This window comes from Paroedura picta, chromosome 3 (assembly GCF_049243985.1).
Source record: "Paroedura picta isolate Pp20150507F chromosome 3, Ppicta_v3.0, whole genome shotgun sequence".
Taxonomy (NCBI): domain Eukaryota; kingdom Metazoa; phylum Chordata; class Lepidosauria; order Squamata; family Gekkonidae; genus Paroedura; species Paroedura picta.
In genome coordinates this window covers 163,738,578-164,026,935 of record NC_135371.1, presented here as the reverse complement: position 1 = coordinate 164,026,935, position 288,358 = coordinate 163,738,578, and the positions used below count along the sequence as shown (strand labels likewise).

The 288,358-nt window shown below is 48.8% G+C and overlaps 2 protein-coding genes and 1 non-coding gene across 14 annotated transcripts; all 3 read right to left on the bottom strand.

Moving 5' to 3' along the window:
- Positions 1 to 74,113: 74,113 nt before the first annotated feature.
- Positions 74,114 to 104,438, bottom strand: STAC3 (SH3 and cysteine rich domain 3). Of its 2 annotated transcripts, none has more exons than XM_077329211.1 (12): positions 104,175 to 104,438; positions 96,260 to 96,320; positions 93,848 to 94,103; positions 89,542 to 89,639; positions 88,546 to 88,600; positions 87,950 to 88,041; positions 85,729 to 85,795; positions 81,864 to 81,913; positions 80,194 to 80,285; positions 78,384 to 78,435; positions 76,424 to 76,561; positions 74,114 to 75,297 (listed from the first exon to the last, which is right to left on the bottom strand). In XM_077329211.1, exons 2-12 carry the CDS (start codon positions 96,317 to 96,319, stop codon positions 75,199 to 75,201), a joined length of 1,059 nt encoding a protein of 352 aa, XP_077185326.1. In that variant the 5' UTR covers position 96,320; positions 104,175 to 104,438; the 3' UTR covers positions 74,114 to 75,198. The 2 variants fall into 2 exon arrangements, with proteins under 2 accessions (XP_077185326.1, XP_077185327.1); XM_077329212.1 differs by having other exon boundaries at positions 93,848 to 94,070; positions 104,175 to 104,437.
- A 3,353-nt stretch (positions 104,439 to 107,791) lies between these two features.
- Positions 107,792 to 288,151, bottom strand: R3HDM2 (R3H domain containing 2). 11 transcript variants are annotated; one of them, XM_077329199.1, is made up of 25 exons: positions 287,410 to 288,145; positions 181,467 to 181,663; positions 179,342 to 179,383; positions 176,424 to 176,510; positions 173,955 to 174,081; positions 170,789 to 170,867; positions 167,404 to 167,463; positions 164,882 to 165,022; positions 163,056 to 163,164; positions 159,115 to 159,210; positions 155,994 to 156,025; positions 155,808 to 155,861; positions 150,817 to 151,052; positions 146,441 to 146,610; positions 140,111 to 140,212; positions 130,336 to 130,578; positions 128,076 to 128,202; positions 127,041 to 127,279; positions 125,763 to 125,917; positions 124,184 to 124,284; positions 117,889 to 118,058; positions 117,647 to 117,794; positions 116,385 to 116,485; positions 113,090 to 113,174; positions 107,792 to 108,713 (listed from the first exon to the last, which is right to left on the bottom strand). In XM_077329199.1, the coding sequence occupies exons 2-25, from the start codon at positions 181,629 to 181,631 to the stop codon at positions 108,361 to 108,363; spliced, it is 3,222 nt and encodes a 1,073-aa protein (XP_077185314.1). In that variant the 5' UTR covers positions 181,632 to 181,663; positions 287,410 to 288,145; the 3' UTR covers positions 107,792 to 108,360. The 11 variants fall into 11 exon arrangements, with proteins under 11 accessions (XP_077185314.1, XP_077185317.1, XP_077185315.1 ...); XM_077329202.1 differs by having other exon boundaries at positions 127,041 to 127,276; positions 287,410 to 288,143; XM_077329200.1 differs by lacking the exon at positions 287,410 to 288,145 and adding an exon at positions 213,286 to 213,553.
- LOC143834605 (U6 spliceosomal RNA) lies at positions 273,105 to 273,207 on the bottom strand. Its single transcript, XR_013229853.1, has one exon. It is a non-coding gene; the product is annotated as a U6 spliceosomal RNA (small nuclear RNA).
- Positions 288,152 to 288,358: the final 207 nt, after the last annotated feature.

The window sequence follows — 288,358 nt, the reverse complement described above, 5'->3', positions numbered from 1 at the left end:
CAAACTGCGGCCCTCCAGATGTCCATGGACTACAATTCCCAGGAGCCCCTGCCAGCGAACGCTGGCAGGGGCTCCTGGGAATTGTAGTCCATGGACATCTGGAGGGCCGCAGTTTGACTACCCCTGCCTTACACATTGCAGAGTTCCGGTACTGCTAATTTGCGGACTTGCCCTAAGGGCATATGACTTTAGATCAAGGGTCTCCCGCATGATGCCCATCTCCCGCATGATAGCCTCCATCAAGTCCTTTTAAAAAGTGGGCAGGGCAGGGTGAGGCTTTTGCTCAGCAAGGCTTGTGATTGGCTGTGCAGATTAAATGGCATCTTGTTGAAGTTTCTGCCTTAGAGTTACAACTAACCATTCCCCTTAACATCTTGTCATTGCCCCCACCTCTTTTGGCAGCCATGTTGCACAGCAGGGCTTGTGATTGGCTGTGCAGATGAAAAGGCATCCTGTTAAAAGTTTCTGCCTTGCAGTTATAAATAGCCTCTCTCCCTGACATTTTGTCATTGACTCCGCCTCCTTTGGCAGCCATTTTGTCATTGGCTTCACCTCCCAAGGCAGCCATTTTGCGCTTGTGTCCACTGCCCAGTCTCAGAATTCCAAAAGTTCAAAAAGGATGGTGACCCCTGCTTTAGATACAAGATATTTTCATTGCTGTTCACATTACCACCATTCACATTATAGCCATTCTTCTGCATAATCTTATCTACGGTCCCAGCAATAGTTACATCTGGAACAGCAGAATGTTCCCCTTTTTATGCTCAAAAATGACCATACAGCTGAGGCCTCCGCTCTGATTCGCTGGCCTGTCCAGAAGCTTTTCGGCTTCCCGGCCCCAGCTGTGTCAATGGGAAAGCCCAGATGGCCGGCCCTAATTAAACCGGAGTTTTGTTTTTAATCTGCTACATCAAGGCGCCAATCAGCTAATCACACCAATTAATCAATTAATCCTCCCTGGAACTAATATTCTGCGAATATGAATTCAAGCATTTGTCAAAGGGAAGGGGCGGGGGAGAATAACCTACATTTCATGGGCGAATCTGAAATGCCCCATTAGTTTTAGCTCTTTAGCCTGACATGTATAATTTGCATAAGAGAAATATACATATATATTGCATTGGGTGATTTCTCATCCCCTCCTTCCCACCCGCCCCCCACCCCACAACCCCCTTTCCAAAGTGCAGATGCTAATTGCGCCTCTTAATGATGTATAGATCGGCCTCCACCGCAGTATTTTCAATTACCTGCGATGTCTCCTGACCTTTTGCAGAGATGTCAAGAGAAACAGGGGTGATTAATCAAGTGGGTTCAAGTCGGGAGATAGGTAAAGAGGGACACCGTAAGCCTAACGCACCCCCCCCTCCCCTTTAAAAAACAAGGCGCTGGGGGGTGGGAGCGGAAATGACACACCGCTTGGAGCGTTTTCACATGCCATGAAATCAGACCAGCCGGAATGGAAACGCCTGCAGCTCTTTTTGCCACCTGTAAAGAGTCTACAGTGACCGTTTGGGAGGAGTGAGATGCCCAGAGGGGAATAAGCACAGGCAACTTTGTCGATTGAAAAATTAAGGTGGCCCCATTCCACTTGGGGAGGGCGGGATCTTGGCAGGGCACAATGCTATGGGGACCATCCCCCAAAACATCCATTCTCCTCAGGGGAACTGATCACTGAAGTCTGGAGGTGAGGAAGAAGAAGAAGAAGAAGAAGAAGAAGAAGAAGAAGAAGAAGAAGAAGAAGAAGAAGAAGAGTTTTTATATGCCACTTCTCTCTACCTAAGATTTTTATACCCTACTTTTCACTACCTGAAGAATTCTCAAAGCAGCTTACAATTGCTTTTCCTTCCCCTTCCAGAACAGGCACCCTGTCAGGTAGGTGGGGCTGAGAGGGCTCTGATAGGGCTGCCCTGCTATCAGGGCTGTGATGAGCCCAAGGTCACCCAGCTGGCTGCATGTGGAGGAGCAAGGAATCAAACCTGGCTCACCAGATTAGAAGCCACCACTCTTGGCTCTGGTGGATTCTGGGGGTTCCTCAGGTCCCACCTGAAGTCTGGCATCCTTATTAAAAATCAACGTTGATTTTACAGGAGATACTTCGGAACAAGGGCTGCGTTACTTTGTTCTTTGCTCTGTCCTGGAAAATCCACCGAAATCTCCATCTCTTCTGTAACATTTTTAGTGCATTACGCAAATTCTCCTCCCTCCACCCCTTTGCAACTTTCTGGGCTTTCCAGCAATGTACTCTGTAGCAGGATTCTAGCAGCACAGTGAGTCAGCAGATACACACCGCTTTCAGAAAGACCTGCCTTCATCTAAAAGATGTAGGAGGAGGCCGAAAGGATAAGCAAAAATAAGGTGGTTGATTTCGCCCGGGCTTTTCCAGGTAGTTTGGTCTATATATTTGCTTATGCCCCCCCGCAGGGCTCTTCCTCTGCAGGTATGGATTTACTGGTGGTCCCGGGGGGCCAGGACACACACCTGGCCTCGACCAGGGCTTTTTCAGCCCTGGTCCCGACCTCGTGGAAGGAGCACCCGGAATTGCTACGGGCCCTGAAGGATTTGTCAGCTTTCCGCAGGGCCTGCAAGACGGAGGTCTTCCACCAAGCATATGGTTGAGGCCTGGGTGACTCCCGGTGCTCTCAGCTGTAGTTTGGTGTAGTGGTTAGGAGTGCGGACTTCTAATCTGGCATGCCAGGTTCGATTCTGTGCTCCCCCACATGCAACCAGCTGGGTGACCTTGGGCTCCCCATGGTGCTGATAAAACTGTTCTGACCGAGCGCTAATATCAGGGCTCTCTCAGCCTCACCCACCCCACAGGGTGTCTGTTGTGGGGAGAGGAATGGGAAGGCGCTTTGAGCCTCCTTCGGGTAGGGAAAAGCGGCATATAAGAAGCAATTCTTCTTCTAGATCTCTAGATGAAACCAACTCCCTCGCTCCCAGATCGAGAGTAATAGACCTTTGCTGGATGGGGGGAGGGGGGTGGGTTATATATTTATTATCCGCCACCATGATACTGTGTTTTAATTACATTTTAATGGGATTTTATGGGATTTTATTGTTTTATGAATTCTGTAAAGGTAAAGGTAAAGGTATCCCCTCTGTGCAAGCACCAGGTCATGTCTGACCCTAGGGGTGACGCCCTCCAGCGTTTTCATGGCAGACTCAATACGGGGTGGTTTGCCACTGCCTTCCCCAGTCATTTACCCCCCCCCCCAGCAAGCTGGGTACTCATTTTACCCACCTCGGAAGGATGGAAGGCTGAGTCAACCTTGACTAAACCTCCCCAATTCCTGGTGCCCTCAAACTCCACCCCCCAAAAGTCTCCAGGTATTTCCATAACCAGAACCGGCAACCCTGCGGAGAGATCTCCAGGCTCCACCTTGAAGGTGGCAACTCTATGCGTGTGTCACAGCCAAAAAAACCTAAGCATTATTGCTGATGAATATCCAGATGCCCTTAAAACTGCAGGAGCGAGGGCCAAGTGAGAGGAGGGGGGGACCACCTATTGTGGCGGGGCGAGATACGCCCAGCCCTCAGGCTTGTCTCCCTGAGTCTCCCCTGATAACCACCTCCCCAACAGGGCAAGCCGGGAGCTTTAGCGCTTAATTTCCTATTAACTGCTGATAAATCCAATTAGCCCCTGCCTATAATTAGGGACATCTGCTCTCTTCCTTCCCCGGGAAAGGCAAACAGCCTGCAAACTGCGAAGAGGGAAGCAAGCCGCCTCGGTAGGCCCCAGCAGCTCGCTGATTCTCCCCAGCCCGGCCCGGGCCTCGCTGTTCGCCTCCCTCGGAAGCAGCCCGACGCGGCTGTTGTTTTCCAGATGACTCTAATTAAGTTGTTCTTTTCAGTTTGTTCAATTAAAGAGGGGGCCCTGCCGGTTTCTTACCCCCCCCCTCCCTCCCTCCCTCCCCATCCACGCACATCCCATTCCAGCTGCGGCAAATTGGCTGCCGAGATCGTCCTCCCCCCTCCCCAGCCCCGATCCGGAGCGGCCCGAGTAAATAAATAGACGGGGCTGGTAAAAATTAACTGTAGAAGGGATGGGAAATGAGGTGGAAAATTGTAACGGTTTGCCGTTTAAAAGCTGCCTGGCGTAGCTCAACGAGAGAGCGCGAGGAGTGATCGTCGCCCGTAGGTAAAGGAACAATCCATCCGGAATTTACCGAGGGCAACGAATGCATAATTGAGTCATTTGGGCCCAAATGTTGTAGGATATGCCGATGAGGGGGAGGGGAGAGCTGCCCCCCATGCCCAGATGTTTTACAAGAGCAAACAGCAAAGTCACCCCATCTCTCTCTCTCTCTCTCGCTCTCTGCCGACCCGTCACCGTTGAGTTGCAGCGACCCCTGGTGGGGTGTTCAGGGCCAGAGGTGTTCAGGGATTCCTTGCCGTTGCCGGCCTCTGCAGCACAACCCTACTTTGCCCCGGTGGTCTCCCATCCAAATACTAGCCAAAGATCGGATGGAAATGGGCAAGACAGGGTTATCCGGGTCAGCCTCCCCCCCCTCTGAAGAAGAAGAAGAAGAAGAAGAAGAGGAGGAGGAGGAGGAGTTGGTTCTTATATGCCGCTTTTCCCTACCCGAAGGAGTCTCAAAGCGTCTTACAGTCGCCTTCCCTTTCCTCTCCCCACAACAGACACCCTGTGAGGGAGGGGAGGCTGAAAGAGCGCTGAGATTACTGAAGAAGAAGAGTTGGTTCTTATATGCCGCTTTTCTCTACCCAAAGAAATCTCAAAGCGGCTTACATTTGCCTTCCCTTCCTCTCCCCCACAACAAACACCCTGTGAGGTGGGTGAGGCTGAGAGAGCCCTGAGATTACTGAAGAAGAAGAAGAGTTGGTTCTTATATGCCGCTTTTCTCTATCCGAAGGAGTCTCAAAGCACCTTGCAGTCGCCTCCCCGTTCCTCTCCCCACAACAGAAACCCTGTGAGGGAGGGGAGGCTGAGAGAGCTCTGAGATTACTGAAGAAGAAGAAGAGTTGGTTCTTATATGCCGCTTTTCTCTACCCGAAGGAGTTTCAAACCGGCTTACATTTCCCTTCCTTTCCTCTTTCTGTGAGGGAGGTGAGGCTGAGAGAGCCCTGATATCACCCAGCTGGCTGCATGTGGGGGAGGAGCGGGGCATCAAACTCAGCTCGCCAGATTAGAAGTCCACACTCCTAACCACTACACCAAGGCATGTATCTTTCCCATTTTGCACCTGGGGCCAGCAGGTGGGCAGGGTTTGGTGACAAGGGGGCTGGGGCTGGGGCTGGGGCCTCTGCGGTAAAACACCCGGCATGAACCGGGCCCCCTCCCTGGCGACCAGCGTCCCCCCGCCCCCACCAAGGAATAAATTGTGTCAATCATTGAAGAGTCACTAGAGGCTCCGGTTTTATCTTGTCACACACAAAAAGAGAATTGCAAAAGTAAGTACTTCTGCCCTGCACAGAAAGACAGTATTTAGGGAATTCATTCCACTCACACTGGAGCCTTCTTTTCTTGGTCAGTCGCAGGAGACCTGGGGGAAACCTGCCCCTCGGCATCTCTCTGGCACAAGCGTCACTGCGGGTCACAAATCCTTCCGAGCCAGCTTGGAGGAGTGGTTAAAAGCAGCGGCTTCTAATCTGGTGAGCCAGGTTTGATTCCCCGCTCCTCCACATGCAGCCAGCTGAGCGACGTTGGGCTCGTCACAGCCCTGATCGTTCTGTTCTCACAGGGCAGTCCTGCCAGAGATCGCTTAGCCCCACCTCCCTCGCAGGGTGTCCGTTGTGGGGAGGGGAAGGGAAGGCGATTGTAAGCTGCTTGGGGAATCCTTTGGGCGGTGAAAAGCGTGATATAAAAAACAATTCTTCTTGTCCCCACTATCAGGAAGATGGACTGGGAGACTGGCAGTCTTCAGGGAGCCCACAGTGACACCCATGCCCCGAGGGAAGGCCATGGGGGCTCCTGCTGGCTGGCTGTCAGACATCGATCCGTCCAATGTCAGCAGCTACTCACTGTGCCCAGCTTCCTTGGGGCACTAGGCTGCCTGCAGTCGGCACATGTGTCAGCGAGCTGTCCTCCGCTTTCTGGGGCGGATTTCATTGGGCACAAGCTGGTTGGTGTTGAGCCAAACAACACATAGGAGGAAACGAACTGAAAAAATATCAGGTAGTTCGTAATCTAGTTATGCTAAATGCACATCTCCTCTAATGCCCCCTGCAGGACACTCTTCACATTGTGTTCAGTCATGCACACTGCCTCCCAAAGCCCCTGCAAACCTGGACCAGGCCATGCAACGGGGCTAATTCTTAACATCCCTTTCCCAAAGAGAGTGGAGGAGCTTTTGCTGAACCGCGTGGAGGTAAGAAGGACCAGGGCAGGAAATTGCAACAAATAGGAGGGATCAACTGGAATAACAGCGCAAAGACCTTCCAATCCGCAGAGACTGTGCTTCTATTCCTCGGCAATAAAAATCATAAAAAAAAGGCGACAAGGCAGCTCCTGGAAAAACCGGGAGCGTCACAAGGAATGAACTATAGCAGGGGTAGTCAAACTGCGGCCCTCCAGATGTCCATGGACTACAATTCCCAGGAGCCCCCTGCCAGCGAATGCTGGCAGTGGGCTCCTGGGAATTGTAGTCCATGGACATCTGGAGGGCCACAGTTTGACTACCCCTGAACTAGAGATTGTTACAGCAACGCCTGGGCCACTGTCATAGCTACAGAGATATATAAGCGCAAAACTAGACATTGCTCTTTTTTACGAATTCGCCGGGGGGACTGTCGCTGCACTGCAGCTGTAAGTCCCTGTGGCGACTCAAGTGTAAAAAGCACAGATGGGCAGGATTCTGATCAGGACAGCTGTGTGTGGGAGGGAGGGGCTCCTCCCCCTACCCCGGTGGCATTTTTGGCAATCAAAATGACCTGGGGGCTATGTACCTCTCCACAGGGAGAAACCCCCACCCATGAAGCTCCAGGTTGCTTTGGCTGCCAAAAACAAGAGGAAGGGCGGTAGGAGCCTTCTCCCCCGTCCACAGCTGTCCGAATAAGAATTCTGTTTTCGCCTCCATAATTTGTAAAAAAAAGAAGAAGAGTTGGGTTTTATACCCTGCTTTTGCCTACCTGAAGAAGTCTCAAAGCAGCTTACAATCACCTTCCCTTCCTCTCTCCACAACAGACACCGTGTGAGAATGGTGGGGCTGAGACAGCCCTGATGTTACTGCTCTGTGAGAGCAGCACCATCCGGACTGTGACTAGCCCAACGTCACCCAGCTGGCTACATGTGAAGGAGCGGGGAATCAAACCCGGCTCACCAGATTAGAAACCACTGCTCTTAACTAGTACACCGTGCTAGAAGCTCTGACTCGGATATCCCAGCCTAGCCCAATTGGGTCAGATCTTGGAAGCTAAGCAGGGTCTGCCCTGGGATGAAAGACCTCCACGTAAGCCCAATAATAGTATTATGAATATTTTTATATCCCGCTCTGAGCGGGTAACATCAGGATAAAACAATATAGGGAACTCACCAGGAGGGGCAGGGGAACTCACCGGCAAGGACAGCTCTTATGCAGCAGCGATCTGTAGCCGCTGAGCCTCGGAGGAAAGTGGAAGGAGGAGGGGGTGGTCATGGGTGAGAAACAGAAGGCGATTGGCTGGCTGCTGGACAGACGGGCAAGTCAATTGGAGGAGGGACAGCTGCCTTGTTAAGCACTGAGTGGCACTTAAGCCATGAGACTAGCTCCTCCTCCAAGGCTTTATCAGAAATATATTATGTAGGACAGAAAGCGTTTAAGATGTTTGATTTTAAGTGTTTTTATTGCTGGACATTTGCATACAACCCTGATTTGCTGGATTATGGTTTTGTAAACAGCGTGAGTTTTGTAGCTGGCTGGGAGCTGCATCTGAATAAATCAATTACCTCTTCAGGTGAGGAGGGAGAACTTGAAAAATCTAAAGGGGCTGGCCTTGAGCATTCAGATTTAATTGCCCAAAGGAGCGTGTTTTCATGAGCACCACATGCGATGTGTTTTAGATGTGTCACAACCACCTCAGCGATGTCATCCACATAGGGGTTGGGTTTTGTTTTTTTCTCCCCGCTCAGCAAAGAAATTTGTGGGTTTTGCTGAGACGCTCAGTGCACACAGGGCCATTCAACGGCTTTACAAATAGACTTTTTGAAAGCTCATTCCAGGCATCGAAGCCTCAATAGATAGGATCAGAAACAAGAAAAGGCTTAGATCCTTCCCTTGTCTTCCTTCCTCCTTGCACTCCTCCTGCCTTTTCCCTTCAGCATCTTCGGAAGTTTAGCCTAACTGCCTAATCGGGCACCCTTCCACTTTTCAAACTCTCCGCATTTCCATTTGCATTTTGCTTCCCGTGGGCGTGAGCCGAAGCCGTGCGGTTCTGATTACACGCGGGTTGCTCTTTCCTTGCACCAAAGCTGTCCTGGTAGCCTTAAACAGGGCTTTGAACGTTATTCTTGGCATGGACTGGACATGAAGGGTGTCCAAACACAGTCAGAGTAGTTCAGCAGTGGAATAGGCTGCCTAAGGAGGTGGTGAGCTCCCCCTCACTGGCAGTCTTCAAGCAAAGGTTGGATGCACACTTTTCTTGGATGCTTTAGGATGCTTAGGGCTGATCCTGCGTTGAGCAGGGGGTTGGACTAGATGGCCTGCATGGCCCCTTCCAACTCTATGATTCTGTGATTCTGTGAAACAGCATTAAAGGTAAAGGTAAAGGTATCCCCTGAGCAAGCACCGAGTCATGTCTGACCCTTGGGGTGACGCCCTCTAGCATTTTCATGGCAGACTCAATACGGGGTGGTTTGCCAGTGCCTTCCCCAGTCATTACCGTTTACCCCCCACCAAGCTGGGTACTCATTTTACCGACCGCGGAAGGATGGAAGGCTGAGTCAACCTTGAGCCGGCTGCTGGGATCGAACTCCCAGCCTCATGGGCAGAGCTTTCAGACGGCTGCCTTACCACTCTGCGCCACAAGAGGCTCATTCCAAGTGGCATTAGCATCACGTTAAAACAGCATAAAGAAATCAAGGAAGCCAGCACCAAGAACGGGTTGAGCAAAAAACAAACCAAGCTAAAGTACTCAAAAAGGGAGAAACTTCTAGACCAGGCTTTCTTAACCAGGGCTTCATGACACCTTGATGAACCTGGAAGGGACCCCTCAATGGGTAGGTGTCCATTAATTATTTAATTGTTAAACATTTGTCGGGTGATATGACCCTATATCCTGGTCAGCTGGGGGAGCTCTCAGCTTTCCCCAGGGCCTGCAAAACAGAGCTCTTCCGCCAGGTCTATGGCTGAGAGATCAGATAGGGATCCCTTCAGGAAGATGTGTGTTTGTTTATTTTTATACTGCCGCTTTCAGAAAGCCTTGCAGCGGTCTACAAGTATAAAACAATAGATTCCATTTAAAAAAAAACCATAAAAGCATCCCTTATCAGAAACCAAACAGACGGCAATCACTACCCTAAAAGATTTTAAACGCCTCACCCCCATCCCCCTCTCTCAGGTTCTCTTCCAATGGGAGCGGGGAACCAGATCTAACCTATATGGGGGATCCTCTGATGGCATCACCGAGACTCCGCGCTGGCTTTAACCATATGCCTGGCGGAAGAGCTCCGTCTTGCAGGCCCTGCGGAAAGCTGATAACTCCGGCAGGACGCTCAGCTTTTCCGGGAGCTCATTCCACCAGGTAGGGGCTGGTCCATCTATTGGTGTGGCTGGTTGTCACCCCCTCTCCCTGAGTCGCCCGGCTGTTAGTGGGGGTTCCCAAGATGGATTGTTATTGTTTCCGCCATACAGTTTTGTATTTTTGTAATTGTATGGGGTTTTAACAGGAGGTTTAATTGGGGATTATATTATTGTATTGAATTTTGTACATAACCCACCATGAGCCAGTGTGTCCAAGAGTGGCGGGTAATACATTGAACAACAACAGCAACAACACTAATATGGTCACGTTGACGTCCTCTCCCTCTGAAAATGGCCAATGATGGGCCTGGAGGGGGTGGGGAGGGGAGGGGTCCCAGGTGGCCATGTACAGAGCTCTGCTTCCCAACTATATTGTGCATGGTGACACTACCTCTGGGGCTTCTCAAAACTTGAAGATTGTTTCAGGGGTTTCTCCATGGTAAAAAAAAGTTGAGACGTGACGTTCTAGACACGGACAAGGGAATAAAGGGCAGCTGTTAGAATGCTGAGACAGTCCCATCCCAAAAAAGCTGGCCATAAATTACTATTGGGCGGGGGGCTAGGATAAAAATATGGTTCAGCCATTGCAGACCGAGCTGGTTCAAGATTTTGTGAGTCCCTGGGCAGAATGTTCTCAGGGGGTCCTGCCCACCCTCACCCCCACCCCCACCCCTCTCTCTCTCTCTCTTTCACTCACTCACCCATCCACCCACCCATGTATTTCTTTCCTTGCCTTGCTTCAGAGACAGCATGGTGTTGTGATTGAGAGCGACAGCCTCAGATCTGGAGAACTGGGTTGGATTCCACATGCAGCCCTCTGGGTGACTTCAGGCTAGTCACAATCCTGTTAGATCTGTTCTCTCAGAGCAGTTCTCTTAGAATCCTCTCGGGCCCACATACCTCACAGGGCATCTGCTGTGGTGGGAGACAGGAAAAGGCATTTGTAAACTGCTTTGGGACTCCTTCAGATCATAAAAAGTGAAGTACTAAATAACAGCTCTTCTCCTTCTTCCCTTCCACTACCAGTTTTCAGACTAAGCCCACCAGCTGTGGGTTGAAAAATACCTGGAGGTTTTGGGGGTAGAGACAGGGCAGGATTTGAGGTAGGGAGGGCCTCCGCAGGGTGCAATACCGCAGACTCCACCCTCCGAAGCAGCCAAGATGGAATCAGATCTTGGTCAGCTGGAGATCAATTGTAAAAGCGGGAGACCTCCACAGCGCCCCCTTGGGGTGCTGACAACCCTATCGCAGAGCTGTCTGCACTGCCTCCGGCCCTTCTCTGTCGGCACCGGGTGGTGTATAGAATCGGCCGTATGGGCTGCAGAGCACTCAGAAGTGAACGAGCAAGCAGGCAGGGAATGGACCGGCAGGAGAGGGTCCAGCCAGGAGCCCTGGGCCTTGGTAGCTGCCCAGCCTGAAGGCATGCTGACTCCGGTTAGTTATTGAAATAAAATATGCCATCCTAGGCCACCTGAAACAGCACGGGGGAAGAGAGGCATAAAGGAGACGTCAATCTCCGGTTCAGCTTCTTCTTCCAGAAAAATGGGTTGAAAGACGCAGCATCCATTCCAGGGGCCCCTAGAAGCTTACACCGCAATAAATTTAAGGTTTCGCAGTGCCGCCGCTTGGTTTTGCTATAACAGACAGACGTGGCAACGCCTCTTTAATTTACGGTTATTACGGAGGACAGAGGGGGAAAGGAAATAAATGGTTCTCACTGGGCCGGATTGGGGAGGGGGAGGGGGACAGGGAGAGATGTCAAGTAGCGTTAGGAATGTACTATTTTAAGTTGAGTTAAATATAAGCTTTTGTTAAGGGCGCGCATCTGTTGGCCACAGTGAAAATCTCTAGGAAAGGATGGTTATAGAAATACAGGGGCCTGTGTGCCATTGCCACCTAAATAACTGGAGATGAGAAACAGGATAGACTATACATTATACAGCCAGGTAGTTGATCCTGTTTCTTGTCTTCAACTTCGTTGGCTAGGCCAGTTTTTCCTCTTTGGATTCGTCTCCATTTCACCCAAATAACTGGGCCTAGCCGCTTGCCCCATGCTGTAGAATTGAGAAAGCAGTGTCTCTTCCTATTCCGCCCTTAAGTTTTACAATGAAATTTGCACCCTGGGCTCAGAAAATGGGATTTTTTTTTGCATACTCCTGTTATAAATAAATAATTACACTTAAAAAAAAAATTCTGGATCATAAAAATTCTGGATCACTGAAATCATCAATCTGTGACCCAACATTTCACGTGCATGAAATGACAGAGAGGCACGCAGAGAGCCAGCTTGGTGTAGTGATTAAGAGCGGCAGCTTCTAATCTGGCGAGCCGGGTTTGATTCCCCGCTCCAACACATGCAGCCAGCTGGGCGACCTTGAGCTCATCACAGCCCTGATAGTGCTGTTCTCACAGAGCAGTCCTGCCAGAGCTCTCTCAGCCCCACCTACCTCACTAGGTGTCTCTTGTGGGGAGACGAGGAGAGCAATTGTAAGCCACTTTGAGACTCCTCCTGGTAGAGAAAAGCGGCATATAAGAACCAACTCTTCTTCTTCATTTGTGCTTCGTATCAGAATTCCTGCAAGAAACAATCTACTCAAAAAGCATCGGGAGATGCCGCTGAAATTGGTGGATCAAGAAGCACAAATCTTTCAAGACTTACCAGCAGATATATTATGGAAAAGAGCACAATTCCATTTCTTGCGACCACCTGAAGAATATGATGAACAGTGGAGCAATTACCTGGACATTTTAAAGAAAGACAGCAGTAACTTCTAGGTTAGGGCTAATATGCGATGGCTAAATATTTCTTAAGATAATAATAGACTATACTCTCATATGTATCAATAATTACTTTGCTAGCTGGTCTTTCCCCCCCCCCCCCATCTTTCTGTAAACGCTTTATATATAGTAAAAATAATAATTAAAGGGGAAAAAAAAGAATTCCTCTGCCATGTCTTCGTAGAACCGTCAGTTTCTGCAGCCTGGGCTTAGTTGTCTGCCTGCACTCGCACAACTGCCATGGTCACAGGAGGCTCTTCTGAAGGCCAGCATAGGTGACACTAATTGGATCCTGATCAACGGCCCTCAAGATCTGCCAGGCTCCTGGTCGTGCCCTTTGCTGCCCTTGAGTAGCCACTTGATTAATACCGGCTGCCCAGGAGCTGTCAAAACCTGCAGAACTGGCAGAGAACCAACAAATATACATCCCAAAGGAATACCTGCTCACACTTGGTCTGATGTACCTTTGCTCGACACTGGAATGATGGGGATACAGACTGAGTGACCCCCAAATTTTCTATGGTTTGTAGGTGGCATGTCCGTGAGGACTGGCCCCTGCTTTGTTTTCCAGATATTTTCGTGCAAGGGGTACTTGCAGATGGAGAGTTTTGCTGGAGCCATGCAAATGATCCACAGAGTAGCCTTGAGCAGTGGTCCGCAACCTTTCTACGGCTGCGGACCGGTGGGGAGCGGGAAGGCGATCCAGCAGCCGTGCATGACGCACATGCACAGCAGGTCCGTGCATGCGCGTTTGTGCCACGAGCAGCTGCAAACATGCATGTGCGGCAATTTCACTCACGTACGCAGGCATGGCAGGTCCACGCATGCACGTTTGCACCATGCGTGGCCGCAAATGTGCATGCGCAGACCTGCCGTGCATGCGCATTTGCTCCAGCGGCCCTGCTTCCCTCCCCCCCTTCCCACAAAAAGAAGCTTGCCAGGCCGCAAGCTAATCGGCCTCTTTGGCGGCCGCATTGCTTGTGGCTTGGGAAGTTTCTTACTGCAAGGGGAGGGGCGGGGAGAGGGAGCCGCGGCCCGGTGGTTGGGGACAACTGGCCTCGAGAGCTGGTAATGCTGCCATACCCTCCTGCAGAAAACTTTGTATGGATTCAAGTGGGTAGTTTTTTGCCATTGAGAAACCTCAGAAACAGTCTTCAGGCTCCGAGAAACCCCAGAAGTGGCCCGATCGTGCTGAATAGGGTTGGGAAGCAGAGCTGTGGACACGCCCACCTGGGGCCCCTCCCCTCCCCACCCCCTCCAGGCCCATCATTGGCCATTTGGGGAGGGGAGGCAGGTCAACAGGACCATATATGGTCCTTTCACTCAATAAATGTTTAACGGATTTGAAAAATATATGAAAAATTAATTAACTAACACCCATTATGGAAACTCTTCCGGGGCCATCAAGAAACTCTTCCAGGGCCATCAAGAAACCACGAAACTCTGGTTGAGGAAGCCTGGCTTATACCTAGAATAAAACGTTTGGGGTCTTTTTAATATTTCTAAAATAACTTCTATTCAAGATTTTAAAACACTGAAAGGCCTCCGATTTTATCTGCAAGGGGAATATATATCAAATTACTTATCAGTTGCACCAGGGTTATATAAGAGAAATGAAGTCCCTCTTTTGTCTGTCAGCCCATCTTCGAAACCATATATCATCCGAGCATTTCCCACCCACCCCTTTCATGCAAAAATTAGCAACATCTACGGATGGTCTCTTTTCTCTAACCAAGGCACTGAGTTTGGCCACCTTTGCCAACTCTATCGTTTTTAGTAACAATTCTTCTACGGTGGGCAATGCCAGACGGTTCCATTTTTGAGCATATGCCAGTCTCGCTGCCATTGACATATCTAAAAGCCATGTTCCATGACTTTTTTTCAAATCCCTTATCCATTAATCCCAAAAGAAAAATCTCTTTTAAAGTCTAAACTCATTTGGTCTTGAAGGTCCCAATGGACTCAAACTTTGTTCTGCACTGGTAGGTTTGCGCAGTTATCATCTCCTACTATCCTATGCTCATGCTGCTGTACAAACATGCTGGAGAAGCAGAAGTAGTAGTAGTAGTAGTAGTAGTAGTAGTAGTAGTAGTAGTAGTAGTAGAAGAAGAAGAAGAAGAAGAAGAAGAAGAAGAAGAAGAAGAAGAAGAAGAAGAAGAAGAAGCAGAAGCAGAAGCAGAAGGAGAGGAGGAGGAGGAGGAGGAGGAGGAGAAGAAGAAGAAGAGGAGGAGGAGGAGGAGGAGGAGGAGAAGGAGAAGGAGAAGGAGAAGGAGAAGGAGAAGGAGAAGGAGAAGGAGGAGGAGGAGGAGGAGGAGGAGGAGAAGAAGATGATGATAATTTGGTTTTTATACCCTGCTTTTCACTGCCCAAAGGAATCATAGAATCATAGATTTGGAAAGGTTCTCCAGGGTAATCTAGTCCAACCCCCTGCAGAAATTCACACCTAAGGAGTCTCAAAGCGATTTACAATCATTTTCCCTTCCCCTCCCCACAACAGACACCCTGTGAGGGAGGTGAGGCTGAAGGAGTCCTGTGAGAACAGCTCTGACAGGACCATGACTGGTCCAAGGTCACCCAGCTGGCTGCATGTGGAGGAGTGGGGAATCAAACCCGGCTTTCCAGATTAGAAGCCACCACTCTTAGCCACTACCCCATCACCATGCTGGCTCTTTTACATGCCTCTTTATCCTCATACCTGCACATGAAACACTGGGTCACAGATTTATGATTTCAGTGTTGTCTTTTCAGTTTCAGGTTTGGCTGATACAAACAACAGGACTGAAGAAGACATGGAAGCAGCCAGCAGACCATCAATTCATTTGTCATCAGGACCTTCAGAAATTGTTCTACTTTATTCATCCAGTGGTGTTCTGCTAAGGCTCCACGAATCCTTAAACGGGTTCTGGTGCTATGGGCCCAACAAATCCTTAAACCAGGCCTCTGCATGACAACGAAAGCTTATACCCAGAATGAAACTTTGTTGGTCTTAAAAGTAGCACAGGATTCAAACTTTGTTCGGTTGCTTCAGACCAACATGGCTACCCACCTGATTCTGTCTTCTGCTGTCCAGGCAGAGACAGATTTCTCTTTTCAGCTGTTAAATCTGTTCCACATAGTATATTTCTGATAAAGCCTTGGAGGAGGAGCATGTCTCATGGCTTAAGTGCCACTCAGCGCTTAATACCCACTCAGGGTGGCTATCCCGCCCCTGAGTGCCTCCTCCTCCAACCAGCTTGCCTGTCTGCCCAGCAGTCAGCCAATAGCCTTCTGTCCCTCACCCCTGACCACCCCTCCTCCTTCCACTTCCCTCCGAGGCTCGGAGGCTGCAGATCGCTGCTGCGCGAGAGCTGCCCCTGCCAGTGAGTTCCCTTTCTGGGGGCCTCCAGCCTGCAGCCTTTCCAGGTCCTAGAGAGGCCATCCACAGAGTTCATCCACCCCACCCCCAATCTAGCGCCTGTTGGATTCCTGAATGCAGCGGGCTTGGCCCCTAATCCATAAACACTCACCAAAGGACACTGCCATTCTAAATATCTAAATGGAGTTAACCTGCCCTTTGAATTCCTCACAATGGATACCGTATCTTCTAGCTTGTGCTCTGTTCTTCTGTCATGGGATGGGTTTTGATCATGTTTTATGGGGGGGGGTTATATTGTACTTCACCAAGAGTCCCCAGAGAGTGGCGACTAAAAATCTATGAAATAAATAAATAAAAATGAAGGAAACGGGGGTGGGGGGGTGGGGGAGTCCTGCATCTTATGGTTAACGTGATTTCAGAAAACAGCTAATGATGTTTCAAGAGACAGGAAGTGTGTTATTTGATGTTCTTCTTCTGTTGTGGGGAGGGGGAGAGGCTTTGAGACTCCTTCGGGTAGAGAAAAGCGGCCTATGAGAACCAACTCTTCTTCTTCAGTAATCTCAGGGCTCTCTCAGCCTCACCTCCCTCACAGGGTGCCAGTTATGGGGAGAGGAAAGGGAAGGCGACTGTAAGCCACTTTGAGACTCCTATGGGTAGAGAAAAGCGACATATAAGAACCAACTCTTCTTCTTCTTCTTCTTCTTCTTCCTCCTTTCCACCGATTCAACACATGACTTCCCACAGTGAATTTTCTGGCAGAGACAAGACATGCTTGCAGTAGCCCCGAGCAGGATGGAGATTGGCACATCTGGCTTGCTGGCGCCTGGCGTGCCAAGACTCCAGCAACCAGCAAAAACAGATAGCTGGAGGCAGTCCACCTCTGGAAGCAACCCAACCTGGGCAGGTAACAGAGTGTCAGGTGGCAGTGGTGGTTTTCCCATTTTGCTTGTGCAAAAAACTCTTTAAAATACTGAAAAGTGTGGGTTTTTTATTATTATGTGTCGAGAGTGGTGGTATATAAATATAAACATAGATAAATGTTATGATTTCCAAGTCCATTTTGAAGCTCTGGTTTCCAGGGCTCCTTAATGGTTAAGATCAGCTACCAGGCTCAGCAAGAGTTCACGTTTGTATTGTCTGTAACCCAGCTGTATGTGTTATTCGTTTTACTTTTTAAATTTTTATTTCTTAGATTTTTATACCACCCTCCCATATGGCTCAGGGTGGTTTACATGGAACATCTTGGGGATATTACATTGTTGTTGTTAGGTGAGAAGTCATGTCCGACCCATCGCTACCCCATGGACAATGATCCTCCAGGCCTTCCTGTCCTCTACCATTCCCCAGAGTCCATTTAAGTTCGCTCCGACTGCTTCAGGGACTCCATCCAGCCACCTCATTCTCTGTCATCCCCTTCTTCTTTTGCCCTCAATCGCTCCCAGCATTAGGCTCTTCTCCAGGGAGTCCTTCCTTCTCATGAGGTGGCCAAAGTATTTGAGTTTCATCTTCAGGATCTGGCCTTCTAAGGAGCAGTCAGGGCTGATCTCCTCTAGGACTGACTGGTCTCTTCGCCTTGCAGTCCAAGGGACTCGCAAGAGTCTTCTCCAGCACCAGAGTTCAAAAGCCTCAATTCTTTGACGCTCGGCCTTCCTTATGGTCCAACTTTCACAGCCATACATTGCAACTGGGAAGACCATAGCCTTGACTAGATGCACTTTCGTTGGCAGGGTGATGTTTCTGCTTTTTAGGATGCTGTCTAGATTTGCCATAGCTCTCCTCCCCAGGAGCAAGTGTCTTGTAATTTCTTTGCTGCATTACATAAAGGTAAAAGGTAAAGGTATCCACTGTGCAAGCACCGAGTCATGTCTGACCCTTGGGGTGACGCCCTCCAGAGTTTTCATGGCAGACTGAATACGGGGTGGTTTGCCAGTGCCTTCCCCAGTCATTACCGTTTACCCCCCAGCAAGCTGGGTACTCATTTTACCGACCTCGGAAGGATGGAAGGCTGAGTCAACCTTGAGCCGGCTGCTGAGATCGAACTCGCAGCCTCATGGGCAAAGCTTTCAGATGGCTGCCTTACCACAAGAGGCTCTACTACATTACATAGAACATCATAAATATTAGAACAGTAATAACATATTGGCAACAATTTCAACAGTGGTTATAACATTAACATAGAATTCCAACTGGTTCAATTAAACACAATTTTTTATAGCAACAACAACTTTAACAGAACCCCAAGGGAGGTCAGATTCATTCAGGTCATGGGGAGGGTGTCTGGACGGGGGGACCCAAGGATGTTGTTGGGTTGGATTAGCCTCAATCAAGTGCCTGGTGGAGGAGCTCCCTTTTGCCGGCCCCATTGAGTCGATTATTAATAAAATTCCTTTCCTTTGGGAAGGGCCTTATTTCTTTATGTAGGAAAATGATATGCTACTTCTCCAGAGTCCTGCACAAGGGGGTTTACAAGTAAAAACAGTAGCATAAAAACATGTCACATGATCAATATAAAAAATCCAGCCATTTGAACAAGCAATTAAAAATAACCGTTAGACTACAGCACTAACTCTTCTGTATTTTCATTTCCCTCCCTTGTGTTTTCTGGTTGTTTTGGAGCTTTTTCTGTTCTTCAAGCTTTTTGCTCCCTCTGGTGGTCAATTTGATATTACATCATTGTATGTTCAGAATATCTCTCTGCAGATTTAAACTGCTGGTTTTTGCTGGACACACACCAATGTAATATCGAACTGACCACTAGAGGCAGGAAAACACATGTGGAACAGACACCACTATCTCCAACAACAGGAACACCCACGCAAGCCCCTGATCTTGCATACCAAGAAGAAGAAAGAAGATCCTGCAGGACAGGGGTAGTCAACCTGTGGTCCTCTAGATGTTCATGGACTAAAATTCTTATGAGCCCCTGCCAGCAAATTGAACATCTGGAGGCCAACAGGTTGACTACCCCTGCTGCAGGGGACAGCAATTTCTAACTAGACAAGACTGCAAAGGGAGTACCTTCTTTCTAAAATAGGCTTTTTCTTGTCTGTCTGCAGAATACCGTTCTTTGGCTTTCCTTCTAGAACATTCTCTCAGCAAGCAAGGCAGCAGGGTTTATCGATTCCCTTGCTCGATCCAGTTTGTTAGTTTCATAAATACAGCTTTCATTTTCTTTAATCGGTTTGTAGTCCCGACTGCTCCATGGGCCCTCTGCCAGAAAGAATAGCCAGTGAACTCCCTAAAAACGTTCATAAAACAAACCTTAAAACAAAGACAAAACTCCTTAGTACAAAGCCTAGGCAAAATAAGAAATGCAGTGAAGGACCATTCTGTCCACATCATACAAGCATTGGCATCGGCATCACTCCAAATTGGGAAATCCATGGAGATTTGGGAGTGGTGCCAGGGGAGGGGGCCACAGTGGGGTATAACGCCATAGCGTCCACTCTCCAATGCATCCATTATCTCCAGGGGGACTGATCTTGGTAGTTTGGAGCTCGGTTGCAACTCCAGTCCCCGACTTGGAGGCTGGCAACCCAACTTCCTTCATCACCAAGCTAGGGCTTCCTGGCAACTGGACCCGTCCCTGAGTCTGATGGTGCGCATGGCAGAGGGTGGGCGGGTGGGCCATGCATCACTGTCAGCTTGTTTTATTAGAGGGCCAAGCAGGGGTACGGTGCGATGCTGTGATAGCGGCGCCGTGTTCCTAGGCGGAGAGCAAGTTGTTTAATAACCCTTTGACCGTTTCATTACAGAAATCAAGAAGAATCAGTAGAGGTGGCAGGATGACTTAGGAGCCCAGGCCTGGCTCATTAACTCTGAACCGAAGCAGATAGCTGCTGGACAGATCGCAATTGCTTTTCCCGGAGATGGCGGGGCGTGCGCTGGCGGGGCCACTTTATTAGTGGCATGTTCATGAAGTCAGGATTGCGGTGCTCCCAACGCTCACTCACGCTGACACCCAGCCATGGGTCTTGGAGGAAACGGAGCACAGTGAGGAGGACTCGAGAGTCGGAGAATCCCTGCTGGTTTCCCCCAGGAGAACCAGACATGACTCTTCAGTGATTGGTTCTGAAGCCAATGGGAAGATGATATGGGGCGCTTTGCCTTCTACACTCAATACCAGGGGTAGTCAAACTGCGGCCCTCCAGATGTCCATGGACTACAATTCCCAGGAGCCCCCTGCCAGCGAATGCTGGCAGGGGGCTCCTGGGAATTGTAGTCCATGGACATCTGGAGGGCCGCAGTTTGACTACCCCTGTTCAATACACATGCAATCCATGTTCCATGCACTTGAGAGTGGAGTGGATAAAGAGCAGCAGGTGCTGATTTAGGGAACTGGGTTTGAATCCCCACTCCTCCTCCACATGCAGCCAGCTGGCTGACTTTGGGCTAGTCATGGCTGTTCTTACAGAGCAGTTCTTGCAGGTTTCTCTCAGACCCCCCCCCCTATCTCACTGGGTGTCTTCACGGGGAAAGGAAGGGAAAGGGGTCCGTACGCTGTGGAAAGCGGGGTGTAAAAAAACCCAGCTCTTCTTCTTCACTTTGCAACCAACTGTGTGAAATGGCAACATCCACTTGCAAATGGTCGCTGAAGTGGATTGAAACGGCATTATTTAGCACAGTGCCCATAGATTCGGGGAGCCACACCCAGGGGAAAGATACTGAGAAGCACTTAGGGATCTCTGTCCTGATCAAAAGGGACATTCCGGTTGGAACACCAGAGAATGAGCCTGACATCTAGTGCATGGTGTCCCTGCTTTAAACCAAGACCTTCCTTGTGCTTTCCAAGGAGGGAGGGGATGGGAGCCCGGTGTGCAAGCTGCTAAGGGTTGCCATCATGCAGGTGAGGTCTGGGACTGTACTGGGAGTACAGTTCCTCTCCAAACTATAATGTTCAGTTCCCCTGGAGAAAATGGCCCCTTCAGAGGCTGGATTCTATGACATTCTATCCCTGCTGAGCTCCCTCTCTTCCTCCACAGTCCACCATCTCCAAGCTCCACTTCCTGATCTCCAAGAATTTCCCAAGCTAAGTTGAGAACCCGATAATCTTCAGACTACAGTGATCAGGGCCCATCGACGAAATGGCAAACTTAGAGGGGGGGGGGAACCTTGAGGCACCACTGAGTCCCCTCCCTAATCTTGGTCCTCCTCCCCAAGCACCACTCCTAAATCTTGAAGAATTTCTTCCCTTACAACTGGCAATTCTAATTAGCGGCATCAACCAAGAATCAGGGGATGATGGTGGACAGAATTAGGACTGCTGGGGGGAGGGGGATATTAGGAAGGGAGTAGAAAACAAATCAGTCCCTGAATAGATAACGTCCCTGAATAGATCTATGATGCAGCCTCATTTGGAATCCTGGAATTCTGGTCACTGTACCTCGAAAAAGAAATTACAGTGTTGGTGAAAGTGCAGAAAAGGGCAACTAAAATGATTAAGGGGATGGAACACTTTCTCTATGAAGAAAGGCTAAAGAGGTTAGGGCTCTTTAGCCTGGTGAAATAATGACTGAAGTGTGACATAATAGGGAAGTGTTTTCCAACTAGGGGGACGCATAACCCCAGGGTTACTCTACAGCCCTGGAGGAGTTACACTGGTTGTGGAGGAGATTTAATTTTTCTGAAATACATAGAAAATCATAGAATCATAGAATCATAGAGTTGGAAGGGACCTCCTGGGTCATCTAGTCCAACCCCCTGCACTATGCAGGACACTCACACCCCAATCGCTCATCTACTGTAACCTGCCACCCCCTTAAGCCTTTAAAGACCTAGAGTAGTTTGCACCTTATTTGAGCAGGCTGATCCATCTCCCCCCTGCCCTCACAAAATGACCAATGATGACTTTGGAGGAGTTACGCTGGTAGAGGGAGGGTTAATTTTTTGAAATACATATTTTAAATATTTTCACCGTATTTGGGCAGGTCGATCCATTCCCCCCCCTCTCAAAATTACCAATGATGCTTTGGAGGAGGTCGGAAGGGGAGGGGGCTCAGCGATACAAACCTATGCCAGCCAAGGTACCTCTATTATGGCCAACCTGTTGGTGGCAGCTGGAATCCAACATAGTGGGCCCTCTTCGGATTGGTAGGGGAATTTTTTTTGTTGTTTATTTTGGTGGTGGGTTGGGGGCAGACGAAGGGGCCTTCCACAGCCTCAGTCTTGGCAGAGCAGGCCAGTGGGTTGCTTTGAGACTTGGGGGTGGGTGGGGACTGGGATATAGCTCCCTTCTGCTGCTGTAGCCTGGTACTTTTGTCCCAGCTGCGGGCACAGCAGGACGCCCCTCTCCAACCAGGTAGGGCCTCTTGGGGCTGGGGGGGGGCTTGTTTTGTTTCATGTTACATCTGGGGGGGGTACAGCAGGCAGTGGTTGTCAGCAGACATCAATTCATGGTTATCTCAACGCCTGCAATTTTTTTGAGGAGTTACTCCACAGTCAAAAGGTTTAAAAAGGCTGCGTTAGAGCTTTACAACAGTATGCAAGTAACCAAGAAGGAAGAGAATGAAGCACTTTTTCGCTCGTTCTCACAATACAAGAACTCGTGGGCACTCGATGACATTCATGAGCCCTAGGCTTAGAACAGAGAAAAGGAAGTACTTCTTCACCTAAAGAGTAATTAACACGTGGGATTCACTGCCAGTAGAGGTGGTGGCAGCTACAAGCATAGACAGATCCAAGAACTCTTCCTCATTGGGGGAACATACCTTGTTTGAGCCTTACTTTGGATTTCCTCTGGATGGTCTGAGTCGATTCTAGCCTTTTTGCATTTGGGCTTTGCTCCTCACATCTCCCAGGTTGAAATTCACAATATGCTTTCTGCAGAGAGTCTGACGGAGGCAGCCTAACATCATGTTTTACCCCTTCCCCTTCCCCCCCCCCATTTTCTTTTTGCAAAATGGTGCCCGCCCGCACCTTTCATTGCCCCCCTTTATCCCATCCTTGATTTCCTCCCCCCTTTCCTCCCCAAAGGCTCTGAATGTACTTATTGTAAAAACCCTGGGTTATAATGTTATAACGCTATTGTACAAGACTTTAAAAAAACCAGGATTGTAGTGCTGTCACCGCCTTTCTGCTTTAAAAAGGCAGATTTTTCAGAACAGAGAGAGGACAGCAACAAGGAAAGGGGCCCAAATAACTCAAAATGGTGGACACAGTAAAAAACCCAAATGCACTGAAAAGCCCTGAATTAGACCTTGTTAGACCCCTCTTGAAAAGATGAAATTGGGTTTTCCGGGGATTCCTTTGCTGCAGGGCAAGTGAGGGGGCAATTCAGGTCTGTGCCTGAAGAGGCGGATCTCTGTGCAGAAACGGATGAAAAAGTCGACCCTTTAAAAAATGCAAATTTGAATGATATCGTGAGTGCAGGAACAGTCCTTAAGAGATAGATATATGGAACAGAGGCCCATTAGGTGCGAAGTCGTGTCCGACCCATCGCAACCCCATGGACAATGATCCTCCAGGCCTTCCTGTCCTCTACCATTCCCCAGAGTCCATTTAAGCTCGCACCAACTGCTTCAGTGACTCCATCCAGCCACCTCATTCTCTGTTGTCCCCTTCTTCTTTTGCCCTCAATCGCTCCCATAATTGGCTATTAGCCACTATGTCTATGAGGAACACTATGTCCCTCTTCCTATCACCCTCTATATAACCCCCTCTTCCCACCACCCTTTATGAGATTTGTATTTGGGGGAATGGATAGTGTTTCTGAATTGTTTTTCTGCCATATCTCTCTTTTTCTGCCATATCTCTCTTTTTATCCAGACAGTTGTAACCTGCCACAAGCCATTTGGGAGTGGCAGGTAATAAATTGAAATATAATAATAATATAATAATTATATATATGTCTAGGGCAGTGATGCTCGGTATCCTTGGTGCTTGGGGGGCCATGTTTGAGAGGGCTCCTGGAGTTTCGGCCCCACTGCTACACTTCCTGATGGCCTCTGGTTTTTGGACACTGTGTGATGTAGAGTGTTGGACTGGATGGGCCATTGGCCTGATGCAATAGAGCTTCTCATGTTCTGGAAGGGGAAAGGAAAGAGAGGAGAATTGTAATGCATTTTATACCAAGAAGCTAAAGTCAGACTTGCACACAACAAACTCCACATAAAAAAGTCAGCTAAGGCTGTTAAGTAAAAAGATGAGCCCAGGGTCACTGAATACAAACCACCTTGAAAGAGCCGGGCTCCAATCTGTCAAATCTCCGGCATCTTTAAGAGCTATAGACCTGGCAGAAGCGCAGCAGGTGAGGCTGCAATCAAGATTCTGCTGAATGTTTGCCTGTCCCACAGCCGTGAACGACACAACTACCCTGGCCAGAAAAAGAAAGAGACCTAGCTCCCACATCAGCTCAAAATCCTACAAGTTTGGTGTAGTGGTTATGAGCGGCAGCCTCTCTTCTGGAGAACCGGGTTTGATTCCCCGCTCCTCCCCCATGCAGCCAGCTGGGTAACATTGGGCCAGTCACAGTTCTCTCAGTGCTCTCTCAGCCCCACCCACCTCACAGGGTGTCCGTTATGGGGAGAGGAAGGGAAAGGTGTTTGCAAGCCACTTTGAGACTCCTTCAGGTACTGAAAAGCAGGGTACAAAAAAACCAGCCCTTCTCTTCTAAGATCCTCCCTTTTGGCACTCGTCTACAAAGTCACGGGGTGATGCTCACGACTGCCGACTAGTTTAAATACCCTAAATGTCTCTGCACATGCACAGTTTTGTGAAAACCTGAAGCAGAGCTGCTCATCGGGTGTTCGTGGTGCTCCACATCAACCAAACCAGTTGGGGGATTGAGTCCCATCGGACAGACCCCTTCAAACCCGGTAAGGTCATCTGTCAAACATGTTCATGGCGAAATTCATGGCATCCATAATCAACATAACTGGCCAACACTTTGTCCCACGGCCGTGAATTCGACAAATTGATGCCTAGATTTTAAAACTCCATGGAGGGAATGAAGGACAAGAAGGGTTAAGAGCAGGGGTAGTCGAACTGCGGCCCTCCAGATGTCCATGGACTACAATTCCCATGAGCCCCTGCCAGCGTTCGCTGGCAGGGGCTCATGGGAAATGTAGTCCATGGACATCTGGAAGGCTGCAGTTAGACTACCCCTGGTTAAGAGGATAATAAGGGATGAGTCTGAGAAATAATGACCCATCTGTCCAGTATATATATATATTTTTATCCTATCCTTTCTCCAAGGAGGTCAGTCCCTCCTCTCAGATTAAGCTGAGAGAAGGTGATTGGCTGAAAGTTACTCTGTGATCTTCCTGACAGAGTCAGGATTTGAACCCGGCTTCCCGGATCCAACATTCAATCCCTCACACCCCACCAAGTTGCCAAGGGATGGCATCCACCTCACAGGTGTCCCAGGAAGGCTCTGCTTGCCCTCCGCAGCAAAGAGAACGCTGGACCAGACAGATGTTGGTACCCTCCAGCTGGGCTCTTTTGTCCTGCTGCTGTCAGTCTAGGATGATTCGGGGACGACCTCACCGGGGCAGGAAGGCCTGGCCGCCAGCCGTGTCGGAGAGCGCACGAGGTGCGTGACAGGTCTTGGTGTGTGCTGCATGTAAAGAGCGGGGCGGGGATGGCGGTTCATCCGGGACAGTCTGCCTCAGCTGGCCCTGCTTAAGATGCAGCCAGCGCTGCCCGTGTGCCTGTCCTTGTCACACCCAATTAGGATCAGGGCAGGCAGAGCCACAAGGGCCCGGACAGCGTCAGAACTGGTGTCCCTGCCCTATGAATATTAAACACCCTAAGCTGGGCCCAACAGAGGAGCGGAAGGGGAGGGGGAGGAATTCCAGGAGCCCCACGCAAGAGGGCGAGAGCTGGGTCCGTAGAATTAGATCCTCGTCTAACTTCTTTTAATCCCCTTCCCTCTTCATTTGGGCATCCGGTTCTAGCCTCCCTGCATACTTGTTTATCCAGTACGTCCCCTCCCCACAAAGTTGAGAACCACTGCTTTAAAGAGCCAGTTTGGTGTAGTGGTTAGGAGTGCGGACTTCTAATCTGGCAAGCCGGGTTTGATTCCCCACTCCCCCACATGCAGCCAGCTGGGTGACCTTGGGCTCGCCACGGCACTGATAAAACGGTTCTGACCGGGCAGTGATATCAGGGCTCTCTCAGCCTCACCTCCCTCACAGAGGGTGTCTGTTGTGGGGAGAGGAATGGGAAGGCGACTGTAAGCCGCTTTAAGCCTCCTTCGGGTAGGGGAAAGCGGCATATAAGAACCAACTCTTCTTCTTCAGTGATATCAGGGCTCTCTTAGCCTCACCTCCCTCACAGGATGTCTGTTGTGGGGAGAGGAAAGGGAAGGTGACTGTAAGCCGCTTTGAGCCTCCTTCGGGTAGGGAAAAGCGGCATATAAGAACCAACTCTTCTTCTTCTTCTATCAGGGCTCTCTCAGCCTCACCCACCCCACAGGGTGTCTGTTGTGGGGAGAGGAATGGGAAGGCGACTGTAAGCCGCTTTGAGCCTCCTTCAGGTAGGGAAAAGCGGCATATAAGAACCAACTCTTCTTCTTCTTCTTCTAAACATTCCTACCCAGTCTGTGGGGCTTTCATCACCCACCTGACAGGGCCCCAGGCAGCTCATATAACTGGCCACAGCTCCAGATCTGTCAGCAGAAAAGGACTCCAGTTTTGTGCATGAATCAGAGGTTTTCTGTACCCCCGGGTAGGGTTGCCTACCTCCCAGCGGATGGCTGGAGATCTCCAGGGATTAGAACTGATCTCCAGACGACCAAAATCAGTCCCCCTGGAGAAAACGGCCACTGCGGAAGATGAATGCCACAACATTATACCCCACTGAAATGCCTCCCATCCCCAAAGCCCTCCCTCCGCAAATCTCCAGGCATGGCCTAACCTAGAATTGGCATCCCTACTAGAGATTGCTAGCCCGAACCGCGACGGAAACTGTAGCTATACCAATCAAGAGATTTGCTCACCGGACTCCAGTCCCCACGAGGCACTGACCTGAAAGCTCCCATCCCCACCAGTGCACTGAGTACTAAACAAGCTTCCTAGCCTTCCCCTTCACAGGGCAGATGGGAGCAGGTCCCTGCAGATCTTAAGCGGTTTGCTCTTCTGCCTCTCAGAAAGGGGCACAAACACAGACATGGGAGCCTGCAAGAAACAGCAAGGCTGGGAAAGCTGACAAGTGCAGTACAGCCAGTCAGCCTGTATGAAGCAATACTGAGCAGCATCCATTGACTTGTAGCAGGGTAGGGCCGGGTCACAGATGGGACACGACCGGTGTAGCGTACCAATCAGAGCAGCCTTTTCCAACATTTGGGCTGCGGAAGAGCCCCCCAAAAGTTTTTTCAGGCTTCGAGGAGCCCCGGAATCAGGCCGGAAGTGACATCAGCTGGCCACGCCTCCCTGCCACGCCTGAGGAGGAAATAGGGGGGAGAGAAAGGAGGCGGTTTAAAGCAGGAGTCGGCTTCCAGGCTCCGCCCCTTTTCCCAGGATGGGTAACCATGTGAGAATGCCACCCTCAGGTCAATGGAAAGGACCTGTTTCCTGCTCTCACAGGGATGCAGGAATAGCTCATGGCCGTTAAGGCCGGATATAGGGGGAAGACCGGGGGAGCCCCTGGGGAGCCCTCATGGAAACCCATGGCTCCAGGGAGCCCTGATTGGGAATCCCTTGATTACAATGTCAGACCATTTATTAATTTATCATATGGCATGTGTAGTGTAGTATGTAGTGTGTAGTGTAGTTAGGAGATCCTAGGATTGTCAGAGGTGGTTTGCCATTGCTTGTCCCTCCCTCATGACCCCAATGTTCCTCGAAGGTCTCCCATCCAAATATCAGCCAGGATCGACTCTGTTTAGCTTCCGAGATCTGACAAGATTGGGCTCGCCTGGGCCAATCAGGTCAGACTAAGATCTGGGAGACGCAGGTTCAGATCCGCGCTCTGCCGCGGAAGCTTGCTGGGTGACCCTAGGCCCATCATACCCTCTCAGCCAAGCCCACCTTGCAGGGACGCTGTGTGGACCCAAATGAGGACGGATGAAGCCTCTTCTGACGCCCTGAGCTTTTGAGGAAAGCTGGTAGAAAAATGCACAAGATTGATAGGTTCCCCCGCCCAGTTCAAGTCGAGACGTTGACCTTCTCTCCTCCCTGTCAAACCCCCTGGTCGGAGACAGGGCTATTATCACCGATCGCCGTGGCCACCGCCCACCTGCTTGTCCTGTTTTTATATCAAACCCCTGCCGTTCGCACCTGCCCCTTCCTCGCAGCTTGTCCTTGCGGGCCGAGCAGCGATTCCTGAAGGGCGTTTGGGGAGCAGCAGGAAGACTGGCAGGCATCAGCACCACTTAGCTATTGTGCCACTCAATGCCAACGAGGCTCCTCCTGGCTGGAGCCGAGAGTGAAAGACCCCGCAGACTTCCTGTCCACCAGTCCATCAGGACGGTAGGGCTGACTGATACCCTGGGAGAACTGTCACGGGGAAGCTTCCCGGCTTGAAGTCCAAGTAGGGGAGAGAAAAAACTGGCATGCTCTCTAAATGTTCCAGAGAGGGAGGGAGGGAGGGGGAACGCAGGCAGGAATTGCACACTGGGATCCATGCGCAGGAGTTCCCATCATTCTTTTCAAGTTCCTGCATTCCAAGGGGCATCTCTGGGGAGAAGCAGTGTTGATCCGTAGCAGTGTGCCCCTGAGACTGGGATCCCTGAGTAGCTGGGATCTCCCAGGGGCCTATTCTTTCCCCATGCCTCTTTCACGTCTTTCCAGCTGTCAAAAATCTTTGCCAGAGCTTGTGGCTCTCAACATTCCTTTCAATAGCCATGTGTTTAATTTGGGGATTTTATAGTTTTGGGTGTGTTAAGTGCCGTCCGATCGCTTCAAGTTCACAGCGGCCACCAAAATATCTTTAGTCCTCCTCCACTCCGAAGGAAAATATACACTCCTAAGGAAATGCACTCGAAAGCTCACGCCCTGAATGAATCTTGGTTGGTCTTAAAGGGGCCACTGGACTCTGATTTTATTGTGCTGCTTCAGACCAACACGGCTACCCATTTGAATCGAGCGCCAGGAATGTAAATTATAAAGGCAGGATTTTATCATTGTACTAATTTATATAATTTTAATAATTGCAGCCTGCTGTTTTTAGGGTTGTGACTAGGTTTTCTTATTGTATATGTTGTAAACTGCCCTGAGTCCATAGCAGGAGGGTAGCATGGAAATTTAATTAATTCATTAATGACATCGTTATCGTTATCAGCCTTGCTCAGGTCTTGCAGACTGAGGGCCATGGGCTTCCTTGATGGAGCCAATTCACCAGCCAGCGTGGTGTAGTGATTAAGAGCAGTGGCCTCTAATCTGGCAAGCAGGATTTGATTCCCCAGTCCTCTGCATGTAGCCAGCTGGGTGACCTTGGGCTTGTCACAGCCCTAATAATACTGTTCTGACGGAGCAGTTTCTCTCTGAGTCTCAGCCCCACCTCCCTCACAGGGCGTCTGTTGTAGGGAGAGGAAGGGAAGGTGATTGTAAGCCGCTTTGAGACTCCTTCAAGCAGTAAAAAGTGGGGTATAAAAACCAACTGTTCTTTTTTCTTGCCACTTTCAACTTTTCCTGGCATTATTTTCTTTTCCAGGGACTCTTCGCTTCTCGTACTGTGACCAAAGTAGGATAACCTCAGGGGCTTTCCGCACCGGGATCCTTGTAGCAAATTGTTTGCTGAACGAAAAATCGCCATTTAAAATAGTGGAATTCGTCATTATGCATACCTGACTTTGTAGTGGAATCCAGTTGCGTTTCCAGCGTTTCCCACAAGCTTCCGGTCTCAGCAAAAATCGCTAGAAAGGAAGCGCTATTGCCGAGCTCGTCCCGCCCCTGGCCGTCAAGCAGCCAATGGGCAGCCGTTAGCATGCTCCCAAACAGCCCCTTTCCCTTTAAGAAAGGTTTTCTTAAAAAAAAAACACACACACCCATTGCAACGAATATGTGTTGATTCGTTGCTACAGAGAGACCCATCCAGCTGGCAGGTGTGTTTGAGCTGTCGTTTCATCGTTGCCACGCTCCCCCCGAGTGAAAAAAAAAAATCCCCCCCCTCACGGGCCCGATTTTCGGCCGAAAACATTGTAAAAAATAAAGGGAAAATACATCAGCAAACAGGCTTCTCTGTTGTTTGTGCTTAGTGACTAAACAGCTCTGGGGAGGGACTGAAGCCGGGGAAGCCTCTAAACAGAGGCTCGCTGGTGGGTTGAACTCCGCTCGCTCGGAGAAAAAAAAATGGCGATCGCTTCGCCGGAAGATCAGAGGAGAGAGCCAGGGGGAGGGACTTTGTAGAAACCACAACAATGGTAACGCACAGAACTTTCCCGCTAGTGTTGCAGATTGGTTGCAGGAGTGTAGCACTTTCCGGAGGGTGAATCCACTTTTGGGGATTTCCCTGAAAGCGCTACAAGGAAGCGCTTTTTGCGGATCGGTTTCAGGTGTGTGGCAGATTGTCAACGACGTTGTGCATAATGGCAAATCAGTAGCGTTTTCAATTGGCAACCATTGTGCGATTTTGAAGGCGTGCGAAAAGCCCCTCAGTCATTTTGCCTTCTAGAGGGAGTTCAGGCTAGATCTTGAAAATTTACAATTCTTCTCGCATATATATGCCCACCAATATAGGATACATTTTTACATCCGAAGAAGGAGGCTGCATTTCATGAAAACAGAATGTTACAAAAAATCTTTAGTGAGTATACCAGCAAGAATCTCTTCAGTTTGCCCTTGTACCTTTACCGAGATCGGCAAGACCCAAATGGGTTATGTAATGGTGCTAGATGCAAAATATTTTACTCTCTGAAGATGGTTTGTCTGACAGAAGAAGAAGAAGAAGAAGAAGAAGAAGAAGAAGAAGAAGAAGAAGAAGAAGAAGAAGAGCTGTTTCTTAATTCCCTGATGGAGGTGAGGCTGAGAGAGCCCTGATATTACTGAAGAAGAAGCAGAGTTGGTTCTTATATGGCACTTCTCTCTTCCCGAAGGAGTCTCAAAGTGGTTTACAATTGCCTTCCCTTCCTCTCCCCACAACAGACACCCTGTGAGGTGGATGAGGCTGAGAGAGCCCAGGTATTACTGAAGGAGAAGAAGAGTTGGTTCTTATATGCCACTTCTCTCTACACGAAGGAGTCTCAAAGTGGCTTACAATTGCCTTTGCTTTCCTGTCCCCACAACAGATGGGATGTGGGGCTGAGAGAGCCCTGATATTCCTGCTTGGTCAGAACAGCTTTATCAGTGCCGTGGCGAGCCCAAGGTCACCCAGCTGGCTGCATGTGGAGAGGCAGGGAATCAAACCCTGCTCGCCAGATGAGAAGTCCACACTCTTAGCCACTACACCAAACTGGCTCTCTTGCTGTTCAGTGTTGCCCCCATCTAGTGGCACCAAGAACACCTGCCATGCCTGCCATAGATAGGACACTGTTATTCCCCACAATCTGTTATTTCCCTCCCACTGTCCTTCCGCTCCTCTCCAAAGTTCTGCCTGCTCATCCAGCTCAAGCAAAGATGTGTTAGTGTGTTACAGCAAAATAACGCTCTCCTGCCAAGACTGTGATAACAAGCCATATAGATATGCCCTTTTCATTTTTAATCACAATATATCCTACTGGCTGATTAAATATATATTTTTACACATTGTCTTTGCTTCTTTTTTTTTTAAAGCCAACCTAGAGACCAACTGCTGCAGAGCTGAGGAAGAAGGCAAGCAGATGAACAAATATGAGTTAGCAGAAAAAGCCCCTTCCTGGGGTAGCTTAAAATGTGAACAAAAGGGGGAGTAGCAAAGATTGGGATAGGAGGGGGTCAGATAAGAACCCTGATATGCGTAGGACGAGGAACAAACATTGTTTTGTTGGAGACGTAAACCTGGATTTTCAAGACCCTCCATTTGCATCGGAAATAGACAAGAGAAACAGACAAAGTTTCACATTCAATCCAGATAAATAGATGGGTGATAGAAGAGGAAGAAGAAGAAGGCACCATGTGAGGGCTGAAAGAGCTCTGAGAGAGCTGTGACTGGTCCAAGATCACGCAGCTGGCTGCCCATGGAGGAGGAGTGAGGAATCAAACCCCGGTCTCCAGATTAGAGGCTGCCACTCTTAACCACTACACCACGCTGCCTTTCAAAGCTTATTAGGGGGAGATTAGGGTATGTTTTCTCAGTTCCATAGAGCGTGCAAGACGGGGCTCTTCCGCCAGGTCTTCGCGCAAGGCCAGAGTAATTAGACCTAGCCCTCTGGCAGATGCCGGGAGAGGTGGGATGTGAATATATATATATAAATGTTACAATAAAGATAAAGATATAATAATAATATGGAAAAGAGCTGTTGTGAGCCTCTCTTTAGGGCACCAAAAAACAGAATTGCCCACAGATAATGTCAGGGGTTCTGCTCGCTGGGGCAACTCCTCAAGCATGCAGAAAAATGCTGCTAGGCAAATTTCAAAAACAGAGACTCCACCCCATATAGCCTGATGAGTTTATCAAAGGCACATCCCTGACCTGGATAGTCCAGGCCAGCCAAATCAGATCTCAGAAGCTAAGTAGGGTCAACCCTGGCCAGCCGATGGCAACCATCTCTGAGCATCCCTTGCCTTGAAAACCCCATGAGGAGTCACCAAAATCTGGCTGTGATTTCCTAGAACTTTACACAGAATACAGAGAACTGAGCAAGCCATGGAAGATACAGAATACAAGAAAGGGAGAATTCAAGGGGACAAGGAAATGGACTTGCCCACCTCCTAAGAAATTACAACCCAATGGAATTCTCCTATCCCCGGTCCATGATGCATAACTGCTCCACTTAGCAGGCGGCTGTTTAAATAGTCAATTAAATCAGTCAAAAACCACATAAATGAGTCATAAATAAATACTGCGTTTAAATAAAATCATACCCTTTAATGTTTAAGTAGTCCCTAGTGGCTGCTGGTCTGTTTGAATAGGTAGCACAGGAACAATTTGCCAACTACACAATGCAAATCTGTGAGGAAGTTAGAGTCACTCTGAACTGGGGAAATGCCTGGAGATTTGAAGGGTGCAGCCAGGAGAAGGTGGGATTGGGAAAGGGGAGGGGCATCTGCAAAATATGTCATAGGGTCCACCCTCCAAAGCAGCCATTTTCTCCAAGGAGTCTGGTCTCTGTAGTCTAGGAGATCTTGAGGCCCCACCTGGAGATTGCCAACCCAGAGTTGGCATGAGCCCAACAGAATGGGTGATTGGCCCTAGGGTGGCCAGCTAGGACCGTTGACCAGCTGGTGGGGATGGGGGAGGGACTTACCAGGGGTGGGGAGGAAAGAAGGGGGAAGTAAACACAACATAGCTTCAATACCCAGAAGTGACGAAGACATATTGGTGAAGTTGGAGGTGACACTCTGGTGTGTGGGCACATGCTCTATGGTAGAATTAGCTTCTTACCATAGAGTTTTGATCAAAACCAGGATGTCACACTTTGACCTCACAGACATGCCTATGTCACTTCCAGTTGATGCAGCAATGTCACGTTTATTTCCTGCTTCTTCCCTTCCTGTTCCCAGTAAGTTCCACTGGTTCTTGAGAACCCTGAAATGGGGGGAGGGGGAGAGCCATCGTGTAACAGTATAAAATAACGCTCCTCCAGCTGTTCCTCACCTCCTGGCTCTCTTACTTTCCTCTGCCGCTTTCTCACGCTTCCTGTCACTCTGCACGCCTGCTTGAAATGGCAGGAGAGAGCAACGCACTTTACCCGTGACTCTCCTCTGCCTGTCAATGAAGCCAGGCCGCCAATCACCTTTCTCTGTGTTTTAAAGGGCCCTTAAAGCCAGCTAATTTTTTTAAAGTAAAACTTCTCCACTGAAACGCCTATGCATCTAATCATAGATGCCTAGTGCTTTTTTAATGCCATCCTTTTGCAATCATGAGTCTTGAAGCTTTTAAAAATTAATCTGGAGCCTGATTTTTTTTTGGGGGGGGGGGGGCTTTGTGTGTTAACAGGTGGGGGATTTTTTTTTTATTTTTGCTTTGCCTGGACGATTTAACACCTGTTCATTGCTCCAGGCAGTTTGCTTAAAAAAAATTTTTAAACCCTGTCCCAGAAGAAGGGAGAGGGAAGCGGGTGCAAAGGCAGGCACTGGAGGCAGAGATAGCGCTACTTCAGTTTCACACTTCAGTTTCACACGTTTCCTTGGCGTGTGGCTTGCTGGTTGCTCTCCTCTGCTTGCGCTATATATTTCGGGGAATCCACTTTCTGCAATTCTCCAACTAGTGCTTTAAAATGGAGGATGTAGCTATCAATTTGCTGCTGTGATGCTGGATGTTGACGACATCGTGAGAAATCCCAAAAATATGTTGTCTGCAAAAGCTAATCCTTTTTTGTTTGCGGAATGGCCCCAGATATTTCCCAGCCTAAAGCTAGCAACCCTAAAGAGATTGGTGTTACAAACATGTGTCTGTTTTCATGAGACACTGGTTGGCATGACACTGTGGAGACACAGGCCTGTCCTCTTTTCCCTTTCCAATAAGGGTCCCCTCTCTGATCATGGAAAGAAGAATGCCCACAGCCTTAAGGGGACTGGGTTTACACCAACACCACTGCCCCAATAACTTCCTCTCACCGCTGCAGTGCCGGAGAAGAAATTTGGTCTAACCAAGGCCGACGTTTGTATACATAATTCATAGCGGTGGGGAGTCCTTTAAAGTGCCAGTCACCTCTAATTAGCTGGGCCACGAGGATTCAAAGGCGGCTGGAAATCAAAGCACAGAAGGAAAGCTTTATCCAGTTCTGGAAATAAGAGTCCTCCCAAAAATATCCCAGAAGGGCTGCCGCGACCCTACAAAGAGGAAGAAGCTTCATTTTCAGAAAAACCACTTCAAATCCCCTTCCCAAGTAGGACTGCTGCCTTCCAACGCTGACTCCACAAAACAAAAAACTGGCTTACTTCTACCAAATCAAGAAGGCAAAGCAAGCAGGGCTCCTCCCTTCTGTTCCCTGGACAGCCTCATTTGACTGAGTCTCTCCTTTATCTGCCGTGGCTTGGATAGACCAGGGTGTAGTCTGCACGGGGCTTTATATCTACTCCTGGGTCGAATAAATCTCTCCCGTCTACATTGAATTCGATTTCCATTTTGATTTTGGGTGCTTTAAATTTTCCCTCTGCAACATGCATGATTGATCCTCAGTGACCCTACGTTTTCCCCGCAATATCCAGGGATAGATATAAGCTTCGATATTTGAAAAACTGTCATCAGTAAGTGTGCAGGTTTCTCCTTTTTGCGAATTAACTTCCTGCTCCAAAGCAGTCTTCCCTGATTGGTCCCTTGGTGTGTTTAACGGTCCTATAACATGAGCCCAGGACCCTTTGCGGTCTCGCAAGCTTTGCTGGGACCGTAGGTTGGTCAGAGTAAAATTTATGAAGATTTATACCACACCAGACCCATCCAGTTGTGTTGTGGAATGCCGAGACCATAAAGAACATCTGGTCTTAGCTTCCCCCCCCCCGAATCCCAGCTTTCAAGTCTAGCGAGTGCATCAGGTTTGACAATCGAAAGAATCCCTCTGTCGGCGAGAAATCATTCATGTGGGATTACTTTGGAGTAAGACGTCTGAGAATTGCCATCTTCATTGTCCCCCGCCGTTTTCTTTAAACAGAATGAATTATACAGAGCTCTGCTGCTGCGGATGGTGAGGGGGGGGGGACAATCAGACTCAGCTAATCCATTTCTGTAGATGTGGCATGTAATTATGCAAAGGCAGTGCCAAAGTAGACATTCAGGCCTTTACGCCACGCAAAGAACAATTTGCATTGACTGCGCATAGCCGACATGCTTTGTAATTCATTTATTTGAATGTAATCCATCCCAAAAGTCATTAGAACCTTCCTTTTCCCCGGCGCAGATAAATTTTTTGCGTTTTCCAGAGAATCCACTCAGGCAATCAAAGCTCCCACGATCAGGAAGGCGTTGCGGCATAGATCACATCCGAGTCATTTGCCGTTTTCCATAGCGATGCGTTACGCACACGGCGCCACCTTAGCATGAAATCCATTCAAGTCAATGGAAGGTTTTGCGCCGGGAAGTCGTGACGAACCGAGAATCGGTGGCAGAGGGGTTGCCAAGTCAAACAAACAATGAGACATCCCTGGCGCGACAATTTTGCAGGCTGCAAACTAGCAACATGATTGAATCTGAAACGGAAGGTCTCGTCCCTCTCACCCACCCCATGCCCAGTTCATAGGGATCTTGTTCTTCATCTGCCATCTCACAATCTGGCCATTATCCACCTAAATCTCCATCAGAGATAAGGCAGCCAGGATGCTTCTCCCTTTTTCTTCCCTGATCCTGCCGTCCACCTGCCGTCCACCTGTATTCCTTACAGGTATCAGCTTCCAGGTGGGACCGGAAAATCTCCCAGAATCACTGTTCTCCTGAAAAGGGAGATTTCTTGACCTGGAGAACATGGCTATTTTAGGGGTGGTCTGTAGGGCATTATATGCCTCAGAGGTTCCTCCCCCTCACCCAATCCTGACATCCGTAGGCTTCACTCCCAAAAATCTCCAGGTATTTCCCAACCAGGAGAGGGCAACCATAGACTCCTGTTCCCTTCATGAGGGGGTGGCTGGCATCGCCAAGGAAGCAAAGGCAGGGAGGTCACATAACTACCTTTGCTGCTGCTCATCAGGGAGTAAGTAGCTCCGGTTTGGTCACATTTTTATCCTGGCTGTCTTTCAAGGAGCTTAGGACATCCTATAGAGTCCTCCGTGCCTCAGTTTTGTTCACATGACAACCCTATGGAGATACATCAGGCTGAGAAAATCAGTAATTGATCTTTGGTCATCTAGAGTAGCGATCCCCAACCTGTGGGCGACGGACCACATGTGGTCCGTAGACTAATTGGAGGTGGGCCACGAAGGACGCCTTTCCCCCCCCCCTCCCGGCCCTTTACTTCATCCCCCCTGGCCCTTTACAACACACTTCGGGTGTCATTGTCTCCCATCACTCCCAGATGGGACTATCTCGTTGCAGAGAAACAAGCTCAGGGTTCCCATTGATTTGTCATTGTCATGAGTTAAAATTTCCATGAAAATAAAATGTTCCTTATGTTCATTGTTGTGGCGTGTCTGTATCTTATTTTGAAGGGATGTTTAGAAGAAGAAGAAGAAGAGTTGGTTCTTATATGCCGCTTTTCCCTACCCGAAGGAGGCTCAAAGCGGCTTACAGTCGCCTTCACATTCCTCTCCCCACAACAGACACCCTGTGGGGTGGGTGAGGCTGAGAGAGCCCTGATATCACTGCTCGGTCAGAACAATTTTATCAGTGCCGTGGCGAGCCCAAGGTCACCCAGCTGGATGCATGTGGGGGAGCGCAGAATCGAACCCGGCTCACCAGATTAGAAGTCCGCACTCCTAACCACTACACCAAACTGGCTCTCACATTTAAACATTACCATAGCGATCAGAGAGCGTTAGGGCAGTCGTTGAGAGCAGAGGAGTAAACTACCCCCCCCCCCCGGGCCTCAGTAAAAGGCGTTGAGTGGTCCCCGGTGATAAAAAGGTTGGAGACCACTAACCTAGAGTGCTTCAGGGCCTAGCAGGGTCTTGAACTGTGTTCTCCTTAGTCCCTGGAAAGCAGCCAGCTCACTATCTAGCCACTCTCCAAATACCCTTAACTCTCTACAGGAGACAAGGAAGGACCAGTCCTCAGATTGGAAAGGGAGGGAGGGAGGGACAGGGGGAGGAAAGGAAGGGAGGGAGGGAGGGAGGAAGGAAGGAAGGAAGGAAGGAAGGAAGGAAGGAAGGAAGGAGGGAAGGAGGGAAGGAGGGAAGGAGGGAAGGAGGGACGGGAGAAAGGTGGAAGAAAGGAAGGAGGGAGGAATGTATGGAGGGGGAGCAAGGTAGGAGGAAGGGAAGGAAGTAGGGATGGAGGAGGGAGGCAAGGAAAGCAGGGAGGGAGGGAGGGAGGGAAAGAAGGAAGGAAGGAGAGAGGGAAGGAGGGAAAGAAAGAGGGAGGGAGAGTGGGAGGGAGTTCTGGAAAGCCACAGCTTGGCCACCCCTGCACCAGTCCAACACTCTTAACCACCACCAAGCCCCACAGGCTCTCAGCCCTTGCAAGGCTGAAGTACGTCCCCCATAATTTAACACCTGGACTGTGCCTTTCCCCGCACTGCCACCCTCCTGTATGCTCCCTCCTGTATGCTCCCTCAGTAAAGAGGCAGGTTCACCCATTGGCCCTGCACTGCACACAAAATGCCAAAGAGTGTTTGCGTTGGCCTGCAAGAGACAATATTTATCCCAGATTATTTCCTCTCAAATAAACGGGTGCAATCGTGTTCACCATCCACGCACTGGGAGAATTATTGGGCACAAACATTCATGCACACACACTGGTGCCAATCAAAAAACAAATCCGCCCCCCCACACACACACACACACAGACACCCCAAACCCCAGGAAGTGAACGGATTCAGAGCCTTAATCTAGGGAGCTGTCACAGCAAGTCCCCCCGGAGCCCACAAGCTGGGTAGGTTAATGAGAACTGCACGAGCGAAGAGCCGGCCTTGAGTCAGCTACCAAATTGCCTCAGAGACCCAGGGAAGCAGTACATTTTCCATTACGGCTATGCTCACACACACACACATACACACACACACCCGTCACCTCCAGCAGGACACGGGCTTGTGCCTTGACAAGGGGATAAGCCTGCAGGACTCCAGAGATTGCTTTGGCCCTGTCTGTCCGCACCGTGGCTGAGGAAGTTTCAGAGGGTAGCCATTTTGGACTGCAGGACAGAAGTCAGATTTGGCGTCTAGGAGCAATTCAGAGGCCAACGAGATTTCCAGGGTATTCACTTTCGAGAGTCAAAGCTTCCTTTGTCCAATCTGACCGAGGAAATTTTGGCTCTTGAAAGCTTCTACCCCAAAATTCTCATCGGTCTCTAAGCTGGTCTCGAATCTTGTTTAGATTCTGAGGCGTCTGAGGTGGCCGAGCTAACCCTGGACTGTATTGACCTTTTAGCTGTAGGTAAGAAGAAGAAGAAGAAGAAGAAGAAGAAGAAGAAGAAGAAGAAGAAGAAGAAGAAGAAGAAGAAGAAGAAGAAGAAGAAGAAGAAGAGTTGGTTTATGTACCCTGTTTTTCACTAACCCTCAGGAGTCTCAAAGTGGGATGCGATCGCCGTCCCTTCCTCTCCCCACAACAGACACCCTGTGAGGGGGGGGGGGCTGAGAGAGCTCTGAGAGAAACTATTCTGTGAGAGCAGCTCTAACAGGACTGTGTCAGACTCAACTGGCTGCATGTGGCGGCGTGGGGAACCAAACCCTCTCCTCCAGATTAGAGGCTACCATTCTTAACCACTACACCACACTACACCACCAGTGGTGGAGGTCACAGATTTGAACTGAGCCCATGTACTCCCCCCAAGACCATTAGAAACATGGCAACAGGTCAGGAAAAAAGCTCTTTCCAGTCACTTGAAAGCTCCTTTCCGGATGTATCTGAGATGAAACGACCATCCCTACATTTTAAACCAGCCAAATCAGGGGTATCCGAATTGGGATTGTTTCCTATGGAAGGGGAAAGGACCAGGTGGGGCAAAACACCGTTATCTGTTCCACATTTCTGGTAAGGCCTTGGAGGAGGAGTATGTCTTATGACTTAAGTGCCACTCAGTGCTTAATACCTACTGGCTGTCCTGCCCCTGAGTGCCTCCTCCTCCAACCGGCTTGCCTGTCTGTCCAGCGGCCAGCCAATCGCCTTCCATCCCCCATCCCTGACCACCCCCTCCTCCTTCCACTTCCCTCCGAGGCTTGGAGGCTGCAGATCTCTGCTGCATGAGAGCTGCCCCTGCTGGCGAGTTCCATAACAGCTCCCTGCAGCCTTTCCAGGTCCTGGGTGGAGGGGGGGGGCATCTGCAGAGTTCTTCCACTCCAATAATTAGGGCATCCCAGGCAGTAATAACAGGAGGTCACCGTGAAGGCTGTCTCCAGCTGTCTTCATACAAACACCATAACACAAGCTTAAGATCTTAAAGGTATAGAGTAGGGCTTCCCAACCAGGGCTTCCTAGAGTCCCAGCGCTCCATGAGAGCTCCACAGATGCTCCCCGGCCTTTCCTCTATATTCTCCCTTAATGCTGGGGTAGTCAACCTGTGGTCCTCCAGATGTTCATGGACTACAATTCCCATGAGCCCCTGCCAGCTGGCAGGGGCTCATGGGAATTGTAGTCCATGAACATCTGGAGGACCACAGGTTGACTACCCCTGCCTTAATGGACTCAGCCACAAGCTATTCCCAGCATTGTCGTGAAAGCAGGGAACCAGCCCCTTCTGTTGACCTGGGGGTGGCGTTCTCATGTGGCTACCGTGCCTGAGAAAGAAGGCGGAGCCTGGATGCCTTTCTCTTCCCGCCCCTTCAGTCCTCCTTGGGTGTGGCAGGGAGGCGTGGCCAGCAGACATCACTTCCGTCCCAGCTCCGAGGATCCTCAGAGCCTGAAAATTATTCCAGGAGCTCCTCCACAGTCCAAAGGTGGAACGAGGCTGCTATAGAGAGACAGAACTGATTGCTATAATTCCAGGGCAAGTCTCGTGTCCCGAGGCAGGAGATTCCATATCCCAAACCCCTGTAGTCCCTTGTCCAAACCTTGCCTTTCCCATCCCTCCAGGAATGCGCATCTTATCTACTGTTGTGTCTCTAAGAGAGCGGAGGGCGAGGAGAAGGAAGAGCCCGAAGATCTAGTAGGTTCTGAAACTCAACGGGCAGGGGAAACTTTGTGGGAGAAGCAGCATAGCGTGTAAAACCCAATTAACGCGGGCCCGGTTTGATGAAATGACAGGCCAGAGGTAGCGCATCACGCTCTCCTCCGTACCGGACTCGGATGCGAGGGAGCCCCCCGCTTCTGCCGCTCAGCCGTTCCCTGGCACAGCTCCTCCAGCCTTCCTGTGATGAATTATTGAAGCCGCACAGAACAGGCGGTGACAGGGCAGCGCTAAGCACGGGCTCACGTGTCAACCTTTGATCAAGCCGAAGAGTGTACAGATCAATTCCTCGAGATGCGGCGCAGTTAAAAGGGAAGCAAGGCCTTGCCGAAAATAATGCAGCAGCGGGAGAGAGATGCTTTCGATAATGCTTAGCAGAGTGAAGGGCAAAGGTGTGTGTGTGTGTGTTTGTGGAGGGGAGGGGGATCAGGGCAGGCTTTTATAGGCATCTGGGGACTGTTTATGATTCGCGGCCTTTCCTAGCCCTGGGAGGCTAGGATAGTTTCCGGGGACCACTGAAATTATTCGCAAAAAAAACCCCACTCTCGGGCTTTTTGCAACCCTAACTCTCCTATTGCTGCTTCAGCCTCATGGTGTCTCCTCTGCTAGGGTTGACATGTCTGGGTGGGGGAATACCTGGAGACTTTGGGGGTGGAGCCTGGAGTGGGTGGGATTTGGGACAGGGAGAGACCTTAGTGGAGTCTAAAGCTATGGAGTCCTCCCTCCCAAGCAGCCCTTTTCTCCAGGGGAATTGATCTCTGTAGTCTAGATCAGTCGTCCCCAACCACCGGGCCGTGGCCCGCTGCCGGGCTGCGAAGACCTTAGCACCGGACCGCGGCTCCCTCTCCCTGCCCCCCCCTGCAGCAAGAAGCTCACCACGCCACGAGCAAATCGGCCGCTGAAGTGGCCGATTAGCTTGCGGCCCGGCCAGCTTCTTTCTGCAGGAGTGGGGGGGGGGAGTGCGGCCGCCAGCATGGAAGGCAGATGAAGAAAATCCAGAGGGAGGAGCTAAAACTAGAGGATCAGGAGGTTAGTAAGGCAGCGTTCATAGTTTGACGTTTAGTTTGGTTGACATGCATTAGGTCTGCTCTTGGGCTTGCAGGGTCTTAGTAACATTTCGTAGTCTGGGTTTTCCACTGACACCTGCGTACCCACCGGGGTGAGACTCCGAAGATTAACAGAAGCTTCTTGCTTAGTAAAGGTAAAGGTATCCCCTGTGCAAGCACCGAGTCATGTCTGACCCTTGGGGTGACGCCCTCCAGCGTTTTCATGGCAGACTCAATACGGGGTGGTTTGCCAGTGCCTTCCCCGGTCATTACCGTTTACCCCCCAGCAAGCTGGGTACTCATTTTACCCACCTCGGAAGGATGGAAGGCTGAGTCAACCTGAGTCAACCTTGAGCCGGCTGCTGGGATTGAACTCCCAACCTCATGGGCAAAGCTTTCAGGCGGCTGCCTTACCACTCTGCGCCACAAGAGGCTCTTGCTTCTTGCTTAAAGGGACCAAATTAACGCTATGCTTCCCAAGTGGGCCATGTGAGCGATCCTAGCCAATCAGGAAGGTGAAAGCCAATTCAGCCTGTGCAGAGCAAGGCTACCTGAACAAGTGAATATTTTCATTCCCCTTCAGGGACTACCAAAAACAGGTATCCCTCGCAATGCAGACAGAAGTTGGCAAAAATTGCTTCTGCTGGTCTAGAACTCCTTTAAGCCCACTGGATATTTTCACATGAGATCAGTGGTTTCAGTGATGCATTTTCTTCCATACCCGGCGATTTAATTACATTTTCTTTGGTGCTTTCTCTCATATATAATGGGGGAAAGTTCAGGGTATTTCTAGAGTGGGGGACCTTTGGAAGAGAGCTTGTGGCATGTTGGTTGATTAAAATTACGCAGGCTGGGCAGGCACTTAGTACAGAAACAGGAACACAGGCAGTGCATGTGCCCCAATATTGTCAGCAAAGCAAAAACAACCACCACCAAGTGCCTTTCCAAGCTTAAACTGACATATTGGCATCCCCCCAAAAACTGTGACAATCTTTTTGCTGTGTAAACTCACAGGGTGTTGCTCCTACATCCAAATAGCTTCCAAGAGCTAACAAGAATGGGCTATCCGGGGTGGGGTGAGGACTGTGTATCTTCAGATGTCCATCGACTACAGTTACCATGAGCCCCTGCTAGCATGGATAATTTGCAGGAGCTCATGGTAGTTGTCATCCATGGACATCTGGAGAAGAGGAGGAGGAAGAGGAGGAGGAGAGTTGGTACTTATATGCCATTTTTTTTCTACACGAAGGAGTCTCAAATTGGCTTACATTTGCCTTCCCTTTCCTCTCCCCCCAACAGACACCCTGTGAGGGAGGTGAGGCTGAGAGAGCCCTGAGATTACTGAAGAAGAAGAAGAGTTGGTTCTTATATGCCGCTTTTCTCTACCCGAAGGAGTCTCAAAGTGGCTTATAATCGCCTTCCCTTTCCTCTCCCCCCAACAGACACCCTGTGAGGGAAGTGAGGCTGAGAGAGCTCTGAAGAAACTGTGACTGCCCAAGGCCACCCAGCTGGCTGCATGTGGAGGGGGAGCAGGGAATCAAACCCAGCTCACCAGACTAGAAATCCGCACTCCCAACCACCACACCAATCTGGAGCGTCGCCTGATGAGAGACACAGTTTGGCCACCTCAGGGCGATACCATGCCATTTTCCCTCCCGCTGGGAATTTTAAGTATTGAAAAAAACTGTACTTCCTCTACTTTTCCCCAGGAGGATTGTGGGTACTTTCAGCCCTTTTGCATATTAACCAGGAGCAAAACAGGTTGTAGTGTAAACAAGATATGGCAGAGGTTTCGGAACATTTTAATTCTGTAAAGAATACTTTTAAACACATCCTAGTCTTGGATTTCTGATTGGTTACGAAAGACATAGAGATCAAATTTTGAATTGGGCACACAAGGAACCCATCCAGGGCATGAGGACCAGCAGTCAAGAAAGAACACTACCCAGGGCATGCCTCGATACCAGGCTTATCATTTGCCCACTTGGGGAGGCAACCTCCTGGCAAACAGGCCCTCCCACCTGCCCTTTGTTTTGATCTCGGTGGAAAAGGAGGAGGAGGATGGACACTCTATGGTTTTACTCTATGTTTTACCATAGAGTTGGAGGGGAAATCTAGAGTGTCGCCTAATGAGATGACGTCGCACCTGGATTTTTACCTAGACGTGATATCACTGCACTTTGCAATGTCATTTCAGCTCTTGGGAGTGCCACAGAGTGGCCCGGTAACCCTATTAAGCGCTACAAACAGACCAAGCAGCCTCAAGGGGAATAAGACCATTAATCTCCATGTCCCAGGCCTGTCTGTACTCTCCTAAGTCTCAGATAAAGGTCTTGCCTTTCCCAGCCTTGCTACCTGTGACCTTTTAAAGCAGAGATGCCAGAATTTAATCTAGGCCTCTCTGCATGCAGCTCCTGCACTCCTGTGGCCTATGTGCCCTCCACCCCAATCACCGACTGACCCCTTGCATTTCCACTCCAGCCTGTTTGCATAGCTGCTTCCATCTGAGCACGCAAAAGGAAGGAGGGTTCAGACATGAGTTCTACACAATTGTTGGCCTTACAGATACAATTGCCCCTCCCCCACACCTTTCTTTATTTTCCGTTTATTTATTTTGGACTTATATCCCACCACTCTCAAGAGACTCGTGGTGGCTTGCAGTGTTAAAAACAAATCCCACAAAACCTGAGTACAATTCTGATAAAACCCCGACAGAAAACCCACAAAATCGGCAGCCGAATCCCATTTCTTGCTGTCTCTTCTCACTGAAAAAGCAGCATAGCAGGGGGAAGGGTGCCGAGCACAGCTGTGCACCTCTGGCTGTGCAGCTATATACACGCATTTCAATTTTGCAGCCAGGTAACCAAAAATGGCCCTTTGAAAGGTTACCTGCATATATTAAGATTAATGCACACATTTGCTTTTTTCCTGGCCATAATATATCTAGTTTCGACTTGTTGCTGGAAGGGGAAAGGTATCTACAGAACAGTTAGATGCCTTTACTGCTTACTGAGAAATTTGCTCACTTTGCCCTGGACTCTGGAAGGACTCTGGAAGTAAAGGTAAAGGTATCCCCAGTGCAAGCACCGGGTCATGTCTGACCCTTGGGGTGATGCCCTCTAGCATTTTCATGGCAAACTCAGTATGGGGTGGTTTGCCAGTGACTTCCCCAGTCATTACTGGGTACTCATTTTACCCACCTCGGAAGGATGGAAGGCTGAGTCAACCTTGAGCCGTCTGCTGGGATTGAACTCCCAACCTCATGGGCAGAGCTTTCAGACAGCATGTCTGCTGCCTTACCCCTCTGCGCCACAAGAGGCTCCTGGAAGGACATACCTACATGTTAATCCCAAGTATGCCCATGATTTGGGTCATAGATGTATTCCTGTAGCACTGCCAGTTCCCGGGTGTGGGGAGCCCTATTTTTATTCCAAGAAAGAGCTTTAGACCTTTTCCACTGCACCATTTCCCGGAGGAGTTGCTATTTGTCCCATTGGACAAATGAACATATAGCTGCAACAGTAGCCATGCAGCCCCCAAAAGGTGAAGGCATTTTATGGCAAGGAAATGGGACTCAAGTGGAAGGAGGTCTAAGTCCCTTCTTGGGTACCACAATTCTGATGTGAAACAGGCCACCTGCACACCTGAGAAGCACAGAGCTCCCAGAATATGACTATGACCCAACATAGCAAAATAGGGAAAACATAACCAGTCCTGAGATTACAGCCACCATTGCTCACATACTTTTAAGCTAGGCTTTCTCAACCAGAAGAAGAGATGGTTTTTATATGCCACTTTTCTCTACCAGAAGGAGTCTCAAAGCGGTTTACAGTCGCCTTCCCTTTCCTCTCCCCACAACAGATACCCTGTGAGGGAGGGGAGGCTGAGAGAGCCCTGATATTACTGAAGAAGAATAAGAATTGGTTCTTATATGCCGCTTTTCTCTACCTGAAGGAGTCTCAAAGCGGCTTCCAATCGCCTTCCCTTTCCTCTCCCCACAACAGACACCCTGTGAGGGAGGGGAGGCTGAGAGAGCCCTGATATTACTGAAGAAGAATAAGAATTGGTTCTTCTATGCTGCTTTTCTCTACCCGAAGGAGGCTCAAAGTGGCTTACAGTCGCCTTCCCTTTCCTCTCCCCACAACAGACACCCTGTGAGGGAGGGGAGGCTGAGAGAGCCCTGATATTACTGAAGAAGAATAAGAATTGGTTCTTCTATGCTGCATTTCTCTACCCGAAGGAGGCTCAAAGTGGCTTACATTCGCCTTCCCTTTCCTCTCCCCACAACAGACACCCTGGGAGGGAGGTGAGGCTGAGAGAGCCCTGATACCCAGTTAGAACAGCTTTATCAGTGCTGTGATGAGCCCAAGGTCACCCAGCTGGCTGCATGTGGGGGAGCACGGAATCAAACCCGGCTTGCCAGATTAGAAGCCATTGCTCTTAACCAATACTCCAATTTGGCTCTCCAGGATTTCATGGAACCCTTGGGTTTCTTGATGGCCCTGGAAAGGTTTCCAAAATGGGTGGAAGTTTATATTTTATATTTATATTTACTTCCACCCAGTAAATATAAATATAAAATGTGTTAAACATTTATCAGATGATATGACCGTATATGACCATGTCGATCCACCCACCACTCCAAAAATGGCCAATGATGGGCCTGGATGTGGTGGGTAGAGGAGGGACCCTGGGTGGGCATTTACACACCTATGCTTCCCAACCATATTCTGCACAATTGCACCACTACTGGCGTTTCTCAAAGCCTGAAGAATTTTTCAGGAGTTTCTCAATAGTAATCAAGTTGAGAAAGGCCATGAGGACTAGTAACTTTCTTGCTTTCTTTAAAAAGAGTAATATGAGATCATGAACATATTGTAGACAGAAGAACAACATTGCACAGCGAAAAGGATACCACATTGGACAAAAGCAGTTGAAAGGATAGGGCAACATTACAAGTTTAAAGACCTGGTGAATTCACAGCATCACAAGCCTGTCAACCCAAAATGAATAGCTGAGTTTTTCCACATATTTCCCTCACTCATTTGTGGTGTGGGGTCCTCCACCCTGTTCTGCACGTGTTTTGTTCCTTCTAGTAGCCAATTCAATATTACACTGCTTCATGTCCAGCAAACCTCCCTGCATATTTAAACGGCAGATTTTTACCCTGGACATAATGCAATATTGAATTGACCACTAGGGGGAGCAAAATATGTGCAGAACAGGGGAAAAAAACCCCAAAGGAACAGGAACACACAAATGAAGAAAATCATAATGACCTGGTCTCTCTTGAGTGCATCGTGCCAGAGGTGCCCATCAAACAAGGAGAGGAGGCTCAAGCAAGCACATTTTCCAATACATTACCCTGGGTGGGTGAGAAGTCCTATAGAGATACACTCATTAGCTTCTCCGCTGCAGAAATTGCAGTTTACAAGCCCTCCAGGCACAGAGGCATCTACCTTTTGTACAACGCCAAGCATGGAATTAAAGACTGGTTAATCTGTAGTCAAAAGAGATGCTAAACATGGAAGCGAGAGGAAATTCTCTTTGCCATTTCACACAATCAAGTACCCTCGCTGCGGTATGCCGTCTCCAGTTGTGGCTGCTTCTGACATTTTTAAAGGAGGGAGGGAAAATCCTAGGAGGGACATACATCTTGATCTCCAGCTGGCCTCTGCCAAGGCACCAGATTAAAAGTCTTCCGACTAAACCCTCGTAAATTCAGCCAGATCACTTTTAAATCAAATGAGGTTCTGCACTCCTACAACTCCTCTTGGGAGCAAATCTGCCCTCAGACATTCAAATGCATGCCAGCCTCTGCTGTATTATCCAGTCCTTGGCTGGCTGGCCAGCCACATGCTTTGTTCAACCAAAATACCTCTCTCTCTCTCTCTCTCTCTCTCTCTCTCTCTCTCTCTCTCTCTCTCTCTGTCTCTCTTTGTGTCTCTCTGTCTGTCTCCCTGACTCTGTCTCTGTCTGTCTGTCTGTCTCTTTCTCTCTGTGTCTCTTTCTGTCTGTCTCCCTGTCTCTCTGTGTCTCTCCTCTCTCTGTTTCTCTCTGTGTCTCTCTGTCTGTCTCCCTGTCTCTTTCTCTCTGTGTCTCTGTCTCTTTCTCTCTGTCTTTCTGTCTCTGTCTCTGTCTCTCTCTGTCTGTCTCTCTGTGTGTGTCTCTCTCTGCCTCTGTCTGTCTCTCTCTCTCTGTATCCCTGTCTCTCTGTGTGTGTGTCTCTCTGCCTCTGTCTGTCTCTCTCTCTGTGTATCCCTGTCTCTCTCAGTCTCTTCTCTCTGTCTCTCTCTCTCTCTCTCTGTCTCTCTCCCTGTCTCTCTCTGTCTCCCTGTCTCTGTCTCCCTGTGTCTTTGTCTGTCTGTCTGTCTCTCTCTCGGACAACAGTGATGGGGGGGAGATGGGGACAGACAGCTCATAAGACAATGTGTAAAGCCCTACCAGCTTCAGCCAACAGGGGATGAAGTCAATATACTTACTGGAAACTGAGCGATCTAGCCTTTATTCAGTTCAAATAGCAAAAGCTGGATTTAGGCAGATCAACATGAATTCTCCAGAATGTGTTGGTTTTCCTCCTTATGCAAATAACCTCATCTGCCGTCTAAACCCAGCTCACCTCTATGCCCGTTCACCACAGATCAGTCCAGAACTTTGTGAAGCCATCGCCCTGGATGCAATTTTTAAAAGAAAAAAAGCACCGATCCTCATGATTTTTATACGCAGGCTACAAAAGTCTGCCCTGTCGCCCCAGTTTATTTATTTGTTGTGGGATTTGGATTCCACTCTTTCTTCGGAAGCTTACACCCACAGCTCCTACTTACATACTGCAAAATTTCTGCATGTCAGTATAACAGGGCAGGCTAAACAGAACAATAGGGAAACCACAGGGAAAGCCAAAAATGGTACAAAGAGCCTGCTGTTTAAAGGGCAGCATTCTAAATCAGCCTTTCTTTTAAAAACATAATATATCCCTCAAAAATTCTTCAGGCGTTGAGAAACCCCAGAAGTGGCACAATCAGAATATGGCTGGGAAGCAGAGCTGTGGACACGCCCAGCCTGGGCCCCTCCCCTTCCCATCCCCTCCAGGCCCATCATTGGCCATGGGGGGGGGGGTCAACATGACTATATATGGTTATATCACCCAACAAATGGTTAACAAAAAATATTTTAAAAATAATTAACTCAACCCTGGTTGAGAGTCTGTTCTGAATAATGAAACTTACACCCTTCTTTTTCTGTAAATATCATCATTACTGTGTTCTTTGGTTTTCAGCCATGAAGCTGTTGAGTATTCTTGGGCCAGTCTTCCAACTGAGTTATGGTGAAAATAAGGTGGAAAAACTCTAAACAGGTTTAATCTCTTTGCAGAAAAGATGGATTTCAAGTGCAATGTGCCTTCTTTGGTTTTCTAAAAACGATCTCTTTATTATGTCTCAACTTGTAAACGTACCTTCATTATATAATGCTTGCAACTTATCCCTTTGCAGTAAGGAGTGAAAACTTCACTTTTCCTGTCTGTAAAAAGCTGAACTCTCATGAGACCTTTGGACGATCAACTGAAATGGCATTCTGCTTTGTATTATTTTAATAAGAATGTAAATATATGTAAGTTCTGTAAGAAATGTAATTTTCATTAAAAAATATATAATGTAGAACCATCTCCGCTCTTACCAAGTTCTTCCCTTGAGAAAGCTGAAAGCGAAACTTTGGGAAGAATATTGCTTGCTGAGAAAGTTCTGGGTGCAGATATCTACGGAAGAATAAAAATATGTTTTTAGACTACATAAACGTTAGATACAGCATCACTCGTTTTGGGGGGGTTTGTGATAAAACTCTGATAAATTGGAGAGGAAGTCTTTCAGTTCCGTTATCTAGAATATTGCCCTTTCAATGTGTTGAGATCTCCATCTGAGACCAACGGAGATCCCCTTTCTTGACCTACCTGCTGAACGGAGGGGGAAGGTTGATGTTTTATGGTTTGCCATCCTGTTTTCGTGTTGATATTATATTGCTATACTTTGAGGGAATTGTTGGGCATTTTATTGTGTTTTATTGACTTCTGTAAAGACATTCATAAGCGGCAGTATCCTTATCCATTGTTCCTCTTAATATTTGTGAAACAGCCTGGGGGGTGGAACGTGCCAAGGGTGTCCAAGTTGGAATAGGGCCAATCAGGGTGCAGCCAGCAAAGCAAAGCTGGCTGCACCCTAATTGGCCCTGCCCCTAAAGTTCCCGCCCTCCTTCCCTGATTGCTGGCCACTTCACTCTCAGATGTCTGAGGAAGAGACACAGAGACACAGAGAGCCCTGCCAAACCACACACCAGTCCTGATCACCTGCTATGGCTCCTGCTAAACGAGAGAGAGAGAGAGAGAGAGAGAGAGAGAGATCTGCACCTGCCGGTGTCCCCTGGGTCCTAGCACCCATTGCATTCCTGGTTGCAATGGGCTTTCTTGCTAGTATAAATATAATTATAAATAAATAAATATAAATAAATAAATGGGAGGCCCATTGTTTGTACCAAAGCAGGTCCAACATTTATAACATTGCTATGTGTTGTGGGTAAAGTGTCCTCAAATCGTAGCCATTGGGTATTCAGGGCAAGAATTCCACAGGGTGGTTTTCCACTGCCTTCCTCTGCACAGTGATGCTGGTATTCCTTGGTGGTCTCCCATCCAAATACTAACCAGGGCCAACCCTGCTTAACTTTGAGATCTCACTAGCCTGGACCATCTAGCTCGGAGATGTTATATATCTGCATATAATCTCCCTGTCATCCAGGTAGTTTCCAGGGGCACTTAAGGGGACAGTGGTCCACCCTTTACTGGAAAAACCATTGCTAGATCCACATTAGCCCAATCTCGCATCTTAAGTTTTTGGGCAAGGTGGTTGAAAGGACCACCATAGACCAGCTCCTGGCATTCTGATGGATAAATTGAAGGACTGCGATCTGGATTTTCAGATAGTTAGGTAGATAGGGAATTGGTTAGAGAACCACACTCAAAGAGTTGTTGTCAATGGTGTTTCATCAGAATGGAGAGAGGTGAGTAGCAGGGTATCTGAGGGCTCGGTGCTCGGCCCGGTATTTTTAAACATATTTATTGATGAGGGGGTGGAGGGACTACTCATCAAGTTTGCAGATGACACCAAATTGGGAGGACTGGCAAATACTCCAGAAGATAGAGACAGAGTTCAACGAGATCTGAACACAATAGAAAAATGGGCAAATGAGAACAAGATGCAATTTAATGAAGATAAGTGTAAAGTTCTGCATCTGGGTCAGAAAAATGAAAAGCATGCCTACTGGATGGGGGATACGCTTCTACGTAACACTGTGTGTGAACGAGACCTTGGGGTACTTGTGGATTGTAAACTAAACATGATCAGGCGAATGCCATTTTGGGCTGTATCAACAGGGGCATCACATCAAAATCACAAGATATCATAGTCCCATTGTATATGGCGCTGGTCAGACCACACCTGGAGTACTGTGTGCAGTTCTGGAGGCCTCACTTCAAGAAGGACATCGATAAAATTGAAAGGGTACAGAGGAGAGCGACGAAGATGATCTGGGGCCAAGGGACTAAGCCCTATGAAGATAGGTTGAGGGACTTGGGAATGTTCAGCCTGGAGAAAAGGAGGTTGAGAGGGGACATGATAGCCCTCTTTAAGTATTTGAAAGGTTGTCACTTGGAGGAGGGCAGGATGCTGTTTCCATTGGCTGCAGAGGAGAGGACATGCAGTAATGGTTTAAACTACAACGATATAGGCTAGATATCAGGCAAAAAATTTTCACCATCAGAGTAGTTCAGCAGTGGAACAGGCTGCCTAAGGAGGTGGTGAGCTCCCCCTCACTGGCGGTCTTCAAGCAAAGGTTGGATACACACTTTTCTTGGATGCTTTAGGATGCTTAGGGCTGATCCTGCATTGAGCAGGGGGTTGGACTAGATGGCCTGTATGGCCCCTTCCAACTTTATGATTCTATTATTGAGGAAGCTTCGGCCCTCGATTCATACCAGACGGAATTCCGTCCTGGCCACAGGTTAGAGACAGTGTTGGTTGCTCTGAAAGATGATTTGTGGCACCATTAGGATAGATATCCTCACGATCTGTCGGCCACATCTGATGTTGTTGACCATGAGTTGTTAGCCTGCCACTTTGCCAGGGCTGGATATGTGGGACAGCCCTTCAGTGGCTGATTTCCTTTCTCCAGAACCGGATACAGAGGGACGCAGTGGGGGAAGAGTTGTCATGCCCCTCTCAATACCCTTATGGTATTGAGCGATCCTCTCCCCCATGTTGTTTAATATCTTTATGCACCCTCTGGTTCAGTGAGTCTGCGGTTTTGGGCTGGGCTGTCACCAATATGTGGATGACACCCAGCTCTACTTCCTGATGGATGGCCACCCAGACTCCCCCTGGATACATTTGCCAGATGTTTAGAAGCCATAGCTGCAAGGTTAGAGCAGAGTTGCTTGAAACTCAACCCCTCCAAGACAGAGGTCCTGTGAGGTAGGTGGGGCTGAGAGAGCCATGCATGCGTATGGATTGAGAATTTTATGGCACTCCCTTGGTGCAAAATATTAGCATCTGAAGCACAGATCCTCTTGCAAACTCATAATTTTTACAGATGCCCTAAAGCCACAGCCCAGTCAGTGCTCTCTTCTGTGCTCCAGGCTGTGCTGTGCATCTCGAATTGCTGAGGTTTTAAAATGGGAGATTCAAGGCAGGGACTGTCACATAGTTTCATGTTTTTGGTATATGCAAACTTTTCCCAAACCCTCCCTCTTATTACACCTTAGAGCAGGGATTCCCAACCAGGGGTCGTGGATCCCCAGGGATCTGCGAGATCTCCAGAGGGGGTCTGTGGCATTTTTCCCCCTGTCTTAATGGACTCGGCCACAAGCCGGGGAACTGGCTGCTTTGCTCCCCCCTTCCCTCCCCTGAGTGTGCGTGAGTTCTATCTTCTATGCTGGGGAGGTGCCGGAACCTGCACACCTACTCCTGCCTTAAACTGCATCCTCTCTCTCCGCCTTTCAGTCCTCAAGACTGCCTGTTAAGGCAGGTGATGAGGTCAATTCAGGTTTCATGCAACTTATAGGGGTTGTGCAGGGAGGCGGGGCCAGCTGACATAGCTTCCGGGCATCCTTGAAGCTTGAAATTTTTTTCCAGGGGCTCATCCATGGCCCAAAGACTGAAAAAGGCTGCTTTAGAGAAATACAGACCTGGGCTGAAACTCCTGAGCCAGCCATTCCTATGTTTTTTTTGTTTTGTCTTGGCTGACCAGTCCTTGACCTGAAGCAAGTCGTTCCAAGGCTGCTTGTTTTGCTTGGATAGTGGTGATTTGTTTGGCTCACTGAATCGCTTACAGGATGCTGGTCAGGCCCGCAAAGCACACGAGGGTGGTTGTCTGTTATAATCAAAATCTGGTTAAAGTTGGAGAGGCGCTTGGTTGGAAGAGATTCTATGAATACCATTGTCCTGGTGGCAATTCTGTGCGTTGAGGAAAGGAAGCATTTCCCGGAGAATCATTGGACTTAGAAGATGCAACTAATGGGTTTAAATGAGGGTGGTTAGGGGAGGCAGCTCCTCTCCCTGCAGGAAGAGCGCTTCCATTTCAAGATCTGGCAAATAAGGCGTGCCTTTCTTGCTCATGAACATGCTAATCCTGGTTCTCAGAACTGATTGTTTTCAACAGGTTTACGGGGTTGATTATCACATCCCACAATCTGACTTTTAAAAGGTAAAGTAAAAGGTAAAGGTATCCCCCTGTGCAAGCACTGAGTCATGTCTGACCCTTGGGGTGACGCCCTCTAGCGTTTTCATGGCAGACTCAATACAGGGTGGTTTGCCAGTGCCTTCCCCAGTCATTACCGTTTACCCCCCAGCAAGCTGGGTACTCATTTTACCGACCTCGGGAGGATGGAAGGCTGAGTCAACCTTGAGCCGGCTGCTGAGATTGAACTGCCAGCCTCATGGGCAGAGCTTTCAGACTACATGTCTGCTGCCTTACCACTCTGCGCCACAAGAGGCTCTTATCTGACTTTTAGGGGATTTTAATCACATTGTTCATGGGATGGAAGGCTATAACTATATCCAACTGGGGACGGACAGCTCTACCCCACAAGCTTGGCCAGAAAAGGCAAGCTCATGGGAATTGTAGCCGATGGACATCTGGAGAGCCAGAGTTTGGCTACCCCTGCTCTGTGGCCTTGTACCCCCCTTGGAGGTCCTTATCCTCTCCATGCTCCACCCCAAATCTCCAGTAGTTGCCCAGCCTCGATCTGGCAACCCTCCCCCCTCCCATATGGGGAACCTGGGAACCCTAACAGTTTGATCTTGACTCTTTTGCTCCCAAATGCTATCCTAGCTGCCTTGTAACTTTTTAAAAAGAAGAGTCACCCGTCTTATGAGACGTAAAGATGAACAATCCCATTAGGTTGAATGTCAATGCAGGTGGCTAAAAAAAACCCACCATTGCTAGATATGCATCCTTGGAGATCTACTCAGAGGTCAGCCCCACTTTATTCAATGGGGTTTACTCCCAGGAAAGAGTTCTTGGATTGCAGCGTCTGCCCGGGCCAAAGAAGAAGAAGAAGAAGAAGAGTTTTTATATGCCACTTCTCTCTATCTGAAGGAGTCTCAAAGCGGTTTACAATCACCTTCCCTTTCCTCTCTCCACAACAGATGCCCTGTGAGGGAGGTGGGGCTGAGAGAGCCCTGATATTACTGAAGAAGAAGAGTTGGTTCTTATATGCCGCTTTTCTCTACCTGAAGGAGTCTCAAAGGCGGCTTACAGTCACCTTCCCTTTCCTCTCCCCACAACAGACACCCTGTGAGGGAGGGGAGGCCGAGAGAGCCCTGATATTCATGCTCAGAACAGCTCTATCAGTGTTGTGGCGAGCCCAAGGTCACCCAGCTGGCTGCATGTGGGGCAGCAGGGAATCAAACCCGGCTTCTCCGTCCGCACGCCAGCATACTAGCTCCCCCTTGAATTTGCTATGCGAGGGACTGCTTCCCTGTAGCCAGTGGGAATTTAGAGTGCTTCTGGTTTGCCTTGATCATGCCTGAGTTGACCAGCTGGCCAGGAAAAAGAAGGAAGTCCTGTTCAGCTAATGGCAAGGGACAGTGGAAGCTTTTCATGGTATTAAGTTAGATAACATCACCTGCTCTCGGGCTGATATTACAGTGACAGCTAGCGGGGCAATTTAAAAGTTTGTAACGCTAATTACGTCCACGTTTAGGATTGAGTTGGAAATATGCTAGTAGCCATTAAAATCACGGGCATCTAACACAAAATGTGCTTGGATTTCTGTATGCTTGTAATGAATACGGGGGATTAATTCGTACAGAACAGAAACGGCAGTTCTGAAAACTTCCCCTGCTGGAGGGCCAGTGTTTTGTTTCCCATTTAAGGCCTTCGAGTTCCACAGAAGGAATTCGTCAGGCTAAGTATCTGCATGCTGTTCTCCAGAGTTGACCTCGTTTCCCAGTTATCCTAGAAGGATTATTTTATTTATTTATTTAATAATATTTATATACCGCCCTCCCTTGCAGCTCAGGGCAGCTTACACTGGAGCTATCATGAAAACAGGCATCTTCTTTTAAATAGGCAGCACTCTTAACAATAGGAGCAGTGGCTTCTAATCTGGCGAGCCGGGGTTGATTCCCCACTTCTCCACATGTAGCCAGCTGGGTGACCTTGGGCTAGTCACAGTCTGGATGGTGCTGCTTTCACAGAGCAATAACATCAGGGCTCTCTCAGCCTCACCCACCTCACAGGGTGCCTGTTGTGTGCGGAGGAAAGGGAAGGCGACTGTAAGCTGCTTTGAGACTCCTTCGGTAGAGAAAACTGGCAACTCTTCTTCTTCTTCTTCTTCTTCTTCTTCTTCTTCTTCTTCTTCTTCTTCTTCTTCTTCTTCTTCTTCTTCTTCTTCTTTCCCCTTTTCTTCTCCTTCTCCTCCTCCTCCTCCTCCTTCTTCTTCTTCAGAAGGGGGGGTGCTCATTGGCGCTCAGCTCAATTTCCTTTCCTGCTGGAAGGAAGCACCGTGGATTCTTCTTGGACTTTTCCCGAAGCATGGGGGAGGGGGCTTTAGACAGCCCCACCCACAGTCAAGGTTCCCCCAGTCAATTTTGTTCTATAGAGGAAGGGGGTGTTACAAAATTATCTGGTCCAGGTATCAAATCCAGTAGATATGCCACTGTTCCCATCACACCAAAACACTGTGGCCCAGCACTGGTTGAGTCCCTAAAGGTGGGTTTGTGGGTCACCATACTGAAAAGGTCAGGAACTGCTGTTTTGTAGCACAGGCCCCTGAAAGGGTGGGGTCTACGCTCAAAAATTCAAGGCAGATGGGATGCACCAGGCTTCCTTAACCAGGGTTTCGTGAAACCCTGGGGTCCCGATGGCCCTGGAAGGGTTTCCCGAATGGGGTGGAGTTAATTAATTTTAATATACATTTTAAACCGTGTTAAACATTTTTCAAGCAATATGACCCCTCCCCAAATGGCCAATGATGGGCCTGGAGGGGGTGGGAAAGGGAAGGGCTTTGCCCCACAATCACATTCTGCACCATCATGCCACTTTTGGCATTTCCCAAAGCCCGAAGAATGCTTCAAGGTTTCACAATGGTAAAAAAAAAAAACCGAGAAAGGCTGCAATACACTGATCCATCCCATTTTGTCGCAGTGCTCCAAAGCTCCGGCCCGAGGGTCTGGACGGCGCCGATCCGCAGGCCTAGATGTGAACCGCTTGGAGGACAGATTCGTAACACCTGCCTGTAAAAGTCCCAAGCATCCAGACCTCGACTTGTTAATATGTTATGCACCATGATTCTCCCTGCTGCAGTCTGTGGGGCACAGATGTGTGCGGTAATTTCACGGGAGATTTACGCTCACCCCGTGTAACTATCACGAGGTTTATGATAATGGGGAGAAACCAGACCCGCTTTCCCGCCCGGCAATTTGCTCCTTCCACCAAGGGGGGTGTCCAGTTGTCCACCAATTAAACTGACACCCTGAGACCAGATTCCTTTCACCACGGCCGTGTCTCTAGGAGGACGCAGAGATACGTGGCACAGAGAGAAAAAGCCAACAATAAAAATCAGAGTCCAGTAGCACCTTTAAGACCAACCGAGATTTATTCGAGGCGTGAGCTTTCGAGTGCAAGCACTCGAAAGCTCACGCCTTGAATAAATCTTGGTTGGTCTTAAAGGTGCTACTGGACTCTGATTTTTATTGTGCTGCTTCAGACCACCAACGTGGCTACTCATTTGAATGAAATCAACAAAACACACACAGCCTCAGCGTTCCAGCAATAGCAGAAGAGATCTATTGCTGCTGATCTCCAGGTGGTTAAGATCAGTCCCCCCCCTGGAGAAAATTGCTGCTTTGGAGGCAGGACTCTATGGCATGATGCCCCACAGATGCCTCTCCTCTCTCCAAATCCCATTCTCCCCAGGCTCCACCTCCAACCCCCCCCCCAGGTGTTTTCTACCCCAGAGGTCACATCCCTAGCAATGGGGAGATCCAAGAAGGGGCACGGCTGTAGATCAAAAGCATTCCTGTGTGCAGGTACTTCAAAAGCACCCCTGCGTAGGGTTCCTCCATTCCAAGCCCCACCGAAGTCAAACAAGGACACCGAATAAACGAGGAAGCAGGTAAACAAGCCAGTAATGGGAGCAGGGGGTGAAATGAATAAACAAGCGCGAGAAATAAACATGTCTGGCTCCCCTGCCTTTGGTTTGCGCATCCTGCCGCGATTAAAGCCCGTTTCCGTGCATTTTTGCTTGCTTGTCGGCCCATCCTGCGGATCTAAAGGCAATTTTTTCCCCCTGGTATGTCTCAGGCCATGCTGTTCACACGCTTTGTACTCCTTGGGTTGCGAGTTCAAATCCTGCAGTCTCCTGCTTGAAGGGAAGCAGGTGCCTGTACCTTAAAACAACAACAAGATCGCCTTGTGACAAACCCCGATGCCGTCGCCCCCTTCCCCTCCTCGCCAGAAAATACGTGACACAGGTTTTTTGCAAAAGGCACATTGCGTTTGTGTTTTTCCCCGACGTGCCAAGCTGGGCAGAAGAAACACCCTGAGGATCGTTGGAAGCGACACCCAGTGGTTTACGCCCTGCGGATTTCCATCCTTGCAGCAGATGTATAAATAAAGTACAGCTACCTCATAAGTATATGGAAAGCTCGATGGGCACTGACAAGGAAAGAGTTTAATGACGCACTGGTTCGCCACCGTAGCTTTTCCTCCACGGGTGAAAAAGCTGCAGAGAGGCTGTTTTCAGCAGAGAAACATGAGCAGGCAAGCTCTGCCCCTTCCCATATCAAATTTGCAGCCCCCTTCCCCAAAGCACATGTGGATGTAGGCCCATCACCCCAATTGCATTCCCTCTGAGAGCTGTGGGAGTCATGGATGAGATTTCTAGTAGCCACTGGCTTATTCCCCGGTTTGGAACTTGTGAACATCTTTCCAAGAAAAGAGCTGATCTCCTTGCTGCCGAAGCCCGTTAAGGAAACTAGAATTCTAGCTATTAATTATCAGTTCCTTGAGGAGTAGGAGAAGACGATGCAGAGCGGTCTGTGAAGAAATAGATTTCTTTAAAAGATCAGATCTCAAAATCTGAATTGATTTTTCAAACTAAGTTTGAGTCCAGCGGCACCAGCAAAGGGTTTTTTTCCCCCAAGGTCTACGCTTTCCGACAAAGTGTACCTGCACACAAAAATGTATACCTTGAATAAAACTTGGCCTATAAGAACCAACTTATCTTCTCCAACTCTTCTTCAAGGTGCCACCGGACTCCGACTTTGTTCTGCTGCTTCGGAACCACATAGCGGCCCACCTGAATAGGTTTTTCTTCGAAGGTTCAGATCTAGTGCGTCATCAAAGAATAGTAAAGGTAAAGGTAAAGGTATCCCCTGTGCAAGCACCACGTCATGTCTGACCCTTGGGGTGATGCCCTCCAGCGTTTTCATGGCAGACTCAATACAGGGTGGTTTGCCAGTGCCTTCCCCAGTCATTACCGTTTACCCCCCAGCGAGCTGGGTACTCATTTTACCGACCTCGGAAGGATGGAAGGCTGAGTCAACCTTGAGCCGGCTGCTGGGATCGAACTCCCAGCCTCATGGGCAGAGCTTTCAGACGGCTGCCTTACCTCTCTGCGCCACAAGAGGCTCTTCATCAAAGAATAAGCTAGTGTCAAATCTCACTTTAATAGTGACCAGCATATTCAGGGTATACTACCACTTTTCAAAACATAGCCTATGAGTATCACTTGCTTGGCCTATAAGAAGGGGGGGGGGATCTGAATTTTGAGATCAAATATAAGAGAGGGACCTGACGGGGAGAGGAAATCAAATTTCTGCAACTACTTTACTTGTGCCCATTCCCATGCCCATTCCCATGGTTGCAGTTTCTCTCTGGCTCTTGCTTGAGTCTCTTGATTCTACTTCCTTCCCTCCCTTCTACCACCTTTTTCTAGTGGGGGGTCTTTGATGCAACATCAGGCACCCTTGAATCCTTGGTTGCTTCTGGGACTCCAGGGCAGAGTCTGCACTTACTTAGTTTAATCCATTGTCAATCCTGTTGAATTCAGATTGATTTGAACTCGGGTCTTCCTCTTCCCCCCCCCAATTGAAACAGGAAAGTGTTCTGCACATGGTTAGGGTAGTTCAGAAGGGGGGGAGCCAAGCCTGTTTCTTTCTTTTCTTGAAGGGGGGGGAGAGGAGCCAAGCAGGGAGCTTCTTTCTTTTCTTGGAGGGGGGGAGAGGATCAAAGAAGTTTAAAGAAATTAGGGGCTTCTCCTTTAAGGCAAGCTTGTCACATGGCCACCTTTGGTCAATCAGGGTGTCTCTACCACGGAAGTTCAACACAGCCTGCTTTCTCTAATCCAAATTTTGAAATATTGAGCATTAAATGCACTCTAAGATATTGCACAATAAAGGTAGGGTCAGTACAGATCAATCCTTCTTGCCGCAGAAGGAAAATTTAAATTGCCCAAAATCAAAAATGAAATCGCAGTCTGTGTAGACGGCAGGGACTGAATCGACCTGGGATTGGAATAAAAGCTCCGTGCAGTTTACACCCTGGTTCTTCACTTCAATCGCATTGGGGAGTCGGCTATAACAGTGGTCCCCAACCTGCGGGCCGCGGCCCGGTGCCGGGCCGCAAAGGCCATGGCACCGGGCCGCGGCTCCCTCTCCCCGCCCCGCCCCCGCAGTAAAAAACTTCCCGGGCGCGGCTCGGGTGCGGCCCGATCCGCGGGCGCGGCGTGGGCGCAGCCCGCGGGCGCGGGCTGATCCGCGGGCGTGACCCGCGCGGGCGCGGCCCGATGCCCTGCCGGTCCCCAGCCTCGGAAAGGTTGGGGACCACTGGGCTATAAGACTTAGCACCCTTTCCCTTAGCAGAAACCAGAAACGATGATCGGTGATGCGTGATGGCCATTGGCCAGCATGCAAGATCCAGCCTGCTATTGGTTGTTGTCATTATCCAGTCAGGGGGCTCTGTTTAGGGCCAATCACAGGCTTTGACAGGAACCTCTGCACTGAATGTAGGTTTGGGTGGTGCGCTGTTGAGTTCAGTTGTGTGCAATCAATTGAGAGCTGATGTTTTGGCATCCAAGTGACTCTGTACTTTATTGAGCCCACTATTCAATAGTGTGGGTCCCCTCCAGGCTCATGTGGTGGTGGTGGTGGTGGTGGTGGAAAGTGCCATCAAGTAACAGCAAGCCTATGGCAATCCTGTACGCTTTCCCATGGAATTAGATTCCCATTTTGACTTGGGGCGCTTTAAATTTCTGAGCTGTTCTGCCAGGCCTGTGCTTGAGCCCAGACAATAACATCATGGAAGGCTGCCCCCTCCCCAATGGAAACACAAACTGAAAACACCTCTTCAAACCATCCCTAGGGAGACAAATTAATCCCCACTAGGGACAAATAACAGGAGGTGGTTATGAAATTGATAGCCATTTTACCGTTACATGGTTTTTTATTATTTATATTGTTTTTTAAATGTTGTTAACCACCCCAAGACAACAGGGATGGGGCAGCATGCAAATAAAATATATATTGTTATCCTTCAGGAAAGATACCTGCAAAGGATACCTAGAGCTGCAAAACATAGTCTCCATTAAGCAGGTCAGTGTCCAGAATAAGAATCCCAAACTAGCTGTTTCTTGTTCCGTATTCAGCACCTCAAGTCATTGGGGGAGATACTCCGAGGTCCCCGGAAATTACTGAGCACGTCATGTTTTTTTTTTAATCTACAGGTATGTTGCTTAGGCCTAAAAGATTTCTAGATTGTCTTGTTGTTATTCAACCTATACTCATATCACTGTACCTGCTCTAATTGTAAAATCTTCTGTCGGTGAAGGTTTCTTGCTATAAGCTTCATTGTTACCTAGAAACATAGAAACATAGAGTTGGAAGGCGCCACACAAGCCATCTAGTCCAACCCCCTGCTCAACGCAGGATCAGCCCAAAGCATCCTAAAGCATCCAAGAAAAGTGTGTGTCCAACCTTTGCTTGAAGACTGCCAGTGAGGGGGAGCTCACCACCTCCTTAGGCAGCCTATTCCACTGATGAACTACTCTGACTCTGAAAAACTTTTTCCTGATATCTAGCCTATATCGTTTTACTTGTAGTTTAAACCCATTACTGCGCGTTTAAACCCCATTACTGCGCGTCGGTTTTAACGCCATTAAAGCTTTGTACATATGTGTGTGTGAGGTCATGGAATGTCCCAATTTACTCTGCAGGGAAACTGTGGAAACTGGATTGTTGGCAAAAACTGCACTTCCTGTGAGAAAAGTGAAAGGTTGGATAGGTTGGGCTTGATACAGCTCTGGGTATCTTGGATAGGACGGTGGGCTGTGCCCTTTGAGAGAGGCATTGCTGGTGTACATATTTGGCAGGTGAATGTCATTTTCAGCAGCTGCTGTCAGATGCTTTCTGCAGTATGGTATTATTTTCTTCTCTTTTTTTGTTGTGTTGGTTTCCAGTGGAAAACTGCAATTTCACGCAGGTCGTTCTGCAGTAGGGCTACGTTTCCCCCTCTACGGTCTGCGTAACTTCTCCAAAGGATACAGCCTCCCATGATGCATCACTCACTGTTTCACTTTTTTTTTTGTCTTTTGTGCATGTGTATTAATGCAGCAATATCATTTTAGGCACCCTTAATATTCAGCTACAATACAGCATTGTAACGTGAATGAATTTTTAAAAACACTGGCAAGCACACTGGGGAACAGAGCCCAGTGGAGACGGAAAGAGGTCGGCGTGCACATACAACAATGACAACCCAAAATGGCAGCACTGCCTGGGGGGGGGCACACCCACATTTCTGCACTTGAAAATGGCAAGCTGAGACCTAGAGTAAAATTAAAGTTGCCATAAACCAGCATTCAGAAAATGCAGGGAAGGAGGGTCTTCAGGTCTACACCTGGAAAGGCTGGCTTTGGTGAGGAAATGATGTGATGTTTCACCTTTATGAGCGCCAAAGATGAAGTTTGCTCTAGTGCGGAAATGGTCAAACTCAGGAATCGTGCCTCAACTGATCTTGCCTTGCCATCATGACTTGAGTAGCTGACAAACAGCTGCCCGGCTGCACAGTAGCAGGAAGTTCCATGTCCTTCTACAGTGAGTGAAGCGGATTCTCCCCCAGTGTCATGGATGGTTGGGTCGGGTAATTAAACCATGTAGGCTGAGGCGGGAGGGGGACGACTACAAATCCCAGAAGGCTGAGGGCAAATGCAGATGTGCAAAATAACCTCAACACTGACATGTGCTTGAATGGAAACCAAAAGGTAAGTATTTAAATTTAAAGAATCGCGTTTATATTCAAGGGCTGACAGATTAATTTATTTACTGCTTGCTTATTATAAGAAGCAGGGAGAGGCCTGTTGGTGGGGATGCCAACCTCCAGGTGGTTGCAGCAATGGAAAAACCATTTGAGGTAAAAATAATAAACCAATTTAAAAACAAAAAGGGGGGGAGCCAATTCTCTATAAAAACAGCAATGCAAGCAGATACGTTTGTATGCTATGTATGTCCTGTATCATATAGAAGTTAACGCAGAAATGCTTATTTGTAAATCTTACTTTTTTGTAATAGAGAAGTCCTGAAGAAGGCTTTGTAAAGGTCACAATCAGCCTTACCCAAAGGCATCAGACTTTTCCCCCCTGTCTTCGTAACATTTAAAATTACTAACTGAAACTGGCAACTTGTTGAAAAAAAATTCCAGCTTGGAAGGGAAAATATTCCCATTTTGAAAGACTCGTTTAAAAGACCTTCCGATATATCTTTTGGGTTTATCTTTGGCCCTTTTTTCCTTGTAGCAGCTGGAGACCTCCTGAGATCACAACTCCAAGCAAGAGAGATCAGTTCACCTGGAGAAAATGGCCACTGTGGAAGGCAGAGTTTGTAGAATTATGTCCCCGTTGAAGCCCCTCCCCTCTTCAAACCCTGCCCTCCTCAGGCTCCACCCCCAAAATCTCCAGGCATTTCCCAGGCATTTCCCGACCCAGTTCCTGCCAGGCTGTGTAAGAACATCCACAAGCAAGCACTGAGACACAACCCGAGAAGTGACCTGCTAACAAATAATTGGACCGCTTGATGAAAAATAGGCTCTCCGGTCACCACCGGTGAGCAGAAGGCCAGAAGAACCAGGGGCGGGGGAGTTCGAGTGTCCCTAATTGAAAGCAGTCTCCTCTCCTTGGCTATTTCAATCATTAATTTCAAAATTAGCCTCGATCCCAACTGGAAAAGGCAGCTAGTCACCTGTAATGCTCTCACAGAACAAGTTCTGTCCACTTGGCCATCTTACCTGTGGCCCAGGTGCATCGGCGCGGCTGAGTCTCCGGTAATTTATCACGCGGGGAACTAATCGTTACTAACACACACAGCCTTTGGCTCACTTTCATTTATATACATATATAAAGGCAAGTTCCACCCTCCCTCCTCCATCGGCCCTGTCTTCCTTTCTTCATACCGGGTGCTATGAAACAGTCATAATTACTTGAACTTCGAGACGGTTTTATCAGCACTTCAGGATTTCTTAGCGTCCGCGGCCTTTTTCTTTTCATTAAAGGACGTCAATGGTGGAAAAGGAAGAGGGAGAGGACACCGGGAAAGGAAGGGGGGAGCGCCGTAGTTCAAAAGCACCCAGCGCTAACGAGCACCAAGGAAGCCGGGCCCTTAACGGGCTTGGAAACCAGGCACAGAAGGAGAGCCAGAGCCGGAGTTTGAAAGGGACGCTTTGTTAAGGGACAATGGGACTCTGGGGGAGGTTTGTGTGGGTGAAAGAAGGACCTAGGCCTCAAAAGACCAGGGTCCTTCCATGCCGCCTTCTGCAGGCCAAAAGCTCGTTTAATTCCCGCTGCTGCTTTGAGAAATAAAACATCTCCTTCGGAGCCGTTCTTCCATGCTCGCAATCTTGCAAGGTTACCGACGCTGTCCAGCACAACTTTCATGAGTGTTTGGCTCACGGTCGCACTCCATCATGGGCTTTGTAGTCTTAGAGACACAGAGGGCCTTCTACACATGGTTGCTGAGCTCCCGCTGTTCCCCAAGATCTGCTCTTCCGGAGCTCTGCCTCCTGAGCGCCCAGGAAGGTCCTACGGCGGAGTCTGCCGCCCAGGAAAGAAGCTGTGTTTCAGCCATGTTGGCTGCCTTCCAAGAGGGCTTTGCAACCAAAATTTCCAGTTCTTCTCCAATAGCTGTGAGAGCAGCTATTGTGCCTAACTACGACAAACACGTTTATGAAGACTCAAGACTACAAACCCCACAATGCAATGTAACCGCATGACGCACGTGAGCACTAAATCATCTGGGCTCAGAGTAACAAAGACCAGGACACCGCAAAGGGACAGGGCGGTGCAGTGGCTCAGAGCCAAGGGCTCTACATTGGAGCACGGGTGTGATTTCCCAGGCCCCGACACGAAAACTGCCCCTGCGCATCCTTGTTTATAACAGACACGTACTGTTGCAAACTTCCAGTGTGCTGCAAGGTTCAGAGAGACAAGCTCTAATCTGGAGAGCTGGGTGGGAAAATATCAGGCCATTTGGGGGTGGAGCCAAGGGGGCGGGTCTAATAATGGGAGGGATCTCAGCAGGCCACGTCGTTGTCATAGAGACCACCCTCCCAAGCAACCCTTCTGTCCAGGGGAGCTGATCTCTGTAGTCTTGAGATCCATTCTTATGGCGGGAGATCTCAGATAGGGATGCCAACCTCCAGGTGGAGCCTGGGGATTCCCTGGAATGACAGCTCATTTGCAGACTACAGAGATCAGTTCCCCTGAATAAAATGGCTGCTTTGGGGGGGGGGGGTGGACTCTGTGGTCTTGTACCCCTCTCCTCCCCAGGTCCCACCCCCAAATCTCCAGTTTTCCAACCTGGATCTGGCAACCCAACCTGGCCTGCAATCCCCCATCCCCTGCTGGTAGCCAGGGGGGACCTGGAAGCCCTGTCTCCAGATGCAGCGGGAGTTTGGCTCCCCTACTCTCACCAGTTAGACATGGAAGAAGAAGAGCTGGCTTTTTGTACCCTGCTTTTTACTACCCAATAGACTCAAGAGCAGCTTACAATCGCCTACCCTTCCTCTCCCCAAAACAGACGCCCTGTGAGGTAGGCCACTGAGATAACTATTCTGTGAGAACAGCTCTGTGTGAGCTGTGACTGGCCCAAGGTCACCCAGCACGCCTCATATGTCTCAAAGCAGCTTATACATGCCGTCCCTTCCTCTCTTCTCAGCAGACACCCCATGAGGTGGGTGAGGCTGAGAGAGCTCTGAGAGAACTGTGACAAGCCCAATGTCACCCAGCAGGCTTCATGTGTCTCAAAGCAGCTTACAATCACCTTCCTTTCCTTTCTCCACAGCAACAGAATCTGAATCCAGTGGCACCTTTATGATCAACAAAGAATTATTCAAGGCAGGAGCTTAAAGATGCCATTGGACTCAAATTTCGTTGTACTGCTTCAGACCAACACAGCTATCCACTTGAGTCTTTCCCCACAGCAGACTCCCTATGAGGCAGGTGAGGATGAGAGAGCCCTGTTAGAACTGTGACAGGCCCAAAGTCACTTAGCGGGCCTCATGTGTCTCAAAGTGTCTTACACTCACCTTTCTTTCCTCTCTGCACAGGAGATGCCCTTTGGGTACATGGGGCTGAGAGGACCCAAAAAGAACTGCTCTAGGAGAACTGTGACTGGCCTAAGGTCACCCAGCTGATTGCACGTGGAGGAATCAAACCCTGTTCTCCAGCTTAGAGGCAGCCACTCTTAACCGCTACACCAAGCTGTGCCAAGCAAAAGGAAGCTGCCCCCTTCTGGCTTGCCCAAAAACACAAGGCCACAGAAGCCCCACGACGTCTCCCCCTCTCTTCCCCCTGCCCTCCCCCCGGATGGCAGGCCACCCCCGAGGACAGCCGTCCGTCTCCAGGCAATCAGGGCTGGGGGGGTTCTGTGAAGGCTGCAATTTGCCGGCAATAAGATTACAAGAAGGTATAACAAAGCTGGCTAATTTAATTAGGCTGCTGATCGCAGAAAGATTAAAGATGTGACAGACTGACTGAGCACGGAGGGAAGGCGCTGGGGAGAAGGGCGGAGGCAGAGCTGTGCTGGGCAGCAGCAAGCGAGGGAGGGAGACGGAGAATCCCGCTGACAGCCAAAGGGACTCGGGGCAAAGCGGCACAAGGGGGCGAAGGGGCTCCGGGCACAGGGAGAAGCAGGCAGGCAGCAGCCCAAGGGGAAAGAAGGGAGGGTGGCCCATCCAAGGAAGATTCTGGAATGCCCAGAGCAGGGGTCTTCATCAGGGTGCCCAGGGGCGCCACGATGTCCACTGCCACCTTTTCTGGCACCCATCAAAGAGTTTTTAGAAAGTGGCTTGGGCCAGGTTTCTGTCCGGTGAGGCTTCTGACTGCCTACTGGGGATTCGACTTTCAATTGTATTGGCAGCAGCTGCCACTACAACACAAAGCTCTACACTTGGTTACTGAGGTTAAGAAGGCATAGCCGGCTCCGCCTCCTGCAGCAGCCATTTTGTCTCTGTCTCCGCCTCCTGCAGCAGCCATTTAGGACCAGCTCTTTTGTCGCTGCACCCAAACAAATAACTAAAACCTCTTTCTCACGTGTGCAGACCTGACGGTCTGGGTCGATATCAGACATGGGCCCGGGCAGTCTGACAAGAGTCACAGAATGTCACGCGCAGAAAACTGGCGCAGCTGAATTCTCATGGGAGAGCCGCAAAGCTCACGGGCCAGCCTCAAGGAAATCATGCTTTCCCAACCAAAGCCTACCTTGCAGGGCTGTGGTGAGGGCCCAAAGAACTGTAAAGGCACCTTGAAGAGTAAAGCGATGCAAGGGGACAACAGCTGGTCACGGGGCAGTAGTTAGAGGGTGGGATTAGGATCCGGGGGAGACACATTGGGATCTTCCGGGGGCCAATCTCCTCCTGACAGCCTCACAGGTTTATGGTGGTTGTAAAGGGAGGGAGAGAGATGTATAAGCCACTTGTGCATAAACTCATACTTGCCCATTGATATTGCTTTATGGAGATATCCTAGGTGTCGTGGTTAAGAGTAGGGCAGTGATTGAGAGCAGCAGCCCTTAATCTGGAGAACCGAGTTTGATTCCACCCCCCCTCCCCCACCATCCACAGGCAGTCAGCAGGGTGACTTCGGGCCAGTCACAGTTCTGATAGTGCTGTTCTCACTGAGCAGCCCTGTTAGAGCTCTCTCAGCCTACCTCACCGGAGGTCTGTTGTGGGAAGAGAAAGGGAGACTGTGAGCTGCTCTGAGACCCCTCTTGGGCAGAGGGCAACAATCTTACAAAGACAGTGACGCTTCATCACTTGGGGAGATCACTGGTGCCTTCAGGGGTGTGGAAGCTGATGTGGCCCATGCCAGTTCCTACCCCGCCCCCTTGTCATCCCATGAGCTTCTCCAAATCGATTTCCTCCGTAGCTGGCAGAGAAGGACCAACCAGTTGCATTGGGCTCCCTTTAATTTACGCATTTGACTCTGACCATCCGAACTAGCCAGATCTCATCTGCAAAGCAGCCTCAGCCCCGGTTAACACTCAGGTGGGAGCCCACCAAGAATGTCCCGATTTTCTACATAGAGGCAGGCCATGAGAAACCACATCTTACCTTGAAATCCCTCCAAGGAGTCCTCATAAGCCAGCAACGACTTGACTGCACTTTCCGCCAGTTCCCAAAGGTACACATATTGCAGCTGAGAAGTCACACCTGGGATTAAGCAGGTCCTTGGAAGTTCTGAAGGCTTTTTTAGAGGGGGAGACAGGATCTCACCTGTGCCCGGACAGTCTGGACTCTGGAGGACTACTCTGGTCTAGCTGGAGAGAAAATTCCAGGAAGGTTTAGCGTGCCATCTAGTGGCCACAATCTGAAATGCCTCACCTGTATCCATCGTCAAACCAGAATTGGAGAGCCACGATGCGGCTTCCCCATAGAGCCAAGCCCCCAGAGATTTCGTGCTCTGTGGTGCAGTGGTTGCATGGTCTCTGGACTATCTTGACCAGCAGGGCTGGCCCCAGGAGGCAGCAAGCAAGAAGTGGAGGCGGATCGGCCCACGGAACCCCGACAACAAACAAAATGATCTTGCGACCTTTTGCGGCTTCCGTCTGAGCTGTGTAATTAAAAGGCAGCGGTACTATGGAGAACAGAGAAGTATGACCCTTGTAGCTACACCACTGGTGGGGAGGGAAAGGGATATTGTTTTTTTAATGACCTTGACTTGCCAGCATACATCTCTTGGTAGTAGAGGATTCTGGGGTGCGTTTCCACAAGATGTTCAAGGAATCTGACATGTTTGTCTTGGAGAATCACAGAGTCATAGAGTTGGAAGGGACCTCCAGGGTCATCTAGTCCAACCCCCTGCACAATGCCGGATCTCACAACAACCTGCAAACCTACAGTGAACACAATTTCATTCCAAAGTGATCCCGCAGAAATTTTGTTTGTGAAAGACCTGGGGTGAAGAAACACCTGTGTGGGTTGGGGCAACATAGTGAAGAAGAGGGAGGGGAAACTGAGCCCTTCTTCTCCCTTCCCTCAGGAGGGCAGTACCGATGCAAGAGGGAGGAAGGAGAGTTGGTTTGATCCCCCACTTCAGACTCCTGAAGGAGTCTCAAAGAAGAGAAGTTAGTTCTTATATGCCGCTTTTTTCTACCCAAAGGAGTCTCAAAGTGGCTTACAGTTGCCTTCCCTTTCCTCTCCCCACAACAGACACCCTGTGAGGGAGGTGAGGCTGAGAGAGCCCTGAGATTACTGAAGAAGAAGTTGGTTCTTATATGCTGCTTTTCTCTACCCGAAGGAGGCTTAAAGTGGCTTACAGTCACCATCCCTTCCCTTCCCTCTCCCCTGTGGGGTGGGTGAGGCTGAGAGAGCCCTGATATCACTGCTCAGTCAGAACAACTTCATCAGCACCATGGCAAGCCCAAGGTCACCCAGATTGCTGCATGTCGGGGAGCACAGAATCAAACTCAGCTCGCCAAATTAGAAATCCGCACTCCTAACCACTGCACCAAGCTGGCTCATGGAGTACCACAGACCAAGAAGTTTGTACAGACCCGTCCCGCCCGCCCTTGGAGAGGCTCCCTGGATCAGGCCGGGAGCTAATGTGCTGGATGAAAGATTCCCTGCTCAGCATCCAGGGACTGGCGGCTCATCCATTAGGTTGGATGAGCGACCAATGCCTTTCCAATTCATCCTCCAAGCTCTGGACAGCCATTTGTCAGTAACCGCTTCTGCTACGGAGATTCGCCCATCACCGGGCTGGGCTCCCCATGGCAAGCCCCACAATAACGTCGCTTTGGGTTTCACTGGCGTAGGGGGGCTACCTGAGACAAGAGCCCTGCTTTACCAGCAGCACCCAACCCAGGTTCCAAGTTGAGCCTTTGCCCAGAGATGGCATTTGGGGCCAGCTAGACTCCTGGGTTGGTCGCCAACATTAGCCCCCATCTTGTAGCCTGATCTGGAGGCCAAGTTGGGCTTGATCCCGCCAGATCTCAGAAACTAAGCAGAATCGACCCTGGTTAGTGCTTGGAAGGGAGGTCACAGGAGAAGTCCAGGGCTCCTATGCAGAGGTAGGAGATGGCAAACAAACTCTGAACGATAAGGTTTAATGGCTGACATGCGCCTGCACGTGAAAACTCAAACCCACAAATAAGTTTTGCTCTTCTTAAAGGTGCCGCTGGATGCAAACTTTCTTCTGGAAAGGAAATAATTACTGTTTGGCTTGTGACTTTCCGGTTCTCTCAGAGCAGCCCCATGACCTCCCAAACTATTCTTTCTGCTCTTCTTCTAGCTTACCACACCAGCTCATGTACTGGGACTAGGGGGGCCAGCTCTGGGTTGGGGAATACGTGGAGACTTTGGGGGAGGAGCCAGGAGTGGGTGGAGTTTGGGGCAGGGAGGGACCTCAGAGGAGTCTAATGCTATGGAGTCCCCCTCCCAAGCAGCCATTTTCCCCAGGGGAACTGATCTCTGTCGCCTGGAGACGAGCTATAATTCCAGGGGATCCCCAGGTTCCCCCTGGAGATTGGCATCCCCCACTGGGTCAGAACAGCAGCCCAGTGCCTGCTTTTGTGTTCAAAAACCAGGAGAGACCATGTGGTCACATCACAGACAACTTTCTGCTGCTAAAAACCTGATGCAGGGCCCTTGGCCCCAAGAGTCTGGCCTGGTGGCCACATCAGATGATGGGTATGGAGGTGGTGAAGTGAGCTCCCTTGCAAGAATTGGAGGGTGGGGGAGAGAGAGAGACTTTGAGAGAGAGAGAGACTTTGAGAACGGTGGTTTGACCAACCTGAACTGCAAAAGGTTCTAGTGCCCCCTGGAGGTGCAGAATCAGATGACATCTCCTCGATGTTTTTCAGCCAGACATTTCCCATCCCCGTCCGTCACCCCTTGACCCAAGCAGTGATCCAGACGCCGCAGATGGACAGGCAGCACCTGCCGGCCCCTTGGGCTCAAACAGCGCAGCCCTCCCCTCTCCATGCAACCACTTGGCCCAGGATTTTTCCAATGACGACAGCAGGGGGGGAAATCAACAGGCTGCACTGCACCTGTCCCTCCGAGCTCCCGTACATGGCAGCCCCCCGGCAGCACTCCAGCTCCCAGCGGTGCTCTCTGGTTTCACATTCTGAGCGGTGACGTGGCTCCTGGGTGGTCTGTTTTCGCCAGGGCAGAAGGCCCGGAGGACATACTTTCCGATGGAAATAGACCCAGCGGGCGAGAGGTTTAGATTTTGCACGATCTCCTTGCCAGCACCGCCAACTCAGCAAAAATCCACCTTTGTCAAGAGCCTGCATCTTTTACTCAAAAAAAACTTTGCAGTGCAAATGCTTTGGGGTAGCGATCCCCAACCTGTGGGCCGCCGACCTTCCCCCCCCCCGTCCTTTACTTCATCCCCCCCTGGCCCTTTACAACACACTGCGGGTTTCCTTGTCTCCCACCCCTCCCATATGGGACTATCTCGTTGCAGAGAAACAAGCTCAGGGTTCCCATTGATTTGTCATTGTCATGAGTTAAAATTTCCATGAAAATCAAATGTTCCTTATGTTCATTGTTGTGGCATGTCTGTATCTTATTTTGAAGGGATGTTTAAACATTACCATAGCGATCAGAGAGCGCTAGGGCAGTGGTTGAGAGTAGAGGAGTAAACTACCCCCCCCCCCGGGCCTCAGTAAAATTGTCAAGCGTTGAGTGGTCCCCGGTGATAAAAAGGTTGGGCACCACTGCTTTGGGGTACCGTAATGCAGTGGTCCCCAACCTTTCTGAGGCTGGGGACCGGCAGGGCAACCGCCCGCGCATCGCGCACGCGCGGGCCGCGCATCGCGCACGCGCGGGCCGCGCATTGCGCATACGCCATGCGCAGCCGAAACCATGCATGCACGGCACTTCCGCGCATGCATGCATGCGCAAAAGTGCCACACATGCGCGGTTTTGGCCGCGCATGGCTCATGCCCTGATTCCCTCTCCCCGCCCTCCTGCAGTAAGAAGCTTCCTGGGCCGCAAGCTTGCGGCCCGGGAAGTTTTTTACTGTGGGGGGGGCGGGGAGAGGGAACAGCGGCCCGGCGCCATGGCCTTCGCGGCCCAGCACCAGGCCGCGGCCCGCAGGTTGGGGACCACTGCCGTAATGTATGCTTGTTGGAGGTCCGCACCAAGAGCTGTGGGCTTGGTGTTTGCGCGTCCCCAATGCATCCAAACTCTGTGGCAAAGATTTCGGCGGCCAGAATGAATAGGCAGCTACTCGTTTGTTTACTGAGTTGATGTAATGTCTTCTGCTTGCAGGGGTTAGGAGTGTTAAAGGCGTGGGCCGCAACATATGGGATTCCTTCTCCGTTCCATTGCAGCGTAAGGAATTGACATTGAGCCCATGTTTGCAAAAGGCAAAAGGTGAAATCCAGACTAAATGAGATGCTAGAAGATCCATGGATGAAAAATCAGTACTAGTTAAAAGCATCCGTCGGGGTACGTCAATGTGGATCAGGGCCACTGTTCCCTGGAAAGGAATTTTAACCTTTTTACCCTGTGTCTACGCTCACCCTGAGCTACTATTTGCACCAGTACAGGGTATGGGCAACGCACTGGCAATGCACAACGACAATTGAGTCCAATAGCACCTTTAAGACCAACAAAGATTTATTCAAGGCGTGAGCTTTCGAGTGCAAGCACTCGAAAGCTCACGCCTTGAATAAATCTTTGTTGGTCTTAAAGGTGCTCTTGGACTCGATTTTTGTTGTGCTACTTCAGAGCAACACGGGGACCCACTTGAATCTATACTGGCAAAGGGTTCAGAGGAAACTGAAGGGGAAAAAAGTTTCAGGGGGGCACCTGAGGTCGGGCAAATGGCACAGGACACAGATTAACTGTTGTTTTCTCACAGCCATGATATAAACCTTTCTCTCTCTCTCCCCCCCCCCCAATTATCTAAAAAGGTAAAAAATTATCAGGAAATCCCAACACAGAATTCTTAATGCCATACCCAGTTTGGGCAGACAAGATGGACGGTAAGATTCAGGTGGGGAGCTGAGTTGGACAAAATTGGAGTCCAGGAGCACCTTGAAGACCAACAAAGTTTAATTCTGGGTACCTGCCTTAGGTGTGCACGTGAATGTTTCTAGCAGGCATTCTCAATCAGGGTTTTGGAAAACATTGGAGTTTCCTGGCAACCCTGGAAGGGGTTCCCAAATGGTGGGGATGTAATTAATGTTGATGTATTTTTTAAATTTGTTAAAGATTTATCAAGAGATATGACCATATGTAAGAGCCTCTTGTGGCACAGAGTGGTAAGGCAGCAGACATACAGTCTGAAGCTCTGCCAGTGAGGCTGGGAGTTCGATCCCAGCAGCCGGCTCAAGGTTGACTCAGCCTTCCATCCTTCCGAGGTCAGTAAAATGAGTACCCAGCTTGCTGGGGGGTAAACGGAAATGACTGGGGAAGGCACTGGCAAACCACCCCGTATTGAGTCTGCCATGAAAACACTAGAGGGCGTCACCCCAAGGGTCAGACATGGTGCTTGCACAGGGGATACCTTTACCTTTTTAGGATGGCAAAAGTATCCGTTGTGAATAGGGAACATATAATTAAAAATTAAACTACTGTCAAACGTAATATTTTGTGAAGGAAAAAGGCTTTTCCACATTCTCATTTTCCTGTATCCGTGCAGCTTTCGTGTTTTGGTTTTCTTTTCCAAATGTGTTTCACTCCCTCTAGTGGTCAATTCTATATTACACAGCCCTATGTCTGGCATATGTCCTGGCAGGGGTCAGAACATGACCCAGTGTTTGCACAGGGGATACCTTTACCTTTACCTTTACGACCATATGTGGTTATCTTAACTTACCCACCCCCACCCCAAATGACCTATGATGAGCCTGGAGAGGGTGGGAAGGGGAGGAGCCCTGGGTAGGTGTGTCCACAGCTCTGCTTCCCAACCATATTCCGCATGATCTCGCCTCTTCTAGGGTATCTCGGAGCCCGAAGAATCTTTCAGGGGTTTCTCAAGGGTAAAATAGTTGAGAAAGGTTAGTGTTAATGGTGCCGCTGGACTCAAACTTAGCAAAGGTGGACGTTTGCAAAGCGTGGGAGCTAGTCAAGCATAACTTTGAGGGTGCTGAGGCCTCGTGCATCTGCCAGAGGGCCTGGCTGTAAGCCAGAGAGCATCAGCAAGCATGTCGGTCAGCTTGTTTGGCTTAAATGTTTTACAAACGCTACATGTGTCAGTGTGCAGCAATGAGTGCCAACCTCAGCATCCAGTGTCACAAAAAGGCGTGTTCAGCAGTGTGGACTGGCCGGCCTTTTGTGAATCGATGTTCGCCTCTTCCTTGCCACACCCAACAATCTCAGCTCAGCGTGGACTCCAGGCCCTCCCGAAACATTTCAAAATATATCAGTGTCACAAGAACAGCGGGCATTCGTTTTTCATACCCTCCAACTTCTGTTTCCGTGCGGAGCGGCCCTAACAGCGACCCACCATGCGCTCCTCACCCCCCGCCCCCGCTCACGTCGACAGAGAAAGAAAGCCACCACAGTCGTTGCGTACAGAGAAATGTATGTGCACACGTGTTGCCCCCCAAAAAGGGAGTTCTAATACATCAAATATTCCTCGTCACTGAGGTCAGAAGGTGATCTAAAGGAGCAGTCCTAAGAAGGGTTCTTTTCAAAAACGGTAGAAAAACTAAGCGAGAAAATAAGGAGAGAGGTATTCTTCTTCAGCATGGACAGGAGCCAAGTCGCCCTGAGCTTTTCCCAAGCAGTCAGGCCTTCCTGCTGGACACCAGTCCAAAATCCTGCTGCTTTATGTCAAGGTAGGTAGGTAAGTAGGTAGGCCACCGGGGGGGGGGGGGGAGAGCAAAACATCACAAGATTGAAGCAAAGCAAGGTAACAGCAGAAGCCAGGGCCACCCCACCACCAGCAAAAAGACAGCCGTTTGCCTCCGAATAAATACACACACACAACCACACAAGCTCGGCGCCACTTGAGGGAGACAGCAACAAAGGCCATGTATAGACTAGGGTTGCCAACGTCCAGGTGGTGTCTGGAGAGATCCTGGAGTTATAACTGATTTCCAGGCGACCAGAGATCAGTATCCCCGAAGACAGCGGCCATTTTGGAAGGAGGGCTTTATGACCTCATCGCAGCCCCTCCCCTCCCAAACCCCGCCCTCCTCGGCCACCGCCCTCCTTGAATCTCCCACCTGGAGCTGGCAACCCTATTTATGGAGCCTGGCAGTCGACATGAACCATCCTCTATCCACTTCCTTTGCAGACAGGAAGCAGAACGGTTCGGGCCGCCTCCCAGCACCTCCGTGGCGGCAGCGACAAGGGTAACGGCTAATTACGTTCTGGGATTTGCCGCCATGACACCACAGAGTCCAAAGAGCACTTGGAGGAGTGCAGAGACCCACAAGACAGTAGCATCACGACCCCCCTCGCCTTGAAGGCCAGGCTCAGAGATGAGGACCTCGGCAGAATACCATCACTCTTGAGCCACAGGCTCTCTCGGAACCCAACTCTCCCGCCGACAGTCCTTGGAAGCCGGGAATCTCTCTCCCCAAGGAAACCACCTGGCCTTCCCTGGCCCAGGCTTAGAAACCACTGGAAATGCCGAAGTCAGGCCTCAAATCTCTTGCAGGAAGTCAACAGGGAAGAGCCCCACCTTGCGGCCTGTGTAGACTTTCACGTACCCATTCAGCTCCTCGCCTTTCTGAACCACAATCTGGGGGACGGGGAAGGAAAAGAACAGAATGAGTGAGGTTCGGAAGGCGTAACGTGGCGTTCCAAGTTGCTGCTTTTCCCCAGCGGAGGAACAATAGGCTTGGCTCATGATAGGAGCACGGATCTGTAAGAAAGAATGGGAAGGCCCAGACTAGCCTGATCTTGTCAGATCTCAGAAGCTGAGCTGGTTCTGGTTAGTATTTGCGTGGAAGCCCAGGACTGCTATGCAAAGGCTGGGAATGGCAAGCCACCTCTGAATATCTCTTGTCTTGAAAACCATACGGCAGGGGTGGCCAAACCTGTGGCTCTCCGGATCTCGGTGGACTACAATTCCCAGGAGACCCTGTTAGCAACATGCTGACCTGCTGACAGGCACTCAACTAGCATCAAGCTGACAAGAAGAAGAGTTGGTTCTTATATGCCGCTTTTCTTTCCCCGAAGGAGGCTCAAAGCGGCTTACGGTCGCCTTCCCTTTCCTCTCCCCCCAACAGACACCCTGTGGGGTGGGTGAGGCTGAGAGAGCCCTGATATTACTGCTCGGTCAGAACAGTTTTATCAGTGCCGTGGCGAGCCCAAGGTCACCCAGCTGGCTGCATGTGGGGGAGTGCAGAATCGAACCTGGCATGCCAGGTTAGAAGTCCGCACTCCTAACCACTACAGCAAACTGGCTCTCAAACTGGCAAGGGCTTGTGGGAATTGTAGTCCATGGACTTCTGGAGTGCCACAGTTTGGTCACTCCCGCCCTATGGGGTTGCTGTGATTCAGATTAGACTTGACAGCACTTTCTTCTACCACCACCAGTGAAAAAAGACTCCTGAGGAGGTTTTGGGGGGAGGGGGGAGTGAAGCGTCTCCTCCAGGTGGCACTCGTTTATAAACATCTAGTCCGGAGTTACATGCAAATTCCAGCTGTTATCTTTACCATAGAGATCGAGGAAATTCCTAGAGAGCTGTGTATGCCTGTAATGTCACTTCCAGCAAAACGTTGAGTCCAGTTGCAATGCAAGCGATGCTGGTTTTTCAAGGGTTCTACCCACTGAAAACGCCCTCTATTTGCATGGACCAGGCTGGCAAACCTAGAACACGTATATGGGAACACAAAGACCAGAATGCAGACCAATGACATACCTGATCTTTTTTTAACGTGATCTGCCCAATCTCTCTGTTGCCGACGAAGGACCGCATCACCTTGTGCACTCGTTCTCCTGCCCGGACACGTATGATGAAATTGGGTGGAAAGAAGCCTATTTTCTCCCCAATCTTGCCCTAGGCAAATCACAGGTAGGGATAAGTCACAAAGGTAGCAGCACTTCCACCTCCACCTCATCCCATTCAATACCCCTTCCAAAACCCCCTAATAGAACTAGGCTGAAACAATTCTGATTATTCTTTGCAAAGCAGCAATTTTAGACAGTTTGCATTTAACCTTTCCCCAAGAACAGCCTCTCCTCAACAAGTAACAGCTGAGATGCTGGATTTCCATTTAAGCCATAGGTAAGATAGCAAAAAGAGCCTCTTGTGGTGCAGAGTGGTAAGGCAGCAGACATGCAGTCTGAAAGCTCTGCCCATGAGGCTGGGAGTTCAATCCCAGCAGCCGGCTCAAGGTTGACTCAGCCTTCCAGCCTTCCGAGGTGGGTAAAATGAGGACCCAGCTTGCTGGGGGGTAAACGGTAATGACTGGGGAAGGCACTGGCAAACTACCTCGTATTGAGTCTGCCATGAAAACGCTAGAGGGCGTCACCCCAAGGGTCAGACATGACCTGATGCTTGCACAGGGGATACCTTTACCTTTACCTTTTTAGGATAGCAAAATCATCTGTTGTGAATAGGGAACATATAATTAAAAATTGAACTACTGTCAAACATAATATTTTGTGAAGGAAAAAGGCTTTTCCACATTCTCATTTTCCTGTATCGCTGCGGCTTTCGTGTTTTGGTTTTCCTTTCCAAATGTGTTTCACTCCCCCTAGTGGCCAATTCTATATTACACAGCCCTATGCCTGGCATATGTCCTGGCAGATTTAAAAGACAGATGCCAGAGATAAAGCAATGTAATATTGAATCAACCACTAGGGGGTACAAAACAAGTGCAGAACAAGAAAAAAATTCTAACCCAATAACACATGAACGTGAATGCTGAAAAGCCCAAAATGTACTGACTATAATAATGCGCTTTTAGTTCTTTGAGGCAAAGTTCAGTGTGCTGCCACAAAGAGGTTATTCATTTATTTATAATTAAATTTCTAGCGAGCTCGGGGAGGTTTACAACGACAATTGAGCAGTTAAAACCACAATACAATAAAAACATAATAAAACACAGTGAAAGTGCCCTGCCATTCCAGCAGCCTCCATTGTCCAATTGGCAATTTTATGCTGCTACAGGAGAGGAATATCCGGATGTGAGGGGGAATATGTAAAGGGAATCTAGGAGAGGAGAGATGGGGGAGTCGAGGAGAGAAGAGGAGGGAGAATCTAGGAGAGGAGAAGAGGCCCTTATACTTTGAAAATACTTTGGCTCCTTAAGAATAATTTCCCCTGTAATCCCCAGGAGTTGTTGCAATGTGTCAGGGCAGCTAAATCTGTCTAAAACATACTTAAAATTCTGGTCTGGGAAGACCTTGGTTCAAATTCCCTCCTGCCATGAATCTCACTGGGTCATCTCGGGACAGTCAATCTCTGTCAGCCTGATCTACCTCATCAGGCTGTTGTGAGGATAAAATAGAGGAGGAAAGGATAGGGTGGGCTGGCCCTCAGCAGGATTTTTAAAAAAATGTGTCCAGAAAGAAAAGATAATCAAACGGCCTAGTCCTAAAGCCAGAAGCTGGGCGAAACTTGGAAGTTATTTATTACACATTTCTACCTAAGCTGCCGAGGGCAGTGAGCAGACAATTAAAGGATTAAAACCCATCAGCTGAAACATAGGATAACCGAAGTAATACCGCTGGTATTCCGCACACACTTGGAAAAAACGATCAGCTTTATGGGCCTTCCTCTGAAATGATGAAGCTAGGCTGTTACACAGGTGTCATAGGCTTGCTACGTATCTCTCTCCCCTTCTTGCCCCTCCATCTGTCCTTGGCTTCCTTACCCGCCACCATTCTTCATTGGAGTCATCAACAATGGCAATTTTGTCCCCGGGGCTGAAAGAGAATAGATCCAAGAGGGGGGAAAATGACTGCTGTGCAAACTATGGCGTCTGTACACATTCAGACTCTGGTATCCGGGACAGGTCCCTGAATTATTCCCCTCATCCTAAGTAAACCCATCTGCTTCATCAACCTCCTTAATGATCATTACCGTCGCTCACAAAAGAAAAGGGGGGATGAGGAGAGCATTGACGGTTGCCTAGAAACGGCCATATTCTTTCTCCTCCCTCCACCCTCGCAAGTCACACAACAAGTTCAAATCAGCCATCGGAAAAGTTTCCGATTTCCCCTCATGTGCACCGTGGAATTCGCTAAGTGGGTTCGGATCAGGTCCCTCTCAGGCGAGCCTGCTCCAGAAGGCCGTTGTGTGCAAGGCCGGTTCAAAGAATGGGCATGGTTAAATCACTGGGCCAATGTAGAACACGTGGACCAATGTATGGAAACATTCCCTCACCAGAATCTTCCAGCCGAGCCACAGAATTATTTGTGGCGGGAAGCAAAAGCTGAGGTAAAACGTCGCTTCCCTTTGCTGCCCCAAAAAGGCCGCTGTGGACCTATTTCCACTCGGCCTGCTGGGAAGAAGGAAACTTAGCGTACCATGCTGCCTTCCCACGACACTTTCCCCAGTGCTGACTTTAAACACACTGTCAAACACAACAATGTGCAGAAAGGCCCTCAGGTGACAGGCATGTCTGGAATCAAAGTCTGTTGCCGACAGCTTAGCAAAGATTGTTTCTGTTCTGTTTTAGGTGAACTGCCCTGAGCCTTTGGGGAGGGCAGCATATAACTAAGGAGGTAGGGCAGGTAGACAGACAGACAGACAGACAGATGTAGGTAGGTAGGTAGGTAGGCAGGCAGGCAGGCAGGCAGGCAGACGATAGGTAGGTAAGTAGGTAGGTAGGTAGGTAGGTAGGTAAGTAGGTGGGCAGGCAGACAGGCAGGCAGACAATAGGTAGGAAAGTAGGTAGGTAGGCAGGCAGGCAGACGATAGGTAGGTAAGTAGATAGGTAGGTAGGTAGGTAGGTAGGTAGGCAGGCAGACAGGCAGGCAGGCAGGCAGGCAGGCAGGCTACCAGACAGACAGACAGGCAGACAGACAGACAGACAGAGAGACAGACGATAGGTAGGAAGGTAGGTAGGCAGGCAGGCAGGCAGGCAGACAGACAGACGATAGGTAGGTAGGCAGGCAGGCAGGTAGGCAGACGATAGGTAGGTAAGTAGGTAGGTAGGTAGGTAGGTAGGTAGGTAGGCAGGCAGACAGGCAGGCAGGCTACCAGACAGACAGACAGGCAGACAGGCAGACAGACAGACAGACGATAGGTAGGAAGGTAGGTAGGCAGGCAGGCAGGCAGGCAGACAGACAGACGATAGGTAGGTAGGCAGGCAGGCAGGCAGGCGATAGGTAGGTAGGTAGGTGGACAGACAGACGGATGGACAGATGGATGGTAGATGATAGATAGATAGATAGATAGATAGATAGATAGATAGATAGATAGATAGATAGATAGATAGATAGATAGATAGATAGATAGATAGATAGATAGATAGATAGATAGATAGATAGATAGATAGATAGATAGATAGATAGATAGATAGATAGATAGATAGATAGATAGATAGATAGGTTGATGAAGAGCCTCAGCCCAGTCACCCCTGTGCTGAGACACCCCCCTCCCCGCCAGACAGAGATCCTCTGAGCTTGGTCTATTCTACTTGGAAGGACAGGTGACAAACGGCACTCCTTAGCACTCACTGGAAATCCAAGTCATCCTTCTCCAAGGCTTTGAAGCGATAAAGTGCAATGAAATAGTGCGACTGTGGAAATCCAGGCTGCTGCTTCTTATTCTGCCCGAGGGAATAAAAACACACTTTAAGGCAGGGCAATGAAGTTCCTAACAGCAGTCCGAATCAGGAGTTCCCCAAAGGCATCCGCTCCCGGTACTTTGGCTCCTTAAACTTGGGGGTGGTGCAAATTAGCCACTGCCTCATGGCAGACATTTATCTCTCACATGATCTACTTCATTTTTATCCCGCCGTTCCTCAAGACAACGGATATTGTTCCCCCTCTCCTGCATCTTGGCCTCTGACAAACCCTGTGAGGTAGTTTATGAGGAAAGAGAGAGGCCTATGGGAACACCGCGAGCAGAGGAATTTCGACTCAGTTCTCTCACAGGCCTAGTCTGCTGGGGTTGCCGGACTCCCGGTGGGGGCTGGAGATAGCCTTGACATTTGAGATGACAGTCCCCAGGTGGAACCTGGTGATCCCCCACTTTTACAGCTCATCCGCAGGTGTCAGAGACCAATTCCCCTGGAGAAAATCAGCAATACAGAAAGACCCGTCCACCAGCCAGCAAAACTGACCAGTGAAGGAAACAAGCAGTGAAGGACAATTCCTTCATCGGGGGCCGGAGTATCCTCAGTTAAAGTATCCTCATAAAAACATCAGTAGCTGCAGTATCTTAAGTTAAAGTATCGTCATAAAAATGCCTGAGTGATTTTCCTCACAGTAAGGTTATCTTTAAAGTATCTAGTAGGCCATAAGTTCATCGGGGGGATCATCACTGGAGCCAGCGTTTGATACATCGATCCCCCGTTAATATTTTGAGGTGTCAATGAATGTTTCTTGAATTAGATGAACCTATGGTCTACTGCAGGGGTAGTCAAACTGCGGCCCTCCAGATGTCCATGGACTACAATTCCCAGGAGACCCTGCCAGCAAATGCTGGCAGGGGCTTCTGGGAATTGTAGTCCATGGACATCTGGAGGGCCACAGTTTGTCTACCCCTGGTCTTCTGGGTACCTTAAAGATAACACTACCGTGAGGAGAATAATTCAGATGTTTTTATAAGAATACCTGAACTTAAGGTACCGTAGCCACTGACGAAGGAATCGTCCTCGAAAATGAGTTGCGCATACAGGGCCTCATTTTGGCATTCGTTATTAAAATAAAGAAGACTTTTGGTTTCTCCATTGTCCCCTCCCCAGCATGTTTCCTCCCCTGGAGAAAATGGCTGCTTGGGAGGGTGGACATAGCGTTATATTACACCGAGATCCCTCCCCTTCTCAAACCCTGCTCACTCCTGGCTCCACCCCCAAAGGCGCCAGGTATTTCCCAACCCAGAGCCGGCAACCCTAATTCATGCACTGCTGTAGCGCTACCAAGATAAATCTGCAGATATTGTTGACAAGAGGAGGACTCTAATCTGAAAACCTGGGTTTGATTCCCCACTCCTCCACATGAAGCCAGCTCATCTCCTAAATTGATTCCAATGAGCTCAGACACATATCCGGGATTAAGGTGCAGAGGTTGGCGGTCAATGCATGCAAGTTCCAGCCAACTTGAGCAACAGTTTCTCTTTTTAAAAAAGAAAGGTACATTCTTGTTTCTTTCCCCCACACTCCAAAGGAAGGTTGGGCAGGCACCTTATCGTCTGGGGTATTCTTCTCCGCCTTCTTTTCTCCTTCTGGATTTCCTGGGCGGGGGAGAAAAGAGGAATGTATTCAGAGGAATGTTTGGTTTGTCCGTGTTTGATTAAGTCAGGCACGTCGAGTGGTGCGGAAAAAGCTACTTGCACATGTGTGATCAACATGTCGTTTACCCAAAGCTTCCCACGTCTCCTGCCTTCTCCCCATCTGCTGTTTGTCACATTCCTTAAGTACACAACACATTAAACACTTTACAGTGATTGACTTGAAATGGCAACACATTCCTCATTTCTACCTTGCCTTAATGGCAAGGGCAGGTGAACTGCTCAGATACGGACCAATTTCTAGATGGATGAGCATTCTTGCACTGCCTTATGGGAAATGTAGTTTGCTTTTGAGACTTTTCCTCAGCGTCTACCAATTCTTGTTGTTTTAACTTTGTTGACTCAGGAAGAAGGTCTTCCATGGCTGGGATTTTTCACTCTATTCTCGGTCCATCAAGGCTGGGTGTTTGCTAACAGGCAAAGGCAGGCGATCTGTTCAGGCTGGGAATTATTCATGCATTCGCATCCTCACACAGCAACATGGGTGGCATAGTTACTGGAGGGAGGACAGGTCTCTCTTTCCTAAGCAGCCCCATGACATTTATGAGAAAGCTGCTTTGATTCACCGCCTTCATGCGCTCATGACTCTACAGCACATGAAGCACTGAGCAGGGGGTTGGATTAGATGGCCGGTATGGCCCCTTCCAACTCTAGGATTCTATGATTCCATAATACAAGGAAGCAGAGTCTGCCACATGATAGGGCGTTCGGTGCAGATTTTGCTCAGAGCACCAAGTCAATTCGTCAAGGGGCTTGTTGTTATTGTTATTGTTGTTGTTATGTGCGAAGTCGTGTCCGACCCATAGCGACCCCATGGACATTGATCCTCCAGGCCTTCCTGTCCTCTACCATTCCCCGGAGTCCATTTAAGTTTGCACAAGGGGCTTGACTCGCATCTAAAACAAAACTGTGTGATTCTGGTAACTTGACTGTCACTCACATGGATTTCCAAGTTGTTGGCATCTGACACACTGATGTGCAGAAACATATGCTTAAGAGTAAGTTTCCTACGTTTTATCTTCCTACTTCCTAACCAACTTGCTTTACCTGTCCAATACCCCCTCCCTCAAAAAAAGAAAACCTTTAGACATCTTTGTGAACCTTTAAGACCACGAGACTAAGGTTCAGCATACTTGAATATATGCCCCCCCCCAAATGAATTTTACCTTGAGGCTGGAAAAAAAAGATGTTTAATTTAATTTTTTTGGTATCGCGCGTAACATTTTTAGGTGCTTAATAAATAGCAATCATTTGTCTGAAGTATGCAAGCAGAGCAAGGCGACACTCGTTTTGTTATTTTGCCAATTAGCGGCATGCACATCACTGATAACCAATGTGCTGACCACTGAATAGCCTGCTTTCTCATCCTTGCCAAAGTCTGCCGTAGCTGAATTGCTGAGCTAATATTTTGCATTCGTGCTGCTAAGAGAAATTCTCCTAACCCACTTCCTCCCTGAAACCCATTCATTTCTTTCCTCCTTCTTGGGAATTCGGAGTTTCATTCCGATCAATTCCAATCCGATCTGAAGGGAGGAAGAGGCAAGAAAGGATGCTTTGCACAAGTCCAAGATGTCACTCTGCAAAGGCTCAAAGACAGGCGCAGCCTCCCCAAACCTTTCTGCCCTTCTGCTAGAGCACTGCCCTTGGAGGTGTAGCATCAAAACAAAAGGAAACCTAACAAAACAAAATCAGAGTCCACTAGTACCTTTAAGACCAACAGAGATTTATTCAAGGCATGAGCTTTCGAGTGCAAGCACTCTTCCTCAGACTGTGAACTGACCATCCTGACAGTGGGAATATAGAAGAAGAAGAAGAGTTGGTTCTTATATGCCGCTTTTCCCTACCCGAAGGAGGCTCAAAGCAGCTTACAGTCGCCTTCCCTTTCCTCTCCCCACAATAGACACCCTGTGGGGTGGGTGAGGCTGAGAGAGCCCTGATATCACTGCTCAGTCAGAACAGTTTTATCAGTGCCGTGGCAAAAGTTAATCCTGTTATATTAGTAAACTGTGTCACAGCATCCACTCACAGCCACGTGATAATTCTTTGCTAAACCAGCCAATCAGACCACTCGAATACAGCCCTGTGATAATTCTTTGCTAAACCAGCCAATCAGACCCCTCGAATACAGTTGTGGTTCACAAAAACATAGTAGAAATAAAACTCTCTATGCCAGTGATCCACCCCACCATTTGCTGCTGGCCCCATCTGTCTCCATACAAGTGTGAAACATTCCTGACGAAGAGTGCTTGCGCTGGAAAGCTCACGCCCGGAATAAATCTTTGTTGGTCTTAAAGGTGCTACTGAACTGATTTTATATTCCTACAAGTGGAAGCTGAGCTGGAAGCTACCTTGTCCTGGGACCAGAGAGTTGGATTCAAAATAACATTATATATTACTAACAGTCACATAATCCCAATTAAAAGAAAAGAAACCTGCAAGAGTTCGATTTATAAAAGGGCATCTAAACGACCACCTAGGAAAAGGCAGAGAAAAATGAAAAAGAAATTCCTCTGTTGAAAGGGGAGGGGGGAGAACAAGGGGGGAAATTACTCTCTCTAAAAGAATGAATTTCGGGAGAGGGGGAAGAGAAATTCTGCTCCACACAACCATACTGTTTTGCACGTGGACAATCTCATGATCAGTTCCTGACATTTAGAGTAGAAATGCTCTCGGGGAACAATCTGATATGTGGTTCTTTAATCATTCAGTACGATGCGTGTAACTTCACCATTTAATACAGCGAACGAACTGACTTTCTGGTAAAGCCAGTTTTGTTGACTCTTCTTAGAATGTTTACGCTTCATTGGCACAAGCCCCTTAAACAAAAGACCACAAGCTCTCCCAAACATATCGCTTCCACTGTCTCTAGCCCAGTGGTTCAACATCCTATCTGCCATATCAAATAATCTCAAAGGTCCTCTACATGCTGCACCATTTCTGCAGCCAAGAAACCCGAATCATGCACCCAAAATAGCCAAATACTTCAACAAACATCAATGCCAACCTGCGTACATTTGCTTTGTGCACCTCATTTATTCTCCTGCTTGTCACAGGACAAGGAATTCGACTGGCACCAACGTCCTGCATCCTTTGGGAATCCTGCCAAGCCCTTTTGTAGCACTGGCATTACACATAGCTCACTCTTCATTAGTCTAGCACAGATGGGCACTGAATCGCCTCCCGAGTCTTTCAAGTCTTCTTCAATAGACTAGAAATTTGCCTTAAAAAATCAAATCTGAGATTCTCAGGATGTTAAATTATAGGCCTAGCGCAGGGGTAGTCAAACTGCGGCCCTCCAGATGTCCATGGACTACAATTCCCAGGAGCCCCTGCCAGCAAACACTGGCTCCCACACCAGTGTACAAGAATCCAAGCTGGTCTTCCAGTTTGTGAAATATAGCCTGCAGATCATGCCATCCCCCCATGGACATCTGGAGGGCCGCAGTTTGACTACCCCTGGCCTAGCGTCACACTTCCTTCCCCTTCCTTCCTTGACTATGAGGCAGGTAGTTTGAAATTAATCGCAATGATTCTCCCCGGTATTAAAGCTCTTGTACATACTTGGTTGCCATTGGGCACCTTTCAATCAAATATAAAGGATGAAAGATTTGGAGCACTGGGGCTACACTCTGACCACCCTCTGCTGTGTTCACCACCCTCATTTGTGATTTGCCCGCGTGAGTTCAGCATCAGATCAGATATCTAGCAAGCGAACGAAACACAGGGCTCTTCCGGAAGACATTCACCAGGGCACTTACCTTCTTCTTGTTTGCCGCCCTCTATCTTAGGCGCCTCCGTCTCCTCCTCCATCATAGCAGCCAATGGCTACCAAAGAAGAAGGGAGAGATAAGTCTGTGAGAACATGTTTTTTCTATTATGGTAGTAAAACACCAGGAGCCTCTTGTGGCGCAGCAGACATGCAGTTTGAAAGCTCTGCCCATGAGGCTGGGAGTTCGATCCCACGAGCCAGCTCAAGGTTGACTCAGCCTTCCATCCTCCCGGGGTCGGTAAAATGAGTACCCAGCTTGCTGGGGGGTAAACGGTAATGACTGGGGAAGGCACTGGCAAACCACCCCGTATTGAGTCTGCCATGAAAACGCGACAGGGCGTCACCCCAAGAGTCAGGCTTGACTCGGTGCTTGCACACCTTTACCTTTTAGTAAAACACCATTTTTTCACCTGAATTGAACTATAAGAGAGATCCAGTCTTTGTAGTGAGTCGTTCCCCACCCCCAAATTTTAATTCTGAGTAAATGAACAGAGTGGATTTTCTCAACTTTTTTATCGTTGAGCATCCCCTGAAACATACTTCAGGCTCAGAGAAAACCCAGATCATGCAGAATGTGGTTGGGAATCAAGGCTGTGGACACGCCCACCCGGGGCCCCTCCCCTTCTCAACCCCTCCAGGCCCACCATTGGCCGTTGGATGCAAGTCGACGTGATCATATATGGTCATATCACCTGATAAACGTTTAACAAATTTAGAAACATATTTAAAAATTAATTAACGCCCATTCATTCAGGAATGGCTCACAGGACAAGAGAGAGCAAAACACCTTGGGCGGGGGGAGAGGGAAGGCGATTGAGGACATGTAATTAAAAGAAAGGTGCAAGCAGGCTCCATTTTGTTAAAAAAAATCCCTTTTGGAACAGGGGAAGGGAGCAAGGCATCATGGGAGACTGCCTCCGTCTGACCCCAATGCAGAAAATGTATGGCGAATTACAGCCTGGAAAATGAGGGAGAAATGAGCCCAAATGCAGAAAGCAAAGTTTGCAGCATCTAAAGGAAATCCAAAGTGAGGCTAAAATGAGGAAACGGTCATGCTGAGAGCTAAGGCCCTTCATACAGGTGAGGTGATAACTATGAACCTTTCCGGATCATCTGGTAAGGCCCTGCTTCATGCACAACCCTTTGAACAGGGCCTTTTTATTGGTAGCACCAACATTATAGAAATGCCCTCCCCTTTGGTTATTTGACTTGAGCGCTCTCTTTGGCAGCTATTAGTAAGGCAGTTTCTAAGTTCTTTCAATTATCCTGGGTAGAGTCTGCACTTACTTTGTTTATTCCATTGTCAATCCTATTGAATTCAGATCGCTTTGAACTCGGGTCTTCCTCCCCCCCCCCCCCAATTGAAACAGGAAAGTCTTCTGCACGCGGTTAGGGTAGTTCAGAAGGGGGGGGGGAGCCAAGCCTCTTTCTTTCTTTTCTTGAAGGGGGGGGGGGAGAGGAACCAAGCAGGGAGCCTCTTTCTTTTCTTGGAGGGGTGGGGGAGAGGATCGAACAGGCCGAGGAGGGAGGAAAAATCCAGGACCGACAGAAGTTGAGAGAAATTAGAGGCTTCTCCTTTAAGGCAAGCTTGTCTCATGACCAGGTGTGGCCTATCAGAGGTTCTCTACCACGGAGCTTGGTTTCCCAATCCGGATTTTAAAATATATTGAGCATTAAAAGCACTCCATGATATCGCACAATAAAGGTAGGGTCACTCCGGATCAATCCTTCTTGCTGCAGAAAGAAAATTTAAATCGCCCCAAATCCAAACAGAAATCGCATTCTGTGTAGAGGGCAGGGACTGTATCGTTCTGGGGTTGGAATAAAAGCTCCGTGCAGTTTACACCCTGGTCTGTGACCTTACAAATAAATAATAATTTAAAAAATGTTTCAACTAGCTTTCTCGCTCTTTTAAGCAGGGTTTCATATCGTCTTCTGAATCTCAACTTTTAATTAATTCTTTTAAAATACGGTTTTGTGTTTGTTTTTATTTTGGTCTACTATAGTGAGCTGTGAAGGCAAGGGGTGAATATCGAAAGGCAGGGAAAGGCAGAGAGAAAGAAAGAGTCTAGGTGGGCGGTGACAAGCCTAAATTCTATGTCATGTCAGCCCTTTATAACATGCTTCCTCCAACCTGGGGTGCCCTGCCCTGTGGTCGCTAGAAGGCATGTCATTCATCTAGGCTGCACTCCCCAAATCCAAGTCCTCACATTCTTCTTGTCCTCCTGTCCTTTCTTGCGCTCCTTATTCGCCATCACAACACCCGTCCGCAGCGTCTCAAACACGGGATCGGATCGGTTAGCTGCAGAGGGAAGCCAACAGGTTAGGTTGCAGTGTATGGCAAGAGGAGGGGCCGTGGCCCAGTGGAAGAACCTCTGTTTTGCATGCAGAAGGTCCCAGGTTCAATCCCTGCCACGTCCAGTGAAAATGGTCGGGCAGTAGATGATGGGGAAAGTACTCCAAAGAGACACCAAAGAGTCACTGCCAGAGAGGCAATAGTGACATTGATAGACCAAAACAAAGGAGGTCCAAAGTGGCTGACAATCACCTTCCCTTCCCCTCCCCACAACAGACACCCCGCAAGGTAGGTGAGACTGAGAGAGCTCAGACAGGACTGCTCAGTCAGAACAGCACTATCAGGGCTGTGACTGGCTCAAGGTCACCCAGCTGACTGCACGTGGAGGAGCGGGAAATCAAACCCGGTTTGCCAGATTAGAAGCCACTGCTCTTCACCACTACACCACACTGGCTCATGTGTGCTCATGTGAAAGAAGGTAGACATGGGAGGGTGCATTCAGTTATTCACCTTGTTGCTGGGCACTGTACAAGGGAGAGCTGTAAGCCCGACGAAAACCTGGAGGCTGCAAGACAAAGACGAGCACCAGTCCTTAGCAAGAGTTCAGGAGAGAGCAAGCAGAACAAGTGCCTCTGCAAAATGAGGCCAGGGCATACACTGGAGAGGGGCTGGGGCTCAGTGGCAGAGCCTCGGCTTGGCATGCAGAAAGTCCCAGGTTCAATCCCCAGCATCTCCACTTAAAGAATCCGGCATTAAGTGAAAGACCTCTGCCTGGGACCTTGGAGAGCTGCTGAGTAGACAGAACAGTCTGAATCAGCACAAGGCAATTTCATGTATTCCCCTTTCCTAAGCAGACGACGACAGCCCCCATTCTTAAATTTGACGTACATCTCGGACCCCCGCGTTTGAAAAATGAATTCTCTTTCCAAATAGCGTTTAGCGATTTGCCACGTAGGTTTTGCAGTGTTCACCACACCCCTCGGGAAAGCGCTGCCACCATGCCCTTTTTGCAGATGGGGAACTGAGGCACAGCTGCTTGGCCCAAGACAATCCACTGGATCCATAAGAAAGAATCCATATGGTCATATCACCTGATTAACGTTTAGCAAATTTAATATATATATTAAAATTAATTAACTCCCACTCATTCAGGAAACGCTTCCAGGGCCTTCATGAAACGCTGGTTGAAAAAGCCTGTTCTAAAATATTAAAAATTGCTGCAATTTGTTTTGCGTACATAACCACAAGGGTGAAAAAACTGAATCCTATAATCCTGTATGAGAATTAAGACCCTGGTAGTTCCAGAACAAAATTAAGATTTTCAAGTCTTTTCAAGACCCAATTCCATAACTGATCTTTTGAAGGATCTGAAGTTTTTGAACAATCTCTAAGGGCAGCCCCCCCCCCCCCACAACACATTGTAGTAGTCAAGCCTGGGCATTTCCTAGAATTAGACAGTATGTGGTAGGGGGAAACAACTTTGGCAGGGGGAGCAGGAACACTTACAATCTTGCCAAAGCAACGCTGAAATTCCACATAGCCCTGGCAGTGATGGTGGATGTGAGTTTTGCAGTTCTTACATCTTAGGCCATACTTGTTGTTGACTACGATAGAAAGAAGAAGCAGCTAGTTGAAGGCAAGGTGGGGGGACACAAGGCTTCACTCCCCCCTCAATCTAGTTCTGGTGGTCTATCAATAAAGATCCGAGGACCACCGACATCCCTAAGGGCAGGTCTGTCCCAAATACCCACAGAGATGATAGGAAATGAAATTCGAATGCCATACAAGGTCCCAATCCCCATGGCCAGCTGAACTAAGCTGAACTTTAATTTTGACACCTTGCTTGCGGCCAACAAGGAAAAGTAAACTTCTGCACCTCGCTAGGGATGCCAGCCTTCAGGTGGGACCTAGGGATCCCCTAGAATTACAGCTCATCTTCAAACTGCAGCAATCAGTTCTTCTGGAGAAAATGGCTGCTTTGGGGGGCATTGTGCCCCACTGAGGTCAGTCATCCTTGGTCTCCATCTCCAAATCTCTGGGGACAGAGTTTCCCAACCTGGAACTGGCCTCCCCCCTACACCCCCGCCACCAACTCTACACCTCATCTACCCACCTATATTACTTCAGTATTCTAAATCGTGATCGACTCCACTGCTTTGCCCTGTGAGTGTTGCTCCAAATTCTACTCTTGATTGCTGCTTTAATTGGGGAAGGCCTGTGTTAAGAAACAGGGGCTTACTGCTGTGACTTGTTTTTTGGCTCATTCGTTGCCAGCTCTCACTTTCAAAAATTCTATCACCTGCTTTTGTAAAGGTGCAGAATGAGAGTTGGTGACCTCAAGGTGGGGCCTGGCGTCCTTCTGGAATCACAAGTGATCTTTAGACTACTGAGATCAGTTTCCCTGTATGGAAATGGAGACTTCAGAGGGAGGAGAATAGGGCATTCCATAGAGTCCAGGATAAACAAGTCCTAGAGTGGATATAGTCCACAGATGTTCTAGAACAGTCTTCCTTGACTATTTTACCTTTGAGAAACCCCTGAAACATTCTTCAGGCTTTGAGAAACCCAGGAGTGGCGCGATTCTGCAGAATTTGGTTGGGAAGCATAGCTGTGGACACGCCTACCCCTCCCACCAGGCCCATCTTTGACCATTTTGGGAGAGGGATAGGTGGGTCAACGTACCATTTATGGTCATATCACCTGATAAATGTGTAACAAAATTAAAAATATATAATAAATTAACTCCCACTTATTCGGGAAACCCTTCCAGGGCCATCAAGAAGCCCCAAGAAGCTATCTCAGCCAGGATTCTGGAAATCCTGGCTGAGATAGCCTGGTCTAGGACTTCCACTTCTGCTGTAGTGTACCAGGACAAGGAGTAGGAAAAAACTGATTGTCACCTGAAAAGACTCTAAAGGCCAACGGAGAATTGAGAGGGGGAAGGGACTGCTTTTGACTGGCATTCTCCTATGGGTATTTGGAGAAAAATACTTATAATGACTTTCTTTGGGAAAAGTGCCAGATAACATCCTTCCCACCAGTACTAAGGCATTATGCATCTCTTGAGCATGTGGGGAGCTCTTTCTCTGAGGAGTGCCGTAGCAAGAATATCTCTACTAAACCTGAGAGAGAAGAAGATGAGGAGCTGGGGAATGAGCTTACTTAGAAGTCCTCCATTTCTCACCAGGAGGATAATATTTCAATTTTATTCATTTCTGTCCTGTCCTTCTCCCTAGTGGGGACACAAAGCAATGAAGGTCATTCTCCTCTCCTCCAATTTTCTCCTTACAACAGCCCTCTGAGAGCATGTCTGGCCCGAGGTTACCCAATGAGGGCACAAGTGGAGATGTGAACCAGGGTCTCCCAAAGCCAGCTTGGTGTTTTGTTTAAGAGTGGTGGCTTCTAATCTGGTGAGCTAGGTTTGGTTCCCCGCTCCTCCACATGCAGCCAGCTGGCTGACCTTGGGCTCGTCACAGTCCTGATAGTGCTGTTCCCACAGAGTGGTTTCTCTCAAAGCTCTCTCAAGGTGAGGTAAGCTGCTTTGAGACACTTGAGGCTTACTGGGTGATCTTGGGCTTGTCATGGTTTCCTCAGAGCTCTCTCAGCCTCATCTCCCTCACAGGGTGTCTGTGGTGGGGAGAGGAGGGGGATTGTAAGCTGCTTTAAGACTTCTGTGGGCTGTGAAAAGTGGGGTATAAAAACCAATTTTTCTTCTTCAAATCCTAACAAGAAGCAAAAAAGGGGGAACCCAACCCAACCTGAAATCTAGTTGGGAACCTAAAAAAGATTGAGAAAACTGAAAACAATATTGTCCTTAGAAATTTGGGTGCGGAAAAATAGCATAGTCCTCACAGGGAGGTATAGCTTGGTGGGTACAGAGGGGTCAGTGAGTTCAGATGGCTGATGTCAGACCTCAACCATAGGCCTGGTGGAGCCAGTTAGAAGGTAGGTGGCAAGGCCAGTTAGAAGAAGAAGAAGGGCTGGTCTTTTGTAGCCTGCTTTTTACTACCCAAAGGAGTCACAAAATGGCTTACAATCTCTTCCTCTCCCCAGAAAAGACACCCTGTGAGGCAGGTGAGGCTGAGAGAGTTCTGAGAGGACTGTGACCGGCCTAAGGTCACCCAGCTAGCTACAGATGGAGGAGTGGGAAATCAAAACCCAGTTCTCCATATTAGAGGCCTTCACTCTTAACCACGACACCAAGAAGGCAGGTAAGAAGCTAGTCACGCTGGGTACCAAATATATGGGTGGGAAGATCAGTGAATTATTTCCCAAATCAATACCAGAGACCACAAAGGACAGCCACGTATCTCACCAGCCTTCAATTTATAGGCATAAATGGGATAGGTATGTGATGCCAGCTCTGAGTTTGGGAAAGACCTAGAGATTTGGGGGGTGGATCCCAGGGACCGTGAGGTTTGGGGTGGGAGGAGACAAGTCAGCAGAGTATAATTTTTTATAGTGCACTTTCCAAAGCAGCCATTTTCTCTTGGAGAACTGAACATTGGGGTCTGAAGATCAGTTGTAACCCCAGGTCTCACCAGAAGGTGGACCACCCTACAGAGAACTGAAGAAATAGTTCCTTCTCTGTCTCCCTCCCCTGAACTTCAAAGTTGGGAAAGAAATTATTCACACAGACACACCCAACCTTGTGGGAATGGCCCCACCCCCATCATGAGCTTGTCTGCACATCTTGCAGGAGCAGATTAAATAAAGGAGTAAGGGCAAGTTGGGAGGAGTTAGGGCAGGCTCTGTCCGGGATCAAAACTCAGAGGGGCGAATCCTGATTCGCCCCTCCGAGTGTCAATCCTGGACCAAGGAGGCAATGGGGAGGCGCGCAAAGTGCCTCCTTGGCCGCCATAGACTGCGCATCGATGCGGGAAAAGGAGCAGTGGTGGCCCTGCTCCTTTGAAGCCTCACATCCTTGCAACTTGCCCGGAAAGGAGCAGGTATGCGGGGGCCGCGCTGACTTCTCCAGGCCACTGGAGTGGCCTCGCCGGATCACAGATGCGGCGAGGCCGCTCCCGCAGCCGGGAGAAGGCTGAAGATCGCTCATGGGGGGGGGGGCCCTCCCCCTTCTCCCGGCCGCTGGAACGGCCTCGCCGCGTCTGCGATGATTGCTGGAGATCGCTGGAGATACCTGGAGATTTGGAGGCAGAACTGGAAGAAGGTGAGAGTTGGGGAAGGCCTTCAGTGGTATCTAATGGCATGGAGCTCCAGCGGCCGGGAGGAGGCTGAAGATCGCTGGCGGTGGGGGGGGGGGCACCGCCTTCTCCCGGCCGCTGGAGCGGCCTTGCCGTGTCCTAGCGCCCATTTTATGCCTGGCTAAAATGGGCTTTATTTCTAGTCATTAGATATTGTGCTATTGTTGCGCTATAGCAGTAGCTTGTCCACAGAGCAAAATCCCATTGCAAGTGAGTGCTATAACACCACGATAACACAGTCTCCCGTGACACATGGTGGGCGGAGCCAACATCTTCACTCCACACACGGCTCACCGTGGATCACAGGCAACCCACATCTCCTCTCTCTAACTTTGTGCCTTCCCATCTTCCTTTCTGAGGTTAATCCCCCTCCCACCACCCCAAAATCCTTCTGATTACTCCTCACAAAGCTCCCTCACCTACTACCTCAGATAACCACCTTCTCCAGTGGCAGTTTAAACTCTCTCCAGCACAGAGGTGCTGAGGTGACAGAAGCCACACCACTTGGTCCCCTTCCTGCCTTGCCGATCCGGAAACCAATCTTCAACAGCCCTCCCTGTACACTTCCAACCCCCCCGTCCCTTGTGCTTCTCGCTGGTAGGACTCACGGACAATCATGCGGGCACAGACGTCACAAAACTTGGGCTTTTTGAAGTAGTGATCCTTGAACTTGTGAGGCTTGTCGTTGACTGGTTTTTCTGGCTCGGGCGGCGGCTCGGGTTCCTCCTCTTCATCCTCCTCCTCTTCCTCGAAGTAATAGATGGGCCCCCCTGTGGGGGTGACCAGCTCCCCGTTGGCCTGGAGTTCTTCTTGGACGGGCTCCTCCTTGGACTTGCGTTGGAAAAGTTGCTTTAGCCTCTGCATCTGGGGGGGGGGGCCGAGGTGGGGCAGGGGTGTGGGGTTGGGGTGGGGCGGGGCAGGGTGGAGTGGGAGTGGGTGTGGGTGTGGGTGGGTGGATGGGGTGGAAATAAGCACCTGACTGATGCCAATCAGGATCCCTGGCAACCAGCGCTGTCAGCACACACGCCTCCGACTAGGGTTGTGCGTGGCGGTGTCCAAAGCCCGGAACGGCCGCTTCAGACACCTACGCACACAACCCTCTCTCTGACACATTCAGAAGCAGTTCAGAGACACAAGCGGCAACAAGTAAAACAGAGAACATCCTTAGCACCTGTGGCAAAAAAAAAACTAGAGAAAGAGCCAGCGTTCAACTTCTGTGCTCTCACAATGATGCAAACAGGGGCTCAAAGCGCACACAGCCCTAGGGGCCTCCGTGCCACTGGGTGGAGGTGACCACACATGACAACTTTTTCAGAGGCTGTGGCTACTCTCCACACCGCCACGGAGCAAGAAGGGCCCCACAGTGGCAAGAAGATAAATTGCCTGGCTGGTGGGAAGAGCTGCAGTATGAGGAATGCTGGGCCGGAGGACCAAATATCCACAGAAATGCATTTGAAGCAGGGCTAGCGACCAATCACATTGCTTGTGGTCAAATATGCTGATTGGCCTTTTGGCCACCCATTTACTTCCTAACAATTCAACAAAGCCCCTTAGAGCAATATAGCCTCAGTGACCCTGCAAGGTAGCCTAACACTGTGAGAGCCAGTTTGGTGTAGTGGTTAAGAGTGCGGACTTCTAATCTGGCAAGCCAGGTTCGATTCTGCACTCGCCACGGCTCTGAGAAAGCTGTTCTGACCGAGCAGTAATATCAGGGCTCTCTCAGCCTCACCCACCCCATAGGGTATCTGTTGTGGGGAGAGGAAAGGGAAGGTGAATGTAAGCCGCTTTGAGCCTCCTTTGGGTAGGGAAAAGCGGCATATAAGAACCAACTCTTATTATTATTATTACAGTACCCTAGATTTGGGGCAAGGGGTAAAGCTGAGATACTCCCTTGAAGAGCAGCCCATCATGTTTTAGAAACTGAATGGATGTTCAAAAGCAGATTGAGGTCATTTCAGGTTACCAACCTTTGAGGTTGAGCATCCTGGGTAGGGGCGTCAGGCCTCAGGTGGTGGCCAGCAGATTTTAAGGGTACGTGGAGTGTACAGGTGAGAGAGAGGGAAAGCTGTCCACCACAGAGGGTCCTGGCAGATCCAGTTGGTGGAACCCAAACTAACATGCAGGGGAGCATGAAAGAGCCACACACAGACGGAAAAGCTGAGAACAGAAGAACTGGGGGGGGGGGTTGTACCCCACTTTTCACTACCTTAAGGAGTCTCAAAGCAGCTTCCAATCGCTTTCCCTTCCTCTCCCCACAACAGACACCCCGTGAGGGAGGTGGGGCCGAGAGGGCTCTGAGAGAACTGTGACTGGCCTAAGGTCAACCAGTTTGCTGCATGTGGAGGAATGAGGGAATCAAACCCAGTTCTCCAGTTGAGAGGCTGCCGCTCTTAACCACGACACCACACTGGCTCTCTTTGCAGCAGCCAAATTCCTTTTCATCCACCTTCCTTTCTCCTTGCTCTTTTCATCTGGCAAACAGCTTCAAGACTCACAGACCCTAAGCCGCTTTGCCCTCCACCCAGGGCAACTGGCCACCCTTTGGATATGGTGCAACAGTCTTCTGCTTGCGGCAAACAGGAAAAAAAAACACATTTAAAGCCCCCTTGGCTGTTCTGGAAGCGATGCACTTTTGGATCCCAGCTATGAGAGAGAGAGAGCACGGCTTGAGACTACGGCTGCACAAGCCAGCTAAACAGTATCCCAAGCCACGGCAGAAAGCACGGGCCACGCTGCACCTACGAGGCAAGACGACACCAAAGGCAGACTGCCAAAGCCTGAAGCTTCAGGGATCTAGGCAAGTCGGTGGTGATGGTGACTGGGACTAGAGCACTGGGATGGACTGGGATGGACTGGGATTGCACATATGATCGTGGCTCCCATGGCCACAACCAATGAGAAGGAATCGGTGTCCTACAGTTTTACGAGGGGCGCTACTTTCCCACTGTTGGTACGACAAGAACCAGGGCACGGAAGGGAGTTGATCTCCTACCATCCGGAGCAGCCCCCACAGCACTTACCCCTTTCCCGCCTTCGGACGTGGGTGACGCAGGTGGCTCGAGAATCTCTTTTTCGGTCATGCTGCAGGGAGAGAGATGCAAAGGATAAAAGATGGACGGACGGACAGAACGCAGGGGGCTCTGCTGTTTCCGAGGGAGAGACGGTGCCCTCCCGGATGGGGTGGATCTCAGCTGGGACCTAGGCATTCGTGACTGGCAATGCTGCCTGGACCTGTGACATCACTGGACCAGGGCCCAGCCAGCAGGTAGTGGGTGTCCCCTTGCCTGGGGGAAATAGAACACCTGGGACCTCCCCTCTTAGCCAGTTAGCCTGGAGAAGAAAGACATTCCATCTATCCCAGCTCTATCCTTACGTTCCCAAGCCGCCCTTCCTCAGATTCCGGGGCGATACCCTGTGATGAAAAGACATGCACCAAACTGGGCCCGGAGCAGCTGTCTAGCCCAGGGGTTCCCAGGATGGTGCCTTGGGAAACACAGAAGGAACACAGAAGCAAGGAAAAACGAGAATGTGGAGAAAGCAGCAGGGGTCTAGCCCCTGACACATAAGAGTATCTCTGAGCACATCCAGGGTCAGCCACCACAGAGACAAGGGACACAAGGCAGAAAGTACAAGGGGACGTTCCACACAGACGCTGCTTGAGAGCAGCTATCTGTCCAGCAGCAGTCGCCAGGGTCCTCATGGACCAGGGGTGGCCAAACTGTGGCTCTCCAGATGCCCGTGGACTACAATTCCCATGAGCCCCTGCCAGCATGGCAGGGGCTCATGGGGATTGTAGTCCACGGGCATCTGGAGAGCCACAGTTTGGCTACCCCTGTCCTTATTTAGCCAATGCAACAACTCCAGTTGGCAGAACAACGCAGCACATCTTAATCCTAGAGCATTTTGCTCTGCTGCCTCCGGAAATCTTTCCTCGGTCCGCCTTACGTTCGTTATGTTCAAAGCGGGATGACAAGTGCATCGTTCGGCTAACAACCAGCTCCCTCGTCCTGTTTAGCTTCTCATTGTTAACCGCTTGCAACAAGACCAGGCTCACAATCACATCTTTCTCTGCCCCCCCTCCACCCATCCATTGGACCAAGTGTCCAGAATGCAAGCGACGTGAATGGGTGAGAAATCTGATCCGCCGATGAGTAGCCGCTACCAGGGCCGATGCTTTTGTGATTAAGATGAGCTTCCCGGCAAGCTTGAGTCCTGCCTTTTCATTTGAGAAGTAAAGGTAAAGGTAAAGGTATCCCCTGTGCAAGCACCGAGGTCATGTCTGACCCTTGGGGTGACGCCCTCCAGCGTTTTCATGGCAGACTCAATACGGGGTGGTTTGCCAGTGCCTTCCCCAGTCATGACCGTTTACCCCCCAGCGAGCAAGCTGGGTACTCATTTTACCAACCTCGGAAGGATGGAAGGCTGAGTCAACCTTGAGCCGGCTGCTGGGATCGAACTCCCAGCCTCATGGGTAGATAGCTTCAGACAGCATGTTGCTGCCTTACCACTCTGCGCCACAAGAGGCTCTAATTTGATTACACAGGAACAGAAACTCCTAGCTGGTCGAGAAGCCACTGCTAGGGACCAAAGTCTGGGCCTGCCTTCCAGTATCTCATCAGCATCCCCTTGCGGCTGTGAAGACAAAAATCTAGCCGAAAGTCAAGAGCTGGTATCCAGCGTACTGTCACTGGCACATCCTTTCCAGAGTGCTGTGGCTGCAGGGTGGCCGGCTCCAGGTTGGGAAATCCCTGGAGATTGGGGAGAGGGGGGCTGAGTTTGGTAATCCCAGGGCTTCCCCAGCCACACAGTCAATGGGAAGCACCAGGGGGAAGGAAGGGGCTGTGTACTCGTGACTCTGAAACTATAGTCAATAAGGCTCCCAGAAGGGGAAAACGGTCATTTGTAAAGTTCCATCAAGACAATTATTAGTAAGAACCAAACAATACTGTAAATCTGTGTACAATAATGCAACAGGACAAAAAAATAATTCAGGCAAATGTTCAACATTTCCAACAGTTCCAACTGAAGTCTATTAGGGTCCGCTGTAGAAGCCACCCAGCAGAACAGGGGACTACCGGATCCTTGTTTGGACTTCAGGTGAGCTCCCCCTCACTGGCAATCTTTAAGCAGCGGCTGGACAGATACTTATCCTGGATGCTTTAGGCACGTATGGCATTGAGCAGAGGGATGGACTAGATGGCCTGGATGCCCACACACAAAAGAACACTTCAATGATTTTATGATTCTAAGCAGCAGCTGGACAGATCCTTATCCTGGATGCTTTAGGCTCATCCTGCATTAAGCAGGGGGTGGGACTAGATGGCCTGTCTGGCCCCTTCCAACTCTATGATCCTATGATCCTAACCCGTTGAGCTGTTGCCTGAATTATTTTTTGTACTGTTGCATGATTGTACACATATTTACAATATTGTTTGGTCATTTCTAATGATTGTCTTGATGACGCTTTCTAAATGGCTGTTTTGCATTTTTGGAAGCATTGTTTACTATTGTTTCAGAGTCATAATTACACAACCACCTGGAGACGGGCAGCTTTACCTGGGGGGGGGGGTGTCACATCTACATGACGGAGTTAGTTTTACATATAATCAGCAGAAGCAAGTGGTCAAACTTTTCCTGAATCACACCATCTACTTATTTATTTATTAGAAGAAGAAGAAGAGTTGGTTCTTATATGCCGCTTTTCCCTACCCGAAAGAGGCTCAAAGCGGCTTACAGTCGCCTTCCCATTCCTCTCCCCACAACAGACACCCTGTGGGGTGGGTGAGGCTGAGAGAGCCCTGATATCACTGCCCGGTCAGAACAGTTTTATCAGCGCCGTGGCGAGCCCAAGGTCACCCAGCTGGCTGCATGTGGGGGAGCGCAGAATCGAACCTGGCATGCCGGATTACAAGTCCGCACTCCTAATCACTACACCAAACTGGGTAGACTTACTACCCGCCATTCCCAGAACCAGCTTGTGGCAGGGTACAATTTGCCCATATAAAAACCCCATTAAAACACTCCAGGACATAACCATGCCATATAATCAAAATCCTAAAAAGACATGGCGGTATTCAACCTCCTAATCCGCCCCCCCCCCCCATCTACACAGAGGAGTGAGAAAAGGAAGCATAGATGACAAATGCTTACATTGCTTGCACCTCTTAGTACTGGGGCCCCCACCAGATGTTCTCACCATGCCAGCCTCAACCATAAACCTGGCGGAAGAGCTCCATTTTGCAGGCACTGCAGAACGCCGGAAGCTCCTGCAGGACGACGAACACTTCCCCCAGGGGAGAAAGCTCCACACCCCTTGAACCTGCGGACTGCATAAACTGCCCTCCGGCCTATCCAATATGGAAGTTGGGAAGGTTCACAGGCTACTCTTGGTCAGCGTCTGCAGATAATTTCATTTCAGGCTTCCTTGATATTGGAGTTATCTGGCTTGAAATGGGAAACTAGTCCAGTACGTTGTGGCACAGACTTTGAACGGCATAACTGATCCATTGGGAACAAACGGTCAAGGCCTGAATCTAGTGGAAGAACGCTAAACTCAACTATCATGCCTCCGGCACCTTGGGAGTCTGATTTCTGGGCGACCCACATGAGAAGACCACTAGCAAATATCTGGCAGCTTCTAAGTAGGTAGCAGAAGAGACCGTTTGGGTTCTCTGCACCTTATATGGAAAAGCGAACATTTAATACTCACTTTTCTCCACTGAAAGGAGTCTCAAAGCAGCTTATGGCCGCTTTCCCTTCCTTTCACCACAATAGGCATCTTGAAAGGCAGGTGAGGCTAAGAGAGCTCTGAGAGAACTGTGACTGGCCCAAGGCGACCCAGCAGGCTTCAAGCGGAAGAGGAGCGAGGAATCAAATCTGGTTCTCCGGATCAGAGTCTGCTCCTCTTAACCATTATACTACACCGTGTCTAGCACATAGGTATGAACGAAGAGCACACATTGCATGCTGAGTCCCAGAGCATGCATGTTTAACATGCCTCTAAAAATCATGCAGGTAAATGATGTTTTAACTGGCAGTCTTGGGTGGTCCAGCCATGAATTGGTAGCATCTGCTGCCAATCCTCTCTTCTTAAAACAGCTTGGAAGAGCTTCTTATTTGAGATGCCCCTCCATCTCTGAACAGGACATCTCGTGACAACAAAAAGAACTGGCTTCCACATGCACCTATTCTCCGAAGCTAGGGAACATCTTGAGAGTGGAACCAGAAGAGTATACAAGTGACAGAAGAGTCTTCCTTCTGTGCTAGTCTCCTGCTTTCCTTTCTTAGCCACTTTACACATTACAGAGAGTGGTGGCTAACTCTGACAGCAAGCCATGGTGGGTTCACCACCCTACACTGCATTCCTGTGGCATTTTCAGTAGCAAACGTCGGAATCCCTTTTAATCTCTGATGGAGCTCCCTGCAACACAGAATAAGCACTGAGGCAATGCAAGCGTCTTGACCTTTGAATTCTGTATGAGAAACTTAGAACCAAATATATGCAAAGTTGGTGCAAATGATTAAAACTGGCCCACCATGGCCATGCTTCCAAGAGTGGGTGAAAAAGGATCTTGGCACTTTCAATTTTTAACTTCACTGCATTTATATCTTCTGGGAACAGCAATCACAGTCGTTTCCTCTCGCTGGATTTAGAGCATTATCTCCGCCGTTCATGCTATCATTAAATGCTTGCCTGCACATTCAATGTCTTTTTTTTACTGCAAGACAAGCTAGTAAGGGAAGATTAAAAAAAAAAAACCAACAAAGCCAGATACAGAGAGAAGAATTATTCTTATTATCCTTCTGAAAAGTACAGATACGCCAAGTTGCAACGTTATATTAGTGTTATATGTTTAGGTTCGAGCAGTCTGTCCTCCCGGGGCTGTTCTCTCAAGCTGAATCCAAAGTACTCTTTATTATGGTGAAGCTGGACCATTTCACGGGTGGAACAAGGATTTGGATCCCCCTCAATCAGCTTGAGTGCCGAACTTGAGAGTTACAGGGGGAGAAGGGGCAGCAGCATCTTCGACAATACTACAGGGTTGCACGTGCTTGAGTCCTAAAATAATTTCTGAAATCAGCCATGGAACACGCAGCAAGCAAGAGGAAAACTACTACGTTGTCACAACACAAATGAGTTCCTGCAAGGAGTCGTGGGAAGCGTAGTTTGGTGAAGCGTCTGGGAATTCTGTTGCAAATCTCGAGCCCAAGGATTCCCAACCGGGGGTCTGTGGCCCCCTGGGGGTCTGCAGGAGCTCCAGAGGGGGTCCGCAGCCGTTCCCCTCTTGCCTAAATGCCCACAAACTAGGAAACTGGCTGCCTCTACCTGTAGACCGTGGGTGTAAAAATCAAGGAGGGGGGAGCTGATTGTGGCATGGCAGAGAGGAATCAAGCCCTTATTTCCGGCCTACACGAGGCAAAGCCAACATAGTAGTAGTAAAGGTAGGGGGAGGGAGTGAAAGAAGAGCAAAGGGTGCCGTTGGTTATGTCACTTCCGGGGGGCGTGGCTGGGAAGTGAGGCCAGCTGACATCACTTCCAGGGGTCCTCTAAGCCTGAATATGTATTCCAGGGGCTCCTCCATGGTCAAAAGGTGGAAAAAGGTTTGCTCTAGGCACACTTGCAGGGCTACAGGTCCCAGTGGTTCTGGGAGGAAGAGACCAGCAAACAAGGTTTTTTTATTTTTTATTTTTTGGGGGGGGGGGTTGCCATTTCCATCCATTTGATATGACAGGGGGGTGACAGAGAAGATAGTCCTCCACACTTCTCCTGCCCACTCAGTCCCCAAGAAAGCCTGGGTTGATTTCTCAGCATTCGGCAGACTTAAGAAGAAGAAGAAGAAGAGTTGGTTCTTATATGCCGCTTATATGCCTACCCGAAGGAGGCTCAAAGCGGCTTACAGTCGCCTTCCCCTTCCTCCCCCCACAACAGACACCCTGTGGGGTGGGTGAGGCTGAGAGAGTCCTGATATCACTGCTCGGTCAGAACAGCTTTATCAGTGCCGTGGCGAGCCCAAGGTCACCCAGCTGGCTGCATGTGGGGGAGCGCAGAATCGAACCTGGCATGCCAGATTAGAAGTCCGCACTCCTAACCACTACACCAAACTGGCTCTCTTAAACAAGAGGGAGAGGAAAGAATCGAGAACTGATTCGTTCCGAAAGGATCTCGGACCCAAAAAAGAAGTGCTCAATGAGGCCAAACACTGAAGGGGGTGCAGGCAGGGTACTCCATCTCTATAGAGCAGGGGTGGCCAACCGGCGGCGTTTCAGATGTCCATGGACTACAGTTACCATGAGCCCCTGCTGGCAGGGGCTCATGGTAATTGTAGTCCATGGACATCTGGAGCGCTGCTGTGTGGCCACCCTTCCTCTATAGAGACGGCTGCCATGCACCCGGTCTTTTGGGCCATCTGCTTTCGGAAGTGCCTTAACTCTTGAGTGTGCGGCGCACAAGCCATGGCTATGTACCAGTGAAGCAGGAGCAAGGGGGAGAGGGCGGTTCAGAAATGCTTCTTGTCACTACTCTTCTACGTATTTGAATCCCGGTGCGGGTAACGGAGGGTCTGTCGCCGATCCCAATTATAAATCGAGGCCCGACTGAGACCGAAATCCGGAAGTTTGAAACACTGGTTGCAAAATCATCCTTCCTGTACGGTCAACCATCGGTTCGAGAACTCGGTGCGATCACATTTGTTCCACGCAGCACGTGTGAAAAACACATGCTCGTCCAGCCACTGAGTTCTAAAAAGTGTCGAGGGCTTCTCACCAAGAAAGGAGCCGAGCCTCACTGTCCAAGTTGGAAGACGTTTCTCGTCCCCAGCACAGCTAGCGTCCCTGGACCTTACTTTCCATGTAAGTATTACACCCCACCCTACAGTGACACAGCCAAGGTGCGGCCCAGATGCCCACCGGGCCCCTGGCATCCACTGCTGATGTCATTTGCAGCTCAGCGGAAAGGCATCTGGCCCTTCCAGTGGGTGGCTGCTCTGGAGTCTCCGTGCCCACAAATGGATCCCGAGTCCCAGCAGAGACGGAAGCCACAAGCCTCGGATTCCTAGAGCAGGGGTAATCAAACTGCGCCCCTCCAGATGTCCATGGACTACAATTCCCAGAAGCCCCTGCCAGCATTCGCTGGCAGGGGCTTCTGGGAATTGTAGTCCATGGACATCTGGAGGGGCGCAGTTTGACTACCCCTGTCCTAGAGGTTTCATCAGAGCTGCCCGGCCTTCTGCTTATCCGCTCGCGTCACCTACGTGAGCTACGACAATGAAGCATGGCCTCTGGTACAAAATCGAGGCTCCGGATTCAAATGCCTGTCCCTCCGGTCTTCGATGTTTTGAAAAGAACACCCCACCCACCACCCCGGGACATGTAAACGGCCCTGAGCCACAAGGGAGGGTGATAAGACAGACAAATGAAACACGACTTGCGTTTCAGCCAAACCCACCACACAAACACGCCTCCTTCACAAAACCATGAAGAGGCAGCAAATGCCGCAAGGATCCTCTCTTTTGGGGTCGATCAACTGTCCGTCGGCCGTGCGACAAAAATGAAAACACTTCTAAGAATCTCAAAACTTTGGTTCGAAAAGGCTAGCTGAGAGTTCACAGGGGCTCCCAACACACAATCTGGCCTACAGGTTTCCACAAAGGTCAGCTTTTCGAGGCCAACACAGTCTGCATTCCCTCCCCACCCTCTGCCGGGATGGGAGATTCGGCCATCTTAAGTCTGGCCCAGGGAGCCACATGCAAATTCATCTACCTCTGAAAGCGAAAGAGGCCATTCTGACTACAGCGAGGGAAATGCGCTGCTAAAAAGAAACAGTGCATTTTGGGGAGGGGGAGAGGCAAGGCCAAGGGACCTTGGGGGGCAATTTGTGTCCCAGGAGCCAATGATGGCAAGGGCTGGGGAGGGGGGGAAGCGAAGGAAGACACTTACCTTCCAGGATAAAAATTCACACCGGCTGCCGATTCGATCCTTCAAAAAGCATCAGTCGGTTGCCCCCCAAAAACTCAGTTCCTTCCTCGCTTTCCTCCCCAACATCTCACTTTTTAGGGAAGCATAGAGGGAGGGGAAAAAGGACTTTCGACCCTTCCCGGGTTTAACGTGCAAAAGATTTGCTGTCCAAACGCCACAAGGAACTCGAGTGACAGGGCGAGAGGGGAAAAGACAGCTGCCGTCCATTGGGAGGGCTGACACAGAGAAATCGGACACTGGGCAGCAGTTTTTAACAGGGCTCGCTGGCCAAAACGCCGGAGACAGCGACGCAACACCTGTGGGGATTGGGGAGGGGTGGGAATGGCTGCAGAGGCGGGGCCCAGGAGGCGTTGGCCCCTGGAGGAGGTCTCCGAGGGAAAACATGTCCTGGGACAGGGACTCGCTCCCATTCTAGATTGCGTTATTTGCATCCCATTGGAAAAACCTTCTGGCTCATGGGAGGCAATGGTCAGAACATGGAAATGAGGTCCCATAGAATCATAGAGTTGGAAGGGACCTCCCGGGTCATCTAGTCCAACCCCCTGCACTGTGCAGGACACCCACAACCCGATTCCACTGCACCTGTCCATTTTCCACCTAAGTCACCCTGGCCCAACTGGCCTTTTTCGTCCCTTGTGCTTGACAGTATGTTTGTGCAGGGGGGGTCAAATAAAAAAGGAAGCATACTTTGGGGAGTTGCACTGAGCACAGCAGCGGCTTCAGAGAAACAGAAAACCAACCCTTCGTTTCCCACTGGCAATCCATGCGCCCTTCAGGCCCCTTCCCCTCTGTTCCCTGGGCCAATGGAAGACGTCTCCTGCCATAGACACTTGTTGGGGTGCTGGGGGGGAGGGGTTAGTCGGTCAGGCAGAATTTTGTTAGTGGGTTGATAGTTAAACGTTCTAAGAGCATTTAATTTTAATTCAAATTATAAACTAATTGTTCTGAGGCTTTGTGTCATAATCAATGTTACAAAACATCCAGAGCCCTCGTGGGGAGGGGGGGGGGGACAGAAATCCAATAATAAAATAAAATAAAGGAAAACAAAGTACAGCTAGAAAACTTCCAAAGAAAAAATATACCCCCTACCAAAAAAAAAAGGGGGTTTTTTTGCACACTTTTTACTAGCTGAAGGTATCTCAAGGTGACTTACAATCATCTTCCCTTCCTCTTCCTACAACAGACCACCTGTGAGGCAGGTGAGGCTGAGAGGGCTTTGAGAGGGCCTGTGACTGGCTCAAGGTCACCCAGCAGGCCTCATGAGTCCCAAAGTGGCTTCCCTTCCTCTCCCCACAACAGACACCCGGTGAGGCTGAGAGACCCGAGAGAACTGTGACTGGCCCAAAGTCACGTGGCTGGCTGCATGTGGAGGAGCAGGGAATCAAACCCAGTTCTGCAGATTAGAGGCCACTGCTCTTAACCACTGCTCCAATCTGGCTCTCGGGGGAGAAGAAGGAATATGGGTCAGTACCCGTGGCGGTTTCTATTCTACATTTCCATCAGCACATTACCCTCACTTTTTATTATAAACCGCCATGAAGCAGCAGGGTTCGAGAGTGACGTTTGCCTGGACTGAGCTTGGCTCACGGCCTTTTTGGCCCTGGCCCCTGCCTGGTGTAATGAGCTAAGGGCCCTGATGGCGCCAACGCGGTTCCACACAACCTGCAAGGCGGAGCTCTTCTGACAGGCATCCGGTTGGGACCAGGCTAGGAAGATCTTGAGCTCCTCCTCCAAACGCCCCAGTTTTTAACATCTTACTCTGAAAAATGGCAGATTAAGGGCGTTTTTTTTAGCTATTTGTATGGGGGGTTGTGTTGGATTTAATACTGGATGTTACGCTTGTTATTTTAAATATTATATTTTATATTTATTGTTAGCCACCATGCGTTGGCGGAGTGGCGCCTTATACATTTAATAAATAAATTTCAAAAAATAATATGGGGTACAGATCACGGACCTCCAGGGTCCGAGACCTCCAGCATACCTCAAGCACAAGAGGAACTTCTAATCTTAATTTCAAAAATGGAAGGATACTCGAGCTCAACAATTACCTGGAAGAACTGGCCTTCCTCTGCCTCTAAATCCTCGGTGAGTTGCTGCTGGCTGTCAGGAACTTGGGGCCCCCTTTATCCAGCTTTGTCCTACTGACACTTGGATGTCGCAGAACACACAGAGGGGCCTTATACTGACTCAGACCCTCAGCCCATCAAGATCAGTTATTGTCTACTCCAGGCTTTCTCAACCAGGCTTTCGTGAAACCCTGGGGTTTCCGGATGACCCCGGAAGTAGGGGTGAGCGCTTCGGCGCAGTTCGGCTGCCTCGGCTGGTGCGCCGTTGGGGCCCCTCCTCTCCGCACCGCTGGCTGCCTCTGGCTACGGTGATCACCGAGGCAGCCGAACCGCTCACCCCTACCTGGAAGGGTTTCCCGAACCGGAAATATATAATTTTAACATATTTAAAAGTTGTTAAACGTTTATCAGGTGATAGGACCCTATATGGGCATGCCGACCCATTTCCCCCCCCCTCCCCAAATGGCCAATGATGGGCCTGGAGAGGGTTGGAAGGGGGAGGGTCCCGGATGGGCGTGTCCACAGCTGTTTCCCAACCATATTCTGCATGGTTGCACCCCTATGGGAGTTTCTCAAAGCCTGAAGAATGTATCAGGGGGTTCTCAACGGGTAAAAAAAAGTTGAGAAAGGATGGCGTGAGGTCTTGAGGGTTCAGGGTGGAGACACCACGATCCTTCTGACTAGAGCAGCTGGGGATTGAACCCACCACCTCCCGCATGCAAAAGCAGATGTTTTGCCACTGAGCCACACCCCCCCTCTCTACCCACTCCCATTAACCCAGGTTCATGATTAAACGAGTTTCCGCCTCCTACCATCCCCTGTATTAAGAGAACTTTACCTTTTAGCTTCCCTTCTGGCTAGCAACGGGATAAGAATTTTGGGAAGCATTTTCTGGCTTGCAAAATCACACATGTCTGAGACTATCTGAAGTGACACCAGGCCGCTTCTGACCTACGGTGACGCTCTGAATGAATGACCTTACCTCCTAGCGGGCTAATAAAAATCTGAAGAACGGGAAACATAATGAAACGTGATCAGAATTTGGGGGACAAAATCTGCCTTTGAAGATGCCCCGAGTCTGTGTAAAGATTCGTTGAAATTTCCAGGTATGGTAAATTCGATGCGAAAAATTCATATAATGCTATTATCGCAACCGAAGGGCCATTTTGTAATGGATTTTTGTGCAAGAGAGGATGTTTGTCATATATATAAAATACGGTGGCTAAATACTACGGGAGGACTGCCACAAATTATTTCCCCTGAGCTTTACGTAAGGAGAAGAGCTCAGATATAGTTACGTACCATCTTACTGGTCGCTTAAGCCAGAGTTAACCACCCCTTCTTATTCCAAAACCCATTCGACCCACTCATTCCCTCTATCCCTCCCCAATGTATCCGAGGTAACACTGGCACTGGCCAATATCGCCTGTCTGTGCAAGTCTTGCCCCTCCGACCATCAAGCAAGGAATGAGAGAAAGAGAGGGGAGAGAGAGGCAGGGAGAAAGCAGCTTAAAGTGACAGACGATTTCTTTTTTTTATATTTAAAAACCAAATAATAATAATAATATAATAAACCCAGATTAAATAAAATGTACAGTGAACATACCCAGCCAACATCTGTATGTGCAATTAAATACGGTTCCGTACCGCGGCACAACGCTGAACAAAAACAATATACACGTGTTCCGGAGAGGGGGCGGGGCGTGTGGGGCATGTCCTTTCACGCAAAAAGAAGAAGAAGAAAAAAAAAACAGAAAACAAAAGAGAAAGGAAAACAAAAGAAAAGGAAAAAAAAAACGAAATTAAAACAGAAACCCCCAAACGAAAAAAAAACCCAAAAAATAATCAATTTATCTTCTCTTCATTCTGTCCATATAAATATCTCCAGCAAGATTTCCCCCCTCCCCCACCAGAAATTAAAAAAGAAGGGGAAGTGCATGTGGAAATAAAGGGGTGGGTGGGTGGGTGGGTGGGGGAGAATGGAGGTAAAAAGGCAAAAAGGGACCGGTTAGGGGCCGAGAGGGGGCCGGAGAGGTCAGTCCAGTGTGCTTGTTGCCCCCCTGCCCCTCCGCCTGCCCCTATTGGGAGCTGGCACGCTCCAGCACGCGCAGGTCGTAGTTCTTTTTGGCCACGCGCAACTTGAAGCGGCTGAGGGAGTTGTTGAGGCGTAGGGAGGCGTTGTGGGCGGCCGAGGGGCTGGGGAAGACGGCCACAATGGTGTATAAGGCAGCAAGGTCCGAATGCCGGCCGTTCTCTGCAGTCCCGTGGTTGTCGCCGCCGCCGCCGCCGCCCCCCCCTCCAGGACGCCCCTGAGTCTCTTTGAGCCACTGGATTTTGGCACCGGACATGGCGAGTTGGGTGAAGAGCTTGTCGGCCTCCGTGCGCGTGATGCCCTCGGGGAGGTCCGTCACCTCCAGCACGCGGCCCAACGCTGTCAGGGAGAAAGGAGAGGAAGAGAGAGGGGCTGTCAGTGTCTTCGACCGCAGCAAAAGCAGAAAAGATGAGGGATGTGTGCTCCCAAGATCTGACTGCAGCTGGGACACCCACAAAGGAGAAACATACCTTGCAGAGGTCGTGGGTAGCTTTATTTAGTCAGAAATACCGGTTATTTAGTCAGAAACACCGGATGCCGGCAGGGGCTCATGGGAATTGTAGTCCATAGGCATCTGGAGGGCTGCAGTTTGACTACCCCTCAAAACTGGGCGGTGGGGGGGACGGAACATTATTTTATTTGGTCTCAGAGACTTTAATATGGCAGAAAAGAAACAGGGAGGCCTGAAAGGCATAGATTCAGCCTTCCCCTGCTGCTGATCCCCTAGGACAGGGATCTCCAATGTGGTGCCCACGGGTGCCATGCTGCCCTGCCAGCGCTCTTCCTGGCACCTGACAACTGTTTTTAGGAAATGCATCGCGCCAAGTGGGGCTCCCAATCAGCAGAGCTTCCGATTGGCCCCTGGAGTTCTGACTGGCTGCGCAAATTAAAATAACGTTGTTTCAGTGACTGTGACCACCACTGTGTTAGCTTTGTTCTCTTTCTCCAGGCTTTTTTGGGTGCATTTTTGAAACAATGACTCCTCTTGTAGGCCTGCACGTGGACTTCATGTGTGGCTCCATCTCCCAGGTTGTGGCTGCGCCTTGTGTCTGAATTCCAGAAGAGCTACAGTGGAGAGTAAAAGACATCTCTTTTTTTGGAGTAGCAGCCAGATGCAAACAGCTGGAGTCTTTTTGATTCAGAGAAAAAGTTTTCCTACCAATTAATGATTTGTTTGTCCCCTGAATAAATTGTATGAGAAATTTTTCCTGGTGTCTCCCAGGTGTCCCAGCCGGAACTTGCCCAAATTGTATTTGAAGATTCAACGGCCACTACGTGGAGACCTGGAAGTTAGAAGATTATGCTCATTTTAATGGGACTCATGTGTGTTAAAAATATATCTGTGACAGATGTGTTATGTAATTCTTTGTATAAGTGAATAGTGGGTGTGTTTGCTGTTTTGTGTCATTCTTTGTGTCTTTGTGTACAACTGTAGTGAGATTTTTTTTCTTGTACTAAAGAATTATTTACTAAAGTGATACAGTGTTTAATAATCATTTAAGCTGCTTGCCCTTTACACATTATATTTTGGGTTGGCCTTTTTGTACATTGGGCTTTTTCTATCGACGGGCTTATTGAGGCTGGCCACCCTTGTGGTAAGAGAATGCTATTGTGGTACCCAAATTCTGGAATTCCCTCGCCAGGGGTAGTCTTCTGCCCCCTTCTTGCTGCCAGCAGGTAAAGATGCCTTTGTTTTCTCCGGTGCGCCCTCAGTGATCTTCCTACCTGGTGTTTTAATTCCTTCTGTGGATTTTTACACATGGGTGGCTGTTTTAGTTGCTTCTATGATGTGTGTTTTATTTTAAAAAAATTTTTTTTTGCGATAACCACCTTGAAGGCCCTGATTAGCAAAGAGGTAGGAAATAGATTCTGGAAGTACACAAACTGTTATGAATTTGGGCAGAGGGCTGGAGGAGTATTTGAAGATTCAATCTTGGAGGAGGTCACAAAAACTTTCTTTTAAAAATTACGGTGCTTCCCTCCAGCTGTATGAAATCTCAGTCTCCTCTAATGCATTGTTTCCACATCATGACCCACCTCCAATACCTCCAGACCCCGGACACTCTCCAACGCCCTGTTGCATGCTTTCATCAAGCCCCTACATTCTATTAAACCTACGGGCACTTCTGGAATTCTGACATGGCACGGCTGCCACAAAATGGCTACTGCAGGAGGCGGGGCCAGCCACAACATGGCTTCTGCAGCTTACCTTCTGTCGCCCAAGCAATGTTTTTAGCAACCCGCCCAATCAATCAAATCTCCTGTGCCCAATCAGAAATCTGACCGGGAGGAAGCCCCATATAACTACACGGGCCAGAATTTACAGGGGTCCCAATCGTCGTCAACATGCAGTGGAGCAGCAAACGAAACTCAAAGAACCCCTTCCCCATTCCCTGAGCATGGAATGTGCCAGCCTGATTTCCTGCTCATGCACGCAAAACATTTGTGCCGTCCCACCCCTTGGCGGCCCCAGGTTCGGAAACACTGCTCTAAGCGGGAAAGAATTTCTGCCCTCCTCCGGTTCATTCCAGGTCTGCTGCCAGCCCTTTCCATCGGTTCTTAAGCCGGGCGAGCCGAGCACCGTGGCCAAGGAGGTGTGTGTCTTGGCAGTGGCCCTGAGTCTGCGACCCGAGTAAGGAGCCGTGCGGCGGTTCCCGTTTCTACTTAGCAGCCATGCCTGGGTCCTGGCAGGCGGGATGCTTTGCTAATATTAAACAGGCACGTAACAAATATAGCAAGCCCGCCCCGGGCTATTTTCCACTGGGAGGAGAGGGGAGAGGGGAGCCGGGGGAGGCTTCGTCTTTCGGGGCAATCGAAACGAAACACCGGAACGCAACTGTGTAGTTCAGGGGTAGTCAAACTGCAGCCCTCCGGATGTCCATGGACTACAATTCCCATGAGCCCCTGCCAGCAAATGCTTGGGTTACCTGACCTGGATCGCCCAAGATAGCCCAATATCATCAGAAGCTAATAATTCCAATGTTTGCAAGTGTTGGAACCATATCCAGACAGAAACACAGCACGCAGGTGAAAAAATGCTTCTAGACTTCTAAATTACCTGCATCTAACATGTAGGTAAATGAGATTCTTTGAGGCCTGTGATGGGCATTTCTATAGTAACCAGGGAGACTCCATCATTTGTACCAGTAGGTTTGCTGAATGTTTATTTTCTTCACCCATCGATACCTTAAGGCAGGGGTAGTCAAACTGCGGTCCTCCAGATGTCCATGGACTACAATTCCCATGAGCCCCTGCTGGCAGGGGCTCATGGGAATTGTAGTCCATGGACATCTGGAGGGCCGCAGTTTGACTACCCCTGGTGTAGTTTGTTAACAGGGACAGTTGCGGCCGAGCAGAGTTTCCCTCGCCTGCTGAAGTCCAATTAACACGCTTCAGCTCAGCTCATGTTAGCGACCGATGGTGCGTCGCGAGGCCGACCGGCACCATTCAACGCTGTCAGGTGGCCATCTGCACAGGACTGGGAGGGCGAGGAGGAGGAAGACTCTCCCTGCCTCTGCTGTTGTTATTTCAGAGGCCAGACTCTGCTGGAAATTACTCGAGCCTGCCACTTTGCTAAGAACGTGCAAGGCGCTTGGCGCTTTTGAAGGCTAGACCTCATAAATGCTCCCTGGGAAGAAAGGAGAGTTTGAAGTCATAACTGCGGGTCCTGTCCTCCGCTGCCAACAGGAAGCTCTCTCTGCCCTCCTCCCAGCGACGACCGTTTAAAATATTTAAAGAGAGCAATTGTGTCCCTTCTCAACCTTCTCTTCTCCAGGCTGAACGTTCCCAAGTCCCTCAGCCTCTCCCCACAGGGCTTGGTCCCCAAGCCCCGGATCATCCTTGTCTACTCAGTCTAATAGATGCTCTCCAGGGTCACAGGCAGAGGCCCTTCATGTCACCCATGACCCGGTCCTCTCAACCTTCTTCTCCCAAGGAGAAATTAACATGTGGAATTCAAGGCCACAGGACGTGGTAGCAATGAGAAGCAAAGACAGCTTCAAGATAAGCATAATGGAGCAGAGGTCCGTAGGTGGCTCTTAGCCACAAGGTATAGACAGGACACTGCCTGGGAGAGGGATGCTTTGTATTCCTGGTCCTTGGGAGTGGGAATGCAACAGTGGGAGGGCTTCTGGAGTTCTGGCCCTGGGTTTTCAGGCTGATCCCTGCGTTGAGCATGGCTTTGGACTAGACGGTCTGTATGACTCCTTCCAACTCTAAGAATCTATGTCCCATTGGCCTGATCCAACACAGGTAATCTAATGTTCTTATGTCTGGGGCACTGATGCTCTGTCTTCTTGAATTTCGGGGGGCACAGGGGGTTCTGGCCCCACTGGCAGACCTCTTGATGGCACCTGAGCTTTGGCCCCTGTGTGATGCAGAGGGCTGGACTGGAGGAGCCACTGGCCTGATCCAACATGGCTTATGTTCTTATAAACTGTGACTTTCTGCATGCTGAGCAGCAGCTTTTCCTCTGAGCTGCTGTCCCACCTGAAGCAGACCTTGCCCCAGGTGCTAATGACAAACGCCAGGCTCTTGCAGAAGGGGGAAGATGGGTGTGGTGAGCCACACCATCCACGCAGGGAGTCCTGACCGAGTTTGGGGTGCGGGATGCAATCGGCTATGCCCTGAGTCCACAATTTAGCCTTTGCACTGCTTGCAGTGGCACGAGGCCAGTCTACAACGTTTGCTGGCACTGCCGCGCTGGCGTCACTTGCCTGCATCACTCGTCCCGAGGTCTGTGGACGCCGACTTGAGAGCCTGTTTCTTGCCTCGATTGCCGTGTTTCATCCCTGTTTGTCCCTGCGCCGGAAGAGGAAGAGCATAAAGTTGTCTACTACAGTATCATACATAGATCACTTTTCCACCACCCCCTACAAAAATCCCAAAAAAAAAAAACCCACAGGTTTCTAAAAGAGCTAACAGCAATTAAGTACCAACAGCAAGCACCGATTAACATGCAATAAAAACAACACTGAAGAGGAGGAGAAGGCGGTGACAAAGAGGAAGACGAGGTTAAAGAAAAAGAGCTTGGTTTTATACCCCCGCTTTCCTCTACTCTAAGGAGCCTCAAAGCAGCTTACAGTTGCCTACCCCTCCTCTCCCCGCAACAGGCACCCCGTGAGCCTGAGAGAGCTCTGAGAGAACTGTGACTGGGCCAAGATCAGCTGGGCGGACGCTGCTCTTAACCACGACACCAAGCAGGCTCTCAGAGAGGCTGGCCTGGATTAAAAACTGGTCTGGCTCTCATTCTGATGGTATCGTGGACAACAGCTGGTAGCTAAAGGATGAGTTTCTTAGCGGGATCTGGATTTCTGCACGACGGCAGGGAACCTTGGCTGCTTCCTCCCCTTCCTTCTAGTCGAGAGCCAGGGCCAAGCCCTTGGAACGAGATCTGCAGGGAGCTGGAAAGGAAAGGCCAAGGCCACCTTCCCCCTAGCCCTTTGCCCTGGGACTTGCAAACAAGGAGGATCCCAAGCCCAGATGCATCACAAAGGTATTCTGCTTTTCCTAGCGGAAGATATAATGCTACGTTACTGGGTATGTGTGAGGTCGGGGAGGGGGAAGGTGTTGGTTGTCAAGAGAAACTGAGACAGCAGGCCTACTCAGAATGGGGAGCTTAGTTGAAACCTGAAAAAGGACGAGCCACTGGAAAATAAGGCGGGGGGGGAGTGGAATGGGGAGGGATATGGAAATCCTGAATGAAGGGGAGAGGGATTCACCTGTGCAGGAAACAAGCGGTGGGGATGGCTAGTTAAGGAGAAGGGAGGGAGGGTTTTTATACGCTTTCATATACCATGCCTGTGTCCTGCCTTTTGCTTTCCCCTCCTCCCGAAAGAGACAGTGATCTCTCTTAGAACAAGACTGGTATCTGTTTTGTATGGTGTTTTAGAGAAGAGCAGGAGTCCTGCACCTAATGAATTTGCAGCAAGGTAGGAGCTTTCCTGAGTCCCTGCTCTCACACAGCCCCCGGTCTCCCACAGAGGTCAACCAGTTCCTCTTGGGGACGAGCAATAGGGCATAGAGGCTGAGGCCTTCCCGTGAGAAGAACATCAGAAAAGCCCTGTTGGATCAGACCAGTGGTCCACCTAGTCCTGCATCCTGTCTCACACAGTGGCCTACCAGTTCCTCTGAAGGTCCAACAACGGGGCAAAGAGGCCGAGACCTTCCCCTGAGAAGAACATAAGAAGAGCCCTGCTGGATCAGACCAGTGGTCCACCTAGTCCAGCCTCAAAATGCTTCACGAGAAACAGAGCTCAGTGGAATTCCCAGAAGGGAAATCGGTGAGTTAATCCACCTTCAGTCGGAAAGTCAGTCAGGCTTTTGAAATAAGGAAGTGACTGGGGAATCTTAGAATCATAGAATCATAGAGTTGGAAGGGGCCATACAGGCCATGTAGTCCAACCCCCTGCTCAATGCAGGATCAGCCCAGAGCATCCTAAAGCATCCAAGAAAAGTGTGCATCCAACCTTTGCTTGAAGACTGCCAGTGAGGGGGAGCTCACCACCTCCTTAGGCAGCCTATTCCACCGCTGAACTAATCTTGCAGAGCCTGTGGTGAAGTTTGGAATTCTGAGAACACCCGACTGGTGAAAATGGTCGCCGTAAGAGCACCACAGATAACTGAATGTGAGTCAGAGAGAGAAAGAGAGAGACTCTCAAAGGGCTCTGGAAGCAGGTACAGCAATACCTCCTATAAAGCTGTGACTCTATAGCACTCTTTTTTTCTGACATTCCAGGATATAATTTTTGAAAGATAAATTATGGGGAAGGGAGAGTGCACAACAACTCCACGGCATGGCCAGCTGAGCCAGAGCCACATAGGGCCAGGCTGAGAGCAATGCGGCACTGCTGCGGGCAGGCCCACCAGCTTCAAACGACCTCCGAGGTCTGTAAGACACTCGCCTGGCTGAGGAGAAAATGGGAGCTGTGGGGCTGACTGAGGAAATGGCAGAAGCTCCCTCAGGAGCAGATTTCTTGGTTGCTGTGGATTCCCCTTTCCTCCCGCTGCCACCTCATGTGGTGAAAACTGAACAGGTCCCTGTTGGAACCAGGTTGTCAATCCTTCTTGTAAGCCAGTTTTTCTTCTTGAGGGTCCTTGGCCTGCAAGAAGTAAAACTGGCCTCGATCCTGGCCCCGCCCTGGTGGAACACTGTCCCCGGTGAGATCAGGGCCCTCCAGACAGAGCTGTTCCGCCGGGCCTACGGGCAAGGCCCAGAAATTAACACCGAGACAACGCTGGCCGCCCTGCCTGAGAATCCCACCCGCAAGACATCACTCCGCCCAGTGTAAATGAGCCCTCCCGCCCGTCAAGTTTTTTAAGAGGTGGCTTTTAATATTATAATTTTAATAATCGTATACCCATATATTAACTCAAGCTAAGTTTTATGTATGGCCGTTCAGATGAAAGTTCAAATGCACATAGATATTAACTCTTTTGACTATGTCAAGTCTATTTCATTATTTTGTATATTTTTTGTGGCTACCCGCCCTCAGCCAGCTGGGCAGCGTGGGTTAAATAATAAATAATAAATAATAAATAATAAATAATAAATAATAAATAATAAATAATAAATAATAAATAATAAATAATAAATAATAAATAATAAATAATAAATAATAAATAATAAATAATAAACAATAAACAATAAATAAATAATAAATGATAAACGACAAACGACAAACGACAAACGACAAACGACAAATGACGACAAATGATAAATAACAAATAACAAATAATAAATAACAATGGTGAAGACGAAGACAACGACAACAACAACAACAATAATAATACCCATTCATGCAGGACTGTGTTTCTGGGACCACGGCCATAGTGTTACAGGACGTATTACTGTACCCCTCAGCAGCAAAAACACACCTCCGCCCTCTGTACATTCTTCGGAAGGCACTTTGTGACTTTTCCCTGCTCTTGCATCCCTAATCTGACTTTTGGGGGCACAGGAGTGCTTGAAGCCCACCGTCAACATGCCCCCGGCCCCATGCCTACTCTCACCTGGTGTGCCGTATAGCTAGACTGGTTGTGCAGCAGAGGTGGGGGACAGATGGAGAGGCTGTACTGCAGCGGCTGACCCAGCAAAGAATAGCGCCCATCACCTGGAGAGAAAGAGAACCACAGGAGGGAGGTGAAGAGGTGGGAGGTACCCAGCAATGGTGCCTTCTGGGGACAGGATTCACAATGGGGGGGAGAAAGCATCTTCATCCACCCTCCCCTTTCTGGGCTAATGAGAAACTGGCTTTCCCAGACATAGGGTGGATGCCCACCCCCCTCCAACTATTTAAATAAAGGGACTGGATTCCTATTAGTTTAATGGCAGAAGCTATAAGCTACTGATGCTCCTGGTTGGGCTCCAGAGGAATCGTGTGTTTCCCAAAGCAAAGATACCATGTGGAACGGTCTGGGTGAAAAGAGCAGCTCTTGGTTCAGGCTCTACTCCAAGTCTCCACGGGCTGGGAAAGGAGCAGCCCTTGTTAGTAATGGAGAGCGTCTGCTCCTTAAAGAGCCAGGGTGGAAATCACACTCAGCAGGGGCATTGGCAGAAACGGGAAAGGTGCGGCTACCCATAACACACCTTGAAAGCCACAGTGATGCTGGGCAAGAAGTTCCTTCTTGGGAGAGCCCCAAAGGCCCCCACCTGGGAGCCCATGTGCTTGGGGAAGAGCTAGTGCCCCATTTGAAAAGAGAACAGAGCATTATGGGAATGTAAGCGAGGCCTGGCCCAGGCCCTGCTAGGCCACAGCCACGCAATCAGCGATCACACCACGCCAAGGCTTTTACCTTAAGAAGAAGATCTAGTTTTTTGGACCCCGCATTTTACTACCCAAAGGAGTCACAAGGGGGCTTACAATTGCCTTCCCTTCCCTCTCCCCACAACAGACACCTTGTGAGGGAGGTGGATTGGAGAGAGCTCTGAGAAAACTGTGACTGGCCCAAGGTCACGCAGCAGGCCTCAAGTGTCTCAAAAGTGGCTTGCAATCACCCTGTGAGGATAGATTCTCACAGGACCGTGACTGGCCCAAGATCACCCAGCTGGCTGTGTGTTTACGACGATTGGGAAATCCAACCCGGTTCTCCGGATCAGGGGCTACCACCCTTAACCATGACGCCACGGTGGCTCTTGTGATCTCTCTTAGGGGATCACGTTAAAAGTTAAAATAACTGTACCGTACAACAAGGGAACATCAACAAATTCACAACTCCCGACAATATAAGCTCTGCGGTAATAAGCATCCTTTGAGTCCCCCCGCCCCGCTTACCTTGTGCTGGACCCACGGGCCGGGGGAACTGCGTGAGCACTGGGAGAGGGCTGAGACCCGTGCAGACGCTGTTCAGGCTGGTGACAGGCGACGGGGTTGGGGACTGCGTGGGGGAGGTGATGGGGCTGCTCAGCTGTGTGCTGCCGGCCTGCGGGAGGGAAGGGACGAAGGAAGGAAGAGGTTATCGGCTGGGCCAACTGGTGGAACAAGCGGATTCCAACCCCCTCCTGCCCTTTGCCTACCTGAGCGCTGGTGTCGGGGTTGTAGATGTCGCCTGGCTTCTGCCCTCGCTGGTCCAAACTGTAGTACTTGCAGTGGTTCCACTGCACCATGGAAGGATTCTGGGGGGGCTGGGGGCCATTCGGGACATTGAGCTGCATCACCACAACGCCCGGCCCTGTCGGAGACACCCCTAGGGAAGAAACCAGGAAAGGATCACTGTAGGAGGGTGAGCCTCATATCAGTTACCTCCTCCTCAATCTGGCTCTAGGACCTCATAACGGAAGCTATGGGAGCAAGGCTTGATTATGAGTTATCTGTGCCCCAGAAGGTCGGACCAGAATCAATAGTTTGAAATTAATTCCAAGCAATTTTCGGCTAAACATCCGGAAGACGTTCCTGACAGAGCAGTTCCTCAGCGGAACCTTCCTCTGAGGGTGGTGGGTTCTTTTTCTGTGGATGTTTTTAGGCAGAGGCTAGAGAGCCATCTCACAGAAATGCTGAGTCTGTAAACCTAGGGAGATTGTGAGTGGGAGGCAGAAGGGATTTTGTTGGTGCTTGGCTTTTGTGGCCCTTTCTTGCATGCCCAGGTAAATGCCAATCACCACTTTGGAGCCAGAAAGAATAGGCTGCCTAAGGAGGTGGTGAGCTCCCCCTCACTGGCAGTCTTCAAGCAAAGGTTGGATACGCACTTTTCTTGGATGCTTTAGGATGCTTAGGGCTGATCCTGCGTTGAGCAGGGGGTTGGACTAGATGGCCTGTATGGCCCCTTCCAACTCTATGATTCTGTGAAGGTGAATTTCTTCCAGGTTTGAGTGGCCAGGGATTCTGGTATGGGCGGGGGGGGGGGGGGGTGCGGCAGTGAAGGTCACAGAGGTCAATGAATTATTTTAGCTTTTGCCCATCTTCAAGGCAGTCTGGTGGTAGAAGATGCCATCAAGAGGAAGCTCAGTTATGGTGATCTCATGGGGTTTTCAAGACTCGTGATGTTCAGAGGTGTTTTGCCACAGCCTGCCTGTGTGTAGCAACCTCAGGCTTCCTCGTGGGGAGATGTAGTGCCCATCTGTTGAGCTTCAGAGGGTGGATGAGAGACCGGGCAAGCCTGAGCTTATGGAAGGTTATTTTCTGACAGTTCGGTGACCTTAAGTTCTGGAGGGATCTGGGGGGCTTTCCCTGAAGCATGTGGCTTCTGCTTGCTCATACAAGTCGCCCGGAGCTATTGTTTTGTAAGGACTCCGACAGCACACACCTTCTCCATCATTCAATGTAGTGTTTTTTATTTTGTGAGATTTATATGCCACGTTTCTTTCCTAACACCCGAGATGGTTTACAGGTAGGGAAGAATGATGAACTGAAACCACGTCAGAACTCACGAATCGCAAGGTCGCCCATTACCATTTCCCAAAATAAAAAGCCGTCCGTCTAGAATAATCTAGGACCTTGTTCCGTGTTTTACTTTAAAATATATATATATACAGATATGGGAGGATGACAAGGAGGACTGCAGGAGGACGGCACAACTGAATTCCTCATTGTCTTAATAGGACATTTCAAGTGCATATTGGGCCTTCCTGGTAAATTAGGAGATTGGAGGCCGGTCATTCACAGATCCACCCTGCCCTGGATAGCCCAAGCTAGCCTGATCCCGGAAGCTAAGTAAGGTTCATCCTGACTAGCATTTGGATGGGAGTCTGTTGAGGAATTCTAGGGTCACGAGGGAGAGTCAGGCAATGGCAAAGCGTCTCTGTTCATCTCTGGCCTTGAACACTGTACAGCAGGGGTAGTCAACCTGTGGTCCTTCCGATGTCCATGGACTACAATTCCCATGAGCCCCTGCCAGCATTTGCTGGCAGGGGCTCATGGGAATTGTAGTCATGGACTTCTGGAGGACCACAGGTTGACTACCCCTGCTGTACAGGATCTCCATAGGTCAGCTGTGACTTGACAGCACCTCCCCCTACCATTCATAGATCTCTCCTGCTTTTTGTTTTGTTTTTTTTGGTCCTGGGATGTAAAGCTGAGGAAGTACACACCATTTTGACCCAAACCCACACATATTTCATTATTTCCTTAGAAGACATCTGAGCCAAGCCTCGGATAGCACTCCATTTGAATCTCCATCCGTAATGAGCAGGTAAGACACCTGAGTGACCCCCTGGCTCTACATCAGGTTCCTCCTTGCAGGAGGACTCTGTTGGTATAATGTACCAAGTAACAGCTAACAGCGTGAAGTTGATCAAACTGATCTAACTGACAGGTACTGATCATGTGAGAAGTGTCAGGTGGACAGGAATGACACAGCACAAATGCTTCTATTGGCTGGATAGAAAGCTGATGCAATACTAGAGAAGGTTGCATGTACATAGGTTGTGTATATAAGGAGTGATGGGGAAGCTGTCTCTGTCTCTCTGAAATGCCATTGTGCGCACAGCACTCTGCTGGATAACATGTAAATATTCTGTACATAAAAGGTTAAGAAACCTACAAACCTGTGTTGCTTGTGTTCATCTGTCACATCAAAGTGACAAACCACTACAACGGTTTCCGCTTCACAGCAACGCCAACAGACTCGTGCCATGCAAAGAACATAACTCTGTGGGGGCTTAAGAAGTAGCCCTGATTTCCCACCCTTGGACAGCGGCAGTGAAAAAAGGGCCAACTGACCCTCAATGCCAGCAAGCACGGTGGGAGGGAAGGGGCTTCGTCCCCCTCCTTCCACGCCATTTGCCCAACTGGAACCCCTGCTAGGAATCGCCATTTGCCCATTGGGGAAATGTACATGTTAGCCATGAGTACTTGTCAGCTTCCTCAGGAGGTTGGAAAGGTGGTGCTAAGGGAAGGCTGGATCCCTTTCTCCCCAAATATCGTGGTTCCAATTCAACCCAGGCCATTTGCTGCCTTCAAGGCCATTTGCTGGCTTGATGGGAAACCAACGACCATGGCTTCGGCCTTGGCCTACCGGGTGGAGGGAGGTACAGAATAACAGAATCAGAGGGGCCATACAGGCCATCTAGTCCCACCCTCTGCTCAATGCAGGATCAGCCCAAAGCATCCAGGAGAAGTCTCTGCCCAGCCGCTGCTTAGAGTCGCCTTCCCTTTCCTCTCCCCACAACAGACACCCTGTGAGGTGGGTGAGGCTGAGAGAGCCCTGATATCTCTTCTTGGTCAGAACAGTTTTATCAGCACCGTGGCTGCATGTGGGGGAGTGCAGAATCGAACTCAGCTTGCCAGATTAGAAGTTCGCACTCCTAACCACTACACCGGCAGAGACCAATCCACTGATATTGCCTCCTGGTACTCGGATTCAGAGGTTTATTGCCTCTGAACACGGAGGTTCCCCTCCGTCACCAGGGCTGGCAGCCACTGATAGACTTACTTGCCACGAATCCATCTATTCCTCTTTTAAAGCTGTTCATTCCTGTGGCTGTCACTACATCCTCTGCCGGAGAATTCCACATTTTGATATATGGTTATGAGCCCCTCCCCAGCTCTGGCTTAGCTGTGATCCTTGACTTCAAATCTCAAAGAGGAAAAGGCAGCGGGGGTTACTGGCTCATTCCCAGAGGAAAAACCCCTCTGCCCACATTCACCGACCTTCCGCAACAGCTCAGTAGCTGACGGAACTATTCCGCAATCTACTCCGGCAAGCTGCAGGGCAGGGGGATGCCTCCTCTCTTTCTTGTTGCCTGGGGATCGCTAGACATAAAATTCCATCCCAGCACGGTGACGCAAACTGGCACAGCGTAAATTTTTCGTAAAGCTTTGCCATGAAGCTTGAGAGGGGACCCGAAACCCTCATGTAGGACGCTAGCATGGCCAGGAGGTGGTGCCAGAGATCCAGGCTGCAAAGTATTGATCAGCCTGTTACAATGAGAAGCCGGCCCTGTCCTGCACCTGTTTAAAAGCAGCCCTGATGAAGCTAACAACAGTCATAGGTTCCAACAGACAACACGTGCGCCATGCATTTCAGTCAGTCTATGAAGTGCAAAATACAAACCCTTTCCTCTCCCCACACAGATGCCCTACGAGGTAGGTGGGCCTGGGAGAGCTCTGAGAGAACTGCTCTGTGAGCTCTAAGAAAACTGTACCAGGCACAAGGTTGCCCTGCTGGCTGCATGTAGGGGAGTGGGGAATCAAACCTGTATCTCCAGTTCAGAGGCCACGGCTCTTAACCACCCTCCCCCAAAGGCCAATCCCATTTCAAATACCAAAAATGGAGTTGAGGGTCAATGTGTACGCACTGCGTTGCTTGTTCCTGCACAGCCCCAAGGCGTAGTGAGGCTGCCACTTGCCTTTTATACAGAAGCTGAGATGTGGGTATGAACAGGTCAACCGAGACCAGGAAAGTCATGAGCAGAGATCACCAAAGCTAGAACTTGCCTTTGCCTTTAATCCCATCATCCTACAGCGCTTGGAGCAGGAGTGGCATTTCTGTATGGCGGCACAGGCTGCTGCCAAGGGAACAAAAACCCCCTGGATGTTTAATTCCTCACTCCGTTTCTATAGGGAGCATGAGAGGGCCGCTTGCGACTCGTTGACTGTTGACCTCTCCTGCTTAGTTCGATAAGAGAAGGGGTGTGAGGCTAACAGGGCAGTTCCATTTCCCCACCACCACTGAATCTCACCACTTGCTTGCCCCTGTGTAGCTTCATTCTTTGCTCTCTCTTTTCAATCTTTATGCTTGCTTCACACATACACACACACACACACCCTAAGACAGGGGTAGTCAAACTGCGGCCCTCCAGATGTCCATGGACTACAATTCCCAGGAGCCCTTGCCAGCATTCGCTGGCGAATGCTGGCAAGGGCTCCTGGGAATTGTAGTCCATGGACATCTGGAGGGCTGCAGTTTGACTACCCTTGCCCTAAGACAAAACCAGAAAGGCTAAAGCAGCCTGAACTGTCCTTTTGCTACGTAAATGAAAGCTTGAAATCTATTTCACTCTCTTCCCTACCCACGCAGATGGGCTCAGGGCAGACGACAAACACAGAAGCACAAACGCCCTCGGCTGCTTGACGTTGTCATTCCTCTTCTGGTGTGAACGAAGGAGTTTGTCTACTTCCCTCTCCAGAAATCCTTTCTCTCCCCCACAACCTTCAGGGCTTCGAAAGAAACGTTGGAATGAATCTCTGAACATGCCTTTTGCTCTCTTATCTGATGAGACGCTTCATGCGTCTTTGGCTGAATGAATGCCGTCGTGACACACGACTTCCCAAGGTTTTCGGCAGCGTTGGGGTGGGTGGGTGGGTGCGTTTGTGGACACACAAGATACCGGATGAATCCTCAGGCTACGCAGTGTGTGGAATTCCGTAGGTTCCAGCATGGCACTGAGTCATATGAGAGCCAGTTTGGTGTCGTGGTTAGGAGTGCTAGATCAGCGGACTTCTAATCTGGCAAGGTGGGTAAGATTCTGCACTCCCCCACATGCGGCCAGCTGGGTGACCTTGGGCTCGCCACGGCACTGATAAAGCTGTTCTGACCGAGCAGGAATATCAGGGCTCTCTCAGCCTCACCCACCCCACAGGGTGTCTGTTGTGGGGAGAGGAAAGGGAAGGCGAATGTAAGCCTCTTTGAGACCCCTTCGGGTAGAGAAAAGCAGCTTATAAGAACCAACTCTTCTTCTTCAGTAATATCAGGGCTCTCTCAGCCTCACCTCCCTCACAGGGTGTCTGTTGTGGGGGGAGGAAAGGGAAGGTGATTGTAAGCCGCTTTGAGCCTCGAAAAGCGGCATATAAGAACCAACTCTTCTTCTTCGTCTTCGTCTTCGTCTTCTTCGTCTTCTTCTTCTTCTTCTTCTATGTAAATAAGCTGAGGATGCTTCAGTTCCGTGGTGACAGGCGGGTAAGCAGGCAGATCAAGTCCGGCAGAGGAAGTGCGACCGCAGAGAATCTTGGGAATGTCCCTCGTGACAAGTGAGCGACCACGAATCTCGTGGTTTTGAGGGAGTTTAACCGGAGAGGCGGGGATTTGGTCCAGGCGTGGGGCTCCGAAGCTTAGCGGGGCCTTGAACAATAGAATTCCCCATGCAGCCCAAACACGGTGTCTCACTGCGCTGCAAAACAGACTGCCCGGCCACCCGCCCGTTCACGGGCCCTGGCTAGCACTTGGAAGGGTGGCCTCCAAGGAATATTTATTAATTATAGTAATTAATTAATTTTTATATTTATATACTGCTGAGCTGGCAGGGGCTCATGGGAATTGTAGTCCACGGACATCTGGAGAGCCACTGTTTGGCCACCCCTGGCTCTATGAGAAGAAGAATCCATCACATCTGCCCAACCTTACTGACCACCGGCCGTCGGGGAAACCCGCCTTACCTGAATACTGCTGCTGCATCTGTGGTGGGCTGCACGGCGAAGGGGACTGGGGCATCTGGAACTGCTCCGTCCCAGGAGCCTGCAAGAAGCTAACCGAGGGGCTGCAACGGGAAGAAGGGAACTCGGGTGAGGCGGCAGGAGCTGCCGGGAGGAGGCCGCGGCTGTGCTCCCCACCCCCGCCCCGAAAGGCAAACGCTCCCCAGCCCACTTGCACTGGGTTAATCGCCAGCACTGCTCATCTGTGTAATGCTAATTAATGAGATGCCTGCTCAGATCATCTTTCAGTTAAGGGCAGGCTTATTCACTGCCGCAGATGGCGGGGACACGAACGCGTTTCTTGGCCCGATTCGCACAGACATTCTTGTCCCCCTTGGCCTGGTGGGTTGCACAAGCTGATTTTGGTCGGGAGGCTTACGGATCGTGCAGGAACCGAGTGGGAACCTGCAACGGCTTGCAGGGTGGGTGGGTCACTTGGATTTTCTCCTTCATCTCCTTTCCCCACCCGATTTCCTCTTTCCCTCCTCCTGGCAACACCTTTTGCCGGCTTCATTTCCGCTTTCCAACCAAATTTTTTGGTCCTGTCTCCAGCATGGTGGAACGAGCTGCCCGGGGAGACCTGGGCCCTTATGGAACAGAACTCTTAGGCCAGGGATTTGGTTAAGGCCGAGGGCTGCACAATCACACCGAATCGGCCCGCTTTGCCCAGACTGTATCCCCCCATCTGAGCAGGACTGGAATCGGGAAGGCCATCTCTTGCGATTCCAGGTTCTTGGGGATAAATATGAAGGACCGAGTGATTGTTGTTTAATTTTAAATAGATTCATTTCTAAGATTTAAGAATTGCATTGCATTTGGGGGGGTTTATCTATGCTTGTGGCTAGTGGATCCCCTATTGCAGCGGTTCTCAACCTGGGGGTCGGGACCCCTTTGGGGGTCAAATGACCCTTTCACAGCAGTTGCGGCAGGGTGAGCAGCTTGGCCAGGGGAGGCACCATCCACACAACAGCCTTGCGGGGTAGATCGAGATAGAGAGTTCGTCTGTCTGGAGCAGCGGAAAAGAGCGAGATCAGCATGGTGGGACAAGAGGCAGAGCTGAACTGGGAAACCCCCGGGAAAAAACAATTTAGATGCAATCATGAACAATGGATCATCACGCTATGGGTCAGCTTCAGTTTAATTTCTGTGAAAGAATCCTTGCATCATTTTATGGTTGGGGGTCACCACAACATGAGGAACTGTATTGAAGGGTCGCGGCATTAGGAAGGTTGAGAACCACTGCCCTAATGGCAATAGTTATTACCAGGGTGGCTTTGGTACGCCTCACAGGAGTGAGGGAAAGGAGCACGATTGCGGAGACTTGGGATGGGGGTTGGAATTTCCAGCCTCTCAGGAACCCGCAGGAACAGGGACAGATTGCAAGTCCATTCCTTGACGGCACAAAGCAGGTTTTCACTCGGTTTCTGAGAGGGACCATGGAAAGGAAGATTGCAAATATGTCCTGAAAGGAAGGGGCCACAGACAAAGAGGCCCTGAGTCGAAGAAGAGACAAGGAGCAGGACCTGGGATGATGATGTCTTACCTGGTGCCGTTCTGCTGGGCGGGCGGGATGACGCTGTAGTAGACAGGCATCCCTCCCGCCTGCAGTCCCCCTTGAACGGACTGGTTGGCTGGGACCAGCACAGGCTGCTGAAAGGGCTGCTGGACCACGCCCTGAGACTCGTTAGCCACGGGGACCTGCTCAACGAGAAAAAACAAGCAATGAATCTATCGCGAACGGGAAAGAGGACAAAAGGCACGGACAGCGTCAGAATATCTGCGATTTTGACCACGCAACCCATCTCAATGTTTAGCCTTCCACAAAACCAAGGATTTCAGCTGCAAGCAAACAACCTAGGCTTTACCGCTGAGGACAAGAAATCCCCAATTTGAGAGGAGATCTTCTAGCGTTCTGTAGACAAACATGGGCATGCAATGAGGACGCCTCTCTGGACCGGGCCTCTTACATTTCTCTATTCTGCACAGCACCCAGCATGCAGTTACTACTAGCACTTGGTGGTTATGGTGGGTAGAGGGGAGAGAATGAGACCAGTTGTCTTCGACAAGACTTTGGAAATTCAGTTGGGGAGCTGAAACTGCTAGGCCAGCTTGCCGCTGTTTACTTGCAACGTCAGAGCCCGGCTGGTTATCCGTAGCTTTTGGACATCTGGATTCTAGTGTTTAAAAATGCCCACTGAAGGCTGAGATTGGGGGTTTGCTGTACATCGTAGAAGAGAACCAGAGAAGGTGACAGAGGACTGCGGCCACACTCTCCTGATTTGGTTTTGCTGTGTCAGGCTTTCTCAACCATGGTTTCGTGAAACCCTGGGACTTCCTGGCGGGCTTGGAAGGGTTTCCCGAAGGGCCTGGGATTATGTGTTAAATGTTTATCAGGTGATATGACCATATATGGTCAGGTTGACCTGTCCCGCCATCTTAAAATGGCCAATGATGGGCCTGGAGGGGGTGGGAAGGGGAGGGGCCCCAGGTGGGCGTGTCCACAGCTCTGCTTCCCAACCAAATTCTGCACTATCACCCCACTTTGGGGGTTTCTCGAAGCCTGAAGAATGTTTCGGGGGTTTCCCAACTGTAAAAAAGTTGAAGAAGGCCGTTCTATCCTGCGACTACGAATGCGGGAGGCACTCTGAACCACAGCGTTGTGCTTAAAACTGCACTGCCCCGGAAGGTCTTCCAAAGGGACCCAAACAGCTGAGTACATGTGGGGCTCACTCCTAGGCACCCGAGCACTACGGAACAGCAGAATGGCCATTTCTGGGCCTGCACCCTTCTGCCGCTCTCCTTCCTTGTGCGGCCGACTCACTTGATACGAAGGCAGTGGAGTGTACTGGACCACCAGGCCTTGCATCTGGCTCCCCATGTTCCCGCGTTGGTTGTTGAGGAGGCCCTGGCTCGGAGAGGGCTGCACGCTCATCATGCTTTGCATCTGGCCACCCATGCTGCCGCGCTGGTTGCCGAGCAGGCTCTGGCCCTGGGGCTGCTGCACTCCAATCATGCCTTGGTACGTCTGCTGCTGGCTGGACATGATGGGCTGCAAACCTGCTTTGTGACGAGAGGCCGGAGGTTAGAGTCGCTTGGGCGCCCCAGGGATGCTGATGCCCCCCCCCCCCCGCCAGCCCCCTTTCCCAGCTGAAATGCTAGGCCAGGCTGTCTCAACCGGGGCTTTGTGGAAAAGGAAAAGGGGGACCAGGGGGACGAAAGACAGGCGACGCTGGAGTTCCATCAGCGCAACTCAACAAAAGAGTTATTTGGGCTCCAGAAAACAACCAATAGGACCCAATATGGATCTGGACAGGGGGACAAAGCACTCGCTCTCCCATCCCCCAGCCCTGGCTAGTTCCCCATCTGAAATTGTCTCCAACCCGCTGCTTTAAATTTTAACACAGCTTCGAGGGACCGTTTGCATTTGGTGACACAGTCCCAAGGGGAGGAGGCGCTGCTGCTTTTAACGACTGAGGGTGCTTTATGTTGGGTCTGCTCCGGCCCAAAGAATCTCCGATTCCTGTCCGCTCCACCACCAGCCAAATGCTGGTCCCCCCTCCTCGGAAATGGGGGAAGCGTGCCTGGGAGGAAGAATCTTCTTTTTTGAGACTGACGGCTGAACCCATCTGCTTTTCTGCCTCAATCCAAAGGGAACTTCCAGGATTAATCAATGTCAGCTTTAGTCAGCCTCCCCTGGGAGCTGGCAAGAAGAACTCTTTCCCGAAGAACTCTTTACGTGTGCTCTCGGTTCGAGTTCTATAAGCAGAGGGGCTCTGGCGGGCACCAAGAAGGACCAACGGCTCCAGGCCGTGGCCCCCTTCCTCTCCGCAAGCTTTGGCGCATGCCGCTCACTTACCAGGCTGCTGGGACTGCTGAGGCAGCTGCTGGCTGCGCTGCGGGCTATAGGCCACCGGGTGAGAGAGAGGTCGGTATTGCTGGCTGGAGCTGGGGTACTGCCCGGGAGGGTAGTAAGAAACCTGAATCTGTAGGGGGGGGGGGGGACAAGGGGAACAGTCAGCAAAGATCAGATGGAGAACAGGATGCAGGAGAGCAGACAACAGTAAGCAGGAGGGAGCTGGCATCAAACGGCAGGGGACAGGCTGTCACCGGAGAGCTGGTTTCCAGGAGATGGATCACAGTGTCGGCCCTGTGGATATGACTGATTGAATGTGCCTAGAGAGTGGGGGGGGGGAGGCATGAGCAGGCTGTCCTGCTCCTGTGTGCAATCACCAGCTCACAAGCACGGTGCCTGTACGGAGAGGAAGTGTCTATGTGCATGCTGAACGATTTTTGAGGCCAGGGCACCTTGAAGTTTGGTGTAGTGGTTAGGAGTGTAGACTTCTAATCTGGCAACCCGGGATCAATTCTGCACTCCCCCACATGCAGCCAGCTGGGTGACCTTGGGCTCGCCACAGCACTGATAAAGCTGTTCTGACTGCAACTTTTATTCGAGGTATATGAGCTTTCGCGCACTCGCAAACTTCCTCAGATGCTATGGCTCTGGATGGAAATAACGCCCATACTTAGAGGCGGGGTGCATGCAGTAAATTAGCACACAGCTCAACGAAAATGTTTTAGCGATTCTCAGGGTTAAGCGGGAACCACAAGCTTTTTGTTTGGGGTCGGTTTCCGGGATTGTAGTCCAGGGGAACATACAGAGCAGGGGTGGGCAAACTGCAGCTTTCCAGATGTCCATGGACTACAATTCCCATGAGCCCCTAGGAGGCCCTAGGGGCTAAAGGACATCTGGAAAGCCAGTCTGTCCGCTCCTCTTACAAAAGGTCAATAAATATGTCGAAATGTGAATGCATGCACGTTTCCACTCTGTGACTGGAAATGTTTGTCCTCCATCACAGTTAATGAGCGTACGCAGGGATGCAGTGCTCATGAGCAGAAAGAAGAGAAGGAGAGTTGGTTCTTATATGCCGCTTTTCTCTACCCGAAGGAGGCTCAAATCGGCTTACAGTCGTCTTACCTTTCCTCTCCCCACAACAGACACCCTGTGAGGTGGGTGAGGCTGAGAGAGCCCTGATATCACTGTTCGGTCAGAGCAGTTTTATCAGTGCCATGGGGAGCCCAAGGTCACCCAGCTGGCTGCATGTGGGGGAGCGCAGGATCGAACCTGGCATGCCAGATTAGAAGTCGGCACTCCTAACCACTACACCAAACTGGTTGACATTGAGGTGGGCGGGAGGGTGCACCTTTGCCTGCTCCCCCTCCCCACAATGCATCTGGTCAACCCGAGGAGATGCCATGTGTCGAGGGCTCTAAACTCATGGCAACATGATTCCCGCTTTCCCCCATGCACCCCATGTCCGCAACAAGCAAGCTCTGGAAGGGCTCATCTCCCCTACCCATACATTGCACAACCCCCGGGCCAGATTCAGGAGGGTCCCCGTGTTCGCCTGAAGCGACAGAGCAATGCTTGAGTCCAGCAACACCTTTAGGGCCGACAAAGTTTAATTCTGGGTCTACGCTCTTGAGGGCATCTGATCCGATGAAGTGTGCCTGAATGTGAAATTTGATACCCGGAATTAAGCTTTGCTGGTCTTAAAGGAGCCGCTGGACTCAAACTTTGTTCTAACACTTGTGCCCGTGTGGGTGGGTAAAGGTAAAGGTATCCCCTGTGCAAGCACTGGGTCATGTCTGACCCTTGGGGTGTTGCCCTCCAGCGTTTTCATGGCCGACTCAATACGGGGTGGTTTGCCAGTGCCTTCCCCAGTCATTACCGTTTACCCCCCAGCAAGCAGGGTACTCATTTTACCCACCTCAGAAGGATGGAAGGCTGAGTCAACCTTGTGCCGAACTCCCAGCCTCATGGGCAGAGCTTCAGACTGCATGTCTGCTGCCTTACCACGCTGTGCCACAAGAGGCTCTTGGGCGGGTAGAACAAGGCAATCTCTGCTAATTGGGCCATTGTGGTTTGTATGTGGGGGGGGGGTAGGATCACTAACTTCCAAACTAGCAAGCCCCGCCGAAGGCTTACACAACTCTCGCTCTCTCCGTCTCAGATCCTACATCGTCGGTTCTCTCATTCATAGTTCCTCAATCATGCCGATGGAAGCTGCTCAGGCCCCGCCCTCCGCCCACCACCGCCATCCCTTGTTATAGCTTACTTGCTGCGGGGGCTGCATATAGCTCTGGGGCTGCAGGACCTGCTGGGCGGTTGCCGTGTGTCCCGAGGCAGAGTAGTTGGAGGCAGTGATCGGCTGCCCGGCGGAGGCCATGATGAATCCCGTCTGCTGAGGATGCTGGGGCAAGAGCGGGGGCGGGAGGATGGCGGAGGAAGGGTCCGGCGCTTCCGTGGAGCCCTGGCGGCTGAGGCTGATCTGGCCGAAGGGACTGTTGAGCTCCTCGGCCTGCGGGGTCCAGAGGGCGGGAGAAACAAACAAACAAAAAAAAACACTCAGTGGCTGAGACACCCACATAGCTGCCGACCGCGAGGACGTCAGGATCAACGGTTGCCTTGCCACGACAAAAATTGGACATGCACATGCACACGCCGCCAAACCCAGGGGAAGCACGCGGACATGAACACAGCCACAGTGAAAGAGAAGAGGCAGGGGGAACGTGAGGTGTGAGATCCAGTCCTTCCCTTATAATCGGGGACAATTGAGAAGAGACCGTAACCCCGACACACATGAGAATGGGAAGGAAAGGAAGGCAAGACTGCAAGTGCATGAAGATCAACGGACAATGAGAACATATGAATGTAGGAAGAGCTACAGTCCTGCAATCTCTGAACTTCCCCCTCCTCCCTGCTAAGTGGTTGTTTTGAAATCTGCCCAGCTTGGGGAGGGGGGGTTAGAGGGCATCGCCATGACTCTGTGGCAGCGATCGCATTTGAGGATTATGGAGGGAAGCTCCCTGCCCCCTCTCTCTACACCAGGCGTAGTCAACCTGTGGTCCTCCAGATGTCCATGGACTACAATTCCCATGAGCCCCCTGCCAGCAAACGCTGACAGGGGGCTCATGGGAATTGTAGTCCATGGACATGTGGAGGGCCACAGGTTGACTACCCCTGCTCTACACCACAAGTAATCCTATAGCCCTGTGTCACGTCTCCGCTCACTTGCCTTTCTCCCCTAAGCCAAACCACTCCAAGTGGATGGAAAATAGGAACAAGGCTGTTTTGCTTATTAGCAGTCACAACGAAGCGCTGAAATCCAAGCGGGATGGTTTCGTGATGACACTGAAGAAGCCCCCCTGAAAGACCCGGTGGCAATCAGGGCCGCCTCAAAGAGGCCAGGGCAAGAAAACATGACCCTGACGACAACGGGTTGAATTAGGTTTTTGGGGAAATGGGCATCTCTCTCAAAAGGATCCATCAAGATCCCTTATTAGTGGGACCACGTTTGCCAAAAAACAAAGAAACTCGTTGACAATTAGTTTAGATCAGTACAAGCCTTGTTCAATGTAGCGTTTCTCCATCCAATAGTGAATGTAGGAGAAGCCATGGTGGATCAAGCCAATGGCCCATCCAGTCCATGATCTGCGTCGTGCTGTGGCCAAAACCCAGGGGCCATCAGGAGGTCCTCCAGCAGGGCCAGAACGCCAAAAGCCCTCCTGCTGTTGCCCCGCACCCACCCCCCAGCACCAAGAATACAGAGCATCCCGGCCCCCAAACATAGTGCTGAATCTACACCTTGTGGCTAAGAGTTTCATGCAGCCCTGGTTGAGAAAGCCTGCATGGATGGAAGAACGATGCAAGCAGGATCACGGTGAAATTATGGGCATTTCTGTATGTATGGTGGGAACGGCCTAAAATAGCACCTTTCAGAGACAGATATCCAAATTAATAAATATCTGAGAAGTTTCTACTTTTGAAGAAGAAGAAGAAGAAGAAGAGTTGGTTCTTATATGCCGCTTTTTCCTATCCAAAGGAGGCTCAAAGCGGCTTACAGTCGCCTTCCCTTTCCTCTCCCCACAACAGACACCCTGTGAGGGAGGTGAGGCTGAGAGTGCCCCTGATATTCCTGCTCGGTCAGAACAGCTTTATCAGTGCCATGGTGAGCCCAAGGTCACCGAGCTGGTTGCATGTGGGAGAGCGCAGAATCGAACCTGGCATGCCGGATTAGAAGTCCGCACTTGGGGTGGGGAGAGACAACCCGTGGCATCATTACAGGGGGCGTTCTTACGAAGGATACATACAAGCTTTAACAGTTTAGACCAGGGGTAGTCAAACTGCGGCCCTCCAGATGTCCATGGACTACAATTCCCATGAGTCCCTGCCAGCGAATGCTGGCGGGGACTCATGGGAATTGTAGTCCATGGACATCTGGAGGGCCACAGTTTGACTACCCCTGGTTTAGACTGAATGGAATCCAAAGATGTTTTTACAATCCACAGTTGCAATTTCTAGCATCTGAAAGTGTGGAAAAGGTACAAAACAATACCCAGGGAGCTAAATGCCTTTTAAAAATGCATTCTTCAAACGTACTATTTAATAGTTCATTGGGATGCTTCTTGTAAACATGTTGATGCTTCCATTTATTTACAATAACAGAATGACACGTTTAAAAATTCATTCTGTGGATTCACCTTGCCCGTTAAACATTGATGACGATCTTGCATCTCTTACTTTCCTTAATCCCCCAAACGTATACCAAGTTTTACACCTTTCATATGGGACATGAGTCAAAGCTATTTGCAGCTGAATTTTGATCAGTAATATTTTTCCTAACTACAAAAACTGCCCCTTTTTGTACCTTTTTTTTAGGGGGGGGGGGCTGGGGTAGCATTTCTGGTAAAAAAAATTCACATCTGTTCCTTGCCCTCATTCTCCTTTTTTACAATATTTTTTTTTGGGGGGGGAGGGTAATCTCCTCCCAATCCAAATCTTCCCCTCAGGAATAGTATAAAATGGAAGAGGTTTAGCAGGCCCATTTCCCTCAACCTCAACTCACATTCTCCTTTCTCAGAAGGATCACAATATATTTTGACAACACGTCACTCCTGGGGTGTGTGGCAGGGAAATGTGGGCAACTTCATTTATTTTTACCTTTATACCCTGCCCTTCCCTAAAGCCTCAGAGTGGCTTTCAATTAAAAAAAAATATACCACAGCTGTTAAATAAAGTTTTAAAAATCACAATTAAAATTAAAATCAATCCCACGTACACAACGTTCAGGACGCCTCCTCTTTATAAGCACTAGATCAGGGGTAGCGAATGCTGGCAGGGGCTCATGGGAAATGGAGTCCATGGACTTCTGGAGGGCCGCAGTTCGACTACCCCTGAACTAGATGGTCGCAGAACTAAGGGGTCCTGTGAGTTAAGGGAAATTATTTAGGGGTGAAGTGGGGAGGCCAGCCTCTCGATTCTATTTCTCAGCATCAACTTTATTTCTTCTTCCTAGGCCAGAGGTGACCAAACTGCAGATCTCTACGGACTACAATTACCATGAGCCCCTGCCAGCATAATTGCAGGCCACCCTCGGTCTAGGCCTTGTCATCTTCTAAACCACTTCAAACAGGTTCTTTCCAGAGGTGGCCTAGATAGTTTTGGAATAAAGTAAAAGATCGGCGTGCGGCAGGACCCCTGGCTGCAAGGCAACCCGAGGGGGTGACCTTTTGAATGATAACGCCATGCTTTTCAATATTTGTGGTGTGGAGGCGCAAGCAGGGCACAAATGGCAATGCCATGGCCTCGCCTCCAAACAAACAGGGTCCACGGATTTATTATATTCTGCAAAGAAAGCGGGATGTTCCCCTTAGGCCTGGGACAGAGGGACCCTTCTACTGCATCACGCTTACACCACGCTTACACGGTGCAGGAGCCTACTCTAATGAGGGTTCTTACTTGCACGTTGCACGATAGTATGTACAGTTTCCTACACTAACAAGCACCTAAGATTTTACGGTTTTTAACGGTTCGAACTATGTAGAAATGGGTTTTTATGTTGCTAACTGCCCTGAGCAGTTAGAAGGGACGGGCAGGTCTACAATTCAAACCAAGAACTAAGCAAGATGCAACTGGGGGGAAGCCAGCGTCAATACAGCGCTGACTCTGAAGCTGCCATTTGCAACCCTTCTTGTAGTGGGACGCATGGTTATCTTGGCTGACTTCCCTTCTGCTCCTCTCTGATAAGAATCATAGAATCATAGTCTTGCAAGTCCTCTGGAACTGTTGACGGTCCCGGAGGGCCCTGATCTCACCCGGGAGAGCGTTTCTACCAGACTGCGGCCAGGACCGAAAAAGCCCTGGCTCTGGTTGAGGCCAGTCTGTTTGGGGCTGGGGATCCGGAGCAAGTGTTGGTCACTGGACGGCGTCTGTGGCCTCTTCCAGCTCCGTGACTCTATGATTCTAATCTCAGCTTCCCCCTCGAGCCTATTCCCATCCCCCTCCCCACTCGGAGACGACCTCCGTGTGGGTGGAAATGTAATGAGGTAGGCAGACGTCAGAACAGCAGGGCTGGATGCTGCACGCACCCGGCCGGAAGACTAAAACCAACCCGGACAGCCATCAAATCCCTCAAATCTGCAACTTGCATTCCAGGCACCCTGGATCGTCGTCACAAGGGGCACCTTTGTAAGTCGAGGAATTATTGTAGCCAGGAGCAGAGTAAGCTTACTGAAGTACCATGCATTATGGCAACACTCAAACACCTCTTGGGTTTTGCAGACAAATCCCTGCCGGTTTACCACGACCCCCGTGGGGCTTTCAAGGCGAGAGGCTTTCAGAGGTGGCTTGCCGTTGCCTGCCTCTGTGTAGCCGACCTGCTGTTCTTTGGGGGGCTTCCATTCAATTATTGCGCAGGGCTAACACTGCTTAGCAGCCAAATCTGATGAGCCTGGGCTAGGCTGGACTATGAGAGTCGGAGACTACCGAAAAGCCACTCTGCACGGCCTGATCATAGAGGCAAGGGCGATGAGCGCCATCTAGTGGCTGCTGGGGCACAACTAATCAACACCAATTCAAGAAACGGTTTGCATCAGGGGTAGTCAAACTGCGGCCCACCAGATGTCCATGGGCTACAATTCCCATGCGAATGCTGGCAGGGGCTCATGGGAATTGTAGTCCATGGACAACTGGAGGGCCGCAGTTTGACTACCCCTGGCTTAGGCTATTCTGGCCAGCGAGTCCGTCCGTCCCCATCCAAAGCAGGTTCCATGATGATTGGGGGCTTTTACGAGCTCAAAGGTGGGATGGGGGTGATGATGACTGCTAGAAAACAAACTCTGATGCCAAATGGCATATTTCAAGAACTTTACTACCCAATCGCATAAAAGCACATGGACACGTATTTTTGGGTATGCTTCCGAGGCCAGATTTTTAGGCACGGATTTTAAAACGTGGATGCCAAAGAATGGGCACTTCACAAGACATGCCTCGGATCTGCATACTTGTCAGAAGCAGAGGGTCATCGACAGGGCCTTGGTGAGAATATAATGGTTGGCAAACCCAAGTCTGTTGCAGCCTAATTGGTGAAATAAGCCCTGGTTCTTTGCAGAGAGACTCCTGCAAGAGCTGGTTTGAAAAGAAGGCAGAAATCTGTTGCACACGTTATAGACTGTAATAGGAATGCGGAATAGAAATGAGCCCTATGGGAAAGAAGTGGGGTGTGATTGCTATGCAGAAGACAGATATGTAACTCGCCCTGAGTCTGGAGAGAAAGGGGAGGCAATGAATGAATGAATGAATGAATGAATGAATGAATGAATGAATGAATGAATGAATGAATGAATGAATGAATATCTGGCTCTTCTTTCTTTTTAAGGAGGTAGGATGAACTCCACAAGTGACGAGGGGTCAGGCGGGCATTGAAACCAACCAATCAGAGCAAAACCCAAAGACTTGACTTCTGGGAATGCAATGGAAGACCCAGCTAGAGAACATTTCCCTGCCTTTTGCCTGGGCGGAAACTTTACGCTCAGTTCTCTCTTTGAAGGCTAAGGGCAGACGTTCAGTTCACAACACAGTATGCACATGCACAAGGTGGTTTTTGGGGCAGACATAGCTAGTGACGTCACAGACACTAGCCAATAGATATCTGTGACACCTTCACACAGCCACATTCCAAGAGACTACTCAATGCTGCAAGAGGACTGCCGCCTGAAAATGTGTATGTGTTATTTTCCTAATTAGAATCATAGAATCATAGAGTTCGAAGGGGCCATACAGGCCATCTAATCCAACCCCTGCTCAACACAGGATCAGCCCTAAGCATCCTAAATTATAATTCCATTGCTCTCTGAGTGCTGGGGTGGGGCTGCTCTTCCTTGAGCAATATCATCTGGAGCGCATGCAATAAATGAACAACGGCTATTTGCTGCACTCTAAAATAACTCCTAGACCCCCCGACTCAAGAGAGAAGAGCTGTCTTGAGCCAAAGAGATGGTATAAAGCAATTCACTTTACAGCTGGGTTCTAAACACATGTTAGAGCAAGTCCCACAGCTTTCTGCGGAAATGTATTACTGGTAAGTGCACTTAGGAATTTCAGTGCTTGATATTTTTTAAACAAGCAATCTAGGCAGGAATGTCTTTGGATAGCAGGCAGCTCTGTAAAGGATCCTCAGCTCTTGGAATGGGGCATGACATGAACCTGGCTGTCCAGGACCTTCCTTGCCTTGGAGCTGGCCCTCGTAAATCCTTCCCATTCTTCTAAGACAAGAAAAGCAACCGCTTGTTTGGCCTAAGCTCCTTGTGGCTTGTAAGAACCGCTACCAATTTCCTCTCCAGTAACTTCCCTTCAGATAAAGAGCCCTGCCCCTTCTTAAGAGCTGGATTCGAGTCCAGCCGCAGCTTCAAGACCAACGAGATTGCCCAAGGTATCAGCTCCTGAAAGTTGAAATTCCCCTTTCTCAGATAGGGAGCTTTCACTCTCAGGAGCTTAGGCCTTTAATCCAGCTCTTCTGCTGCAGACTAACGTGGCCACCCGCCTGAAAGGGATCTTCTGAAACTTGGGCGTATTTATCAATCATATGGCACATGTGAAATGGAGACAGGCGATCTTAAGATCTGGTCTGGCAGCCAGGCACGATAGGTTCGGAGGTGGCTTGTCACTGCCAGCCCCTGCATCACGACCTGGGTGTTCCTCGGAGGTCGCCCTTCCAAGTGCTAGCAAGGACCATCCCTGCTAAGCTTCTGAGCTATGGGAGAGGCCTTGCCTGGGGTATCCAGGTTGGGTCTCTTTGGAAACTGCTTGCACCTGAAAAATATTCCATACCACAGTGTAGGAATTACCAGCCAGGGGTCCATGAACCCCCAGGAGTCCACCGGAGCTCCGGGAGGGGGGGGGGGTCCGTGGCCTTTCCCCTCCTGCCTCGGCCAGAAGCTCAGGAACCAGACATTTCCATTGATCCCCCTTCCCACCTCCCAAGCATGAGGAATATATCTCATGGTTTCTGCACTTAGGAGGAGGCAGGGCCTGCACGCCATGACGTCCTCTCCCCCGCAGTCCTCCTCTCCCCTGCCTGTTTAAGCAGGTGGTGATGTCACTCCCAGTGTCATGTCACTTCCAGGGGTGTCCAGTCAAGAAGCTAAATCAAAAGGCAAATTGTAGTGTCTTCATTTGAAAATTTCCCCCTAACTTTGGAGCTGATGCCTTATTGACTTTGGAGATTGGGAGCTTTGCCAAACAAATCATAATACTTCTGATATTTAACACACTGGATAAAGTTTGTACCTTGCTACCACTGATGAAGATTGGGAAAACCTGGGACCTTGTTTTTGGTTGCTGACAAATTAGTCAATTTACTGTTGATACACTGAATAACGAGGACCACAGTTGATAATAAAACTTCGACCTAGACTGGAGTCTACAGCTCTGTATTTTTATCAATTAATTAATTCACAATGGAGAAGGGCTTTTATGCTAGCGAGGTTAAATGTTTTACTCTCTGCCTTGCTAACTGGGAGACTCAATAATGTTCCCTATGAAAATAGAATTCGTCCATGTGAATTGAATTGTATTGAATCTGTCTTGCATGTTCTATTATACTGTCCATTTTATGAAGGGATTTGAGTCAAATTTTTATCCTCTTTCTTAACTAGGTGTGCCAGGTCTTCTGACCAGGCCAAAGTACTGTTTTTAATGGACAGCCAGAACCCTGTGTTGATTGAGGGGGTGGAAAAGTTTTTGTCAGCTGCTATTAGGACGCGTCTAGCTAAACTTGAAAGTTGATAATTGTTTACTCTCATAATTTATATGCTATTATAATGGTTCTATTAATTTTAATTTTATTATCGTCCTCTGATTTCTACATGTCTGTAATGGTTTTATTAATTTTCTTATCCCTTTTATTACGCTAATAAAGAATATGCGTGTTGTTGTAATAAAACTTTTGAGAAGAGACTACAATTTGCCATTTGATTTTGCTTCTTGATTGGACTTCATTGACAAGAAATCTACGGTGTTTTTCCCCCCTGTATTTCCAGGCGTGTGGCAGGGGGCGTGGCCAGGTGACATCAGTTCCGGGGCTCTTCGAAGCCTGAAAAATTATTTCAAGGGCTCCTCCACGGTCAAAAGGTTGAAAAAGGCAGGGCTGCAGCTGCCTCTTCTCGGGAGAAGCAAAGGCGGCTAGTCGATTTCACCAATCCAATGCAAAAGAAAAAAAAATTGACATACGGCTTTCCAATAAAGAAACTTTTACTCAATGTTTTCTGATTTCACTTATTGTGCAAACATATAATGAACATCAAGTCCCATGTTTAGCTATACAAAAGACTGAAAAGGAGTCTCGTGTGCAGGTTTACAAAAAAATATTTATAACATTTACGTATGTTTTGAATTTATACCAGGCATTTATGGGAATTTAATATTTGTCACTTGTACCACAGACAAACATTAATTTGAAAATGGGACAGCGAAATATCCGGAACCCGTTTTGGCAAAACTATCTTTCTTTTGTAAACCTGCGCATGAGACTCATTTTCAAGCTTTTATGTAACTAAATATGGGGTTTGATGTTCATTATGCACTGTGAGAGTTTGTTTCCGCCATCTTGCGGGTCCTTATGTGTACTGTTACTGTTTAATGGGGTTTTAATGGGGTTTTTATGGGGAAATGATTTTAATTGTTAGCCACCTCAAGGCGCCAAAAGTCATGAGAGGCAGGATATAAAAGAAAGAAATAAAAAATAACTAATAATAAATTTGTACAATAAGCGAAATCAGAAAGTTTGGAGTAAAAGTTTCTTTATTAGAAAGCCAAACATCGTTTTTTCTCTTTTGTGCTGCCTCTTCTCCAGCTTCGTCAAAGACCCAGGTGTAGAAAGCAAGTTTTTATTACCTTCTAAGTGCCACATGAGGTATCCTCCATCTCTTCCTCTCATCCCCCAGGGTAGGTACTCCTGGGATAATCATGATTCCCCACCCCCCTCCCTCGAGCTCTATCTTCCTGCACGGAACACGGATGCCAACGTATTTGGTTAAAAGAAGCACAAACACATCCGATCCCAAGCATGTCGTCCCCCCCCCAAATAAAACCCCAAAGAACAGCCTCCCCCCCAAGAGATGGTCTAAGCCAGTGGTTCTCAACCTTCCTAATGCCACGACCCTTTAAATGCAGTTCCTCATGTTGTGGTGACCCCCAACCATAAAATTAGGCAACTGTTCTTTCGCAGAAATTAAACCAAAACTGACCCATGGTGTGAAGATCCATCGTTTATGATTGTATATAAATTGTTTTTTTTTTCCCGGGGTTTCTCGGTTCAGTTCTGTCTCTTGTCCCACCATGCCGATCTTGCTCTTTTCCGCTGCTCCGGACAGACGAACGCTCTATCTCGATCGACCCCGTAAGACTGTTGTGGGGATGGCGTCTGCCTTCCCCCAGCTAAGCAGCTTGCCCTGCCGCGACCCCTGTGAAAGGGTCGTTCGACCCCCAAAGGGGTCCCGACCCCCAGGTTGAGAACCACTGGTCTAAGCAGTGCGCTTGTTTGTTTTTAATACCATGTTGTACTGCTGGGACGGAGAGACTGGCAGGAGAACTTGGGGACAGGAGCTTGGAGAGTACTGAACGGGCTGCGGAGAGGGCTGCAGAGCTGGGACCGGCTGAGAGCGGAGCAGGTAGGAAAGGAGGGGAGAAGTGGCAGAGAGAGGTGTAGGGGAAGGAAGGGGAAAAAGGCAGGGAGGAGAAAGAAAGGGGGAAAAAAGGCATAGAAGGTTAGTCATCGTACACAGAGAGAAGAACGAAAAGAGACCATGGGCTCCTGAGTTAGTTTTGCATGTCTTTTTAAAGAGGGGTGGGGGGAAACAAAGGAGGACCAGACACCTTTGGAAAAGCACAGTAAAGGTGGCAAAAGGAGGTCTCTGAGCTGCTGAGAGGTGCGGCATGCATGCGCGTGTTCCGTCATGGCTGGGGCGCAAAAGTCCAGGTGCCTCGTAGCCTAAACCATTGGCCTGGGAGACGCGCTGGAGAAGTGCGAGCCAAGCAGACGGTACCTTCTCCTACATGGCATCCCGAAGGTAGCTCTTGCCCCGGAATTGTGCTCAGAAGTACCCCCGTCTTTTTATTTGCAGCCCTGAGCACAGTAAGGAGCTGGGAACTTGAGGCAAGTACACAATCTGCTAGGGCTGTACACTTAAACTGAGCTATGGGATTCCTGGGTAGACAATGGACACCTGCCTGTGCGCACTGGTGATTTAGACCAGGGGTAGTCAAACTGCGGCCCTCCAGATGTCCATGGACTACAATTCCCATGAGCCCCTGCCAGCATTTGCTGGCAGGGGCTCATGGGAATTGTAGTCCATGGACATCTGGAGGGCCGCAATTTGACTACCCCTGATTTAGACTGTCAGGTAGTCTGAGAGGCAAGGGAGCACAGCGATGTGATGGGCAGGGCGAAAGTCATGAGAAAGCTCTCCCAGGAGCAGACTATGCCCAACGAGTGAGGAATGCAGCCAGGGTCCCAACATCCGGGGTGGGAACTGGAATCACACGAGATCGCCAGACTGCAAAGATCGATTCCCCTGGATATGCAGCTCCTTTGGAGGGCAGGCCCTGCTGAGCTCTCTCTCGTTCTGCCCTCCCCAGGCACTGCCCCTAAATCTCCAGGAACCCAAAAAGCAACCTGTCTGAAAACAAATAGGTGAGTCTGCACCCAAAAGCGGACAATCTAGTCCGGGGGTGGCCGAATGGTGGCTCTCCAGATATCCATGGACTACAATTCCCATGAGTCCTTGCCAACACTTGCTGGCAGGGGCTCAGGGGAATTGTAGTTCATGGACATCCAAGGTGTCACAGTTATTCTGGGAAAAATAGAGGTGTTGTGCTTTAGATGTGAAGACCTGGGGGAAAACCCTGAAGGAATTTGGTCAAGGAGAGGGAGAGGGAAGAGTCCCAATTCACAGTGGTGCAAATCTTAGATTCAGCAATACTCTTGGGATTGCGATGATGCCACCGGTAAACTATATTATTAAGCAATGAGGCTTGAGGCTGGAAAAATTATAGTCAAGTGTTCAGCCTTCAGCCCGCCTTTCATTTGGCTTGGATTCCTGGTCTCTCAAGTGAATTACTTGTGCTTGCAAACACACATGACCTCTAAAAGGAACACACGGGGAAGAAGTCAAGAAGTTTATTTGAAAAAGAGGAAGTTGGTTTTTGTACCCCGCTTTTCACTGCCCAAAGGAGTGCCAAAGTGGCTTATAATCGCCTTCCTTTCCTCTCCCCACAACAGATGTGAAGTAGTTGAGGCCGAGAGAGCTCTGAAACCGCTCTGTGAGAACAGCATTATCAGGACTGTGACTAGCCCAAGGTCACTCAGCTTGTGGAAGAGCGAGGAATCAAGCCTGGCTCGTCAGATCTGAAGCTGCGGCTATTAGCCCCCACTACACCAATGTGGCTTTTCCATTCTAGCAGACTTTCATTTTTTTTTGACCAGCCATAGCAAAAACCCAGGATGAGATTTTTTTCCAGTCACCCATCCAATGAGGGGAGAAAAATAATCTTGTTATGCAGTTATTCTCACGGGTATGTTATATGCTGGGACAAAGCAAGATATATTTCAACTAAGCATGGCTAATTTTATCCAGCTACGGTATAATGATGAAACAAAATGGGCTGGAAGCCAGCCACTGTTTTCTGCCATCATAATTGTGCTGCCTGCCAACCTCCCCCCACCCCCCCAACTGCACAGCCCCAATTTGCCTCCCAAGATGCTCGAGAAGGTCTCCTGACCCCTAGCGATCAGATGTCAGGGGGCTCAGTGGTCTACAGAGGGAAGGAGGAAGTCAGGTTCTACAAGCTTTGCTCTGCTCATGAGATAGACAAAGGCCACTGAGTTAAAATAATAATATGCACCTTAAGTGTATAATAATATACACCTCCACCCGCTAGTAGTGGGGGGGGGGGATGTTGAGCTGCCGTTCTTGCCATGCTGGTAATATTGGTAACGTTATTACTGTTTTAATGGGGTTTTAATGGGGATTCTGGGATGCTGTTACCCGCCACGAGCCGCAAGGGAGTGGCGGGAAATAAATAAATAAATATAATAATAATAATAATAATAATAATAATAATAATAATAATAATAATAATAATAATAATAATAATAAGTGAATTATAGAGATGGTTTTCTTCTGAGACTTTGGAACTCTTAATGTTCATTGCTTGTGTCCCCCAATTGCTTTGGCGGGGGGGGGGGTGTCCTTTTTCACAGGTCTTTTGCTCCCTCTACTGGTCACTTCAATATTACATCACTGTCTCAGTCTTAGGAAATATACAGAGAAGTAATATGCAAGCGACCACTAAAGGGAGCAAGGCACGTGTGGGGAAAAAAAGACACGAACTAATAAGGGCACGCAAAGGACGAAAATGAGAGTATGGAAAAGCCCTTTCTGTCTTAAAGTACAGCTGGCTTCTAGTTTTTGTAGCATGATCTGCGTAGAGTTTCTAAGCCCAGATAATTAACCCCTCGTCTTTTTTGTTTGGCTATAACATGAAAGAAAGCGTACCATTCCTCCCTCACTATTATTGTCTCTGCCGGCAAAAATCATCCCAAAAATGCTAAAATTTTATTTGCTCAGTTATGTATAACCAATTTCATGTTTTTAAAAGTCACTTCAGTTTTGATAAGGTATTTAAATGTACTGCCATCTCTCTCAGCGTTTCCGGTTTGGATTCTTTTCCGGAAACACTTCTTCCATGACTTCACAGTGTGCAGACCTAAAAATTTTTTACCTCCCTGTAACTGGTGTTACTCTTCAGGGAAGCCTAAACAGTAGCTAACATAATCTGAGTCTGTTTTTCCACTTAATATTATTAACCACACATGGAACTAATGCTACAATAAAGGAACTAAACTGACACAGGCTGCCAATAAAATAACTAAATCGACAGAGAAAAGAGCTCCCTGGACAACTGCTTCAGTGCCATGTGGCCACTGAAGAAAACTGAGCAGGAAGTAACCTGGCCAGTAGAGCAATTAGATTTCCCCCAATAGATGGCTTAGATTTGTTTTATTTACTAAGCTTATACCCCATCTTTCGTCGGGGAGGGGATCCAAAGCACTTTATACTGTCCTGCTCTCCTCCAGCTAATCTTCACAACAACCCTGCGGAGTAGGTTACGTGTACCTAATTGCCCCGTGGCCATCCGCGGCAAAGTGGGGATTCAAATGTGAAGTTTCCGAGATCCTTGTTGTGCTCTCCAGCCACAATGCTACACTGGCTCTGATGTGACCGGCAGAGACACAAGTCTTGTATGCAAAACGTCAGCTGAAGCCATTGACATGTTCTGTCGCTCTCTCGATGCCCACGTCCAGCCAAGCTCCCCTGACAGACATCTTCAGGCTGCTTTGCAACCTGCGTCACTGAGCGATCTCCCCCTGCTGAGAACAGAAGACACCAGACACCCAAACACTGTTTGGAGGGAGCCTATCTGGTTTCCTTGAAGAGGACGGAGCGGCCCCCGGCTCCAAGGGCAGCTTCCCCCGCAGGACCTCCCTGATGGGCAGGAAATGCTCATTCGCTGCCTCTGATCCCCGCAGCCCACATGCTCCCTTGGCTGAGCTGCACTAATCCCCCTTCGAACCCTCTGTACTGCAGGACAAGAGTCCACAGCAAGGCACAGGGGGGTGGGGGCTGTCCCATGCCAGCTTATACTTTTTGGCAGGACACCAAGAGGTTACCATTGCTGCACTGATGCAGACCTAACAGAGTCGGGGAACTGACCAAATGAGCGCTAGCAAGCCCAAGCTTCGTGCCCACGCTTAAGGAACTTGCGCATCCCCGGCGTCACCAGAGGGCCCACGCCGCTTGGAGCCGGCCGTGGTCGGGGGCACCACGTAGACCACGTGGGTCACACTGCTCCAGAGCTGCGGTTGCATCCTGAACAACCTCTGAATACAGACAGGAAAGAGTTTCTAGAGGGGTTCAGCTTCACGGGTCTGGGAAGGGGGATTCCGCCCAGCCTGGATGGGGCTGCAGCAGCCTAGAGAGCCAGTTTGGTGTAGTGGTTAGGAGTGCGGTCTTCTAATCTGGCATGCCGGGTTCGATTCTGCGCTCCCCCACATGCAGCCAGCTGGGTGACCTTGGGCTCACCACGGCACTGATAAAGCTGTTCTGACTGAGCAGTGATATCAGGGCTCTCTCAGCCTCACCCACCCCACAGGGTGTCTGTTGTGGGGAGAGGAATGGGAAGGCGACTGTAAGCCGCTTTGAGCCTCCTTCGGGTAGGGAAAAGCGGCATATAAGAACCAACTCTTCTTCTTCTTCTTCTAGAGTGGCTCGTGAGATCCATCCTATGCACCAGATTCAACTAGCGTGCCAGCTGCAGCCTTTCTGGGCGGAGAGAGCCTGGGTCTTGATCTCAATTATCCGCCCCCTTTAGAGCAGGGGTAGTCCACCTGTGGTCCTCCAGATGTCCATGGACTACAATTCCCATGAGCCCCTGCCAGCGAATGCTGGCAGGGGCTCATGGGAATTGTAGTCCATGGACATCTGGAGGACCACAGGTGGACTACCCCTGCTTTAGAGCACCTGGGTAAGATGGCCACCCTGTTTGATGCCTAGGGATGGCTTGGAAACTTCACCTGGTCCACAAGGTGGCAACCAGATTATTAAGCACTGCAGGATGATTCTGAACGGATTCCCCGGTCTTGAAAAAAGCCGCACCGAGTGCTAAAGTGCTTTCAGGCATGACTCAAGGAGGCTGCTTTTGACGCTTAAATGCCTACTCTGTTTGGAAGATCGGAACTCGGAAGACTATTCCCGTCTCCAATAGGAACCAGCTCATTTGGTTAGACTCTGTGTCACAGCCCCCTTTCTTTAAAAGGGTGCATAAAACACAAAAGAAGAGGAGGTTGTTTTTTATTCTCCGCTTGTCTCTTACCCAAAGGGTCCTCACAGCGGCTTACAACTGCTTCCCCTTCCTCTCCCCACAACAGGCATCTTGTGAGGAAGGTGGGGCTGAGCGAGTTCTGTGATTGGCCCAGAGTCACCCAGCTGGCTTCCAGTGGAGGAGGAGCGGGGAATCCAACCCGGTTCTCCAGGTTAGAGACTGCCACTCTTAACCACTACACCATGCTGGCCTTGAAAAGCCTGTTTTATCCTCATACCTCTGCAGCCAATGCTCCTTACTTCCCTGTAACACCGTACCTGGATTAATGCAAAGTCTTCTCTATAAAGGAAGGCTCCCCCCCCCCCCAAATGAATATAGTTTTTACTGCCAAGATCCAGTTCTGCTTATCAGCCTAACAAAGGTTTGCCTGGGCAAAGAGATCAGGGAGGCCTGCTATCACATTGCGGTTGACTTAGGGACGCTCCTCAAGGCAGAATCAAAATCAGATCTGGAAGGCACTGCATGAGGCCATCCAGTCCAGCCCCCCACCTTCTCGGGGATTTAAAAACCACACGCTCCTGACAGGTGCCAATCCAACCTCCTCCTAAAAACTTCCAATGAGGGGGACTCCACATCCCATTCCACCAACGTACAATTCTCACCACCAGAAAGTGCTTTCTAATATTTAAGTGGATCCTCCATTCCCGTAATTTGAACCCACTGCTCCTAAAACTGGAGCAAACAAGTGGGTCTCCTGTTCAACGTGGAGCGGCCTGAGTCAGATGACGCACGGAGGGGGTTTGCCACATTGGTCTCCCATCCAAGTACTAACCGGCTTCCGAGATCTGACAAGCTCGGGGTAGTCCGGGCCGGTCAAGTCCGTATCCGTAGTTTCGAAATCCTTCAGAGCCTTGCCCGCTTGTGCTCAACATGCTGTTCTGCTAAAGTGCCGGGAGGGAACATCTCCCCAGACCCCGGCGACACGAAAGAGCGTGACTCACCTGTGATATGATGTGGTTACTCATCGCTGGCTGTTGCTGAGGCGTGGGTGGGAGCGGCTGGTGCTGCTGCTGCTGCTGCTGCTGTTGCTGAGCGGTGCATGGCAAAAGGCCCCGGCCAGACGGAGCAGAGGAGACTTGGCTGCATGCTTCTGGCATGCTGAGCGACAGACCTTTGAGGAGAAACAAAAGGGAGGTGAGAAGGAAGCGGCGGGCTGCGGTGGGAGGCGGCTCCCTGCCTGGGAGGATGTGCCGTGAACGGCAAGGCCTCATCTCAGACATCTGATGGTCTGATTTGGTTAGCCGAGGTGCCTGGCCCGTTTTCTCGGTTAAAAAACAGCCTACGATGAGGCTATTTTTTTGAATGCAATGTCCCATAGATCGAAGTACAACAAAAGAAGGCCACTAAAAGAACGTAAAACATCAGAAAGGCAGATTTAAAAAAAAACTGGGCGTATATAATATTGTTTAGAGTTGGATTTAGTGGTTTTATGTAGAATGAATGCCAACTTGGATGGAAGCTCCCCCCCACCACATTCTTTTTTTTGGGGGGGGGGGGTGTTCTGTTTTGTTTTATACATTTGGTTGAGGCCAGGATGTGGAAGATCGACAGTCCCTCCTCAGGATGCCCCGAACATCTTAAGCGGATAGTCCTCGTCTCCAGAATTGGACTGGCAGTAGGGGTGGGGTATTGGACTGAAAGATGGGTTATACTGCCTGGGAATTTTATTATTTTACCAGTGTTTTATCAGGGGAGTCACTGTGAACCGCCACGAGCCAGCTTGGCCGGGGAGGCACAATCAATAAATATAAATAAAAATAAAATAAAAAATAGCAGAAGCAACCAAAGGGCCCCTGCTCCCCCCCCCCTCAGAATTCAATCAATAAGCCACCCCCCTCAGAGTCACATCAACAAGCCCTGGACCTGTTTGTATTACTATATTATTATACAGTTATATTGTGCTGTTATTTTGGTTACAATTATTAGTTATCAGTTATACATGTTTTACAGACTGTTTTATGTATTGTTCTTTGTTATGATGTAAACCGCCCTGAGCCTCTGGGGAGGGCGGTATAGAAGTATGATAAATAAATAAAATAAATAAATTACTGGATCCTACTTTACTGGTCAGAATAATACTGCATTATGGTTGTTGAGTTCTTTATGTGTTATCAGAGTTATGCCAATAAAGGTGTCTTGAGTCTTACATGTCATCAGACGGTTTTGTTCTGTCATGTTCTTCTGTGGCGGGTTTTGTTTATAGGTGTATAACAAAACTTATATTGTGTATAACAAAACTTATATTTTAAAGTATTTTTTAAAGAAATGCAGACACTCTATTGATGATTCAACATGGAAGCACTTATGACTAACTTTGCTTGAGAAGCGTTAAAAGGGAATCTGCCTAGGCCAGGGGTAGTCAAACTGCGTTCGCTGGCAGGGGCTCGTGGGAATTGTAGTCCATGGACATCTGGAGGGCCGCAGTTTGACTACCCCTGGCCTAGGAAGTAAGTCGTGTCAGAGAGGCAATACTGGAAAAAAGGCCCACCTGACTGAATTTGGAAGGCAGCCCCCAGCCCCCACCTCCTGAGGAGGAGAGAACTTTTGACATGGATCGGAGTTCTCAGGGAAGCGACTCTTGCATGTGTTTCTATCCCTCATTTCTTCCTGCGGTTGGGACTCAAAGTGGCCCTCCTGCCTTCTCTCACGCCACCCACCCTGCGAGGTAAGTGAGGCTGAGGATCTGCGGCGGGCCCAGTGTCACCCAGAGAGCTTCCATAGGAGAAGCAGGGATGACCCAAGGCACTAGACAGCCAGCGTGATGTAGTGGTTAAAAGCACAGACTTCTAATCTGGCAAGCCGGGTTTGATTTGTGCAACCAGCTGGGTGACCTTGGGCTGGCCACAGCACAAGGCTGTTCTGACCGAGCAGTGATATCAGGGCTCTCTCAGCCTCACCTTCCTCACAGGGTGTCTGTTGTGGGGAGAGGAAAGGGAAGGCGACTGTAAGCCGCTTTGAGACTCCTTCAGTAGAGAAAAGGGGCATATAAGAATCAACACTTCTTCAATCAGAATCAAGTTTATTGTACAGCCATAGGCCTTTTCAAAGTGCAGATAATAGCACTTACACCAGAATCCGCACAACAGAAAATGACAGGTCAGCAGAATCAGCCATCGGCCGCCCCTCACCTTAGACCTTATCTGTCTGGCAGCCACAGAAGGAGACCTTATGAGAAATGTATGACTTGTTATCATATAACGGAGGAATCACCTTCTCGCAATCTGGAATGCCAGGGGCCATTGCAGGTTATCTACTAAGAAATCTGGTTCTAGGTTCCATGCAGAAGTTACAATTCAGTATGTAATGGGTCAGATCTTCTATTTCCACTTTGCCACAGCTATAAGGAAGGAGGAGGAGGAGGAGGAGGAGGAGCTGGAGCTGGTTCTTATATGCCGCTTTTCTCTACCCGAAGGAGGCTCAAAGCGGCTTACAGTCGCCTTCCCTTTCCTCTCCCCACAACAGACACCCTGTGAGGTGGGTGAGGCTGAGAAAGCCCTGATATTACTGATTGGTCAGAACAGCTTTATCAGTGCTGTGGCAAGCCCAAGGTCACCCAGCTGGCTGCAGGTGGAAGAGCAGAGAATCAAACCCGGCTTGGAAGTCTGCAGTCCTAACCACTACACCAAGCTGACTGACCCTGCAGCATCCCTGCAGTGGGCATTGCATGGAATCTCAGGGCACCAGAGCTGAATTCTTACACATCTGTATTTAATCTTCAGGCGGTTGCCATGGGCAGGGAAACGAGAACACACGGAGATTCTTCTGTACCAACGTGAAATCTTGGGTCACTGAGCTTAAGCCGGGGTTTCTTTGGCCTGCTCTGCCGACCCTGTACTGAGCAACCAGGGCAGCTGGAGAGTGTGGTGGTGGGGAAAACCACACTCACAAACAGGCCCTCTGAAAAGAAAGAGAGGCCAGAGAAACAAACAAAGGCCTTTCAGTGCCTTCACTTGAAGTTTGGCTGGAGGAGGAGGAGGAGGAGGAGTGTAAACAGGGTGAGCGCATGGATGGCTGAACATGAGTCATCCCACGGCTGCAAGAAGCCACAGTGAGGCAGGGCGTGAGGCATGTAGTCTGCCAGTACCCCCTATTTTTTAACAAGGTCCTCCTTTCCAGGCTGAAGGAGGGGAAGAACCAGCACCTCTCCAGCTCTGTCTCCCACCCCTGCCACTTCCCTTCTACAGGGGCTTCCCTTCTACAGAGCTCCAGACCCCAACCGCACGGTTCCTGGTTCATCTCCCACACAGGCATGGACCAGACTGAGCCATGCTCAGGTTCACCAAGATGGCTGCCCCGTGCGCCTTCAGACCACACACCCTGGAGTGTGGAGCCGTGATCACTTCCGCTCCGAAGCTAGGAGGCAATGCAGGAAGGACGGAAGGAATAAGACGACAAGGGGAAAAAAGCAAAGGCACGGGCACTGGAACCGAAAGAAGGGAAATCCTCAAAGACAAGCTCAGAACAGCTTTAAGGCCCGGTGTGTTTTAATAACGACAGCGTAACTTCCAGAGGTTACCTGCAATAAGTCTGAGATGGCTTCATCTGAAATGACAAGTGACAACTAAAATATTTCTACTCTATCAGCTACCCTATTTGGCAAAACCGCCTCTCAATATTTGTGCTCAGCCAGGCGACCCTCTGTGACACACAGGGTATTAGGGGGACATCCAAGTCTGGTGACTCTCAAATTGTTGAATGAATTCCCGTGTTGGAAAGCAGCCATTTTGAAAACCTGGGGGAATAATTCTTAAATGATCACTGGGCTTCTCAACTGGCCTGTATTTCCACTGCTGAGAATAGACACTTAGCTACAGACAGTTGTTCTGCTCCCAAATTGTCCTCTCTGACACGCCTTCACATGAGGCGCATCAGCTTCTCCATATAAGGCTTCCCTGGGGTACATCTCCCCCTGCCCCTAATATGAGTAGTTTCCAGTTTTCTTGCTCTTTAAGAAGAAGCAGAAGAAGAAGAAGAAGAAGAAGAAGCAGAAGAAGAAGAAGAAGAAGAAGCAGAAGCAGAAGAAGAGGAAGAAGAGGAAGAAGAAGAAGAAGCAGAAGAAGCAGAAGAAGAAGCAGAAGAAGAAGAAGAAGCAGAAGAAGAAGAAGAAGAAGCAGAAGAAGAAGAAGAAGAAGCAGAAGCAGAAGAAGAGGAAGAAGAGGAAGAAGAAGAAGAAGAAGAGTTGGTTCTTATATGCCGCTTTTCCCTACCCGAAGGAGTCTCAAAGCGGCTTATGATCGCCTTCCCATTCCTCTCCCCACAACAGACACCCTGTGGGTTGGGTGAGGCTGAGAGAGCCCTACGACAACCGAAGGGATACCTGGCCGGATGTTCCTGTTGCCGCCGCTCCCTTTGCCGATGCCGCCGATGCTGTCTCCGCGGGTCAGGATGGAAATGCCGCTGAAGCTGCTGGCTTTGGTGACGGGTGGCCGCAGGTTGCGGGCGGAGCAATCCGAGTCCGTGCTGCTCCACGGGCGGGGCTCCAGTGACTTCATGTCGCTCTCCGTGCTGCTCTGGCGGCTGCCCGAGGCCCGGCTGAGCCCGTCCCGGTGACCCCTGCGGCAGAGAGCAGAGCGGTTAACGCCGCCGGAAGGAGTAAGGAAAGCATTTGAACATTCAAGGCCTCGGGGGGTGTTTTCTTCCCTTTTTATTTTTCCCTGGGTGCTGGAAGAACGGACAAATGCACGCAAGTAGCCACACCAAGAAGGGCTGGCCCTGGGGCGGGGGATCGGGGCATAAGGGAGCACCGGCCCTCCGAAATACACTGGTGGCATGGAGGTAAAGATGAATCTTTACAGGCAGCTCGCTGGAGATGTGAGCTGTCCACACATGCAGAATGGCTTGCGTCACGGATGGTCAATGGCTACTCAGAAACCGAGAGACCTAACGGAGAGCTGACCCATGGAGAGGCAGAGGTCGAGACCACGCGGGAGGAGAGGGGGGACAGACCGAATACAAGCGTGCACGGACGCAAAGGTCCCAGGGCTGCTTCCTGACCACGTGGCTGATGGATTAGCCACCTTTCCCAAATATTATTCTGAAAGGCCAGGGTCACAGAATCCGTTTTGCTGAACCAGGTCCGAGAGAACACCAGATTTCTCCTATAGTCTTGTCGCTTACCCTGCTCCTAGGATATGACTCCCAAAAGCAAAGGGACTGGCCTCGTGCCACGAGGTAATGCAAAACGACAGCCGTGATCCCGCTTTTAAGTGCTGCGGTCTGGCCGGCATAAAGTTTCGTTTGTTTGTTTTAAAGTCTCGGAAAGTAGCCATTTTGGTCTGCGGTAGAACAGCTGGATATGAGTCCAGTGGTGCCTGAGAGACTCACAAGGTTTCCGGGGCATGAGCTTTTCAGAGTTGAAGCTCCCTTCATTGGATATCTGGGGCCACCCTGGTGGAAGGAGCTGCCGTTGTGGAACCAGGCCCTTATGGAACTCCCAAAGCTCTGAAAGGCCTACAGGACGGCATTCTTCCACCAGACATTCGGTCGAGGCCAATACTGCAGTGGTCCCCAACCTTTTTGAGGCTGGGGACCGGCAGGGCAACTGCCCGCCCGAGCATTATGCGCATGCGCGGCCCGCACATGCGTGGCACATGCGCCATGCGCGGCCGAAATCGTGTATGCATGGCACTTTCGCGCATGCGCGCAAGTGTCGCGCATGCACGATTTCAGCCGTGCATGCGCAATGCGTGGGCGTGGCCCTGATTCCCTCTCCCCCCCTCCCGCAGTAAGAAGCTTCCCAGGCCGCAAGCTTGTGGCCTGGGAAGTTTATTACTTCGGGGGGGGGGGCGGGGAGAGGGAGCCGCAGCCCGGCGCCAAGGCCTTCTCGGCCCGGCATTGGGCCGTTGCCCGCGGGTTGGGGACCACTGCAATATTGCACTCATCAGACAAAAACCATCATAAATTTTTATTTAAAAATACCATGAGGCCAGGAGAACCTCATTTTATTTTTTAGCCCCAGGGCTTTTCAAACGCAGCACCTTCACATTTTCGGCCTCGTCGTATCAACAGTGGCTAGACAGGTGCGTTCCCCCTTGCAACACTCAAAAAGGAGCGATAAGATTCCATGAGTGGACATGCCCAAGGTACCCAGATGTTGCATGCCCAGATGTTCAACCAGAGATACAAGCCACAGGAGACATCTCTTCCTATTCATCCAACAGCCCTCTCTTGTTACCGCCCTCCCATTACTCTGGAAGACTGGTATTTATTCATTTTTAATCGGACCGCAAAAAAAAAAAAAAAACAGTGAAGCTTAGCATTTAAACACGTCTACAGCTACTGTCGGTCTGGTTAGCGTCAAACGAGGACGAGAGCGCCAGCCAGATCCAGCGGGAACGAAGTTAGGTTTTCATTTTCCAAAGCAGCCAAAGCGAATTCCCCCCTTCCGCATCGGGTACAGCTGGCACTTCCCTTCTAAAGGTTAATAATGTCTCGCTTCCCTGATTCTCAGCAGGAAGCCCAAACTGGACAGATACAGAACCCCGGGAAGGGTGAGGTTGTTTTTGCAGGTATGATAATGTCCGGGTTTTGAGAGGAACCTCTTGAAAAGCAGGAAGAAGGAGGGGAGGGGAGGGGAGGGGGACGGTGATGCCTACATGGCTAAGGTCAGGCTGAAGGCTGAATAGATTATGCTGGATGGGAACAGCAGGATCCTCTCTGGATGCTCAATGAGAAATGACAGGTGCGCAGATCTAGGCTCCGGGAAGAGATGCTGCAACCGTTCGGCAATACGGCACAGCCGACGCCCCAAGGGCAACGGGAACAAGGACAGAGGCTGACCGTTTGTAAGGGGGAACTGTTTTGTTTCAAAACGGCTATTCTGGCACGCATTCCAAAAATTAAAAAAGGGAGGGAGGAATCTAAATTCTTAACAAACATTACAAGCCATCTAGTTGGGCCGTCCTCACCTAAACGGGGTATTTGCCCGTGATCGTTAATGAATCATAGAATCATAGAGTTGGAAGGGGCCATAGAGGTCATCTAGTCCAGCCCCCTGCTCAACGCAGGATCAGCCCTAAGCATCCTAAAGCATCCAAGAAAAGTGTGCATCCAACCTTTGCTTGAAGACTGCCAGTGAGGGGGAGCTCACCACCTCCTTAGGCAGCCCATTCCACTGCTGAACTACTCTGACTGTGAAAAACCTTTTCCTGATATCTAGCCTATATCGTTGAACTTGTAGTTTAAACCCATTACTGCGTGTCCTCTCCTCTGCAGCCAACGGGAACAGCATCCTGCCCTCCTCCAAGTGACAACTTGGGTATTGGTCATGACAAGTTATAGAAATGGGTGACAGAATTACTTCCTTTGCACCTTTTCTTGCCACCCTGTCCTCCCTCGTTCTCTTCTCCCCTTGTCCTTTTTGCCTCTTCATTTCCCCTCCTGGAGAAACTTGACGAATGGCCACAGCTTGGCCAACCCTGCTTTAGACTTTAACTCTGAACATACTTTGCAAAATGGAAATTTCGGCAAGCCCCAAGGAAACCAAAGCTGGCTAGTGGTGCTCTCTTGTTCATTGTGAGGCGGTCTGACTTTTCCCGTCGTTAACGCCAGCGCTTCCAGTTCGCATCAGACACTGTGAACCAGACGTGGAAATTTTGAGAGGGAGAAAGCGGCAGTGTTCTTTGTCATCCGAGCCGACCGCTGAGCAATCTCCCCAGGCCCTTGAGCTCTTAATCATACTCTGTCACTAGAACGGGGAGCCACGAGGCCTGCTGGTTAACCCCTCTGCCTGTGCTGCACACCTAGCTATTGGCTGGGTTTTCATAGAATCATAGAGTTGGAAGGGGCCACACAGGCCATGTAGTCCAACCCCCTGCTCAATGCAGGATCAGCCCTAAGCATCCTAAAGCATCCAAGAAAAGTGTGAATCCAACCTTTGCTTGAAGACTGCCAGTGAGGGGGAGCTCACCACCTCCTTAGGCAGCCTATTCCACTGCTGAACTACTCTGACTGTGAAATTTTTTTCCTGATATCTAGCCTATATCGTTGTCCTTGTAGTTTAAACCCATTACTGCGTGTCCTCTCCTCTGCAGCCAACGAGAACTGGCTCAGCCGGACATTCTTATTAATTCGCCTAAGTCAAGTGGAAACCAACTGGGTAACGGAGGAAGGGGCCCTAACCATAAAGCAAGACGAGGCAGGCACATCAAGAGGCAAGTTTTGGGTTGCCTTCACAGGAGGCAGAGCAGATAAGGCCCATGGGGCACAAAAGCCCGAGTAGGTTGAGTTCTGAAACCTGGTTTGGGTTCAGCCTCCGCGGCTTCTGGCTCAAACCTCATACGTCCTGTCGACCACTGAAGTAGCCTCTCTGAGTAGTGCCTCTCTGAGTAGAAGCCAGGTAAGCTACCCTCATCGGAATGGTCTAGTGCAGGGGTAGTCAAACTGCGGCCCTCCAGATGTCCGTGGACTACAATTCCCAGGAGCCCCTGCCAGCGAATGCTGGCAGGGGCTCCTGGGAATTGTAGTCCACAGACATCTGGAGGGCCACAGTTTGACTACCCCTGGTCTAGTGCACAAAACCTCAAGACAACAAATGCACATAAACCTGGCACTTTCCTGCCATACCAAGAACCAAGAGTCTCAGATGTGGGCAAGAGATGCAGGGCAGGACATTTCTCCAGGAACGGGAAGGTGCCTCCATTTTGAGAGCAATAAACAACGCCTTGAATCATAGAATCATAAAATCATAGAATCACAGAGTTGGAAGGGACCTCCTGGGTCATCTAGTCCAACCCCCTGCACCATGCAGGATACTCACAACTACTTGCCCACCCAGGGTGACGGAATCCACCCACACCCAAAGCGGCCGTTCCCTCCTGAGGAAATGAGGTTGCCAACTCCAGGTTGGGGTCGGGGTACAATACCATAGACTTGACCTCCCAAAACAGCCGTTTTCTCTCCAGGGGAACTGATCAGTTGTAATCACAAGACACAGCTACTGCCTGGAGGCTGACAACATAAAATCCCCCCCCCCCCCAAATCCCTAACCTAACCACCTTAATCCAGCAAGCCTTTCTTGGAAGATCTTGGAAGATACTTTCTTGGAAGTCAGCTGCACTGAAATTAACAGGGGCCTGGCCGCCTGGTTTCATCGCCCTGGGAGATCAGCGAGGACCATGGAGACCTCTCAGGCCGGTAATCCTTTTAGTTTTGGTCCGATTCGGGGGGGACGGGGGGCGGGGTCAGGAAAGAAAACAAACACTGATGTGGCGAAAAGATATGACAACTCCAAGGACTCCACAAGCAGCCATGCATGGAGCAAACCTGCTCTGCGAGACAAAAATGTATGCGAGAATCACACAGAGGTACCTAAAGATCTGCCGCCTTTTGTGAGAGCTAGAAGAAAAGCCTTCTTTGGAGAGTCTGTTGGTTAACATCAGAGAAAAGCATGGTTATGGGGTTACAGGAGCCGAGACCTTTTTTTTTTTTTTTTTTCATTTTTCTGTTTCGAAAGCCTGGAAAAGGGAGAGAGGCCGGCATGCCGAGCGTACTGACCTGCTGTCGTTCAGGAAACCGTTCTGGCCCGACTACCGACACGGCCGTGAGGTTCGGAATAAAAGAGGGGGGGGGGGAGACAGAAAGGAGAGAGGCTGTAAGGCAATTGTTCTGGCAGGTTGGAATTATTATCATCATCATTATCATCATCATCATCATCACCATCATCATAGAATCACAGAATCACAGAGTTGGAAGGGGCCATACAGGCCATCTAGTCCAACCCCCTGGTCTACACAGGATCAGCCCAAAGCATCCTAAAGCATCCAAGAAAAGTGTGTATCCAACCTTTGCTTGAAGACTGCCAGTGAGGGGGAGCTCACCACCTCCTTAGGCAGCCTATTCCACTGCTGATTATTATTATTAATTATATTTGTTTCCCACCACTCCCTTACGGCTCGTGGCGGGTTACAGTGTCCTAAAATCCCCATTAAAACCCCATTAAAAGACATAAAACATTACCAACATGGCGGAGATCGGTAAACTCAACTTCCCCTCCTGCCACTACTGGCGGGTGGAGAGGAGGTCCTGATGATGTCCGCTTCAGGGCCCAGATCCCAGGGGGGGGGCGTAGATCTATCTTACCAGCCCCGGCCTCAGCCATAAACCTGGCGGAATCAAGGGGCATCTAAGTGCCGAGTCTCAATGAGCAGAGGTCCCCAATGTGGCGCCCACTGATGAAATGGGCGGAACCAGAAGGGGCTCTTCCCCAGCAGGGCTTCCTATTGGTCACTGGAAGCCTGATTGGCTGTACTGGTTAAAATACTTTCTGCTGCAGCTGCAACTACGGAGCTGCTTTTTTATTCTCGATTATTACTCTTTCAAAATGTCCTTTTTAAAATTTGCCCTTCTTCTCCCCTGCATTTGGGCTTCCTCAGTGTACATGGCTCCGCCTACTATGGCAGCCCTGTGAGAAAACTCCGCCTACTATGCATCCACTGCCCTGTGAGAGAATTCCAAAGGGACCCGTGGGCTCAAGAAGGTTGGGGACCCCTGTGCTAGAGTTCCTTCCCCCTGACCTGGAAACCTACAATCTGAGACATATGCAGAGCCTGATCCCTGGATCACAGTCTGTGTGGGGGAAGGGGGAGGGTGTCTAAGAAATGGGTCGTTCCCACACCTCTTTTCTCAAAACGAGGCATCCCGGCATTGTTAAAATCCACCCATCCCGCGGAGAGAGAGGAAACGAGGATTACATCTGGAGGATTGGCAACAGATGAAACATGCCAATTTCTCCCTAGAAATGCGGTTCCAAGAACCTTTAAGCCAGGGGTAGTCAAACTGCGGCCCTCCAGATGTCCATGGACCACAATTCCCAGGAATTGTAGTCCATGGACATCTGGAGGGCCGCAGTTTGACTACCCCTGCTTTAAGCCAAAATTAATGTGCTTCCTTCTGATAGATTCAAGCGGATCGCTGTGTTGGTCTGAAGTAGCACAACAAAATTTGTGTTCAATGGCACTTTTGAGAACAACCAAGATCGATCCAAGGCATGAGCTCTTGTGTCCAGCCACGCCTCCTTAGACACGGCTCACGCCTTGAATCAACCTTGGTTGGCCTCAAAGGTGCCCCAGGCCTCAAAGCTTGCTGTTCCTTTTGATCCCCGCGGCTTCCAAGGCGGCATGGAGGAGGCCAGCGCCATGCTGCCGCAGCCAAGCTGTCTTGGCAACCCCCAGGATAGGGCTGAGTGACCCCTCGAGGGGTTGTGACCCCCACGTTGAAAACCACTAATCTACGGGGTGGGCATTATCCTCTCCTATAGGTCTGCCACCCAAAAAACTCTGCCCCATATCAAGTTCTCCCACCTCTGCTTTGGCGTCTCTTTGTCTCCGTCAGTGGCTGACAACATTTTGGATCAGGGGACTCAAGGAATACATGTCCAAAAAACCCCAAGAGCATCACAACTCAGGTTAGCGTGCCTTGAGATAACGTGAAGAGCGGGCCGAACTCAATGCACGCCTACCTTTTTTGGTGGCACTCCCAAGTTGAGCTTAATGCTCCCTTCCGCCCTCGGGATCCAAGTTCTGAGGCCCGTAAGCGTCCCGTGTGAAATTAAACCCCTTCATCCGTGTCAGCGCATCACCGACTGTCAAGTGACCTCTCATGGGTGAAGATCAGTTGTACGATGCTGGAGATTTTTTTTTTTTTTTTTGCCAGAAAGGGCTAATTTACGTCGGCCGCTCGTAACATAACGAGGCTTAGGAAGAGGGCCGAACAAACTTGTCAGTGCTTCTGCGCACATCGGCTCAGCGATTCATGATCTGCAACGCTGGCTGGTTCTGTTCTCCCAGAATGAGAGATTAGAAACTGGCGGGGGGAGGCGAGATGGGGAGCTGAGCAAGATTGGCTTGTTTGAAGGCAACCAGTCAGGTTTGCGTCAGAGAGGAGATCCGAAAAGCCGCTTTCTTGCTCAAAACTTAGGCTCTGAAACACTTCGGAGTTTCATTCATTCATTCATTCATTCATTCATTCATTCATTCATTCATTCATTCATTCATTCATTCATTCATTCATTCATTCATTCATTCATTCATTCATGTATGTTTCAATTCCGAATGGCATAGGGAGGAACTGGAAGCAGGGAGGGGTATAATAAAAAAAAATGGGGGGGGGGGATTGAGCAAAAGCACTAGGGATGTGTCTTAGGAGCCACAGGGGCTGCAGCCTGAAAACATTTAGGAACCACTAAGTTCAAGCAATATAGCCTGTACATACAGATTTCTCCTTGCGGCAGACAGGCCCTTTATAATAATCTATTACTAGTTGCATAAAATGGTCTGTAATACAGCATACACATAATTTAGGATTATATTTAGAGTTTTCAAAATGCAAATGATGGGAAATGCTGCAATCCTCAAAAAAATTGGGGCCGGATTATGGCCCGGGGGGTACATCATCTGCCTGACACGCAGAAGGTCCCAAGTTCAAGCCCTGGCATCTCCAGATAAAAGGCATGGCACCAGGTGATGTGAAAGACCTCTGGAGACCTTGTAGAGCTAACGCCAGCCTGAGTCAACAATACTGCCGTCACTAGAATAATCGCCTGATCCAGTATAAGGCTTCCGTATAAGAGCTCACTGTGCACACAAAATAAGAACAGGTAGGTTCATTAAATGCTCACCTCTCGTGCAAAGATGCGTTCTCGGACCCTCTGGTACTCCTCTTCTCGCTCTTCTATGGATTTACTCCTCCGTCCGTCCTGCAATGGGATCCTGATCTAGATGGACAAACAGTTGTCCGTGAAACCTTGGCCGCCTGCTGAGTTCAGCAGTGAGGGAAAAGCGCACAGGAAACAGTTTCTTTGACAGACGCACCTTAGAGCAGGTGGCAGAGTCATACAACACATGCAGCACAACAAGGGTGTGGATTGACCATGGAAATTATGCATGCTTAGAGAGTGTGACAGCCCTGCTGGGAAACTCAACTGGCCCACCTCATCGTTCTTGGATTAAGAAGAAGAAGAAGAAGAAGAGCTGGTTCTTATATGCCGCTTTTCTCTACCCGAAGGAGGCTCAAAGCGGCTTACAGTCGCCCTCCCTTTCCTCTCCCCACAACAGACACCCTGTGGGGTGGGTGAGGCTGAGAGAACGCTGATATCACTGAAGAAGAAGAAGAGTTGGTTCTTATATGCCGCTTTTCCCTACCCAAAGGAGGCTCAAAGCGGCTTACAGTCGCCTTCACTTTCCTCTCCCCACAACAGACACCCTGTGGGGTGGGTGAGGCTGAGAGAGCTCTGAGATTACTGAAGAAGAGTTGGTTCTTATATGCCACTTTTCCCTACCCAAAGGAGGCTCAAAGCGGCTTACAGTCGCCTTCCCTTTCCTCTCCCCACAACAGACACCCTGTGGGGTGGGTGAGGCTGAGAGAGCCCTGAGATTACTGAAGAAGAAGAAGAGTTGGTTCTTATATGCCGCTTTTCCCTACCCGAAGGAGGCTCAAAGCGGCTTACAGTCGCCTTCCCTTTCCTCTCCCCACAACAGACACCCTGTGGGGTGGGTGAGGCTGAGAGAGCTCTGAGATTACTGAAGAAGAAGAAGAGTTGGTTCTTATATGCCGCTTTTCCCTACCCGAAGGAGGCTCAAAGCGGCTTACAGTCGCCTTCCCATTCCTCTCCCCACAACAGACACCCTGTGAGGTGGGTGAGGCTGAGAGAGCCCTAATATCACTGCTCGGTCAGAACAGCTTTATCAGTGCTGTGGCGAGCCCAAGGTCACCCAGCTGGCTGCATGTGGGGGAATGCAGAATCGAACCTGGCATGCCAGATTAGAAGTCCGCACTCCTCACCACTACACCAAACTGGCTCTCAGAAGAGTCGCACACGAGGGGTTCTCTGAGCTAACATGGGAGGAAACGCTGCATGAGGATGTCGTGACTCCTAAAAAGCAGATTTTGCTTACAGACTTCAAAGCGAGGTGGCCAAAAGAAACAAGAAAAATCGGCCGATCCCCACTGTTCTGAAATGCGCACTCCGGATGACAAGGAGGCATGCGCTTGGCAAAACTGATTGTGATCATTAACAGTACAAGGGACACCCGCCATCGAGAACATCATGTGCAGCATCTTGTTCTGCCTTTACGTTGCTCCGCCAGGACGAATGGGCCGCCTTTTCCCATTTTCTTTTCTGTATTCCTGACCGGAATAAAACACTAAAACAGGGGTAGTCAAACTGCGGCCCTCCAGATGTCCATGGACTACAATTCCCAGGAGCCCCCTGCCAGCATTCGCTGGCAGGGGCTCCTGGGAATTGTAGTCCATGGACATCTGGAGGGCCGCAGTTTGACTACCCCTGCACTAAAAGCAAAATCACCCCAAATGGACCAAGCAAGTGTACTCTTGACTTTGCCCATTCAAGCTGGCCCAGAGCCAGGAAAGCTTCGCTAATGAGATTAAGCTAACTTAAACTCTGCTAATCTGTCAACTCTGGGGGGGAAATCCCTGTTAAAGACACTGTTTTACAGATCAGGGCTTGTACATGGCCAGTTACGAAGTCCTTTGCGTTGTTCCTCCGAATGCTTCTCTTTGGATCGTGATCTGAATTCTAAAAGACTCGAGAAGGAAAGAAAGCCCCGCTGATGGTATAGGAAGTTGCCATGCGTCAAAGCAAAGAGCTTAACATGCTTGTACTTTCAAATATACAGTGGGGAAATCGTGTGGCTTCTCTTTCTCATCATGGGGTTACGCGCACTGTATCACACAGAGAAATATTAGGCATTCTGATATCAGCCAGCTTCATTCATTCATTCATTCATTCATTCATTCATTCATTCATTCATTCATTCATTCATTCATTCATTCATTCATTATTAAAACTTGTATACCGCCGTTCGCCAGAAGGTCACACGGCGGTTCACAGTAAAACATTAAAACCACGGTAAAACCCCCATAAATTCCCATTATATATTACATTCCCATTATATATTTACACAGGGTCCGCATAAAGAAGGACAAGCGGACTTCAAGGCTTGAAAGTTTATTCTATTAGGACAATTATGGGAGAGACAACGAATCCCGATGGATACCTCGTTTTCGGAGCGGGTGTTCTTCGTCAGTGGTTAAAGCCGAAACATGATCACTATATAAATATCACAGGGGCCTGAACAGGAAAGACTGGATTTGCATGTCACAAATGCAGTATGCAATGAACTATTCCAATAAAGAAGATCCTAAAAGATACCCAGATATCCAATCCAGGTTAGATTAGTCACCTATGCGGTTGGATTGACGGCACCCCCCTGACCTTCTCCTGAGGCATGGGGGGGGGGGCTATTTGAAATTGGGGGTGGGGGTGAGATCTTTTTTTGCCGCCGGGTTATTCTTGTATTGGGGGGTTGAGTAAGATTTTCATTCTTAAATTTATGTATGTGGGGTTTTATTATAATAATAATAATAATAATAATAATAATAATAATAATAATAATAATAATAATAATAATAATAATAATAATAACAACAACAACAACAACAACAACAACAACAACAACAATAATAATAATAGGTTTTCCATACATTCAATTCAGCATACCTGAATTGTGTACAATGTATTTCCTCTATATAACAAATTCTAAATGTGCCTAAATAATAGCACAGCATAGTTACCAATACTTTAATTACAATGCGGTAAAAACCATAACCCATGCATTTACTTGTTTTCCATGTTTTTAGTTACATACAAATTCACTCTTTTCTGTTCAAGATGTATGATATTTATATATCGATCATGTTTCTACTTTGGCCACTGAGGAAGAACATTTTAACGTTGGACAGTGATTACCTATTTTGGAGCCAATTGTAGTGGGAGCAGGTGGAATTTTACTGCACATGTTCTGAGTCTCATCTGCATCAATTAAGCCAAGAAGAAAAACGTCATGTTACTGTGTCTTTCTTCCGTATGAAGAAGAGTTATTATATGCCGCTTTTCTCTACCCGAAGGAGTCTCAAAGCGGCTTACATTCGCCTTCCCTTTCCTCCCCCCACAACAGACACCCTGTGAGGGAGGGGTGGCTGAGAGAGCCCCGATATTACTGAAGAGGAAGAAGAGTTGGTTCTTATATGCTGCTTTTCTTTACCCAAAGGAGTCTCAGAATGGCTTACAGTCACCTTCCCTTTCCTCCCCCCACAACAGACACTCTGTGAGGGAGGGGAGGCTGAGAGAGCCCTGATATTACTGAAGAAGAAGAAGAGTTGGTTCTTATATGCCGCTTTTCTCTACCCGAAGGAGTCTCAAAGCGGCTTCCAGTCGCCTTCCCTTTCCTCTCCCCACAACAGGCACCCTGAAATATCTCTAAAACCTTAGTTTGGTTTATTCTTTCTGTAACATTCTGAAACATGCTGTCAATTTATTAAAATAAATTTTAAAAAAATTATCTTAAAAAGCCACGGATTGGGCCCTGCATACAAGTACAATTCTCAGCCCAGAGTTCGGGAGGTGGGGGGGGGGCACTACTGCACCAGAGGCACCAGGACACTGAAAAAACAAGCGTGCAGACTCCCAACGGGCAGGAAGAAGCAAAGGAAAGCAACCTGCGGCCATGTCCGTAAGGAGCTTCCCCTCGCTGCAATCACCTGATTGTCGTCCCGGTCCATGCTGGAATCGTCTCGCTTGAGGATGAACCTCTGTGGAAACTCAGAGCTCTTCTCGTCTTTAATGTGCTCGGAGAACCTCTGTTCAGGGCTGTGGAGAAGACCCCAAAACACCTTTAGTCAGGAGGGCTGGCAGAAAGTCGGGAGGCCGAGTTAGCAGTCTGCACGCTGGGGGTTGGGAGAATGGATCAACTGTGCAGTAACCCGGACGGGAAGGGATCAGAACCGTGGCTGCGTGCAAGCAAGAGGACTGGCTTCTGAGGAGCTCCTGGTTTAGAAATGCCAATGTCTGGATCTGTGCTATGCTGCCCGTCCTCAAGTCCCCAGGATAAGTCCCACCACCTGGGCCACTCTTTGGACTTAACCCAGGGGTGGGTGAAGGGTGGGTGAGGCTGAGAGAGCCCTGATATTACTGCCTTCCCTTTCCTCTCCCCACAACAGACACCCTGTGGGGTGGGTGAGGCTGAGAGAGCCCTGATATTTCTGCTCAGTCAGAACAGCTTTATCAGTGCTGTGGTGAGCCCAAGATCACCCAGCTGGCTGCATGTGGGGGAGTACAGAATCGAACCCGGCTCGCCAGATTAGTAGAAGTCCGCACTTCTAACCACTACACCAAGCTGGCTCTCTAGCACATCTACAAGACACTGGGAGGAGGGGTAGGAAAGCCGAATGATTCCACAAAGGAAGGAAGAACCAGGAACCACCGCCAAGTCCCCCTGTCCTCATCAACAACTCGGCAGAGAAGGTGGGAGGCTGACGAGGGTCCTTTGGCTGGGCAGAGGGGAGCCTGATCTACAAGGCCATTCACTGCCCTTGGCTCCCTTCACCACCTTCTCGAGAGAAGCCGGAAGGGCATGAAGAGGGTGATGCTGGGTGCAACAGCAAGGGCCAGCATCTCAAAACTGGGGAGCACAGTTGCTATAGGGCTCAGGCTTCACTGGCACAGCCTGTGCCCAAGCCGCCAAGGTTCCGTCCCTGGCATCTCCAGTTTAAAAGGGCACGAGATGCCAGGGGTTGGGAGAGATCGCCAGATTAGAGAGTCACAGCTGACTGAGACAGACCGGTGATTTGGGGGCTGCAAAAAGCAGTTTTAGATGCTCTTAGGAGGCCCTCTTCCTAGAAAGAAGCCAGTCAACTTAGATGGCAGGAAAGGACCACGGTAAAAGGGTCAGCATGTTTACTTTCTCTAACAGACGAAGAGTGACAACTAAGGGAAAGCGAGAGCAATCCTAGGCAGGTCTACTCAGAAGTAAGCCCCCATGTTATTCGGGGGGGGGGGTTATCACTCCTGGAAAAGGTGTCTTTTGGATTGCAGCTTGTCTCACTTTTGCCACAAAACATCAGATGGACTTGGCAAGCCAGCATCTTTAAAGCCTTCAAAATGAGGCTGAGTGGGGACAGTCCTCCCTTACACTGTATTGATTAACAAGGCTTGGATTCTACAGTCCGTACTGAATATTGCTCGACTCACACACTGTTCTATTCGCCGTGCCAGAGGACTTGCTCCCAAGCCAAAGTGGGGGTGTCTTTGCCAATGCACTGACCCTCCAGCACGACGCACAGCCGGCTCACAGGCAGCCGTTCCCCGTGCGCAATCGTTCCCACAGGTGCTCGGCTGTTTCAGGATACAGGAGCAAGCACTGCCTGCTCCAAGTGAACCACGCTTGCGCAACGGGGAACGCGCACGTGGAAATAACACAGTGGGATTCCAAGCTACTGCACGCAAAAATGCTCTAGAGAACAGAGTATTAGCATTGATCCGCGTTTCCACCCACCCGACCCTGGTTTAAAACCCGTTCTTGCCTTACATTCTTGTGTTACTGGTCTTGTTGATGATGACGGCTTTCCCCGTTTGGTCTACGTTGTGGTCCATGCCGAAATAGGCAGCTACCCGATGTAAAAGCATTCTGTGGTATGAGGTCATTTGGGGAAACTTCTTGAACTGATTGCTGATGGTGGCAAAGCCCGAGGATGGGGGAGGCGGGGAGGAGAGACAGAAGAAAAGACAAGAGAAAAGTTAACGCTGCCTGAACAGGTCATTTGAACAATAGTGAGGCCCTTACAGAAACACACAAGTTCTTTGCCGAACCGGGACAGGGGATGGCAGCGAGACTCTCTTGAGCAGGGGTAGTCAAACTGCGGCCCTCCAGATGTCCATGGACTACAATTCCCAGAAGCCCCTGCAAGCAGGGGCTTCTGGGAGTTGTAGTCCATGGACATCTGGAGGGCCGCAGTTTGACTACCCCTGCTCTTGAGGTTTAATTTCTGTGTCTGTTGCCACCAATGAAGGGGAAGGATGAGCGTCTCCCTAGATTTATTGCCCCACTCATTTGCCTGACCCAGCCTTTCTCAACTTTCTTACCATTGAGAAGCCCCTAAAACATTCTTCAGGCTTCGAGAAACCCCAGAAGTGGTGCTGAGCGTGGCTGAGTAGCATAGCTCTGTCCACGCTCACCTGGGGCCCCTCCCCTTCCCACTCCCTCTGGGCCCATCGTTGGCCATTTTGGGAGGGGTGGGTGGGTCGACATGACCATATGTGGTCACATCACCCGATAAATGCTTAACAAATTTTGAACATATATAGAAAAATGAATTAACTCCCACCCATTCGGGAAACCCTTGCAGGGCCATCGAGCAGCCCCAGGGCTTCATGAAACTCTAGTTGAGAAAGCCTGGCTTAAACTGAAGCAAGCAATTCCTTTCAGCCAATGAGCAAGCTGCTCTGCTGAAATGGAAAACCAACTTAAGCACATAGGGTATGGAGAAGGGAGAGGGCCCACCCCAGAGGAATAACAGCTGATAGCTGGGTGATGCTTAAGGGCCTACGTGAAAGGGGCACCCTATAGAAATGCCTTTTATTAGAAGAAGTAGTGTTGGTTCTTATATGCTGCTTTTCTCTATCAGCTTACAGTCGCTTTCCCTTTCCTCTCCCTACAACAAACATCCTGGGATGGAGGCGAGGCTGAGAGAGCCCTGATATTCCCGCTCAGTCAGGGCTGTGACAAGTCCAAGGTCAACCACCTGGCTGCATGAGGAGGAGCGGGGAATCAAACCCGGCTCTCCAGATTAGAAGTCCACGCTCCTAACCACTCCACCAAGCTGGCTCTTACCAGAATACCACAAATGTCTGCTCAAAGGCACCCCAGTACACCCGGAGCACCCAAAGGGCCTCTTTCACTGAAGGGCTGCTTTCATCGGCCCTTGGAAACCCCTGCCACCACCGATACTCAATTTTTTTTCTCAGAGAAGCCATATTTTAACTGGGTCGCTGGTTTTGCTTTAAAGATTCAGTCAACAGCAGGAAAACACACACACACAGAGAAATCTGCAGGTTCACTGGGAACAGAATGAATGGTGGCAACTTTGCTGAAATGACACAGGAGCTCTGACTCAATGGCCCTGTCGGACAGGGCAAGAAACCCTTCAGCCCCAAAAGGGGCACCAATTGCTTGGTTAAGTGTTTGGCTGCAAATCTGACTTTGTGGAGGGCAGGAAGTTGGGAGAACAGGAACAGAAGCTGGTGTCTGTGAAAGCTCTTCAAGGACTGCGAGAGCTTTCCCGCTTGTTACCTGTCCAGTGCGATCCTGTCCCAAGCGTATTCAGAAGTAAGCCCCATTCGGTTAAGTGGGTCTTACTCGCAGGGTCAGTGTGCACAGGACTGCATCCCGAATGTCACACTCCTGAGTAGTTTATTCCTGTTATCTTTTGAAGCTTTTGTTTGTAAAACATCGGGAGCCCAGGCGCCTGGATTTCCCAAAAGGATTACAGAAGTGTAGCATTGAAGGCTGATCTTCCTTATAATGGATGGACACTTCTATCGGAAGAGAATCGACCATTTTGGAACACAGGCTCCCGGAACTCCTGTTTAAAGATTTGTAGGGAAGGAGTTCCCATTGAGGGCAGATCTACAACACGGAGCTGCCACTAAAAATGGCAGTCCTGTGTTCCCTGCGATGGAACCCGCAGTTTGAACGTTCCCTTGTCCCTGAGAGAACGCAGGGAACACCCCACAGCCGCACCAGACGTGGAACTTTACTAGTGGTTTCTCAGAAAGGGGTCAAGGGAGGAGACACAGGGATGCCAATTTGCCCGCCAGTCCCGCATTCTCTGCACCACGTAGCCCTGTCCCCAAAACCAAGACAGTCGTTGCTGGACAAGGGGGAGAACAAGGGGGCAAGATAAATTCTGGGAACATATAAAGTTGGAAAGAGAGATTTCGAAGCACAGCTGGAGATCAGAAGAGCTTTGCTATCAGGCAGCACAATTACTCCGGATCTTCTCAGACCGGCAGCCCCTCAAACCGCACAAACCGGCAACCCAGACTACTTACTTGTTATCGTTAATAAATTCCAGGATCTCCTGTTCTAATTTTAGCAGCATCATCCTATCCCTGTTGAAGAAGCACAAGGAGATGGGGCGGGGAAGGGGGGGGAGACATACAGTCAGGATTTCTTTGCAGAACGGCAGCTTCGTGCCCTCCATGCGAAGAAGACGAAGCATAAAGTTCAAGGTAATTCAACGGGAGAGGCGTCGCCACCCTGCCTCTGCATTTCCAGCTACAAAACAGATACTGTGAGTTCAAAGTAAAGCCTTCTTTTATTATTGTTGTTCAAGTGGATTCTTTTCTGGCACAACGGTTATGGCTCCCGGGATCATAACATCCCGAAGGGCTCACTTATTGCCTGTATAATTAGAAACACAATATATCAGAACCCAGGCGGGGCCTGGCACTCAGGTTTGACATTGTTTATTCGTGAGCTAGCAGGAGGCACTTTATAGAGAAGCATTGGGAAGCTATTTATAGGAAGGTTTTTAAAGCAATTAAGGCTCCTTCCTTCCTAACTTGTACCAATTATTTTTATTCCGATTTCTTCCTGCAGTATGTGAATGCACCTTTCTGTTTTTCAGCCCACAATAGGAGAATTACCTCCATCTTCAATGCAAGACCATCTCAATGCAGCCTTCACCTCAATAGCCCAGTGAAGACCATGTTCCTGCTGAACATGGATGGGAGTCCACTGGGAACCCCACCTAAGAGCTGAATAAGCATAGTAAATATAGATATACTAGGCTGAAAGCCCATTGCACGCAAGAATGCAATGGGCGCTAATAGCAGGCCCCATCACCCTACCTGGTCTTCCCACTGGCAGATGGGCCAATGGCTCCACAGCCAGTCACCCTGCTAGACAAGCTGGCAGCCAGGTCGACCAGCAGATGAGCCAGAGTGTTGCGGGAGCACACTCCTTGGCGGGCAGGCTGTGTCTGGGCACAAGGCTGCCTGAGAGCCTTGTGGCTGGCTTCTGGGGGCAGGCACTCCAGGGGCTGGGCCAATCCGGGTGAGCCCAGCTTTGCTGGGTGCACCCGTATTGGCCTGTGCAGCCGGAAGCGGAGGCTGGAGACCTGGACGTGTCCCAGACACCGCTCCTCCCATAGAGGCTTTTCACAAATATTAGAGCCACTTGTGGTTAAGATATATATAGAGAGATACCGATACAAATATATAGAGATATATACATACACATTTTTAAAGATTGCTCCACCTACTGATACGGCAATTTTTAATTTAGGCTAGGACCAAGCTAGGCACCCGTTAAACCAAAGGGTCAACAACACTGAGTGTCAAAGGGACCTTTCAAGGTCCCCTTCATTCACTGTGTCTCTCCCTGGCGGACATATATTACCACTTGCCCCCAATCTTTATCTGTTGGAAATAAATAGCCACAGAAGAGCATACACATGTTCAGCCTTACCCTCTGCTATTTTGGAGGGGAAGTTTAATAAGATCCCTGGGGAGGAAAGTTTCTGCCCTTGTAAGACTAAGGACCCGGAAACCGTTAGCCGTGTTTTTCTTTCAGGTGCCCTTTTCATGTTGAGGGCAAAGAGGAGCGGATCAAAAAGCTCCTTGTGGGAGATAACACCCCTATCGCCTTCCAAGGAGCAAAATGTTGCGCGATTTTAATTAAGCTGAGACCACTCAGTAGAATTCCTAGGGCCATTTCGCACGGCTTCAAAGTAGCAGAATGGTTGCTATTTGGAAACGCTACTAATTTGCCATAACCCACGACGTCGTAGACAATCTGCAACAATCCTGAAACCAATCAGCAAAAAGCGCTTCGTTGTGGCGCTTTCAGGGGAATCCAGAAAAGTGGATTCACCCTCCGGATAGCGATACACTCCTGCAACCAATCTGCAACAGTAGCGCTAAAGACCTGTGCGTTACCATTGTTGCTGGTTCTTCAAAGTCCCTCCCCCTGGCTCTCTCCTCCAAACTTCCGGCGAAGCGATCGCCATTTTTTTTTCTCCGAGCGAGCGGGGATAAACGCACCGGCGAGCCTCTTTCTGTTTAGAGGCTTCCCTGGCTTCAGTCCTTCACTGAAAAGCCCGTTTGCTGAAATAAAGTCCCTTTATTTTTTACAAATAAATTCAGCCGAAAATCGTGCCCGTGAGAGGGGGGGGGGATTTTTTTTTTATCACTCGAGGCAGCGTGCAAACGATCATACAATCAAACGACAGCTCACATTAGGCAGCTGGATGGGTCTCTCCGTAGCAACGAATCTACCTAGATTCGTTGCTATGGGTCATTTTTTTTTTTTTAAACCTTTCTTAAAGGGAAAGGGGCTGTTTGGGAGCATGCTAACGGCTGCCCATTGGCTGCTTGACGGCCAGGGGCGGGACGAGCTTGGCAATAGCGCTTCCTTTCTAGCGATTTCTGCCGAGACCGGAAGCCTGTGGGAAACGCTAAAAAACGCAACTGATTCCACTACAAAGGCAGGTATGCATAACGACGAATTCCACTATTTTAAATGGCGATTTTTCATTCCGCAAACAATTTGCAACAAAGATCCCTGTGCGAAAAGGCCCCTATTGTATCGCTTTTCCTTTTGCCTGACCTGTTTTACTAGTGCGGTTGTTTTTATTTCAAGCTTCTTGTTTTTACATTTTTCTCAAGGCTGGCAAACGCTGTAATAGAATCTGACTGATTGATCGATGGTTTGCAGACTTATGTTGGCAACGTCCAGGATACACGGCCAACGGTGGCACACCGGACAATTTTGCTTTGCACCCAGGGCCAGATCTCTGCCCGAGCAACGGAGGCACAGGCAGCAAGGGCGAGGCCTGCAGGGCAGTTAAAGGGAATGGGCATGGCCTATGGCTGTCATTCGCTCCCAAACCTGCACAGAGCCAGGTTCCTGGTGGAGTGAACCACTGATAGCTGTACACCATCTAGGATGGAGAGACGTGCTTCTCTACCCAAAGGAGGCTCAAAGCGGCTTACAGTCGCCTTCCCTTTCCTCTCCCCACAACAGACACCCTGTGAGGTGGGTGAGGCTGAGAGAGCCCTGATATCTCTTCTTGGTCAGAATAGCTTTATCAGCTCCGTGGTGAGCCCAAGGTCACCCAGCTGGCTGCATGTGGGGGAGTGCAGGATCGAACCCGGCTCGCCAGATTAGAAGTCCGCACTCCTAACCACTACACCAACCAAAAGGTTCAGAATGGCAGCTCTAGCATCTCAGTATTTTCGCCTCACCAGTTAAGAGGTCTCCTAACCCGTCCCTCCCCAGACTGATTATACACAACTATGAACCAGATCCCAGATCCCAACAGCCGCTACTACCCTTTTCCATCTCCTGTCCACATTCTGAGCTCCATCACACGAGCTTGCAGGAACTTCTCTCCAAGTGCCAATCGAGCTGAGCGGCCACACTGCAACCTACCTTGGGTTTTTCTTCAGTGTATTTACTAAAAATTCATGCAAATCTATTCCAGTGGAGTCCGTGTATTCCTGGCTGGAATCTAAAATGAAGGCAACAAGAAAAAAAAAGCCTCAGCCAAGAGATAAGTCATGGAATCATAGAGTTTGGAGGTGCCAGACAGGCCATCTAGTCCCACCCCCTGATCAATGCAGGATCAGCCCAAAGCATCCAGGAGAAGTCTCTGTCCAGCCGCTGCTTAGAATCATAGAATCATAGAGTTGGGAGGGGCCGGACAGGCCATCTAGTCCCACCCCCTGATCAATGCAGGATCAGCCCAAAGCATCCAGGAGAAGTCTCTGTCCAGCCGCTGCTTAGAATCATAGAATCATAGAGTTGGGAGGGGCCGGACAGGCCATCTAGTCCCACCCCCTGCTCAATGCAGGATCAGCCTGAAGCATCCAGGAGAAGTCTCTGTCCAGCTGCTGCTTGAAGACCGCCAATAAAAGGGGGGGGGCTCACCACCTCCTTAGGCAGCTGATTCCACTACTGAACTACCCTGTGAAAACTTTTTTCCTGATATCTAGCCTATATTGTTCTCCACATAGTTTAAACCTGTCCTCTGCTGCCAATAAAAACATTTCCCTGCCCTCCTCGAAATGATAACCTTTCAAATATTGAAAGAGAGCCATCCTGTCCCCTCTCCACCTCCTCTTCTCCAGGCTGAACATTCCCAAGCCCCTCAGCCTTTCCTCACAGGGCTCGGTCCCCAGGCCCCGGATCATCCTTGCCACTCTCCTCTGCGCCTTTTCCATTCTGTCCATGTCCTTTTTGCAGTGAGGCCTCCAGAACTGTACACAGGACTCCAGGAGGGATCTGCCCAATACAGTCTTATTTACGGAGGAAGCAACAGAAATTCCAAATGAGTCTCAAAAGGGCAGCGGTTGGAGCAGGGGTAGTCAAACTGCGGCCCTCCAGATGTCCATGGACTACAATTCCCAGGAGCCCCCTGCCAGCATTCGCTGGCAGGGGGCTCCTGGGAATTGTAGTCCATGGACATCTGGAGGACCGCAGTTTGACTACGCCTGGGTTGGAGGAACAAAACTCGGCCAGCATCACCGCCACCTGCCTGAGTTAATTTCCGTGGAGTCGCAGTCAACAGCGGGATAACTTCAGGACATAACCCCTGGCGGTCTGAAAGACTTCTGATAAGCATTCGGCTCCTGGCCCTGCCGCGTATTTCCCTGGCGACCTTGTGCAAACCGCTGTGCCTTTCAAAGGGAGAGGACAGGACCTCCGTTGCTTTGCAGAAGGCCTAGGTAAATAACGTCTATAAAAACAAGTCTGCAAGCATCGCGCCGTGGAACGGAAGGCAGAACAAAGTGGAGGAGGGGGGGGGGACAAGGGGAGAACACCTAAGCCTAGGTGAACTTCGACCAATCTCAGGCTTATGATCCCTGGATGGCTGTCGGAAGACACCAACCTGTGCATGTTCAAAACAAGAATTGTGGATTGTTTATGAAGGCAAAGGATGCCGGAGAGGTGGCACTTAGTGCTAAAGAAGAGCTAGGGGGCTTTGTACCCTGCTTATTACTACTTGAAGGAGTCCCAGAAGTGGCTTACAAATGCTTTTCTCTTCCCAAGAGAAATCCTGTGGGGTAGGTGAGGCTGGGAGAGCTCCGCGAGGGACTGTGACTGGACCAAGGTCACCCAGCTTGTGGAGGAGGAGTGGGGAATCAAACCCAGTTCTCCAGAGCAGAACCTGTCACTCTTAACCATCCCACCAAGTATGTGGCTCTCGGAAGAGGGCATGTGCGTGATAGCTGATTGGGGGGGGGAGTTGAATAACAATCGAGGCATGTGGAATTTGCACCCCCACACACACACCTGAGGCTACTTCTAATAAGAAAGCGGCAGGTGGCAGGGCTGCTATAATTTTATTTCCTGTTCTATGAGTGCACAAAGTACCTGTTCAGGTGAGTATGTGAAGAAGTGAGTAGTGACTCACAAAAACTCCTGTCCTACCACAAATCATAGAATCACAGAATCATAGAGTTGGAAGGGGCCATACAGGCCATCTAGTCCAACCCCCTGCTCAACGCAGGATCAGCCCAAAGCATCCTAAAGCATCCAAGAAAAGTGTGCATCCAACCTTTGCTTGAAGACTGACTAGCAATGTTGCTAGTCTTTAGCTCCTGGATTCTTGCACTTTCTACTGCTCCAAACAGATTAATATGGCTACCCATCTTGATCTGGTTAGTTGCGTTGACATTCGGCTTTTACCCCAAGGACTCTTTTATGCAGATTGTTTGGGGTTGCTGAAGGTAGCTTTGTGCTGTTTTAATGCACCGGACTATTTTCCATGCTGACAATTCAGTTTTTAATTATTATATTGAATTGGTTTTTTTTGATTTTATGAAATGCCTCTGGTCTCCATAGAGGCAACATACGAATTCCCTACATAAATATCACGCAAACATCCCATTTCAAGGATTGCAATCAAGATGTGTCCTCCTGAAAAGTTTCAGCAAGTTTCATTAAACTGTACGTTTTCCAAGGCACAGAGAACCCTTCCTATAAGAAATCTACCTGTATCTCCAGGACACTATCAGAACTAGACCTGAAGGACTAAAATTTTTATTAATCCCCCCCAAAACAAATTTCTGATATGGAAATTCTGAGAACCAACTCACCACGCTCAGGACAAACATGTACAAAATGACACCCCTAAATACTGCTTAAAATTTCATTTAAAAACTCCTACAGAGTGATTAAACAAAACAAAAATATCTAACCCTCATTCAGCAACATTGCACAGATGTCCTTGGAAATTCTCCCCTTGCGCCTTTCCCTGTGTGCACCAATACTGATCCATCACATGACACATCTCTAGGGCTGCCATACCTGGACTGGGAAATACCTGGAGATTTGGGGGTTGGAGCCTGGGGAAGGCAGGGTTCAGGGAGGGACCTCAGCAGGGTATAATGCCAGAGAGTCCACCCTCCAAAGTGGCCATTTTCTCCCAGGGGACCCAATCTTGGTTATCTGGAGCGCAACCATAACAGCGGCAAGTCGCCAGGTGGCACCTGGAGGTTGGCAACTGGGTGCATCTGGCACACCTGAAAGTCAGCAGCCCAGGCTAGCTTTGCCCACAAACTATTAGACACGCCAGAAGCGGAGACCGTCTTACCTCTGGACAGCATTTTCTTGGGGGCCTTCTCCTTATTTTTCTCCTTTTCTTCTTTCTCCAGACCATCTTTCACCGACTTCTCGTCTTCCTTGTCAGATGGGCAACTGATGTGCAACTGTATGATATCCTGGGTAAGGGACAAAAGCCACGCCTTGAGGACCTCAGAACTGATGCTTTGCAATCAACAGAGGTTAGAAGCACAATGTGGCCACTGTATTTGCAGCCATGAATTTTGCTTCCAGTCAGGTTGACTAGCACCCTCAGGAGACTTCTGCCCCTCCATGCATAGCTAAGCTGGCCTTTCTCAACTATTTTACCATTGAGAAACCCCTGAAACATTGTTCAGGCTTCCAGAAACACCAGAAGTGGTGCAGAATATGGTTGGGAAGCATAGCCGTGGACACGTCCATCTGGGGGCCCTCCCCTTCCCACCCCCTCCAGGCCCACCACTGGACATTTTGTGAGGGGGGGGTTTCAACATGTCCATATATAGTCATGTCACCCGATAAACGTTCTAAAAATACATTAAAAATTAATTAACTCCCACCCATTCTGGAAACCTTTCCAGAGCCATCAGGAAACCCCAGGGTTTCACGAAAGACTGGTTGAGAAACCCTGTGGTAAGAGCTCGCACACTTGGGGTAGAGCTTTCTAAGCATAGTAAAGATGGTAAAGAATCCTTTCTCTGCTTTGTTCAAGGAGGCCAGAAATACTGAAGTGGAAAATATAGCTTCAAGTCCAGTGGCACCTACCTCTATCTATCTATCTATCTATCTATCTATCTATCTATCTATCTATCTATCTATCTATCTATCTATCTATCTATCTATCTATCTATCTATCTATCTATCTATCTATCTATCTATCTATCTATCTATCTATCTATCTATCTATCTATCTATCTATCTATCTATCTATCTATCTATCTATCTATCTATCTATCTATCTATCTATCTATCTATCTATCTATCTATCTATCTATCTATCTATCTATCTATCTATCTATCTATCTATCTATCTATCTATCTATCTATCTATCTATCTATCTATCTATCTATCTATCTATCTATCTATCTATCTATCTATCTATCTATCTATCTATCTATCTATCTATCTATCTATCTATCTATCTATCTATCTATCTATCTATCTATCTATCTATCTATCTATCTATCTATCTATCTATCTATCTATCTATCTATCTATCTATCTATCTATCTATCTATCTATCTATCTATCTATCTATCTATCTATCTAATCTATCTATCTATCTATCTATCTATCTATCTATCTATCTATCTATCTATCTATCTATCTATCTATCTATCTATCTATCTATCTATACCTACCTACCTACCTACCTACCTACCTACCTACCTACCTACCTACCTACCTACCTACCTACTGACCGCCACTCCTGGATCAAGCCGGCTCGTGGCTGTTTACAGTAAAAACCCTGATAAAACATCGATAGAGAACAACTCAATTTTCACGGTATGAGGTTTTGAGAGCTCTGACTCCCAAGCAGGGGTGGCCAAACTGCGGCTCTCCAGACATCTAAGGACTACAATTCCCACCAGCATGTGCCAGCAGGGGTTCATGGGAGTTCTAATCCATGGGCATCAAGAGAGCCACAGTCTGGCCACCCCTGTTCAAGAGGTCATCTCGTCGGTCCCTAACAAGCTAACGGGACTCAAACCTCCCCATTCTCTGTTTAAACAGAAAGGCTGATTTGCTGTGGGCATGTGGCAGAACGGTCCAGCCCCGTGGCAAAGCCTCAGCTGGGAAGACATCTCAGTCTGATTTCCGCTGCCGCGGTCTTGCCGTTTGATAACCTCCTCCGGCACGAGAACCTGGCAGGAGGCACCCGGTCAATTTTGGCGTTCCCGTCAGGCCTTTGCCAAATTGCCGATCCCAACGTGGATCGAGCCAGACCCTCTGGCGGCAGCGGCTGAGCTCCTGTCCTCAAAGCAGCGCACTGCTAATCTGAACGGACGCCTTTGAGCGTTGTGTGATGCGGTGGGCGCACTGCAGTCTTTGGACCTGATCTTTGTTACGACCCCCGTGCCCTCTGCAGCACGCTCTGGCCACAGGCAAAGCTTTCGCGCAGCTAGGAGAGGACGCCTCCTCGTCTCCCTCAGAAAGCCCTCTTGGTTCTTCATCCTTTCTCCCCCCCCCCCCCATTAATCTGGTGACTTGAACGTCTTTATCAAAAGCAAATGTGCAGAAATCTAGCCGCGTGCTGGGGGCTTGCAGCTAAGTAATTAGGACCCGGCCGTGGGATGTTATTGTGCTGCCGTGTCACCAAGATGCGGTTTAAGCTGGGCTACCGACTCTTTTGAAGGCCGCTATGCTTTCAGCTCCTTTTGGCCCTGAAACACGGGAGAACCATCCTCCCTGCCCCCCCTAAATGTGATCTTCCACCTGAGCTGGGAAACGCGTTAAAGGGTCCGTTCCCGTCCGGCTTACCTGGGTCTCCAGCGGCCCATCGACGAAGGGGTTAGAGGATTCTTCACACACGGCCAGGCTCCTGACCAGCCTCAGCTTAGAATTCGACTGAAACGCAAAATTAATAATAATAATAATAATAATAATAATAATAATAATAATAATAATAAATAACAATGCTAATGCTAATATTGATGATGATAAGGAGGTGGTGAGCTCCCCCTCACTGGCCGTCTTCAAGCAAAGGTTGGATACACACTTTTCTTGGATGCTTTAGGATGCTTAGGGCTGATCCTGCGTTGAGCAGGGGGTTGGACTAGATGGCCTGTGTGGCCCCTTCCAACTCTATGATTCTGTGATTCTATGATGCCTCCGGTGGTAAAGAGCGCAGGCAACCCGCCACTTGCTTCGATGTGCAACCCACGCTGCCAGCAAAACTGGTGTTAATTAAGCTCGCTTTGTCATAATTAGAAATGTTAATTCGTTTAGTCCAGCCCTAAGGCCCAGTGAATTGGAGGGCACCAGTTGCCTGGCAGATCTGCAGACGTAAAGACAGCAGAGGGTCGGTCTGGGCGGGCCTCTTCCGCCAACGCCTTTGAGATGGATTCCAATCTGCCCCCCCTGGAGGCGAGGAGGCCAGCCTGCTAATCCTCCGTGCCAGTTAGCCTCCGCTAACGCGGCGCCTCGGAGGTCAAATAAATTGACTGGGCTTCCCTGCGGCCAAGTAAGCCCATTAAGCAATCTGCCAACTGTTCAGCCACCTCTGAGAAGCAGCCAAACGGCGGCGGCGCTAAGTTTTGCTTGCCAATTAAAAATTTGTCGTTCTGCTGCCGGGGCGTCACCTGCCTCTTTGACAGACCTAGATGTCCTGGGAGACATTTAAAGAAGATGCTCTGAGTGAAAATCAGCTTCAGGCTGCTTGGCCAAGTGGTGCTTTTGTTTTGGCACATGACACGCTCCAACGTTGTGCCCGGCCACGTAGAGTCATGGTGACGCATGATTCTGGGAACTACCAGCAGTCTATGGGAAGGGCCATATGTAACTAGGGGACAAAGGATACAAGAGAAGAATTGGTTTTTACACCTTGCTATTCACTGCCCGAAGAAGTCTCAAATTGGCTTACGATCGCCGTCCCTTTCTCTCCCCACAGCAGACACCCTGTCAGGTAGGTGGAGCTGAGAGAGCTCTGATGGAATTGCTTTATCAGAACAGCTCTAACAGGACTGTGACAGGCCCAAGGTCTCCCAGCTGGCTGCATATGGGGGAGGAATGGGGAGTCAAACCCAGCTTTCCACATCAGAGGCCGCTGCTTTGAACTACACCAAGCTGGCTGGTGCACAGAGTGTGATTTCATCACGGCTCAATTAAAATTTCAAAAGTTTTAAATTAACTAATCAGAAGCCTTGTTGTCCAAGTGACTCCCTAAAGGGCACATCTCCCGGTGCAATCTGGAGCATGTCTGCGCCCATTCCAAGGGTTCCGCAACCCTTAGGGTAGCGTTGCAACCTGGTCATAAATGAATTATGTAGTAAGAGATCAGGGCCTTGTCCCAACTCCCACAATTCCACAGGGCCTGCAAAAGGGAGCTCCTCCACCAGGCATTTGCTTGAGGCCGACTGGCCCAAAAACACCCACTTGCCCCCCCAGATACCCCCTCCCACGACTGAAGAATCTGATCTACTCAAAGCTGTGTCAGTGCTCCTATTCCTGTTTAAATAGTGTTCTGGTTGACCTGTTATTTTATGACTGTTATACTCGTTATGTTTGTTGCAATGTTCTATGTAGTTACTCCGTGATGTTATATGTAAACTGCCCAGAGCTGTATGGAAAGGTAGAATAAAAATATGGGTGGGTGGATGGATGAAATGATTCCAGAACAAAAGGTATTGCAAATATTTAAGACAGCCATCAGGACTAGTTTTTAAAAGTAAGATGTTTAAATTTCACGATAAAATCCATCTAAGCAGCCGATACCCTACAAACAAAAAGGAGCCAATCTTTCGCAACCTGAAAAGACCCCAGTCCTTACTAAAGTGATAAAGACAGCATCTGGGGCCTGCCATTGACGATAGGCACCACAGAGCGCAGGACTGAACCCTCCACTGTACAGACTACTAGCACATCAAGAAATCAGATAATTGCGCGTGTTTCTACCTGCCTTCTAAATGCCATAGCTCAGAAACAGGTTCTAAATCTTAGCAAGGACTAGATCATGGGTAGTCAAACTGCGGCCCTCCAGATGTCCATGGATTAGAATTCCCATGAGCAAACACTGGCAGGGGCTCATGGGAATTGTAGTCCATGGACATCTGGAGGGCCACAGTTTGACTACCCCTGGATTAGATTGAAATCTAGCAACCAGGAAGAGGGTTCAAATTTTGTTTTTTAAAAGAAATTCCAGCACGGCTTCGGGAAAGCGCTCGGATTTTGGCGAGTGAGTTTCCAAGGAGAGGCCATTTCACAGGAGCAAGGCAGTTCACTGAAGACGATGGTTTCTTCACCCCTTGTTGTGGTCTGAAGGGCACAAACGGTTGGTCGCTGGAGGACACTCTCAGATGATCAATGTAAAAGGCAATACCTTGGGAATGCTGGGACCAAGCTACCTAGTGCAGGGGTAGTCAACCTGTGGTCCTCCAGATGTTCATGGACTACAATTCCAAGGAGCCCCTGCCAGCATTTGCTGGCAGGGGCTCAAGGGAATTGTAGTCCATGAACATCTGGAGGACCACAAGTTGACTACCCCTGGCCTAGCGGACAGGCCGACAAGAGGGTGGAGATTCAGGATGCGTTTGAGTCAGTGTCAGAGCTTGGGCAGGACGCGGCATGTCCAGGGCTCAATGCTAAGCATGAGTGCATTAAGATCTGCCTCAGGCAAGCCTTCCTCACAACTACACAACTACAGCATCAATGGGACAGAGAAGGAGAAAGAAATCTCTTACCTTGGCTCTTTTTCTAGCATGTCCATGATTTGACGTTCGCCTCTGCAAAAAAACAAAAGGTTGGGAAATAGAAAAGCTACTGTGGTTGAGCGTTCTACACAATGCAGGATCCGTGCTGGGGGAAACTGAGCCACGATCGCTCCAAAATCATCCAACAAGGTCAGAATGGACTACAGATGTCCATGGACTACAGTTCCCATGATCCCCTGCCAGCCCCTGCTGGCAGACGATCATGGGAATTGTATTCCATGGACATCTGGAGGGCCACAGTTTGATCACCCCTGATCTAGGTAGTTAGTTAAGGAATGTATTAGAAGATGGCAAGGCTTAATGGATTATATGTTTTATGTGTTTTTTCTTATTTTCTCTTCTCTCTGTTCTGTGTAAACTTCAATCAAAGCTGGTTTTACCAGCACCTTAAAAGAAAAATCATCCTAGAAGCAGCTTCTGTTTTGCTAATCCCCATGAAAGGCATGGATATGATGGGAGAGGAAGGGGAGAACATTACAGGTAAGCAAAGGCAGGGGGGAGGTCCAATCTGCCACTCAATAGCTTGCCCAGAAGAATTAGCTGCTTGCCACCCCCTGACAAGCAACGAATTACAAGGCTGTTAAACACGCTTTCCCCTATTTCTGAATAAGCCACTGCCCTCAAGGCTGGATGGTTAGTTATTACAACTTCAAGCTCACAGGAGCAAGCTGTGTTGTCATCACTTCCTAAATACATTCCCCGCCCCCCCCCCCACCTTGCCCCCTTGCAAGTTTGGTGTTCACAGGCTGCATCTATATACACTTTGGGGCAAAACTCAGAAAGTGCCATGCCAGGGAATTTACTGCCGTGAGCATCCAACGGTCACATAAAAAGAAAATGCAATGTAGCCAGGGAAACAGAGAGCAGAATGCACTCTTGATCCGGGGACTCAAACCCACGTAAGACTCAGTTGCAATGACTTCGCTGGGAAAGCCCACCGTGGCCAAAATCATCCTTTAGGGACTGTAAGAGAAACCTGAACCCTATCTCAACATGTCCTATCAGCAAGGCCACTGTGGCTGAGCAATCTATACAATGCAGGATCTGTGCTGGATGGCAGGATACTCATCACAGATAGGCCACTTTAGTAGAATGCCACCGATCCACATTGCTCCTCCCTTTGATTTCTGCACACACACCCCTATGAGCTAGGTTAGGCTGTGAGATTGTGACAGGCTTCAAGGTCATCACAAGAGCATCCAGGGGGAGCGTGGATTCAAACCTGGTTTTCCCAGGTTGTAGCCCACCCCTCTAGCCACTACTGGGCCAAAAGTTTAGTTGATATCATGATTCGTCGGTAGTGGTGGTCAGGCTGCCATGTCCCTCCAGCCATCAGTGTGGATGGGGGGGGGGTCTCCACATCCCCATTGGGGAGCCCCTACAGATCTGGGGATGGAGCAGGGGAGGACAGATGGGTACAAGCTTGGGATGGAGCAGGGGAGGACAGATGGGTACAAGCTTGGGATGGAGCATGGGAGGACAGAGGGATATAAGCTCCAGGGGAACTAATGGTACCCCAGCGTACTAATGTACCAGGTTTGGATCTCAAGGAATGGCTCAATAATTCAGAGTTAGGACCTGGCAGCATTAATTGCCCTAGGCACCCATATTCATTTATATACATCAAAGAATCAACCTAAGGAAAACAGACAGGCCCCTGCTTTTGGGAGTTTTACAATGCTTACAGCTTCAACAGTGATCACAACGTAAAGGGAACGGATGCAGGAAGGCCAATGTAAAACGATAGCACTTACAAATATTTAGATTTCGTTTTATTGGGGGGGGGGAATAAGGGCTTTGAGCTGATGTCATCACGGAAAAGGCACATCAGGAGGCGAAGAGGTAGCTTTACAGAGATGCGTGCCAGGAGGGAGCTGGTGCTGCAGGGGCAACAAGGGTGAACAGGTGGAGTTGGGAGCAGGTGACATTGTGAATTAGGGGAATAACAGATTTTAGGTACAACATCAGGATTTTTCTAGTTCAGTGATCTCCGGAGGATGCTGGGGAGAGGGTCTCAGAACCCCTGAAGAGCTGAATCCAAGACCTGCTTCCAGTCGGCACCCACGGCACCCACGACAGCTCTTTGCCCGTTTACCTGCGATTCTTGCCGAGTGCTGCTCTCCTCCCCGTCCTTCTCCGCTTCCTCTTTGCTGGGCGACCTGGATACAAACTTGTTTCTGTTCACAGATTCCTCAACCAGCTTCTTTTCCGATTCTTTCATTATCTCCAGTGTCTCCTGTGTCGTGTTGCTGTTAGACATCTTCGGTACAGTGTGGTGTTAGTGACGAGCACCTGCAGGCAGGGACAGAAAAGGGATGGAGGTCAGAACGTGCAGGAATACGGAGGAAGATTTTTTTATAGAACTCTCCCTCTCCTCGCTCTTTGCACCTTTGTGTTAAAGCCACGCTTGCTCGAGAACTCCGTTATCTACAGGGCTAACTCGCTGCTGGCGGGACATGGCACTGCTGAACTCCTGTCCTCTGCTGGAGAGGAAAAACCCAACGGGTTCTATCCAGAAGCCGACAAGACAGTCACAGGCCAGGAGCTGTCTTTGTACTGGGGTCCCCAATGTGATGCTCCTGGGTGCCATAATGTCTGTGCACAATTTTCTTTGTACCTACCAAATGTTTTTTTTAGAAAGTGGGCCGGGCAAACAGGGATTTTCCCCAAGAAAGATGATGATTGGCCACTGGAAATTTGATTGACTTTGTGGGCTTTTTAAAAGAAGCTGCTCTGGCAGCTACCATGCAAAGCGCGAAAACCTTCACTGTGACACCGAAAGTAAGTTTTGGAAGCCGTTTTGTATCAGAAGTCCAAAGGTGCCTGCAGGCTGAAAAGGGCCGGGGGCTGAGTCTCTATTTTAACACTTAACGCTCTTCCAAATGCTGCTGTGAGACCAAGAAACGCAACCCAAGATGAGAGCAATGCTCACAGAAACTGGCAAGCCATGCAAGGAGGGCTTTAAAAAAAAGTATGATGCTGGGAGAGGGCACACCTCCACCCCAATATCAACATTTGTTTGTTTATTTATTTATTTGATATCTATACCACCCTTCCATATGGCTCAGGATGGTTTACATATAACATGGAACAAATTAATATATAACATAAACAAATACAACAACAACAATAATCTAACACAATTTCAGTGATCTTAAACAATATAATAGGAATGGAACTTAGCTTAAAGCCCTTAAAGAGGACAGACTAGTTCAGGCCATGGAGAGGATGTCTGAGGGGGGACCTGTTGTCAGTCTCTTGCTAATAAATATCCTTTCTCAGTTACAACAGATGCAACACGGAAATATGTATGTACTGCACTGACCCCCCTCCCCAACAGCTATTCTTTCACATGCAAACTTTCCACCCGCATCCACGTTCATTGGAATGATAGTTATTTTTCAACTCACAATTCCTATTTTAGTGAACTTCCCCGTACAAGAAAAGTGGTTCATCCATCCATCCATCCATCCATCCATCCATCCATCCATCCATCCATCCATCCATCCATCCATCCATACATACATACATACATACATACATACATACATACATACATACATTCAATGTACCGTCCTCCCTTGCAGTTCAGGGCAGTTTACAGAGAACATGAACCGTGTGACAGAATACAACATAAGTTCGGTAACTGCATCACCAACAATAACCACAACATCAACTACATTGTATGTGGGGGAGGGCCTGGATCCCCTCAGGGAGCCCATTCCACCAGGTGGGGGCCAGGACAGAGAACAATCTGGCCCTGGTTGAAGCCAAATGTGCTTCCTTTGAGTCAAGACTTGATAGTTCAGCAGCTGTAATCCATTTTTCATTCCCAGGAAAAGCAGAAGAAAATGGAAGGAGGACAATAGGATCATGCACAACAGTTACACGGCTCTACTGATCACTAAGCAGGGATTTAAAGTCGGGCCTCTCAAACCCAAAGCCGGCATTTGACCACAGTGATTTTTCCAATTTGCTTAACATTGTTGTGCTGAATTAGGAAAATTCTTTCCTCCAAAAGAAGACCACTAAAGGACCACCTTTGAGCTTAGCAAGCCATCTTCCATGCTACACAACAAGGTATCAACAGTAGCGTTGTTTGGACCCTGGGCTCGGGTGCTTCATGACAAGACATGTCATTTGCCACTATGGATTCATGTGGACCATAAGAGGACACCATGATTCTGACATTTTTTGCCCATGGGAACAACCTGAAGGGATGCAAGGGGCCTCAGAAACCTAAGGAAGTAACTATAAGAGAGATGCAGTTCATGAAAAGCACAATCAAAATAGCAGAATTATTTGTTCATATATTTCCAACCATGCATTGCAATGACGGATTGTGTCAATTCTCGCTGACCATGAAATTTCACTGGCCTTGATCAAAAACTTTGGTACCTTTGAACTCCTTGGCTAGTTTTGCCTAAGCAGAAATTTCTACATTCAAAAGACCATCCTAGGGGGTGGAGAGCCAGCTTGCTGTAGTGGTGAGGAGTGCGGACTTCTAATCTGGCATGCCGGGTTCGATTCTGCACTCCCCCACATGCAACCAGCTGGGTGACCTTGGGCTCGCCACGGCACTGATAAAACTGTTCTGACCGGACAGTGATATCAGGGCTCTCTCAGCCTCACCCACCTCACAGCGTGTCTGTTGTGGGGAGAGGAAAGGGAAGGTGATTGTAAGCCGCTTTGAGCCTCCTTCGGGTAGAGAAAAGCGGCATATAAAAACCAACTCTTCTTCTTCTTCTTCTTAGAATAGAATCATAGAGTTGGAAGGGGGCATACAGGCCATCTAGTCCAACCGCCTGCTCAACGCAGGATCAGCCCTAAGCATCCTAAAGCATCCAAGAAAAGTGTGTATCCAACCTTTGCTTGAAGACTGCCAGTGAGGGGGAGCTCACCACCTCCTTAGGCAGCCTATTCCACTGCTGAACTACTCTGACTGTAAAAAAAAAATTCCTGATATCTAGCCTATATCGTTGAACTTGTAGTTTAAACTCATTACTGCGTGTCCTCTGCTCTGCAGCCAACGGAAACAGCATCCTGCCCTCCTCCAAGTGACAACCTTTCAAATACTTAAAGAGGGCTATCATGTCCCCTCTCAATCTCCTTTTCTCCAGGCTGAACATTCCCAGGTCCCTCAACCTATCTTCATAGGGCTTGGTCCCTTGGCCCCAGATCATCTTCGTCACTCTCCTCTGTACCCTTTCAATTTTATCTACGTCCTTCTTGAAATGAGGCCTCCAGAACTGCACACAGTACTCCAAGTGTGGTCTGACCAGTGCCGTATACAATGCAACTATGACAACTTGTGATTTTGATGTGATGCCCCTGTTGATACAGCCCAAAATGGCATTTGCCCTTTTTACCGCTGCATCACACTGCCTGCTCATGTTTAGTTTACAATCCACAAGTACCCCAAGGTCTCGTTCACACACAGTGTTACCTAGAAGCGTATCCCCCATCCAGTAGGCATGCTTTTCATTTTTCTGACCCAGATGCAGAACTTTACACTTATCTTTATTAAATTGCATCTTGTTCTCATTCTTCTTCTTCTTTACTTAACCCGCAATGTCCAAATTGGCCAGACAGTTTAAAGAGAAACCCAGTGGCCAAACTATGACAAGAAAAAAAAATAATCAGGTTGCACAGCACGCTTGTATGGTGAGAAATATGGACCCACAAGCAACTATCCTGCAGCAAGCTGGGCAAGTGCCCCAAGAGAGTTGAGATAAACACACAAATCAGACCCTTGACCCATCAACTTCAGCATTGTCCACTCAGACCAGCAGTGGCTCCCCAGGGCCTCAGGCAGGGGTCTTTCACATCATCTCCTACCTGATCCTTTTAACCAGAGATGCCAGGGATTGAACCGGGGACCTTCTGCATGCCGAACAGATGCTCGGCCAGTGAGCCCCGGCCCTTCCCGAGTCACAAAACCTCGAGACAACATTACTTGAAATCTTTAGCTATAAAACAATTGGGAACAGACAAAAGCAAAAGCAGAAGAAATGCTTATCCATTTGTTTTATTATATATCTGCCAGAATCCAGCCCCCCCCCTTCCCTCCCCAATGCAGCCAGATACTATAGATTTATTAACGGCCCAGCACAGGCATTGTTAATATTCACAACCTTAACGCAAATAAATTTTGGGATGATTTCTAGCACCACAAAACATGGGACAGGCCCTATCATTCATGCTGCAGCTTCTGGCTCAAGAATCCCCTACGCGGAACTGCCAGTAACTGTTTTAAACTGTGGTCTTTTGGCGTGTGCATTTTTAGAGAGGCTGTTTTATTTGCTTCGTATCAACCACCTTGAGTTCTGCCCGGTAGAAAGGAAGTTAACAAAAGTCTTAAAACCTTTAACTAACCAGAAGCCTTGTCATCCAAATGACTCCCAAAAGAGCACACCTGCCAGTGCAATCCGGAGCATGTCTGCACCCTTCCAGGGGGTTTGCTACACTTTGTTCATAAAGTTATGTTGTGTTCTGCAGTATGATTGTATTGATCCCATTGTATACGGCACTGGTCAGACCACATCTGGAGTCCTGTGTGCAGTTCTGGAGGCCTCACTTCAAGAAGGACGTAGATAAAATTGAAAGGGTCCAGAGAAGAGCGACGAAGATGATCTCACAGTCAGAGTAGTTCAGCAGTGGAATAGGCTGCCTAAGGAGGTGGTGAGCTCCTCCTCACTGGCAGTCTTCAAGCAAAGGCTGGATGCACACTTTTCTTGGATGCTTTAGGATGCTTAGGGCTGATCCTGCGTAGAGCAGGGGGTTGGACTAGATGGCCTGTATGGCCCCTTCCAACTCTATGATTCTATGATTCTGTGATTCTATGATTCCAGGACAGAAGGGGGGGGAGGCTGTGTCCCAGGATAATTAATGGGAGTTGCACACAAGATCATTTGCTACATGCTTATTCATGTTGTGTGGTAATTGTTACCAATACATTGATGTGATGTTCTATTAAAAATTGTATAATGTTATAGATTGTTATAATGTTCCATGTAAATTTATGCAATGTTCCATGTAAACTGCTCAGAGCCGTAAAGAATGGGTGGTATAAAAATCCAAATGAATGAATGAATGAATGAATGAATGAATGAATGAATGAATGAATGAATGAATGAATGAATGAATGAATGAATGCTTAGTTCTGGGACATAATTCAAATATCTTGCCATTCCCATCGTCAAGGTTAATGAGGAAGAATAATGCCCTGTAATGTGTTCAGGGGAGATTCTAATCCACATTAATACCAATGTAAATTTGAGAGTTTTGACTCTCAAAAGTTTATACGTCCCACATTCTTGTTGGTCTCATATCTAGCAAGTATGGTGTAGTGGTCAGGAGTGTGGACTTCTAATCTGGCATGCCGGGTTCGATTCTGCACTCTCCCACACGCAGCCAGCTGGGTGACCTTGGGCTCGCCACAGCACTGATAAAACTGTTCTGACCGGGCAGTGATATCAGGGCTCTCTCAGCCTCACCTCCCTCACAGGGTGCCTGTTGTGGGGAGAGGAAGGGGAAGGCGACTGTAAGCCGATTTGAGCCTCCTTCGGGTAGAGAAAAGTGGCATATAAGAACCAACTCTTCTTCTAGGTGTTTTACTGTAAGACCAACATGGCTACCCTCTCAGAGCCAGCTTGGTGTAGTGGTTAGGAGTGCAGACTTCTAATCTGGCAAGCTGGGTTTGATTCTGCACTCCCCCATATGCAGCCAGCTGGGTGACCTTGGGCTCACCACAGCACTGATATCAGGGCTCTCTCAGCCCCACCTCTATCACAAGGTGTCTGTTGTGGGGAGAGGAGAGGGAAGGTGAACGGAAGCCGCTTTGAGACTCCTGGTACAGAAAAGCAGCATATAAGAACCAACTCCTCTGTTTCTTCTTCTAACTGGTGTGTTTTTTTTTAAAGACACAGTTATCATTTTTCCTCCACACATCAAGAAGCTTCCTTCTTTCCCGTTCTGCCGGCATTATTTCTATTACAGCCATGGCTGAATCCTCAGAGACGGAGAAGACTATCTTAAATCCTACAAGCAGGGATCTCGGCAGGCTGCCATGGCGAGCAGCAAAATGAGGATGCCAGGTTCAGCTAAGGTCCCCTCCTCGTCGACAGGCGCAATGGATGGAAAAAAAAAACACTAACCAAAAAAAGGACACCGTTCATCAATCTTACGGCGCTTCTTGCCGGCCAACATCGGTTGGCAAAGGGCGCCACAATCACTCCTCTCTCTTTAATCTGAATTCATAGGCTCTTTCTTATGTCACAACACAAAGCTATGGGGGCAGTGGAAGGGGCTCTCCCTTCCGCCAAGCCTGCCAGCCCTTCTTCTACTAGAACGAGAGAGCTGATAAATATGAACTGATTCATCTGTTCCTTGAGATTGCTCTACGTCAGGGGTAGTCAAACTGCGGCCCTCCAGATGTCCATGGACTACAATTCCCAGGAGCCCCTGCCAGCGAATGCCGCAGTTTGACTACCCCTGCTCTACGTCCTCTACAACCAGATTTCTAGGGGTTCTGCTGTGAAAGGAAATAAGTGATGTCTCAAAACAGATGTGTCATTCAGGAGCATGGACCCATGATTGATTCTGTAGCCAAGCTCCCCCCCCCCAAGCGCAACTTGGGGGAGACATAATTTCTCCCCTTTTCTTGCTTCCCTCTATTCTTCCCACCCACCAGCGAACCTATGTTTATCTACTTCATTGTTTCCTCCTTTGCTTCCCCAGCAGCCTTTCACTAGGAAAAGGCTGGCCAAGTAATGTTGACTTGCTGGGGCCACCTCGTTTCCCACTATATCCCCCTCCCTACACTATTTCTTCGTTGTCCCTTTCCTGGGTGCTCCCTGGATGCTCCCACCTTCCCTTCCCTTCTCTTACCAATCCTTACCAATTTCCTTCTCTCCTCCCAACCCACCCAGCAACCTGCCTTTTATCTACCCCCTCCCCCGCTCAATTTTTGGTGCTACTGGAAGTGACTTCAGGTGTACCCTGATTTTCTCCACAATGGGGATCCAAAGCAGCTTATTTAAGTTATATTCGCCTCCTTTGCATCCTCACAACAACCTTGGTGAGTAGGTTAGGCTCAGATTGTGTCCCTGGCCCAACGTCACCCAGTGAGCTTCCATGGCAGGATGGTGGTTTGAACCTAGGTCTTCCAGATACTAGTCAGAAACCCTAACCACTGTACCATGCTGGCTGTCATAGGGTGGCTTCTGTGGAACAGGCAACCAACAGCCAGGCCCAGGTGAGTCAAGCAAATCATATGGTAGCATGACACCCATGGGCCTGGCCCCAAAGAGCCCTCCCTCAGTAGCCAAAGCAGCCCTGGCCCTCACCCCTAGCTTTTACTATCAGAAACCAAGACTTGAATCCTGGCAATACAGCTGGAGTTGCCTGGCAATGACCAGGAGGACATACATTTGTTAAAGCTACAGGAACTGTTTCTATCATGGCAGTTACCTGCAGTGTTGGTATTTTAAAACAAAGAGTTCAGATATTTATAGAAACCTAGAACTGTAGAGTTAGAAGGGGTCATACAGGCCATCTAGTCCAGGCCCCTGCTCAATGCAGGATCAAACTGAGGTTTTTTCAGATTTACAGAAAGATATGTCCTAACTGATTATGGCCCCAGTGTCTAGATATAAGTATCTACAGATGGAGTCATGTTGAGAATCAGATGTACTGATGATCCTTATAACTGGTATGGAAGGCTGAAAAGTAAATACACCCCGCCTCCCAAACTATGTAAACTTCCCCTTGATACCCATTATATTAAGATGGGTATTAAGATGGAAATCTCTTCATATAAGAAGGTTTTTCGCAACTGTCTTGGGGGAACAAAACCAGATTACAGACTGGTAGAGCAAAGCAACTATTGTTAAACTGCTATAGTTCGGCTCATTTTGTATCGGATCATCTGAAAATCTGCCAGTTGCTCCACAATAAAATTCACACTGTTTGAACACACTGTCCTGTTTGTATGAGAAATATAAAGTTTCACAAATAATCTTGATGAAACACAGAAACACAGTTCCCGTACAACACACGTGCGGCTGTAGAATCAGCCCAGCAGCAGAGGTATATCCTGTAGCGGGCACAGCCTAAGTTGCCAGTAGACTGTAACCTAGAAATACAAGGATCTGCTGCCGTCACCTAAAGCAGGGGTAGTCAACCTGTGGTCCTCCAAATGTCCATGGACTACAATTCCCATGAGCCCCTGCCAGAATTTGCTGGCAGGGGCTCGTGGGAATTGTAGTCCATGGACATCTGGAGGACCACAGGTTGACTACCCCTGACCTAAAGCACTGCTCTGTGATGGTATGAATTCCCCCAGGAGCTGTGCCACGCTTGCTTCCTACTAGAGGGAGGGGGAGAATCTCTGCTTTAAAGAGAGAAAGAGTCCAATTCCAAGAGGACACAAATGACAACAGGGACTTGACTGACAGGGATTTACAAGCTAGCTCGTCCTGCAGGGGAGAGCATGCCGACTCAGAAATGCAGAAGCAAAGACGACCCGTCAGCCGAAGATGAGTCAACAAGAAAAGGTTGTTTCCAAGCTGGCAATGGCAAAAACTTTATTCAAACAATATAAACTTTTATAAGCAGAACGAGTTCCTAGGTACAACAGCCTCGTGTCCGTTTTTACTTCCTCAGTGAACTTATCAATATAGTGTCGTATTTCTTTAAACTGGTTTTTACAAGGATACTAACAAGGTTAGTCCTTCAGCAAGCAACCTTATATTTTAAGACATATATCCTGTAGGGATGGTTACCTTGTTGGACTTTTGATATTAGTAGTCCCAAGATATATGTCTTAAAATATAAGGTTGTGTGTTGAAGACTAACTTCGTTAGGATCCTTGTAAAAGCCAATGTAAAGAAATACGACACTATATTGATAAGTTCACTGAGGAAGTAAAAACGGACACGAGGCTGTTGTCCCTAGGAACTCGTTCTGCTTATAAAAGTTTATATTGTTTGAATAAAGTTTTTGCCATCTCCAGCTTGGAAACTACCTTTTTCTGGCTAAGGGATAAGGCAGCTTCATATATTCACAAGTGTCCCAGAAAGTCATTGAGAATTTAGTCTGATTGATGGATTTCTCATAAAGGCTGCAAATATTGGCTTGGATCCTAACTATTAATGAGTTAAACAAACCTTTCCAGTTTAGCTCAAATACAGATCGAGGAGAAGAAAATTAAAAATTCAGAGAATAAATCAGAACAGCAAAGAATTTCAGCATGTGAGGACGAATGATTTTTGAAGGGAGCAGGAACTAAAACTGAGGGACTCTGAAGAACTGTATTCTTAATGAGATGAAATGGGATAAAAGGTTAATGACCAAACTAAGAGAGCAGCATAACCAAAGGATAAAATTAATTGGGGGATGAACTGCAAAATGTGGAAGGGCGTGATGAAATTTGGGAGCGAAAGATATAGATACATGGGGCAAATGAAGGGATAAAGGAGAATAATTTAGAAAGTGTCCATGAAGACTTATTACATTTGCTAGTTCATGATTCTGAAGGTGACCTAGCAGATGAGCATAGAAAAAGGGTTAGATCAATGAGGAGCTCAAACAGGCCTTGACAATTATTCTTCAGCTGTAGGAGTCATTTCCATCCCTCGAGGTTTTGCTCTTTAAATAAATCAAAATTTCCTAATGAGGACTACCACAAAACATAATCCTAATTTCTTTGCACAATGGTCTTAAAGCTAAGGCAAAAACATTTTAGTATGTCAATGAATATAGGGGTAATCCTGGTTATCATCACCAACCAAAAGCTAGACCGTTTATGCACTGGAGGTTTCATGCCAGGCTGCAGGCTGGAGTTTTAGTCGTGGCAGGTTGCCCCACCTCTTCCTGAACCCACACAGGGGAGCCTTTGGCCCGGTGCACCTCATCCAACCCCAATTTGTGCTCCTGCATGGGAGCTGGGGCAGTGAAGTTCCCAGTGCGTAAACGGTCTTAATGGTTTTTACAGCTCTGTTTTCATGGACTAGGGGAGCCGGTGTTGGAAGCAACTGGTTGAGAAATGAATTCATCTACCACCTCTGGATGGTGAAAAGTTAAATTTATATATAAACAAACAATACGAGCATGCACTTTCAGTGTTTTTAGGTCATGCAGAACATTCTGATTTGAAATGATAAATAAACATGGGGTTTATCACGCAGTCTTGGCTGACGCCTCTCTTTATTACAGCCTGCATTCCACATGGTGCTGGTACATGCAGGTCCCATGATCTCAAACACAGCCTTTCCAGTGGCCAAAGAGAACTCCTTCCTCCCGTCTTTACCAATGGAAAAACTGGTGAGATTTAATCCTTGATATTGCCACTGAAAATTGCTGAGAGTCACTGCAATAAAATCATTGCTGAAAATGCTAAGCACCACTTGGACAAGTACTAAGCAGAAAAATGAATAATTGTATTTACTCCACTGGTTTTATTCTGTTTTGCTGATGTTGGTTCAACAGTTGTGCATTTTCCCCAGAACTCTGTTAAAACGTTTTCAATGCACTAGTCAGTCAAAATGTGGGGAGAACTCTCTTCCCTCAACCAAAAAGTCTTCAGGAATTGCTGCATAAACTGGCTTTGGGTGACCATCGGATTTGCCAACCTCAAAGTGGGACTTGGAGATCTTCCAGAATTAGAACACATCTCCAAGTGGCAGCTATCACATCCCCCTGAGAAAATGGCTGCTTCAGAGGGTGGGGTTTATGGCACGAAGGCCCTGCCCCTCCCCCAAATACTCCAGGTGGTTCCCAACCCAGAGTTGGTAACCATACCAAACAATGTTACGCACCTTTCACCAAAAAGGGACTAAGAATATTTAGACAAGTTACAACCATGGGATTTGGTGAAACACTACAACATAATCCTAAATAAATATACCCTTCTAAACCCACTGACTTCCACAGGTTTCGGAATGTATAACTGCATTGTTCGGCACGTTTCACCCCTGAGCATTTGAAAGGGAAAAAGGTAAACGAAGGGGGGGAAAACTGGTGGAGCATAAACAGTGAAGCTTGCTTTTGTTTGGACTTGAGACTGATGTCTATCATGTTCAGAAATGCAAACAGACTTTGGAAAACAGGAGGCAGCCCATGTGCTTAACTGAAGTCTTTCCTAGTGTAGTCTATCACACCTCCAAAAAAGCTATTTCTGAAAGTCTCCTATGCAGGAGGGTTTCGTGTGGCGAGAATCCCAGTGTCAGGTTGTTTAAACTGATTGTAAAAATCATTGCTTTGTTAGTTCTGAAACAAGAGAAAGAAAAAAAAAACAATCCCAAGGCTACTATAGATGTGACTAAAACTATTACAGAATAAATGAAGTAAAGGGTTCTCAGTTCTTGTTTGTTTATTCTCGTGTACGATCCAACCAGAACGGTTTCTGGATATGTCCCGTTTTCACATGGAAATTTTCCTCAGTGGTTGTCCTTTGAATGTGAATGCCATGAAGCAGTTGGTATTATTATAGAGGTTGAATTTCACAATTTGGATAGTCAGGATATTTATATTCAAAGGACAACCACTGAGGAAAATTCACTGACAGCGTTTGCTGGCAGGGGCTCATGAGAATTGTAGTCTATGAACATCTGGAGGACCACAGGTTGACGACCCCTGCTTTACAGGGTATTTCTAAGAATGCTGATACGTGCCAGGAAGGATTTGTGCCACTCTTTGTCCTGGTAATCATGCCCTTCTTGCATGGTGGTGAGCATAATCATTCAAGAAGTAAATATGCCTCACTGGGAGGGGGGCAAGTCATGAGAGAGGAAGCAGTTAAACCACTACTGAAAAAAGCCACCTCTTGAACTGAATGACAGTGGATATATTTAGAACACTTCTGAAGTATAGGAATATCACATATGTCTAAAATAACATGGCCGACCTAGAGGGTTTTTCAAGAACTGGTGGGTTGGTGAGGGGAACTATGACAACAAGTTGTAAAAAAAAAGAGAGAAAGGTGACAAGGGTATCCATAAATGCCGGAAGTGTGAAATGTACGAGTTTTTCCATAGCTTATTTGAAAACAACTTTTTAAACAGAGGAATTAATCCCAGGCGCTAGGTCATGATGGCACCTAGAAAGGTCATAGAATCACAGAATCATAGAGTTGGAAGGGGCCACACAGGCCATCTAGTCCAACCCCCTGCTCAACGCAGGATCAGCCCTAAGCATCCTAAAGCATCCAAGAAAAGTGTGTATCCAACCTTTGCTTGAAGACTGCCAGTGAGGGGGAGCTCACCACCTCCTTAGGCAGCCTATTCCACTGCTGAACTACTCTGACTGTGAAAAATGCTTTCCTGATATCTAGCCTATATCGTTGTACTTGAAGTTTAAACACATTATATATTATATACTGCCTTCCTTCCTAGGAGGCTGGAGGAGGAGAGCATTTTGGCAGAAATTTGCCAAATTTGCACCTGCTGGTAATGCCAAGGCACTGCAGTCACTTGGACAACTGCAGCATCTCTTAGCCAGCTCCAGTGGGAAGCCAGGTTATCTGGGGAGAGAAGCTCTCCTCCTGTGAGACATCTCCCACTGGAGCTAGCAAGGAAGCTGCAGCTGCTATGACAACTGCAGTGTTTTAGCTTTAGCTGGAAAGTCACGTGGTCTCAGGATCACAGTGGCTCTGGACGGGGGACAGATTATGGGTCCAACTGGAGCAGCAACCTTCAAGGATGCCACTGTAGGTTTATTCGGCAGGGGAGGAGAGAATCCCTTTGGGAAGGGGCACCAGTGCTCCGGAGATGGGATGGCAAGACGCCACCTGGAACATTTCTGAGGCCAGCACCTGGTGCTCCTTGCGCCACCTGCAGTTAGCCTGAGGCTTTGCTCATGCACGGGATGCCCCAGAGCCATCCCTTAGGTGAGACCAAGAATGCAGATGTGGCAGCCATGGGAAGGGCTGCTGGGGTGAGGATGTATTAAAAGGTATAGAAAAGACTGTGTGGGGAGGTTAGCTGTGCAACTTGGTCAAGGTTGTTGCCATTATTCAGGAAACATGGTGGTTCCTTTTTGGCCCATGGGACTGACCGATTGCCTGCAACAGGAATTTGAGGGTGGAGGCCGAGATGCAAAGCTATCCCAGAGTCTCACTCAGAAGCAAATCTGGATATGCACTTTCTCCAAACAGGGTGGGGGAATCTGGACAAAGCTTTCAGTCTCCAGCTTGTCCTTGTCTACTTTGAATAAAAACAATCTGTACCAGAGATCAGTTGCTTTAATTAATTCCGTCCAAAATCTGGTATTTGCATGTCCCCGACTTAATGTCAAGACCTTGAAAACCGATCGTGCACTTCAGATTTTGAGGAACTCCAAGTCCAGGCTTTGCAAGAATGGAGTATGACAGAGAAAGCCGAAATGACATTGGAGTTTACAGACACAGAAATAAAAATCAAAGAAAGAAATCCAGTGTTATATTTTCTAACATGATTGTGTAGCGGGGCTCCTAGTAACGTCACAGGTCACGTGAAAAATTATTCTGGCTTCTGAAATTTGGGGCTAGATCCAAAGAATATGCATTAAGCCTTTTAACATTATTATTGTTGTTGTTGTTGTTGTTGTTATTATTGAATTTCTAGACCACCTCTCTCCCGACATGGCCTTGAGGTGGTTTACAACATGATCAAACACATTAATATGGAGTTCTGGAGAACTCACTTCAAGAAGGCCGTAGATAAAATTGAAAGGGTACAGAGGAGAGTGACGAAGATGATCTGGGGCCAAGGGACCAAGCCCTATGAAGATAGGTTGAGGGACTTGGGAATGTTCAGCCTGGAGAAAAGGAGGTTGAGAGGGGACATGATAGCCCTCTTTAAGTATTTGAAAGGTTGTCACTTGGAGGAGGGCAGGATGCTGTTTCCATTGGCTGCAGAGGAGAGGACACGCAGTAATGGGTTTAAACTACAAGTACAACGATATAGGCTAGATATCAGGAAAAAATTTTCACAATCAGAGTAGTTCAGCAGTGGAATAGGCTGCCTAAGGAGGTGGTGAGCTCCCCCTCACTGGCAGTCTCCAAGCAAAGGTTGGATACACACTTTTCTTGGATACTTTAGGATGCTTAGGGCTGATCCTGCGTTGAGCAGGGGGTTGGACTAGACGGCCTGTATGGCCCCTTCCAACTCTATGATTCTATATATAATTTATTAACTTTAACATAAAAATCAAAATTAAGATTAACATTAAACCAGCTCTCTAACTAGCAACTACTTGAAACTAACTGCCCCCTCCCCTGTTCCGGACACCTTTTTCCCCCCACCCGTTAGTTATGGTGGTATCTCAATAGGTGGCATGGAACGGGGGGGGGGGGGGGAGAGACCTGAGAGGGGCAGAGGGAATCCCATATTAGGTTGAAGCCAGGCACATGTCAGGGACTGCCAATAAGTTTGCAGCATATTTAGCTATGATTAATTTGTTCTGGACACCTTCCTTGGGGGCTTTCAAAGAACTAACGTCCCCAAATCCATGTTACTGTCCTACTGATGCTGTTGAGAAAGGACGTAATAGGTCACGTTACTTATTTATGGAAAACTCCTTGTTGACTGAAAGCGAGTACATCAGGCATCAACGCTGCCTCTCTGCCAAGCTAGCTTTCTACTTGCAGGGAATGTTTGCCTTGTAGAGGATTCAAAACACACTGCCTCTGCCACCTTTGTGCAGACCCACAAATAGCCTAATGCAAGCCGACAAGGAATTCTATCAACATCACCACACAGAAAAATGCTACTATTACAAAAATCTGTAATCCATGGCAGAAAAGACGTTTCAGGCAGATTTGATCTTCAGTAAAGAGTATGTCACAGGAATTACTTTCTGGTGATGTCTTTTTGGGGGGTACCACTAGCTATGAAGCACAGGAGACCTTTCCACAAGAACTCATGTTCATACTTTCTTGAGAATCACCACAGATTCCTCAACAGCCAGTAGTTCTGAAAGTGAGCATCTTATTTCTTTCACGACATGATCATTATCATATAAGGAAAGAGAAAAAGCTACCATTTGGGGACACTTGATGCTCATCAATGCTCATCCAGCACCTTCTCCAGCCCACCCCACCCTTAACTGAAGTAATGCCCGATTATTAGTCATGCCAAAAGATGGATTCTTTAAATGGGTCAAAATACCAGGGCCCAAATGTGAGTGTGGTGCAGCCCGCCAAGCTATTTTTCATTTGTCACAGGAATGTGAACATCGTGATTTCAAGGGAGATGTGATGGAACTCTTTATACTCTCTCTAGCTACGACTGAGTAGATTGTAAATGTAGATACTTGTATTTATGGGGGATTGCCCAATCCAATGGGAAGGCCCCAAAGTAGCTAGCTACGTACAGCCCTCGTTCACGGCACTCTGGTTACGGTTTTAATGGCTACCCCCCCCCCCAAAAAAAATACAATGAACTCCCAATGAATTATTTCTCCCAGCAGGCAAATTAAAAGCAGCAGTCTCGTCTGTGCCGCTGAAGTTTCTCATTAAACAAAAAAGGCTCCTTCCCGGAATAAGATAGAGGTTTTCTGTGTGAATGAATCAGCCATGCTCCCTCGGGACAAGCGCGGGCGGGAGCCGAGGAGGCGGCTGACATGATCCACTGTGGCAAGCAGGGCTAGCGGTGAAAGCAAAAGTTCATGGGGATTGGGAAAGGGGGGGGGGGAGTTGGACAGTCATTTTTCAATGGGCACAAAAATAATTTACATTGATGGATTATCAAGGAAGTGGGTCAGGGAGGGAGGGAGGGAGGGAGGGAGGGAGGGAGGAAGGAAGGAAGGAAGGAAGGAAGGAAGGAAGGAAGGAAGGAAGGAAGTCCAACCTGAGTCTGCTTTGGTAGAGGAAGCTGTCTATAAATTCAAATAAATAATTAAGGAAAGATGGAAGGATGCCCTGAGTCTGCTTCAGCAGAGAAAGTACACAATAAATTCAAACAAAGAAGGAAGGAAGGAACAGAGGAGAGATATTTGCTGTTTACTTTGAAGAGCTAAGACTGGTTGGAGGAGGTCAGTTATGACACACAGACCAAACTGGCTCTCTGCCGCCTGATCCCACTGCAGCAAAAGGCAGGAACTGTGATTGATTGATTGATTGATTAAATTTCTATACTGTGCTTCTCTGAGGCTCGGGGCAGTTTACACAAAACATAGGGAAAATACAGAGCAAGTCATAACATCAGAAACAACAATAACAGTTGATTCCATAACTAAAGACAATAAGAATAACAACATTGCTCAATAACAACATTAACTTTTTAACCATAATTCCGTAGGATGGTCAGTTTGGGTTCAGACCGTAGGGAGGGGTTCCCGGGAGCCCAGAAGATGCTGTTGGATCAGTCGGCCTCAACCAAATGCAGAAGAGCTCCCTTTTGCAGGCCCTGTGAGAGTTCAGGCAGGGCTCTGATCTCTTCGGGGAGCTCATTCCACCAGACCCCCCCAGACCCTAGCTGAGGTCCAACATGCTTGGTTGGGGTCAGGGATCACCAGCCATTTGGAAGTGACCGAGCATAGGGCTCTCTGGGTGGTGTAGGCAGAGAGGCGGTCTCTTAGGTAGACTGGGCCCAGACTGTGTATGGCCTTGAAGGTGATTAAAGGTAAAGGTATCCCCTGTGCAAGCACTGAGTCATGTCTGACCCTTGGGGTGACGCCCTCCAGCGTTTTCATGGCAGACTCAATACGGGGTGTTTTGCCAGTGCCTTCCCCAGTCATTACCGTTTGCCCCCCAGCAAGCTGGGTCCTCATTTTACCGACCTCGGAAGGATGGAAGGCTGAGTCAACCTTGAGCCGGCTGCAGGGACTGAACTCCCAGCCTCATGGGCAGAGCTTTCAGACTGCATGTCTGCTGCCTAACCACTCTGCGCCACAAGAGGCTCTGAAGGTGATTACCAAGACCTTAATTCAACTGGGAGTCAGTAGAAGAAGAAGAAGAGTTGGTTCTTATATGCCGCTTTTCCCTACCCGAAGGAGGCTCAAAGCGGCTTACAGTCGCCTTCCCATTCCTCTCCCCACAACAGACACCCTGTGGGGTGGGTGAGGCTGAGAGAGCCCTGATATCACTGCCCAGTCAGAACAGCTTTATCAGTGCCGTGGCGAGCCCAAGGTCACCCAGCTGGCTGCATGTGGGAGAGTGCAGAATCGAACCCGGCATGCCAGATTAGAAGTCCCTCCTGACCACTACACCATACTTGCTAGATATGAGACCAACAAGAATGTGGGACGTATAAACTTTTGAGAGTCAAAACTCTCAAATTTACATTGGTATTAATGTGGATTAGAATCTCCCCTAAACACATTACAGGGCATTATACTTCCTCGCTACACCACTACACCAAACTGGCTCTTGCAGTTGTTAGAGAGCAGGCCTGATGTGGGGCCTCCACAGAGGAGAATCGGGGTGGCCATCTAAGCTGGGTGTCATCTACATATTGCAGGCAGGGGGCTCATGGGAATTGTAGTCCATGGACATCTGGAGAGATACAGTTTGGTCATCCCTGCCCTAAGGGAAACAGACAGAAATAAGGAAACCAGGGTCTTCCTTTGGGGCACAGTGCATCTACCAATGAGCCTGCCTTTCGTCCCAAAGCAGATGACGGATGGTGTTGTCGAGTTGCAGATGACCACAGGACTTTCAGGCACGATACAGTTTGGCATCACCTGCCTCTCCATAGCAACTCCAGACCTAGCCTTGTTTGATGTAGAGAGCCAGTTTGGTGTAGTGGTTAGGAGTGCGGGCTTCTAATCTGGCATGATGGGTTCGATTCTGCGCTCCCCCACAGGCAGCCAACTGGGTGACCTTGGGCTCGCCACGGCACTGATAAAGCTGTTCTGACCGAGCAGTGATATCAGGGCTCCCTCACCCTCACCCACCTCACAGGGTGTCTATTGTGGGGAGAGGAAAGGGAAGGCGACTGTAATCCACTTTGAGACTCCTTCAGGTAGAGAAAAGCAGCATATAAGAACCAACTCTTCTTCTTCAGTAATCTCAGGGCTCTCTCAGCCTCACCTCCCTCACAGGGTGTCTGTTGTGGGGAGAGGAAAGGGAAGGCGAATGGAAGCCGCTTTGAGACTCCTTCAGGTAAAGAAAAGCGGCATATAAGAATCAACTCTTCTTCTTGCTCAACTTGGGAGATCTGATGAGATCAGACTAGCCTGGGCCATTATGTCAGGGCCCAAAGCAGACAATCTTCAAAGAACCCTGCAGAGACCAACCAACTCATTCAGTCCTGATCAAGGACCCACCGATGTTGAGAGGCCAAGTTCTCTCAAAGGGTGACTGATTCCAGTCACAACAATAAAAAGACAACAGTGGAAGTGAAAGGCTTCTGTTTTATGGGAGTTTTCCTTGAACTTTTCTCCGCTGTGCAGTTGGAAGCCAGAACACGCGGCGTTCAATCTTAAAACTGTTTGATTCGGCTACTGGTCTCCGCAGGGTGTTTGATCTCATCAAAAGCCTGATCTCATCCAATCTCAGAAGCGAAGCCAGGTGAGCCCTGGTGAATGTTTCGAGGGAACACCACGAGAAGTTCTGGAGCTTCTGCCCTTTTCTAGACACCAGACTCTAATCAATCCAGATTGAGGGACTTGGGAGTGTTCAGCCTGGAGAAAAGGAGCTTGAGAGGGGACATGATAGCCCCCTTTAAGTATTTGAAAGGTTGTCACTTGGAGGAGGGCAGGATGCTGTTTCCGTTGGCTGCAGAGGAGAGGACATGCAGTAATGGGTTTAAACTACAAGTACAATGATATAGGCTAGATATCAGGAAACAAATTTTCACAGTCAGAGTAGTTCAGCAGTGGAATAGGCTGCCTAAGGAGGTGGTGAGCTCCCCCTCACTGGCAGTCTTCAAGCAAAGGTTGGATACACACTTTTCGTGGATGCTTTAGGATGCTTTGGGCTGATCCTGCGTTGAGCAGGGGGTTGGACTAGATGGCCTGTCTGGCCCCTTCCAACTCTATGGTTCTATGATTCTAGAATGTGACCTCCACATGCAAAGGCTGTATATGTCGGAATGCCACTGATGTTCATAGTGGGGGGCAGCTGCGATCGTTAAGTGATGGGGATCACGGTCACAGTCTGCCTAGGATGCAAAAAAAAAAAAAAAACATGAGTCATCAGACCAAGTAAATTTGGAATTTTGGGTTTGTCATACCAAAAAAGGGTGGGAGGTAGGTTAGACTGAGTCACTGGCCCAAGGGCCCCCAGTGAGCTTTCATGGCATGAATGGGGACTCAAACCCAGGTCTTCCAGATACTAGCGTGACAACAGACTCTGCCACAAGCTGGGCAACTGGCTACTTCCATTGTTTTCCCCTCCCAAGCATCAGTGGATTCTCCTATGCCTATTCCCAGATTAATCTACCACCTCTCTTCCCCCCCACCCCCCGTCCACCTTGAGCCTGTCTGTTAGCATGGGTGGTGATATCACTTCCAGGGGGCGTGGCCAGCTGACATCACTTTTGGGGCTCCTCAAAGCCTGAAAAATTATTTTAGAGCTCCATAGCCAAAAGGTTGAAAAAGGCTGCTCTACACACTGGACTAGTATTATTATTATATACTAGGGGCAAAGATTGGGGGAATGGGGTGGAAGAACTGCAGACGGCCTCCCCCACTCCCCAGGCCCTGGAAAGGGTGCAGGCTGCAGGGAACTCACCAACAAGGACAGCTATCACGCCTCCCATCATCGGAGGGAAGTGGTAGGAGAAGGTCGTGGTCAGGGGTGGGGAATGGAAAGTGATTGGCTGGCTGCTGGACAGACAGGCTAGCCAGCTGGGGGAGGAGGCACTCAGGGGTAGAACAGCCGCCCTGAGTGGGTGTTAAGCGTTGAGTGGCATTTAAGCCATTAGACCAGCTCCTCCTCCTAGGCCTTACCAGAAATATGTTATATGGAACAGATTGTTTAAATGTATTCTTGTCGTTGTTGAAGGGAGTTACGGATCTGACCTAGTTTCAGGAGGATATATTTAGGATGATCCTGCAAGGCCCCTTCCAGCTTTTATGACTCTATGCTTCTGTGACAAAAGAGCAAGATTTGAACCCAGTAGCATCTTACACACCAGCTAAGGCTTCCAGGATGTAGCCTTTCAAGACTCAAAAGTTTACCTCCTCAGACTCTGTGCCGTATCTGCTACTACATTCACACATACAACCCAACTCTTACTCTGCAACAGAAATATTTCATTATCAATCCACCGACAGTTTCAGAAATATGTACCTTCCAGAACTGTAAAATGTTGTCACCAAACATCAAGAGGAAAAAAAGCCAAATACATCTGTAAGGCTTGTTAGTCGTCCAATTTATGGGCAAACTGTGAAACTGAAAATACATTCCTTCGTTACTTCCTGAGAAATAGGGATGATTAAAAATAAAAAAAACGACTTTGAAGTACTCAGAGGAAAACCATGTATTTCCAGAGGTAAGCTGATCCACTAATCTAGGGGTGGCCAAACTGTAGCTCTCCTGATTTCCAAGCGCTACAATTCCCATGAGTCCCTGCCGGCACTTGCCGGCAGATGCTCATGGGACCTGTAGTCCATGGACAGCTGGAGAGCCACAATTTGGCCACACCTGTGACTCATCACATGCAAACCTCAGAACAAGTGTGCACAGAACATACCACGGTACAGGTCTCTGGCAGGCAAAAAGTTGGTTCTCACGAGGCCTCCCATGTACCTGTTCAGGTAACGAAGATGTAGCACAAACAGGTTTTTTTTAATGCTTTCTTTTCGGCAAGAGGAGGAAAAGGCAACCAACAGCAACTCTTCTGCTGCCCAGGCGCTTCAGTTCTATAACTCCCTATAAGGTTTTGGTATTAACGTCACATCTAGCTGAATTAGTACATCTTGCAAGGTTGCGTGACGACGTTCTTCTTTTCGGTTTCCTCATTGGCCTCTGGGTCAGCCAATCTGAATCATGCTTCCATGGCAACAAGCTCTATCACTGTGAGCAACAAGACGAGGGTGTTTTTCCCCCCCTCCCTGTATTATCCATGTTCCCAAGTTTCCTTTTTTAAACCGAAAAGTGTCGCACGTGTCTGTCGTGCAACGGAATTTCAATGCAAGCGACCCGCTTCCGTTTCAACGGCATCCCACACCCTCAACAGGCTGGAAATCCAAATGTGGGGCCACGGGAGAGCATGATTTCTCCAGGTCAGGGTAGAGGAAGCTGGGGAAATAGCAGAAGAGGCTGGGAAAAGGAGGAAGGGGGATCAAACTAAAGGGTCAGGGAGTTGGCAGCCGGAGGGAACGGCCCACCTGGTTGCTCAGATCAGTGAACGAGGCCTACCTGAATGCTTACATCGAGGCTGAAGAACTGGATCACCTGTTTTGCCGTGCTGAGGCTGGCAGGGGCTCATGGGAATTGTAGTCCATGAACATCTGGAGGACCACAGGTTGACTACCCCTGCTCTACAGGTCTAGTCTCTTTTGCCACGATGGAAACGTTAAACGATCGATGGATGGGCTGCCTACCGCATCTCACTTCCACGCCCGTTTATCTAATGGGGCATGTCAACACTTCCAGGGTTCCTTGGAACCTGAAAAATATTTTGGGGATACCTCCTTGGTCAAAAGTTTTAAAAAGGCTGCTCTAACCACGACCCCACACTGGCTCTCAGTTCGAAAGGAACATTTACGGTTCTCTGCAAGAGATCTATAACCGCTGAACTACTTGGAATTCCACCTGTTCACCTCTTGAAACAAAGAGGGCAGGACTATGTCCAGATTCCCGCAGACAACCCAATTTCATTTGGCCATCGCACGGGAAAAGGCCAAGGAAGGAACAGCCTCTGAGGAGCGAGGCGCAGATTCCCACATTATGCTATGCATGTAATAGCTGAGAAGATCGCTTCATAATGAGCACGTGTGAAATTGCTGTCAAAGCACACTGCCACTTCCCGCACAGGAGACGTCCCTCACGGAGGCTTTTCAATTGCTTGAACCAAGCATATCATTTCAAGAACTCACCTGCTGAGTAATGAGCTGGCATGCTTGCAATTACAGGGGGAAATCTCATCACTCATCGGGAATGATGCTTCATCTCTGATGCACGCATTCTGTGTGTGTGTGTGTTTGTTTTAAACCTGCAGTTTCCAAAAACTAAATACATCTAAAAGCAAGCTGAAGCCATTCTGGGGTTCCCAATTCTACTGAGTGCTGAAATGTTACTTCCAGCACTAGGGACCGCATCGCCAAATATGTTCCCCGCAGGGCTCTCCGTTCAGCTAATTCCAACCAGCTGATGATCCCTGGCCCAAAGAGATGCTCTTGGCATGGACCTTTTTGGCTCCAGCCTGGTGGAATGGGTTGCTGTCAGAGGTGTCAGAGGTGTGAGCCCTCCCAAAGCTTTCTCAGTTCCAGAGGGCTTGTAAAACGGCCCTCTTACACAGGCTTCCTCGGGAGGTGGTGGGTTCTCCATCTTTGGAAATTTTTAAGCAGAGGTCATCTGACAGAGAGGCTGATTCTGTGAAGGCTCAAGGGGTGGCAGGTAACAGTGGATGAGCGATAGGGTTGTGAGTGTCCTGCATAGTGCAGGGGATTGGACTAGATGACCCAGGAGGTCCCTTCCAACGCTATGATTCTATGATTCTAGGCATTTGGTTGAGGCTGGGGATCCCCACCACCACTCAGTGTGACCCCCAGCCAAGCCCCTTTCATCCTCCATGCTGTGTCTGGTCAATAACTGGCCAGATTTGTAAGGGCAATGGAGTCAGATTTTATTGGTTGTATTGTATTTTAATGGGTTTTTGTATGGGTGTTTATTCACTGATGTAAGCTCCCCTGAGACCTTCCAGAGAGAGGCAGCATACAAATCAATCAATCAATCAACAAATATATAAGGGGAACTTGTGGTGTGTGTGTGTGTGGGGGGTGTGGATGGCATGATCAGGCTATATTTCACAAACTGGAAGACCTGCTTGGATTCTTGTATACTGGTGTGGGAGCCAGGGGCTTTGCTGATCCTTTCCCCCTGAAAGTCTTTTGTGCTTGCTTCTACACAGCAATCTCCTATAAATTAGCTCTGAAGGTACTGGAGATCTTCTAAAGCAGGGGTAGTCAACCTGTGGTCCTCCAGATGTCCATGGACTACAATTCCCATGAGCCCCTGCCAGCGTTTGCTGGCAGGGGCTCATGGGAATTGTAGTCCATGGACATCTGGAGGACCACAGGTTGACTACCCCTGTAAGGTACTTGGAAGAGGCCAGTGGTCTGCCAAGAGCAGGCTGGACTGGAGAAAAAGGAACAACCCCATGGCCGGTAACAGCATGCATACCTACACTCAGCCTAAGTAACTTTACCTTACATCTCTAAACGGATTGGAACCAAGGTAGTTCAAGCCTTATCTGGTCTCAAAATACTCTCCAAGTGTCTTTTATGATGTTTACAAAGAACAGGGCCTTTTCAATGGTAGCTCCCTGCTTTGTGGAATTCATTTCCTAGGGAACTCCTCCGACCTTGTGTGAACTGCTATTTACATCCAAGGTACAGAACAGTCACTGAAAAGGCCCAGGAGAAGAGCTGTTCTTACTACAGGACATGTTTTGAGGACAAGCACGAGAGCCAGGTGGGGCTTTGACCTAGCAAGGCTTCTGATTGGCCACTGGAAATTTGATTGGCAGGTTTTTTTTAACATTGTGGTGGCAGCAGCTTCCACCATAGCACAAGGATCTTTACTGGGTGACTGAAGGTAAGCTGGGGCATTCATTTTGCAGCTGGCTCCACCTCTTGCAGCAGCCATTTTGTGGCAGCCATTTTGTGCTCACCAGGCTGTGCCGGAATTCAAAAGAAAGGTCGGGGACCCCCGCGGTGATACATGCAAGCAGGGAAACGGCAAGATGCTCAGTGCTGATCAAGATAATGGAAGAGCACAGTGTGCTGGACAGACCCTGAAAAACAGAAGCCGTGGAACGCCTCACTCCTTATTGATTTCAGTGGTTCGAGAGTCTCAGAGCCTTGAAAGCTCGGCTTCCCCCGAGAACAGACACTCCAGCTGAGAGCAGTGAGAAGTGTTGGTTTCTTGAGGAGCTGAAGTCTCTCAATGCTCCGTAAGCTTCATCGACCACACCTCCTTGGGTGGAAGGGTGCCCTCCCCTTGTGGAAGCGTTCCATTGTGGCTCTTGGGGTTCTCTTAAAAAGCCTTTTAATCGTAGATCATTGGTGTAAATAGGAGAGACGCCAGTTCAATTGGCGGCAGGAAACAGCAGGACTCGTCTTGCGTCTGGATGCCTGGATGGAGTTCCGAAGTTCTCAAAACTGGTTTCTGATACGGTGATCTTCTGAAATGGGTCAAGTGACCGGCTATGTTGCACTGATCATGAACTTATAATGAATTCTTGTGGATTTTCATCAAGTAATCTGCAGAACCTTAGCCCTCGATTACAGAATGGCGCTTTAGCTATCACTGCCTTTCTTGGTTCGTCGCCACATTCTGCCCTCTGGAATGGCTTTCAGTTATTTATACATCCAACAGGTATGATCAAAGCAATATCTTTACAATTATTATGTTGCCGTTTTTCCCACTGTTTATAACACGGCCAAAAATAAAAGGAAAGAAGATAATTTACAAAAGCATGATATCCCCCTTCCCCCCTCCGAATATCCTTGTTGCTACAAAATCACCAAAAGGAAAAGAACCTCTCGTGTAAAGAAGAGAACCAGTGTAGTATAGACATTAAGCTTGTCAGATCAGTATCTGGAAAAGGCTTGAATCCCCACTCGGGACAGGGAAGCTCACTGGGTGAATCTGGGCCAGCCATACTCCCTCAGCCTACCTCACAGTGTTGTTGTGAGAAAGTGGAGATGAGAACAATGTACGCCCCTCTGGATACCCCCCCCCCGAATTTGAGGGAAAGGCTTAAATTAATTAATAAAATAATAAATATTAGCAGAATAAGCAGAGAATAAGGGGAAGGGGTGGATGCAGGCCCCTATTTGGCCTTCTTTCTCTCCACCCCGATGCTGCATGTACAGAGAAGGTGCCCACCCAGTGGCCAGCTCTCCCTGCTCACCAGCCTCAGCAAACACTGCCCCTTTCCCTCTCCCCTTCGCAACAGAAGGTGTGCCGGAACAGCCTCCCAGAAGCTAAAATTGTTGTTGTTCCCTGTCACATTTTAAAATAAAACATCTGCACACAACACCGTCTCTGACCACTGCTAAGGCTTCCTCAGGGACGTCTGCCTTACCCTGACAGGGTTCCATTGCCTTCCTCTCCCATCCTGAGCCCCCGGCTCTTTCTAGCAACAGAGTGCTTAAGCAAAACGCCTGGCATTCATCCTGTGCTACGAAAACAGCAATCTGCCCTCCAGGAACACAAAATTGAATCTGAAACAGTGGCTGGCGAGAGGCACAAGAGCCCACTCGATCTTGCCCCAACGTTACTTCCGCTTTAATGCTGTCAGGCGAAGCATGGTCGCTTTTTAGCTCAACATCGCGGGAACATCTTGCACCCCGTCTTTGCGCAGACTTCAAACCGGAGGCAGGAGGGAGGCTCTCGGCCAATAGTGGTCTTGGCGAGACAGTCCTTGGCGCTCTTGCTCTTGGTGCAGGGGTGAGAAAGCTAACAACTAGAAAACTCCCAACCCAACACAGAGGGTCTTCTGTTATCCAGGTTCAGCCAACAACACTAATTAGCACAACTACCAGTGATGAAGCACATCTGAAGAAGAAGAAGAGTTGGTTCTTATATGCCGCGTTTCCCTACCCGAAGGAGGCTCAAAGCGGCTCAAAGCCTTCCCATTCCTCCCCCCACAACAGACACCTGTGGGGTAGGTGGGGCTGAGAGAGCTCTGATATCACTGCCCGGTCAGAACAGTTTTATCAGAGCTGTGGCGAGCCCAAGGTCACCCAGCTGGCTGCATGTGGGGGAGCGCAGAATCGAACCCGGCATGCCAGATTAGAAGTCAGCACTCCTAACCACTACACCAAACTGGCTCTCTTAAGAGAGACACCAGAGGTATTGCTGCCGTGGCATCGTTGGGCTGGCTGGATTCTCATGAGGTTGGGATCGTTCAAGTCATGGTGGACGTCCGTGGAAACGAGCCCGTTCTGCAAACTGTATGAAGCGGGACAGATGTTGCCTCGGCTGTTCAGAGAATCCCAGCATCATCAGAACAGGTGGCTTCTCTGACGCAGCACCGCCAATGGCGTCAAAAAGGTAGCGCCCAAGATCCCTCTTGAGCCAAAGGGCACCGGGCAGAGCTGTTGAGCATAAGCAATGACTGGTGGTCAGCCGGCCAACAATCTGTATGTTTCTTACTTCATACGTTCATCCTGCATGGGGGAAATCGGAATCTGGCATCACATTTAGCTTCCCCTGGTATGAAAACATGGCACAAGAGGCAGATGTGCGTCCGTGCAGGCGCTTTCCTATGGCAAAGCAAGTTCTGTAATGTAGCGGTCCCCAACCTTTCTCAGGTCAGGGACCGCCTCCGGAGTGAGGGAAGAGCCGACAGCCCTGGTGCTGCGAAAACGCGCACGCGCAAATGCCGTGCATGCATGTTTTCGCCACCAGGTGGCGCTAACGTGCATGCGCAGCAAGTGCGCGTGCACGTTTTTGCCACTAGGGGCGCTAACGCACATGCGCAGCAACAGCGCACATGCACATTTGCGTCACCACCATGCCGGCGGCTGCGCCTGCCTCTTCCCTTCCTTCTTGCTGCCGGCGGGGGAAGGCAGGCATGGCTGGCGGCGGCCCGATACCGTGGCCTTTGCGGCCCGCCACCGGGCCGCGGACCGGGGGTTGATGACCCCTGCTGTAATGCACAGAGCAGTCCTGAGGAACTCAGCGTTCTTTTAATGCCCTGATGTTTGTTGCTTCAGGCAGCTGGGTAGTCCGGGCCAGCTTGAACTTGTGCCTGGGGAAAACAGGCAGTGTTCTCCGAAGTATGGCTTGAAGACTGGATGTTCACTTAGATGGGCAAGCAAAGGAATCCAGATACCCGCCTAGATGGGGGGAAAGGAGAATTCTGGATGTTCACCTAAATGGGGCACATGGAAGACTGGATGTTGACCTAAAGGTAAAGGTATCCCCTGTGCAAGGACCGAGTCATGTCTGACCCTTGGGATGACGTCCTCTAGCGTTTCCATGGCAGACTCAGTACGGGGTGGTTTGCCATTCCCTTCCCCAGTCATTAACATTTACCCCCCAGCAAGCTGGGTACTCATTTTACCGACCTCGGAAGGATGGAAGGCTGAGTCAACCTTGAGCCAGCTGCTGGGATTGAACTCCCAGCCTCATGGGCAAAGCTTCAGACGGCATGTCGGCTGCCTTACCACTCTGCGCCACAAGAGGCTCTCTTGGATGTTCACCTAGATGAGGCAAATGAAGGAAACTGGATGTTTACCTGAATGGGGCATATGGAGGATTCTGGAAGTTGACCTAGATGAGGGAATGTATGCACAGATCTCCAAAAAGGGGAATTCAGATACAAAGATCCAACTTTGTTAGAGATGTAGCATTCATTCTGAGATCATTAATCTCCCCATTTGCCATTTGGACTAAACGGGATCAACACCAGCCGGCCACATGTGCTGAGTCAGCGAACCCGACTGACTTTCTAGCTGGCAGAATATTTACAGGGATGGAGGGGGGGGGAGTAGGAATGCAGTCACAATCTAACACATGTGATATTTGGCAGGATTTAGTAAAATGAGACATTATATCATGTTCTGGGCCTGACTGCAGACTGGATCTTCCCCAGATCCAATTGTTTACCAGGTAATTTAAAGGGGTTAAAGCAAATCACTTTGTTCCAGACGGAACATTTACCTTTTTATCCTCCATGAATAATGCAGCGACAATGGAAAACCGTGAGATGCATAAACGTTCAGTGGCAAACGTTAAGCACAGGGGAATGACTCTGGAGGACCAAGATCTTTTCAATCCGTTCTGTTCTTAATGGGTCCTGTTTCAAAGATGGGCATCAAAGCGACCAGCTCTTTCTGGGTCACGGTGGCAATCGCAAAAAACTTTCGTTTCAACAAATATCAGCGGGTGGGGTGGGGGGAATCGTTATTAATACAGGAGCCTACAAAATAATCCCATAAAACTGCAGAACTATATTCCTTCACAGCTGTGAGAGTTCATTAACTATAGTTGCCTTGTTCTTTCCCCCACCTTTCCAATATATATATTCTTTTAATTTAGTCCCAAACAGGAAGCAAAACAGAAGGTACACCGTATGTGGCTCTTGAGCTATGTTTGGCTTCCCAGCGCTGATCCGAAACATTATGTTCTGCCGGCACCGGAGGAGTGGCTGTTGCCATGGAATCCATCTCAGGATTCAACCCAACATAAAGTAAAGAATTCAGTGTGGGGAATGTTGTTTCCAGATATTATGACAACACCCAGAAAGCTGTACAGTGAATGGAGCTCTCCCGGAACACTGGGACGTGTGCTTCACGTCCCTGAATGTAGAGAGGTTGACATGGAAGCGGAGAGTCACACGTGGTTAATCCCAGAGAGGAGAAAAGACGAGACTTGGAACTGCAGGGGGAAAAGTAAGGTTCATCCAAGTCGCAGTTTTAACTACCTGGACAGGATCTGGAGGTCACACAGAGATGAGGGTCTCAGATGTACGTCACCCAAAAACACTCTTCATCGGCGATCTTCTAAGAGTTCGCGTCAATGATGCTTATGAAGAAGTTCTCAGGGTGGCTCTCCAGAGGTCCATGGACTACAATTCCCATGAGCCCCTGAACAGCAGGTACTGGCAGGGATGGAGGGGCATGTGGGGACATGTGGGGATTGTAGTCCATGGACCTCTGGAGAGCCACCGTTTGGCAGCCCCTAGTCTATGTGAACCGTGAACCACGTGAACGCCGCAGACATGCAGGAAAACCTGAAAACCAGCCAGGCAGTGAACCGGGGTTGAACGATGGATGACTCCACGTTTAGAGGTAGGGAGTTGCAGAATATGTCCTTATATGATTCTGCCCAAGGCGTTAATCACCTGTGGTGTTCTGGGCTGTGGGATGTTGCAACGGCCAGAACACACAGGTTTCTCCATACACACACTCACAAACACACACACTTCTACAAATATGCTGCTAGTTACATTCGTGGAAGGTAAGTACCAACTGGTATGAGCCACCACTTGAAGCGCCATGTTTTAAAATGGTATACCTACAGCCGGCGCAAACCATTAGGAGATGGTTCTGTGTTTGTCATGCCCTGTCTGGAATTTCGGCGAGGCGTCTATCTGGCAACGATCCACAAAAACAGCAAGAGTGCATTAGCCCCTGTGGACCTTTGGGCTGGCCCACATAGCCTTCGTGCAATTGGGTCAGGAGCTGTTGCATTAAGAGGCAGCCTGCACATACACTAAAAAAAAATCACTTCGTCTTCCCAAAATGAAATTCCTATCAACCCAGCTATCCCGACGAGACATCTGACATGGCAAGCCATGAGATCCACAGCCGGGAAAATTCTCCCAGACGCTGACCAATGAATTCATTGGGGAAAAGATGGGAGGGGGGGGCACAGAACCACATAAGCACATTATGAGTTACTGCTGCTGCCTTTGTTCCCCGGGAGTGGTGGGGGGGCATGTTCTGCGAAGAAGCCTTGGTGTATACAGCATCCTTACATAACTCGAGGAGACTAATTTTGCTCCTCATGCTTGAAGCGGTACACCTCCCACCCCCATCTAGGCATTATGTAAGGCGAAATCAAGGGTGCTTCTTTCCGAGGCTCCTGATCTGTTTGAAAGGTTATCGGAAAGAGCACAGAAGGTCACGCTGTTTTTTCGCCTCCACCCCCACCCGCCGTCCTCTCCCGCGCTCCTCCCATTCCGAGGGAATGCACCATAAACAAAGCAAGGGGCTTTCCCCCTCTGATGACGTCAAAGCCTTGGAAGAGAATCCTGTTTAAGCCAGCCATTAAGGATAACATTACAGGAGTCACGGGTGGATCGGCTGCAAGCGGGAATTCTGCAAAACTCACAGCTGCGGGCAAGGTCATTGAGGAGGAATAAACAAGAGTCTGGATCTTGAAAAAAAAAAAATAAAAAGAGCACATAAGCACGCATTTACCAGTTTCACATCAGCTACCGTTTTCCCCATTGAAGGCTGCTAACTACACCCACATGCAGACGGGAACTGCTGTCAGTGACGTCAGAACGGTCACCTGGCAACGGTTGAGGAGGCCGTCCGCCATGGGGATTTCCTGAAAATCTTGCATGAAAGTTATCCACCTCATCGGTAATGTCAAAATGTGCGGCGTTGTACTGGGATTCCTTTTAACCTTTCCCTGCACAGGTAGGAGTGTTGCCTGATAGTTTGCTACGCACAGCAGTCTTAATGCTTCAAAAAAAGGATGGGCGGAAGGGGGGGGGAGAGAGAGAGGTTCAGGAGCTGCTTGCAAACACAGGGACAGCTGCTTTTTTCCGGCAGGGAGGGGAAAAAAAATTATGCCTAACCATAAAAATAGCTCTTAACTCTTTCCCTCTCAGAGTCTCAGACAGCGCCTGTGCTGCGTGGAATAAAACATTCAAGAAATTAGCTATGTTAAAGTCAGCAGACTTCTGTAGCTAATTATAAGGATGGGATGCCGAGCGCTAAAGACAAAAATGGCCAAAAGGTCGCATTAGAACTGCACGGGATTATCGGTTCTTTCTTAGAAGACTGGTAGAGCTAGTCATTCGCCCACTTGAATAAGCACATTGTTTTGAAAAGGGAGGGCAAGGCTTTCGCCGGTTTAGAAGTCAAAGAAGGCACACGCAATTCAAGTTACTGCGGTTGACTTTAAATCTCCAGGACATGAGTAGGCACCGACCAAAACGACATAGAGAGACTGGCATTTAGAGGGCACCATACAAAAACAAACCTCACGTCAGCTTAGCTGGCCAATGCCTGCGAAATGCCATCCGTTGCAACCGGGGCTTGAAAACAAGTGAGCCGTGGAAATTTAGCCCCTTCCCCTCCATTGAGGAATACGGGTTTCATAAGCATGAGCTGAACCCAACACCCACTTGCGGACTGACAGCTTCGGATCGACCAAACAGTGGCGGCTCTTAAATTCTGCCCCCTTTTCCTACTTCTTACTTCTAAATTAGCCCCGGTTTTGAACTTCAAAAACTGGGGGAGCATCTGCCACGCTTCCATCTTTTAAAAAAGGCTGGGTGCAATTTAATTCAGGGAGGGGGCAGTTTCGGAACTCGACCAGCACCCTGAAATGTAAAGGGAGAAGCAGAGAGAAAAAGAGGAGCAGGGGAATCCCTCCTGAACAGCCCCCAAAAACTTCTTAAAAATATACATAAATTCAGCCATCGAGGTGAGCGAGGACGGAAACGAAACGGCAACAATTCAACCAGTCTGCATCCCCCCCCATCCCCCGGCGCTGGAGCGGCTAGCTGGCCATGCACCCGCTCAAACACAATAGCCAATGGCCTTTCCTTGGCTCTGAATGGACTGGGGGGTGGAGGGGGACCTGCAGGGCATATAAATGACAAGAGACGGAATTGCTGCGTCTCTGGCCCCCAAACCCGAGCGCGGAGTTAGAATGAATGCAAAAGGAATTACGTGTTCTCACGCGTCCAGCGGGGTCCCCCCCGCTGCGTGTTTTTCGGGGATTCCCTTCTTCCCTCGAGGTGGAGGCACAGCATTCGCACGGAAAGGCTGATGACACAAGAGCCGCCGCTGAGATCCGTGCGAGAAGGGAGGAGGCGGGGAGGGGGTGGCGGAGGCGCGAGGGAAGGGAGATGAAAGGAGAGCCTCCTATTCAGGAGAAAAACCATTGTTGGGGGGGGGGGAGAGAATCTTACAGAACAGCAGGCATCCCCATCAATGACGTACCTAACAGGCCGGCAGCTCCAAAGACGGATCCATTGCAAGTAAAAGGAGGCTTCTTCCTCTCTCTTCCTCCCCCCCCCCCAATTCCAAAATCTTCTGAGACTTTGTTCTAAAAATAAACTCACCCTGGTGAAAGCGGCACTCGGAGTAGGTCATCTATTTCCCCTTCTAAACCGAGACCTCATTGCCACGAATTGTCCCGGACAGGTTTCGCAGGGGGGAGGTGAGCCTGGGAGTCCATTTCCAACCCCCCTGCCCGCATGCCTGCCTTCCTGCCTCCCCCAGCCCCAAATGAAACGGGGAGCGCTCCCGACGCTGAGCTGCTTGGGAGGCAGCAGACCTCGGCTGCTTGAAGGGATGTCATAAGGAGCTCTGCCAATGGCCACTTCCACACACCCCCTCTCTGCCTCATTCAAAGACTTGAGCGGAACTGCCTCCGCCAGGCTCGGGGAGAGCGCTTAAAGGCACAGCGTCTCCTTTCCCACCGCCAGGCAAGGCAATAAAGGGAAAAGCACTCCAATTAAAACAAGAGTCTCTCTCTCTCTCTCCCTTTTTTCTTTTTATGCAGATGCCGGGGCACGCCGGGCACCGAAGGAAATGGGAGACAGATGCCGGGTTGGCAGCCGTGAGGATTCCAATGCAGATGAGTCAGCTGTTTACACCCACCTGGTGTTCAATTTCGAGTCAATTATGTGCGATCCTTCCACTTGACAGTAGCCCCATGCTCTCTCTCTGCTTTTTGTAGCACTCAAGGTTTTGTCCGGAGGGAGTTACCAGGCCTGCCTTAACCGCACATCTATAAGGGGCTTCAGAGAGGAGAGAGAGGAAAGACAGCAATCATTTATTGGGCTGACCTAGGCTAGGGGTGGGGGGGAGTTTTTAAAACCGCTACGTCAAACTGCTGGAGAGATGGTCCCGTCGATCTCAAAGATTTGTCTTTACTGATGCCCAAACAGATTTGCTGGGCCAACCTCTGGAGTTCCGGCCAGTGGCAAACGGTGGGAAGGCGCTCCGATTAAAGCTGCCAGGAATCAGTTGCCCATAGCGTTCTGAACCCCCCCGCCAGAGGGGACTTGGACGATTCTGCCCGCTACAAACACATAGATTCAAATGGGTAGCCGTGTTGGTCTGAAGTAGCATAATAAAATCAGAGACCAGTAGCACCAACAATGATTTATTCCCTTCTTTGCATGTTCTGGCAATATGACAATACATCTCCAGGGTCACCACAAGTGAAGTACTAACTAGAGCAGGGGTAGTCAAACTGCGGCCCTCCAGATGTCCATGGACTACAATTCCCAGGGGCCCCCTGCCAGCGAATTGTAGTCCATGGACATCTGGAGGGCCGCAGTTTGACTGCCCCTGAACTAGAGGGACAAAATGATAGGGCCTTGGCCACTTCAGGAGCTGATAGAGCCATCCGAGCTAGGGAGTTCATAGTCTGAGGAAGAGTGCTTGCACTCGAAAGCTCACAGCTTGAATAAATCTTTGTTGGTCTTAAAGGTGCTACTGGACTCTGATGTTATTATACAGTGGGGGACCATTGACACGACACCTGTGGCTCTTCTGAGCACCACTCCCCAATGTGGCACCTGCCCCGTGTTTCAGGAAAGCAGGCAAGACCATTGCACAGGGGTTCCCACGCTGAAAGAGCTTCTGCTAGGGAGACTGGAGGATGGGAGAGCTGCCACAGCCTGTGCTAGGGAGGAAATAAAGGACCTGGGACATCATGTGGTTGCAGCCATGGTTATATTTAACTAGCAATGAAGTCCATTGTGCAGAAAAATACAATGGGCTCTAGGCAACTGTTGCAGTGAAAGGCTGGCTGGAGCCCATCGCCCAGGAGGGACACACCCACCCTGCTCAGCCCCCACATAAGCCGGCAGGCTGCCTTTTGTCTCCACCATCGTTGCTCCTCTCCGGACTATAAAGATCAACTCCTCAAGGAAAAACGGCTGCTTTGGAGGGTGGACACTAAAGCACTGCACCCTTTTGTGGCCTCTGCTTTAAATTGCAGGGGACATTTCCGATCCTGGGGTTGCTTCCCCCTTGTGTGTGCCCCCTTCAAAAGCAATGGGCATGCATCACTCTTGGAAGAGTTGCTGCAACGGCTGCCCCTCAGTGCAACACAGAAAAATAGAGAGAGAGACATGCTTCTCGCCTCAGTCAATTGCCGATAGAGGCTCCCTTCACAGCAGGCCTGAAGGGAAGGAGGGGTACGGAATCCTGAGCAAGAGCTGCGATTGGCCCTGAGTGGAGAATATTCCACCAATGGGAAAAAGGCAGCCTGGTTTCATCAGCGGTTGCTGGGCAGATCCTTCGGACCTCCCGGGGTGTAAGCAGGAAGTGGCAAGTCCCGGCCTCTCGGTCCGTCTGGAAATCACAGCAACCGTCTCAAGGGAGGCAAATTTGATTTGTGGCTTGGTGGTGGAGCTTCTGCTATGCGTGCATAAGGTCCCAAGTTCAATCCTCGGCATCTCCAATTCGAAAGGATCAGGTAGGAGGTGATGTGAAAGACCTCTGTGGGAGATCCTGGAAGGTCGCTGCCAGTCTGAATAGACAATACTGAACTTGATGGACCAAAGGCCTGATTCAGAAGAAGAAGAGTTGGTTCTTATATGCCGCTTTTCTCTACCCAAAGGAATCTCAAAGCGGCTTACAATCACCTTCCCGTTCCTCTCCCCACAACAGACACCCTGTGAGGTGGGTGAGGCTGAGAGAGCCCTGAGATTACTGAAGAAGAGTCAGTTCTTATATGCCGCTTTTCTCTACCGGAAGGAGTTTCAAACCGGCTTACAGTCGCCTTCCCTTTCCTCTCCTCACAACAGACACCCTGTGAGGGAGTTGGGGCTGAGAGAGCTATGATATTCCTGCTCAGTCAGAACAGCTCTATCAGTGCTGTGATGAGCCCAAGGTCACCTAGCTGGTTGCATGTGGAGGAGGATTGGGGAATCAAACCCGGCCAGCAAGATTAGAAATCTGTACTCCTAACCACTACACCAAGCTGGCTCTCAGGACAAGGCGTTCATGTGATTATTTATAAGACTGTTAAGACTTTCTATTGGAGCATGCAAAATTCTGCTCTCAATGTCTGTATTCCTGAGAACATTCTGCTTCCATTTAAAGCAGGGGTAGTCAACCTGTGGTCCTCCAGATGTTCATGGACTACAATTTCCATGAGCCCCTGCCAGCGTTTGCTGGCAGGGGCTCGTGGGAATTGTAGTCCATGAACATCTGGAGGACCACAGGTTGACTACGCCTGATTTAAAGCACCAACGCTGAGAAGATTGGTGTCACAAGCACCTCGTCCTGTCTCCTCGTGTTCATCTACAAACAGACTCGGACTTAACAAGCTCTTCATCTAGCTGCCATCACAGTGAAAATAAAAACACCGCCAAAATAAATAAATGAACCTGAGCATCTCAAGTTCAAGAGTAGCAAACTGGCCTGCGTGACCAAAATAAGCAGATCGGCAAATATGGCATTGATTTTTTTCGAGATTCTGTTTTTAAGCACAAATGGGAGGTGGGGGAGGGAAAGCTCTTGGCAAAAAAAAAATTCTGGCTCAGAACTTTAAAAAAAAACCCACAACGTGGGCAGATTATGACTCATGGGCCAAGCGTGTTGTGCCTAGCATTTACCTGCCTATGACCATTGTCACAGCAATCTGAGCACGGAACAACCTTGAACAAAAAAAAAACCTCCTCCTCTCACCATTGCTTTCCCCGCGTACAAAGCGACATGCCCCTTCAACCAGCAATTCATCCAGCACTTCACAGGAACTCTGCTGAAATCCCTGGACGTTTCATTAAAGGAAATTAGCTGGAACGCGCCTGTAAATTGAAACGTAACGGCTGCTCAGAGAAAATTTTGCGGACTGCTTTTGACGTGAATAAAGGCACGCGGCAGTAAGTGTGGCTGGAGAGATTAAGAGGAAATACCTTTTCCCCTCCTTATAGCAAATACCTTTTTCAAAAAAAAAGGTTCCAGGGAGTCCAGGAAGCTTATCAAGAAGGCTCAAAATAGCAGAGAAACTTCTTTGAAATGCAGCTCACCCGCACCTTTCACTTGGCATTTTCGGTCACAAGAACTCTATGCACAAGCACGTGCCATCAGTGCGCCGTGTCCCCATGTTTTCTTTAAATACTTGCATTGATTAATCATGTGTTCAGTTTTGGGCACCCCAGTTGAAGAGGGATGTAGACAAACTGGAGCGTGTCCAGAGGAGGGCAACAAAGATGGTGAGGGGTTTGGAGACCAAGACGTATGAAGAAAGGTTGGGGGAGCTTGGTCTGTTTAGCCTGGAGAGGAGACGACTGAGAGGGGATCTGATCACCATCTTCAAGTATTTAAAAGGCTGCCATGTAGAGGATGGAGCAGAGTTGTTCTCTCTTGCCCCAGAGGGACGGACCAGAACCAACGGGATGAAATTAATTCAAGAGAAATTCCATCTAAACATCCGGAAGAAGTTCCTGATGGTCAGAGCGGTTTCTCAGTGGAGAACAGGCTTTCTCGGGAGGGAATGGGTTTGGGAATTTTTAAACAAAGGCTGGATAGCCATCTGACGGTGAGGCTGATTCTGTGAAGGCTCAAGGGGCTGGCAGGTTACAGTGGATGAGCAATAGGGTTGTGAGTGTCCTGCATAGTGCAGGGGGTTGGACTAGATGACCCAGGAGGTTCCTTCCAACTCTATGATTCTATGATTCTATGTCACGTTAAAGTCATTTCACATTCAATGCAGGCATGGCATAAGCACAACATATAGCCAAGTACTGGATCACCATTTCAACTGCTAACTTTCATCAGCTCTTTCTTATAAGATAAACAGATGCCCGCAAGGGTATGCAGGTTGTGCATGTGCATGTAACATTGTGTGTGTGAGCAGGGACAGAGAGGTGTCCACTGCCTTCTGCACCTCAGAACTAGCAGGGCAAGGCCCGACAAACCTGTCTGGCGTGAATTCAAGGGCGCCCCTTAGAGTATTTCCTTATCACCGGGATCCTCTGAAGCTTGAGCAGGTAGTGAAACAGAAAAGAATGGCGCTCCATAGGACAGAAAGTTTTTCCAGACATTTCCCTGCATCATTTTACACGCCAGGAGCATCTATTCCCAAGAACAAGGGAGAAGCTTTCTTTTCTGAATCAACAGCATCTGTTTCTCAATCCCACAAGCACAACCAGGTTGTTGTTTTTACACACCTCTATTACTGGGAGCTCACTCCATGGAGGAGGTAACTCCAGTATTATTCCACTGGGGGCCCAAATATAGTGCTAGTCTTAACGTGTCCGTAAAGTGTTTAGGCCTTCAAAGGGCTTCCTCTCTCATATATCCCACCTAGTCCAGCCTTTCTCAACTTTTTGACCACTGAGAAACCCGTAAAACTTCCTTCAGGATTCGAGACCCGTGAGCTGGTGGCAGCTTGAAAATCTCTCTCATAGTTCTACCCTCTTTCTGTGACCCCAGAGAAAGGAGATCAGCCACTGAAGGGCTGTCCCCCAAATTCCGGCGCTGGCAAGGCAATGAACTAGAAGTTCATGGTCAACTGTCTCGAACACCACTAAAAGGTCTGATAATACAAGAAGCGCCGGCCATCCTTGGTCCAACTGGCGATGGAGGTCATTCGTCAAGGCAATTAGCACTGTCTCTACCCCATGGCCTAGATGGATGACCATGAACCAACTAAAAGCAGTCAGAGACAGGGACACATGGCGAAGACTTTCCTATAGAAACGCCAAGGGTCGGACACGACTGAACGGATAACATCATCATCATGATCTACTCCATGGCCAGGCTGGAAACCTGATTGGGATGGGTGTAGGACTGAAGCTTCTTCCAGGAATGCTGATATATGGTCCACGACAGCCCTTTCAACCATTTTCCCCAGGAATGCTAAATGCTAAACGGGTCGGTAGTTGTCGGGCTCTCGTCGGTCCAGAGATGTTTTTTTCAGCAGCAGGCGAACCACTGCCTCTTTTGGTGTAGTGGTTAGGAGTACGAGCCTGTTTGGTGTAGTGGTTAGGAGTACAAACTTCTGATCTGGCATGCTGGGTTCGATTCTGCGCTCCCCCACATGCAGCCAGCTGGGTGACCTTGGGCTCATCACGGCACTGATAAAACTGTTCTAACCAAGCAGTGATATCAGGGCTCTCTCAGCCTCCCCTCCCTCACAGGGTGTCTGTTGTGGGGAGAGGAATGGGAAGGCCAATGTAAGCCGCTTTGAGACTCCTTTTGGTAGGGAAAAGCGGGATATAAGAACCAACTCTTCTTCTTCTTCAGTAATATCAGGGCTCTCTCAGCCTCACCCACCCCACAGGGTGTCTGTTGTGGGGAGACACCCTGTGGGGTGGGTGAGGCTGAGAGAGCCCTGATATTATTTCTTCCTCTTCCTCCTCCTCCTCCCCCTCCCCCTCCCCCTCCTCCTCCTCCTTCTTCTCCTTCTTCTCCTTCTTCTTCTCCTTCTTCTTCTTCTTCTCCTTCTTCTAGCCCTGGGTCGGGAAGTATAGCTATGCACATGCCTAGCTGGGGGCCCTTACCTTCTCACCCTCTCCAGGCCCATTATTCCCCATGGGGTGGGAACAGGTCAACATGAACACATAGGGTCATATACAATAAACGTTTAAGAAATTTATAAAATATTTTTAAAGTAATTAACTCCCAACCATTTAGGAAACCCTTCCAGGGTTCTAGTCCCTTTTATATAGTTTTGAAAATATGGGAGATATGATTAAGCCTTTTCAGTGGTAGCACCACAATCATAATGCTCTTGTGGTAATGTACCCAGTATTTCTGGGATATTGAATCAAGCACCTCAAAAAGGTTAAAGAAATATGAATGTGCTGCCTAATGTAATACCTGCAATGTATACATAGTTACAGATGTTTAAATATATGAAAATAAATGCATTTATTAGAAGGTTCAAAGCACTATAAGGCCTCTATACAAAATACTAAATGCCTTGTTTATAAAATCAATTCTTCAAATCTCAAACAAGGATCTGTTGACATACTGAATCTGAAAACAATATTGGTGTTTCCAGATATTCCTGAATCCCAATACTGGAAATGCCGAATTTTTCCAGCCCCCTTATAGCCTATGGCAACCATTATAGACAATGGTCCTCTTAGAGCAGCTGCTCTCAACCTGGGGGTCGTGACCCCCAGGGGGTCGATCGACCCTTTTCCCACGGGTTGTCTAGGCTGCCGTTGTCGCCACCACTGTGTCGTCGCCACCACGGGGGGGGGAGGGGTCGCGGCATTAAGAAAGTTGAGAACCACTGCCTTAGAGCATAATGGTAAATCATTCTGGGGAGTATCTGTGGCTTGGGGGAGGCTGTGTTTTTGAAATAGCTGCTGCTGCTGCCTCTCCGTGAAAAACAAAACAAAGGTTGAAAAAAAAAATTGGATGGGGGTCGAGTTCTATAGGCCCCCCAATGAATGGGATCCTATCCCCTACTGCTTCCAATGGAGGAAAAGACCTTTAAACTTTAAAGGATGTACGGTGCCTTTAAAATCTAACTACAGTATTTGCTGGCGTATAAGACTACTTTTTCCACCTGAAAAACATGCCTCCAAGTGGGGGGGTCGTCCTATACTCCGGGTGCACTTCAGTTGGGATAGACATAGCTGCCCATAGTGGCCCATAGTACTGTATTTTGAGTGGAAATGTTGGGGGGTAGTCTTATACGCCCAGTCGTCTTATACGCCGGCAAATACGGTACCTTTTGCAAGCTGCTGCAGCAACACAAGTGAACTCCAAAGGCATTTAAAGGACTCACAGTTAAGAGTTCACTCCAAAGGCATTTAAAGTAAGGTGACCAGATTTTAACATTGGTAAAGCGGGACACCATTGACCGGGGGGAGGGGGGGGAAGTTTCTTGATTAAAAATTTGGTCTATATGGAGCAACAAAAAGTTTCATAGAATGCATAGAAAGCAAAAATAGTATGGTAATATATATTTTTAAATTTCAACATAAGAACAATTTGCCAGGTACCCCCAGATGACCCTCCAAAAGTGGGAGAATCTGGTCACCTTAATTTAAAGGGACTGTGAGCAATTTAAATGTACTTCAGTGGCAGCTATCTAGTAATTTTCTGGCAAATATTTTCAGGAGTTTTCTGGCTCAGCCATTTCAATAGCCAAAAAAATATCAAAATTGGTATCCAGCTGAATTAATACTTGAAAAATACTGATAAGGTATTTTTTTCTAGCTCATATTAGCTGAATTCACACTCCTGTTCTTCTTTCCTGATACTGGCTGTCTGATATATATATAGAGAGAGAAAGAGAGAGCAGTCTGATGATTCAGTAGTCTTCTATTGTTATAATTGTTTTATTTTGGTACAGATAAGTTTCTCTGTTACCTAATGCAGTAAGCGACTGTAAAACTGTTCTGCAGGTTAGACTTTGAAAACATAAGGGTAAATGTGCATGGTTGCTGGGGGGGGGCACAGCTTCATGGAAGAGCATCTGCTTTGTTCAGGTTCAGTCTCAGGTATCTCACATTAAGGGTTTTCAGGTAGGTTTGGGGGAAGGACTGTTTTTCTGTTAGAGATTAATGAAATCACTGCCATTCAAAATAAACAGTAGTGAGCTAAACAAAGAAGAGTTGATTCTTATATGCCGCTTTTCTCTACCCGAAGGAGGCTCAAAGCGGCTTACAGTCGCCTTCCCTTTCCTCTCCCCACAACAGACACCCTGTGAGGGAGGGGAGGCTGAGAGAGCCCTGAGATTCCTGCTCGGTCAGAACAGTTTTATCAGTGCTGTGGCGAGCCCAAGGTCATGGCTGCATGTGGGGGAGCGCAGAATCGAACCTGGCATGCCAGATTAGAAGTCCGCACTCCTAACCCCTACACCAAACCAGTGTTCAGTTGTAATATGGAGCCCATTTCATTTGTTCTCATTGGCTATAATACTCCATCTCAAGGCCCTATCCTGTTCTATACCTGAGCATTTGGGCAGCAAGGCTCATAGGCAGTCACAGGCAGGGAAGAACAAGCACTGATGAAGACCAAGCAGAATCTGATGGTCAGAACAGGAACTGGAGACTAGAGCTCCCCAGGAGGGTACAGATTTTCCCCAAGAAGCAGGAAGGCCTAGAAAGTCAGAACTTAGCTGATTGACAGATGTTGAACCAGAGAAAGGTTGAAATTCAGCTGCAGGCTGGAATACAGGGAGGCCGTGCAATGCCAAACATGCACTCCTCTGCCTGTTCAAGGCATCAGCTCTGGCCCTTGGCCTGATCCACGCAAGAAGTGGAGGAAGGAAAGCTACTTTGGGGGGGGGATCTGGAGACTCAGGAAGTGAGAGGGAGAGAGAAAGATCTACTTGGGGGAAGGTGATCCTGGAGACTATGGAAGTGGAGGAGGTAGATCAATTAACTGGAGACTGAGGCCACATTCCTGGTCTGCTGTTGGGGAGGAGGAATGAGGTCTTCCCTTGGAGTTTGTGAAGTACACAAATTTGGGAGCATAGCAAGAATGGTGAGGAGCTGCTCTTGTTCAGAGGGGTGACCTTCTCATGTGCAGGCAGTGCTAGGACAGGCCTTGACAGGTTCAGCTGAAGCAGGTGTTACAGATCAGTATGTCTCACAAAATGGGTCTTCATAGGAGTCAGGGCTAAGTATTTGTTGCTGCTGCTGTGATTTTCAAAAGTGCAGAGCTTTTGATTGAAACCAGCGGGTGATGGTGGGAAGGCTGCAAACACTATATTTTTTCCAAACTCGTGAGTCAGACTGTAGAACAGATCAAACTAGCCCTTAAAAATTGGACGGTTCACCTGAAAGCAGCAAGATTTTTTTTTATGGTATGGTGAGCCAGGTATAGGATTCCTGTTAGTGGGAGAGAAAACTAACACCGGTTGACCCAGGCCCCCAGACTGCTTCATCAGAGACAACTAGAGCTCTGTTCAACTAGAACTCCTGTTTAACTCGGTGAGGGAATGGAAAGCTGGGTATAAGATGTATGAAGGGAGCTCAGCAACCTGCTCAGTTTGTACAGATTTTTTTTAACTGCATCACTATGATCCATTCTGTACGGCGTCAGTTACACCGCACCGCAGCCATGGATGGATGGATGGATGGATGGATGGATGGGTGGATGGATGGATGGGTGGGTGGGTGGGTGGGTGCGTGGATGGATGGATGGATGGATGGAAGGATGGATGGATGGATGCCGAAACAGTTGGTTACAGAGCCAACAGAAGGGGTGGCGATCTTGCCTGTGGTGCTGAGCAGGACTCAAGACCAGGTGAGAAAAGTGGACGCTGTTAGAATCATAGAATCATAGAGTTGGAAGGGGCCATACAGGCCATCTAGTCCAACCCCCTGCTCAACGCAGGATCAGCCCAAAGCATCCTAAAGCATCCAAGAAAAGAGTGTATCCAACCTTTGCTTGAAGACTGCCAGTGTTGTACCAATTGGGAATGGTGACCAGGATGCTATTACATTCAGCTTGAAGTATATGCTACAGGGACAAGAACTTGCTGAGACGGAAAGCAAAAAGAGACCTGAAGATCAGAGTGGATCGTTCAATAAAAATGTCAACCCAGTGTGCTGAACCAGTGAAAAGGGCAAAATCTTCACTGGGGATTATTCAGAAAGGGACTAAAAATAAAACAGCCAATATTACAATGCCCCTGTACAGATCTCTGGTGCAGCCTCATTTGGGATACCGTGTGCGGTTCTGGTCATCATATTTTCAAGAGGACATTCTGGAACAGGAAAGTACAAAAGGGGGGAACTAAAATAATTAGTGGGTTGGGGCAAATTTCCTGCAAGAAAATTTCACAGTTTTCTTCAGCATTTAACAAAATTTCCAATTTGCCCATTTGAAAAATCTAGATGGAAAGGGTTTGGGGGGGGGGAAACAAGCAGGAAAAAGCCCATTATTCCTCCCCCCCCCCAAGAAAAAACCCCATGCCTTCACATCTCTATCTTTAACCAACAGCACTCTTGACTTCTAACATACAACTCATTTCTACTTTATTCCTAAGTAGATACATTCTCTCTCTCTCCTAATCCATCAACCCCCTACTTCTGTAGAACATTTTCAGAACCATTGTCTCCAAAATGCCCCCAAACAGTTCTATGTAGGTTAGCAGATAGGCTGCATTTCCAATCTGAAACGTCAGACAATTTAAAAATATCTGTGCAATTGAGGATTTCTTTGGATGAGAAACTTTTTCCCCCTGGGAGACACTGACTCTCGGGTTGAAGGAATGCAACTCAGCTCTTTTGAAGAGGAAAAGTGGCAGTGCGGGGCTGGGCCACACCTCACGTACCACCTGCTTTGCTCTTGGCCTGTCTCACCTAAGTGGCGCTTTATTGAGGCACAGCAGGTGCACGCAACGGAAACTGGGTCACAGGAAACACGCTGAAGCATTTGCGCGATGGGGAGGGCCAGCTAAGCCTGCTTTTAAAGCTCCTCCGGTTAATCATAGAATCACAGAGTTGGAAGGGACCTCCTGGGTCATCTAGTCCAACCCCCTGCACTGTGCAGGACACTCACAATCCTATCGCTCATCCACTGTAACCTGCCACCCCCTAGAGCCTTCACAGAATCGGCCTCTCCGTCAGATGGCTATCCAGACTCTGTTTAAAAATCTCCAAAGATGGAGAACCCACCACCTCCCGAGGAAGCCTGTTCCACTGAGGAACCGCTCTAACTGTCAGGAACTTCTTCCGGATGTTTAGACGGAATTTCTTTTGAATTAATTTCATCCCATTGGTTCTGGTCCATCCCTCCAGGGCAAGAGAGAACAACTCTGCTCCATCCTTTACAGCAGCTGAACCCAACCCCCGGTCCAGGGACCGGTCCGTAGATCAGTCGGTACAGGGCCACGGCTCCTCCTCGTCCTCGTCCCCGGCTGATACCTAAGGAGCTATCATGCCACTCTGCCACCGAATCACCTTTGGTGCTCTCCAGCGGCCGCCATGGCTGGGGTTACCCCTCAGCATGGCACTGCGCAGCTGCTGCTGGCAGCGCCCCCCAGTGGGCAGCGGGAAGTCAGGGGTGCTGGCGGGAAAGCAAGCGGAGCAGGGGCTCAAGCAGCAGCAGCGTCCCTCGGCAAAAGACTACCCCCCCCCAGGCCTCAGTAAAATTGTCAAGTGTTGACCGGTCCCCAGTGATAAAAAGGTTGGGGACCACTGCTCTACAGGGCAGCCTTTTAAATACTTGAAGATCTAAGGCAGGGGTAGTCAAGGGGTAGTCAAGATCTAAGGCAGCATTCGCTGGCAGGGGCTCATGGGAATTGTAGTCCATGGACATCTGGAGGGCCGCAATTTAACTACCCCTGATCTAAGACATAGCCGCTTTGAGTGTCTCTCCACCACCATTCTCCTCCTTCTGAGGAGCAACTGCTCAAGCCTCTTCCAGGCCACTGCCCCAAAATCACTAATGAGCTAAAGAAGCCAGCAGTCAAAGTAGAGAGCTCATATTATGACGCAGTACAGTCCCAGTCCCCCCGATCACAAAACGATCAGCAAAATCATGCACAGCACGGATCACAGGTGTTGTGCTTTGCTTTCCCCATTTCCCTTTGCAAGACCTCATATGTAGGAAGGATGGGTAGATGGGGGTGACTAGAGGTCATAAAGAAATGGCATCTAGTCACATACTGAAGAGTTGGGTTTTATACCCCGGTTTTCACTGCCTGAAGGAGTCTCAAAATGGCTTACAATCATCTTCCTCTCCCCACAAGAGTGGATCAGACCAGTGGTCCCTCTAGTCCAGCATCCTGTCTCACACAGTGGTCAGTCAGTTCTTCTGGAGGTCCAACAAGAGACACAGTTACCAACCTTATCGGCATTCTGTTACTCCTCGAACATTTTCTGTAAACAGCCCTGAGTCTCAAGGGAGGGCATATAAAAATGAATGAATGACCGAACCAACCCGCTCTGTTTTTGTTTGCATAGAATCACAGAATCATAGAATTGGAAGGGGCTATACAGGCCATCTAGTCCAACCCCCTGCTCAACGCAGGATCAGCCCTGAGCATCCAAGAAAATTGTGTATCCAACCTTTGCTTGAAGACTGCCAGTGAGGGGGAGCTCACCACCTCCTTAGGCAGCCTATTCCACTATGCACTCTGACTGTGAAAAATATTTCCTGATATCTAGCCTGTAACCTTTCAAATACTTAAAGAGGGCTATCATGTCTCCTCTCAACCTCCTTTTCTCCAGGCTGAACATTCCCAAGTCCCTCAACCTATCTTCATAGGGCTTGGTCCTTGGTCCCATACCAGCGAACATCTTCCCAGGCAGATACTGCTTTCCGTGTGGCACTCAGGCCACAAAGCTTTTCTACCTTCAACCCAGCAACAGGCCCACAAGCAGGCCGAACACCTTGAATCATCCGACGGAGAGCTTAAGAGATCCTAAGTCCCAGCCTGGCACGTGGATGCTTCAGAAGTGCAGCCATACCAGGCCACGCTCCTCTTCCTGAAGGACCTAACAACTGTCCTGAACAGCAGACCGGCAATGCAATCCTGTCTCTCGTCAATCCTGCCTCTAACACCACTGCAATCCATGGCGTCCATCTGTGTGGGATGGCCCTGCCAGTCTCCCACGGTTACGTGTGAGTCATCCCATCATCTCTGGGTTCGCCTCTAACAGTTTCAGAGCTGTGGCTGGCGCTCGAGACGCTGCAGACAGTTCTGACTTCCGGTTTTGTCACCCAGCTTGCTTCGAAGTGTCGATTCTCAGACTTCTGTCACTTATGCAATGTATGACCCATGCAGCCCCAGGAACCGTTCACAAAAGAGCCGTGACAACTCTCCCTGGTAAAAGTAAAGCTCATACTAGTTGCAGAGCCTCTAAGGCAGGGGTAGTCAACCTATGGTCCTCCAGATGTTCATGGACTACAATTCCCATGAGCCCCTGCCAGCAACCGCTGGCAGGGGCTCACGGGAATTGTAGTCCATGAACATCTGGAGGACCACAGGTTGACTACCCCTGCTCTAAGGCATTGCAAAGCCTAGAGTAGAGGTTCCCAAAGTGGGAGGTAGAAGGATCAAGGGGGGCAAGCAAGGAATTTGGGGGTAGTAGGAGGGCAGCAATCTGACTCTTCCTACTACAGCTGCTTTTTCTTAGCAAGTGGCTTGCCGTTGCCTGCCTCTGGGAAATAGCGACCCTGGACTTCCTTGGTGGTCTTCCATCCCATCACTGACCAGGACCAATCCCTGCTTAGCTTCCTGAAGAAAACGACAGCTTCAGAAGGTGGGCTGGATGGGATCATATCCCTGTTGAGCTCCTTCCCCTCCTCAGACTCTGTCCTTCCTGGGCTCCCCCCAGATCTGGAGGAATTTCTTCACCCAAGGTTGGCAAACCCTTCCCCAAAAGCATCTTTGGGATGGTGGAAAAGTCTTTTCCTGCACGCTCCTGGCTACGGGATTTTCCATGGCTTGCTTCTCTCTCTCTTTTTTTTTCCTGTTCCCTTCTGTCTTTCTCCCCAATGAGGACCCAAGGTGGCTTTTACAAATGACTTTTACAAAAAACGCATATTTTTTCGAGACTAAAATAGGGCTGCTGCACAACAACCCCCCAAAAAACCCATAGGCAATATAGTGTGCATTATTTATTATATTTATATACCCCTCTCCCCGGAGGCTCAGGATGGTTTACCTAAAACGTATAAACAATACAAGAAACAATCCATAACATATAAATAACCATGTTGGTCTGAAGTAGCACAATAGAATCAGAGTCCAGTAGCACCTTTAAGACCAACAAAGATTTATTCAGGGCGTTTTATTCAAGGAGTGCAAACTCAAAACATAACCATAACATTAATACTACTGATAATTGTAACAGTATTAATACTACTGATAATTGTAACAGTGCAAACGGGTCCGGAGCAGAATGCATTGATGGATTTCTGAGAGGGAGGGGGCAGGGGCCCTGCAGGTGTTGTTGGTTATGCCTGGTCTCAACCAAACGCCTGGCGGAAGAGCTCCCTTTTGAATTTGCAGGAGACCTATCACCGGGAAAGAGGGCCTGTTCTCACAGAGGAGTTCTCTCTGAGCTCTCTCAGCTCCACCTACCTCACAGGGTCTCTGTTGTGGAGAGAGGAAGGGGAAGGGGTTTGCCAGCCATTTGGGGATTCCTTCAGAAAGTGAAAAGTGGGGTATTAAAAAACCCAGCTCCTCTCTTCCCCTGCAATGCTGAAGACTGCCTCTGGAAACAGAAGAGCAATGCTTAGAAGAGGCTGCAAATAAAACCTAGGGCCAGTTCGGCAAAGGTATGGCTGAAATGATTTGTTTTGTTAATTATCTTCAAGTATTTGGAAGGGCTGCAGTGCCCTTAGAAGAGGCCCGACTCTTCTCCTCCTATACAAGAGGTAACACCTGTTCCCAATAGGATTACTGGGTTCCCCCTGGCCACCGGTGGTGAGCAGAAGGCACAGGGTTGCCAGCTCCGGGCTGGGGGACTCCTGGAGATTGGGGAAGGGGGTGAAGCCTGGGACAGGGACCTCAGTGAGGTATGATGCCACGGAGTCCTCCCTCCAAAGCATTCATTCCCGCCAAGATTACTGATCTCAGTAGTCTGGAGATGAACTATAATTCCAGGTCCGATCTGGACGTTGGTATCCCTACTTCTGATGGTTCTTGCATGGCCAGTGTGGTATTGTAGTTAAGGGAGGCAGCCTCTAATCTGGAGAACGGGGTTTCATTCCCCACTCCTCCTCCACATGCAGCCAGCTGGGTGGCCTGGGGCTAGTCGCAGTTCTGTCAGAGCTGTTCTCACAGAGCAGCTCTGTCAGAGCTCTCTCAGATCCACCTTCCTCGCAAGGTGCTTGTTGTGGACAGGAGGAGAAGGAAAAGGTCTTTTTTACCCCACTCTGGGATTCTTCCGAGTCGTGAAAAGCGGGGTATAAAAACCCAGCTCTTCCGCTGCCGCGAAAAAATTAAGTAATGAATGCTCAATGATCCGGAGCTACTGTTTTATCAACATGCAAATGCATGCAAGATGTAATTGGCTAAACCTCACGCACTTAATATTTCTTTTAAGCAGGTGATGGCTCGACTAAGAGCCTTCATTCAGTACCTACTCAGATGTCTTTAAAACCTCTGCCACAAACTCCCTTGAGGGATAGCATTTAAATGGGAACCTAGAGAAAGCATAAGCACATGAGAAAGAGATGGGGAGGGGGGGAGCGCCAGAGGAAATTGCAGGGCTGATATGGGGAGGGAAACACTGTGGACTCCCTAGATGCCTCCTCACCCACAGAGGCAGCCTTGAGAGGTCGCATGCAGCAGAGGCAGGGGGCCTGCTGTCGCTTGTTACTTCTGCCACGCTGAAGACTGCCCCTGGAAACCCGAGGGCAGCCCAGCGGAGCAAGCTGGGGGGATAAAATTTGGAATCGGCTCAGAGGAGGTGCAGCTGGCCTCCGCGAAGGTTTGCTATGAGAATCCTGAAATTAGGTCACGAGCAAAAAATTAGCATTTTGCTAGTTAGGAGCTGCTTTCTGCCCTAGATTTGAATTATCTAGCTGAGGGTGAATCGCAGAGGAATCAGGCAGGGGAGAAGGCACGGCGGGGTATCCACTCCCCTTCCTGTAAGAAGAGAGTGGGACAGCCGCTAGGCATGGCAGAGGCCTCGCGGTGGCTTGTGGGTCCGGCTGCAAGCGCTGGAGAAGGTCTCAAAATGCTTTTTCCTCATGGCAGGCGGCAGAGCCCTGTGCTACCTGGAAACTTGCGCCCAAGACGAAGAAGAGGCAGAGATCTCCAGGTGGACAGTAGCATCTTCTGTGACTGCCTGGATGCCAACAGCGTATTCACCATCTAGGGCAGGGGTAGTCAACCTGTGGTCCTCCAGATGTTCATGGACTACAAGTCCCATGAGCCCTTGCCAGCAAATGTTGGCAGAGGCTCATGGGAATTGTAGTCCATGGACATCTGGAGGACCGCAGGTTGACTATCCCTGATCTAGGGTACAGTTTCCTAGAGTAAAATATGAGGCTGAGGGGGGAGTGGGGGAGGCGCTTGCAGATATTTTTTGCTGAATTGCCAGAGGAGAGCCAAGTGAAAAATTGAGGGGGTGGGAGTGGAATGGTGACAGCTGCCCTCTGGGCTGAGAGGCATCATGTTCTGAACCCCCCCCCCCCACATACACATACACAGAGGAAGCTCCATTTGCATCTCTGGGGTTTGCCCTTGGGATGTTGTGGACAAGTTTCTCCCACCAAGAGGAGGGGAGCCAAAGGGCCAGCTCTCAGCTGTCCTCTGAGGAATGCTCTGGCCAGACTGCCCCTCCGTTGACTTATTCCCCCCCCCCTCTCACCTTATTTTCTGAGGTACGTCCTGCTCCACCAGGGATAATTGTTGAGTGGCTTCCAAGATCACACACTGGCATTAGTTTTATTTTTATTTATTTTTAGACTTATATACAGCTGCTCTCAAAGACTTGCGGCAGTATATAATAATATAAGCCCTAAAAAGATCTCCCCTGACACGTTAAAAGATGGCTGTACATTAGAATTAACTCCCCACCCCCTGTCCAGCTACGGTCAGGAGCTCTTCCATTAGGAGCGAGGGTCCTGATATCCCTGACTCTAGAGCAGGGGTAGTCAACCTGTGGTCCTCCAGATGTCCATGGACTACAATTCCCATGAGCCTCTGCCAACATTTGCTGGCAAGGGCTCATGGGACTTGTAGTCCATGAATATCTGGAGGACCACAGGTTGGCTACCCCTGCCCTAGATGGTGAATACGCTGTTGGCATCCAGGCAGTCACAGAAGATGGTACTGTCCACCTGGAGATCTCTGCAAACGCTGGCAGAGGCTCATGGGAATTGTAGTCCATGAACATCTGGAGGACCACAGGTTGACTACCCCTGCTCTAGAGGATCCTCCGATGGTAACTCCGGGACCTCAACCTCGCCTCAACCATACGCCTGGTGGAAGAGCTCCGTATTGAAGGCCCTGCAGAAACCTCATAACTCTGACTGGGCCCTCAGCTCTTCCGGAAGCTCATTCCACCAGGTTGGGGCCAGTATGGTACTTTTGCATTTGAAATACTCGCACTTGAAATCTTTAAAATGCAAAAGGATGCAGTGGTGAGATTTCACAAATTGGAAGCCTGCAGGCCAGTTTGGTGACCTGCTTGTTTGGTTTTTTTGGACATTATTTCCGAAGCCACTTTGAGAAAAGCAGGGGAGAACTTAATACAAGCATTATAATTAAATAAATCATTGGCAAAGATTCCTTTGGTGGAACAGCTCCCAACATTAGGTAATTGGAGGGTGCTGCTTTCCTGTGTTTGGTGTCCCATCTTTTTGCATTTGTTTTTATCTGTTTATAATTGTCACATTGTATGTTTAAGACCTTGTCTGAAGAATTCAGAACAGAGACCCACCCCGGAAACTCTGTCATTCACAAGGCTTATCAGAATAAAAGAAAGAAGACATTTTGCACAAGTTTCTCTGCATGAACATTAATTCATGTTGATGATGTTTAGGTTCTTATTCTGGTTGTTTGCTGCACTGTATTCTCCTATATCTTTTACCTGAGCAGGTGCTGGCTGCATTTTGGACACTCAAAGTTGCATGCTTCCAGTTGTGTTCTTTACCTTACCAGGGGACGAGCCTGTGCCTGGACCCCCCCTCCCCCCACTTTCCCACCCTGCTTCTGCTATACCTGCCAGTTCTTCCCCCTTCTTCTAATGTAGAAGAGTAACAATGAGCAACCCAAAGGGCTGAGGTCATGCACCAGCTCTTTGCCAACAAAATACCATTCCAGCCACAGGAGGGGACAGCCTGCTTTCGGCAATTTGGTGGCTGGCACCGCTCCTGGAACACTCTGCAGGGCTAGAAAAGGGGGTACAACCTAATCTCCCATTCATAAGCATTCAGGAAGGTACAGTCTCAGCTATTACATGTTACCCACTCCCTGAAATAAGGTGCACCCAGTCCTGCCAAGGGAAAATTCCAATGCTGAACAATCCCCCCCCCTTCAGAAAAGTGGGGGGGGAGAATCTGATTGTATTGATGAAGGAGGATTGTTGGGAGAACTGATAGTAGAATCCATGGGGAGAATCTCAGAATTGCAGAGTCAAAAAGTTTTTCCATCCTAGAAGCCTCTCACCTCACAAGATGCTCACTGAGAAAATGAAGGGTCAGACTTTGTGGTTACCTAGAAATCTTCCTCTTAACTTTTTGCGAGGATCGATAAAGCTGAAACAAGGACAAATGCATTCTCGTCGCTACTGTTTGAGAAACTCAGGACTAGGCCTCAGCACCAAAAGCAAGGGACCATAGCTCATATACTCAGATAATGTCCTTCCACATTTAAAGCCACTTTTCCTGCGAGCGAGGGAGGGAGGAAGGAAACCAGTTAGTTCCTCCTCAACATACAGCTGGCAGGGTGACCTTGGGCCAGTCACAGTTCTCTCAGAACTCTCTCAGCCCCAACTACCTCACAGAGTGCCTGTTGTGGGGAGAGGGAGAGAAGGTTACCTGCTTTGAGACTTCTTTGGTGGTGGAAAGTGGTGGAAAGTTACAGCTCACTTACGGTGACCCTGTGAGATTTTCAAAGCAAAAGTCATACAGGGGTGGCTTGCCACTGCCAGCCCCCCTGTCAAGATCCTGGTACTCCATGGAGGTCTCCCATCCCAATACTAGCCAGGGCTGAACAGACTTAGCTTCTAAAATCAGGCTAGCCTGGGCTATCCATGTCCTTAGAAAAGAGAAAAGTATAAAAACCAACTCTCCTCCTTCTAAAGCACTGGTTCTCAACCTGGGGGTTGTGACCCCTCTGGGGGTCAAACGACCCTTTCACAGGGGTTCGCGGCAGGGCAAGCAGCTTGGCCAGGGGGGAACCATCCACACAACAGCCTTGCGGGGAAGATCGAGATCGAGCGTTCGTCCATCTGGAGCGGCGGAAAAAAGCGAGATCGGCATGGTGGGACAAGAGGCAGAACTGAATTGAGAAACCCCGGAAAAAAAAAATTTATATACAATCGTGAACAATGGAACGTCATGCCATTGGTCAGTTTGGGTTTAATTTCTGTGAAAGAACAGTGGCATAATTTTATGGTTGGGGGTTACCACAACAGAAGGAACTGTATTAAAGGGTTGCGGCATTAGGAAGGTTGAGAACCACTGCTCTAAAGGAAGCCCAAGATGTACTGGACGCTAGAAGGTAAACCAAGTCCTGTTTATTATAAGACACTTGAAGCCCGAACAGATAAAGGTGCTTCTCTGCACACAGATATCCAAGATAGTACACTAAGATCCTAAGCCTAAAACATCAGACCAACCAAGAGATTCCACGCCACCTTAATGGCGTTCAGCAAAAACCCATCCCAAGCTTACAAGCTGAGCTCTCTGCTTTTTGCACAGGCCCTTCTTCAACACACTAGCGGTGTGTGTCAGCTCAGGCATTAACACCTACCAATGCCGTTGAATCCAATTACATTCAGATAAATGGTGAGTCACCGAGAGCAGCATTCCACCAGACACCTGTGTGTGGACAGCGCATTCCATGGATCTGCTGGCAGAGCAAAGGAAATAACATGCAGAAAGGGAACCTGCTCCTCATATACAGTTACAAGATGCACACTTTTCTTGGATGCTTTAGGATGCTTAGGGCTAATCCTGCTTAGGGCTAATCCTGCGTTGAGCAGGGGGTTGGACTAGATGGCCTGTATGGCCCCTTCCAACTCTATGATTCTATGATTCTATGCTCCTTTGCACAGAGTTAAACTGGAGCTTTCTGCTTTCCGGAGGGCTTGAAAAAGGGAGCTCTTCCACCAGGTCTATGGTGGGCTAGATGGCCTGTCTGGCCCCTCCCAACTCTATGATTCTATGATTCTAAGCAGTAGCTGGACAGATCCTTATGCTGGATGCTTTGGGCTGATCCTGCATTGAGTAAGGGGTGGTACTAGATGGCCTGTCTGGCCACTCCCAACTCTATGGTTCTATTTTCCACAATAATGGGGGGGGGGAATCCCTGACTTTTGGTATGGGGAAGATTTTGGGATATGATGGTTGGGGTGGGTAGGAGGGGGATTTTACTGTCTACTGTTAATTTTTATTGTATTTTATGCTTGTTGTAAACCAAAGCGGGCTAGCTGGCCTAGGAAGGGCAGCACAGAAATTAAATTAATAAATAAATAATCCCATTAAAAGTACACTGAAGCAGGTGAGGAGGCAGGTGGGATCTTTTGAGAAGAGGTAGCAGCAGCACGAAAACCTGGTGGTGCCGACTGGCCTCTTTGGGACACAAATATCCTATCCAGTGAAGCCGCCGACAGCCAGAACTGGCCCTTTCTTTGGGCAGAAGAAAGTGGCAATCAGGGAAGGAACTGGTGGGCACCATGGAATCACTGGCCCACTGGGACAGGGCTCTCTTTACATGCAAGGTTTGCACAGTGCCCAGCACAGGGTACTGAGATACTGCTAAAAAAAAGCGAGATTCAAATCCAGTACCAACAAGATTTTCAGGGTACGAGATGTCAGGAGTCAAAGCTCCCTTTCATCAGATACAAGTCGGAATGGAGACCCCTAAGCCTTTATATCCCAGTCAGTGATGGGGAGGAGCACTGCAAAGTAGGGACTCAGGATGCGAAGGTACAATAAAATTGAAATAAGCAAAATATGTTTGCTTCTTGCAGGTTGCAGAAACAGCACGTGGCTATTTTTGCTGAGGAGGCATCAAACTTCTCTTGCCCTTTCTCCGCCAAGAAAAGCAACAAGCTTTTGTCAGGCACTGAGATTCCGTACGCTGCATCCGCCATGGATGAGAACCTGGCAAGGAACGCATGAGAAATCTTGAGAGCGGAAGAAAGACAGGAGAGCTAAATCTTCCCTGATATCACCACGGGGAAGAAAATAGAACTGGAAGAAAGAATGAACGAATGACTTAGCAGGAAAAGATAAGTACAAGTTAAGGGGGAGGAAGAGAGTATGGATTGCTGTACGGAAGAATTGCATTCTGGGGGATCCTCAGGAATCATGAAGGGCCCCATAAACTTATCAGGGGTTCTGCTGTGGAAGAGAAGGTTCCCTTAAAATGAAGGTTGATCCCTGGCTCCTAAGCCTGGCCTGCAGCTGACTTCCAAGTAGATTTTAGGGTACCTTCTCCATGTAATGTTGAGGCCTGCCAGGACTCAAAAAAGCTCCCCGTCAACTAAGCATGTGCTCTAGGACAGGGGTAGTCAACCTGTGGTCCTCCAGATGTCCATGGACTACAATTCCCACGAGCCCCTGCCAGCAAACACCAGCAAACACCAGCAAACAAGGGACTCATGGGAATTGTAGTCCATGGACATCTGGAGGACCACAGGTTGACTACCCCTGCTCTAGGAGATGCCCCACAGTTGCCTGCGACGTGCAGGGATTTGTCAACAAGCGGCCAGAATTTTGCTTTGTTTTTTTTCCTTCCATGCCCAAGTTCATGCTGTACACAATCACGGCAACGAGGAAGTGTGAGAAAGGTACCCGCTGTTTTCAGAAACTCTTGCTTTCGTCCCTTCTAGACCAGGGGTAGTCAAACTGCGGCCCTCCAGATGTCCATGGACTACAATTCCCAGGAGCTCCTGGGAATTGTAGTCCATGGACATCTGGAGGGCCGCAGTTTGACTACCCCTGTTCTAGACAATCAAAAGCTTCGCGCATCATTTTATCCACTTCTTGGAAACTCCATGCATGATCCAGTAAAGTTTCTCCTTCCCCTTTTTCACCCTTGCTTAACATGCCACTGCTCCCAAAGGTAGGGGCCTCCCGGTCTGACCGCTCTAAATTAGGTCTGCTCTCAAACTTTGCAATCCGGCTTCTCGGTCCAAGCAGCAGAAAGACTTTAAGCCAACCACCTCACCCCCTCCGATTTTTTTTTTAATGATCTTGCATTATCGCAGGCTGTTCCCATCCCCTTTCCTATCCTTTCCCAAACTGGAGCTGGCAGAATTTGACGTGAACCAAATCTGTCAAGCGCTCAAGACAAGACACGTGGGCTGTAATGAGCCATTGGGGGGGGGGAAGGGGGGGCGGCCCGGAGAGAACCACACCGCTCCATTCAGCTCCAAACAATGCTAAATAATTCAGGAAAGAGAAATGCCGCAATACAGAACACACAGCGGGGTTTAAAAATAGCACGCAGAATGGAGTCAAAGGAGGAAACACACAGAGAGAGCAGAGCGCCATAAAAGAACCGGGAGCCGTGTCAACAAATCACAAGCCGCCGGATGCTGTGATCATGACTGACTCCTGCCAGATTGGAGCGATCACGAAACCTTGTTGACGCCCAACGCATGGTCCCTTTATGTTTTTTTGTTTTTTTTAAGGATTAAGATGCCAGTTTCTTTTTCTTTTTGAAACGGGAATTCTGCAAAGGCCAACGCGAGAGACAGCGTGGTGTAGCGGGAGAGAGCGGCAGGCTCTAATCTGGAGAAATGGGTTTGATTCTCCACTCTTCCGCATGCAACCGGCTGTGTGCCCTTGGGCCAGTCCCAGTTCTCTCAGAGCTCTCTCAGCCCCACCTGCGTCGCAGGCGGTTTGTTGTGGGGAGAGGAAGGGAATTTTAAGACTGCTTTGAGGCTCCTTCGGGTAGTAAAAAGCAAGGTACAAAAAAAAAAAAACACCAGCTTCTCTCTCTCTCTCTCTCTCTGTCTCTGTCTCTCTATCTCTGTCTCTCTCTCTCTGTCTCTCTCTCTGTCTCTCTTTCTGTCTCTGTCTCTCTCTGTCTCTCTCTCTGTCTGTCTCTCTGTCTCTCTCTCTCTCTCTGTCTCTCTCTCTCTCTCTCTCTCTCTGTCTCTCTCTCTCTGTCTCTCTCTGTCTCTGTCTCTCTCTGGTCTCTGCTCTTTTAGGCCCTTTTGAGATTCCTTCAGGTAGTCAAAAGCAGGATACCAAAAAAAAAACCCCACAGCTCTTCTCTCTCTACCCTCTTTGCAAGCAAGATTAATTAATGTGTTTCAGAACTAAATTAAAAGTACCAGGGGGACAGCTTTGGGAAGGGGGTTAAAAGAACACTATTCTTACTTCCCTCAAGTGTGCCAAAAAGAATTATTTCTGCTGCCTCTCGACATGTGACTCTAATAAAATATTGAGAATTGTGGATGTCCATTATCTCTTGATCCAATGTGGCATGGATATGAAAATAAACGGGAATGCAAATAACGAAGCAACCAATCACTCATCTGGATTTCCCTTACATCTGCAATACTCTGACTACTTGTGCAACTAATTTTTCTCAACTTCTCGATGAACCATTCGTGCTGCGTATTCCAAGCCTAGGAGAAAACATCTTCGAGGCATATGCCAGGATGAAAACAATGGACATTGTTTTCCCTTGGGCCAAGGGACCAAGCCCTATGAAGATAGGTTGAGGGACTTGGGAATGTTCATCCTGGAGAAAAGGAGGTTGAGAGGGGACATAATAGCCCTCTTTAAGTATTTGAAAGGTTGTCACTTGGAGGAGGGCAGGATGCTGTTCCCGTTGGCTGCAGAGGAAAGGACACGCAGTAATGGGTTTAAACTACAAGTACAACAATATAGGCTAGATATCAGGAAAAGATTTTTCACAGTCAGAGTAGTTCAGCAGTGGAATAGGCTGCCTAAGGAGGTGGTGAGCTCCCCCTCACTGGCAGTCTTCAAGCAAAGGCTGGATACACACTTTTCTTGGATGCTTTAGGATGCTCTGGGCTGATCCTGCGTTGAGCAGGGGGTTGGACTAGATGGCCTGTATGGCCCCTTCCAACTCTATGATTCTGTGGCATCGGCATCAAATATTTAGGCACATGATAACAATATCACTGGGACTGTTCTAAGCCAGAAGTTGCAGCCCTTTATTCTCAGAGCCCTTTTTACCTGTAGTTTTAATACTACGAGCCCCTTTGGATAGGAACTATTAAAACTTCTTCTTTTAATACTATGAGCCCCTTGGATGGGAAATTTTAAAGTAAAATTTGCTTAAAGTGATCCATGGTCCTTCAGACAGAGCAGGCTACCAGCCTTAAATTAAATAAGAGATAATTGGGTGACTCAGAGAACAGCCCGGAGGGCACGATATTAACCTTGGACTTTTGGATCCCGCTCCTGCTACGCTGAATGCTGCCGCTGTCACTCGGCAGACTGGACCATACCTGCTCGGGTGGTTCTTGCAGACCCCAAGTTGCAAGCAGCAATGAAGGAACAGGGGTGGGTAGGGGGGAGAATGCCAAGCTAACATTGCTCCCCTGATTTTGCCCTGCAGGCACGTCTCTGCGTTGAGAGATGAGGGGCACATACACAGATCAGAGAGGTCAGATGTGCATAAATACAAATCCAACTCAACTGGCCAGACGGAATGACCCCCCACTGATGTGGGGGCTTTAAGAGAAAGGTAGTTTGGCCAGTGAATGGCAAGGATAGAAGGAAGGAGAAAAAGGTGCTTCTAGGGAAGGAAAACTGTAAACAGGGGAAGAGAAGGGAAATAAGATGCCCTCAAAGTCCTTGCAGGTTCCCCCCTCTTTGAGAATTAAGAGTGTTATTAATGAATGACTACCAAAGTCTGAGTTAGTATCCTTGGAGGGGGGGGGAGGAAAGCGTCATATGCCCTAGATTTTCCGGCAAAATGAACCAAACTGCATTTCTCAGTCTTAATCACAGAAGAATACACAAAGCACTACAAGGCGGTGCTGGTCCACATCTCGGAAATTCAGCATTAATGGAAAGCTAAGCTGTAAGCAAGGAATCTGCCGTTCTGAATTTCAGCAGAGCACTATCAGTTTTCCTGCTGAGCTATTAGCACAATTTAATTAAAGCCATCGCCTTTCTCCCCACAAACATTAAGCACTAATGTCAGAAATAAAAGTGCAAAAAAAGGTTTTAAATACAGAGAGGGAATAGAACCGTGTTTCCATGAGAGAGAGAAGTGCAGAAGTTCCATTAGTGTTTTGGTTTGGGAAGGATGGCTGGAAGGACAAAAGCTAGATGGCCTGTCTGGCCCCTTCCAACACTGGGATTCTATGATTTTCCTTTGAAGCGTCTTTGTTTGTGGACTGCCATTCTTAGGTCAGCCATGGAATAATCTGGAAGATGAAAATGTTCTCCCACTGGTGGTGGGGTTGGGGGGGGGGGTTAGTATTGCCATTTTTAACGTCAGACTGATGTCCATCTAATAACAGAGGAACTTGTGGAGAACTAATAGGATAAGGCAAATGAGGAGAAATGAAGCATACACGGCAGGCCCACTCTGAACCCAACTCTTTTACTGCCACAGAATGATTTACCTGAAATTGCATCTGATTTGAGTGTGTGGGGAGGGGAAATCTATTTTATGGTACAACATCTGTGTAAAGGAAAACATTTGCATCGTCCTCAGGTATGGTTAAAAGACCACAGCTGCGGTCCTGCCCGGAACTAATTCAGAAATAAGCACCACTCAGTTCAGTGGAGCAAAGAAGCTATTGATCCAGCTGGAAGAAGTGATCAACAACCAATTGAATAGAGCTGATCAATCCAAAAAGATAACAACAAAAAAAGAGCCCTAACATTTTTAAATAGGACTATCGCCTAAGTCAGGGGTAGTCAAACTGCAGCCCTCCAGATGTCCATGGACTACATTTCCCATGATCCCCTGCCAGTGTTTGCTGTCAGGGGCTCATGGGAATTGTAGTCCTTGGACATCTGGAGGGCCGCAATTTGACTTCCGCTGGCCTAAGTAGAATAATTTGTAATCAATTATCAGCCATTTTGAAAGACTTGCCGAGTACCAAATCTGCCAAGCCTCGGGAGATACCATGCTGAAATATAAGCCACTACTTAATCAACAATTATTATAATCTTCATTTATAAACCCGTGTTTCTCACCGAACAAATGCTAATCACCATTAGGAGGCCACCTCTGAAGACTTCCTTTCTGTGTTCGCTACTACACAAACACACTGGTGCAAAAGAGCGACAAAATGTAAACAGCGCAGCCCCAACAATTCCAGCTTGCCCTCTTGGATCCGCCACATGCCGATTCATCTCTCAAGCAGAACGCAGCTTTTATCATTTTGTCCGCATGCTAATTTATCGGCAAGAGGCCAACTCCAGGGGACTTGCCTGCATTCTCCGGCTCTGTGAACATAATCATCTATAAAACAGGGGACCCCCTGCCCAGCACAAAAAATTCAGCAAGCATCCCTTTGATACGCCAGAAGGTGCCACACAACCTGTAGTGGACCAATGGGGGGGTTAATCTGTGCCACAAACACCATTTAAAATGCCACCTCCCAGTGTCACAAATTATTCAAAATACTCCTCTGGCCCCAAGCTGCTATCCCTGGTTTACTGAGACAGGGTAGAGTGAAGCCAGGGGAAGCAGACTGAAAGTGTACTCCTAAATTCTCATCAGATCTCCGAAGTGCATGGATGCTGGCTTCAGAATCAGGTGGTGGCTAAACTCCATTTAATACCCTAATTCAAATCTTTGCACTCTAGTTTGATTTTCAGTACGGTTTGCCAAAGCCCGGGCCAGCCTGCACCTTATCCAATCTTGGAAGCTAAGCAGGGTCAACCGTGGCTAGTATTTGGAGGGGAGGCCCCCAAGGAGTAGTCCATGGACATTGGGAGAGCCACAGTTTGGCCATCCCTGATCTAGGGGGTGCGCCATAGATCAGCTGTGACTGCAAGGCGAAAACAACAACAATGAAGTCAAACAGGCTGCCATAAAACTGTTCAGGTGAAAACTCTTCAGAATTGAAGGATTCATGCAAGCTCGGAGTCAGCTTGGTGTAGCGCCTAGTGGACTTCTAATCTGTCGAGCTGGGCTTGATTTCCCGCTCTTCCCCCACATGCAACCAGCTGGGCTTGCCACAGCACTGAAAAAGCTGTTCTGACCAATATCAGGGCTCTCTCAGCCTCACCTCCCTCACAGGGTGTCTGTTGTGGGGAGAGGAAAGGGAAGGTGAATGTAAGCCGCTTTGAGACTCCTTCGGATAGAGAAAAGCGGCATATAAGAACCAACTCTTCTTCTTAAGACCAGTCCAAAGTCTTCAATTCCAGTGATGCATTGAACTCAGAGAGATCAACTAGACTTTCAAGGCCTGTGCTTTCAAGACCTGAATGTCCCTTCGTCAGAGGTCCATTTCTACTCCTGTCTGACGAAGGGTGCAGCATTTTGAGTGGGTGTTTGGACAGCAGGAGGTGAGAAATTCGCACTCCTTCGAGGGAAGCCATCGCTGGCCATTTCCAGCAGGATCCAAGCCTGTCCCTCCATTATTGGTTCTTGATTCAGGGAGCGTGTTCTTATTGGCACCTCAGTCTGCCTGTGAAGCTGTTGTCTTGAAGCCTCAGAGAGAGCAGTCTCTGGAGTTCTGTAAGGTGCTAATTGATTTGAACCTAACAGCAGTAATCAGTTTCCCTTAACTGCAACAGTGACCCGGGTCCTGGCAGAAATAAAGTTCCGCAGGGCCTGCAAAATGGCATTCTTCCACCAGGCCTATGGCTGAGGCAAGGATAAAATGAAGAACTACTATGGGCCTCCCTCCCTGACTCCCCCCTTTCTCCACACACCCCCTTCCATCTCCCCCACTCCCACCTATGGAATCATAGAATCATAGAGTTGGGAGGGACCTCCTGGGCCATCTAGCCCAACCCCCTGCACTGTGCAGGACACTCACAACCCTATCACTCATCCACTGTCACCTGCCACTCTCTTGAACCTTCACAGTATCAGCCTCTCCGCCAGATGCCTCTCCAGCCTTTGTTTTAAAATCTCCAAAGATGGAGAACCCATCACCTCCCGAGGAAGCCTGTTCCACTGAGAAACCGCTCTGACTGTCAGGAACTTCTTCCAGATGTTTAGACGGAATTTCTTTTGAATTAATTTCATCCCATTCGCTCTAGTCTGTCCCTCTGGGGCACGAGAGAACAATTCTGCTCCATCCTCCATATGGCACCCTTTTATCTTGGGGCAGTAGCTTTAAAAGCCAAATTATCTTGCTTTGGTAATTTTTGAAGGAATTGGGATTTCGAACCATCTAGAGAGTTACAAGTTCATCCACATATTCTTTCCCTATACATGAAATGAACCTGATCCCCCCCCTATCCTCCCTGCTTCACAGAAATTTCACAAAGCTGAAAGGTAGCCCGGTTATGAGAAATCGGAGCCTATTTTGGGGCACAAGAAACCAAATCCAGCTCTGCCTTTCACATGGGCTGGGAAGAAGAAAAAAAGAAGAGCATTCATCTTTGACTCCAAGAGTCATACAAATTACGGATTATGAAGGATTGAAAGACATTCCATCCTGCCTTTGGGGAAACCCCTGAATACCTACCACTGACTTTGTGGGACACAAACCCACACCAACCCCATAACAGCACCGTAACAGCCATTAATCAAATGACAGGGGGCACTACAATCATACAGCTTGCTTCAATCGGACACCCTGGCACTGACCCCTTCCAGCCCACCACCTCTTTTTTTATGATTAGAAGACCGAGCAGCAATTTATGCCCAAAAAAAAGCAAACATCCTACACCGAGAAAAATCATACTAATAAGTACATTACAGGAGTTAATTGAGCATTTTCTCCAGCAATGCACATTCTTAAACACTGTTTAATTAGTTTTACGGCAGCACAAGCTAAAGGGAGAGTCGCAAAGGCCCGCTGATTGAATATCCTGCATTTGAATGTCATTAAAGTGATATCTACACGGTGCTTACAAAAGGGCCCAAGGAGGCAGCCAAGCTTTTTAAAATAATCCATTTTGCATTGAAACAGAGAGAATTCTGAAGCAGGCTCTGGGGCCCCAGGACAGAGGATGGAAGTCAAGAAATACAACAGACGCAAAACAATCCGCGAATGCCTGTATTTATGCACACAGCGGTAAACATTTGTGCGGAACTCAAAGCCATCTTTGCCCTCCAGATTGCGAAGGCAAAGGGCCTAGGCCTAGCGACAGGAAACAGCAGCAGACTCGAGAAGCACGAACCATTTCCTGCAGCGGCTTGGTGTTGCTTTAGCAGGAGGTGAGAATGGGTGGTATTTTGGAAAGAAGTCTTTGTTCAGCGGCAGGTGTCAATGCGGAGAGACAAAAATACACCGTAAGCCTATTTATGGGAAAGCAAGGTGCTGTGTCAACAATCTCAGGGGAGAAGAAAAACATTAAATTGCATTCTATAACTGAGAAGCACTTTGGAGATGAACAGTTTTCCCCTCTAGATTGTACATGGAGGTGAGCATCCACCAGCGAAAGGCAGTACTTGGTGCAGGGATGATGATTGTGGACTTCTGATCTGGAGAGCCGGGTTTCATTCCGCACTCCCCACATGCAGGCAGCTGGGTGACCTTGGGCTCGCCCCAGCACTGATCAAGCTGTTCTGACCGAGCTGTAACATCACAGCTCTCTCAGCCTCCCCTCCCTCACAGGGTGTCTGTTGTGCGGAGAGGAAAGGGAAGGCGACTGTAAGCTGCTTTGAGCCTCGTTGGGGTAGAGAAAAGCAGCATCTAAGAACCAACTCTTCTTCTATATGGCTCTGCTAAGCAATGTAGGTAGCTAGGCATCATTAGCATGTAGTGCCTGAAAGCCATAAGATTTCCAACAACTGTAAAAATCTGCAAAAAAAAACCAGCAGCAACTAAGATGGGCAGAGAAGCCAGTGGACTTAGAGTCGGGCTCTCACCCCAGAATCCCAAACAGCTAAACATTTGAGCAGCCAGGCATCGTTCATCTCTAGCACACATGCACGGCAACGCATATTCATGAATGCCACAGCACAATTCAGTATATGTCCTACTGTTGCGCACAGTGTAACTGCAGAGACTTTGATGATAACATACCACAGAACAGAATGTGCTTTGTAGTGTTTGTTTGTTTGTTTGTTTGTTTGTTTGTTTGTTTGTTTGTTTAGGGTGAATGGCCAAACACCATCTTGGTTCTTGGATCGATTCAGGGAAGCGACCAGAGAGTAATGTACAATACTGCAGAGTAGGCCAAAAGGAAATCTCAGCAATATGCCACTACGGGGCAAGGAGGTCACGCGGTGGTGCTGTTGAGAGGCACGCAGCGTTACGGCACTGTTTGGGTCACAGAGATGTCTGCGACTGTTCATCAACAGCCAAAAAAGCAAAGGTCTTCGAGAATGTCCCAAAAGTGCTGAGACCCTGGTAAATGCCCTGGGGAAATGAGCTTTCCAGCTCAGGGATTCCATCAAGGTGTTTCCTGGCAGAAGAGAGCTTCCTCCCCAAAGCAAAGAATCATAGAATCATAGAATCATAGAATCATAGAATCATAGAATCATAGAATCATAGAATCATAGAATCATAGAATCATAGAATCATAGAGTTGGAAGGGGCCATACAGGCCATCTAGTCCAACCCCCTGCTCAACGCAGGATTAGCCCTAAGCATCCTAAAGCAGTACGACCCTTCCAACTCTATCATAGAACCATAGAGCTGGAAGGGCCGTACAGGTCATCTAATCCACCCCTCTGCTCAATGCAGGATCAGCCTAGAGTATCTAGGAGAAGTATCTGTCCAGCCACTGCTTGATGACTACAAGTGACGGAGAGTTCACTGCCTCCTTAGGCAGCCAATTCCACTGCTGAACTACGCTGACCATGAAAACTTTTTCCTGATATCTAGCCAATATCATTCTCCACATAGTTTAAACCATTTATTGAAGGTCCTCTCCTCTACTGTCAACAGGAACTTTTCTCTGCCCTCCTCTAAGCGACAACCTTCCATATACTTCAAGAGAGCCATCTTGTCCCCTCTCAACCTCTTCTTCTCCAGGCTGAAATTCCCAAGTCCCTCAGCCTCTCCTCATAGGGCTTGGTCCCTTGCCCCTGGATCATTCTCATCACTCTCCTGTGCACCTTCTCCATTTTGTCCATGTCCTGTTTGAAGTGAGGCCTCCAGAACTGTACACAGGACTCCAAGTGGGGTCTGACCAATGTGGTACCCAGCAGGATTATGACATCTTGTGCCTCTGTTGATACACCCCAAGACTGCATTTGCCTTCTGTAGCTATCTTGGCTTTCTTATACTTCACCGGAATAGAAAGTGCTTCAAAAGAGCCCAAGAAGCATCATACTTGGTTCATTTTTGATCACTAAATACATTTTGATATGAAAATTCAACTTCTCATTGGGGGAGCGGGGACCACATTCCACTCTTCCACAATTCAGGTAAAGGTAAAGGTAAAGGTATCCCCTGTGCAAGCACTGAGTCATGTCTGACCCTTGGGGTGACGCCCTCTAGCGTTTTCATAGCAGACTCAATACGGGGTGGTTTGCCAGTGCCTTCCCCAGTCATTACCGTTTACCCCCCAGCAAGCTGGGTACTCATTTTACCAACCTCGGAAGGATGGAAGGCTGAGTCAACCTTGAGCCGGCTGCTGGGATTGAACTCCCAACCTCATGGCCAAAGCTTTCAGACAGCTGCCTTACCACTCTGCGCCACAAGAGGCTCTTCCACAATTCAGAGCATCCCTCAAAAAAACCCATAGCTACATTTGTCTCCCTGACACCATTTTTAGAAGAGAAAACCAACACAGGAAGGCAGATAGTTCCAGGACTGGGCGAATTTGCATCATTTGGGTCTCCAACAAAAAAAGGGACCGCTTCTAGACATCCTGCCTCTCACACTGATACCCTGATCACCAGATTGCTCCTCCTCCCTCTGTAATCGCAAATCTTTGCCATCCAATCCCCTGAGCTGCAGGAACATTTCACGCCCCGCACATGCAGGGGATAAAGGCGATGAGCCCAGGACTGGAATATGGTTTTGCTCCTGACACATGCTTGCACTGAATGATAGCAGGCAAGCATTCACTTCAGCTGTAATACAGAGACAGGAAAGCTGAATGTCCCACCTCGCAGTGGTGCTGCAAGGATAAATGCATTAAAAATAGTGGCGCACACTGTTCCTATGACAACGGGAGATTAATTTGAGGGCCGCGGTAGAGATTGCTGGGTGAAACATGGATTTCTGCTGTATAGGAAATGGCTGGAAGAACGGCTCCCTTCTGATCATACCTGGTGAACAACATATGGGCAGGCAAGTTAAGTGACATGGCAAAAAGCCAACGTTGCAGTGAGGTACAGATTATAAGAAAGTTACATCAGAGAGAGTGTGATGTCCTGCTAAACGGCAAGCTATGGGGCCCCAGCGAGGCGGTGAGCCAACAAATCATGGTCAACCATGTCAAATGTGTCCAAAAGATTGAGTAGTACGAGTATGGCCACTCCACCTCAATCCAACTGTCACCAGTGATCATCCAACAAGGCACCCAACACCGTCTCCACCCTGGGGCCAGGATGCAAGCCATACTGGTATGGGTTGAGCCCTGAAGTTTCATCCAAGTATGCCAGAAGCTGGACCGCCACAGACTTTTCGACCACCTTGCCCAGGAACATAAGGTGCAATACTGGGTGGGGTTTTTTTCCAGTAAGGGATAGACCACCGCCTTCTTTAGCACCTCCAGGAACTTCCCAGTAGACAGGGAGAGATTAACAATATCTCCAAGAATGCCTTTTATCCGTTGGTCCCCCATTATGAGCAACCAAGACGGACAGGGATCAAGGGGTTAGGTGGTCGCCCTCACTGACCCCAGCAACCTGTCTACTGCAGATTCTGAGCACCAGCTGAAGCCATTAAACATATCTCCTCGAGACGGCCAAAGGGCCTCCATTTCCCTTACTGTATCAAGAGTGGCAGGAAGGTCCCGGAAGAGTGGCAGAAAAGCTTGCTAATGCCTCACAGCCAAATGCCAATTGACTAACATTTTAGCGCCCCTCATCGAGAGTGGTCAAAGATCGAACTACCCTAAATAATTGGGCTGGGCGTGAGCTAGTGGACGCGATTGAGGCAGCATGAAACTATCGTACAACCGCCCTAATCGCCATCTCATACGCCTTCATAAGCATGCGATAAGATACGCTTGCCACCTTGTTGTGAGTCTTTCTCCACACTTGCTCTAGCTATCTCACCTCCCTCTTTCTCTCCCTTAGTTCCCAAGTAAACCAGGGAGCCACTTTGAGATGAGGGCAGAGAGGGCGTCGGGGAGAGATCATGCCAATGGCAGCCATCAAACGGGACTGCCGGTCCCCCACTAGTGCTGCCAACAAGTCACCGGGAGGGCATTGGGCCCCACAGAGCATTCAAGAAACCATTCGGATCCATAAGTCTCCATGGGCGGGCTAAAATATGCCCAATGCCCACCTAGGGGGGGGGCAGTATCCTGAGCTGGGCCTAGTAATCCGACCAATAGTAATCCGACCATGGGATGGGGTTAACCACCACCAGATCCATATCTACCCCAGCATCGAAGATCAAATTGGGTGTATTTCCGGCTTGATGGGTAGGTCCGGTAACCAATTGGGAGAACCCTAGTGTTGCCATGGTGGACACCAGGTCCGGTCCACATCTGGAGGACGGCAAATCAGCATGGACATTAAAATCCCCCAGAACTAATATTTTGGGGAATTGCAGAGCCCAGGCTGCCATCACCTTCAGGAGGCTCGACAGGCTAGCTTGGGGAGGTGGTAAACCACCCGGATAGCCAAGTTCTCCACCATACCACACCCTATTCCGACACATTCCACCCCAGGAATTGACGGCGCCAGGAGAGTCTCCCAGACCAGAATTGCCACCCCTTCCCCCTACCACCACAACCACAGAGCCGGGACTAGTGAAAGACCCCAAACCCAGGCAGGGCTTTTATGAAATACAGGGAGGATGGTGGGGAGAGAGAGACGCCGTGATTAAATGGATGCTTAGAAAAGCGTCAGGAGAAAAGGGACTTTCCTCCAAAATAGGATGCCAAAAGTAATGCAATTGAAAAAACAAAAAACATTTAAAAACAGAGAGTGAGACTAAAACCAAAGAGGACTGGCAAAAGAAGTGGGCTCTGCCTATGCCCACGTGCAATCATCGGAAAGGAATTCAATAGGAGTGACTCACAGCCTGGGCTGTGCGCGCACAGAATGCGTTCACAATGCATAATGAAAATGGGGCTTTATTTGGAATAATAAATCAGTGTGCGGCCTATTGACGAGATGCATGCGAAGGGAATCCCGGCAGTCCTGATACAACAACGGCCCAGGAAGCAGCAAACTTTTCAGTGGCCCCTATCCACTCCTGCTCTGCCTCGGTTTAATGACTTTCTTGCAGGGTCAGCCTCAAGCATCCAGGGGAAGTCTCTGTCCAGCCACTGCTTAGAATCATAGAATCATAGAGTTGGAAGGGTCCAGACAGGCCATCTAGTCCTTGCTCAATGGAGGATCAGCCTAAAGCATCCAGGAGAAGTCTCTGTCCAGCCACTGCTTAGAATCATAACATCATAGAGTTGAAAGGGGCCAGACAGGCCATCTAGTCCTTGCTCAATGGAGGATCAGCCTAAAGCATCCAGGAGAAGTCTCTGTCCAGCCACCGCTTAGAATCATAACATCATAGAGTTGGAATGGGCCAGACAGGCCATCTAGTCCTTGCTCAATGGAGGATCAGCCTAAAGCATCCAGGAGAAGTCTCTGTCCAGCCGCTGCTTAGAATCCTAGAATCATAGAGTTGGAAGGGGCCGGACTGGCCATCTAGTCCCACCCCATGCTCAGTGCTGGATCATCCTCAAGCATCCAGGGGAAGTCTCTGTCCAGCCACTGCTTAGAATCATAGAATCATAGAGTTGAAAGGGGCCAGACAGGTCATCTAGTCCCACCCCCTACTCAATGCAAGATCAGCCTCAAGCACCCAGGATAAGTAGACCTGCCTCCCTTGAAGAGTGGTAGGAAACACCCACCACCTGGCCTATGGGAGAAGTGTGCATGCACTTGAAAGCTCACGCCTTGAATAAATCTTTCTTGGTCTTAAAGCTGCTATTGGACTCAATTTAAGAACTTTGCTAGCTCAAGGCCTTCGGCACCCAGAGAACCCTGGCAATGCCTCCACTCATCAGCCACAGGACTTTCATCGTGTCTACTTTCCCCTGCCAAGCCACCTCTACCTGGCAACATGCTCCTTCATGACAAGTTTGCGTGATCACTTAGGGGTTGGTTTGTGTTTGGAGATTAGTGAAGAATTCACATACATCGCATAAACCTCATCGTGGTAAACCAGAAAATTCAAAGTGCAGATACATAAATACACAAAACAAAAAAGTGCGACTTCCCGCTTACTATAGAAAGAGGTCATATCCGATATTAAGTACTCCATTAAGCCAAAACAACTATACCAATTTGGGCTGACCCTGTGTTGAGCAGGGTGTTGGACTAGATGGCCTGTATGGTCCCTTCCAACCCTATGATTCTAAAATATATCCCATAAACCTTAATTCAGGAAGTCGAAAAAGTGTGTGGGGGGGGGGAGAGAATGCATGCTTCCAAAGTGGACTGGAAGATTCTCACGCAGGTACTTCCCTAAGCCAGCTTGATATAGTGGTTAGGAATGCAGACTTCTAATCTCGCAAGCCGGGTTTGATTCTGCGCTCCCCCACACGCAACCAGTTGGGTGACCTTGGGCTCGCCACGGCACTGATAAAGCTGTTCTGACAGAGCCGTAATATCAGGGCTCTCTCAGCCTCACCTCCCTCAGAGAGGGTGTCTGTTGTGGGGAGAGGAAAGGGAAGGCGACTGTAAGCCGCTTTGAGACTCCTTTGGATAGAGAAGAGCAGCATATAAGAACCAACTCTTCTTCTTCTTCAGTAATATCAGGGCTCTCTTAGCCTCACCTCCCTCACAGGGTGTCTGTTGTAGGGAGAGAAAGGGAAGGCGATTGTAAGCTGCTTTGAGACTCCTTCGGGTAGGGAAAAGCAGCATCTAAGAACCAACTCTTCTTCTTCTTCAGTAATATCAGGGCTCTCTTAGCCTCACCTCTCTCACAGGGTGTCTGTTGTGGGGAGAGGAATGGGAAGGCGACTGTAAGCCACTTTGAGGCTCCGTCGGTTAGAGAAAAGCGGTATATAAGAACCAACTCCTCTTCTTCTTCTAAATTAAAAAAGAATTCACTCTTGATTGAGAGGTCGGTCCTGCATCAATTTAATTGCGTGCCCATGAGGTCTAAGTATGTTAGGAGGAGACGCAGCACTATTAATTTTTTTACTTTAAAAAGAGAAATGAAAGTGTAATAGGAATATATTTCTATAAGCAGTGCAATCTATTGTCTACCATAAGCTTGTATCCCGGGCCCATGCCACCCACGCCCTCAACCAATCTGCCTAGGGTATTTTATTTGACAATGCAGAGTTCTGCTGCTATGACCTAGAGAAACATCAAGATTGCATTCTTTGAGCTATAGCATGTCTTAATTCAAAACTAGAGGCATTTTACAAAAATAATCAGATAAAACAGAACAAAAAACACCCCTGATTTAATTTTATTTTTAAGCGTTGATTTTATTCACCCTGGCATTTAGGAGCACGCTTATAAACTAAATTTAAAACGAATAAACCTCTGGAACAATGGAGTTTTGAGACTGAGAGCATACTGAATGAGACAGCCGCTATTTAAGGACAAGATAGTCACGGCCCAAAATAAAGCTATTATGAAGTTTGCATTGTCAGCTTTGTGAATGGTACGGGCGTGAGCTTTTTGTGGCTTCTGGCCTCAAGTTTAGCAGAGTAATCTGGATGACAAGGACAGAAGCTTGTCTGAGGCCAGCTTTCTCCTCCAGGGCTGGGGAAAACTGGATATTCTCTGTCTCGCTAAAAAAGCCCAAGAGATCTCAGTTCCAAAGTTCTATCCAGGCTATATTTAGCAGGGTAATGGAAATAGTTGGGAGGCATGCAATTCATTTTAATATCTGAGCTTTTAAGTTAGGCAGCTAATTTCTGGAGGATCTTGAAGCACTCCGCCAGAATGAGCGAGATGGAAACTGGGACACAAACACACACAGAGACTAGATTACCAACTGGGATGGTTACTACTTGTGATTCTGTTGATCTTTGGGGAAAGGGAGGGAGGGGGTCCTGAGAGAAGAGGAGGGATCCTGGGCCAAGACTCAAAAAAATGGGGTGTGGAAATTCAAAACACAGTCCCAGAAATGATAGCCTTTCCAGACAGGTTTCCAGATAGGTCTGGAGTCACTTTACACAAGTGGTGTCAAAGGAAACGAAATCCTTGCTTCTGAGGAAAGGACATGCAGTAATGGGTTTAAACTACAAGTACAACGATATAGGCTAGATATCAGGAAAAAGTTTTTCACAGTCAGAGTAGTTCAGCAGTGGAATAGGCTGCCTAAGGAGGTGGTGAGCTCCCCTTCACTGGCAGTCTTCAAGCAAAGGTTGGATACGCACTTTTCTTGGATGCTTTAGGATGCTTTGGGCTGATCCTGCGTTGAGCAGGGGGTTGGACTAGATGGCCTGTGTGGCCCCTTCCAACTCTATGATTCTATGAAATTATGGATTATGAGAGCGATAAGTCTGTAGTAAGTTAAAGTGAAAATTTACAGAGACTGGTATAAGGTTATAGTCTGGTAAAACATATTAAGAACAGTCAGTCAACTTTTCTATAAAACGGGGCCCCTAGAGCAGGGGTAGTCAGACTGCGGCCCTCCCGATGTCCGTGGACGACAATTCCCATGAGCTCCTGCCAGCATTTGCTGGCAGGGGCTCATGGGAATTGTAGCCCATGGACAACTGGAGGGCCACCGTTTGACTACCGTGCCCGTAGAGCATAAGAAAACACAAGTCTTCCATGTTAAAATGTTCTACCTATGGGTGGTAGCTCCCATTTGAAAACCTTTCTGCCTTCAATACCGTGTTGAAGTTTTGGTGCTGTGAAAGGGAAGTTCCCCCTAATTGATTCCAAATGCAGCTATCCCCCAAAGAAGATGTTGTGATCAAAATATATTTAGGATGTTTGGCCCTAAAGAAGTTAAATTGGGCTCAACCTGTCCTGCCCCCAGCCTGGTGGGCACTCTTTCTGTTAATGTCAGAGCCTTGCGGGACCTTGGACAGTTCACAGGGCTTGCAAGGGGGAGGTGTTCTGCTTGGCCTGAAATTACCTCTAAAATTCTGCTGACCTCCTTACCTCTTGCATCTAATGAATTATTATCTGACACCCCTTCTCCTCCCCTCTGAGCAGGAGACAGCCTAGGCAAATTAGTTTTAGTTTAATTCTGAATTTTAAAATGTATGCTGATTCAAAATTTTAACTTGTATATTTACAAATGTTGAGACCAGTGGCACCTAAATTTGTTATAGTATTATTGTATGTTTTAAATATAGGTAAACTTCTCTGCCTCTTCCCCCCCCCTCCGTGGAAGGCCTGCATATAAACACCATTATAAATAAATACATGTTTAAAAGAATTTTAAGTGATTTACCAGTGGAAGATCCTAGAGAAATCTTCACATACTGCTCTATGGGAAACTTAGAGGTTGTGCCATTAAAGGACATTGCGCCCTAAGAAGCTTCAAGCCAGAAAATAATAAACATTGTTTTTGGTTTTCTTTGAAGGCACGTATAACTTTGAAAAAGAGCCTCTTGTGGCGCAGAGTGTTAAGGCAGCAGACATGCAGTCTGAAAGCTCTGCCCATGAGGCTGGGAGTTCGATCTCAGCAGCCGGCTCAAGGTTGACTCAGCCTTCCATCCTTCCGAGGTCGGTAAAATGAGTTCCCAGCTTGCTGGGGGGTAAACGATAATGACTGGGGAAGGCACTGGCAAACCACCCCGTATTGAGTCTGCCATGAAAACGCTGGAGGGCGTCACCCCAAGGGTCAGACATGACTCGGTGCTTGCACAGGGGATACCTTTACCTTTATGACTTTGAAAAAGACCAAAAACTGAGGCGGCCTTTAACAGATTTGGGTGCCAGATTTTGTGCTACCATTTTGCGCACACTAGATAGGAAAGAATAAAAGGAAATCATGACGGAAACAGCCCGGCAGCAACATATTTGCGACAACGTAGGCTAACTAGAGAAGACTGCCCACACAAACGGCTTGCAGATTCCCAGGTTTTCCACCCTTCCTGGTAATCCACTCGGAGCAGGATTCCTGCTATTGCTGTTGGCAGGAGCAGAAAATGCACTCCTTAGCTCCATTCCCCTGCTTCTGAATGGATGCCATTCTTAGTCAACATACGCTCTTCAAGTTCTGCAGGAAGCAGCTCAGTTTATTTTGAGGTGAGCAGGAAGGCCGCAGCAGTCCTGGAGCTGGAGACGTTTCTTTATCCTTATTATTCTTGTCGCTCAGTGTGGCCGACCGTCGAGATCCCTCCTGTGGACTTTTCGCCCCCCCAGAGCTGCCCTGCGAACCTGACAATTAGACAATTAGTCTTTGAGACCTCTCATTATGTGAGAAATCTGGTCTTATCTTTGTAGTCTATGGCAGGGGTAGTCAACCTGTGGCCCTCCAGATGTCCATGGACTACAATTCCCATGAGCCCCTGCCAGCAAATGCTGGCAGGGGCTCATGGGAATTGTAGTCCATGGACATCTGGAGGGCCACAGGTTGACTACCCCTGGTCTATGGATTCACCTGAGAGTCAGGAATTTTAAATTCGATTGTTTCCCTGGGCATTGAAAAAAAAGGAAAATGGGCTGTTGTACATGGGCTTGCCATTCATATATCATGGTAGTATTCCATTAACTGACTATAAATGGTTATTGCAGATCAATGGATGGTACAGGCTCAAACCTTTGAACAAGATGTGGGGTTCGAGAGCATCTCGAGCGCATTAGAAAGCAACTCTTTAAAGGTCACGGCCGTCCACTGTTTGATGGCTGTTCATGTCGTTAAATGTACTTAATTTCAAGGTGCAGAGTGGCACATTAAGCCTGTGGAGAAGGTAGTGGAGAAAGTTGTGGCAGGCAAGGGACCAAAGACACCGGCTGGGCTGCAGGAGGCTTTGAGCTAGCGAAAGGGTGGTCAAACCGTGGCTCTCTCGATATCCACGGACTACAATTCCCAGCACATGCTTGCAGCACATTTGTCAGCACATTTGGGCTGGGGTTCATGGGAATTGTAGTCCATGGACATCTGGAGAGCCACAGTTTGACCACCCTTGTGCTCGGGTTTCCCACTTGCAGTGGTTTTCCATGGTGGCCATTGTAAGAAAGGAGAGGGCACAGGCAGGGGACCCTGGCCTTTCACTGTAAGAATTTAATCTGGAAGGATTTGGAAGACATCTTCTGGGCTGTACCTCAGGAGGAGTTGGGATATCAGAATAAGATGTTGCTGAAAGAAAGGAACTTTTTTTTGTCTCTGGAAGGACAGTTTTAAAAGTCAACAACAACAACAACAAGCCTTTAATAGCGTATAAAAGTACAATATAAGAAGGGAAAGTCCAAAAGGATCCACTGCTAGTGAATTCTTCTACCTGTTGCCAAGTCAAACTCACCCCCCTTGGGAGTCTTACTCCTAAAATACCAATCAACAAAGTTTTAAAAGTCTGAATGTGCTACCTTTGAGTTCCTTCTCTAATTTGAGGATGCTACTTAGGAACGTGGTTGTATCTGACGGAACTATTAGCTGTGAATGATCTCTATCGGTCTTTGAATTTCCTTCTGGCAGCCAGGCTTCCAGAACATTGAAACCCGAGGTGGCAATCTTCACAGTTCTAAAATGGAAGCCAGTGAAATTTAATTGTATTCCGTTCTTCTCCCAACACTCTCCAGGGACATTTATGCGTTGCCCTTGCTCCTGTCATCACCTTTGGACATCCGTGATTTTGGCTTCCAAGTGCTTTAGTCACCGAAAGATATATTTCATTTAAAAACTGACCGGAACTGTGAACCAGTCTTACCTCCCGGAATAAGCTTGGCAGCTTAGTGTAGATTCACTGTTTGTAATGATCCTCTCAAACTTCAATTTAATCAGTGATTTTGGAATGTTTCAATCAGGGCCGGGCAGGTCGAAAGAAAGCTGGGTTTTTGTACTGCGCTTTTTACAACCTGAAGGCTTTCTCAAAGCGGTTTACAATCGCCTTCCCTTTCTCTCCCCATGACAGGCATCCTGTGAGGTGGGTGAGGCTGAGGATGCTCTGAGAGAGCTGGCTGCATGTGGAGGAATGGGGAATCAAACCTGGCTCTCCAAATCAGAGGTCACCACCGCTCTTAATCACCACATCAAACTCACTCTCGGGAGAGGGCATTTCCCCCTTTCACAAAGGCCATTTCCATTCCTGGAAGGGGAAATAATTGCTGACCCTTCCTGTTTCCACTGCCCGGCACATGCTGCATGTTCCACAAGCGTCCCCTGACCCTTAGAGGCCGTCTTTTGGCAGTGGAGGAGAAGGGAGTTGTTGAGGGGAAGGGTGAAGTAAGAACAATTTTGGGAGAGCCCCACTTTGATTCTGCAGTAGTTGGGCAGTACAAGGCAGGATTGCAATTTCCTTCTTCCTGTCCATTGCAAATGCTGACCAAAATTCTGGGAACTCAAGTTTTCAATAGATCCAGGCAATACCTTTTAACACTTTGCTTTGCAAGTGTGAGACTGTGAAGCCTAATGTTCTTTTAAAAATGGCCTGTTTTTTAAAAAAAGAAAAAGCCGAGAATCTCAGGCTGCAAAGTTCTGAGCCAGAAAACAGCTTTTGTGATTTACATGAGGAACAGCCACATATAGCTGCCCTTAGTCATTGAGCCGTCTAACCTAATATGTGCTCTGCGCTGAGTAGGTGGCTGTCCAAGCTCTCAGACAGAAGACTTTTCCAGCCCATTTACCCTTATTGTGCTTTTGTTTATCTCCACGGCGTGAAAGTTAGGATAGGACCATTGTGAATAACAACCCACACGGATCAAGTCTCTGAAATAATCACACCTGATTGACGATATGATCCCAGGTTTCTTTCTTTTTTTTTAAGTCCTCCCCCTTCCATAGAATCATAGAATAACAGAGTTGGAAGGGACATCATGGGTCATCTAGTCCAACCCCCTGCACTATGCAGGACACTCAAATCCCTATCGCTCATTGAATCATAGAATTATAGAGTTGGAAAATATAAGAACGATTTTCTTTCTCCCTCCCCTTCTGACAAAACAAGGAGAATGATTTTCTTTCTTTCCATTGCATTTGAAGAAGTGAGGCCTGACCTGGGAAAGCTTCTGCTGGAATAAAGTCACTCTGGAACTATTTTTCAAGAGATTAATTGGTGGCTGTGGGCATACAAGACAGGTGACTAGTTGCGGCCCTGCTCCTTGTTGTGCCAGACGTCTTTGCAAAACTGTAGCAAAGATCACAGAATCATAGAGTGGGAAGGGGCCATAAAGGCCATCTAGTCCAACCCCCTGCATTATGCAGGATCACCCTAAAGCATCCAGGAGAAGTATCTGTCCAGCCACTGCTTAGAATCATAGAATCACGGAATCTGTGTGTCCTTTCCTCTGCAGCCAATGGGAACAGCATCCTGCCCTCCTCCAAATGACAACCTTTCAAATAGTTAAAGAGGGCTAATGTCCCCTCTCAACCTCCTTTTCTCCAGGCTGAACATTCCCAAGTCCCTCAACCTATCTTCATAGGGCTTGGTCCCTTGGCCCCAGATCATCCTCGTCGCTCTCCTCTGTACCCTTTCAATTTTATCTACGTCCTTCTTGAAGTGAGGCCTCCAGAACGGCACACAGGACTCCAGGTGTGGTCTGACCACAATTTGTAATTGCAGTTTCCATTTCAGACCGATAGAGCGCTCACATGATGACATTTTATGACTGGATTCACACCTCGCCTTTCTGCATGATTGTCACGTGCCGTCAAGCTGCTTCTGGCTTACGGCGGCCCTGTGAATTAATGGCCTTCCCAAAAATTTGATCATTAACAGTTCAGCTCTTGCAGACTCAAGGCCAGGGCTTCATTTAATGAGTCCATCCACCTCATGTTGGCTCTTCCCCTTTTCCTGCTGCCTCCAACTTTTCCCTGCATTACTTCCAGTGAGTCTTTTCGTCTCATGATGCAAGCAGAGTTTGAAAGCCTTTGTTTAGTCATTTTAGCTTCTAGGGAAAATTCACACTTGGTTTGCTCTAGAATCCATCATTTTGGAAGCCCACAGTATCCACAAAACTCTCTTCCCATGACACATTGAAAATTAATCAATTTTCGTCATGTAAGCTTTCTTGACTGTCCAGCTTTCACCTCCATACATAATAATGGCAAACACCACAGTATGGATTATCTTGGTCTTTTCTGGGTTTTTTTATGGCTGCCCTTCCCAGCCTCAATGTATTTCTGATTTCTTGGTTGCAGTCTCCCATTTAGTGGATGAGTGAGCCAAGGGATAGAAAACCATTAACAATTCCAATTTCATTGACAAAGTTCAAATTACGTAATTCCTCTGTAGTCCTTGCTTGCATCTTCTTGATGCTCAGCTGTAATCCTGCTTCTGCACTTTCTCCTTTAACTTTCAACAGGAGTCATTTCAAGGCTTCACTATTTTCTGCTATACTGATTTACACTCAAAAGACTCAGGAAGGAATTCACTCTCTGCCAACTCCTCCTCCCTTAGTCTTGTAATCATTCCCTTAAGTAGGATTCCCAGTTTGATTTCCATACATAATTGAAGATGTGAGCAGTGGCTCACAAAAGCTCATGTTAAAACGCAGGTGGTGAGTCTTTAAGATACTGCTGGATTTGTGTTTTAGCTTGGCCTGGCTCCCTGCTTCAGAGAAGAATTATGAAGTCTATCCAGCAAGACCAATACCATTGCTCAGACCAGGAAAAACAGTCAGTAGCAAAGAGTTAGCAACAGCTGCTTTTAGTAACTTTCACCAGCTAATCCTCAGTCTATGACCTTGTATTGTCATTTCTTAATAATCTCGGATTTCAAAATACTTCTATTTATCCTATCTCATTAAAAAGGTAAAGGTATCCCCTGTGCAAGCACCGAGTCATGTCTGACCCTTGGGGTGACGCCTTCCAGCGTTTTCATGGCAGACTCAATACGGGGTGGTTTGCCAGTGCCTTCCCCAGTCATTACCGTTTACCCCCCAGCAAGCTGGGTACTCATTTTGCCGACCTCGGAAGGATGGAAGGCTGAGTCAACCTTGAGCCGGCTGCTGGGATTGAACTCCCAGCCTCATCTCATTACTTTGTTTATTTGTAACTCAAAAGAGGCTGGAACTTCTTGCTTTCCACAGGGGATTGTGCATGAAAGATTATTGGCAGGATTCACACCAAATTTCACTCTGCCTCAACTCTTCCTTCCCCCCACCCCTCCATTATTTTCCCAATACGTATTTCCGAAATTATCCCATTTCCTCGTACCTGACAAAGTGAGCTCTGACTCAGAAAAACTCATCTTGAAATAAATGCTAATACTCCTGAAGGATTAACGTGGCTACCATTCTGCAATAAAACAAGGGAAGACAAGAGACAGCACAGCAGCAAGGAAACCTGGGCAGCCCTGAGCCCATAAGCTACAGTTCTTGGCTCATAGGAACAGAGCCAAAGAAGAGCTGGGTTTTTTGCATCCTGCTTTTTACTACCTGAAGAAGTCTCAAAGCGGCTTACCATCGCCTTGCCTTCCTCTCCCCACAACAAGCACCCTGTGAGGTAGGTGGGGCCGAGAGAGCTCTGAGAGAACCTTGACTGGCCCAAGGTCATCCAGCTGGCTGCATGTGGAGGACAAGTGGGGAATCCAACCCGGTTCTCCGGATGAGAGGCCACAGCATTTAACCAATACACCATGCTGGCTCTCAAAGACCAAACTCGGCATGCTTTATAGCGGTCATCTGAGACTTCACATTCCAAACCCCTCTGGTGAGCTGAAACCAATTCCTAGCCAAGGAAACTGAAGCTGATAGGAAAGTACAGCTGGTCACTGCTACAGCTGGGGGTTTTATTTAACTTCCATGCCCCCACAGAAATATTTCAGCTCAATATTTCCCAGCTTGTGGGGCCTGGACCCAAACTGAGCCATGAAGCCCATGGAAGATGGTCCCCGCAGGATCACGCAGTTTTAATAATTTCTGAATGCTTTGGCTGCTGCTGTTTTTTAAGTGACTTCCCGTAACAAGTAAATTTGGACTTGTCGGTGACCCTGCCAAGAAAGTAGGAACAATTGATTTATCTGACAGCCTGACCTGTGGCTGGCACCAAAAGAAACACATAAGCCTGCATAACACACAGCACCTATCACTCCAGAAGCCAGAAGGACGGACCTGGGACCTGCCTCCACCACCAAAGTTAGAGTTTTCATGAATGCTGAACTTAACACTGCCTCTCCTTGATTGGTGGGCCCCAAAATATGTACTTGGAAAGCCTGCAGCACCCAGGCTGCAAGATCTCAAAAACCATCCACACCTGGACCCATTCCTTTGACCCATATCTTTGACCACTGCTGATCAGAAATCTGGGTGAGTCAGCAAAAACCTGCTCAAGTAAAAGGATAAAGCCATTAAAATACCTGAAACTCACAGCCACCATGATCAGTCCTAGAGGAGATCAGCCCTGACTGCTCCTTAGAAGGCCAGATCCTGAAGATCAGGGGTAGCCAACCTGTGGTCCTCCAGATGTCCATGGACTACAATTCCCATGAGCCCCTGCCAGTATTTCAAATGCGAAAGTACCGTACTGGCCCCAAACTGGTGGAATGAGCTCCTGGAAGAGCTGAGGGCCCAGTCGGAGTTATGAGGTTTCCGCAGGGCCTTCAAGACGGAGCTCTTCCGCCAGGCGTATGGTTGAGGCAAGGTTGAGGTCCCGGAGTTACCATTGGAAGATCCTCTAGAGCAGGGTTAGTCAACCTGTGGTCCTCCAGATGTTCATGGACTACAATTCCCATGAGCCCCTGTCAGCAAACACTGGCAGGGGCTCATGGGAATTGTAGTCCATGAACATCTGGAGGACCACAGGTTGACTAACCCTGCTGAAGATGACCCTGAGAAGTAGGTTGGTATTTAAATTTCTGTTTCAGCAAAAAATAATAATAATAACAACAACAGATGGGAACAGGAGGAGAAGTGTGATCCTACTTCCTTAATTCACCAAGCACAAGCACACACAGCTCAGACATCTTGCCAAACCGATGTTCAACAGCAGGAGGGCTTCTGGCGTTCTGGAGCCATTGGTGGACCTCCTGATGGCACGCGAGTTTTGGCCACAGTGTGACACAGTTTGGGGACTGGACGGCCCATTGGCCTGTTCTAACATCGCTTCTCTTACATTCATAAGTGACCGGAGTTTAACTTCAGATTCGCTTGATTTCTGAACTGAAAAGCCACTATAAATGGCAGCCGTTCTGCTTCCAAATGCTGATGCACCATGGAGATGGAAGTGACCCTATGGAGCAAAATGGCTTTTGACGAAGGAAGAAGGAAAGTCAGAGGTTCCTACAGAACAGCATTGCATAACTCACCGTGCACCTTTCCAGGGCTGGGAGGGGACGGCGGCATTTTCCTCTCCTCTGGACTAATGTAAATAGTTAAACTTAATGTGGTTTTAAATGTGTAACGTAATCTTAGGCATTATAAGACATCCAATAAGCATGCACAAATGGATGCAACTGCAGTGAAATTAATATACTGGCAAAGATCCAAAGAAGAATGCAAGTAGTTCAATGTGCCAGGCTTCTGAGCACACAAAGCAGCCTTAGAAGGAAGGCATTAGACGAAAGGCAGTAATGTCTAGTCCAAGCATTACCAACCAGGGGTCCACGGACCACTGGAGCTCCAGAGGGGGTTCACGGCACTTCCCCTCCTGTCTTAATGGACTTGGCCACAAAACTAGGGAACCAGCCACTTCCATTGCTCTCTCCCCCCTCCAGAATGTGAGTTCTTACACTTCTGTGCTGCAAACTGACTTCCAGCTTAAACCATGTCCTGTCTCTCCCCCCCCCCCCTTCAGTACTCATTGAGCCTGCCTGTTAACATGGGTGGTTATGTCATTTCCAGAGATAAGTAATTTCTGGGGGCGTAGCCAGTTGACATTACTTCTATCTATTTATTTATTTATTCATTCAGTCATTCATTATATTTATATCTCACCACTCCTGCAGGGGCTCATGGTGGCTTACAATAAAAACCCCATACATTAAAAACCCCAATAAAACCCCAATAAAACACATGCAATTTATAATCGACTACTAAAAACTAAAGCAAACATCCAATCATTTGGCAGCAAAAACCCACACTAATACTATTAAGACCTCAGGGTGGATGAAGGGGCTGATCTCTCCGTTTAATTCGCTCATTAATAATCCTAAAAGTAGGGAAGGGAGGGGGGTCCAGTTTGGTGTAGTGGTTAGGAGTGCAGACTTCTAATCTGGCATGCCAGGTTCGATTCTGCGCTCCCCCACATGCAACCAGCTGGGTGACCTTGGGCTCATCACGGCACAGTGATATCAGCGCTCTCTCAGCCTCACCCACCCCACAGGGTGTCTGTTGTGGGGAGAGGAATGGGAAGGTGACTGTAAGCCGCTTTGAGACTCCTTCGGGTAGAGAAAAGTGGCATATAAGAACCAACTCTTCTTCTTCTTCTTCAGTAATATCAGGCCTCTCTCAGCCTCACCCACCTCACAGGGTGTCTGTTGTGGGGAGAGGAATGGGAAGGCGACTGTAAGCCGCTTTGAGACTCCTTCGGGTAGAGAAAAGTGGCATATAAGAACCAACTCTTCTTCTTCTTCTTCAGTAATATCAGGCCTCTCTCAGCCTCACCCACCTCACAGGGTGTCTGTTGTGGGGAGAGGAATGGGAAGGCGACTGTAAGCCGCTTTGAGCCTCCTTCGGGTAGGGAAAAGCGGCATATAAGAACCAACTCTTCTCCTTCTCCTTCTTCATCTTCTTCTTCATCTTCTTCATCTTCCTTCGCGTGCTGGCCTCAGCCATAGACTCTGGGGCTCCTCGAAGCCTGAAAAGTTATTTCAGGGGCTCCTCCATGGTCAAAAGGTTGAAAAAGGCCGGTCTAAGACTGACCATGGACCACAAAGGCTTTAGGCAACAGTCTTCCATCATCAGCTACTATGCAACCCTTTTTAACTGGAGATGCCGGGGACTGAACTTGACACTTTCTGGATGCCAACCAGATGCTGTGCCACTAAGCCACAGTCACTTTCCGGACATGTGCGTACAAAACACTCACACTCGCCTTGAGTGACAAATCATTTCTGAAAGTGACGGGGATTTGCTTTTCAAAATCCCCACGTCCACACACATTCTTGGAGGCCAGCCACCAATTCCAGCTCACTGCCACGTACAGGAAGAGTTCTCTTAAGTAGCGCACACACATACACACACACAAATTGTAAACATCTGATGCCAGAATCAAGTAACCAGTGTGCATCTGGGATGCCTGCTTTCATTTTAAATGTCTACTGCTCTCTGTACTCTGAGCGGTCCACTGGCCATTAAGTTACTTACACCTTGTGAATTTTACAACTGATAGGTAAAGATAAAGGTATCCCCTGTGCAAGCACCGGGTAATGCCTGACCCTTGGGGTGGCGCCCTCTAGCGTTTTCATGGCAGACTCAATACAGGGTGGTTTGCCAGTGCCTTCCCCAGTCATTACCGTTTACCCCCCAGCAAGCTGGGTACTCATTTTACCGACCTCGGAAGGATGGAAGGCTGAGTCAACCTTGAGCCAGCTGCTGGGATTGACCTCCCAGCCTCATGGGCAGAACTTCAGACTGCATGTCTGCTGCCTTACCACTCTGTGCCACAAGAGGCTCTTTTTACAACTGATACTTCATGCAATTTAAATATTTCTCCCAGGATCATTTGTGTCTTCATTCTCCTCCCTCGTCTGCATAAGAGATGCTAGAGCAAGGCTCCTTAATTAGTTTCCCATATTAAATTATTTATTATTTATTTATTGGATTTCTATACCGCCCTTCCATATGGTTCAGGGCGGTTTACATACAACATGGGGGATACATGGAACGAATGAATACATAACATAAACAAATACAACAACAACAATCCAATAACGCAGTTTCAGTGATCATAAACAACACAACAGGAACGGAACCCAGCCAAGGCCCCCAGAGAGGACAGACGGGTTCAGGCCGTGGAGGGATGTCTGAGGGGGGACCTGTTGACAGGCAAATGCCTGGTGGAGGAGCTCCATCACATCACACTAGTAAGAAACTCCGTGACTTAAACAGATCAGGCCCCACCAATTTCTGCTTTGCAGATGACGATTTTATATTCCCTCATTTTCACATTCTAAAAGAGGATTGTTATGCCTCACTTGATGAACACAAATATTTAGTGTAGCACGTGTCTGCCTGAGCAGTTTGACATACACCAGGGGGAGCAGGGGCTCATGGGAATGGTAGTCCCCGGGCATCTGGAGAGCCAGAGTTTGTCCACCCCACTGTACATGCTGTCGTTCAGTCTTGTAGTCTTAGTCCGCTAGATTTCTTATACTGCGTGGCTTCATTTCCTTTCTCTTTCTGTTCTCTGTAATCCACCTTGAATCTTAGTACGAAAAGCAGGCTATAAATAATCTAAATAAATATCCATCAGAAAGGTGAAAGCAACTGCCAGGAAACCTTCCATCAAAACTTGATCGGATTCCAGCTGAGAAATCCTGTCTGTGCTGCCAACAAGTCAGGGAGGCAGTAAAAGCAGGGGAGACTAGCCCTGCACGCCTTGAATACATCTTGGTGGGTCTTGAAGGTGCCACTGGACTCAATTTTCGTTGTGCTACTTCAGACCAACACAGCTATCCACTTGAATCTAGCCACATATGGGTCTTTCACACCTGGTCCCAGACTCTGCCTAGAACCCCTTCCGCAAACAGCAGAAATTTTTTTAATTGCCACTTAGATTTTAAGAGTTTACACAATCTGGGAGGTGATTTTTGAATGAAAAGCAGGGCAATAAAATACCGACATCCTATTTATTTATTTGTCCCATGGTGTGTATAGTATAGAGCCAATGGCGTAGTGGTTAGGATTGCGGACTTCTGATCTTGGCATGCCGGGTTCGATTCTGCGCTCCCCCACATGCAGCCAGCTGGGTGACCTTAAGCTCTCCAGGGCACTGATAAAACTTTTCTGACTGAGCAGTGATATCAGGGCTCTCTCAGCCTCACCCACCTCACAGGGTGTCTGTTGTGGGGAGAGGAAAGGGAAGGCGACAGGAAGCTGCCTTGAGACTCCTTCGGGTAGAGAAAAGTGGCATATAAGAACCAACTCTTCTTCTTCTAGACAGGAGTTCCGAGGATTGTCCGGTGGTCAGGCAAGGGATGTTCGGAGGTGGCTTGTTGCTGCCTGCATTATGCTGCCCTTGTGTCCATCCAAATCCTTGAAGGTCTCCCATCCAACTACTAGCCAGGGTTGGTCCTGTTTAGCTTCCGAGATCTGACAGGATCGGGCTTGCCTAGGCTAACCAAGTCAAGAAATTATTCTAATGGGGGGGGGGGGTGGACAAATGGATCTGAACTATTTTCAGGCCTTGCTTTAGGTTCTCATTACAGACATACTCATGAAAACCTAAGGCAAGCCCTGCAGATAGCTTTTAGAGAGCCATTTGTCCACCTTTTCACTCCTCTTTGCCTTCTGCTTCTTGTCATGCCACGCAGAACATGACTGCATTATATATCCCACCAATGTAGTAAAAGTTCTGCCACCGTACAGCATCCAAAACTGAGCTCCCTACCCTATTCTCCACGTCCTAGGCAGAAAGAATTCTATAGTAGCGCTACACACTTCCTAGCCTATGAAAGATCACTGTGACAAAACAAAGAGACAAGCATATGCTGCTCCTTGCCAGGAGCAATAACCAATTACCCGTGCCCCACCACCACCACCACCTCCATGGTGTGAGTAGTAACTATGTGCATGCTGAAGCATTCAGGTCTTCCAAGCCATGAAAAGTACACTCCAGGTAGCGTTCTATGGCAAAAGCTGAAACTGGTTGTGAAGCTCAATGGCGGACATCTTTTTAAAACGGGGAAGGAGTCTTTAAAGGAAACTGAATTACTGAATTATACTGTATTATTCCTATGTTTTCCCATGCTCTGTGTAAACTGCCCTGAGCCACAAGGAAGGGCAATATACGTGGATGGATGGATGGATGGATGGATGGATGGATGGATGGATGGATGGATGGATGGATGGATGGATGGATGGATGGATGGATGGGAGGGAGGGAGGGAGGGAGGGAGGGAGGGAGGGAGGGATGGAGGGATGGAGGGATGGATGGATGGATGGATGGATGGATGGATGGATGGATGGATGGATGGATGGATGGATGGATGGATGGATGGATGGATGGATGGATGGATGGGAGGGAGGGAGGGAGGGAGGGAGGGAGGGATGGATGGATGGATGGATGGATGGATGGATGGATGGATGGATGGATGGGAGGGAGGGAGGGAGGGAGGGAGGGAGGGAGGGAGGGAGGGAGGGATGGATGGATGGATGGAGGGATGGATGGATGGATGGAGGGATGGAGGGATGGAGGGATGGAGGGATGGAGGGATGGAATAAACACTGCCACAAATATAGCAACACAATTGGACGTGCCAGAGTGGTAATTGTAGTGTAGTGGTTAAGAGCAGTGTCTTCTAATCTTGAGTCCCAGTTTGATTCCTCACACCTCCTCCACATGCAGCCAGATAGGTGACCTTGGGCCAGTCTCAGGTATCTACTGACTGCAGAACACTCCACCGATGATCTCCAAATAACAGGGGAAAGTAACTGAACATCTCCAGTGGAGTAACTCAGGGCTCCTAGGCAACCAGATCTAGGGATGAAATTCAAACCGCTCTTAGCAAGCATCACATTTAAGTTGTGTCAACCCCACTGGATAATTTTTGTGTTGATATTTCTTGGTTGCCAGGTGATCTGACTGGGGACTGACTGTAGTAAAAAAGCCAGAACTGGTTTCAATTCCAGACGAAATGGAAAATCCCAACCAGCCTTATGTCTCCGTGCCCTAGAAGTCTCACAGAGAGCACAAAGCAATTTCATGGTTCATTCCCAAATGCTTAATCTTCATTAAGGCTCAGGTATCCTAAACGGACACCTGTGCACATGACCTAGAAATGCTTGGAAGGAGGATATGCTCCCAAGAATCTTTCCCAGTTTTTAACACAAGGAAGTAATTGGCCAAGAATTTTAAAAAACGTTCAGCATCCAGTTAAGAAACCCCTGAAACATTTTTCAGGCTTCGAAAAACCCCAGAAGTGGCATGATGGTACAGAATATGGCTGGAAAGCACTGTGTACTTGTCTACCTGGGGCCCCTCCCTTTCCCACCCCTTCCAGGCCCATCACAGGCCATTTCAGGATGGAGAGTGAGTTGACAGGACTGTATATGATCATATCACCCAATACATTTTTAAACATATTAAAATTTCACTACTACCCATTCAGGAAATCCTTCCAAGAGCTGTCAAGAAAGCCCAGGCTTCCACAAAACCCTGGTTGAGGACGCCTGCTCCAGATGGACAAGGTAAAGCTTCAGTCAGCTTTTAAATTGATTTTCTTTAAGATTTGGAAAGGTTTATGGACGCTCTTGAATTGTAACCTGCCCCACGCTCCAGGGAAGGGACAAGCTAAATATCTAAAAGGTATGTGAGGGGGGGGGGATTTAAAATATATAATTTTGTTTCATCCTTTATAGAGAACACTATACTGCATTGCCAGGCCATTCCCCGGAATAGAAATTTCTTGCAAAAAGTGGGCTCTTCTTGAGAGGTTTTCAAATGGGCATCGAGAAGCACTGCAAGCCTGATGGAGAAAGCCAGCTTCCAAAACCGCTCTATCGCTCTTCCCGAAGTCAAAAGTTAGTATAGCCAAGAATGTTACACATTCAGACATGATTTAGCTGCAGCATTTGTACTTGAGTATATAAAAGAAGTGGGAAACTAACAACAGCAAAAATAGATGTTGCTCTTAAAAAAAAGAAAAGAAACCTAAACTTTGAGTTCCAACACATTTGGGACTCTGGCGAAACCTTAGGCTCAAAAAAAATTGAAATGCCTGGAATATTGCTCACATTAATGTGCTCAAAATGATAAAGGCTTGAGGGTGGCCTAGCCTTTACCGATCTCTTAACCACGTACTCACCCCTGCTACGGGAACCTGCTCTTCCCTTCTCAAGGTTAACTGTGGTTGTAGCACAGTACGCCAGTGATAATACTAACTGTGGTTAGTTTTAAAGCAGGATTGGAAGCCAGAGGGGTTACAAAACCCTTGTTCTAAAATAAGGTATTTATGGCTGGGAAAGGGAGGATGGAGAAAAACGAGCCAAGCTAGCAGTCTGCTCCCTGGTCTATTAACTATGAGATCAGGAAATAATATATCTGCACTATACCCTGTGCGGATTCATAAGTTCCAGGGGGTCGATAGCCCAACCTGCTCCGTCCGCTCCTGATCCAGATGGCTTTTCGTAGCACCACTTCCCCCTCTTTTAACAAGACAGCCTGTGAGGCGCGGAGAACACTGTGTCAGACTAGGGCCTAGTCTGCACACAATAGATAATGCACTTTCAATGCACTTTAGAAGTAGATTTTCCTGTTCCGCACAGGAAAATCCAGCTGCCAAAGCACACTGAAAGTGCATTATCCTATGTATGCGGAATGGGCCTAGGACCGTCTTTCTCAACTTATTTACCATTGAAAAATCCCCTTAAAACATTCCTCAGGCTCCGAGTGGCGCAATCCAGCAGAATATGGTTGATACTCCCACTCGGAGCCCTTCCCTTTCCCACCCCCTTTTGGAAGGGGGGGAAATGGTTCGACATGACCATATATGGTCATATCACCCAATAAATGTTTAACAAATTTAAAAATACGTATACAAAATAATTAACTCCCACCCATTCGGTAAACCCTTTCAAGGCTGTCAAGAAACCCCAGGGTTTCACGAACCCCCGGTTGAAAAAGCCTGGCCTAGGATTGGGGATACCCAGGTTTCAAATCCCTATTCTGTCATGGAAGCTTGGTTGGTGATCTTGGGTCAGTCACATCCTTCCCTTCCAGGGTTGTTTTAAGGGCCAATCAGAGGACAGGAGAATGATGTAAGCTGCTTTGGGGAGAAAAGTGGGGGTATACATTGTCAGCTCTGAAGTACTGCTGCCCACCCTCCACTCCCTCCCCAAATTCAGGCTTTGAGTCATAAAATGTTGTACTTCACTATGAACCGCTGGCTGCTTCGGGCTGGAACGGCCACTTTGGCCGCCGAAGCATACAACCCTCCTATGAACCCCCAAAAAAAGGACAAAACTGGAACCCAAACAAATGGGGAAAGGGAAGAAACGTCTTCATGGCCACCCTATCCAAAATCCACAGCAGGTCTACACCTTGAATGCCGTTAGCGTTTCCAACCAACACTTTTTAAAAGGTGATTTAGAAGTGAAAGGAAACACCAGATCAGGGCTAACATACAGCTCACAAAACTCGCTAAAGGAAAGCAGAAGGTTCAAAAGAGATGTTGCAAAAAAACCTGACATGGTGTGCTATTGTTTTCATAGCAGCATCTTTCAAAGGGTCATCAATCAATCAATATTTATTCACGGTCATTCAGACCAAAACCCAAATACATGCAGTTAAAACTAAGACAATCCAAAAAGCAGGAAAACTGCCAATACTATAAAAATGTTAAAAGTCTGACATCATAGTCAGTATTTAAAACATACTTTAAGTTACCAGTTTAAAAAAAAAATGGCTTTGTACTTATAAGGTTGGATCAGAGAGAATTTTTTTGATCCATATACCAAGTACGCAATTTCATGGCGGCGGTGCAAAATTTAGCTGTGCAGAGAGTTATTTGCTTATCTTCGTCTTGAAGCAGTACCTTGATTTTCTCCTTTGTGGAAGATCTCAGGTAAGTGTTCAAAATTGGCTGGATAAAGGTGCGTCTGATAGTGTCATAAATGGGGCAGAACAGAAGCACATGTTCATCTGACTCTGTCCATCCGCTGGCACAAGGACAGAGTCTCTGAGCAAGGGGTTTCTTTTGGTATCGCCCCTCCAGCACGGCAGTGGGTAGAGCTGAGCATCTTGCTTGGGCGAAGGCCCTTCTATGGGTGATAAGTTCTAGGTCTGACAGGTATGGAGCTGGAACAAGCGTGTATCGGATCCTATCTGGACACAGAAATTCTGGTGTTTTGGCTAGATCCCTTTGCCGACTGATGTCCTTGACCCTTTGTTTAATTATGGATTTAGCTTGATCTTGCTGTATGAAGGCTAGCTGTTGTTCCATAAAGCCAAGCTGTGATAATTTGCATTTCACAGTTCTTAGCCAGATTGGCTGAAAGTTGTCTCTTAAGATCAAAGCAGACAATCGCTTTGGGTCATAGGTTAGCTTCAGCCAATATAGGATCGATGACACATAGATCTTATCTTCCACACTTTGCATACCTGTTTCCAATCTCACTCTAGCATTTGAGACGCACTTAGGGAGCTGGATGATCTTCCTTAGAAATATTGACTGCACCCTTTCCAGTAACATAACACTGGATGTTGGGGTTCCTGAAAAGGAGCCATAAAGCAGCTGAGAAAGTGTCTTGGCTTTGTAGAGCTCTAGGGCAGCTGGTACAAAGTATTTCCCCTTGGTTCGAAAGAATTTGAGAATGTTGTTAGCCGATCTTTGGGCTTGCTCAGCAGCATATTGACAGTGCGCAGTCCTAGCACATGAAGATTGTAATACAATTCCCAGGTACTTGAATCTGTGGACTTCTTCAATTTTATAGTTGTCTAGTTTCCAAATTTTTGGTTTGGTCCTCTTGCCGAAAATCATGGGTAACATCAGCCAGACTCATGGGCGGCCAACCAACAGATCGGAAACATCGCTGTAGGTTATATAGCCTTTGCTCTGACTCATTCCATGAATTTCTTCTGAATGAGGCAATAGTAGAAGAGTTGGGTTTTTTGTACTTCACTTTTTACTACTCAAGGGGGACTCAAAGTGGATTACAATCACCTGTCCTTCCTCTCCCCACAACAGACATCCTGTGAGGCAGGTGGGACTGAGAGCTCTGAGAGAACCAACAATGGGTCCAAGGTTACCCAGCTGGCTGGATGTGGAGGAGGAGTGGGGAATCAAATCTGGCTCTCCGGATTAGAGTCCGCTCCTCTTAACCACTACAGGAAGCTGGCTAAGCCAGTGGTCCCAGGTAGAGGCAAAACACAGCCCCAACCCAGTCAGCAGCTTTAATTCAAATTTTAACAAGCTATTTTAATTCCTAAGCCAGTTGGGGACACTTTAGGACTGGCCATCCACAGCCGTCATTTGTAGCAACACGGTTCTTTCAACAGGCATCGATGTCTCTTTCCCTTTGCAGAAGCGTATTTGAGTAACGAACTCACCAGCTACAGGTCCTGACAGCAGACTCTAAGCTTACATGCTTCGGTTTGCCTGAAGGCTCAAGCTTAGCCTCAGGTCACGGTCAAAAATAACCTTTGCCTGAGAAGTTTCACCAGGTCACTGAAGTGCGGAGTTAAGATCTGGACACATCCCTCGCCAACTTGCTCCACCAGCATCTAACTCCCGTATGTAAAACAGGCACATCCTTTCTGTCCCATAGGTGTCGTCGCTCTCACAGAGTTCTCTCTAGGAATCCAAACCCTGGCTCTTCTGCTCTCACAAACGACAAGGATGACCTTCAGGGAAGCAGCTCCTTCCTTCTGCTAGGTTAACATCGCTCAACTGGTCACCTCATCAGCCAGGGAGGAGAGTCTAATGAATAAAGTTGATGGGGCAAACAATTCAGGGGGGGGGGGGAATGGGACCGAAATAAAATGCAGGGAGACAAATTACGGTATTAAACAAGGTTTTTAAAAATGGATTTTAGCCACCACCTTCTTCTGAAGCCAATATCCTCCATATGCTATTCATCAACATGAAAGGTTCCACAACGTACAACTTAGAAGACTGAGAACAATATGTCACAGCCTGCCACAACTAAATCCCAAAAGGTCAATATGGATTCAAGTGGGTAGCCGTGTAACATGTCAATATGCTGGCCATCTTTACTGAAATTCAAAAGTCTTCTCACTTGTATTAGGCACTCTGAAGAAATTACCAGTTAGCTCTTTCATTAGAGATCTTTGGTTGATTCAAAATTGTTATTATCCTGCCATATTCCAGATAAACCCAGATAACCTCCAACTAGAAGGTATTCTTTAACCTGCTTTAAGACTGCACATTAAAATGGTAATGACTGGGGAAGGCACTGGCAAACCACCCCGTATTGAGTCTGCCATGAAAACGCTAGAGGGCGTCACCCAAAGGGTCAGACATGACCCCGTGCTTGCACAAGGGATACCTTTACCTTTACCTTAAGATTGCACAAATGGTCAAAATGAAAACTGATAATCTATCAATTCTGTTTAATCAAAAAAACAAATCAGATAAATAAATAAATAATCTTCTAAGTGTTACACATCAGAACCACCTTAGCCTCTTCAAGCTAGCATTCCAGTCACCCTTTTCAACATAATAAACCTATATAAATTTACATATGCATCTTTTAACTAATGACATGAACGCTTCCTAAACTATGTTTAGGCAAAAAAAAAAAAAAAACCCTTACTGGACCTGCATCCAGTTCTTACTGCACACTAACAGCCAGAGGTCACAGAGTGGGCTATGTCTTTTGATAACAATGGAGCTGCTTATTCAGCTAGTTCAATGGAGCCAAAAGGAGCAATCTGAATGGCGATGCACATCCACACCGATAAAATGAGCAGAGAGGCTGGCTTCTGAAAACAAGGTCTTCCTTGCTAGTTCAGGACGGGTTTAAACCCCTCTGTGACTGACATACAACAGTCGCATCAAAACCTTTCGCTATTTAGCTTTACAGAAGATCCGTGAACAACCGAGTGACTGTGCCATCGTCAAAGCTCAGTCGCCCCACCACCCACCCATTCAGGAAACCATTCCAGGGCCACCAAGAAACCCCAGGGTTTCACAGACCCCTGGCGGAGAAGGTCTGGCTTATACCTTGATAAAAACTTATGCTGGACTCAAACTTGGTTCAACTGCTTCAGACCAACATGGCTCCCCACCTGAACCAATTAACAAAGGGAGCTTCTCTCTTGAAAACCTAAGCCCAAGAATTTTTTTAGTTCTTTAAGGTGCTACAGGGCAAGGATTGTCAGCTGGGACCTGAGGAATTCCTGAAGATTTTGTCACAATGGCGGGGAGGTTAGAGTTTGGGGAGGAGAGGGCTTCTGTTTCTCCCAGGCTTTGTGGAATACCAGACAGTCCATCCTTCAAAAATGACATTTCCTCTAGGGCAGAGGTAGTCAACCTGTGGTCCTCCAGATGTTCACAAACTACAATTCCTATGAGCCCTGCCAGAAAACGCTGGCAAGGGCTCATGGGAATTGTAATCCGTGGTCATCTGGAGGACGACAGATTGACTACCCCTGCTCTAGGGCAATGGTAGCCTGGAGATCAGGAATGCTTCCAAGAGAAGTCCAACCCCACCCGGAGGTTGATAACTCTATGCTGGACTCTAGTTTTCCTCATCTAATGCAGAACAACACGGCTACCTACCTGAAACTTGCTACCTACATATCTGTATTCCTGGCTTCGCAGAATGTTTGGCTTCTGTCAAAGAAGGTGCTGTCAACTTGCCAAGCATTTCACAATATTTAATTGGACAACTGGCTCGCACGCCTAGAGAAAGACAGTTCTAGTGGAGGGGAGGAAAATTCAGATGTGAATGGAGGGGGCTACATTTTTCTGCTTGACCAATGGGGGAAAAGACGGGAGCACTGAAAATAACTCCTGTCAAAATGCTTCTGACTACAGGATGCTTTTGACTCACCCAGAATGTGTAGCATGAAATTTTTAATGCATGCCTATCTAACAACTTTAAATAATAATTCTTAGGTAAACTACTGAGGCACGCCACAGATTTTTCAAGGATATTTTTATGCATTTATAGCCTACTTTTGTCCCCAGCGGGGACCCAAGGTGGCTGACTATATTCTCAGTTGTTCCAAGTTATCCCCATAACGACCCTGCGAGGTAGGTTAGGCAGACCGTATGTCACTAGCCCAAGATCACCGAACAAGCTTCCAATGGCAGAGCGGGGATTCAAACCTCAAAGATCCTAGTCTGACGTACTAATCACTACATCGCAGTGGTTCTTACTGTTTTCATATGAGTAATTTTGGCAACAATTAATATAATACAGAGTTCATTTTTGTCACCATAATCAAGTTTTACTTGATATTTACACTCCAATTTGCAGGCCATCCTTGCATAGGGGGCCATGCTAATCTACTCTGTATCATCCTAACTTTATTATGTGTGCTGTCAAATACAGTGGCAGTCCTATTGTGAGTAGATATGCGAAGACCTGCGAGGCGAGTGCTTTTCTGTTTTTTTTTTCCAATGCCTTTTTTGGACAGGGGGGGAAGACTCCTATGAAATATTTGGTCTTCTAAAGGTAAAGGTAAAAGTATCCCCTGTGCAAGCACGGGGTCATGTCTGACCCTTGGGGTGACGCCCTCTAGCGTTTTCATGGCAGACTCAATACGGGGTGGTTTGCCAGTGCCTTCCCCAGTCATTACCGTTTATCCCCCAGCAAGCTTGGTACTCATTTTACCGACCTTGGAAGGATGGAAGGCTGAGTCAGCCTTGAGCCGGCTGCTGGGATTGAACTCCCAGCCTCATAGGCAGAGCTTCAGACTGCATGTCTGCTGCCTTACCACTCTGCGCCACAAGAGGCTCTATATTTGGTCTTCTAGAATGAGTTTAATGCTTTTAAAGATAAGGTGGCCACGTTGCTGACATATACAGTCTTACACTCACATAGAACAGGTGTGGCCAAGAGGTGGCTCTCCAGATGTCCATGGATCACAATTCCCATGAGCCCCTACCAGCACTTGATGAGAACTGTAGTCCACAGACATCTGGGGAGCCACCATTCGGCCACCCCTGTCTTAGAACTTCTGAGGACAACTTATTTTCCTGAAGGTAGCACAGGTGGCTTTCATTGCTTCTGTGGCCCTTTTGACCTTTATGCCTGACCTTTCCACCTCTCCCTCAGACCACTATGAGGCATATACCCCCAGGGACTGGGTATCGAGGGGGTTACTGCACTACCTCACTGGAGGGGGAAAAGATCAGAAGAAAGTGGGGCAGCCACTGCACCAAAGCCTCAGAGGAAAATTCAGTAAGTTCTATGAAGAACTGAGCTCTCTCTAAACAGCCGCTGCAGAAGGAAGAAGACGGTTTCCAGCTGGAAAGAAATCTAGCTGTGCAGATAACTATTATTGTTCCTTTGCGTGACCTTTTTTTCTCCTCCAAATAATATATTTAACACAAAGCTTGTGTTTGTTGTTTAACGCCTATTTTTCCCTCTTTTCAGATAACAAAAATTAAAGTCTCGGGGCTAAGGCAACATAGGGTGGATCAACCCACAGTTTTCTTTAAAAAACTGGGCATGTTGGCAGTTTTGCTTGTGGAAAACTAAATAAATATTTCAAATATTGCAGTTGTACATGCTATGCCATAAATGACACATTTTCTGTTGTCAAAGTAGTGAAATTAGTTTGGTTTGATAGGATAGCATTACAGGTGTTCCAATTTTCTCCTACTTTTCTGGGGAGAAAACAGGCTCCCCACCCCCTGTGGCTTCAAAGTTTAAAACATTTCCTTATTTACTACAATCTTTTCTTTCCTAATTTATATTTTTATTTTTCCTAACCCTCACGATGGCAGAAGTTAAGATACAGATGGGTATACTTTCAATTCCATTCATACAAAAAACTAAGGCATTTATACTTCCATAATACCAAAGAGCATATTTTGATATGGTAAGATAACAATGATCCATTTCATGCTGTTAAAGCAAATTCAATATTTATAAGAAAGTACTGCATATATGCAGCAAGAAATGCTGAATTTTCCCCCAATTTCGGCATTCCCAGAAATATGTTAATAATGGATATCTATGTATTACCTAGAGCCTCTTGTGGCGCAGGGTGGTAAGGCAGATGCTGTCTGAAGCTCTGATCATGAGGCTGGGAGTTCGATCCCAGCAGCCGGCTCAAGGGTGACTCAGCCTTCCATCCTTCTGAGGTCGGTAAAATGAGAACCCAGCTTGCTGCTGGGGGGTAAACGGTAATGACTGGGGAAGGCACTGGCAAACCACCCCGTATTGAGTCTGCCATGAAAACGCTAGAGGGCGTCACCCCAAAGGTCAGACATGACTTGGTGCTTGCACAGGGGATACCTTTACCTTTATGTATTACCTGCACTAAACTAATTCTCCTGATAGATACCTATATATGACCTACGTGAAAACTATTTTCCCAGTCATTAGAAATCTTGGCTTTCACATCACTTGAATTACCACATCCAAGGATCTACTAACACACACCTGTGATAAAATGGACTGCTGGATCTAGCTGGAAAAAATACTAATGAGATACTCAAGAGCCAGCGTGGTGTACTGGTTAGGACTGCGGACTTCTAATGTGGCGAGCTGGGTTCAATTCTGTGGTCCCCCCATATATAGCCAAGCTGGGTGACCTTGGGCTCGCCACAGCACTGATAAAGCTGTTCTGACCGGGCAGGAATATCAGGGCTCCCTCAGCCCCACCTCCCTCACAGGGTGTCTGTTGTGGGGAGAGGAAAGGGAAGGCAACTGTAAGCCACTTTGAGACTCCTTCGGGTAGAGAAAAGTGGCATATAAGAACCAACTCTTCTTCTTCTTCAACCTACCAACTCACCAACATTCCACTGAATGTTAAGATTATTAAATTATCAACGTAAGTTCCAAAAGGAATGGATGAGAACCCAAAAGCAACCAGATTTATCCAGGGCGCCAAGAATCAGCAGAAGAGAGGTCTTAATTATGTGAAGATACGCCTACATTTTGCCAACAGCAAGTTTCATGATGGCCGCTTCCTTACAAGAACATCAGAGATGCTGTCAAAGTTCAAGAGACACTGAGATCCATCACTGGCGGGATTCCTTTCCACAAAGAACCTTCAATGCAGACCAAGCAAAGCAGCCTAAATTTAGCCGTGCTGCCAGCTGTGTTTTGTTTTGCTGGCACGCACATGTGTTCGCCTGCTCCATTTTAGCAAGCAGGGCAGCCGCTGAACCGGGATGCCGGCCTGCAAATCGATGGCGACAACCAAGTTCCTAGCCAAATGCAGAGGCAACGTCACAGCCTCTCAATTAAAGGCTCAGGATATGGGAAGGAGGGGGAGGTTGCCAAAGATAACGCTCTTTAGTCAGACTTTGCACTGGTTTATTAGCAGGGCCAGAAAAGTGAGCCACTGTGGGAACAGCCAGGCAGAATGCCTCTAATCCATAAAAGTTAGAACTTAGGAGCAGCTTCTAGTATCTGTTCAACGCTTAAAGTTAAAGGTAAAGGTATCCCCTGTGCAAGCACTGGGTCATGTCTGACCCTTGGGGTGACGCCCTCTAGCGTTTTCATGGCAGACTCAATACGGGGTGGTTTGCCATTCCCTTCCCCAGTCATTACCGTTTACCCCCCAGCAGCAATGCTTACTCAATGCTTACTCAGGCTCAAAGTCCAGGAAGTGGGCTCCTGAAAGATAAAGGAACCTTTGCTCACACACTGGCAGTCCGGTTCTTACTATGGTAACTGCACAGCAGAGCTGGAAAAAAAAATTGCAATTCCAAGGCACCTTCACATTTTTGGAAGGCACTCCTGCTCATTTTTAAATGCCAGCCCAAACCGGGCTGAAATATCACACGGGGTAGCCAGATGGAAGATTCACATTTATAAGACTCTTGGACGTTTCTCATCCCCCCCGGACAGCCCATTCTGGAAGGATTCGTGGAATCAGTCTGCAATATATATTAGCAGGGGGGTGGGAAGGTGCCGAAAGTGGCAGCTGAAGTAATCTGGTGGAAGTCCGTCATTTTATGATGCTTCACACAGAGAGTGAAACAACAGCTGGACAATTAAAAAAGAAAACAGACACCCTAGAGGAAACATTATTCAACTGATGACAAACGTGTATAATCCAATGACACCAGAAACCCGTTCTGCTTGAACCCCAGACTACATCGTCAGGAAAGCAAAATGCAGAGGGCCAAAGATGGTGATGGTAGGAACTGCAGTGAAGTCATAGCTGAATTACTGTGACCCCGTAGGGCAGCGGTTCTCAACCTTCCTGCCGCCGCAACCCCCGCTGTGGCACCACAGCACCGGCCACGTTGGCCTTCCATGATCACCAGCGCGCACGCAACCCTACGACCCGCTTTCGGTCGCCGAGGCCACCGCTGCAGAAGCAGGTAAACCAGCAGTTGTCAACCTTCCCCTTTGGGTCGCCTCCACCATGGCAGTACCCTCCGTGACCCCCCTGAAATAGTCAATCAACACCCTAGGATTCGTGACCCCAGATTGAGAACCGCTGCTGTAGGGGTGTCAGGGAAAGCAACGTTCAGAAGTGGTTTGCTATTGCCTGCTTTGGGACCACAGCCCAGGTATTTCTTAGAGAAGTGGTCCCCAACCTTTTTACGGTTGAGGACCGCCTCCGGTGGTGGAGAAGAGCTGGCGGCCCGGGCGCTGTGCATGTGCGTTTTCGCCATCAGCGGGCGCTAAGGCATGTGCGCGGCAGCTCCGCGCATGTGCGTTTGTGTCTGCCGATGTGCCGGTGGCCGCGCCTGCCTCTTCCCCCCCTCTCGCAGCAAGAAGCTAGCCAGGCCTCGAGCGAAGCGGCCACTTCACTCGCGGCCTGGTGAGTTTCTCGCTGCGGGGGGGGGGGGAAGAGGCAGGCGTAGCCAGCTGCAGCCCGTTACCGAGGCCTTTGCGGCCCGGTACCGAGGCCTTTGCAGCCCGGTACCGGGCCGCAGACCAGGGGTTGATGACCCCTGCCTTAGAGGGCTCCCATTCAAATACTGTCCTGGGCCAACCCTGTTTAGCTTCACACTAGTCTGAGCCATCCAGATCAGGGCAAGATTCTACTGGAATTTTTCACTCCCCAGAGGCTGAACCTGAATCAAAGGTGTCCTTCAATCACCAAAGACAGATGGCAGCCCTGCTCCTTTCCCAGCGGCGAAGCCTCTTCCCCCGGCCCTCTCACTTCGGAGTCCAGGATGGGTCAATTGGCCAATGGGGAGCCGCGCTGCGCAGCTCCCTATTGGCCACTTGGCTCCGGACTGACATGCGGACGGGCCAATCGGGAGCTAACTTCGCGGCTCCTGATTGACCCCCCTGAGCTTTTATCATGGACTTGCCCCACCCCTTTCTCCACCCACCTAGGCCTTACTGTTTTATTTTTACAGAGAAGATGATGTATTGTAATGTTTTAATGTTCTATTGAAAGTTGTTTTGATGTCACAGCCTGTATAACGTTCCATGAAAGTTATATAATGTTCAATGTAAACCGCCCAGAGCCGCAAAGAATGGGCGGTATAGAAATCCAAATAAATAAATAAATATACTCTGTCTCTACCACAGAGAGAGTGAGAGAGAGAGAAGAGCTCATATACAAGTGCTTTAGAAGTGATGTACATGCCTTCTCCCTCAGACAGAAATGTTTCCCAATTCAAACTAAACCAACTTCCCAAATATGCTCTTTCCCATCCTTTGTATTGAGCAAATGGTGGCCTCATTCCGAAAATATAATCCAGAGGTAGGTCCTATTCTCCGGTCTTCCAATCTAGGATCCTCGACAGCTTCTGTTTGCAAGTAAAGGAATTTTTTAAATCGAAGGGCCTTCCCAAGGTATTGACCGGCTTGTTTACTGATCCGTGATCTTTTTTCTGCTCCTTTCGATCTGTCTTCACTGTATCATCGTTATTGATTGTATTTAATAATACCTTTCCCGCTTTCCGTACGGCAGAGTTCTCAGGACGATACGCCATCGCTTACGTCTACAGCAGTTTACTATTAGTTTCAAATTCAACCATCCGGGCGGCAACTTAAGGTTTGTAGCAACAACCATGGAGCGCTTTCTGTCAGATAAAGCCACAACATGGAGAAAAATCAAGGGTGTTTTTTTCAAGAAACCATTAACAGAAGGAATCATCCCTGAATTTATGGGACAAAAACTGTAGACAAGAGTGAAGGAGTGCAGTGTCAGAGAGCATGGAAATGTGGCTTCATGACCACATACCTTCCCTGTGCCTTCTTCCTGGTAAGATGGCAAGGTCAGAAATAGAACTCGTTGTCATCACAAATTCTTAGAGAGGTCATTCTGCATTTTCGCTCCTTCTGATTTTGTTCGCTTCCCTCCCCTGAAGAGCTCACCGTTTCTATCTTTAGAGTCTTACGTGGCCCCAATACATCTGTATCCTAGCACATCAAGTCTTTTAATATTTCCATCCGTAGAAATATCTCGCCAGGCAGGGAGACAATTTCACAGATGGAAAAGAAATTAAGCCTTCTCGAGTTTGTTACTAAGCATGAACTTAAGCTTACTTGGAAGGAAGACTCAGGTTAATGGCACTTAGTCCCCTGGCCAACAGACTCACCACCGCAGCCTTATGCATTTTTATGGGGAAGTCTTATTAATTTTAACGGAATTTACAACCAAGGAGAAGACTGGTGCTGGAGAAGACTCTTGCGAGTCCCTTGGACTGCAAGGCGAACAAACCGGTCAGTCCTAGAGGAGATCAGCCCTGACTGCTCCTTAGAAGGCCAGATCCTGAAGATGAAACTCAAATACTTTGGCCACCTCATGAGAAGGAAGGACTCCCTGGAGAAGAGCCTAATGCTGGGAGCAATCGAGGGCAAAAGAAGAAGGGGACGACAGAGAATGAGGTGGCTGGATGGAGTCACTGAAGCAGTCGGTGCAAACTTAAATGGACTCCGGGGAACGGTAGGGGACAGGAAGGCCTGGAGGATCATTGTCCATGGGGTCACGATGGGTCGGACACGACTTCGCACCTAACAACAACAACACAACCAAGGAACTGCCTTCAGGATTAGAGACTTGAGTGACCTTGCTAAGGAGGGACAGAGAAAACGGAACAATGAGTCTTCTACAAATAAACACTTTCCCTCTTCACTAGAGATCACAGAGGCATCACCTCGAAATCACAAGATATCACAATCCCTCTGTATACTGTGCTGGTCAGACCACACCTGGAGTCCTGTGTGCAGTTCTGGAAGCCTCGTTTCAAAAAGATGTGGACAAATGGAGAGGGTGCAGTGGAGAGCGATGAGGGCCATCCTGACCTGGGGACCAAGCCCTACGAGGAAAGGCTGAGGGACTTGAGAACGTTCAGCCTGGAGAAGAGGAGGCTGAGAGGGGACAGGATGGCTCTCTTGGAAGTATCTGAAAGGCTGTCACTCAGAGGAGGGAAGGGAAAGGTTCTGTTGGCAACAGAGGATAGGACCCACAGCAATGGGTTTAAACAACATGCAGAATGGTACCGGCTCAATAACCAGAAAAAGATTTTCACAGTCAGAGCAATTCAGCAGTGGAATCGACTGCCTAAGGAGGTGGTGAGCTTCCCCCTCACTGGTGGTTTTCAAGCAGCAGTTGGATAAGTACTTATCAGAGATGCTTGAGGTTGATCCTGCATTGAGCCGGGGGTTGGACGTGTTGGCCTGTACGGCCCCTTTCCAACTCTACAATTCCATGCAATTATTCTGCACACACGGCAAGCGGTGTTCCCAAAAGCAATGGTGATGCAAACTTTGACCCCTGGACTAGGAAGGCAAGGGGTTGCTCCCCATTTTACTACAAAGAGACTCACAGGTTGCCATTAGTCAGCAGCATCCATCTCCCTTCTAAAAGAAGTGTCAAGAAGTAAATTACGCTAGGATCAAGGCGCGAAGTTTCCTCGGAATAAAATGCAAGCTTCTGCATATGCTGCCCACATTCAGCCAAGTTCAGTCAAATACCAGGAAAATGTTACCTCCTTTGCACAGAGGCATGACAGATTAATTGTTCCCTTGCCTCACGTTCAAAAGGCCACAATACCCTACTAGATGGGAACACTGGGGAACTCCCAATCTGGTTAACCAGAGAGTCAGGAGTGTTGGGAAACGAATTAAGAAAACATGTTCAGCCAAAGAAGCACGCCAGTCCGCAACAAGGGCCAGAGCCCTCCTTGTCCTGGCCCCCACCTGGTGGAATGAGCTCCCTTAAGATATCAGGGCCCTGCCTGAATTCCCACAATTCCACATGGCCTGCAAAAGGGAGCTCCTCCACCAGGCATTTGCTCGAGTCCGACCAACCCAAGAATATCCGCTGGTGCTCCCTCAGACACCCCCCCCATGACCTGATGCGGCCTGAACTCCCTGGGGGTTTGTCTAAGTCAGGGGTAGTCAAACTGCGGCCCTCCAGATGTCCATGGACTACAATTCCCAGGAGCCCCCTGCCAGCGAATGCTGGCAGGGGGCTCCTGGGAATTGTAGTCCATGGACATTTGGAGGGCCGCAGTTTGATTACCCCTGGTCTAAGTTATCGTTCTATTTGAACTACTGTTAGATTATTGTCGATACGTTATTTATGACTGTGTTATAGGCATTTAGACTGTTAAATGCATTACTCCTGCAATGTTTTCTGGGAACTGCCCTGAGCCATACAGAAGGACGGTATAAAAATCTAATTAATAAATAAATATTATTTGAACCACTGTTAGATTATTGTTGCTATGTTATTTATGACTTTTATGCATTCAGACTGATCTATGTATTACTCCTGCAATGTTTTCCGGGAACCACCCGGAGCCGTATGAGGGGGGCAGTACAAAAATCTAATAAATAAATAAAATGTCCCAGCAGAAGGCTGGGGAAGATACAGGAGCCAACTCATTCTGCAAGCTTTCCCGCTAAGATCCCGTCCTCTATATCAGCGGTCCGCAACCTTTCGGCTGCCGCGGACTGCTGCTCCGGAGTGGGGGGAGAGGGCGGCCCGTGGGCCCACGTACGTGCAGTAGCCCCAGCACAAACATGCATGCGCGGACTGCCGCGCACGCGCGTTAGTCTGCGCATGCGCGTTTGCACCGCTGCCATGCCGGCGGCCGCGGGTCCCCCTCCCGGCCCCTCCGGGCCGCCAGCAAATTGGCCGCCAAAGCGGCCGATTAGCTTGCGGCTCGGCAAGCTCCTCTTCCCTCCCCTCCCTAAACAAGAAGCTTGCCAGGCCACGAGATAATCGGCCGCTTTGGCGGTCAATTTGCTGGCGGCCTGGCAAGCTTCTCGCTTCGGGGGGGAGGGGAGGAGCCAGGCACCGGGCCGCAGCCCGTGGGTTGGGGGCCACTGCTCTATATCCTAGGCGGCAAAACTGAGCCAAAGCAAGGCCTCAAACACTGATATTCATTGACCTCTCTACTGGTAGCCTCTGCCCGAGTTCTGCCAGGACAACTGGTCACCACCAAACTTTGAACATGGTGGCCTGGTAAACATCTGGAAACTCCCAGTGGCTGCAGTCCCAGGAGGCAGCAGAAACAAGAGATTTACTGAGCACTTGATCTACCACAATACATGGCGTGGTGAGTTCTATTCAGAGTGTTGGGCTGCTCTAGCTCATGGCTCCATCTGAGGCCATTATATAAGTAGATGCGATGGGATATCTCAAGGTTGCTGGATTCAGTTAAGAGCCCATCTATCCTTGAACTCAATGTTTTAGTTAGGGAACACAATTATTGCTAAGAATGCCATTTTTTCAGTTATATTTAAGATAGAGACAGAGTTCATCTGAACACAATGGAAAAATGGGCAAATGAGAACAAGATGCAATTTAATAAAGGTAAGTGTAAAGTTCTGCATCTGGGTCAGAAAAATGAAAAGCATACTTCCTGGATGCGGGATACGCTTCTAGGTAACACTGTGTGTGAACGAGACCTTGGGGTACTTGTGGATTGTAAGCTAAACATGAGCAGGCAGTGTTCTGCAGCAGTAAAAAAGGCAAACAGGGGGATCACATCAAAATCACGAGATGTCATACTCCCATTGTATACGGCACTGATCAGACCACACCTGGAGTACTGTGTGCAGTTCTGGAGGCCTCACTTCAAGAAGGACGTAGATAAAATTGAAAGGGTACAAAGAAGAGCGACAAACATCCGCAGTCATGGGTTTAAACTACAAGTACAATTATATAGGCTAGATATCAGGGAAAAAAAATTTCACAGTCAGAGTAGTTCAGCAGTGGAATAGGCTGCCTAAGGAGGTGGTGAGCTCCCCCTCACTGGCAGTCTTCAAGCAAAGGTTGGATACACACTTTTCTTGGATGCTTTAGGATGCTTTGGGCTAATCCTGCATTGAGCAGGGGGTTGGACTAGATGGCCCCTTCCAACTCTATGATTCTAAGCTCAGAAGTGCCTGAACCCAGATCAACTTACTGCACTGATTCATACTACTAGGGGCCAAGCCCGTTGCATTCAGGAACACAACAAGCTCTAGATTAGGGGGTAGGGTGGAAGAACTCTGCAGATGGCCTCTTCCTCCTCCCAGGACCTGGAAAGGCTGCAGGCAGCTGTTAGGGAACTCACCAGCAGGGGCAGCTTTCACACAGCAAGGATCTGCAGCCTCCAAGCCTCAGAGGGAAGTGGAAGGAGGAGGGGGTAGTCGGGTAGGGGACAAATGGTGATTGGCTGGCCACTAGACAGACAGGCAAGCTGGGGCAGGACAGCCTCCCTGAATGGGTGTTAAGCGTTGAGTGGCACTTAAGCCATGAGACACGCTCCTCCTCCAAGGCCTTTCCAGAAATAATAGAACAGATAAATGCTAGAAAACACACTACAACACCCCACCCTGAGACCATATTGGGAGAGAAATCTCAAAAGCAAATAAATAATAAATATGGATGCCCTTGAAGACAAGTCAGAGCCTTCAGTTAGCACAAGCTGCAACAACAGATCCAGTCACGTTATTGAGGTTTCAGAGCATCTACATCGGCCACCAGTTTGCTTATGGATTCAAGGTGCTTGATTTCACTTTTAAAGCTCTACATGGCCCTGTGGCCATACACATATGTGACAGACTTGCCTATTATGAACCAGAGAGAGCATTCCACTCCTTCCAGCAGGGCTTACTGTTTGTCTCTTCAATAAGGCAGGGAATACCTGGGACAGAACACACTGGGGGGGGGGGGAGGATTGTTGGTTGTGTGCCCACACTCCTATAAACAGACTAACCAGCGATATCAAGGCTATAACATCTCCACAGCTCGTTAGGGGGGGAAATATGACAGCATAACTTTTAAACAAGAACCCTTGAATAAATTTGTGGGGGGAGGGGATTATCACATTTTTAAAACATTACTTATACATTTTTTGTTGTTTCTGAAAACTCCCACGAGCAACAAGGAAATATCAATATGCAAATATCACTAAATCCCAAAGTGGGAGAGCTCGGCTCACTTATAGCACCAACTCCCACAGCATGCAAACATCATACCAATTATGCCAGCGTGCTTCATGTTAGCAAGATGCAATTAACTGCTCCAAATGTATTATGTCTGCAACCAAGAGTCCACAAGAATCAAACCAGAAAAAGAGAGAGAGAGAGAGAGAGAGAGAGAGAGAGAGAGAGAGAGAGAGAGAGAGAGAGAGAGATCCTCTCACAGAAGAATCAGGGCAAACCTGTAATGCAACATCACACATGACAAAGGCAAACAACAGGTCAAACACAGAAGGATGAATTATCTGTACAAACAAGGAACCCACTGGTATGCTTCAGCTGCTGGCAAGCGGAGGGCGACAGCACAGGAGCAAGACACAATAGTGAAGCAAGAAAAAACTGAACTCAACTTGGCCTCAATGTGGGGTAGAACTGAAAACCTGGTAAGAAACAATTGCTGAGGCAAGGTTGAATGACAGACCAACTGTTTCGGGCCCTTGAGAAGAAAAGCCTGCTAGATCAGACCAGTGGCCCATCTGCTCCAGCATCCTGCCTCACACAGTGGCCAACCAGTTCCTCTGGAGGTCCAAAAAGAGGTCACAGAATTGAAGGCCTTCTCCTGATGTTGCCTCTTGGCACTGGTATTCAAAGGTGTACTGCCTCTGAACATGGATTTTTCCTTTGGTCACCATGGTCAATAGCCCCTGATAACAGACTTCTCCTTCATGGTTCTCTTTTCACAGCCATCTATGAATGGCTGACAACAACCACAACAAAAATGCCAGTGGCCATCATTACATTCTACAGCAGGAAATACCCCATTTTAAATGTCTCACTCTGTATAGAAGTATTTCCATTTGCTCGTCCAGTACTACATGCAGCAGGATGGGGGGATTGCCAAAACATCATGACATGACAGAAGAGGTAAAAGCACTGTTGGCAAGCCACCACTTCTGCCACACACACACACCCAAGAAAAGTCTCCAACCATCACCAGGTAAAGAAATATATGCATAAAGCTATTATGTGGCATTTAGCAGCACAGTCCTGGAGGATGCAGGCACACATTGTGCTTTCCACCACAGTTTGCTCTGAGCTCTACAGTAACACTCGCCTGGGGAAATTGCTCTCACAATGATGACTGCTTGAGCCACAGCAAATACAATTCCATACAAGCAGCAATCGCACATGCCACAGGGACGCTTGTGGCAGATTCATTTCCTACTGAAATTATTCAGTTCCCGTGCTGTCGTTCCACTCTCTTATTCGTTACTGAACACGGGCAGAAGACCACACAAAAAATATCATGGGATGATGAACCACCACAACTTCCCACAATGCAATTCAGGGACAAGAGGCAGAAAACCTGGAACACAAAACTGGCAGAAGCCAGCACCTTCCACAACAGACTACTTTACATGGATGACATGCTGCAAGTAATAATCCAATTGCTTTGCAGGATTTAGAACAGGGGTAGTCAAACTACGGCCCTCCAGATGTCCATGGACTACAATTCCCAGGAGCCCCTGCCAGCATTCGCTCCTGGGAATTATAGTCCATGGACATCTGGAGGGCTGCAGTTTGACTACCCCTGATTTAGAACAAAGACAGACGTGCCAAAAACAGTCATACACAGTTCCCATGTGGGACTACTAAAACTGTAATAGTGATGTGAACCCACTTCCAGATATGACTGCTAGTACACAAGGTGGCTGGTATGAGGGTGTCTCCTATAGGGAACAAGCCCATGATCTCTCTCAGCAAGGCTTCCCACACTCCTTCTGGAGGGTGTCTGGGCTGTTCCTTGACAGACAGGATCATTGAGCTACATACAACAAATTGACATGAATCACCATTAAAATTATTTTAAAAAAAATAGTAAACAAACCCCGGACAAAGTGAGTCAAGTCTTTGTTATCTGGTTATTCTTTAACCTGTGTAGATATGATAGATCACATAATGTGCACTAGAGCAGGGGTAGTCAACCTGAGGTCCTCCAGATGTCCATGGACTACAATTCCCATGAATTCTCATGGGAATTGTAGTCCATGAACATCTGGAGGACCACAGGTTGACTACCCCTGCACTAGAGTAAGATGTCTTCCAGTCATTTATTTCCCCTACACTGTTGTCAGATTCAGCTTAGATGTGATCGCTTTGAACAAGTTCATGAAACATTAAGCCTTGCCTTAGCATGAACAACACTATTACGATAAAAGGAACAAGGAAAATATATTATTAATGATGATGATGATGTTGGCTCAGCCCAGCCCAGCCCAGCCCAAAATTACAAGGCAGGTAGAGTGAAAACATTGCATTAACTGACCTCTCCGCAACCTTTCCCATCTTAACCCTGAAACTCAAAGGTCTGATCAAACAGGTAGGTTTCACAGTGCATTCCCAAAAAACCCTGCTCTGGCTTGGATTTGGGGATATCGAGAGCAAGTGTTCCATAGCGGGGAGACAAACATCAGGACTTCCTTATCCCATGCCTGCAGACTGAATTTGAGTGCACCTCTGGAATCTTGAGCAGATAACAGCTGCTGTTTTTCTACTGCCAAGTCTTTGACACGGCACTGTGTGGAAAATGCCTTTTGCTTTCATTGCCCCAAACACTGGATTCCCAAATGGGAGCTCCTTCACCCCTCCAGCTTCCAAGCAAGACAACTCCCCGCTCTCCCTAAAACTCTCCACCTTTTCATCTCTTCAAATAGACCGACTGGGCTAAAGGCCTTTGCCTCTGCCGATCCATGTGCCTTGTGGCTTCCCTTGACCCAGAAATGACGCTTACTAAAGGTATAGAATCCTTGAGTCGGACGTGGCCATACAGGCCATGCAGGCGGGATCAGCCTTCCCAGCTCTCCTTCGGCTGCCCACCTGTTTCCTCACGCTACAAGCAAACTTTCCAATGCCCAACATAACCCGCACCCCTATTCACGTTCCACTCCATAAATGCCATTCATTCTCGGGTCTTTTAGGACCTGTTGCACTTGCAAAGCCGGAAGAATAACCTTCCCCCCCCCCTCCCTCCCAATCTGGAGAACAAGCGGAGAGGCTAAGCAAGCAGAAACCAATGGCACACAGACCCAACGGGGGGGGGGGGGTGTCTGGAGGGAGCAGCTCTAATAATAGCAGGAAAACAACTGCACTTGAACCATTCAGACGTGGAGGGCTTGGGAATCCCCCCTGCACCTCCTCCCTCCCCCCCTTCTCTCCAATTATGCAAAATTGTCAGTACCTTGGCAGGAGGGGGAGAGGGGCTGAGCCAGTCCCCCCCTTCCTTCCCTTGCAGGGGCTGCCTCCTTCTTCCTTCCTTCCTTCCTCCTCCTCCTCTTCGGGGCGGGCAGAAGAGGCTGTGCTGAGCAAGAGACCTGCGATGCCCCCTCTGCCTCTGACGTGAGCAGTTCAGCGTAGGTAGAGGCGACCAGAGGGGGGGGGGGAGAGAGAGAGAAGAGACAGAGAGAAGGAGCACGAAGGAAAAGGAGGAGAAGGAGGGGGAGCAAACGGGAGGGGGGGCTCTGGGGGAGCACAAGGGGAGGGGGGCAGGGGATGAATTTGAGTGGGGGGGAGAGGGAGGGGGCAAGGCTTGAGAGCCTAAAATTCCAAGGGGGGGGGACCGCAGAGGCGCTAAATTTCCAAGGGGGGTTGTGGGGCAGAGGGAGGGAAGGAGCTGGCTGGCTGGCTGGCTGGGGCCTGGAGCGATGACGGCAATGGCCGGGGGGGGGGGACTTGGGAGCGGGGGCAGGTGAGGCCGCCGGCGCGGGGAGGAAGGGAGGGGAATGAAAGAGAGGGGCGGGAGGGGGAACCTCCCCTCCCCCCCAAAATAAAAGGGAAAAAAAAAGAAAGAAAGAGGAGGAGGAAGAGGAAGGAGGGGGGGAAGGGGAAAAAAAGAAACAGAAAAAAAAAGGGGGAGAGAAGCTGCCGGCCCCTCCCCCCTGCCCGCCCGCGCGCGCGCCTCTCTGGCGTCACTCCCCGCCCGGCGCGTCGCGGCGCCGCGTCCCTCGCGCGCGTCACGCCGCCGTCAGCCCCGCCCACGCGCGCGTTGCTCCGGACGACCGCGCGACGCAGCGCTCGCGCGCCCCGCCCTCTTCGCTTCCCTGGCCGACTGGCGTCGGGGGAGGGCGGGCAGCTCCGGGTTGGAGATTGGGGGGGCGGAGCCTGAAGGGGCGGTGTTTGGGGGAAGGGGA

What these genes read in the sequence shown, in the direction of transcription:
- STAC3 (XM_077329211.1), bottom strand. Translation starts at nt 96,319, where the DNA reads ATGACCGAAAAAGAGATTCTCGAGCCACCTGCGTCACCCACGTCCGAA. An exon ending in GGGCGGCAAACAAGAAGAAG is followed by an intron (nt 81,914 to 85,728) that starts GTAAGTGCCCTG and finishes TCCCCCGCCCAG; the next exon opens with GAAATCCAGAAGGAGAAAAG. An exon ending in AAGGATGACTTGGATTTCCA is followed by an intron (nt 78,436 to 80,193) that starts GTGAGTGCTAAG and finishes ATTCTCTTTCAG; the next exon opens with CCCCGGGGACAAAATTGCCA.
- R3HDM2 (XM_077329199.1), bottom strand. Translation starts at nt 181,631, where the DNA reads ATGTCTAACAGCAACACGACACAGGAGACACTGGAGATAATGAAAGAA. An exon ending in GAATTTATTAACGATAACAA is followed by an intron (nt 165,023 to 167,403) that starts GTAAGTAGTCTG and finishes TGCCACCATCAG; the next exon opens with CAATCAGTTCAAGAAGTTTC. An exon ending in CAACAGGAACATCCGGCCAG is followed by an intron (nt 146,611 to 150,816) that starts GTATCCCTTCGG and finishes TTCTCCTCAAAG; the next exon opens with GTCTGTCGCTCAGCATGCCA.